We start from the raw sequence: 266,686 nt of genomic DNA, 5'->3' as shown, positions 1-266,686 counted from the left end.
TGCTGGCTCGATCCTCGAAGGATTTCGGAACCGTACGGCCATCTTTTTGCTTCGGAAGCGGCTCGTTGTGTTCGTACCCCATAAGCCCCCCAGGCCTGGCTGGGTAAAGTGCGGTGGGGCGTAAAACAAAAAAAAAAGAATCCTGCCTTTCGCCAAACGGATGCCGATGCGATGACGGTGGTTCTTCTCTCGGTGGTTTCGACGATACGAAGGGCTCGGAAAAACTTGACGGGCATTTCCCAAAAACCCACCCCGGACTCGGAACTACTCACATCCGCCATTGGAACCCGACCGATAAGAAAGCCAACGACATGAGTTATGCATCTCTCGTGCGCAAATAGTAATCTCTCCGGAAAAAAGCCCCCCCCCCCCCTGCGTGAGGGTGGTTGCCTTCTTTTTTCCAGGACGACATTTATCCAACCCCACGGGCGTAGGTAGTGGGTTTTAGTTCGCTTTAGCTCGTTCCACCCCCACCGAGTGGGTGAAGCAGAAATGATTGAGTGTTTCTCTCTCTTTCACGATCGCTCTTTCTCGCTCTCTCTCTCTCTCTCTCTCTCTCTCTCTCGCCCACGGGATGCCACAAAACCCCACCGGGAAGCGGGAAACTTTTCATAAACGTGAAACGTGCGCAAACAGAAAACATTATCCCTGCTTACTGCGCTCCGTTTCCATGCGGGAGCTCCAGGTGCTGCATCCCCGAACACCGTCACCATGGCGATTGACAAAACCCTCGAACGAGTTCCTCTACGACTCTACGGGTGGCTGGGGCTGGGGATCCTTTTTTTCTCCACCTTCCGGGGAGGGCGCTGCAATGAAAGCATAAAATGTCAACATGGTTCCATTTCCTGAGCAAATAGGTAATGCCGTCCTCGAATCCCCCCGAGGTCACGGGACCGAGAAGCAACCGGAGCTTGTGGACATGCTTTTTGGGTTTCGTTCTACAAAAAGTACATCGGTATGGTTTCGTTTTTTTTTCTGGTATTCGTACCTTCCACCGGGAAACGGCTAGCAGACGCGTCCTTCGACGAAATCGGGTGTGTGGGTTTTCTTTAAGTCAGATCGTCAAACGAGCGTCGAATCGACGAGCTTTAAAAGGAGCCTGCGGAATGAATCGTGGTTGAAACGATCCTTACAAATATCCTTAAAAAGTCCCGCATATTTCCACGCTAAAAAATTAAATGGAACGCCCATTTGATGCTTCCCAGAAAGGCCTACTGTGATCAATGTGCAAGTGATTTATCACAGGTCGCAGGTTCCTTTGCCAATTCCCAAAACGAATCGACACTGTCCCACGGTTGCATCGGAATTATGACCCACCCGTATGTCTCTTTAGCAGTATCCCCCAAACCCAATCCGAGCTCCGTTCGTTTGCTCGAACCGATGGCGTCTGATTATCAATCAGCATCCTTCACCCGTACAGCGCGTTCGGGACGATAATGCGTTTCATCGCCGACGGAACACACATTCCACGGGCCTAAGCTCATCGACACACATACCCATCCACACCGGCACAGGAGCTTTGTTGATAGCTGCTCGATGCGTACCCGATTTCCGACTTTCAGGACACTCCAAATTCGATTTTGGTGTTGCCGCCGGACGGATTGTGACAAACTCTCGAGCTCGAGCCACCCACAAACTCGCCGCAGGTGCCGCTAAAAGCGCGCTCCGCATAATCATTCGCCCTCTCTCCCTCCCCTCACCGACCTGGCAGATCCTTTCCCGCTGATCTGGTGAAAGGATAATGGATGCTTCGGTATTATCAGCGACACTTCACATCCACCAGCGGCCCAAGGCTCATGCGTAACGTGTGGAAAAGCATTCGACATTAGCATACCCACCACGCCATTTTCCACCCTAGTGTTGCTCCAAGGACTCCACTGCGGGAGGACGGAAATGGCGCCCGAGGACCACTCCTCTTCCTGCTCCACACCACGCGTATCCCTTCGTGACCGCCAACGGTGACGCCGCAAGGATGTCGCGGGAAAACCCACACGCAGATAGCAAGCGTAACGGCGACAGATAGCGCATCCTGCCGCTCGCGTGTGTAGTGGTGCGGAAGCCTGCAAACCGCGCGCATTTGTGTTGGTGTATCGCCCCTGGCAACGGGGGTGGAGCCTTTGTGTCCGTGTGCCAGTGTGAGTGGTCCCGTGCGGCATACACACCACCACAAACACCCATTCACTTGCGGATGGGGTGCCCCATCGGTGGTGGAAAATCTGGTTCGCTTTTGTTTCGAGCGCCCAATTCGATAAGCGAACGTGAACGTCTGGAATCGAGTCGCGATGGCACGAGAACCGAATCCCGCTGAAAGGACGAAACCCTCGGTGGAAGGGTGCCAGGATACACGACGCAAGATGGCTCACCGATGGAGGGAAAACGCGTAAAAATGGAAACCCTCCAAAAAGTGCCAACCAGCGTCTTCGAAATGCGCAGTCGTGGAAATTCGGGAAAACTCCCACCTCCACCGCGCGCCCTAGAGCTTCCGGTCGCTCTCGTTAGGGTGAAACACGGGCACGGACACGGGCACACAAAATGACTGCCCGCAAACTACGGCGACATTGTTCGCACTCTGTTCGCCCGAGCGCAGGATCACGGACGGTGAGCGAACCGAGTTAGCCGCGTACCCGTGCCGTGTTTGTGAGGTTAGTTTTCGCTACGTCCAGCCACACCAAACGTCGGGGACGTCTCGACATCGGCCAGTGCGTGTCGTTTCTCAAGACGGAAAATCTGCCAGCTGTCTAGTGGCGCACTGAGACCGAGCGCTTTTCCCTCCTTCGTTTTCCCAATTAAAAGCCCAAGCCAATTAGAGCCCGGTAATGAAAATGTTTTTTAATTGACAAACTTCACCTAGCGCCCCTTCGAAATGCCGACGGCCTACCAACCGCTCGACCGCTTTCACTTTCAACCGTACTTAGCGCGCCCGTTGCGGTCAGAACTTCTTTCACGGCGCGCATTTACGACCTGCCGTTTTGTGGCCAGCGAAAGTGCGCCCGTACTAAGCACGCAAATGGAGTGTTAAAATTTGCATACTAATTGCAACGCCGGGCTGGGGTGGATGCGTATCCTTGGAGGAAGCTGCTACCCTGAAGAAAGCGCCAAGAAGAACCCCATTTAGTAGCCGAAGCTCGCGATTACGCTCGCCGGAACGCACCACCTGGTGGGGGTTTTGAGTTCGCGCAACTATCAGTACGTACAACTATTTAGCGCATAATTAGAGAAGGCCCTCCTGTTGGGCCAAGCGCGCGTAATAACGGTGTGTGTCCTCCAGGCGATTAGATCCACACCGGTACACGAACGTTCGGGTGGTAGCCTACTGCGATTGCTCACGTTGGCGAAAAACAAAAGAGTAAGAAAGAAATAAAAAAAAAAGCCAACAGCCAAGAAAAACGACAACACGACGCTACGTACACACAAATTAGAACCTACGGGGGCACTTCTAAATCGCTCCAATCAGCTCGCCAGCGGGTGGGCTCGGTTGTCAGGGGGTGGCTGCGTGCCCTGGGGCGGTCGAAGGGCTCCAAGTGATAAGCATTGCGCTTCTTTGGCGCTGCCTCGTGTGCCACCCATTTCAGTAGCGGCATTTCGTGAACGGCTTTCCGTCGCGTCGTCTGGTCTCCGTCGTGCAAGGGATACTGCAGTGTGTTTTCGTGTCGTGTGTGTGTGTGTTTGTGTATGTGAACGCGTGTGCGTGTGTTCTACAAGTGCGTTTTCCCCCCGGTACAGGTGTTTGCTTCAACAGCCGTTTCTGTGGTGATAAAAACGCACCGCACGCTCGTAAGATACGCACCTCCGAAAGGCGACATACGTATGTCGACTTCTCCACGCGGCCTACGTTGCACTGGAAGCCATTTTCAACCCCTACCGGCCCGGAAAACACCCCTACACCGCGGTGTTATCGAAACGACTAAGGGAAGCGCATTGATGACGTAGCTTTTGTTTCGACATTACGAACGATTTTACGTGCCACCAGTCATCGGTAGATTGCAGCTCGCAGAGCATGCTGTTGTGACCTCTGTGCCGGTGTTTCATTGCGAGTTGCGTGTGTTTCTGATCGTGTGCCAGGTAGTGCCAATGTCCGAGAACATGCTCTGTGACTGCACAGTGCCCAGTGAGGTGCAGTGATGCTAAACGAGGCCTCAAGCTAGGATTGCAAGTACGAAAACGTTCCAGATAAAACACTGACCCCGAGGGATCCCAGTGTCGAGAGATTCGGACTGCCCGTTCCGAGAGTCCTGCCAATGTCCGTGTGCGTGTCATCAGCCGGCGGGACGCTCGGTGTTGATGCGATGTCCCTCTCCCAGATGGCGCTACCTTCGTCGATGATGTTGCCACTCGCGCATTCCGGCCCAGGGCATTCCTCCTTGCTGAGTCAATCGATGGCAAACGGGCCATCGACTGGGCTCGGTTCGATCGGTTCCCTAGACGCGGGCCCTTCACTGGGAGGATCATCGAAAGGACTACACCTGAACGGTACCTCTAGCAACAGCAATGGCGGTCTGGCCGGACTTTCCGCGCTACATCGCACGAGCACGCTCGATGGTTCGTCCTCCGGCATCGGCGCCATTGTGCCCGGGGATCTTGGGGATCACCATCCAAATCCCGAAATGCTATTGGCGCTGATATCACGCAACAAGACCCTCGAAGGTAAGTTTAGGGTGGCTTTGTGGGCGATAGGCCGGATGGGTCGTAAACAACCCCTTACGGGAGGATCGCGCGCTGTTAGTCGGTTAGTCACCTATAAGCACTCGGCCCTAAGCGGGTGCCATAAAAATCAATACCCCTACGGTTGGTGGGTTCTTCAAATCAAAGCTCACGGGGTTAATTCGAGCCCCCGTCCCACCCGTGAGCGGGAACCTTCAACCCTTCCGCACCACATCAGGTGGGCAACGTTCGATTAGGGTTGCGCTTTCGGCCAACCAAATTCAACCCCTTTCGATTATCTTGGGTGGGCCATCGCTCGCAAGCAATGCTACCGCCGTATCCGCTATCGGAGTGGCCGCTGACACGTACAAGACAGTTCCACTTGTCCAGATTTCGGGCCTCAGATCTAGCGGCAGTTTGCCTTTTCGATGGAACTGCCGACGCCGGACGTTGATACCGCCCGGTCGACTGATAAGTGGCGGGATGTGCGGAAAGTTTGACACAATTTTCCATCAAGTGACATTTTGCCCTATCAATTCGCTCAAGTTGTGTGTTACACTTACCGCGATCGAACGCGTGTCTTTAAACGTACAACAATTACATCGTGTCGTTGTTGAGACACATCACACCAACCGCGATCAAGCACCGAATCCGGGATGGAGACCTTGGAACGGCTAGCTCGTGACCTTCGAATGGCTATTGGGCGGTGTGGGCGGTGAAAACTGTCCAAATCATTCCATCCCACCCACCGGGTCGCTAATCGCAAAACCTCTCCGAGCGGTATTGTGCGCCAGTGCTACTCGAATTTGTTTGCCTGTTTGCGCTAGATAACATGCTCGTGGGACTTTGTCGCCGGGAAAAATGCGCATCACAATCCCAATCGCACATGCGCCCGTTTTTCGCCCCCGGTCTAACCTCGTGCGGGAAAAGGGCCCACGGATTACCACCGACACCGATCCACTTCAGCCTTACGCCAGCTCGTTGGGGATTTTGTATCGAGAGCTCTACAAATAACGTCGCCACCTTGCACGGCCAGGTTGGCCAAGTGCGGTGGCGGCAAAAAAAGAAACAGACCAACCTTGAACACTTGTAGTTGGGTTGTTGGCAAAAAAAAAATACGCCCGATGCGGTGTCTTCTCTATTTTTTGGTTTTTTTGTTTTTCTTTCTGGTGTTGTCTTCCTTTCAACACTCCATAGTTCCGGAACGATCGTGGCGGTTGTGTAACCGTATCTGACTGCTACTACAAGCCAATGGTACGCATCGTTTAACGAAGAGCCATACCAAGTCCTTCTGGTTGATTGCTTCCACCGATATTTGACTCGACATGGAAAGGTGTTAGATAAGTACAAAGTGTCGTTCGGTGGTCATCATCCTCCTCCTCCATCAGCATCGCACCGAGGTGTTACTGAGCTATCTGATCGTGTGTACCCTCTCTCTCGGCCTATCTGACGATACGATCGCTACTCCTTCGATCGCTTTTTTCGCCAGCAGCCACCCAGAAATCCACTCCTTTTCGTTTCTGCGCCGCGATAGTATCGGTGGAACTGGAGCGCCGCTGGTAGGGCTGTGTTCGACTACACTGATAGTAGTTCCTCGAAAAACCGTTACCAACCAAGGCCCACCACAGGAGTTCAGTGAAATTGTGTTTGCTCTCACGTTTGAAAGATCGATAGATAGACTCGATACACAGATCGTATCGCGAGCCAATACAAGAACTTCCCCACTGGCAATGTTCGTGGAATAAATGGCCCAGCAAATAGTGTGTTGAAGGAAATTTAAATACACACTCGGTGTGTTTGATCGCTAATTGCATGTGTGTGCAGATTACCACACCAAACCTAGCCCAATCGAAAATGTCTAGAGTGTGCGATTTCTGCGACCATCGCAGAAGAACAATTTGCCAAACCCAGCCTGTAGTAAGAATCGACCAGTTAACCCGAAGCATCTTCAAACCTCCAACGGTTCGAAGTTTAAACACATGATGCAATAACATTTCAAATGTCTCCTAGAGCCAAGGGTCAACGAATACTGTCCGCCACTGAGAAGGAAAGTAAATGCGGCATACGCCGTGATACACACGGGCCAAAGGTTATCACTTGCTCGCGTGCCACTGGGGATGTGCTGTCAAAAAAAAAGTTTAACCTCAAATCATCGTCGATTCCGGGCGGTTCTCTTATCTCCGGAAGTGTTTTTCGGGCGAATACTGCTACCCATCCATTCGCAGCCGCCAAACAAACGAAGCCCGGATCATCATGTCGCCATGTCGTTGGCCAACGCCGACGCTGCCGCAAAATGCTTGTAAGGTGATGAATGTCGGCCCTTGTGTGTGTCCCTTTTTGGATCCACTGATCGACTAGCGCGCGTGTCAAAGCACTTTCGCGGAGAACTGTCTCCTCAGGTCTGCGTCTTTGCAAAAAAAAAAAAATACGATCGGCGACAGAAGCGCGCTGTCACCTGTTTGCGATATGTTTGATCACCGAGGCTCCTTGGTTTACGCCGAAATATCATGTCTGGCTGCTGGAACATGCGCCAGAGCGCCACCGCCAGCGCCTGCCAGCTTGGCGTCTATCAGATAACGTGCCATCCTATTGATGGATGGCATTCGACCAGCGCTAATTGATGTCCGGGAGCCTTCCGCGAGGCGACCATTCCTGCGACAAGCTTCTGACGGCTACGGACATCCATTTGTGACGCAATACACCTGAACGCCAGGAGAGCCTGTGTGCCAGGAGGAGCGCGATAAGCAACAGGGCTGTCAAAGCTGGATGTCCTCAATCCTGGGACCCCAAATACGAGCGGGTGGCTCGTGGCGCCTTGGCACGCTTGGCAATCGAATGATGTCTATATTGCTCGCCGATTGCTTCGGTACTTGGACAATCTTTTGCAGAGCGAGCAGATCGTCGACCAATCAATTTGATTGATGGCCACGCACGTTGGCCGAGGCTTGGGTGGGTTTGGTGAAATATTCATTTCGTCCCGAAATGAAATGGACACCTATTTACCGTGGGGAGAATGCTAACCCTCATTCGCCCTCCAACATGGCTCTAACCGATGGGTTTTAAAGCCCCATTCGAGTGATGTTTAATCTCGATAATTTGCTGAAATGCTTCCACTCGGAGATGTGTGATCACAATGCGGAACCGGAGGTGGACAAACCAGGCTGCTTTGCTGGGAAGCCTATCGGTGGCACGATTTGTCACAATTGTCATATGGATGTTTGCTCTTCAATCATCGTGCGCGCTAATGGAGCCCACCATCGAGAGGACCTTTTTTTCTTCTTCTCTCTGTCTCTCTGTCGCTTGTTCCGGTTTCCACTCTGTGGAGCACTTCCGTCAGATCATCACCATCCGGTGGCAGGATCGGGCAGACAGTTTGGGACCGAATTTTCCGCCCCCTCCCCCCCCTCCGGTAGACGCTCTAAACACCCCGGAATCAGGTCGAAAGAGGCGCACTTAACGCTGATCAGTAAGAGGCAATCCATATCACCACTCAGATTGATGACGCTCGGGCCAGATATCGGCTGAGCGCATTAATTATACCTTCTGATTTATTGCCCAATTGTTCGCTACCGGCGTTATCAGCGAACGGGGTAGAGTTTATTTATTTATTCCCTCTTGGCAATCGTCTACGATAATGCAGCAGATTGACAGTTCATAAATTAAACGCTCGATTGGCTCGGAGCAATCTGCTCAACCTGTTTAATTCAATCAACCGTCGAAATGATAACGATTTAATTTAAAGCCTCCGGTGCACAAGCAAGAGCACAAGAACGTATGCATGTTTGATGGTTTCTTTCGAAAGTACACTAAAAGGCTGGTGTGTACAATTATGTGAAATAGCACGCTTTCGAATGCTATTGCGTCATTTGCGTACACCCAGCACGAAAGTATGAGTTGCATCAAATTTGTCCTGCCTAATCCCGCGGTCTTATCAGCGCTAAGCTCTCGCAGGGCTGGGCTGGGTCGAGTATTTGCCAAAGTCAACAAATTTAACCGATTCGCAATCGAAAAGTTGTCTGCAGTGTGGCACACAAATCCCACCCGTAATAAGCCCAGATAACCGACGACTGATGGCTGCCTAATCCACCCGATCCCTGGCCGTGTATGTGTGTGTGTGTGTGTGTGTTAAGGAGGGGGATTTTTCCCTGATGCCAAACTGCAGCACTGAAAAATTGTTGAATCCAAGCGCCATGCTGAGTGTGGAAGCGATCCCGCGTTTGACGAATCGCTCTCCGGTTGCAGGTGCAACACCGAATTCAGACCGGGAAATCGGACTGGGAAGGGAAACGCAGAAAAACACATTTTCCCTGCCTGCCTGCCTGCAAGCCAACGCTTTTCACCGCACCCTGTCGGTGGGCCACGTGGCCAGCGCGTTCATTAGTTTCCGGTAACAACGCCCGCACCGACAATTACCAACACCACCACCGACGTGCTGAAGGGCTTTTGAGTGCCTATAAGCAAAGGCGCCCCTTTTTTTTGACTGGCGGTCTGGGCCCGGAACGCAAAAATCAACAGCCCGATCGACGGGAGAGAATTAACGCTCTCGAAACCGAAGCGGCCCCAAATTGTTTCCAACACGCTGGGAGTGGTTCCCGGGAAAGGGGCGGGAAAAATCGCCCGCACGTGGCCACTGACGTATGTGCGTGTGTGTGTGTGTGTGTGTGTGGGTGGACGTGCGTTCCGGCCACCGGACGCTTTCCCGGCGTTCATCACCGGAAAACCACAACCCCTAATTGAATGTGTGAAAATGGTTGTTTAAATAGTTTTCCCTCCCGGGCGATTCGATGGAAAGGATGGATTTTTTTTCTTGCCCTTCGATATGTGTGTGAGTGGGTGGTGATTATTCTCCCATCAATAGCTCACGCCGCAGACGTGAGGAATTCCTCCGCATGCAGTTTTTCCTAACCCGCCTGGGGCTGGTAATGAGCGTGAAGTAAAAAGCGCAACTCGAGTGCCAACTTTTTGTAACCATTTTTCTGCTTCACCCAAAGCAAAACAGGAGGAAAACTTTTTTTTCTCCCCCATTCCATTCACCCGGAAGGCCCGTTTTTGTCGAACCGTCCCGAGACCTGTGAGGGAAAAAAACTCTCACACGCTCGCTTTGGTGCATGATTGAACAGCTTTCAGGACTTTCACGCTCTCTCTCTCTCTCTCTCTCTCTCTCTCTCTCTCTCTCTCTCTCTCTCTCTCTGTGGCATTTCTCAACCGTTCCGCACCCTTTAAACTGCAACACTCGGAAGGGTGTGATTTGTCTTCGTCATCACGCGTCCCGGATTCCATATGCCAGCGTCACGCCAATCCACAACCGCCCAAGGCGCAGTGCGATCGAATGAACCGGCCGTGGAAAACGCGTGCAGTAATAGAACCCGAAAGGACACACAGGACACACAAAAAAATGCAACAAACAACCACTCCTGTTCGCTGCTGCACCAGTAGGGACTGGAACTAGCAGGGATAGGAAGGAAACAGGCCCGCGAACATGATACGGAGGCGCGTGCGGTGGAAAAGCGATGTTTTGAAACATAATATTTATCGAGTCTCGAGGGCTATTGTTCATTTATACGGTATTTTTACCAGCACGTGTTTGCGCCGCGGGCCATCGTCCACCGTCGCGGTTCGCGTCCGGGCGATAAAAAGGCAAGCTGTGATGTTGAATCCTTCGACCGGTTGGTTTTGCGGTTGGAAATGGGATCCTGGAAAGTGGCCGCGGAGTGTGGGAAAAGTTTGGCCATTCTCGCGAGCAGAAGCAGAATCTAATCGATTTCGAGTGAATAATGCAACACTCCAAGCAGGAACGATTAATTGGGTCTGAGCCGAGAACCATTGTCGCTGGAACACTGGAATTATTGCAGTGGGTTTTCTTTCTATTTCTGTTGCCCCATTCCACCTGAAGCTGAAGACATCCTGCGTGGCTCCAAGGTGGCTCTGTAGGTGCGTCTGGAAATTTGAGGCGTCCCAAGTGCGCCGGAAAGCGACCCGGGAGGGTGATCGCATTACCAGTCTCGTTCGCTTCTTGCTATGCTAAAAACGACCGATCAGCATAATCGCCGGCTCGAACGAAACAAACGAAAACGATGCCATGTGCCATATGGCTCCGGAAGGCCAACGCACACGCCAACCATTGACTTCTTCATCGCTCGATGGCCGCTCGGTGCCATCATCTCCTCCCGTCCCTCTGGACATTTTATGGCTCTCAGACCATTTTTTATGGGCTTCTTCGAGTTTCCCAGCCCTCGCGTGATGCAATCCCGCTCGGCTTTTCCGACCGGGGTTGAGTCATTAATCGTCCTTGCGCACGTTGCGGATGTTACGTTGTGGCCATACGGTTTTGCCGCGAGAAGGCCGATGGCTTCTGCGATAGCTGGGACCGATGACGGGGTAATGAATACAAATCGAACCGAATTCCGTACAGTGTGGCACAAGAGAACCGCACGGTCGTCGCTTGTTTCATGTTTCGAGCTACGCGGAGGGGTTCAAAACGTTTCAGTGGTGCACAAACCGAGTCAAAAAAACAACCGATTCTCGCGAACCACACTGTCGGTGGAACTTGGCAACGTTTTGCCACACACTGTACGTAAGGGCGTTCCGGGTCGCGCTTCTACCGTCTGTTGCTGCCGGTGTTAATGAGCGACGAGGATGTTGTTTTGGTCGATCCGCTTTAGGGTCATCCGAAAAATTATCCATTTCCACGGAAGGGGAGTGTTGCCACTTAGCTAGGGTGTGTACCGCACGGGCTCATATTTGTCATGTGCGTCGGTTCCGCTCGCTGGTCGTATTTCATCCTGCCCCTGGGTTTTTGCGCCTCTCGATCGCGTGTCCGATGGCACTGGAGTGAATTTCCCGAAATGTATACCACCGGGGATTTTTTTTTTACTTTCAATCGGCTCCCCAATGCTCAACGGTGTCCAGCCACACCGGAGACACCGAGCTATGGCCAAATGTCACGCATAAATCACAAGTCGTACCGTCATATGGTAGCGAGCGAAGATTCGAATCAATGCAAAACAAACTACGCCTGCTTTGTTTTAAACACCTTCGTTTTCTTTGATGGCTTTATTCAAGCCTCCCTTGATGCAGATTGATACAAGTGTAGCCAAAATTGTATGAATAGAGCCACGCACATGCCGCAACATCACCAACAACAGCACGTATTCATTTGGTGGCATCATAAATTTTAAATCAATAGATATCGAGTCACTTTCCATGCGATATTACATCCGCGCCTTGAATGTCACCCATCCTGGCGATCCTGTCAATCCATCAGACAGGTTTGTCACTCCAAAACCCGCCGTTTTTTCCTTCTCTCACGCGGTACCAAGAATCGCAACGCACACATTCAGCAGCGAGCAGACGCGCCTGTCCCGAGGGGAGATGTCAACGCCATGTTGAATTTGGCCGTCGCTTTCGAGACAGCCGGAAAGATAGTAAGGCCTCCTCCACCTCCACCGATTCCGTCTCCAACTGGGCGCCACGGCAATCGTTCGCATGCGCGGCTATTTTCTACGTCGAAACGATGGCGCTTTGCCTCGAGGCCATATGTAGGCATGGACCGAGTGACACAGGTTTCAGACTGTCGGTTCGTATCCTTGCGCCTTTGCGAAAGGCACACAACCGGCCCACGATCTGTCGGGCTCGGTTAGAGGCTCCTTGTGCTGGTGTTCCAATGATTTGACGCGCCACAGCAAGGCACAAAATGGGTCCCTTTTCGATGGTTAGTTTGCTGGGTTTTTCACCTTTCTCAGGCCCTTTGCGTATGCATTATTAAAACTAAGCCAAACGTGCCACCCACTGGTGACAGATATCCACAGCATGCTTGCTCCCGAACACCGTCGGGCCTCCGGTCGAACCAAAAATAATGTACACCGATGTGGTTTGGAAAGTAGGGATCAGTTTTCCATCGCACCGTGGTCTCTCATCCACAGCCCAGACTGGCGCACTCTAATGCCGCTACAAGCACTTGGGCAAACATTTGACATCCCTGCTTACTTTGATGTCAGGTAGTGCCTCGTTTTTGGCCCCTCGGAGCGCACGAGCCGGTGCAAAAACCAACTCGATGCTGACTCGAAAATGCTGCTGTGCAAATGCTTCTCGCTACGCTGCGGAACACGGCGCCCGTGAATCCTCGACCGACGAATGCGAATGCTCGCTGTTTGCCGTCGGTTCGTTAGGAGAACCAAGAGCGCAAATATTTACCCAATTCATAAATCTTATTTGCTTTTAATTTTTTATATGAAGCACCGTAACGTGCGCATTCAAACCGGGTGAGTTGAGGTTTTGGGTGTGTTTTTGGCGATACGCAGCGCACGTGTTCGGAACGGTGGTTTGGTAGGTTAATTTGCCGGTGGCTAGCAAGCCTCCGAGATTCGAACCATGGAAGAGATTGGGCTTCCATCTGCTCAACTATCCGCGCTTCCCTTACATAGCTTCTCCGAATTATATGATACTGAATACAGCCACTTTTTAACCCAGCCCGTGAACCAAGCTAAGCCTTCTAGGAGTATCCGTGATCCGCGAGGTTATCAGCTTGATACGAAACGAAACGCAATATCTACCACATTTAGCTGCGAAAACGAAGGAACAAACACAAAAAATTGGTTCCAATGTACTCGTTTTATCAGTGCCCATTGCCCACTCTCGACGAACGAATATCCACCGTTCAATGCAGTGCCAGTTTATCGCTGGCTTATCGTTGGCATTAGAATGGAATCGAGCTTGCGTTCGCTGTATCGTACCTTGCTTCGAAAGCCACCCCGAACGCGAATGGTTTGGGTTTGGCTTCCTATCGCTCGCGGATGACGGTGCATTATCAGGTCAAATTTTCCGAGAAAATACCCCGAGAGCCTGTGAAGAATGCTCGATCTGCAACTCGAAGTCAGAGTATGGTTCCGCAGTCGAACAGGTGGATATTTGGAGTATGGATGGTTCCACAGGGTATTGTTGTATAATATTTCACATCACCTCGGAGGAATGCAGCTGGCAAATGCAATCGACCTTATGCAAGAGCGACTTTGAAGCCCTCTCTGGGAGCTGTGCTGGTGGCTAGTTCCAGTTCTGAAGTATCTCTGAAAAATGCTCCAAATTACACCGGAGTCTAGCGTCGGTGTAACAATGTAGAAAGTAACCAATAACTTTTAGTCAAGTTTACAACGGTTCCATGGCCTACTGTAGTCCCCTTTTAGGTGTAAAAACGTTTGATTTCCGCTTTCGTGTTGAGTATTCTTCATCAGTTCTTCAGACACTGTCAAGAAACGACAAGTCTTCGTATGGCGTTGTGGAAAAGTTAGGTGGACTTGGCCAAGGGAATGCAACCGAATGCATCGAAACACTTTTCTGTCACTTCAAAAACCCATTTGGAGAGTTCTTAGCACCAGTAGCTTACATGACATCGATAGCGATTCCAATGCACGTTGCTTCAACAACGCCGGTGCTGGAACAAAACATCATGACTAGTTTTACATTATTTAACAACGCCTAGTCTCTTTGCTAGCAAGATTGACTCACCAGCAGCTCCCACGTAGAATGGTAGTAATTGATCGATCAATTATCATCACTAATAATTAAACCAATCCCAACGGTGTCCCTTGGGCAGCAACTGCATTGCCTAAGCGCTCTCTTTCCAAAAAGAAGGGATGGATGCGTACAATAAAAAAGATAGCCAACACCGCAACGACAAATGCCTTCGCCCACAACGTCACGGAATGAACGTCACTCCTTCGGATCAATTAAAATTTACACGAACAAATTGTTTCCACCTCTCCCTAGCTCGCCACTGAGTGGCACCGTAAATCAGGGATTTTCCTTCGGTTGTTTTTTTTTTCTTCACCATTTCACCTCCGGTTAGGAAAATCATAAAATTCTGCCCCATGCTGGAATGGACGAAGCGCGAGGGTTGGGACGAATCCATTTAACCGTACCGAACACCATCTGTGGTTATTTATTTCGATAATGATATCCTAATGCATTCGCCGTGCAGGACGAACGCGCGCATGAACGCATACGCCACACGGCCCCTTTCTTGCGCGTGTGCGTTTTTTTCCCCCATCGAACACGAAAGCACAAAATAGCGGAAGGAAGCAACCCATTATTAAGGACATGCATACAATGCCATCCGTCACTCGCTTCCTGCCCGTTCCAGGGACCTCACCGAGCTAGTTCTGGCCGCACGTGGATTAATGTTTTGCTTTACACTCCCACCACGCGTCGAGCCACCGTCCTGCGCGGTCGAAAAAGTGAAAAAGCCAGTGAATAATTGAATGCCGGTAAAAACACTGCCTGACACACCGTTCGCCCCGAGGGAAGTCACTTCGGTGCTGCTGGAGAACCGCTTGATGGATGCCTTTCGTGCCTTTCGATGGATCGATGGATGGGCGACAATGAGTGAGGGAAAACGGCGAGTTTCCTCGACGATTTTCCGACCACCCGGCCCGGTGCTGAGAGGGTGAAAATATTTACTTTCGGCATTGTTTGCCTTCTCCTCGCGCTCAAAGGATAGCAGGCGCGGTGAAGTGGATCCTTAGCATGAGAGGCAGCGTTTTTTTTTCGATATCCGTTTACGAAAAACCAACTCGATGGTCGAGTGGGTGCTAGATTTGTTTGTGTTTAGCGGGGACGTAATGAAGGGTGATTTTGCTCAAGAGATCGTTCCGCTCTACATCTGCTGATTAGCTGCTTTAAGGATCCGTAACGAGCGCAACAATGAGCTGTGTTGATCCTTCATTTTTATAAACAAATTCGAGATTCACTCACCTTCCAGATACACTTGTGTTGCATCTCTTGTGAATATATGAGAGCCCTTTCACACCAAACCATGCCACAATTCCGTGCGACACCAGCGGAACGGTTTTAAAATTGCATTACCACCAACCAGAGAAAAAAGTTCACCACGCCATAAAAAGGCAGCCTTAATAAAAAGCAAAGTGCTGAATATTAACCTTTCGCATAATTCCTCGCCTCTCGAAACAATGCAGTTCCATTTTTATCGACTTCGTCCCTTGGCGTAGAAGGCGCGTTTTGTTTCGACTCTCGGTTGGCCTTACTCGCACACCGGACCCGCGTGGTGTCGAGACATTCGGTGTATCCTTTTTTTTTTTGTTTGTTCTCCTGCGAAAAGTCCAGCACACAAACATAAAGAAACCGGGGGAACAAAAAATGCAAAAAAGCCCCAAAACCGTGCATGAATATTTCATGAAGCGTTAGAATCATCGCAGCACCCTCTCATAAACCACGCCCCGATCGGATTGACCGAGACGTGACCGAAAACAAAAAGTCATAAACTTGCCGCCCAAACTCCTAAATGTCTGTGTGCCCGCCTATCTCGGTCTGCTGGCGCTAAACCAAACAAAGATTCGTCCCTCGTCCTTGTTGGAGAAAAAAAAACACCCACAGAATCTAAAAGCATTCTTAGCAGCATGAAAAAGGATAATTTTTACCACAAAAAGGATGTAACACATCATAGGGTGGGTGAAGCGCGGGTCGTAATAGAAAGGATGGTAAATGATTTAAACGTATGTACGAGCTAAAAAAATACACTTACACACACCGCACACAAACGAAGTAAACGAAGAGTTGAAGCATGCGACCGAGCGCCCCGAAATAGCTGTGCAAGGACACAGAAAAAGGACGAACAGGGGGCTTTGCAATTTGTTTTTCTTTTTTATTTTTGAATCTCTGTTTTTTTTTCTGGAAAACTTCACAAATGCCATCCCACACCCATTGGGAAATTCGGAAGATTTGTGGCGAATTTTAAAGACCCATACCCTGGAGCATTCCATTTCATATTTCATAAACTACGTAACTAACAGCTTGTCGCATCGCGTTCGCGAATAAAGCGAGCTGGGTGGGTGGTGGGTTTTCTTTTTTTTATTCACAACCACCCCACTGCATTCCAGCGGGTCCGATTGCGAACACAATTGACCGCAGCATACATAGAGGCCGCGATCGATGACCATACCTTCAAAACACACCCTCAGAGCCACGAGGGTTGCCCTCGCACGTGGTTTGCTTTGTTTGCGATCTCTGCGAGCGGCCTTTGGGAAAAATCGATCCACTGAAAACTGGCTGAACTCATCCATCTCACACTCCGCGGGTTCAGAGGGTTTGCCAACACATCCGGCGATTATCAACATCGCTGCGGTGTGGCATGGCGCTGTTTGGAAGCAACAAACCTCCGCAGGGGTTGAATTCAGTGGAAAAGGGCCGGCCGGTGGTTGCGCGCATTAAAGTATCAATAATGATGAGCGATACCACGGCATCAGACTCCCCTTGCTTGTGGATCGTGGCCCCACGTTCGATTGAGCTCGAATTAGCCAGTCGAATGTTTTCAACCCACCAAGCCGTGCCCGTAAACGCACGCGGCATTGAGCGAATTGCATCAAGCGGTCAGATTGTGTTGGGTGGAAAATAGCTAGCGAACGGTTTTGTTGTTGCTATTTTTCCGAACACCCACCACTCGGTTTTGGTAACGGCCTTGCTCGCATTGAAATTGACGTGTCTGCCCATCCCCAATTCTGTGAGCAGGTGTGGCATCTTTGCCGCACATGTGTTCCATTTCCAACACCGAGCAGTCGAGCTACGGGTCGATGGGTCGATTATTCGATGGTCGCGTCGATATGCTCTGGACACGGAAGTGGGTCAGTGTCACGGACGCCTGTCTTTTTGGGCGGAGAAACGAATAATTAAACCGACCGCAAGATAGTTCCAGCTAACGTTCGCATGTCATGATTTCTAGCAGTGCCTTTCTCGAGTACTCAGGTGAGCTTTCCCAAGGCTTCTGCAACCCTTCCAAAGGCAGGTTCTTGCACCAAAAAAAGAATGCATTCGTTTCGGTCGTCCTTCCGCTTCTGCACTCGCTTCCATGATTTATGATCACGTTCACTTGTGCGACTCCCGCGGCTACGGAGCCACATTTGCGCGACTCGCGATCTCCCGTGGTTACGATGTGCATGAGCGCTTAATTTATTGCTCCCGAGGTAGCGAAAAAAAAAAAGCAACGAAGGCGTCCTTTTCTGAGTGAATGTGTGCGTGCGTACGTGTGTGTAACCCATCCCGAACCCGACCATGCGCCTCCATTAAACGCCACCGGTTCCGCCGTTTAGGCGCATTCGAGCGTCCCACCGGGAAAACGACCGGGAAAATCGAAAAGAGAAAAACCCCGACGGGTACAGCCGGCTACTTGTCGCGGTGACTCGCCGGTCGGTTGGTGTTTTATTTACTCGACCGAGCAACCGAAAACCGGGCTGGTTCCGGGCAGAAAGTGTCCCGCTTCGCAGCAGGACACCATTCGCCCTTTTTCCGTGCCGTGAATGTTTGCCAGCCCTGCGATCCGGGTGGTGGCATCCCTGCCGCGTAAATGTCACACCCGTGAGTGCGTAATAATGTTTTATGTACTGTCATTCTCGGAAAACACGTCGCGGCGTTAACGTCGTCTGGGTTGGGTTGGCCAACCTTCGCTTGGTTGGCCGGAAAAATGGAAAGAGCGCTGGATCGCAGTTGTTTCCACCGCCCAGCGAGAGGTCTCGGAAAAAAGGCTCCCGGATGGCCGTACAGGAGGATGGTGGTGATAGCTATTTATTGCACATGTGCACACTCGAACCGGATCGCCGGGTGGCAAATGCCGGTGCCTGGCATGTTTGAGGAGGGACAAAAGGCAATAAAATTAACAACCGGCTCTTCCGGGAACGAACAGGAAAGAGTAAACCCCGACCAGAGCCTGGGTTGGTTTGGCTCCTTCCGTTGATCGTACCCCACGCGTACCTTGATTCGCGGGGGTGCGAAGGATCATATTTCACGAAAGATGATCACCCCGCAGGACAACGCCCCGCGGATTCACACTTTACGGGTCCTGCCGTAGCTGGGAACGTTAGTTTAACCGAATTAAGCGTAATTTAATAGCCTCACTCGTTCGGAAACGCGCCAGCACCGCGTGGAGGGATAAATATTAAATTTTATTGCGTTATAAGTGATAAAACAAATAAATTTGCCATTTGCTGTTCCCCAGGATGCGGGTTCGTTGGAAGCGAATGGTTCGATATCGATACCTCCGTGGTTCTCGTCCTGCACCGGTTCGCTGCCTCGGGGTTTGGGTTAATTGGTAAGATATGTCCATATCGGAGCAGAAACCTGCGCAGCTTTTAAACACGCTGATGAAGCCATAAAGTTTGAACCGGCTAATTTCATCGCGCATCGGTTCGACGAACGCCCCCCACAGCTTCATCGCTATCCGGAACCATCGGTGTGAAATTGCACAAGGCTCCTGCATGCATCATCATATCGAAGCGATGGAGCTCGCACAGTCATAAAAGTTTACTCGCAACGGTTCCTAGTAAATTGGTACCACTCCCAGCTTTGGCTTAAATGCACTCACATGCACCCAACCCAAGGAAGCGATCGACTTCCGGTGAACGGGAAACTTTCACATTCTGCTAGAAACGCGTCGTAAAAATGATTGGACTTCCAGGAAATGTAAGTGCATCTTAAGTGCATCGATGCAATTTTCCGGAACGGTAGTACTGCAATTTTCCGGAAAGGTTTCCAGAGAAATATGACGCACGACGAAGTAGCTCTTTTTCCGAAAGAGACTGAACCTCAAAGGTCTCTTTTATTCTTGCTCCAAAAGATCAACGGTCACAACGGGCAATCGACATCATCTAATTAGTCGCATCACCCATCCACCGCAGTGGTATGCAACCCACCCCCGGCGTTGGACGGCGAACTCACAAAGCTCCGACACAATGTCCTTCGGTAATGGCCATCCAGGACGCTTCCATTAGTGGCAATGTAGGGCGAGGCGTCCAGTGGCGTATGTTTATAATAAAATCATCTGCATAAATAATGAGCTTTCGGAGGCGAAATGCAAGCCAACGGACGGCAACACGCCACTATTAGCACCTCGGTTCTCGGGTTTGACTCGGGGTTCGGCGGAGAGAGAGAGAGCCGTGTTATTTTGTCACGGCACTGTCCCTGTAGCCGGCCGTTTTCCCCCTTTGGTCACTCAGCGTATCCTCTCGTAATCACCGATCATAATCTTACCTTTGCCCGAGTGATGCCTTCGCTCGTAATGGGGCAGCGCTCGAAGCGACCGAAGCCGGCCCCGCAAATGGATGATCATGAAAGTTTGATAAGACCCAAACAAATTAAGTCACCCTTGCCGAGGAGTCCTGCGTTGCTGGACCCCAAATGGCTGGCCGGGAAATGAAGGGCTACTCTAGCGGAGCGTTCGTCCATTGACCACGGGAACCTAATTGGGATTAGGAACTGGGCGTTCCGGTTCATCATCTACAAATCGTCTCCCCGAGCGCCTCCTCGGCATCGTGCGAAGAAAAGCGTCTTACGAGCTGCTCAATCACTTCTTCCGGCAGGGATTAGGTGCTCTCGGAAAGCTCTTCGCTTCCAGGCAAATGATTTTCTCCATTTGTGGAGGGATTTTCCTGTCACCATTCGACTCTAGCCGGGCCTTTTCGGTTGGTGTCATTTGGATGGATTAACTTGTTTTCCAGCCGTCTTCCAAACAAACGATCACGAACTGGACGGTTGACGGAGCCAGCCTCAAGGACCGCGTTATTGTTGCTGATTGTTTGTCGAGCACGAATCTTCGCACGCGACCAGAACTTTGTGGGTTTTCCCGCACTCTGGTCGCGTTAATGGAGTCACAGTCTGCGTTTTGTTTGCTTTTTGTCACCGACGTCACCATCGCACTTGACAGCAGGAATCCGCCGGCTGAAAGCAGCATCTCTCGGATTGTAATTAAATTAGCGGAGCGTGCCATTGCACTCCTTTCGAGTGGTAGTGTTAGCGTGGTAAGAAAAACCCCCTTTTCGCAAAAGGCTGCTGGGGTGATAATCGATTCGCATTAATCACTCCACGGGACGGTCCCGTGTGAGGGCAACCTTGGCCGCCACGCGTCAGCTGGTGCGTTGAACGCGTACCGGGCGCCAGGCGGGCGTGGAAAAGGCGTACGCAACGAGCCCTCAAAGGACGCGTGGCGCGGATTTTCGACCCATTTGTTGTCCACTCTGGTCCCGCTGTCAGCTGGTGCACGTCCTGCGTACCCAAAGCTCACCAATATTCGTCCCTAGTGGCTAACCGTACGGGTCTCGTGCGTGTTCGGGAACGAAATGGTCGCATTAAACGTGAGTGTTTCATGACCCAGCTCCGGTGGGATGGACTGCCGAGGAAGAGTCCATTTTTCGCTCATTTACCGTCGCCATCGGGATCATGGAACGCGTTCCCGGCAATCTTCACACCAGGTCCGGACAAATTATGGTCTCGAGTCCGACTCCTCCCAGCGCAAAAGTGCACAATATCTATTATCAGCAGTCACGTGCACGCATAATCTCTGTTTGACATCGCAACGCACTGTTCGCAGCCGCGCAGGAAAATTATGCCGTTTTTAGACGCTGGTGTTTCTTTTGTTCGTAATGTTTCCATTTTCAATCACGTATCGAATTTGTTTGTGGTACGACCCCTTCACGGTTGTCGAAGTTTGAAAGATTACTCCCAATCCCAACGCGCCAAACAACTTCATCATGAAAACGAAACATCTCAACCTATTCTGTCATCCATTTTCCCAAACGCCAACAGCACTTTCATCATTTTTAATCACCGTGCGCATGTGGGATCGATGGGTTGCTAAACGAATGTACTGTTTTTTCTTGTTGTTGCAATTTCATCCTTTTGACATTTGATCAATCGATGAACTTCAAACTCCATCGTCAGGCTCCTTTGATCTCCCGTGCAGCGTGGCCTACTGGGTTGCTGTCAGTCGCGGATGGAATCGGCAAAACAAAAGCAAACAAATTTGCGAATCCAAAGCCAACTGTAAACCGTTCAATTGCGCTCATTACACCGACAGATGTGCTGCCTGCTGTCGGGACCCGTTGGGGTCCATTGTGTGCGATGATTTTCGCTCGGTTGCAGCAAACAGACGATTCGTGAATTCGCCCCCTTATGCTGCCACCATCGAGCACGAGCATGGTTCCGGGCTCGATCTCGGCTTTAAATGAACGACTTTTTAATTTTACGATTTTTCCATTCATTTTCCGCACACAATAGGCCCCCTTGCACACACGTTCATGCATGGAAAACATTCATGTGAGTGTGTGTCTGTGCGTGTGGCCATACATACATTCAATCGCAACCGTTGTATGTCTTTGGAGGCCCTTTGTTTGGAGGACAAAAATCTTTTGTCACGCGATGGCACAATAGCATGAGCCGATCCGATCACAAACCAGTGGGTTTCATGATGTCTGCATTGTAGTCAATGTCGTCCACGAACGTGATTCCACCGACGCATCGGTTGAACAGGGTGCGGCCAGCACGCCAGATTAATGCTCGACTTCTTACAAGTGCACCCGGTAGATTTGTTTCTCTGGGCGCCGAGTTTACCTCCGCAGGAGACAGCGAGCTCGGGATCGAGCACCAGGAAGTAGAGAGTCCTGTCAAGTTCTCCTCCGACAGGACCTCCGGGAGTGAGGCACCAGGTAGCCGAGCTATCGCTCGGTATCACAGCCACTCCCAGGGGAGCTCGTCGGCTCGAGCGTACGGAAAATATGAAAAATTATCAAAACTAATTCAATATAATCTACCCCCGGGAAAACGCCCCAGACGACGCGGTACGGTCGCACCGGTCTTCAGGGAATCGAAACGTCCTCCGCATGACGTCCTCGGTGTATCCCAGCACGCGACCGACCTGCGTTAGACCTTCGTTCTAACACTGCTGATTGCAGACCTACCCTGAAGCTGAAGTGTCTCATACTTCGGTCGGCGAGAGATTGTCCTCCGAGGACCTCATTCGATCGGGCAAGCAAGTGACGCGGTTTCATCTTTCCCCGGACACTCGCAAACCACACGCCCGGAGGAGATTTTGATCGCTTCGGTATTCAATTACCACAGCATCCCGCCACGCCCGGACACGCCGAGGACACTGGAACCGGGCCGGATTTGCGACAGTAATTATACGCCAGGGCCCGGGGACGATTATCGGGAAGAAATCTAATCACACACCGCGCGCGATGGGAAACGAATTGATCCTTTGGCAGAGTTCTCACGATGCCGGTGTCCTTTCAGATCTGGCCAGTGGCCATTGTAACGGGTTTCGGCTCAAGCAGCTCAATGAAACCCAGGACAATGACGCTGAGTGCATTTGTATCGAAGTTCATAAGCCTCACGGGTGGATGATCTAAGGATTCCCGTAGCTCTTGAGTGGTTTCCGGCATCTGTACAGCCTGAAACGAAGCCCATGGCCCTACGGGAGTGAAGTTAATATTTTCTCTAAACTCTCCGCTGCAAACCAACGAGCCGAGTGCTTTGGCGTAGTACCAACAAAAAAAGGGATGAAAAGGGCCCATCCTTCCCTCGTGCCACCGGGGACGAAAAGGACACGCGGGTGAAAATGCCGAAATGGCCTGTTAAAGTCTAGAATCAATAAAAAACCTCCGCGAAGCCCATAAATATAAATAAACAATTTTATTGTTTCGCTCTGGTTTCTGCAGTAAAAATTTATATGATTAATTTAATTATCATCTCATCCCCCGGCCGCGCATCTCTCCGTGCGTATCTCACGTCGACCCTCGCTCGAAGGGTGCGTTTTTGTGCGCGGAACCCCCCGGTTCCATTGCCAAGGGTAACCCTAATAGTAAGGGCCACTTTCCGGCCAGGACGCGTACCAAACACACACACACCGCCGACGGGTATTTGCGAGCGGATCGCGTTAGGTTGGCTTCCTTCGGCGTCCTGCAGGGACCGTTGTTTGCGAGCCCCTGCAGCCGATAGGGCAATCTGTTGCCCTATATATTCGCCCTACACCACGTCAGCAACCCACCGAGATCGAGATGTCAAAGTTAGTTGCCGAAGTTCGTCGTTCCCTTTGGTCGTCCTGCACCAGGCATCGCCAGCGCCAGCGAGGAGTCATTTCTATGCTAAAACAAACAACTCGTCCCAGGCGGTGAGCCCATTTGTTGCCACGGTTGTCGCGGTCCTACAGCATCCGAAGCCTTCGAGGTGCCAGACCCTTTGCTAGCCAGGAGCCACCAGCGCGAAGGGGAAACGGCCACGACGGTCCCTTGGGAGGACATCCCGATGGCCTGGTGCGTGTTGACTCGGTCGGTGGTGGGTCGGTTTTCCGGCGGAAACAGCAAATTATACGCCGTTTAGCGCCGTTCGCCCGGTTTCAGAGGACGAGAGGAACTGGGGCTCGCCTCACGTGGCTTCATATCTCCGGAGAGATAATTTATGTTGCGCAGCATAAGCACATGCTCGCTGGTGCGGTGCCACGGTATGTTTACTTACGAGCGAAACCGATGCGAATGGTGGGCCCTTTTTCCGTTCGCGAACAGCCGGATTTTCCACGTTAAGCCCACGCTGAGTTGCTCCGGAATAAGCCAGCGATAAGCCTACTTCACGCACGTCGGAGTGAAGATCCGCGGGATTTTTTTTTTGCAACATCACGATAGGAAAATGCCAGCGTAAGGATGGCGTTTGATTAGGGGCAATTCGAAGGGATTCGCATCCTTCGAGCCGGTTCGATTGTAGGAATTGAAGCGTCACCAATTAGCCTACACCTAGCCTCGAGTTTTGGAGATAATTTAATCTCCTCCAGAACGCACTCGGATACCTTTTGCAGGACCTTCACCTTGCTGCCGATAATGAAGCTGATCGCGTAGGCTAATGGTTCCACAATCCGACCTGACGCGGTGCTTTATCGAAATCAAAGCGCAACCCTCAAATCTCGACCACCGAAATGGTGCCTTTCACTGCCTTTCGCACATAAATTAATTAATTAGCCCTGATATAATGTCTCTCTTTACCGGCCGCAGCAGCGGTGGCGGTCTATCACCGAACCGGAGGCAAACCTGTCCGATGTTTGCGTTGATTCTACTTCAATCTTCTCCCGAGGAACGCCCTGGCAGCGCTTCGGGGGCGCATCAGAAATGAGCTCTTAAAATCCAAATCTCCTCGCTCGTCCTGACGCTGCCTAACCGCCGGGCATATCCTGTCCGCCTCACGTTACCTTAAAACAATGCGCTCGCCCGGAACGCAGGATGTCTTCCAAAACACTCGTTAAGCACTGCTAAAATATTCAGCAGAATTGCTCGGTATAAATATTAAATGCCGCAACATTTGCCGCTAGCCGAACCAGCAACAATCTTACGGTCGGGGCTTTGGCCCGATGAAAGACCACCGGTACCCATCTGCGAACCGACCGACCGACCATACGGAGCCGCCAACGTCAGCTCGGAAAGCAGCTTTTCCGAGCCAGCCACCGGGATTGCCCTTTGTAAAACAGACAGCAAAGGGATAACAATGGCAATGGCTTCCACCATTTGCTTTTACGAGCCGTGGAAAGAACAGCGAAATCCGGAAAATACGGCCACGTGATGGCCGTGTGCACCTGACCGAAAGGTCTTGATCCGGTTCGCAGTCTCCGTTCGGGTTTTCGTGGCCCCAAACCACATCCCGTCGCTTTTCACCCGGATGCTGCCGCCGGGCGTCCATTGTATGTGAGTGAGTGTGTGTTGGTCGTTGGCTTTTCCTTCTTTCCTTTTTTTCATTCACACAAGTTCCCGCAAGCTCGGGTGAAAGGTGAAAAAGGAACCCATCTTAATCTCATTTCATCAACACAAGCGCACAACCAGACCGTGCGCAAATCCTATTAAAACGCGATGTTGCGAGCTCCAAAAATCCAGACGAATGCTTCACCCCCCAAACAAGGAGCCTCCATTCCGGCAAGCACCACCTGCCAGGAACGGGGACCAATTCGTGTTCCTTCGCCACCACACGGCTACATTATGTCATCGTACTTTTTTACGAGTTTGCTGCCTCATCTTTATCGCCGTTGTCTTCGCTTGCTTCTTGCGAGCGGCTCACTCGCACTGATAAGCAAACCAGCACACCGGCAAGGCGTCCTTAATGGCACGGTCGGTGCCAGCGGAAATGGGCTTTGTTTCCGAAGCTGTTTTTCCACCTGCGCCAAAGGGCTTTTCCAGCCCGCGAGGACCCAGGCGAGAGTCCGGGACCGACGGCGTGACATTAGTGGAGTAAATTAAATAAATGAAAAGCTTGAAAGCATCGGTCGGGTCGAGTGTCTCGGACATTTGGGGAGGATGGGTGGATAACCGCAGCGCACCCTACGACCCGGGAAAATAGACGGAATGGCATGCGCGCCGGCAATCAAGGGAAGGACATCCTGTGGACACGAAACGCCCTCCGAAATGGGTTTGGGGAGATCGCTAAAAGGTTGGACAACTTCGCCCGATCGCGGTCACCATCGTTGACCTCTTTTAATCGGTTGGGATATAAAGTAAATTTATGACAGTTTCCGTGCGTCCGAATCGGACAGTAAAAGCTGCCCTCTATGCGCTGGAGAACGGGGCAACTTATTAAATGTAACGATGAGCATTAAGTGAACACTTTCCTAATTATTGTCCGCGCTTTGTCGGTTCGGAATCGCGCTCGTTGCAACATTTTTACGGCGATCCATTACTTAATAGAACGCTTCTGTCGTCGTCGTCGTCGTCGTCGTCCCGTCTCGTGAAATAGGACTCGTGTCTCTTCGAGTTTTTGTTTCTCGTGGAATGATTTCCCTGCAGAATGCAACCACTCACTCGAGGATCGATTAATTCGCCGCCATCCCGCTTTCGACGACCGATCCATTGTTTCTTTGACAAAAAAGACCTCCTCTCGCCGTCAAAGGACGCACCGGAAGCCCGGCACGGAGATTAATCGCCCAGTTCTGCCCATTCGAGTGCCTGCCATGGCGTCGGAAAAGCGAAAAGCGAACCGGGAAATTATTGATGTCGGTCTGGCCGCTACAAACTGCTCGTCCTTCTCGTTGATGCTCGTTCACGCTACCGAACCGTCTATTTCCCCCCGGAATGGTCGGCTTCCCCAGTCAGACGAAAGCAAGAAAATATAAAATGGTCACCAACAAAGACATCAAAGGAGCCGCACGCAGAAAACATGAAAGCCCAACCCCGGAGCTGCCCACAGGGAGCGTCAGAGCCGCGCAACGGTCGCATAAAGTCTCGAATCCGATATCCGACCGACCGTCGGGTGCTTCCGCTTTAGACAAACTCATGGCTCATAAATACGGTCTCCCCTTCCGTCCATCCTGTTAGAGGGATTCGGATTCCGGGCGGATCCGGCCCATTGTATCCAGCGTATCCTTTCGTGCGTGGGGCATGCGGACCAGCGCTAGGGGGATTCGAAGCGATGCCATGTCGTGTTTTAGGTCCCGAGTACGACCGCCTCTTCGATCTGAGCACACCAGTAGGATGGGTGGGATGGGTGTATGTGTGCATAAGGGAAACCCATACCAACCGAGAGCAGCAAGGACACTCGCTTCCAGGGGCCTGTTGGTGGCGAGAAAAAAAAAATATGTGTATTTCAAATGAACTCCCCTAGGTCGGAGGCGAATACCGAACTTACACTCCAAAACGCGTCCTGCAGCCACCCACTCCCACGTCAATGAAGAACCAACCCTCGGAAGAAACCCGAAACGGTCCGGATAAATGCGCGTGTATGGGATGAAAGCGTTGAACGTAGCGAGGCAAAGCTAATGGTGGCGCTGGAGCGCAAGGAAAGAACAGCGATGGCGGATCCAACAACGGATCCGGCTTCTGGTTCTGTTATGAAATGTGGCAGTGGGGATATCCCCGGTACGAGGGTGCACCCAGGATGGAGCCCATAAAGTTCGAATGAATAGCATCGAATGCTCGGAATTCAAATGTGTACGCATGGCATACGCGGGTATGGGTAAATAAACTCAAGGCATACCCAGGAATGCGAGGAAGGTCCTCGAGTGGGACCATTTTGTACTGTTTCTTTTTTTGTTTTGCAAACTACCAAGCACGCATTACAAGCATCGAGAAGGCGAAGTATTGGCGTAAGATCTGTGCTCTTTTATGGGATGGTACGGGGCTATTCTTAAACTTGTGAAAAACTTTTCCACTTCAAGGGAGTATCGATCCGAAACGATGTTGCTGAAGCCGTAAAGGTTGCAGGTTTAAAACACACCCTCTGTTTGATGTTGACTTGCGTGGGTCGAAAAAACATACACAAAGTCATAGACTTTCCATCCATTTTCACCAACGTGTCAAACATCCCTCGAGTTCGCGGTTTTACGCCCAACTGGTCCCCTGTCCAAGAACACAAAAAAGTCCAAACACTAATTGTAGCTCATCTCGCTGTCTTGTAACAGCTTTTACTGAGCCTTGCGTGAGTTTTTCGTTCGCTTTATCGATCCATTCGCCTGCCCTTTCGGTTTGTGCTCGTCATCCCGAAGCCCACCGGGAAAGTGAGCCCCATTCCACGTGGACCAATCCACCACAAAGGCCGCAAACAATCGCCGGCAACAAATCCCACCGCTACCAGGCGGACATAGGAGCGAGTACAAGAACGGTCATGACTTCTTCGGTGGCTCTCTAACGACAGTTTCGGCCACCGCCATTTACGCTCGAATCCCTTGTCATCCTCACGCGGTACTGCGCGGTACTGGCTGTGGGCCGGAAAAAGGGCGACAGCAGAGCGTCCAAATTATACCGAAATAAAATTGAAATAAAAATTCATTGCTACACTTTACGGCCATGTCCCAGGGAAGCTATTAGACGCACCTCGAACACGCGCGCCTCTCGCCGTATCGTCCTTTTTGGCGACGTCTGTGCGACTAGCGTTGGGGAGTTTTCCGACATTGTAGTTGATTTTATTTCCCCGTCGCATGCCCATGGACGCCCACACTCGCATGGGTCGAAGGATGTTTTTCCGCCCTCCGGAACAGGGAACCTAATCGAGGGCTCCGTACCGTACGTTCGGGTCGAAGTACTAACATACTAGTTGTCGATTGTCGCAACATACAACGGTCCCTTCGATTCCACGGAACGAATGGGGCGTTTAACAGGACCTTTTCTCGTTGCTGAACCAGCGAAAATCGTCGCTCCACGTTGGCGTCTTCAAAACTTAACCACGCTCCTCGAACGGTTCCAAGCAGCCGTATTAGACGATCAGTTTTCATAAATTTCTGCACTCTAATGAAAACACATTTCGACAGGCGAATGGTGCAAGTTTTAGTCGCGAATTTCCGCAGGGCCAAGGCGATTGTGTAACGGCCATGTCGGAAGTTCACGCCACCTTCCGGTTCCGTGAGGATGCTGCAGGGAATTTGATCTAATTATTGACGCATTATATCCCTTCCCGGTTGTTTGGAAGATTGCAATCCGGCGGCTGCTGGTGCCTAGCCCTCCATCGGTCCGCTCGGGCGAAACTAGATCGCACGAAAAGTTAAGCTAGCCTTATTGGATTATTTCATTACCAGATTCCTGATTCCCGAGCGCGACAGCCTTTGTGCGAGACAAAACCCCCGGAACAGGACTGCAAGGAGAACGTCGAGTCTGCTCTGCCGGAACGACGGTACCCGGGACGGTAATCAGAATAAATGACACCGTTTAGCGCACGGACCGGAAAATAATGAGGAGCAAGATTCCGGTGAATAATTGATTTTTATCGCCAAACTAACACGCCCAGATCCGGCCTGTCCCGGGTGGTTTGCGTTCATGGCGACATGAGTGGATTTATTTATTTTTTTCTGCGTGCAAGAAGCATTTCTGCTCCACCGGCGCCAAGGTGTGTTGAAAAAAAGGGTTTTTGTTTTTGTGCGGGAGTGAAGTAAAAATTAATTTCCAACAAGGGTTAAGCTCCCTGTTTCCATCGGGGTGAGCCACCAGACGATTACACCGTATCGGTGTCAATCTGTCGCTTTGGTCCCGATGTCTACGGAATATTTAACATCAATTAAACAGATGAGCCTAATAGCCTTCCGGACCTTTGGTCGGATTTTGCATAGCGCACCGTTACTGCTCGCTCTGTTAGCCCGCGGGTCACACTTGCGCCCCCTTCGCCATACGAAACAACATACGTTGCTAATGTAATTGACTTCCCGTCCCGAGGGTCGACGGAGAGAATTGGAATTACAACAGTGCGACAAAAAATCTCTACACAACCGGAACAAAAAACCCATCATCGGTTCATCTCGCAAGGGGAAATCCGAAATCGGTAGGAGTAAAAAAACACACTCACGTACTTGCAGGTTCCAATAAAAGCGACAAATGCACGCCCCTCGAGACCAACAAATCTGTCACCGTGCGGGCATCGTTATCCTTTAGAGCGATCCTCGCGCTCCCTTGCGCTGCGAAATGGAAGATTCCAATAAATTTTCAAATGAATAAATTGCGCGAAAGCTGAAGCAGCACACATGTACCTGCGAGAGAGAGAGAGAGATGCTAACCAGCCGAGAATGCATGGCCACGCTACCCTTACACCCTCAGCCAAAGCGCGAGTCCTTGTAGCCAACAATTGACCTTACGGTTCATCAGTTTTCCCCGCGAATAAAAATCCCGACCAAAATCGCTCGGTTCGGTTTCCTCGGTTCGTTCGCCCTGCATGGCCACATCCCGTCCTGGCCGGTCGTATAAATGTCAATAAGGTATTTAAGGATCAGTTCCTCTCGGTATCGTTTTCCCCCTTGGCATCGGTTAATGGGCAACATTTAAGGGCCCCGAAATAAGATCACCCCATACACGTGGAGTGGTCGTTCCGAAGGGCTCACAAAACCCGCCCGAACGCGGTAATGCGTTTAAATTCGGACGGCCATAACAGACCGGATACATGGTGCCGAGTTGCGAACACGTCCATCTTCCGGTCCATTCAGCTGGAACCGCACGACGCCAGCAGTTAGACCACCATCGCAGCAATCGAGTGGATGAAATCGGGTGCTAAAATCCGACGGTAACATCGCCCGGTGACATCCACCACGACGGTGTCGAGCACTGACAGATGGCCGGCAAGCGAGTCCCGGCTTAAGTGGAACAGATTTCAGCAATGACCGACGATGACGATGATCCGGAGCGCCCTCGCGACCCTAAATGGATCGATTAGCGGAATGAACGAATGGCCAACAGCCGGCCGCATGAATTGACACATTTTCCGCTTCCAAAGGACCTCTCGTTCGAGGGTTGAAACTGCAGCTCTGATGCACCTGTACCGTGCTCGAGACATACTTCACACTCGAACCAACCGGAACACGGATCCTGTGGAATTATCCGGACACTTTTCTTCGCCATTCCCGGGTACTTGAACGCAAGCAATAAACCTTCGCCATCCATAAATCTTGCCCCTCAGCCTCTCTCTCTCTCTCGTGGGGTAAGACCTTTTCCGTTTCCCGAGGTGTGGGTGTAGTTCTGCCGTGGAAAATCCCACCCATCCCTTTCCATCGGTGGTGCAGGTTCATCGACTCAGCAACCCCTACGACCAACCGAAGCCGGGTGACAACTGTTGTAAATGGGTGATAATCACTTAAAAGCCTCGCTCGATCTGTTTTTATTACATCCTTCAACGAGCGTGACAACGCACACACACACACACACACACAAGCACGCTGGTGGCCACCGGCAAGTACATTAGAATGTTTGCCAACCGGCTCATCCCTCTCAGTTCCGGTGCATTACGCGCGCCGACAAATGTGCGTGTGGTGATAAATGCGTTCCAAACTTTCGCAATCTGGCCATTTTCCACCCCTGGCCGGTGGGAGAATCCAATTGCAGTGATGACTTTCGGATGCATCCACCATGCGACGGTGTGGATCGGCTTCTGTGCGCTTCTTGAGCCACCCGGGAAAAGGGATAATGGCCCCCCTCAAAGGGACACACGGGACGGGCTGAAAACCTAAGTGGAATGAATAAATTAGGCACTTATAATAACTGTTATACCCCTTAGAGCCGTGTCCCTGTGGCGTGTCTTCGAACACGGGTGAGCTTTCGAGCGGCTCCGTGCCAAAGAAAAGCGGAAAACCCGTACAAATGCACCCGTCGGCCCAATGGCCAAACAGAGGCTTAGACGTTTTCCTTGCACACGCTTCGTCTCCGTCTCGGGCCGGATGTGATACTTTAGCAAATGGCAATAATATAAATTTGAATAATAGTACATTCCGAGCGCCCGGCCGTCGGGCTGGTGTTGGATTAGCAATATAACAAATCGATCCACCCGGTGCCCGTTTCCCGTGGTGTCGAGCATTAAGCATTAGAGATTTACCCGGCTAGGGTGCGGATAGTTTTCTCCGAATGCGGGAAAGCCCTGTAGCGCACGAAAGTAAAGCGGCTTATACGAAATTGCTGCGTGCGACACAGTGGGGGACAGTTTTCTCTCTAATCCTTTCTCGAAGAACAATTTGTACGCAAATCTATCCGTGCGAGGAGGTTATGCCGCTTTGCGCAATATCTTGCGTGAGTGGGATAATTATTGGGCGGGATAGTTTTCGCTGAATCGTGTTAAAAAGGTCATTAATCGTGGTTACATTTGAACAAAGTTCTACGTACCTACAGCGAGCCAGCGAGATCAACTTAACACCCTATAATTTCCCCCTGAATCGTTAACGTCAGTCAAAGTCAATGCTCCCCGGTTTTTCACGGTTTATCCCGACACCCACGCACTCCCATTCGCGTGAGTCAGCGCTGAAAGAAGCACATAATATGACGCCACCAGATTTATGAACCCACCGACGCGCCCGTGAGTTATTAAAGTCCCATTTAAAGCTCCACCCCGGACTCGTACCGTACTTTAATCTCGCACCACGTTTGCGGCTCGAGTGCGATCGAAAAGTGGCAACATCAAGCGAGCCTGATCCTTTCCGCGAGCTCATCAGCTCAAAGAGATGTACGCCTGCCGACGCCATTCCATCCCTTCAGGACGACAACACCCGAAACCGGGCGACAGCCGTGAGCTATGGCCAAGGAAGCTATTTTGTTTCCACTCCCAGCGCCTAATGCGGGCGGGTATTCGTTCAAGGATCCGTGCCGCCTTGCCTGGGTAGACGGTGGCTCGAAATCTTCGCAAAGGGCGAGGCGCAAACGGCGATGATTAATATCAGGAAAAGCCGCGAAAAGATCCCACCGATGCCCAAATGGCTCCATAGAGTACGCCCCGATTGGGGATTCGCTCATGGGGGGTGGGGGGACGAGCGAGCGCCTGAATTTATGCCAAGGATAATATATCACAAAAGGACTTCTTTGCGCGAAAGGCAACCGGGAACTTGGTGAGGAAATAGTTCGAGTTCGGAGAATTTGGTAGCGACGCAAGGACTTTGCCGACGTCGGGTTTGCTTTATGTAAGAAGGACCAATACTCCCTGGGCCACCGTTACGTCGGGATCGGTAGTGTATTTTCTGAAGCGTATCAAACGCGCTTCCGAACTCGAATGCCGTCGGAATGCACTAGAACAGGATAGCGCAATCGTGACGGTGCCAATCGCCGACGATAAAGCCACCCGTAATCGGCCATTTAGATTGGGAGGGTTGTTTGGAACCGAAACGGAACTGGGTTGTTACTTTGTTTGTAGAGCAAAAAATATGTGTTTTGCATCTTCACTTTTCTGGCAAATTATTCAACAAATATTCCTCAAAGTGCTGAGTGCATCCATTTTTGCAAATACCCCATTGTTACAGAAGGAAGGTTCCCACAGGAGGGAACTACTTTCACTACTACCACCGGCGCTGCTTTTGCAGGTGGTTTATGCGAAATCGTTAGAATATGCTAAGAAACAGCTTGGCAAAGAAACTATGTAGTATGCTTATGCTTTGAAGTATGCTGTAACCGTGAGCAATGCGAGAAACGCGATTGCTGTTGGTAGTAGTTGTGTGTGCAAGAGTCACATACGCACAGCCACACACCATCCCAACGGGGGTTGCTTTAAAACACGCCCACTTTTTGTGTCGTGCTGATTTCACCCGATTCCGAAGGGGGTGGTTGTACGCGAGTCATCAGCTGCAAGCTGCACGTCTAAACGATTGCAGTTTTGACCCACAATTTTCCACCAAAACTGAAGTAAACATGCAATTTTGTGCTTTAGATATGACGAGCGCAGGTTTACGAAGAGTTATAAAACATTTTCATAAAAATATCAGCTCATGAAAATGAAAATTTACGGGCATATGGAATGGAAATTTTCGATTCACTTTATGCACCAGGTGTTAAATCACGTGCTTGTGTAAGTAATTCATATTTTTACCAATAAGTTTAGAGGCGAAAACGTGTGTTAAACTGTCATACGAGCGCATTTCAACATCACAGACTCGTCCAACTAAACGCAGCCCTAGTTCAATTCGATGGCAAAATCGCTCAGACAAAACAAACCAGCCCTTCGGGTTTCAGAGTGAGAGAGCCTGTTCAAATTGGCGGTTGACGAAAAGGGTGCGTAGGGCGCATGCGCCCCTTACAGTCACCGCGCAACCCCACCAGCGAGGGCTCAGGGCAGTATTTCATCGTATCGCACGGAACCACACGGCCCACCTATCAGTTCGATTTTGTTTTGCATCGCACGCGCTTGCCCCGCGTTAACACGGGTTGTGGGTTTTTGTCCCGGTACTACGGAACCCGATAGCTGGCAGGCTCGGGCGTGACACGCTACCAGTGAGCGGAAAAGTCCACTGGAACGCGACGCGGGTGGACAGGACAGGGCAGGACAGGATGTTCGATTTTTCCAGTCGAACGTGGATCCGCAATTTATCGCCGAAACGGAAACATGTGCCGCTCCTTTGAACCAGTTTCGTTTATTTATCGTTTCGGTGGATTCCACCGACGAACGTGTGAATATGTGACGCGTGACGTTGGCCATTTTTCTCGGCACACTTGATTTTCCTTATCGATTGGGGCCAACCTACGCGGATGCAGCAAAGAGTGATAAATGATCGATGTGTGCGAGTGCTAGTGATAAAGTCAGCAAAGTGGGTGCATAGAAAGGTCCTGCAGAAGGACCTTTGAGCTAGTGCCATTTGGTGGTGCTTAAGTGAGGAAAAACTCAACGCCTACTGCGAGCGGCCTACTTTGAGTGGATAACTGGAAACCAAACGAAAAGTGCGATGGAAATGTTAAAGCTTATGATGAACACCGGCGACTATCTGTGCGGGCTTGGAAGTGGTGTGAACAACAATAACAACAACCACACCAGCCACCATAACAATAACAACAACAATATCGTGGATGATATCAAGAAGGATCAGCAGCGCGCCCGCAGTCCGGATTATCGCGTGCCACCGATTAATCTCGACGAATTACCGGAAGTTTTGCTGTGTAAGTGACCCCGGAGGAATATTAATGCGGAAATAAATCAAATGGCTCGATGTCGCTTTTCTTGTTCGTTCTTCATTGAATTACGGTGAACCGATAAAGGACTTCGAAAAGCATTTGCTTCGAACAACAGACACGTGTGAAGCGGGAAAATATGGTGATACAACTGATGTGGTGCTCCTAAAGTAATGTAGTTTCCACAAGTTACATATTCGTTTCGTTTTATGACTTCTGGGAGATAGCAAATATCTACTCTTAATTCGATCGCTAGCTGTTTTACTAAAGTGAGGTCATCATGTACATGTTTTTTGTACAATACATGCTAGTTTAGTAGAAACACGTTTATTAAGTTGTAATTTATACGCTTTTGTGATCCTTTTAATTGAAGTTATATTCAAAATATGCAAGTAAATTTACTTTGTTAGTGATTGTTGGAAGTTATTTCTAGCTTTATTGAGATTTGCATTATATAATGTAAGAATAAATTTAACATTACAATAAGAAGCCTATTACAATAAGTTGGCTAAGTGAAACAATCGCGTGTGAGACCAGGCCAACGTCAGTATTCTAGCGTTATGATTGTACAATGATAATCTTCCATCCAGCGCTCGATATTGAACGGGGATTTTTGGTGGCTTTTCCTTTTACAGCAACCATCCCCAAGTGCGGAGGCTGTCACGAGCTGATCCTAGATCGGTTCATCCTGAAGGTATCCGACCGGACGTGGCACGCCAAATGTCTCCAATGCAGCGAGTGCCGAGTGCAACTAAACGAAAAGTGCTTCGCCCGCAACGGTCAGCTTTTCTGCAAGGACGACTTCTTCAAGTAAGCATTGAACATCACGGCGACCACTCGTAGGAACCTGTCGCCCAGCCGGGCCGTTCGCCCAATCGTGCGGATTGTTTATGTGTTAATCTACGTTTCTCGTCCGCAAACGCATCCTGCCTCCTGCTGGTCCGACAGGCGCTACGGGACAAAGTGTGCTGCATGCGATCTGGGCATCCCACCGACGCAAGTTGTCCGACGGGCGCAGGACAACGTCTACCATCTACAGTGCTTCATGTGTTCGATGTGCTCTCGACAACTCAACACCGGTGACGAGTTCTACCTGATGGAGGACGGCAAACTCATCTGCAAACCGGACTACGAAGCCGCCAAGGCGAAAGGTAACAAGCCAACAGTCAACTGCGTGTCTGGAACGTCTACTTAATCTCCGTTGCCTTGCAGGTTTGTATCTCTCCGATGGTTCCCTGGATGGTGAGTCCTCTAATAAGCGACCACGGACGACCATCACCGCCAAACAGCTTGAGACCCTAAAGAGCGCCTACAACAGCAGCCCTAAACCAGCCCGCCACGTACGAGAGCAGCTGTCGCAGGACACCGGCCTGGACATGCGCGTCGTGCAGGTGTGGTTCCAGAACAGGTAAATCACACACCCGCGTGGTGGAACGTTCAACACACTTCACTAAGCAACTTCTCATCCCACAGGCGAGCGAAAGAAAAGCGCCTCAAAAAGGATGCAGGTCGAACTCGATGGAGCCAGTACTTCCGGTCGATGAAGGGAACTTCCTCGCCTAGCAGACACGAGAAGCTGCTTGACAAGGATGAGCTGAAGATCGATCTGGATAGCTTCAGTCATCACGGTAAGTCTGGGAAGGCTGGTGTCCTGCAGTGACATGATCTTTAGCTCCGAGAACACTGACTGATCGCATGATTTCTCAATCAACAGACCTCAGCAATGATAGCTACAGTACGTCCAACATGGGGCTGGAAGATGGTGCGTCACCACACAGTGCCCGAGGGTCCTACATCCACGGCAGCGGAAGTCCCCCGCCGTACCTCTCCAGCCACTCACCTCCGCCCATGGGTCCCGGCCATCCGTACGGTTCGTACCCGGACAACATCGTCTACACGCCACTAGGTGAGTAAGTATTCCCAATGCCCGTTTGGATCGACTATAGATCGCTAATCGAACATGCGATGTCATGTCTCATCAACCAGGTCAACCACTAAACTCAATGCACCCTGGAACTCGCCCCCCTGGGCTGCACGGTAGCGCAGTGTCGGACCTCAGCAACGATTCTAGTCCCGCGCACGGCTATCCGGATTTCCCGCCGAGTCCCGACTCCTGGCTTGGCGATTGTCCACCACCACCACCAACGCAGACGCAGCTTTCTTCCGGAGCGTCCGGTACGGTCGCCAATCCACCTGCCCAGCAGTCTCAGAACGGAACAGCGGCCCTACACTACTGATGCCGGCGTAAGGCAGCCACCGTGAGGCGCTTCCAGCATCGCAAGTCGCACTAGTTACGAGCAATCATTTCCAGTCACTTCCAGTTTTGCTTTGCCAGGTCGTAGATGGCATTTTGTTTTTCGTTCGTTTCCTTTCTCGCTGTTTTAGCGTTAAGTTAAGCGTAGTCCAAAGTGCCATACGGTGGTCCAGTCCAGGGTATTCAGTTCGTTCCGTTCTGTTCTCTTAGCGTGTTTCGCTTCCAGCACCACCCGAAACAATCAAAGCATGTAGCAGCAGCTGGTCCAGCCCAGTGTATGAGTGTAGAACTAGTCCGAAGGCAAGGAGAATAAGCTTAGGTGGTAGGTTAACTAATCTAAATCACACCCGGTGCTAGTCGTCGTGGACACCGTCAGTTAGAGCGCATGGTGGAACGCGGTGCCACAGCAGATAAAACCCAACACAAAAGACGAGACCCAGTGCGCGGTAGTCCAATCTATACGTAAACGTCCGGCAGGCAGGCAGTGTGCCGGAACTGCAGGTGTCCGGCAGGTGTTAGACAGCAGTCCTTCGTTCCCTTAAACGTTCCATGTGCGTTCCTTAGGGCCCGACCCAAAAGCCAATTAAAACTCCACACGAAAAAGCACGATGCGAGAGATGAAACCAAAAGCCAGAAAAATCAAAATCGATCGATCTTGGGGTGTCGAAGTGAGGATCGAAGATCGCAGCAGGATGGTCAGCATCCTGGCGCAGAATGTACAGTATTGCAGTGGTTGATTCCTTCACACAAGTCGTGCACTCGAAGGCGAACTCAAAGCGAACAGGAACTGTAGGCTCACGACCTCTCGGAATCGGAGGATGCGATAGTCCTGCGTGTAGGCATCTAAACCCCCACATATATATATATATATATACATACACTACAAACTACAGCTACTTACCATTAGAGGTCATCGTAACGTATAAGAAGAACGCGAGGCAAACGAGTGCATCCGGTATCCTATTCAAATGTGTACATATTTATTTAATTTATTGCTAAAAAGAAAACCAAGGGCAAGCCAACATCGTCCGATCCGACGGGCGGAAGTGGATCACGAGAAATACACGGCTCCCGGCGATCTCGAGGGCTCCACAGAGAGCGCCATCGACAGCCGTGCGATTAACACGTTTCCAGTTTGCCGTTGCCGTTGTTCGTTTCCTATCCGAAATCAGCTTCTTTACAGCTCCGTCGTCGCTACACCCCAGTACTGTCGCATACGGCCTCCATCTGGGTCGATCGCGTCCAGTTCCAGTGTGCTGTCGCGCTCGAGGACATTCCCGTTCGAGCCGTACCGGTCCGGAACGGTGGTCAGATCATACTCCAAGTTGTACGGCATGAGTCGCTGCAAGGACCCGAAGTAGGCCGCGTTGGGGCCAGTGTTGATGGGTCGAGGACGACATCCACCAGGTGCTGCGGTCGTGGCTGCGGCCGTGTTGTACTGGATCGGCTTGAAGTAGCTCTGGGAGGAGCTCGGATGGAAGGAACGCGTCGAACCGAACTGCTTCGACAGAAAAGGCGTCGCTCGGGCCGTTGTCATCGTAGCTCCACTATAGCCGCTAACCGTCGATGAGTTCATGCCACTGTCACTCTCGAGCTGTGCCAACTGTGGCGAACTCGTCGAGAGGTTCTTCAACTGCAGCTTCGTCAGGTTGCTTGTCCCAGATCCCGAGGATCCTGCAGAGGAGCTTGTGGCGTGTGAATCAGACGTCCCATTTCCGGTTGCAGCCGTCACCCGCTTTGGGATGAATCCTCGCGAGATGGTGTTGAGCTCTTTGTCGAACAGAAGCTGCGTGTTCTGTTCCAGCATGTACTCCCAGCACTTGAACTGCTCTTCCGACATGGCCGAGTCTGACTCGTCTACGCCGTCCTTTTCCTTTTCTTCCTCGATCTTGGCTCGAACCGCTCGCACGACGCCACCTCGCAGACTACGCCGTTCATTCGCTAGGTAGGCCGTGTTAGGACGTCGACTGACCAAGGATCCTGCAGCACCAGCAACCCGCGGAAGTCCGTGTAGAGTCACCGTCTCGCTGCCACTCGTTTGGTCACTTTGACCACTCGGTGAAGATCGATCACTCCGTCCAGACGGATGTCTCACGAACTGGACAGCAGCTCCCGAGTGACAGCAACTGTTGTTAGTCTCGCAACAACACCCACATTTGCAGAAGCCCGCCATCACACTCGCTCCACCTGAGGCGCCCTGCAACAGAGCCGGCTTCTTGCGGATCGTCTGTCGCAACTCGCGCATCAGAAAGTCCACATCCGTACCGAGGTTGTTGAATCGTACGATCATCACACTAAGGTTCTCCTCGGCACCGTAACTCTGCGCGATATCCTGCACACGCTTGGCCGCCAACAGGATGTTCTCCTCCTTGCGGATCTCCTCCGCAACCGTCTCCATCGTGATGACTTCCCACAGCTTCCGATTACCCAGCACCAGGTACTCATCCGCATCACCCAGCACCACCTCCTGCACTTCCGGATCCGGTACGGTTACGGGAAAATTCGCACTCAAGCCAAGTTTCCTCCCAGGACTGCCTGCGTTCAGCATCACGCAGCGGTTGTGCTTGATCAGCACTGCCGAACTCTCACCGACGGTGGCCACACGCAGGATAAACTTTCGGCCACCGGCCACTGTCTGTGGAATGTAACTCATCGCTTCCGTAGGCAACCGACTCCGAGCGATGTGGCACAGCGTCACATTGACCGCTTCCTGTTGACCACGCTGTTTTAGCTCCCGATGAGCTGACAGAAGCGTATACTTCATGTAGTCGTTTGCTGTCTCCTTCACCGTGCGCTCCTCCAGCAGGATCTTGGGGATCGTCTTCACCAGCAGATTCGGTACGCCATTCCCCGATTCACCATCGAACAGCCCGAAAAGACCCTCGGAATTGCAGAATCCAGGCAGTCGAAGTTGAGCGATGCACAACTTCGGTAGACAACCGCTAGTTTCGGCGAAGCCCACCTTCCAGCAGGGTTCGTAATCCTCGTGCTCCTGGTAGGGCAGTGGAGCCGTGGGTAATGAGGGCCGGTTCTTGCCCGAAACATCCACCAGTGCCATAGGACGTTGCGTCCGGCAAGCTTTCAACTGTTGTGCGTCCACTTGCAACTGCCGATTACCAGATAGATCCAGGAATTGCAGGTTGCGTGGTACCAACGAGACGATGTTCACCTTATCCAGCTGGTTGTGTGCCAGGTCTAGCACCCGCAATGTGATCGTCCGACCGAGACTCGGCACCGTCTGAAGCTGGTTCGAGTGGACACGCAACACCCTCAGATTGGCCATGTTAGCGAGGTTATCCGGCAGATGGCGCAGCTTATTGCCCGACAGCACTAGTTCCTCCAAATCTCCCCAACAGCTGATACACGTCTCTGGCATCGTTGTCAGCAGGTTGTACCCCAGGTGAAGGACACGTAACCGTGGCAAACAGATCAACGAGTCGAGTACGCGATCCGTGAGTGAGTTGTTGGTCGCGTACAATCGCTCGAGGCTGCAACCGGACCCGAATATGATCGGCAGTGTCATGAGCTTGTTGCTGGACACGTTCAGGATCGTCAGCCGCTCACAGGCGATGAAGAAGTTCTCGGGCAAGTCCTCGATGAGGTTACACTGTAGGTACAGCTTCTGGAGTGGTAGTTTGCGCTTCACCATCGGTGGGAAGCTGGCCAACCGGTTGTACGCCAGGTGGAGTGTCTGGATCGTGGCGTGTTCGTTGTTCAACAGATGCTCCGAGATCGTGTGGATCTGGTTGTTGTTCGCGTACAGTGTTCGCAGCTGGTGGCATCCGACCAACCAGTCTGGCAGCTCCTGCAGACAGTTGTAGCTGAGGTCCATGTGCTTCAGGTTGATCGGTGTCGCACGGACAGACAGTTTTGTGAGATCTACAACAGAAAGCACCAAGAGAGGAAATCAGTTGCTACAGATGGATAGGGAAATCATTTCAAGTCCTTACTGTTATTGCCAGCTATCAGTGAGTGGAGATTTCTCCCACTGAGTGTTAGCTCTCGCAAACTGTTCCGACAGCACTGTATCGTTTCCAGCTTATCCAACGCCGACAGGTCCATCACCTCGATCGAGTTTTCACTCACGTCCAGTTGTGTGAGGAGCTGTAGGAAAATAGTAACAAAACTTTATACCTTTCTATTCCTTCGTGTAACTGTACACGTGACTTACTCCATAGTTGCCAAGGATAATGCTGCCCTTTAGCTGATTCCCCCTCAAGTTGACCTTCGTCAACGGAATGTCCGTCTTCTCCTCGCTCTTCTGGGCCGCGTCTCGCAGCTGCGATTGTTGTAGATGTCCATTTCGAAGTGAGTCGTTTCGTTGCTATAAGAAAGGTTGTGATTCAAATTTTGTCTAAAAGTACGGACTGAGAAAAACATTCGACTACGTACAAACAAACTCATCGAACGCATGTTGTTCACCATGAAGGAAGGTATTTGCTCGAGCTGGTTGTAGGCCGCATTCAAAACCCTCAAACTAGCCAATCCTTGCAAACTGTCGGGTAACTCGCGTAGTTCATTCCTTTCGATTGTAAACTCCTCCAAGCTAGATGAGAATATTGTGGAAAAACATTAAAATTGGGATCCATTTCAAGTCTCCGTCATCAATCCATGGAGCCGCCTCAGTTCGATCAGATTGCATCCTTAGCAACCAGTTTCTAGGCGTTTCGAACAAAGTAGCCACTTTCATCACAATCGTGCTTTTCTTTCTGCAACACAATTCCACACTTGACATTTACTCGCGGTGTCTTCGATTTCGTCCGCATTCATGTCAATCAAACGTCTCGGATTTTTTCCTCCTAGCTCTCGATTCCGCAAGATTGAGATGAAGAGAAAAAAAAGAGTCACCACTGTTCACGGTTCGGTGCGCGGGAGTCGTTATGTAAATGAGATAACTATGCTCCCGTATCCCGGAGAAAGAAACCCTCCATTTCACGCCTCACTTACGACCAACTGGCCATATTTATACACGCCACATATGTATGCCGTCTCACGAAGCATTGAAAAACGCGTCTCCCTGTTTCCTTGCCAATAAGCGAGGTGGATTTCACTTTCTTTCCAGCTGGACGGATTGAATCAATCTGCGGCATGGTCACTTAATATCGGTCATAATTTTACAACCGATGCTTGTGTTTTCTGGGCGACGCTAAATCATACCACCATAGGTTTCGAACGATCAGAAAGGGCACGGTAGATCACGAGGCTGGCCCATCCAACGCTCGAGATACTCTTCCCTCGCAGATCGGTTTCAATCAATGCTGATTCGCTCTCGTGACCATAAACAATAGATCCCCCGTCGTCTCGTGTCCGTCCTACGTTGGAAAAGTTCTTCTGTCCTTATGTGCCTTTGCGACTAAAGGTAATTTAACCAAAAAAAAAAGAGCCAGCTACACAAACCGTACCGTTGGGGTTGCTGTAACGAACGAAGCCAATACCATTCGGCAAAGCAACGTCCAACCCACGCACCCGGGAAATTCCGTCTTCGTCGGTGCAGCAAAGGTGTGTACGTTGCAACGTTGGAAAGGCCACCGTCTGCACGAGTGCTCCCACTCTTCGAGGTGATTTTCCGCTGGCAGTTTTTCGCTTATGTGATGTGAGGGCCGCGTTTGTCTGCATTGGGGTGGTATTTGGTTTTCATGAACCGTTCTCCTTTCTTCGAACATTACTCAACGTGCCGTAAATTCGTGAATCCGCCCGTTCGATTCCATCGCGCGATGGTGCCCTCTCTTTTGGTTGACCTGGGGTGGTGGGTGTATCCGAGCTGTAAGGGCGTCGTAGGAGCACATTTTTACATACGTAATGTAGGTCAGCAGATGCCACAAACTCATGAGACTTATCCACCGACATCGCATTAGGATCGACCATAGTCAACACCTCCATATCAGGTTCGACTAAGTGTTCCTCAAACTCAAAACAAGGAGTCAGCACACTGTGACTAATGAATTCCGCCCCTATGCTGCCTTCAGCCATTTGTTCGTCTACTGACCAACAAGTTTTCATACAAAGTCCAGCATTATCGGACCGATCGTAGCGTAGCTTAACGCACTCTCGCAAAAGTACTTTGTGTTGGTTTTTTTTGGCTAGAAGATTTTTCTTTAAATTCAAACCGCTTGAACGAATAGTTACTTTTGATTCGATACGCAGAATGAGCTCAGGGAAACAAAAAAAAAACGCTCTCTACACCCCACGACATTATTCACCATTTCGTTAAAATATTCAACCGTTGTCATAAACATGTCCATAAGCCATCGCAAAGGCAGTAAAAACGACATCATCACCGACCATTACGGGCGGAAAGTGCAATTAGAAAACGAAATCTTCCTCCATCTTGTGTGTGTGAGGCGTTTGGCCATTCGCCAAACGATTTCTCGCATTGATGAAGCACTACCAGAGCGAGTTTCCCTTTCTCCATTCGACGTAGTGGCCTTCATCTTTCTTATCCTCTCCTTATCGGTTCGTTTTGGTTTTGAAATAACCTACCTCGTCACGCCGGGTGTTCCTTTCAACTAGGACCCCAAGATCGCGGGTTCGAGCGGTATTGCGTGTTAATTGCAGGTAACGCACGCTGTTAGAACTGTTCACGGTGCTTACTTAAACCAACAATAAATCACGCTTTTTGAAAGGGGTACGCTCATATGCTAAGGATAGCTTGAAAAGCACACTCCCCGCTTCGTCGGGCATTGAAATCATTCGAACCGTCCATTGCACAATTACCGCTCACTGGCCACAAAACAATCGAAGGTCCGACACATGTGCTGGCGCGAAAACGAATCTCCCACCACCCAGAGGAGTCTCTGCTCCGGTGGTCAATAAACTATCAACGTTTAAAAATCTTCACGCTCATACGGCAGCGGATGTTTCGAAATTCACACCTCGTTTTTTCGGTTCCGTGCGCATTTCACTCCAGCGCACGCTGAGATTGCAACATGGCGGCCAGCATCCTATGCCAACGGTCAACCGATGCGAAGGGTTTTCGCTTTCTTTAGCGTTTTAGCCCTTTTTATAAGCTTCACTCTTACGTTCGGTTCACAGAAACACAGAATTTTGGCAGAATCTTTGTCACTGGCACTCTGTACAATATTAAAACTCTCAAATCCAAAACACAATCACTGAAACTAGTGCCGCTTTATGAGTGCATGGTACGGACACGAAAATACCTCCATCGTGGGGTACACTTCGGACAAAACTAAACACAGGCTAGTTAAAGTACAGCACCAACGTGGGCCCGTTCACGAATGGCTAACTCTCCCAACTACGCACTAGCGCGGGCGGCCACTAGGAATAAAAAATACAGCTCCTCGCTGGGCGTCGGTAGCGTCTCGTTTGACTCCTCGAGCTCCATTGGCCCGTACACTAGGCACCGAGTGAAACTGAACCGTTGCCGTGTGCCGCTTTCAAGCTTGACCTACGAAGACCTGCTGCTTGCCGTTGTCTGTACCATCCACCAACTCTCTCGCGCGCAAACACACACTTACTTGGCTAAGGAATGGTGGATTTTATGGGGGATGACTTTGCGGAGCTGTTGCCCGACCATCTTCTCCGTCGTATGTTAGTGACTAATTTTAAGTATCCGCTTGAGTGCGCACCCACCGGAAGTTCGCATTCGGCACAGCCCAGAACAGAACCAACCTTACGAACGGCAGCCGGCTTAAACAAAAAATGATGTCACATTCGCGGAATGATCGTGGACGCACCCGGTAGGACTAGTGAGTCTTTTTTTTGTGAGTCCTCATCTCAGACAACGATCACTTTTGACTGGCAGCACACAAGAACGCATCCTACAACGCCATCGAAGACCACGAGCTACCGTTGATAGGTCACGACAAGTGTGCTGAAGGTTCCTCATGCAGAACCGTGGTACCTTCGCGCATGCATGCGTAATTAATTCATTTGCCATTAAGGTGCCCTGGTACCGCACTAGCCTTGGAATCGACACTTGGCTGCTGCGGCATGTGTCGTTTGAATACTCTGCCTTGGATGGAAAAGATTTTTTGTCCATACCGTGGATTTCCTTTGTTTAGTCCAAAGGAATATCGCAGCTGACTCGTGCCATTGCGTCGTTTCGATTTGTTCTTCAAGAAATAATTAAACGAGTTTGCCACATGATTTGTAACAGGATGGAGAAGCGCCATAAATGCAACTGCAACTTAACATACTTTTTGAATGTGTTATACGTAGAACAGTACAACACTGCGCTTTTTTAAGATGAACTCAAAATGAATGCATCATGAACGTGAGCTAATCATCAAAATGAACCATAAGTAAACGCTTCAGCAAAGGAGCGACAAAGACGGCACATTATGTCGCTGCTTTCCCAAAACGAACTGCGATTCATACTAAATGACACCAAGCGTCAACGTTCATCTGGTGTGTTCATCAGCCATGTTCATCTGTCAGTATCGGACAGCGAAAATTTGAAATCGACCGTTGCACATCGTTACAAACGTGACTTAAATTAAACCAGGCTTATTAACAGCTAAAACTTTGAACGTGTTTGTTTTAACGAACAATAACCCTCTCTGATAACTACCTAAAATTATCAGCTAGAAAATAATACTTACTTCTTGAGTGCGCCTATATTGTCGGGCAGTTTACGAATCTCATTTTCGCTCAAATCTAACAACCGCAAGCTTCGCAAATTGAACAGACTGTCTGGGAAATCCTTCAGTGCGTTCCCATTCAAACGCAATACTTTGAGATACGTAAATTGACCCAACGCTCGGAGGGCTATTTCCTGCAGTTTATTGCGGCCGGCAAGCAGCTCCTCGACGGATGCCGGAGCTTGAAGGAACACATCCGGTATCTGCTGCAAGCCTGAGTCATCCAGATCCAACCGCTGACTGGTGCTGCGGTCTGGTTCGTCCTAAAAAACGGAATCTAATCAACACTTCTGGTACACTTGAGTATTTCACAAGCTTCAACCACTATTTATTATTTCCACCACCAAGAAAGCACCACATAAGCACACCATAAATCTTCAACTCTAACGAAACTAACGTTAAATCGACCATGAAATCGACAGCCATCCGTTCCATCGATGTGCCCAGCACCGTCCGGGATGTGATCGAGCTTATCGAACTCAATTTCCAGCGAGTCCAGCTCGATCGTTTCCATATCGGAAAATGTGACGCGACTTTTGTTCGACTTTAAGCTGGACGTCCCATCGCCCATCGTTTTAATGATGCACTTGCCCAGCACCATAGCTCGGTTCTAAGCTTCCACAGCACTATTTCTTCTCGAGTCACGATCACACCGACGAGCCCACAGGCAACACGTACTACTCCACCTAACGCCCGTTGGCAACTGGACTAGAACACCGACCTCACCGACTTCAAAATGGTCCACCGGGAGCAGTACGCTGGGCGCCACGCTTTTCGCCCAAGTAGTACACAGATGGCACGAGCGACACAAGCGACGAAGCCGCACACTTAAGTGTACGGTACACGTGATTACATAAAATTATTTGGCCCAGACGCCGGGATAGTTTCGCTGCTTAACGATTGGTGACTAGCAAGTTTTCCGAGCCGAGCCCTTTTGCCTCCCTTGAGGGCCTCCCACCTGGACGACTTGGTGCTACTGGAACCGCGTGCGCACACGAACAATTCCGGCCCAGTTGTTTCAACGTATCGCACGTGCCAGCGCCATTTAGCCGATGTCATCCTACTCTGAATGTGCCGGTTTGTTGACTCCCTGCGAACGAACAGAACTGGTGGTGTGGCGTGGTGTGTTTGTGAACAACCGGAAACGGCTCTCGTGACTTCCGATGCATTTGCATGCACCAGGATGACCAATTTGGGAGGAACCTCTTAGAGAGTTAGAGACAATTTGGGGTTGATTTTGTAACAAGCAACAACTTAAACAACTGGCCCATTTGAATGGATGAGCGTGCGTGCTTACTTCATCCCACCGAACGAGCAACTTATGTCCGCATCTCATATATGTATGGATTTTGTAACCGTAGCTCCTAATTAGTGCAGCATGCATGAGCTATGTGCTACGGTGCTTTGAGCAGCAGCGCCACCGAGGCCGAACCACCGGTAAAGAAAAGGAAATTTCACTCATTTCTCCACCCACCTCGAGCGTGCGTGGTCACCCTTACGACACATTCGCGAGCCGACATCAAATCTACGCGTTTGATTTAAACATCCCGGACGCCCTCGCAGCTTGGCGGCAAATTAAATTTCCTTGCGGGAAGCGAAAACCTCCTCCGCCATTGATGACATTTTTTAATTAATTGTTTTAACTAACGTCCTTACGCAACCACCGGTGCGCTTCGTTGCCGTCTCGTTCGCGTCTCGTTCATTTTGCGACACCACGCGTGTACTACAAGCAAAGACATCAATCTACATTTGTCAGATTTGTCAATCACGTGACGAACGCCGCACGGTGACAAGCGCATTGACGTGCTAAGCCTGCGCTCGAGGATTGCGCAGAAAATAAAATGTTTGGGCGTACTCGAGCCGACACCAAACTGACGCCACCACAAAGCGCACGGGCACTTGACGGTGGAGTTATTTAATTTATGACGCGCCGTTGGAATGTTTCGGAACCACCGACGCAACCGACGGCGGTTTGGGTCCTCAGTCAAAGAAACACCCCAAACCGACCGAAGGACGATGGACGTATCGTGTGGTTCGCATCTTATGACACAATCCCATCGACCGCAGGGTGGACCCCTAGTTGTCACGCTTCGTGGCGTGTGGCTTTTCCTTTACGCTGGAAAACCTCAGAAACACCGTCTGGTGAGTGAAAGAGAAATGCCACATGGGGCTAAGCTGTTGACTCATTTCCATTTCCGCTACGAGTTGCTTCCCCTTCGAATTAGGATTTTTTGTCTTGTTTAAATCCTGCACCACCGAATTTGCGGCCTCTTTCCTTTGTCCGTCAGGTCCGTCGCGATCATATTTGGTTGGTTGGAGTTGGGTAAGTTTTACTTTCGTTGCGGAACAAGGTGGAAAATCGGTCCTGCTTCTTCACGCGGAAGCCACCGACGATCAGTGCGTTGAAAGATCAACCATACGCGATCTTCATCATCATCATCATCATCATCATCATCGTAGTCATCATACGAAGGGTGCAAACGTCACGGTTCAGGACCAAGTGGAACTTGGTGGCTCGGGAAGCTCCGAAGCGTATCTAACGCTATTTACCTGTTGCCAACGGTTTGGAGGGTGCTTTTTTCGTACGTTTTAACGACGGCCTATCATCCCACGAGGTACCGTACTGGCTTGGCGCTAGTGACTCACATGATGCTCACGAGCAGAAAATAGGTTTTTCCTTTGTTTGTGCTTCCTCGGTTTATGCGGCTGCGATTGGTTTTATGCTCCCGCGCGCGGATTTGCAGTTAAATATTTCAATTTGTGCAAAATGGTGCCCCGTATGTTGCGCGTATGCGTTTGCGTTTTCAATTAAAGGTTAACAACCGAAAACGGACAATGTTAGTTTAATTTATTTAATTAGGAATCGTTTCGAGGGCATTTTGCTTTCGAACGCAATTCAATATGAATATAATAGATTCAGAAACCTAAGTGGTAGCCTGCCGTGAAACATCCTACATGCTTGTTAACAAGACTCCAGTAATACTGTCCATGTTGCCTTCTTGTTTCTAAAAACGGCACCACGTTGTTATCACTTCCAGACCTCGGTCCATTAAGTAGAATAAAACCGACAAAAAAATCTAGCCTCCTTGCACGTCGAAGAAAATTAAACCTCTTTTTACCGTTCTACCGCGAGCAATGCAATCAATTTGTGTTGCAAATAATTGAACCAACCACCGATTGCTCAACGCAAAGAGAAGCGCACAAGCTGAACGTGATCAAACAAAGCCCTCCATCGGAGTTCCCGGTCGCGGTGCAACGATGCATTCGAGCGCAGTGAAATCGTACGGACCTCCTCCCTTCACGTGCGTTCTTGCGAGGAAGATTGCGTCGTGTGTTTTCGAGGTTTTAGTGCACGCTTTATATACGAAACCCAGGCGCGATCGTACGCCGAATGTCCATCGATCCGAAACGCACGGAAACGACCAACTCGATGCACTTTGCTCAACCCGACCTTCCCACCAAGAATTCATTCGAGCCCGTCTCGTGTTGGGCTCATCTTCACTTGAGAGAAAGCAAACCCCCGATAGCAGGTGGTCCGGAACGAAACCCCAAACCTTTCGGGATGGAACGGAACTTACCATCGACAACCAGATGCTCCACTGGTCACGCTCCCAAGACTCACGGAAGCCCAGAAACAGCACCGTGTCACGATCTATCGCCGTCACCGCCGACGCTGATGATCCAGGATATACACCAGCAGCTCCTGAGAACTCGCCGAACTCCACACTGACAATCGATGACGCTCGATCGAGGCTATCCCTGGCGCTAGATGAACTTCCACACTTGGGGACGATCTTAATCACCAGTCGATTGTCACAAGGCGCGTGTTCGAACACATTTGCACCCGCCAACTCGTACACTTCCGGTGGAATCGCGGAAGTTCCTGCCAAATGAAGAGAGAGAGAGAGAACTGTCAGTCACAGCTGTCACTAGCGCCACGTGCCAATGAACACTTACCCTGGAAGAGGATCAACTTGCTTCCTACGATGGCTAGATGGCGCCGGCGCCATTGCGGGAACATGGAACCCTTCAACACCTCGACCATGCCCGATCGCAGCACACCCTTACACATCGGAATCTCAGCCGGTCCGATATGGAACCGGATCAGGTGCTTCAACTCCGGATCGATGCCAAGCCGGGCCCGACGCGACTCATCAAAGTAACCGAGCGACTTCAAGAACTCCTCCTGCACCAACAGCGGATACTCGTTTTCCTCCAACCGTCTCGTGCGACCTCCACCGATTTGGACCTACGATCGCGAAAGAAAGCGCGATCAATGGAGAGCAAAGAGGTGCAGATAATTTCATACACTTTACGACCGGAGAAATGCATCGCCTCATGCGAAAGAGAGATGCTGTCACTTGGAAGTGCAGTGGAAACGATGGGCGTAGAAGCAGTTTCACTTTTACTACGCGGTTGTAATCGAGGAAGAACTAACGACGGGAGGCAGTAGAAGGTGAGCTTCAAGAGCACAACGTTCATTGTGCTGTCAAGCGACCATTGCATTGATCGCAATCAGGTCCGTCTGGGTGCATTTCCTTGACGAACTAACGATCACGCTCGTGGCATCGTTAGCTTCGAAATCGAAAAGGTTTCGGTTACGTAGCGCGGTTGTCAAAAAGCGCAACCGAGCTGATATGATGTTCGTGTCTTCCCGTGTTTAACAGGCGCTTGCGCAATCCAATTTGATCTGCCATTGCGGCCTCCACCTGCGAACATCTGATTTAATTTGTCAGATTTCATAAGCAACGATCATGGGCGCCATTCGTGCCCATAAATAGCTCATACTGCACCGGACCTAAACCGAAACACAATCAATCGCTAATCGCGTAAACATCTGCTAATTATAGTCGCGCTTTTGGAGGTAATTAACCGCTAAATAGCACGCTCTCACAACCGTTCACGCTCGTTTGCCTGCCATTCTACCTTCTTTTGCAGGTGATTCCCACGATAAGCGACAGATTCCGGCGATTGTCGACCTCGCGATAAGTTCTAAATAGCACGTTTGCACTGTGGATGTTCACGGAACAAGCGACAAGGTAACCGCCACGTAAAACGACGTCTTTGAAGGAGTCGGAAAAGAATGTTGAATGAGCGAGTTGAGGGTGAATGGCCTTCGCGATGATCACTTCACTCTCTGCAATTCTTCCACCGAGACCGCGTTGAAATTATTATACGAACGCACCGAGCAACCAATCAATCAGCTCGACGAAAGGGATGTCGACCTGCCGTCAACTCATTAGAGATTCCAACCACTCCTTCTGGTGGGCAAAAACCATCGTCCCATCACTGCGACACTTTCACCACGCGAGTGCATCTGCAATCCGGGTGCATTCCTGTCGGCACCCCAACGCGTGAAGCTTACCCAGAGCGTGTAGTCTCCCGGCAGGTTCATGTCTTTGACCACATCCAACGTAGTAGCCGTCGTGACGACGTGTATCATACGGCTCCGATCGTCGGCACTGATCTCGCTACGATCCGGTCCACAGTAGATCCTCAACCAACCGCTCGTATTCCACAGCAGCGACATCTTTGACAGCATCAGGTTGACCGGCTTTCCGATGATGACCCCGGACGAGCTTGGGCAGGATGTCTCCCCAGGACGACCATTCGCTTCCGCCAGTCTGTATGCACACTTCCCATCACTCTCACCAACATTGACCGTCCACTTGGCCGTTGGTGTGTCAACTTCATCAGCACGTTCTAGCGCCCCTGGTAAGCGATTATTATTGCCATCACTGTCTCCCGGGTTGGGTTCGTCGTAACTGATGTCGGCACTGACGATCGATAACTTGCCGGCACTTGGGAATCGCGATATGGAGCCACGTGGTGTGCGTGGTTTGTACGTGCGTAAGATCGATCCCATTCCAAGGCCTCCACTAGCACCAGTTGCCACCCCGATGGGTGTGCTCGTGCTCACCACCATTTTCACTAGAATTTTCCACCAAAATAACACAAACGCACGCACTAAATCACACTTGTAACAATCATTTCACGCCTCTTCCGTTCGGAGAACGCACCAAACGTGATCGCACCACTCAATCGATCAGTCACTCACGCACACGGGTTGGAAACGGCTACTTGATCGAGGGAAAAACGCACGTGGAAAACCTTCACCTGAAACACGATGCCACCAGCCGATCGCTCGAATCTCCAGCATACGAATGGAGGCTCGATGGCTGGTCTGGCTGGTCCGAAGTCTCCACCGTGGGCTCGCACAGGGAGACAAACACAACGCTAGAGAGAGAGAGAGAGAGAGAGAGAGAGCGAGCGAGACAGACCCCTCGTAGTATTTCCACGGCCAGTGGGCTTTCCATCGTTTCCCTTCTTCCGTCAACCACTTGATTTTTACTTCACTCGTCGTGGGGGTTATGGATGGGGAGGAAAACCCAACCGTAGGTGAGAATGGGAGCGCAATAGCGCATAAATTTCGACTGGAGCAAGAAAAAAAAACACTAAAACAACCCGATACGCTTCACCTGCGCTGGCCCTTTCGTCCACGATGCGTACGTGACGGTGGGTGGTGATGTGGCCCCTCTGCACCTCTGGAAAGACAGTGTGAGAGCGAGATAGCGATGGTCGGTGATGGTGAGCATAATAAAACGACGGGGCCAATAGCTAGGGGAGCCCCAACATAAGCGACATATAAATGATGCGCCACAGGTGGAATCCTCGCAGGCACGTAAAGAACAACGGGGTCAAAGAGGGGCACGATCGATGTGCGAAACCCCCACACCAAGAAGGCTGATCGTGAAACCACGCAGGACCGGGAGATAAAAGAAGCAAACATTAGAATTTTCGAGGGCGCTTTTCCTTCAGATAGCGTTACTAAAACCGGCAGCAAGTTTCGTCCATGATGAGAACTTTCTTAGCTGCGTAGTGAAGCAAAATTGACGTTAATACAATTCAGCTGCTATTATGGAGAAATTAAAAGTCGGTTTGTACGATCGTTGATGTAGAGAAGCTGTTAAAAGCCAGTCTTCCTAACAAGACATCTTACGATAGTCAACTTGAGCACAATGTCTCCTATTATGTCCTGACAATTGTCTCTTCATTGCTAACTATTATATCTCTATTAACTCGGTAGACAATGCGGTCGTGAACAGAAGCATTCACAATCATCGTGTAGAATAAACATATTCCTAAGAGGTGCAGTGGATAAGCAGAGGTAGAATCAGCAGAATAAGAAGCAGATGAATGCTTAATTAGAATGTTGTAGCGAAAACCCTCGGTTTTTGGAATGCATGTTTGCATATCACATCGAAGACATGCTCTGTGTCTCCACGAAGAACTCGCGGTACGTGAGACGAATGGGAATTAGATGGGGAATGGTGGGATTCATTCATAAACGAACGCTTTGATATGAGGAATTTCCATCGATCTCGTTGCCCCGTGAGGCCCAACGTTTTTAGTGCCTTGGAAACGGGAACACAAAACGACACCCCACCGAAGTAAAGTGAGAATTCAAACAAAGATCGCACCCCAACGTTTGGCACTGTGCGTTTTGTTGCGATCCTCCAACCGAGGAAAACGATACCACCGACAGCGACACCTCGTCGAATGGGCCTAATGAATTCTGATTATGTTTTGTGAATTCTTAAATTACTCGCCCATTTGAAGAATGGTGAGAAAACCGCATTTCCATACACAGTGGTGGTGGTGATGTTGCTGGTGGTGACGATCCGTGTCCACTTGACGCTTATTGGCGTCCGGCGTCTCCTCGTTCACGGGCTGCTATTTTTTTCTTTTGTTTTATTTTCTTTTGCCGCCTCGCTTGGGCGAGTTTTCCTTTCTCAAAGCGAACAGCCCGTCCCTATCGGGTTCTGATAGAGTGAGCCGCGGTTCGGTCTCTCGAATCTTCATCACTTTCCGGCCACGGGGGTGAGAAGAAAATTTTCTCGATGCCCTCAGCCCCAGCCCTGGAAACGCAAAACAATACAAGGTCAGCGTACGATAGAAGTCATCCGTCAGAAGGGTCATAAATCGAGGCTATGTTTCTTGGACACGGTCATGCGGTAGGTGGACATTGGCGTTGGCCGCATTTAGTACGCGAGAAACAGTATTGCTGTTGGGTGCTGGAATCGGGAAAATGTTCGGAAAAATGACTCATTTTCCCTCGGCGAGACAGTGTATGGTAGTCGTACTTTTAAGCTCAACATACCATCTACCTTTATTGTGTGTTTCAAAGTAGCCTCCAGGGGGGATCGAGTCAACATAAGTGCTGCAATGGCCCCCTTTTCCATCATCACCAACGCACGAGAGCTGCCCGATACCGTGTCCAATGTTAAAACAGTATTACCACAATAAACAGCATGGCACCGCATCACAATGCGACCGTGCATCGCCCTTACCCTTGCTGGGGTGTTGATTCATGCCGATACCGACCACCGCATCAACCGGAAGTCACCTCAACCCCCGGTGGTGCGTGGAAATGGGTGACCCACCCACTGGGAGAGGGCACTCACCAACACGCGGGTTTTCATCGCCGAAAACGAGCGTTCCGGCTTTAACGGAGCTTTTCGAGGACGGAACCTCGTAAAACAAAACAAACGCGCGTATGTTCTGGTTTTTGTTTCGCTTTTTTCACTCTCTCTCTCTCTCTCTCTCTCTCTCTTTTTCGCTCAACAGAAGTAATTTATTTTGGCTCAATCCTATGTACATCACAACGAGATTACACATTTTTGCTGGAAGGGTTTCGTTCTTCTACAACACTCGCGCTTTTAACCCGTGGGGCATTAATACTTAGTTTAACACGCAAATTCTTCCCAGCGGTCATCATTTGCATCCCCATCACACGCAATATTGCAGCAACACACTATCGGCCGTATCCTTCAAGGACACACGTCGCTTTCTCTCGGGCTTTTTCCTCGAAATGGCACCAGACACAACCGTCGATGGCATCGTCCCCACGCTGTACAAGGACGTTCCGGTTTGCGGTTCCCCCACGGAATTCAGTCATGTATCTTGCCGTGGCAGGTGCAGGTGGCCGCACAGTTCCGTTGACGCTCCAACCCCTCCGAGGTGGCCGTATTACACAGCCAACCAGGCCAGGTTCGGTAGAGATCGCGACAGTTCGCCCACAGATCCGCCGTATTGCACGCATTAGTGCAGAGTCTAACGTGTTAGAGAGAGAGAGAGAGATATAGCTGATGAGATGAGATGCAAACTCGCGTGAAAATGCCCTGCAGACGTACCTCACTTTCCGGGACAAACAGTTTGGCATGCAGGTTCCGCAGGGTCGCCCGCGCTTGTAGGGTAAGCCAAGTTTCTCCTCGTAGTTTCCGCTGCGTTTGAGAGAGCAAAAACCTACAAGTTAGTGTGTACGCTGGCTGGTGGATAAACAAATAAATGTTTCGAGTGCGTTTTCCACTCGCTTACCCAATTAACCGGTCGGCAGCCGGAACGCACGAAACTTTCGCTTCCGGTGCTTCAAATCAATCAAAAATTAGTTCTACCCGTTATGCAAAAGTTTGGGTATTTTCCCTTTTTTTCTTCGTCGAGTGACTGAAGCTGAGTGAAAGTTTCTTAACAAATGAAAAGAAAAACACCAACAACCAACTCCGCTGCACAAACGCTCGCGAATTCAAATAAATCTCCCACCCAATCGAGCAAATCGGACCCACATAAGGGCATATAAATCAGGGCACGTCACCCGCAGAGAAACTGGTGCAAGGACGAACGTCCAAAGTGGCCACCCACTGAACTGGATCTTCACCGCACACCACCACCATCGTCACGCCGCAATCGCTTAATTAGCACGCGGACTTGACGAAGAAAATCACACCAAATAAATCGCTCCCAAAACGCGCCCGTAAATCGGACTTCGCGGGATTTTTTTGCCGGCATACCACACACGATCATCGCGATGACCATTTCGCGAACCCCCGGTTCCACTACTCACATGGGACAGTAGTTGCAGACGTAGTTGTAGAACGGCTTCCCTCGGGGGCCACCCTTTGCGCACTTGGTCAACCCGCAGCCAACCTTATGCGTGGCAGCCCACACCATCTGCGTGTAGTGTCCGACGCTTTCCAGATTGTTTCGGCTCGAACCGTACGTGAAGTTGTGTCGCTCCAAAAACCACGTCCTAAGCGCGAATAACCTGTCTCACGGGTGGGATGCGAAAGAGACAGAAAGAGAGAGAGAGAGAGAGTGAACCCGGGATCGATTAGCCTTAGAAGGCGGGGAAGCTAAAAATGGAACGCTTAGCAAATTTCATAGTGCGAAATCGATCAAAATCAACGCGATCGAGTGCGGGATCGTAGCAGGCGCCGGAAGAGTTTGGCTGTCAAACAATTCGCAACTGACAGCTGGTGAAACCGTGGTTGCAGATTTTTGCGATCAACCCACGCAACTCGCGATTCCACGAACCGGCTCGAGGATCATCTTCACGTTGGCCATTTGTTCCTGCCGGTGATCAGAAACGTCCTCGCATGTCGTCGGATTATTTGACGTGTGGCAGCTTACCAGGGCACTCGGTGAGTCGAAACGAAGATGTTCTGGCCACACGCACCGAAGTTGTCAATCCAGCGTCCCTTTGCCGTATCGTGGGTCAGCGCACGACACTGGTTTGCCCATTTCTGTGCCGATCGAGCCGCTCCGTGGTGCCATTTCTGCGGACGAGAGTGAGAAAAGAGACCGAAACGCATTAATCCTTTCGCACGGACGCACCGGAACCGGGTGGCATCTCGCGGACCTGTCACAATCCGATCGGAAGTGGTAGCGTCGGCGATCGTAAAGTCGCCTACTTTATGGCTCCGGGTGCGTTCTACAGTGGTCGCATATTAAATAAACACTGCTAATGAATGAGATCATCGATTGATGAGTTTTATGGGTTTCGTGGATTCGAGACGGGTTCGGTTGAATCAAACCGCTTAGCCGAGCGGTTCACAATTTGCATGCAAATCAGCCGAAACGGTTCGCTAGAGCCACACGGGCAAACAGCCCAAAAGCGTCTCCATTTGTGTTTGGAATCTCGCGAGGTAACACCTGGGTTAACCGCGGAACATCTCAATGAACGTCACGCACGCCACGATTCCAGCGGGTCTGGCTGTGTCTGGTTCTGGTTTCGTTCCAATTTCGTTACCCCGAAGGGATCTGCACGGAAACGATCGGGCAATAAATAATACCCCGTCGGTGGTATTTTGTCAACCCGATCGCGAACCGGCGCATTGTGTTCTTCGCCACGCTTTCCCAACAACAACAAAAAGACACGATCGAACATAACCTTAGTCGCCGGCAGGTTCGCTTCCGGGGATCCAGTTCACGAACGACTTGCCAAAAGCGGCAAAGCCTTGCTCATCGATCTTCCTGCGCTACCTAATGCATAAGATCAAAGCAAACGAGCCCCAGACTCGTTAGCCCCCATTACAAGCGCACGTGATGCCGCGGTCAATAAATCAACCCAGCCAAATTGAATCGCTTTCGAGGCCCGTTTTGGAGCAGCCATACACCTACACGAGCGGTGATTCTGCGATCGATCGACGTCTCAAGCGGTGCATCTCGAGCCTACCGAAAAACTGCACTTGGGACTTGGAATCGTTGCGTCGGCAAGAAGGTGTGAACCATTCGAACGGACCATTCATGGACCGTTTCGAGCACTCCGAGGAACATGGTTGGTGAGATTGGACGATGCCACAAACAGGTTTACTCCTCTCCCGGGTTCCAGGTGATCGTCGAAGCCTAATGCGATTAAGGAGCGGTGATTACTGGTCGAATTTTTACCACACCGGTACGTGCATGTTCCACGAACGAGGCAGGAAAAAATTAAGCTATCACAATAAATTTGGCCCGGACCTGGAATGACGAGTGACTCAACGCAAAGTGGCCGCGTAAACCGACCGATCCATTCGATGCAGAACGACCGAAAGTCGAGAAACTGTTGTCACATGCGGATTTGCATATTAATGATTGGTGTTATTATGCTGTGCTGTGGGCTTAGCTTGGGGTGTTGTATTTTTTCGAGACGATGTCCGATTCATGTCGATACAAATGGCCGGCAGAAATGGCAGCAAAAAAAACAGCACCATCGAATCACACAAAAATACATCATAGCAGAGGCGGTCGGGTTTGTCGAATTTGTCTCATCGATCCTCTCGGACCAGAGCGAAGTAACACACCTTGAGGCCGCCTAAATCATTTCTAAGTGTGCCGATTCGGCCATAAATGGTTCGGCGCTTCCGTCGTGCTGGCCCGCACGAGGGAAGATAAATTTCACCCCTATTTAAATGATCTTCCAATATTTTATCGATACGTGACAACTTGTCTTGCAAAATTTAGACTTACACACCTGGGATCGGTAGCGACCGAACGGCAAAGGTTACGTTGTCTATTCACTTGTTGGAATCTTGTCGGAAGGACATAAAACCTGCGATGGTATTATGTTGAACCGTTGCACATTTGTCACCTAACGACATGTTTAGTGTTATTTGAAAACAATTTGCGTAAACACGATCGTTACCCTTTTCATAGCACCCCATCTGGGCAGACATATGTCTCGCTTATAATGCATTATTTAGCAACGCTCCAAGCGGTCCAACCGATCACGCGTAACGGGAGACAATAATAGTATTTTGACGAGACATCACTTCCCCAGCGCCATCTCATAAATACCCATAATCTGTCCCGCGCAGCTTTGTGAGGTGGCGGATTACTTGCCGGACTCTGATGTGATGCCGTTTCAGTGATGCGTATATCACCAGCTAACGATCGCGCCGAGTTCCCTTCAGCAGAGGGCAGAATGCTTGAACGACTGTTCGTTTTGTTTATGATACGGGTTTTGTGGGATTTCCATATAGCGAAATAATAATCATTAAATTGGCGCCACCTCAAGCTAATTCCTAGCGTCCTAGATCGAACTCAGAGTTTGGTGTGTGGCGCCGTAGTTATCGAAGGTAGATTCAACGTTTGGTGTGTGTCAAAGAACTCGCTTGAAAGCTTGTATGTTCTGATCGACGCTAAATTGCTCTGATCCTCGAAAGCAAGACATTACAGAAAAGAAATCTCATCACAACATGAAACTCGATTTTCCTCTCGAGTGGAAATTATTTTTCACTATTTAGCTTACAGCCAACCATGACAGACATGTTGGTGACATAAAATCGACTCCTAACCACCGCGATGTCCGATACCTCCGATCAATCTGATGCGATACGATGAAAATAAAACACTTCCCTAGCCTGGGGCCGATCTCCAGATTACTCACCATACTTAGCATATTCGCGGCCGGTGGCACCACCTTGGTACGATACGAGTCGTGCAGCATCACGATCCGCCTCTGAACTTTGCGCAAACGCGGCAAAATTGCCTTCGTCGGCACCTTGTCTCCATACAGTCTAGGCACTGGCGGGGCATTCATTCGACCGGTTTGTTGAACGGACGAGTGTTTTTATTTTCCGGCGTTGTTGTTGTTGTTTTTGATTGGGTTGTTGCGCCCAGTGCGTGTGCCGGATGGGGTGTTTCAGAATTTGTTCCACACCGCGATCGCGCCGTCGAGAAGTGTGAATGAAGAAATTATATGCGCGATGTCCGTGGTACCATGTGCAGAAGAATTTCGATCGGGTGTGTTTTTTTTTTTTTTTTTGGGAGGCATGTTTCGCCGACCGGGTGCACGGACACCGAGAGAGGGGGGAGAAATAAATAAAGTCGAATGGTAGAATGAAAACGGAATGACATAAGAACCTGCGCCGTGAACGGACGCACACGTGAGTGGAATTTGTATTTCACCCGCCAACGGACCCCAGGTGGCGAGCGAAAAAGCAACATGATGGAATTGAAGGTGCGAGAAATGTACTCCTGCTAGCCACTCTGTCACCTAGCAAATCTCTGTTGTTGCCGAAATCCGGAACAATTAACTCTAAAAATCGGTGACGTGGCTTAAGGCAGAAACGTATGCTTAGGGAAGAATACGAACACTTCAGAGTCTCAACAAATAGACTAACTCGCCAAGGCTGCTTCAAGTAATAGGAATATGGCCTGAACTCATAGATCCTGCAAAAATGGGTCTCACTAACGTCTATCATATCGCCAGCCGCCGGATAAATCGAAGCAAACGGCAAACAGCATCACGAACAGCAGCAACCCGCTGGCAGGTCGCACCATTTTTGGCCACCGGACGATCATCAGTTTGGGTTCGAGAGCGACTCCTTTGGTTGGGCCACGCGAAACGTGCCGACTTTGGGTGATCTGAAACGATAAGCAAAGATTGCCCATTATATGTACGCTCCTAAACCGCGTTCCAACGGTAACGAGGTCGAACGTCGTCATAATCGTGATCATGTTTGCGATTAGCCAAACGATCTGTTCCGCGTGCGTCAAATCTGCGGGCACGCACCACAATGATACTCGAATTCATGCTTCACCTTGGAAGCTAAACCACACGCGCTAACCTATCGCACGAAGCGAACCTATCGCACGATCGACGAAAACTCCCCCAGCAAGCAAATATTCGCTCAATTTCCGTGGGTCGGTTGAATGTAGTTTTTTTTTTCGGCGGACAAGAAAACATAAGCCGCACCTAATCCGGCCGATCGGTTATCGATCGAACATGACTCCCGATCTCATCCTCGAGCGATCCTCGATCGCACGCAGGAGCCACAAATAGGACGTTGGCTTAGGACTAGTTCGCGGCACGATTTTCACGGTTTCACTCGCCCGTGTCACAAAACAGATGGCTACCCGAGAAGAACGAACCTACCACGTTACCAGCCGGCCAATCTGTCAACCGGCCAACGTCGCTAAAAGTGGCAAAATTCGCGCGGAACATCTCCCGGTGTTGTGGGAGTTGAATTATTGGCTCGATAGCGTTCATCGTTCACACTCCGTCACGTCGACCGCACCGAAGATGGAGCCGAGGACAGCTCTTGGAACGGTGGGACTGTTCGCTGCCTTCGCTCTGTTCCCTCAACCTCCCTAGGCTTCGGCGGGGGTTGAGGGGAGGGTGGGAGGAAGGGAGGGGGGGGGGGTTTTCATCACCAAGTTTGAGCCAATGTTTACGAGCATCAATGTTCATGTTCGTTCCACATCATTTCGCGTATTCACGACGCTTTTTTTGTGTTTGTTTGTTCGTTCGCTCCTAACCTGATTTTGATTTTTGCAATAAATTTTGCCAATAGCGCTTATGAAGTTCGCGAGCATGTCCGGATCGTCCGCGCTAGCCGATCGGTGTGACAGTGTGTTGATTAGTCTAATAGGTCTCCACAAAATCACATACCTTATGGTTTGGCCTAAGCGTTTTGGGGTCGGTTCTGTTCACTTTGTTTTTTTTTCTTTCTCAACAATAAATGTTTCATGATCGAACCCCCGCTCGATTTTCGCAGCTGTACTTTCGCAGGCGATGCTCCAAGACACTACACTACACTGAAAGAGGAAGTATCCTGGAGAAAGGACTCTTAAGCCTAACAAAAGCTATCTCATTACCCAACCACCACTGTCTGAAGCTGGTCTGGCTTACTTTCGCACATGATCGATGGGTCAATTCGCAGCACAGGATCATTACGGATTACATGCACTCAAGGCACTAAGGAGTCACCCAATCTGGAAGACGATAAATTACTTTTACGGCTTATTAAGACGTACGGCGGTCGACTAGCCACAGTAGATCGGTTGATGACCCTCATAAATTCCGGACAAGAACAGCAAGCAAACAGTTGTTGGATTTAGTTATAAAAGCAACCAGCTAGGTACCGTCAGTGTCGAGAGCGTTAAGATTTAGATGCTCTTGACCTGTGAAGAGTACGCAAGAAAGCAACTCACGACGTATCGAGGATATCGAGCCAACACTGCGTCATCTATGGTCTCCCCTCAAGCACGCATCTGTGGCCTCAAGTTTTGGCCATACATTCAAGCTACACTCACGCGTATTAATAATTAAGTCGTTAAATCTCGTTCGAATGCATTTGGCCTCCCATGCAAATATGTCTTGCCCGCCTTTTCACTGCGTGCTGGCGTTGTTCTGTTGCTTTTCTTTTAACCACGCGGCACAGCGAACCACGCGGAAGCTGTCGAGAGCTTCGAAAACGTGGGTACAATGGTCAGGCAAGGTGGAGGATCGCTTGAACGGGATCATCCCAGCCCAAGTGGCGCTGGATCCGTTTCAGTACGCGCTCTCTACGCGTTGAGTGATGCAACAGAAGTATCTGCGAAGCGAATCTGCGATCCAACCACGCCAGTGACAGTGGTCAGTATTTTCTGCATTGCTACGTTGCCACTGCTAATTAAGCTAGCACCCATCAAAGCGTCAAGCCCTATTCGACCAAAGTTGAAGCTTTTGCACTGTAGGTGTAACTTAGTCACGAATCTACAGCACCGGAAAAAAGAGCTTACCTTAATCAATGGCTGCACAAACGCTCCACTGCTACTACTGTGTAAGCTTGCCTGTCTCGTGTGGTGAATTACGATAATTTTATTCTTTCCATAAGCACGTTCTGGTGGGACACTTTTTCCACCCACTACGCCCCGACTGACTCTGCAATCACCTCTAAATTCACTCAACAACACTTTGAAGCACCAATTCGCAGGATAGATCTCTATGCATCAAAGGATTTTCTACGACCGTTTTTCAGCTGTTGCATTTTCATTTACTTCGTTGGGCACCTGCACGAAACTTTTTGAATGAAATCATCAGCTGAATTCCGATACCACTTCATTCACAATGCTCGCTACAGGCGACGATCGGTCCCAAGATCGCCAAATCACCATATGACGGGCATTTAACGCTTACCACACGATCACGCTCACGACGGCATGAACCAGCTCGACAGCGATCCTTAGACGATCAGACGACAACGTCTGGACCGGCTGCCGTCGAAGAGTGGACTGATTTAAATGTGAGAGATCGCGGAAAAAAAACATCCCCCAGAATCCATCCCTTAGCGTGCGAGCTCGTGGAGCGATATCCGTGCGCGACGTCGGCAATAAAATGTTGAGACAAAACGCAACCACCCGATGTTGACGGGGACAGGGTTTGATTTTCCTTTCTCTCTCTCTCTCTCTCTCTCTCTCTCTCTCTTGCTTTCTCTCTCTGCCTTTATTTCTCTCACTCTCTTTGTGTCTCTCTTTGGGCAGGATATTGTCGGCAAACGAAATCATTGTGGGAGGTAGTGCCCGCGGAAAAATAACAACAATAATGATGTCAACAACATTTGTTGCAAATCGCTAGAAGTAGCGGAGCAAAGACAATTTAGCCGCAGCTTGGAGAGATCCGTTACACGTATCATAGCAACCATGTGGACGGTGGTTGCCATTACTATTAGCACACCAAAACCTTTCGCCATCTCGTAGATTTTCTATTTGGAGGATTTGATTAAAGGCAGCTCCAGAGTAATGAAATTGTTTCAAATTACTTTGGCATTACTGTTGTTAATGCTATGCACTATTTCGACATGTAGTCAAGTTTTTCATTCACTGTACTCGTTCGTAGTCAGCTGTATTCCCTGGTATGCGCCATCCAGTGAGCAGCTTTACCGCCTCACGACCCACGATCGGCGAACGATCATGATCGATAGTACAACCTCAATCCATGTCGTAGGTGGAGAACTTATGCTCAATATTCGATAGAAAACTGATGGCGGAACGTAGAAGTGAATTTGAAGTAACCAATTTTGCACAATTGAGGAGCGATAAATGTACGAAACGTACTCACATTAAAGATCAAGAAGTAGAGTCCTTTAATGCTTGCAGAAGATAGCACTGTAGCAATTATGTTCTTTAGCTGGAACTGGACGATACCGAAGCGAGTAAAATTCGATGATAAATTTTAAATTCGTTAAGTTCACTGTAACGATTGAATTCAAACGTTATCCTTTGAAAAATACTTCATCGTTTACGTAGCGCATGCGTTTGAACGTTTCTTTGCACCATGGAAACGCAACTTGTTTACTTTGTGTGCAGTTGCCTAATGCACGCTGTAACTATTGTGTCGTTCTAGTACTTCATCGTAGTCACCAACTTGTGGCTGATTGTAACATTGGTGCGTGTTCTGTGCGACTCCCAAACAATCCACGCTAGAGAATGTCCCAGTTGGGAGGAGAAAATATCAAACTGTTGCAAAAACTGTTCAAAGGCGAAGAGGACGATACGTCGGACGAAGAGCGCGTACATGATGGCCCCCAATTCGGTAGTAAACAGATGCATCGTGGAAATCGTAGTGGAATTGTGGAAAACCGATCCCTTCATGATTTTTTCGTTTTTGAAAAAGGTCCCGGTGATGTCGGCGAGCCGGTGGTGAAGCCAAAAACCAAACATACGGGAGATCCGGCGGAACACGTGAAACCGTGCTCGTATGCTCCCCTCGAGACACAACCAGAGGTACAACCGACGACGGTTGAGGAGTGGGAGGCCCAACTGATGCACGAAAACCGTGCACTGTTCGACTCCCGGAAGCAGCCGGAGTACAGAATATCCTACCGACAAACCGTCGCCACCGAGGACATCTATCTGCAGATGAACTGCAAAACGCCGGCCACATCCAGCTGCGAGAACATGATCGTTGAGGTGTTCTTGCGGGAAGAAGATGACACCATCGGCATACACCATATCGAGCTTTCGGTGAAGGAACAGGGAGTTGTTGTGGGATCACCCAAATATTTGCTCGATCTCGTCCTGCCGCACAGGATCAACCCGGACAAGGGCAACGCTGCCTGGATCTCGGATCAAAAAACCCTTCGCTTGACTCTCAAGATGAAGCGCGAATTGGATTTCGTTAATTTTTAACCCACTGCCGGGAGAGATTGTAAAAGACGCTTGTGGTAATAAATACGCCATAAATTACACCTAAAAACCAGTACATATTTCAGCTGCCGGCGACGCACGGTATTTCAACTTATTTAATGTATTTCGCCTTTGAACCGAAGGCTGGAGAATGTTCGTATAAGCTTTGACGGTATGAAAACGTAGCGGATGGTGTACAATTTCATCCTCATTATTAAAAGTAGTTGAAAGGCGCTCCAATTCTGATAAGTTACAAATAATGGTATCTTGCTTGCTCTGCAAATCAGACAAATTGGAATTGTGCCGCAGCTGCAGGCCAATAAATACAATACGATAACTTTCACTTCCAAATGCTGCCGAAACGAAGAAGCCATTCGGATAGGAAGAACGGAATTCAGCTAATCAAATTTCTCAGTTAACTCAATTAAAGATAGAAACCAAACATTAAAATTGTTGTTTTGCTAACTTGTTTAAATTATTTTATTCGTAATTTTATATATAAATACACTGTGTTGTTTTTTTTTGTTTCAATAATAGACTTATTGTTTATCGATTTACGTTACGCTTTCCTACAAACACTCAGTATTGTGTTGAGTGTGTCTATTTTGCATACTTCTGATTTTCAATCGCATTTTCATTCTTTCCGTAGCGTCGTGTCCATCGTTTTTGCGTTTTATTAAACCGGCTTTTACACTTTGCAATACAATTAATGTATTTTTGTGTTTAAACTATTCACATTCTTTTCCTAGTCTATACGAGTTTTTTTTTGTATTCCTTACACTACCGTTAAACCTTTTTTGTCCGACCTACGGTTCGATTCATCTCTTCTCGCTGATCGTTCACATCACATTGCATACAAATGTTCGCACAGGCCATTTCCTCATCATCCTACGCTTGAAAAGCATTTCGTCCGATTGCATTAAGCATCCCATTCGTCATTCGACTCTGTTGGGCTTCTTTACCACCTCGGTCGTACATCTAGACTCCTTTCTTTGCAACATACTTGCGCAGGCCTGATTGTGGTGGCTAAAGTTCTTTTCATAGGATTACGTAATATTCAAGTGCCTTCTTACATCAACTAAGGGATATTATAAGTCGCCTCGTGACTGTATAGTAAATGTTTTAGTTTGTTACGTTAACGGCTCGTAATCAAAGTTCTTACAGATAGAGAACTTGCACTTAAAAAATCAATTTCATTTCGTTTGGAAACCGCTCTTGCCTTCTTCATACCATTGATTTATTCTCCCTGTTCTTTTTATTACATTCCCTAAATGGTATTCTCATAAATCAATATATTTACATTGTTACGAAAACAAAAAAAAATCAAACAAGATTAAATAAAACGTGTATCCATGATGGTCGCTCACACGCTCAAGATAAGTTTCGCTATTTCGCTGCCTTTTCTAGCGTAAGTTTCCATCATTGTAGCCGATTCCTAATCAAGACAGCCCCTTCGCATTGGACACACTCAACGGCGCATGTACATTCGAATCATCTTTTCTTTTTGCCAGTGCACCTTCGACGGACGTATGCTTATCGTTAATACATTTAGCTGGAATCTAAGTGCAGCGAACTACATGCGAAGGAGAGAAGTAGCGATTCATAAACTGTTGTCTTAAGCGAACGGGAACACAATATTTCGTTTTACTATTTTAATTGTTTTTTTTTTCTTCTACGTTTTCATTTCATTTCGCTTTGGGATTATTAATATGCATGTTACTTCCAATGGTCTTCCTCGATTTTATGTACATACCATGCCTGCTAGCTACGTTTATTCTACGAAAACAGTGGGTATATAATCAGTCAAAGGACTAAAGATGGTCAGCTTTGAAGCCACAACCACGTGGATAGATAAGTCGCTAAGTTGATAAATGGCATGCAGCTAACGGTGATGTTTACGGATCGACCATTGGCTATGGACAAAAGACGTATTTCAGCTGCATCCACGTTATGTTTGCATGCACAGTGTATCTGAGAGGAAATCGTTGTCATTACCCTCCAAAAACTGCACTTATTGCTTAACTGATATTTCAATCCATCGACAGTCGCTTCCATGCTCAAAGTGCAGAATTGTAACTGTTGATTCGAATATAGTGATGAAGCCTTTGTTACTGATGCAGCCAAGAATGCAACCATTAAAATACAGATAAAAAAAGGCCAGAAACTAATTTCAAGAACAGGCAAACCTCAATTACCAACCTTACGATAATGGAGGTTCTTCGTACAACCAAAAAATCGTAATCGATTTCGGCAGTTACACACGGAGTGAAAACATCCACGGGTTAGTGCCTACATTCAGACAATCGATATGGTGTCGTATGCCGTAGTTTTCAAACGAGGGTGAATTCAAAAAAATAAATCAATCCTATTTTGCCCAAAAGAACCTATCAATCTACTAACTAATTACATTTTCTGTGATTTGTAGAAGAGCTGTGAAACAAAAGGCGTGATACAAAGGTATATGTTTTGGCAACTTGATTTCTGTTGTCGAGCAGCGTTATATCGAATTCCATGTTATACGGAATATGCCTTTATTTTCAACCGACTAGAAATTCGATGGGAAATAAATGGGCAAAATCATCTAGCATAAATATGACAAAATTACTCTTTGCTAGTCACATCCGCCGCCTCCGAACTGAGATATCACCCCTCTGAAAATTATGGCAAAAAGATAGATATTTTACACAGATAGCTATCTTTTTCCTTTTACAAGTAGGATATGCTGCCTATGCATTCTCCCACGTACATGCAATTCTATAGTGCTTATCCTTCTCCATTCCGTTAATTGTGGGTTTCAAGCAACGCTGTCTTTCATGCTCCTTTTATTTTAACGGAACGTCCTATCCAGGTTCAGGTATTTAAAATTATTCTAATGCCATCGTTTTAACTTGCAGCTTTGCAATCTTTGCATCTGCACCTGCTTGGACTTCCCAGGGTATAAATTTTTGTCCTAAAATTTTTAATTTTATTTTAACTAAAAACCGACCACAAATGCATTAGCGGTTTTGCTTTTTTTTTACTCTCTATTATTTTGCTTAATTATACGTTTAAATTTTGAATTATTGATTGATTTTTTTGTTTGCTTTTTATTTTTGCTCGTTTATAAACAGCTAACAGACTTTTTTTTATTTTTCGCAAACATTTTGTTCAAATTCGATCAATTCATTCCACATTCATTCACCACAGGACGTTCCAAACATTAAACTGATTGTAGCTTTTGAAGCTGTAAAAAAGGGAAACAGCTACGATGATTTCCTGTCTTTCTTAAATAACTGTCTCAATCTCGTCAATAAACTTTCCAGTGTTCCGTCTATATTTTACTCTTCGTGCACATTATTCTTAAAAACCATAAACATGTTATTATGTTGCATTCGTTTCTTCGCGCATAACAAACTTTTGTTAGTATGCCATAATGCTCTTCAGGTTATTCGCAGAATGCATTAAAACTTTGCTAACTAAACGCACATTATTTTTCTGTGTTTTTACGCAACTCGTAGCAGTACAAATAACAAAGCAAATTCTGTCGTATAAACGATGAATGATAAAAATCATTGATCAAAAATTCATTCCATAAAGTATGTAACATTGTACAAGCATTCTCGATAACTGAAACATATTTTTCGAGTGCACAACTAGCAGTGCTTTTGTCCTAATCCGAATCGAACAGAACATTCAACCGTTTGCTGCAATACTTTTCCGCTTTTCGTATCGTACCATACAAGCATCGTCATTTCATCCATTGATCTTTAATCCTTAAGCTAATTGATAAAACTTTTTCTCTGCTGAATACACGTGCAAGCTTTCAATTTGAGTTTGAATAAAACTCCTTGAAATGTAAACGAAAAACTGAACATTAGTTTTCAAAAAAGGCTATGAAAATCACGAGTTTCCACTTCTACTGATGAGCTGTACATATATCGTTCGATTCGCGCAATCGTTGTCTTTTGCTCATAAATTCAATGTGTTTCAATGGCACCAAACTCCGCCAAGACTTTTAATGACGTTACCTCATAGTTCACCCTTTTCGTCGAATGATGTTCAACACAACAAAATAAGAAACACAAACATTGATATGCAAACACAAGATTCACTTTGCGTCACATTATAGAAAAACCTTACCGCTTCAGAACGATTGGCTATCAAAATATTCAGATCAGACTAGCAATCGAACAACATTGCTCGTACTGCTTCGCGCTATTTTGGGTTAGAAAAATTCGACTGCATGTTACTTTGTATACTGTAACAAACAAACGAAATGTCCTGTCCTTCCTAATACAACATCTGGGAAACAAGGGAATGAGCCTGTGTGGAACATCACATGACTCATTCTCGTGCAACTTTTAGCTTCCATCGATTCTCTTCGATTTAAGTTTAGCGTAACTATAGTTCTAGCTTAAGCAAAATACACGACGTCTAACAGTAGACGAACCATGCAAGTAGCGAACTAAACATTTTCCGATCCCTTTTGCGTTTCAATCGCTCCGCTATGGGAATCAATTATTGCTACAGATACACGGCATTTGTAAGATACTGCGGTGTGTGCTCAGTTAAGGATACCCGATTTATCTATACTAATTGGATATTCACCCATAACGTTGGGTGTTTTGTGGACCTGTAAAATCATCTTCTATCCTTCTGAGTACTTGCAACCGTAGCTGAGCCAAACACTCAGACTCCAACACAAGGCGAAATCTGCTATACTCCGCAATGAACAGTGATCCCAACGTAAACCGCATTTCGAGCTCACCAACAGAAATCCAACACGGAATTTTCTGCCCTTCCCTGTCAGTAGTTTAATTACCGTAGTCATAATTAGCAGGATGTGGACGATTAGGAAAATGAGCGAAGAATAGTTATGGCGATCGCGACAGATGCTACAGTCGCTGCAGTCACCAATACGGAACGGTTCAACCGGACTCTACCACCTTTCTCTAATGATTATCACTTACCGCTAGCACTAACGAGATTGCTACTATTATTACTACCACTACTGGTACCCCCAGTTCCATTGTTGCTACTAGTGCTGCTCGTATCTGCCGGCAGCATAGTACTTGACAGGGATCGCGTCATGGGAACATCCATGGAGCTGTTGTTGCTGTTACTGTTGCTGCTGCTCATGCTGCCACTATTTCCGTGAGTGGAGGCGTGATGATTGTTGTTGTTGGTACTACTGTTGCTGTTGCTACTGGCACTGATCAAATTGCTGCTGAGGGTGGTACTGTTGTTGCTTTTATTACCGTTACTACTATTGCTCGTACTACTGCTGCTGCTACTACTGGTGTTGCTCTCTCCCGTTGCCAAATTCACGGCTATCGAAGAAAGATCCGAAGAACCGCCTATACCAGCTCCCGTCGTTGTGTTGTTATTGGTGTTTAATGATCCTCCCGTCAGTGTCGGTATCGTGATATTGGTCGTCGGTGTCGTTACTGTTCCCGGCGACGTAGCAGTGTTGTAGTCAAGCGTAAAGTTTGACGTTCGAGTCATATCCTCCATAGACGCCTCCGGGCAATCTAAGCCGGTGTGCTTTAGCGAACCACAATTGTAACAGGAAGGGGCAGCGGTGCCAGTATAGGGTAACGTTGTCGTTCCATAGACTCCAACACCGCTTCCCGGTACCTTGGTCTGTTGTAACAAGCCGATCTGCGGTGATGGTGACGATCGAACCGCTCCCGGCAAGCTAGTCTGCGTACTAGCCGCTGTCGAGGAAGGCTGCGGCGGTGCTGACATGAAGGTTATCGTACTATTTGGCACAACAGCCTGCCCTGCTGCACCAGCAGCCACCACCGCCGACGGATGGTATTGGTAGAGTACCGGTTCTGTCGTTTGCTGTTGCTGGATCGCTTGAGCGTAGACTGGTGGGGTCCGGAATGCCGTTGCGTGAGGAAGGGTTGTGTTTGCCACTGGTCGATGGGAGACAGTCGTTACCGGTGCAAAAGAAGTTGGACCTCCTGCATACACAAACTGACCCTGCTGTTGGGCAACGGCGGCAGCAGCTTGAGTAAGCAACACCTGTCCCGACACAACGCCACTGCCGCTGGCCCCATTGTTGCCAGTGCTGCTCATCGCAGCACCATTAGTCGTGCCGGTGGTTAGAAAATTCTGCGCCGCACTCGTCACCATTAAATCAGAGCCAACAAACTGTTGTTGCTGCTGTTGCTGTTGCTGCTGTGCAACAGCTTGTTGGTGTTGTTGATGAAGCTGCGAATACGTCATCGACGGAAGCTGCTTCTCAAGCCGTCCATTTACATTGCGCATGTTATTTGACCGATTAGAGCGAATGTGCGGGATTGATGTGGTGCTTACCGAGACAACCCCGGGCGTTTCGGGAGGAGACACGTCACCTGTTGAACCGATCGAGCTACCCGAGTCACTGCCAGTTGAATTCGGCTGATGGTTCATAATGTCCATCATCATGCCGGTGCCTCCCTTTACGTTGTAATTCATTGAGTGATAACTCGAACTTCCTCCGCCATCCCTCTGTGAATGATGCTGCTGTTGGTGATGATATGGTGGAATCTGATTGACGTAGCTTTGCTTCGATTGTCGCGGCAAAGTATTATGCATTTGCCGCATGCCGTTTCGTAACTGCATTTGACTAAACATCACCAACGTCTGATCCTGTAGAAGGTAAAATTGAACAAAGGTATGGACTACACAGCTTCAATACTATTGTGTGATTATATGCATCAAATGCTACCTCATCCACAGGCTTCAAGCTTTGCAATTGTGACTGATTCTGCTGTTGTTGTTGCTGCTGATCGTTTTGCTGATTTCTGCTGATGCGATGCTGTACACTGCTGGAGTGAATTCGTGTGGGACTTGTCGTGCGGCTTTGAATTGGCGAGGATGGATTGCTCATGTGCGGCGAAGACGATGGCGGTGGATAAGCTAACTGTCGATTATAAATACGGCAATTTAGAATTGTTAAGAGCATAGCCTCTAGATAAACTTGTGCTTTACTACAGTGTTCCACGTTTCTTACCTGTGGATAAACGCAATGAACCCAACGCGACGATACGTTCCCAGTCGGTGGACCTGGGGGAGGAATTGTGAAATCGGGCTGCACTGGCAACGGATGTAACGCTTCCAGATAATGTAAGGTTGTTAGGGCATCATTTGAAATCGTCTACAAAAGAAGAAGAAAAAGACCCATTTAGTTTTCCAAAATTGTATGATCAAAAAAGTATGATATAAGTCCTTAAATATCTTTTCTAATCGACAAAGAAAACAAATTTTGAAAATTTTAATTACTGTAAAACGCTTTACTAAACACTTTCTAATGATTTTACCTGCGTTATTCCTGGTAAGCCGGTGTAACTCGTCACCGGTTGACCGAGCGCAGAGCCTTGTTGAAGATTCTGCATGGAATTGGTCGCATTTGGTGGTAGCGCGTGGATGGTTCCAGGCGGAGGAACAGAAGGTGGAGGTGTTGAGTTCTGGAGATGATGCGGTTGCGTTTGATGTTGTTGATGGTGCGGTTGCTGTTGCATTGGCGATTGCTGGGGACTGTTACTATGCAACGAATCCATCGAGTGATGCTGCGATTGTGGCTGCTGCTGAAGATGCGAGTGTTGCCCGTGCTGATGGTTTTGCTGAGGATGTGAATGATGCTGATCTAACAAAGCATCATCCCGTTCCAGGTGCTTCTGACAGGCCTTTAGATCCCAGGATTTCAGCTTAGTAAAGATCTCTGAGCAATGCAGCCGTTGCTCGAAAGAAAACAAGGGATGATTCGTAGCCATGATGTACACTAACAATAGCTCCTGCTGATCATCTTCTTCGAACAAACGCTGTAGATCAGTCCTCGCGCCCCAGCCTTCGAGCGTTTTAAACAGCTCATTGGCGTACGTATGATTGCAGGCGCGGTATAATGCAAGAAACAGGGCCATCTTGCGTCGGATCCGGTGGTCAGTTGGTTCTCCCGAAGCAATGTCCGCTATGAACTCCTGCGGGTTGTTCACCTTCAGCTCGGCACCACGCAACTCAGGTGCGTCACGCCGGCCGAGCTCCTCCAGATACGTGCCGAGGAAACGAAGCTCAAACGGAAGGCACATGTTTAGCATGACGCACATGGTATCTATCCTATTGTAGCTCTTCAGATCTCTAAACCAATTGACGACGTCCTCCTTACAAATCATTTCCAGCAACACATTTGATTCTACGGACACGCGAGTTCGGGGATTGTTGCTTTGCTTTCAAATCGTCCTTCTTCCGTTGCGTTGGTAAAAAGCTTAGATAAAGTAAGCCGTGGAACTAAGATATTTGTTTGCAGGATCTTATGTTTCCCATTCAATTTGCACGGTTGGTAGCTATTGTATTATTTTTTGTTGATACCACACCACTTGGTGATAATGAAACTTATGCTGTTTTGCACTTTTTTAACGCAAATCCTGCTTTATTTTGCCTCAGGATTTACAATATTTTAGACAGTCGTCGTAGCTAGAAAAGTGCCAGTCGTTAGTAAAAATTGCTTCTCCTCTCTTAAGGATTATAAATCGTCACTCCAAAAATCAAACCAGTAATGATTTAATTAAGTTGTGAATATCCTTGTAGTTAATCTCGTACAACTTTTGCAATGGCCATAGTTTACGTAGCGCAAGTGATTAAATTACCAAAACATATCCACCCAGTAGATAGTAGTAAAGTTGACAAGAATAATCACACATGCAGGACCATTTTGATTCCATCCATTCTCGTGCTACGTATGGTTTGACAAGCTCTTATTTTCATCCAATTCGAGGCCATAGAAATCATTTCTGCATCCAACAAACTGGCAGCCGCGTCTGTATCATTCTATCCTCTCGCCAATTACTTATTTTCCAAGCAACTTCTAATTTGAGACGTATTCCCAGCTAAAAAAATGTTACAATGTTAATACGCTGCTTCGGCTGGTGCTATGCTTTCGACACTTTCGCCGCTTCATCAACTAATAGTGCACAAAGTGCTACTGAACCGATCGTAGTAAGCACGTTCTTTCTGGCGATTTGCGTAGTTTAGTCTTGACGTGATTGAGGCACGCACGAACACTTCTAGAGGGCGGTAGTAGTCCGTTAGTGGAGAGTAAAATAAACCTCGTGTCGGTTATCAAGCAAGATAAGCGAAACACAAGTGCAGGACGAAAGACAGGACACTTGCAGCAAATATCCAAATCAAAGTCCAAACGATTTTTGTGCCCGCTTAACGTTTTCTATGGTGGATTAAATCGAAGTACGCGATTGGACAGGTGACACCGGCGGCATGTGGGGGGCGCAACAAAATTGGGCCAAGGCGTGCTGATGGAAACAGGCTTGCAGGATACGAGTGCAATTCGTCAATCACATACTCCGCATGTATACATCACTCGTCATGCTGTTTTGTCATTTCTTTAAACTTCACGAAAATCGACCCAGTGTTACGCACGAGAAGGTTTTTATCTCAGTTCGTTAGTGCTTGCACAAGAAAAATTATGACAACAAATTTCCTTAGTTCTGTGGTTTGAGCTTTTTTTACATTTCTCGAACAAATATTTCACAACAATTCTCACAACTATTTTCCGTTCTAGGAAAACTTATCTTTTCCGTACCGAGGAAAATAAACTGAACAGCTGCACATACAGTGGCATACACACTTCCACAATGTTTCAGATTATAATACACACTGTCAACCAAACGAAGAAAACATGCTCTTGGTACTACACTGGTCAGGCGAAACCAATAAAAAAGAACGAACACAGGGGGAACACGAACTCCGTGGGGCCGTCCTCTGGCTACACCCAAAACACTGGACCTGTCGTTAGCCTGGAAAATAGTTCTTCAGCCAACACTATATTGCTACCTCGTCCGTTCCTATCGATGCGCTGGTTCTGTCAAAATGATGAACTTCTCGTATAGCTCCGATCTGTCGAGGCAAGATCCACGGTTAGCTGTCCTGTCCACGGTGCGCTAACCACACTACGATCCGTGAGTCAATTCATCCGCACCATGTTGTCAAGGGCCGCACAGGCAGGGCATTCTTATCCTAATTTGTCAACCTGTTCGCCCTTGCACACGTTCGTTATTGATGATGAATAAAGAGTACCTTATTTCACACTTTGTGCACTGACAGCCACCATTTGTCGACCGATCCTCTACTGTGTGTTCTTCGCTATTTTCGTAGCGGTCCTTGCCTACAGCCTTTCCTGATGATTGGTCATCTGTGTCCTTAGGCAAACACTGTTTGCTTCTTTTGCGAAGTTTTCGGATATTGCGTTACCCCTACCCTCGCAGTGTTTCGTTTTTCTGTTGTACGGCTTTTGACACTTTCAGGACACACAATAGAATACGGGGCTAGAAAAATAAAGCACGGCGACGACCAAACGCGACGAGAAATGTCTCGGACAATTCTTTTCTCCTATTCTTTTTTCCTTTTACTCTTCTTGTTTTTTTTTTGCTCTTTGCCTTCCTTCCCGCGCAACAGAGACAGATGATGCCTGTCGACGTTGGCTTGCAGCACGTATTCCATTAACAAAATTTTCTTTCACCATTGACATCTCGGTTCGAGCAGCTCCAAAGTCTCTACAAACGAGATGTAATGCTGTTGTAATGATCTACTCATGTTATAAACCTTTCCCACATCTAGCAATGCTTCTAGATTTAAACTTTTCGTTACGAACATTTTACGGAGCATCGCCACTTTCATAAGCTAAGAACAGCTTTCGCTATTTACTATCTTTACTTTTAAATGAAAAACTTGCTTTACAAAAACTTTTAATAATATCAATATCAACTTCTACTATGTACTATCTTTATGTGTTCGATGATATCCATCATGATCGTGTAGTCATCCATTGTTTTCATTCGAAATATCAAACAATCGTATATATTTTAATGCAGTTCCTCTGTTTATTAATCAAAAAAGGAAATATGCATATTATACGGAGAACAAAAATATTCTATAATTCTGCTCCCGTACGTTACAGTTCAATTTTTATTTTCAGCCAACGTGCTAATGAATACAGAATCTCCGCTTGAATGCTCCTGGCTTTTAAAATCCATCATCGTCTTCTTCAGCCATTTCTTTTGCCAATTCTAAATCCTGCTGCTCTCGTTCCCGTCTCTCTTCTGCACTTTCCAACTCCTTTCCATAAGATTTGGGTGGATAACGCATTGCCTTAACACTCTGGTTGTGCAGATCCAAGCAAAACGAAATGCGTTGATGAAAAGCTAGCTGAGGTTCACGCGTCGAATAAATATCGGTGCTCTCCTTGCTTCGCATATATCCTTTCTCTGGGTCAAGCGTAGCTTCAATCACTCCGTCACGGATCGCCTTCGCAACGATGAACTCTGCATCCTCGGGTGAATCCAGTCCAAGCTTACGGGCAATGTCATGCGGACTGATGCGGGAATACGCAAGTCCAATCGAACGGATCGCCGTCTTTATTACATTATGACGCAAGCGAATAATCAATGTAAACGTGTGATCCTGGCGAAACTGTTCGCCGAAGTTTTCTAGCACCTCACCAAAACGCTGCAGATTGCCCATTCGTACCGCTTGTGTGAGCTGGAAGTACGGTCCCAGAGAACGACGCAATGCAGCCTGTCGGAATACCTTGCGCTCTGGGATATCTCCGAGCAACAACTCAACTACGATTACCAACTTCTGCACTGTTTGGCGGAATCCAACGGCGGCCTGTTGTGGTGCCTTCCGAAGCGCTTGTACGAGTTGCTTGTGCGCAACGCTGTATTCTAATTTTGCTGCTTTTATGCGCCCTAGATAGTATAAGAATCGGGCACATTCATTGTTGCTAGCCGTTTCCGGAAAAACTGACTTGTTCACCAGCTTGTCCGCTTGATCGTACAACGAGTAGTGAAGATAGTTACGCAGAAGACAGTTAATAAGGACCGCCTGACCTTCAAAATCGTTACGAAGAGTAGCCGTACGCAGACGGGAGTGCAAAAATGGTCGAATACTCTCCAGATCGTTATTCAGCTCGGCCACACGTGAGTGGTAGAAGTAGCACTTGGCGGCAATAAGATCCAAGGAACGACGATTTTGCCCAACGATCTTCGCCATCAAATCCTGCGAACACTTGGTCGCTTTCATTAGTTCGTTCTTGTCCAAGAGGCGCACCAGCAGTAACAAGTGGAAATACGCGTCAACCTCTGGCACTGGACTCTTGATGGCCGCTCGGGGACGCGGAAGCTCGGGTTCCTGTGTCCCTGCAAGGTACTCTTCGATATACGTCATGATACCGTCACGCTCGGTTCCGGCAGGATATAGTTGCACGGCCAGCGAACGAACGACGGGCAGGCCCAACTTTCGGCGAGTCGTCGGAAGACAACGCAGTACGCGCCAGATGAACCGAGATTCCTTACTCAGCACCGCTTTGTCAATTTGCCGAGCATGATCCCGTATTTCCATGACCACCGCCAATTCGCCGTCTTTCTTCGCCGTTTCCGCATCCTCCGCGCTTTCCATTTCCACATCCACGATGGGCTCGGACGATGCCGCCGTTGAAGTCGTTTGAGAAACCATCACTGAACAAACGATACAAAACTATTCACGTAATACGGTGTCCTTTTCGCCGAAGAATGCTGAAGTGATATACGCAAATAACCACAAAGACTCCGGGAAGATGAGATGTTTCTTTTCGTCTGTGTTTTGTGCCTAGTCATGGAAATTCGAGCAGCTTTATGCTTCCGTCAACCATATTCACGTAGTTTACACATGACGTTTACAAGCAATGTCATCGACTGTGGTTATATGTACAGTTTCGAAGAACGTCGATGCGTATCGTTAACATCATATTTTTCACACCATAGTGGCTTTCATACGGCATCCTGTACAATACCCGTATGACACGAGGGATATAATTGAACTAAATTTTAATTTGCATCTTGGAGAGAGTATACTTGATTGTGAAGTGTAGTGTAGAGTACTCGGTAGAACAAAACTTACTTTATTGTACATGTTTCTTATCCCACGATCTTTTTAAACATGTGGGCTGATACGTTATTGATAGTTTTCATATCTATTTTTACTGCTTTGCTCGGCGAAGGTAAGATACCTCGTACAGCTGATGACATATTTTGGTCTACGACTGTTCTTAATACAGGTAATAAAATTACATACCTCGCTTTCCAGGACTAACGTGGGTAATGGTATATCGCACTGAAAAATACCAAAAATTAAAAGGAGAAGTAGAAAAGCAAAGTAAAAAATGTATGTTACCCATGTGGCAAAGTAGACAGAAATTTTTATCAAATATTTATTATCCCTATTTATAGTGGAAAAGCGAAAGGAAATTTTGGGTGAATCCTTGGACAAAAATCATAAGAAGAAAATTGAACGCGATGAAGAAAAGCTGAAGAACAACAATCGCGATCTCTCGCTGGTGAAGATGAAATCAATGTTTGCCATTGGATTCGCATTCACTGCACTACTGAGCATGTTTAACAGCATGTAGGTTTTCATTCCCATTAAACAACCTTTCTGATTGCTAACTATATCGAATTTTTAACGTTTATGCACAGTTTTGATGGACGTATCGTTGCCCGCCTGCCCTTTGTACCAATATCTTGGATCCAGGGTTTAAGCCACCGAAACCTTCCTGGCGAGGACTACACGGAATGCTCTTTCATTTTCCTCTACATCCTTTGCACGATGTCTATCCGACAGAATATACAAAAAATGCTCGGGTTTGCTCCATCACGTGCTGCTAGCAAACAGGCTGGTGGCCTTTTCGGCCCAACGCCTGGTCAGTTTAAATAAAAGGAACGTATCTCACTATTCTTTCCGTGTTCATAAAATTGGTTATCTCCAAAAAATTTAAAATGGAATGGAACTGCAAATTTCCGCTCCATTTTAAAGACCAGCGGTATGTTTTATCATATTTATGTTCGATGCATTTTTGTTAGTGTTCGAGTTAGCCGAAAGAGACTAAATATACTATAGTATGGAAACAGAACTGGGAAAACGTCTTAGAAGTTTTTTAAAATTTATATTGATGTTTTATTACAACGTATATTGTAAAACAATATCCTTTATTTAGAAGATGTTTGCCTCGTACATAGGTTGGTCGACTATTATTCGGTCGAAACCAAATCTGGTCAGATCGATCGTTCTGAAGCCTCCGTCGATAATCATTTCCGAGACAGCTCTTCCTACAGCGGGTGTTTGTTGAATTCCTGTGCCATAAAAGAGAACATTAAACTAGACTAGTCAAGAACAAACCGTGGATCGGGAAAATAATAATGAAATATATTACCATGACCACTAAATCCAGTAGCAATGTAAAGATTGTTGTAGTAAGGATGAGGTCCTATAATTCCATTTTCATCAAACGTATTGAATTCGTAGTATCCCGCCCACGCATTTTTCACTTTTATAGCCTCGAAACTGGGAACCAGCTGAGCTAGATTTGGCCATACAGTTTGGTCGAAAAACCCATGATCTACGTCCAAGTTATCTATGGGTGGTTCCTCCTCGGCTAGCGGACTTTTTCCGCCAAGATAATTACCACCAAGACCGTCCCGGCGAAAATATGTTCCACTCGGATCAATTGTCAGTGGTGTATTGATTCCTGGGCCTTGATCGTTTTCGCACTGGAAAACATATACAAAGCGCTTTCGCGGTTCAACTGGGAGTGGTATCGAGAGCATTCCTTTTCCCGTGCCTATTCGGGCTAGCCTCGCAAGAGCACCTGATTGAGCTCCGGCAGCAATGATAGCGATTGCAAACTTAATTTCACGCATTTCACCATTTTTTAACTTCACAAATGCTCGATCAAGTCCTTCGTATGAACCCTCCTCGATGCCTTCCGCTAAAATATCCGGTTGGTTTCGAAATCCGAATCCAACCATTTCACCTTCTACGTAGTGTGCACCATATTCGACTGCTCGCTGTTTGAAACCGGAAAGAAGAGCCCAAGGGTCGAACCATCCTTCTTTTTCCAGTCCATGACAGCCAAGTGCAATTCCGTCGGTATTCATCCAAGGAAATCGTTGCTTCAACCGGGTTGCCGTTAACAGCTCATTCTTTGCACCCAGCGAGCACTGAAGCCTTGAATTCTTCTCCAGCTGTTCCGCTCCGGCTTCGCTAGCAAGTAGTAAGTACCCATGTGGAGTGAAATTTAAATTTATATCTTTTCCGAGATGTTCATTGCTTTTCCTCATGAAATCCGCTGCATAGAGACTCATCTGAATGTTCTCCACAATAGAAAATTGTTGTCGAAGACCTCCCACTGATAAGCATGTAGACGCTTGAGAGTATGTTGAATCCTTTTCCAACACCACCACATTCAAGCCATCTCGCGCACGCTTTTTTAGCCAGTAGGCAATCGAAGATCCAACTCCTCCGCCACCGATGACAAGGACATCACAGTGGGATTGAAAATCATCCCTCCGATATCGCTCTAGATAATTTTCAATCGTTTCTGAAGAAGCTGGATTATCTCCACTACTTTTCTTTTCATAATAGCGTGGCAACACGAACTTTTTTATGCGTTTCACATCATTACCAATAAGATTGAGCGTCCGTGAAATAGGATTATCGCGATTTGCTTCAACTTGTTGGGATAAATCTTCTGAATCCCCTTTTCTTTTATCCGGATCTCCATCATTTAATGAGGCATAACATCTGGTGTTATATGCACTTAGGTTAAGCCTTTTTACTCGTCGCAATAAGTAAAGTTGAGACGATCGTCTCTGCAGAACTTTGAACATATTTTATCCCTTCTTTTTCTTATGTTCTCTGTGAAGATTTACCAATCTATACCACGAAATCGATGGCTAGTTCGCTTCCAATTTCACTTTATTGTGTTGTTTCATCCAATTCAAGATAGCAGCAAGCCTGAAACGGATCGACTTTATCTTATCAGTTGCAAAATGAATTATGATGTTTTATTTTAACAACAAATATGATACAACGAGTATTTATTTGTTCTAACACATTACGAGTGATAAATGGATCAAATGGAGCAAATACCAAAAACCCCGCTAGGTGATTGATATTTTTGAAAAACTTGAATATTCTACGACATGCAAATATCATTAAACTAACCGAAGCCATGTAGTAAACTTTTCGGCAGTTCAATTGCATAAACAATTACTTTTTTCCTATGCAAGTCACAGCACGTTTCGTGTTGGTATTCCGGTTTGATGAGCCTTCATTACTTCATATTTAGCTAATATTTTATCAACTATCTCTCTAAGATTTTGCAGTTTCACTTATTGATATTAGTTTTTGATAAATTATCTAAAAAATATAAAAGGATTATTCAATGATTAGTAAACATTTTTTTAATTTGAATATATTTCATACCATAGCAGTTGACATTTGTTGTTTTTACAGTTGTTACGTTTATAATCAAAAGGTAAATTCCCTTTTATTGAACAATTTAAAAAACTGAGAACGTTAAAGTATACTAAAAACAAATTACTTCAATACTCTGGAACAATTTATTTGCATTTAATTTATGTACTTACCACCTTCAATATAAAATGAGAATATTACAATAAAGGATTCAAATATCACACACTGCGGCTAACCTCCGGTTGATCACACCGGCTAAAATGTATAGGCTCATTTGAAAGTTATGTTCAAACTTATATAGCTCAATTGTTGCAATAGTACTTTATTTATTCAATAGTGTATAATAATACTTTGCGTAAAGTCCATATGCAATCGTTTCTTGCATTTTTGAAAAGTTCTTTTCTAGCTTTTGTTACTTACTTTCTTTCTATATAACTCATTTTCTAATTAAAATACTACCACCTTCCTTGATATCTTTTTTATCATAATTAATTGTATAAATTTAACACTTAATAGAGATTTCGTGAGTTCGAAGATTTAATAACATTGCTCATAACTTTATAAACCACCTAAGCGCTCGAAATCCTCTGTAAGCTGAAGTTGAGCAGTTTGTTTATATCATTCGAGTAGTAAGGAAAAGGCCTCTAGTGAAAAGGCACCAGAAGCTTGTCAAGAAAAAAAAACGCGGAGGCTCGGTGCTTCGATTTGCGGCATACATCTTATTTTGATTATTGATGAATAAACGCCATTAGTTCAACAACACTAACCAGTTTTACAAGTAAATCGAGAGTTTAAAACAACCGAGTGCAACTTTCAACAACAGGTAGTTTGGCGTCGCATTTGTGTGTCTGTAATCCATGTTATATGACCACCGGCGATGTTTCCCTGTGCAAGGGACTGACAAACATTCTCTTTACTACTTATGCGTTTTAGACTAAAACGAGCGTTTTTTACAGATAATGCGGCGTAAGGCAGGTTCCAGCGTTGATACGCCAGAAAAGGCAACTCCTCGCCGGTCTACGCGTGGTCGTGGTCGAAGATCACCTTCCAAAAGTCCCGAACCGGAACCGGATACTGACGAACGGGAGTACGCTGCTACTAGTGCCCATGATGACGACAAAAACAGTAGCTCAGAGGAGGAAAGTGTCCCCAGAAAGGGAACTGGCAAAGGTCGTGGGGCTCGAGGTAGGAGTACTTCACGTCGTAAAGCGGAAGAACGACCATCATCTCGACGAAACAGTCGAAGGGATAAAGAATCCCAGGAAGACCGTCCTGATGAGATCCAGTTAGAAGAAAATGGCGGGGAAAATCAAGATGTCACAGTAATACTGAAAGATGCAACTGACACACCAATGGTTCAAATGGCTGAAGAAGTTTTGGACCCAATTCCGGAAGAAGCTAATGAGGATACGGAACCATCTGTTACAATTGAACCGGCAAAAAATGAGATAGTTGACGATGAGCGAGACGGAAGGAATTTGACGGTAACATTAGAATGTAAAGAGAATGAGGAAATGGAGAAAAGTCCACCCACAACTAAGACTGCTTTGGAGGAATCGGATCCAGATTCTAAGGCATCGGGAACGACCAATGAAAAGGTAAGTCATTCTAACGGTGGTGAAGAGGAGAAGATGGAGGATAATGGCAACGACAAGAATAAGAACGCGCGGGAAGAAGCTCACGATGATAGCAAAGCGGTCGTTAACAATCGTTCTCGAACAAGGAAAGAAAGCGATTCCAACGAAAGTGGCCCAGACGAGGAGCAAGGAGATACACGTGTAGAAAAAAGGATGGATCCAAATGCGGCAGAGAAAGATGAACGAAACCAGCATGAACCCGTCACTGTAGCAGATGATTCAATGGATGCCGATGCCAACTCGGATATTGAGGAAGATGTCAAGGAGAATCGTCCTATGTTCAATAAGCATAACGAGAAAAATAACGATGCTCATGAGGACAGCAAAATGAGAGATTCCGACGCCTCACAAGCAAAGGCGCAATCTGTGCTCGACAAAGATATTCAAGATTGTTTCTCCCGTAAAGATGATCAAAATGAAGAGGAGTTAGAAGCTGGCGAAATAAAAGACACGGATCAGAGCATTGCGGAATCTAATGCTACTGATACACTTCACGGTAAAGAAAATCCTCCAAAAGACATCCCACGCATCAGGCCTCTTCAACGCAAGCGTCGTTGGCTCACATCAAAGAATACCGATTTGAAGCCTGCGGTCATCACAATATCGTCGGATTCCTTGAAAAACATAATATCGGACGTTAAACCGGTTCCTCTAGCTGATATAAAATTGGAATCCTCTTCGGAGCCAGAAGGAGGAGACGATGCAATGAGCGCTGATGAGGACGGTTTGGACAAGGCTAAACGTAAACTTCACGATGCAAATGATACGGTCACTCATCAGCACCAGCAACCGTCACAAACTCAGCAATTGCATCAGCGTGTTACAAAATCTTCGGAAACAGAGAATATTGCTATAGAAGGAACTAAGAATCAAACAAATGATGACGCTCTGACTCAACCGAAACAGAAGCCTGTCACTGAAAAAAACGTGATTGCTCGTAAAATTAGCATTTTAAGCGATGATGGCAGTGTAACTGGGGGGGTGACTGGCACTGTCGTTCGTCCTCCGAGTCCTGCGAAGCATCATACGAGCAACATATTGTACATCACAAATCTTGTACGACCGTTTACTGTGTTGCAACTGAAAGGATTGCTTGCAAGGACGGGTAAGATTGTGGAGAACGGTTTTTGGATAGACAAGATAAAATCTAAATGCTTCGTGAAATACGAAACGGAGGAGTAAGTATTTTCCATTAGTTTTTTAATGTAAGGATGCATGTTCTATATAATATCTTTCGCTCGAATGTTTGAATTACGTAGTGAAGCGACAGAAACTCGGCACGCACTACACGGCATACGTTGGCCAGTATCGAATCCAAAGTGTCTGGTCGTGGATTTCGGCAGCGAAGATGCAATGGAAAAAGCAATTATCACAACTTTAGAGGATGGCGCAATCCGCGCAACTGTTGAGGGATCCAAGGAAAACAAGGACTTTGGTTGGTCGCGTGATGCCTCCAAAAAGGAAGAGGTACGAACGGATAGAGTTCAATGTTACACCACTAGAACGTATAGCATCACTTGAATTCGATGAATGTTCTTTTTACAGGACACCCCAGCTCGCCCAGTGCGTGAGTGGGATCTTGGCAAAAAGGATACGTTTGATCAAGAACGTGATGTCAGAGGAGCTCGTGATCGGGAGCGTGATGGTCCGGGTTTAGCAGATAAAGAAAAGCCAACCGATCGAGGGGGACGTGAGCGCGAACGGGATCGCGGACGCACAGAAGAAGGCGCGCGTGATGGGCGAGGAAATCGACTTGATGCAGCTCCTGGGGATCGTGGCGTGGACCGAAAACGTTCCGCAGACCGCGAATTCGGTCGCGAAAGAAGACGTAGTGCCAGTGTGTCTCCAGGTACGAAAAAATGAAATTGTATATTAACGAATATCATCTTAACAATCGTTTGTTTCTTTAGCAAGGAAATTTAAGAAAAAGGAAAATGAACCACCGATAAGGCTGCTAGATGATTTGTTTAGAAAAACGAAGGCCACACCAAGTATATATTGGCTACCACTAACAACGGAACAGGTAATTTGCTTGATTAATATTTGCTCTAGATTAGCATTGCCTGGTAAATCGATAAAAATGTACCTTTTGAATAATGAAACTGTTTTTTTCATCAGATTGCTGTCAAGGAAGAACAACGACGTAAAAACATGGCAGAACACCAACGGCGTATGGAAGAACAGCGCAAGCAAGAAGAAGAGCGTGAGCGTGAACGGAAGCGCGAACGGGAACGCCGCGATCGAGAACGCGATCGAGAGCGCGAACGGGACCGCGAGCGTGATCGTGAGCGAGATCGTGAGCGCGAACGTGAACGTGATCGTGACCGTCGCCGGTCGCGCTCCCGAGAACGCAGCCGTGACGATGGTGGTCGTCGCAGGCACAGATAAGAATATTAACAATACTACTTTTCTCAAACATTTTTGAAGGTTCTTTGAGCATGGAAATGGGGGTAGGAGAAAGGCGCAAGTGGCAAGCTTTATATTTGGTGTGCGCTTGTGAATTTCAAAGAGAAATGATAATCTTTTTCTTTAAAGGAAGGTTAACAATGAACAACTTAAAGATATCCTTAGAATATTAAAACCATAGGCAACAAGCCTAATTCTAGAATGAATGGACGTATAAAAGAACAGAATGCTAGAACGATGGTAAAAGCACAATTATATCTATTTTTGCGTTTGTGAGTGCTGTCCTGTCGTTAATAGAGACTTGTTCATCCATTTCTGAATAATGTGCTTTGTGCTACATTTTGATTTCTAAAGGGTTTCTAGTATTATGAGCGGTTCCATGCGTCTTCAACAAGACTTGGTCAACTCACTCTTTTGTACTAAATGATTTCCGATGGTTTGTTTTCATCATATATAAGCTTTTGCTCGAATATAAAATACTTTTTTATTTCAACGAAGCACATGCAAGGTGTGTTTACGTTATGTAATTTCTCTCCGTTTAAGAACCTGGCGGTATTCTGTGAATTGGGACTTGATTGAAGATGGTAAAACAAGTTTTATTTGTTTACTGGAATTTTACGTACTGCCAGACACAGGTTGGCGTCTACTTTTTTATCCTTCCCCCCTTTTGCTTGAACTCAATATTAGATAAGCATAATATCTAGCTATAAGTGTAAACATTTCACATCCCCTAAAACAATTGCGAGGGATTGCCGCCTTGCAGCGCAACAATGACAGTTGTATGCTAAGTGATTACATAGCACTGAAGATATTTGAGATAGATTGGGTTCTGTGGTGTCCTATTCACTGTAATAAGATCCGCAGTCAAATATTCGTTTCGTTCCTCTCATGGTAATGGGAAAACTGCAAACGCTCCACAATATTTTAGAGACACAAACACCGCCGGTCATCTTTCAACTAGTTGCTGTTGAGCATACAGACGAATGGGCCTGCTAAATGTGACAAATTTCGATTACAACTCCCTCGTCGACAGTAATTTGATTCGTAGACCTTGAAGAGAAAAGTCTAGAAGGTGCAAATTGCAACGTATATGCCATCGACACTGTTCATCCGACATCCTTCCGAATATTTTAATTCGATGCTGTTTCCCGATTGACACAACAGTAAGATGCCGTTTCCAGAGTCATCCTTCATTTAAGGACAAGTGTGGTATACTAAAAAATGTCATGTCGATTCATAGTGTATGCATAAATTGAATCTCTCTTTTTTCTCCAGAAACAATATTTGAAGGTCATCTGACCTAGTGTACCCAGCTACCTTAAACCGATACAGTCTGCAACAGTACATGGGAATATTCTGCAGAAAATTGGCCCCTTGAGCGACATAAATAAATTATATCAGTGTTAAACGAACACGAAAAAAAACACATTATCTATAATGAGGGATGCTGTTTCTGCAACTAGTACAAGCAATTGCCGAAAAAATTTTTCACAAGATGGAAGTAACACGGTTTGTTTATACTTATTACAACTGTGGTTTTGATTGCTAAGGTACCAATATGTAAAACCCCTGTTATCCTACGAATTCTCGTACTTTTGTCCTATAAAACCACAGCTATAACAGCAACTACCAATTTGATGAATTTCCCCTAAATAATATTGCACACACTCTGCAGTGTAACAGTGGTCGTATGTTATGATTTGCTGAACTTTAATTCAATGAGAATGAATTGTCAAGAAATATAAAGAAATAAACTTTTTATTGTCCAAAAAATATTAGCTTTAAATTTATTGCAAGAAAGTACATCACATCAATTATCGTCTAATTTAATTTTTGATTTGGGATATCAGGATTCTCGTCTACCGTATACTGAAAAATAATTTTTTAAAATAGGATAATGAAGCCATTTCCAATTAAGGAGAAGCCTGTGATCTTCACTGCAACAGTCATAGAGAAGCACAGTGACTCCAAAAAAGCAGCTAGAAAGATGCAGACGCTAAGGTTATATTGTTAGTTGTGTATTTGCTGAGACACATGTTTATCTATGTGTCTAATATGAATAGTATAACAAATTTTCTTTGTATTATCAGAAACGGTTGCAAATTGCCAATTGTTAATGACAATTACTGCAATTGATATGACATTTTTTCCGGTCCACGCCACAGCGACAACCGGCGCTTACGTCGCCCCTTCCAGCAGGACCCCAACGAAAGCCACGTGTTATCCAGCATATATCTGTTTTACACATTGAACATATAACCGCATCACAGCCTAGTTCTCTCATTATAAGCACCTATGGACGAGTAACAGATATAAGCCCAACAATTTCATAAAATAAGCTATTTGCATGGCCATCAAAAAGGCCGAGATAATGTACCTGACATTTTGGACAATTGAGTGCTTCACCTCTATCGAGCATACTCTCCAATTCTGCTTTTGTCAAGTTGGACTGTGGATCTGTGCTATATTTTTTTAGGCTGTCTTGATACTGCACACAATTGAGCCCTTCATGTATGTCCTGAAAAATAATTATGAGTAGGGTTTTTTTCTGCATATTTCCCCAGTTGTATTATACATGCCTTGCAGATTAAACAGTTAATCATTTTACATACGGGACATTCAAATTGATCAATGTCGTTCTCCACAACGCACCAACCGCGACAGTTTAGCGTCTTGCAGTGGAATGTATTTTCAATTGCACTCTCTGCCTGCTTTATCGATCTATCCAGGTGTGCTTCGAAACGCTTCTCATCCAGAAGCGATTTTATTTCGCATTCCTATATCCGTGTTATAACAGGAATGATTATGAAAGATTTTTTGGATATTCAGTGGATTGAAATATATCGATACAGGTACCTGAATAATGCTTGCACAGCTGTATTCGGAATTGTTGAACGGGCAGTGGATTTCCGCGTCCTGGCTGTATTGAATTGTGCTGATCAGACACGGCTTGCAGAAAGAGTGTAGGCATTCGCGAAGAATGACACCTTCGTACGGCTTGACCGCATCAAAGCAAATCGGACAGGCAATCGAAACAGCGTTTTCAATCAAATTTTCCTCGTCGAGTAATACAAGCTTCGCGTATTCAGTTATAGATGCCATAGGTCCAGTTGTTATAGATTTCTGGAATTCAACTTAAATATTTAATAGTATGCTGAATCCGAAAAACACCGTGGCGTCCGATGAGATGAAGTGCTGGGACTCGAATGTTCTGGAACTACTGGCAGAAAAGATAACGGACGCCAACTAAGACTGGCCAAGATGGCGGATCTAGTACAAAATTACGTATTCGAATTTCCACAGTCCTGTCATTTAAGCTATGCATGTTTTTTTAAAAACCTTGTGCAGCAGGAATCAATCGCAAGCATGAAGTTAATTCTAAGGTTTTACGCTGCGTGTACTGTACATATTTGAGCTTGATCATTTATAGTTTGAGTACCGATCAACATTATAAAATCAGTTAAATTGTGCTTAGATACATATGTCCTTAGGAGCATATGTATATGTTCTTGTTTGCTACTGGGAAGCCCGGTAAGAGGATGAAATAACGCGGTGTTTATGGTGCTGTAATGAAAGTTTATTTAAATTCTCGGTTCAAGTTATTAAAACTCATCGTTGCATTTCTCATCCACTTACAATGACACACAACAAATTTATTGGATCTTATGTATTGCTGATTGTAGTAGGTTTGACCTTTGGTTCTATACTATTTCAAAAGTAATTAGCAGAGTATGACTAACACTAGCAGCACGCAAATAATCTAAATGATTATTTCTCTCATGATACAGCTATCGCTATGAATGCCTATTATGCTCTTTTGAAACCAGGAGAAATGTGAAAAATTTAGCACAAACGAGCAATGAAGCACGCCACCATATTCGAGTGGCTGCGATAGTCTTGTATTGTATTTTTGTCAATGGCAGTAGTTACATTTTGGATGGCACTTTATTCCATTTACACCACAACGACAACCTGCGCTTGTGTCGCCCTTTCCGGCAGGGCCCCATCGATGGCCTCGCGTTACCCAGCAGATTTCGGTCTTGCACATGGAACACTTGAGCCAATCGCAGCCCCATTTCTTCATAACTATTACCTGCCGATAAGTACAACGGAAAGGAAACATTGAAGGAAACCAACGTGGCACACATTTTTAGCACCTTGGAAGGGATCATGCTAGTCTCACCTGACACGTAGGGCAGCTCAGCGCATCACCATTCTCGATCATCTCCTGCAACATTGCTTTGGTGCGTCGTGCTTCTAAGTTAGTATCACAGTCACTGTTCATGCGGTCCTGGTACTGTTTGCAGTCGAGCCCATCATGAATGACCTGCAGAATGCAGTTGTGAACCAATTATGTTCGCGTGAATCATTTGTAGTTAGCCTAACACTTACCCGGCAAGTTAAACAGTTGACGATCCTGCATACGGGGCACTTGAACTGGTTCACGTTGTCTTCGTAGATGCACCAACCTCGACAGTTTGGCGTTCGGCAGTGGAACGTATTATCAATAGCACTTTCTGCCTGCTGGATCGATTTAGCGAGATGCGCCTCGTATAGCTCCTTGCTTACAAGAGCTTTGATTTCGCGTTGCTTTATCGATTGAAACAAAGAAACATTACTCAAAGATTGGCTAAGTATCAGGAATAGTAACAAAAATACAATACTACAATACGAAATACGAACCTGTATGACGCTTTCACAGCTGTATACGGCGTCGCTATACGGGCAGCGGATCTCCGCATCCTCGCTGTATTGAATTGTGCTGATCAGGCACTGCTTGCAGAAAGAATGCAGACAGTCCCGCAGTACGATGCCTTCGTACGGCTGGAACGCTCCAAAGCAAATTGGACATTCGAATGGTTCGATATTTGCGATCAGATCCGCGTTGTCGAGGTTGACTAGCTCCGTGTAGTGATTCGGGGCTACTTCCGTACCGTCCTCAGGAAGGGCAAGGCCATTTCGGCCAAAGCGAACTGCAGGGGTCTTGTCGACGGAAGTATTTTTCATTAATACCGCTCGCACGATGGGACTTGCCGTTGTAATGATCGGTCGTTCTGGTTTGACCATGCCACTAGAGTTGGGATTAAAATTGTCAACCCCGCGGTACTGACTACGAGTAATATTAGGGCTTCGATGTGCTGCGAAGGCAGTCATTACGATTCGACTTTGTTCTGGGATCTGCATGTGTTCTGGACGTACGAGATCACTGGTACGAGGCTTTGGAATCGGAGGTGGCGTAATCGGCACGTGATTCCTATTTAGACCACTACCAGTAATGGAATTGCTTTCATCATGCAGAATGTTGAAGATCTCGGATGACTTTCGATTGGACGAGATTCTGTTCAGATCGTTTCGAGTCTCCAAGGACGGATTCCTCAGCTGAACGTGCACTGTCGGTTCCTTCGCCTTTCGTCCAGGTGTCAGTGGAGGCTGCTGGTCTAGGAAGCGGGTTAAATCTTCCGGAGTAACCGTGATGACTTCGGTTGATTCAACTGGTTTGTACTGATCAGGACGTGCCCCAGTACACGCGGCACAGCCTGGTCGCTCAGGTGAATTGATTAACGTGCACAATCTACAAGTCCATCCTTTCTCGTTGTTCGTAGCATTCTCTTCCATAATTGGCTCGGCTTTGGGTTTTGTATTTCCTTTCGGAGTAGCTGTAGGCAATGCAGTAGCTCCTGTGGGAAAATCATTTTTTTTTATTTGAAATTGTTTTGTTTTTGAAACCTGTTGCAAAAAGCTTGCAGAGCTTACCGTGGACGATTTCATCGTTCTGTGTGTCCGAGTGCTCATCATCCGATTCGGAGGATACGGATAAGAGCTTAATTTCGGCCTTGCTGAAGTTTTGTCGTTGTGTCAATGGGGTATTCTGATCACGTGCAGAAACTGCAGGTTGTACAAGGTAAACGAACAGCGTACGATCGTTAGTCTGGATGCCGTAGTCGTATAGCGTCTTAGCGTCATCGTCCAGCTCACGGCCCTCACAGCGCCAACGTTGCACTGATAATGGGATTTGATACTCGTTGCTAATTTTTTCCTTCAATTGAGTGAGCGTCGCAAAAGCAGCCAATGTCACGCGAATTGGTCCTTTGTGGGACACTCTATCGTCGATAAAAACGTTAAGGCTATTGAAAGGAATATAGAAATTCATTAAATTTCATTGATATCTAACTTTGTGCTGTGATGTGTGTCGATTTCTGTTTTGTTTTTTACAAGCCTTGTCGTGCTTTCCACGATAAGGAAATGTTACCTTATATCCGTCAAACTGCCGGAAGCGTTAGAACTTAGACGTCCTGGACTCTGCCTCGTCACTGACAGCGAAACCTTCATCTTGGCCAAATCCATTGCCAATTCTGCGGCTCGATCATGTGCTCCTTCACCGATGGCTTGCTCAAGATTTCGCAGCAACTTGTTGAGAGCCAACGTTCCCGTTCTACCGATGTTGGTTGGCGAGTACAAGAGTGTGTTTCGGAACCGATCGACTCCCTGTTGCGATCGTAGTTGATCGCTAATGTGCTTCAACTTTTCGTCGTGTTGCTGTTGTTTCTCCATCAGCGACTTTCGATGGCGGTCTTGCAGCCGGGGCGAAAGCGGCACGTTAGAGGCTTTAGGAATAGATCTGGTCTCAGTACCTTGATGATGGCCTCCAACTGTGCGAAGGAACTGTTGCTCGTCCATTGCTTCGTACTGCATGCCATGAACGTCATTCGTCAGGACCAGTGTTGCTCCATTTTCCACTAAAGATTGTTGGCTAATTTCAGCGACCGTTTGGGGGATCGTTCCTCGCAGGTGTCCATCCTGGTTGAGGATTTTACGCTCAGCGCCGGAGGACGCTTTCATTTCGTCTGCTTCGAACGTCCGTCTCGGGAAGGATGTTTTCCTGATGGCTCCCGTGTTGGGGGATGAAATGGGTGTTAATTCCACCGTTGCTACCGATGTCATTGGCTCGGGTTCTTTTTTAGTGCTTTCCGCTTCCTCCAAAGACGCTGGAGACTTTCTCGCCATCGAAGGGCTACCCTTTTTTCTCAAGGGCAACGGGCTCAGGCTTTTCGTGCTAATGGGAATTCCCGAGGAAAGCCCATTTTTCCTCTGTAACAGCGGAGAGTCACGCTTCAGACTGCTGCTGTTATTGTTGCTGGGTGGTTTCTGTGCCACAGGATATTTCTCTGCCAGCGCTTTCGCGTTCATCGTTCTAATCATCTCACGCAGCCGTTCCTTCTCTCTTTCCAGCGCTTCATGATCCTGCTGTTCCTTGGTTTTCGCTGGAATTGCATCTTGTTCTGTCAGTGCTGATGGAGTTTGTTCCGTTTCCACGATGGCTTCAAAGCGCGCAATGCGTGCGTTTCGTATTTCTTCAATGTTAAATCGCTCGAACGATTTGTTCAGTCTCCCATACACAGCATCCTCTCTGTCCATAGTAGGTTCGGGAGAAGCTAGAGGAGCTGCTGGTACCATATTGCCGCACTTTGCGTGACTTTCTTTGAGTTTTTGATCGTCAAATTTATTGCTGCTGCCATCCCCAACACCTGGGAAACTTTCGGGGATGGCATTGAAATTCCGATGTCTTATAACCGTTGGCGCATCCACTTGGTGAGGATTACGATTCATCAGGCTTTTCACCCCCATCTTGGGAGACGCGAGGGGTTTCGTTTGTCCGTAGGAAGTTTTTCGCTGCACCATGGGAACCCTATCGTCACCGTTTGCACCCACCAGCAGCGTGCCGTTCGTGGCCGGTGCCGACAGAGGCTTGGGCATGAAATACTTTAGCACTCGTTCCGTTTTCTTATCCCACTCGTCGCCGTTTTGAGCCGATGTTGACGCCGGTTGACTACCAGACGGCAGTTTTTTGGCATCAGGAATCGGCCGTTTTAAAGGATGGTTAGGTCTAAGTGGAGGTTCCTCTAGGATGCTTAGTTTGCTATCGTAGGGCTTGATTCGCTCGCAGGCTTCACAAATGATTCGCCAATTGGGATTTTCTAAGGTACAGTAGGGACAGGTCCACAATCCCAGAAGATTCTTATCGCTTCCCGTTTTCGATAACCCGTTTGCACTTGAAACTGGTGTCTCGGCCGTGCTCGTTGTGAGTTGCGCTGTAGGAAGTTGCTCTAAAGTTGCTTTTTCAATCCTGGTCGGTGGTGTCGGTTGGTGCACTGTTTGTGGAATCGTAGACGAATTTGAAGGGCTAACTGACGATGTTTTGCACGGTTCAGCCCCGAAAAAATCCCTTCTCGCAACGAACGAATTGCTTACGGTTACTTTTCCCACCACTGGCACACTCGTAGCTTCAAATTTGGATATCAATTCTTTGGTGGTTTTTTGCTTATCTCCCTGCTGCTGCCCATCTAATGATTGCGTTCTGTCCGTTCCGTTGCTTCGGTACTCACTGTGCACTATTTCGGCCGCCTCTCGATCCAACTCGCTGATGCTGGGTATGCCAATAGCGGATCTTCGCTTTTCCGCGTCCCGTTCGCGACGTTTCGTGTCGTCCGACTTTTCCGTTATTTTCGTGAAAAGATTAAACTTTCCCACACCACCGGCTAGCGAGGACGATGGGCTACCACCAGGGTTAAGAGAGTGGGTGCCAGAGTCCTGTTGCAGCATCGAGTTCCGGCAGTATCCAACTTCAGGCAGATCGTCTCCGTTCTCTTTCGCATGCTTGCTACCAACGCTGCCAGTTTTCCGCTTATCGATCGTTTTAAGAATTATATCACGCTTGAACGGCAACGAGCTTTCCTGTTGCCGTATGCCAGATATCGGCCGCTTGTACCATGGTCTTGGGGAAATCGGACTTGTGGGCGCTTGCAGGGGTTGCGTCGTTTGACCTGTGCTCGTTTTAGCACTAGCGATCGCTTCCGCGTACAAGTAATCATGAATTGGGGAACGAGTTCCGTTTGCCCTGTTAAAGTGCTCCTCCATTTTCATCACATCACATGGATCCTCTGAGTTCGTAGGTGTTGGAGGTGTTTCCGGTGATTTTTGGGTGGGTGCGGCCTGCGACTGAACTTTGCGGATATTGTCGATCAGTTGCTGTTTCTGTTCCTCTGTCAGACCACCGGGAGGTGCCCGTTCTTCGGCGATGTTCGGCAGAGGTGACTGAGGTCGTATGAACGGAAGTGGCATGATGATCGTCGCTTCCGGCTCGGGAACGGGTTGTTTCGTTACGAATGCGGGAAGCGGGCGGCCTTCTATGATGGCTCGAATTTCCCGATCCTCCAGCAGGCTTGTGCTCGAGGAGGATTCGTTCAGCAAACCCGGAGTCGTTGAAGATATCGGTGGTGCCGGTGCGGGTCGCTTCTTTCGTGATAGCGTCGATGCAGGCGACAACGTGCCGTAGTTAGGAGTGCACGATCGTGTAAGTGTTCCTGTCGACGATCCGGTCGATTCCGCACCGGTGCGATCTAACGAAAAGGCCGGAGGAGGAGGTGCCCTTCGTTTTCCCTTCACGTGGACGTACGCCCCTGCTCGGCGGTCTTTGGAGCTATCACTGACCGTTCGACGGTGCCTACGTCCAGCTGGATCGCTGGCACCGAAAAATTCTTCACCCAAGCCGGACTCCCGATCCTCACTTAATGCTTCGCTGGCCGTTTGGGCGGTTTTAACTCCTCTCGTGGCTGGCAGGCTGAAATCCGCGTACACACTCCTTTGGTTATCCCTCGTGAGTGTCGCGTCCCGCTGTTCGTCCTTGGCAGGACTATCGCGGAGGCTCGCAAACAGACGATATTTCTTGCGCAGAGTTAACTCGTACTTGCGGTCCAACTCTCGGGCACGATCACGTTGCGAACACCGACGTTTGTAGCTGTCCGTGTAGGGGCCTGGTTGGATTGTTCTTCGAGATTCTGGGTTTCCGTTGCCCAGCACCGCTTCGTAGCAGTTCGGCGGCACAAAGGCAAACCCGTTAGTCGCCGTGCTGAGAATGCTGTCGCAGCTCGAGCTTTTGGAGAGGTTGTTGCAGTCGATCACCGGTCCAGGGCTTGGCGAAGAACTATTCGTACCATTGCTCGCCGTCTGACTGACACTCTCAACGTTCGTTCCGGAGTTCTTACTGCTCGCACTGTCTATCGTACCACGACTAGCGTTCGTTCCACTTCCACGTGGTGAATCCTCGGCCAGTGTGATTGCGGGTTTCCGCTGTCCTACACCGGCACTGACGTCCGGTTGCTTCGAGACTGGCTGCTGAGGACGTTGTTGTCGTTGACGCGACCGAGCGCTTTTCTCAACCAGTTCCGGTGTAACCGCCGACCCGCTAGCGCTTCGTGTGAGAACACGTGACTCATCACGACGGAACCAGCGGAAAAATGACTGGAAGCCACCTCCTCCCGAAGACGACGCTGTCGAGGCAGAACTGCTGATGCCAGAACGGGAACGTCCGTTGCTTCCCGCCGCTGATGAACAGCGGGAATCAGGAGCATTTTTGGACTAAAAATAACAAACCACGGACGTGAAATTAGAGAATGGGAAGTGCATGGTCTCGGGTGGAACCAGGATGGGCACGAAGTAATGCTACTTTGCCACAAAAATCACGGATGGATCGATTTGAACATTCCAAACAGACGTATTTGGGACTAAGATACAATTCAAGCGAAATCAAACTCTCTGGTAGCAAATATTTTCTGCTTGCGGGTTTCAAATGTATCAACATCTCACTTACCTGAACCGATGACTTCTTCAACTTCGAAATGGCCGCATTGTTGCTGCCGGCGTACGCGTTCACAAGCACTTTGGCACCACCATCGGATTGGCGGCTCATATTACTCGCGAATCCGGCGTCTCTGGTCCCCCTTCGACGAGTCAAAGAGGTGCATTATTCTATTAAACTACCGCACCACTTGAGACGGCAGCTGTTGTCCGCCCGGATCGAGATTCTACGCCGTCGCGGTCGATTACGTCAAATTGGGTGCTGAGCTCTCTGCAATCAGCTTGGTTCCTTGTTGGTTCCTTCAGAATGCACCACAGTTATGCAGGTCTTGTTGAGAATTTCTGCCACAAGATACGGAACGGATGGAAGACCAGTGAAGAAGTGAGCGAACACAATAAATCAATTGGAACGAGGCTTCTCTGGGTTGTATGCCGCGGTTGGGGCACCTACAGGACGCCTCTCTAACGCCGGTTAGTGGCGGAGAGGATACGCGGACGATTTTGACTAATAACTCCACCTTCGTTAACTCCCTCGTACAAACACCATGAATGACCTCTCACGAAAAGCCGGGACGTATGCTAAATTTATATCAAATCGTTTCGGCTTTTCCGAAGCACCGTCAGCCATGTGACTAACATTCGCACGCACAAAGCAATCGAAACAAGGCACCCGTCCAACGTGGGGCGATGTACCATACTACGGGCAGTGATTTATTGCAGAAGGAATGAGCAGGAGCCAGTTCCAGGCCTCTTCGACCTCTGAGGTGACCCCAGTTTCACGTCGGCATGTGGCGTAAGATTTCATATCCTGAATCATCGTCGTCATGCGCCAGCATGTGAGAATCCGGGATATGCACACGGCCGATCGGATCAGGCAACGTTTTCGGATCCAGCACCAGTGTCAAGCCAGCTCTCATAAGACGAAACGAATCATCAACGAAGGCAACGTAGATTATGGTGGCGCATACCACAGGCTACTGGGGTTAGAGGCGCAAAAAAACATCCGAACGACAAACGACTCACACCGTGCGTGGCCTTCGTCTTCCAGCTTTTTCATCGTTCCCATCGTTTCTGTGTTTTTCGTCACATCAGGCGTACACAAGCATGCGGTGGAGGGCATGTAAATGACGCGACCGCGTTGCATTTGCGGTGGTGCATTATGGACGCTGGGCATGGAAAACCTCGGCGATGCAATGAGCCGTCAAAGAAACGCACGACGACAGACGCTATGGATGCGGATGGGACCCCGAATATCTTTGCCAGTGGAGGCAATCGTAGGGAACTTGGGAAGCTTGGGAGCGGCAACCGGGTGACAATGTTTAATTATAAATTACCGAATGCCCTCGAACAGAGATTAGACCTATGTTGCAGCTCTACTGCGACAGAATGTGAGTCGTTTTTTCTTACACCTACCGGCTTAACATTGGATCGTTTGGTAAGAATGACTATGTCATCTCTTGCTCTTGCCAGTTTGGCAGTATATTTAGTGCCTGAATAAGCTTTCACAAAAGCGGAACTGCATCGCACCGTTCTCAGTGGATCGGAAATTTTACAATTATGACTACGCGCCGCTGTTTACTCAGCGGTGAGCCAAAACTTTGCGGCTGAACAAAATTAACGCATAGAGAACAACGCACCGATCTTACTGAACGTGTGCAAATTGCTCGGAACCTCCTCACGTACTTGACGGATGCGTAATCTTCCCAGGTCTCATGTACTACAGCGAGCTGAATGTGGATAGCTTGCTCGCGGTACATTGCGTTGGAAGATTCGATGTCCTTCGAGTAAACAAAACTAGACGGAGCGATGAAGGAAGCACCGATCAGGCCATTGCAAATGGGTAAACAGAGGAATTAGCTACGTTGTTCGCATGCCTCTTGGAACCGTACACCGACATGTTTTACGGGTCCGGATTTTCTCCGAGCAGCCAAACTGGGCCGACAGCGGCATTGTGGATGCTGGAAACGGATAAAGTGCAGCTGGTGTCTGGTTTTTGGGGTGTATTTAGCACACGCTTCGGCGCTTTGCTTGAGGGTGAGAGAAAAGACCAATTATTTTGAAATAGCTTGTTCGGAATTTCTCAATTGGCTAAGTGATAGCAAACGTTTTGCGTAGCCACGGGATTAGACACTGGAGGTAGGGCATTTCGACATTCCTACGCTGGACGCACCGGGATGAGCACCAAATAATGCTTTCGAAATTACGATTGTGAAACAAGAACCATGTCTCAATGTTCTTCCTCGTACAACCAGTCCAGCTGGAACTTGTGGTGCTTCCAATAAGTCACCGGACGTAAATCCCGCGTCTCACTTGGTGGGATTCCACTTTCACACAAAGATGTCGTGGCTCTCTCGCCCTTGGTTGGCACGAATGAACTGACATTGACGAGCCTTCCGACCTGACTAGGCTAATTTACGGGGAGCTGCTCGTCTCACGTGCAGAGAAAAATCACGACTGCATCACGTGCATTTAATGACCCCTGCCTGTGGGTCCTGTGGCTGAAGGCAGAATATCATCGGAAAAACGGCCACATCAGTGCGGTCGAGGTGGTCTCCCCTTCAAGTGATCGTTTTACTCGTTCTACACCTTGTTAGACGTCGAAAGACACTCCACCAGCCTCTTGAGTGGTGGCCCACTATCGATGCAATTAAAACCAGCCCCAGTCACATTAACTTGTTTGAGATGGGAAAGGGAAGGAAATAAATGAAAAGTGAATGCCGTAAAACCAAACCCACCCGAACACCGGGCGTTAGACGGTCGGTTTAGGAAGAAACCATGCGCTGACAGATTCACGTTCGACTCGTGGTTGCGCTTCGAGAATAGTTCGAGAATAGAGGGTGTTTTCCGGCCTCTGTGTGAGCGTCATCGACGGAAAAGTTACAGCTTGTAGCCTCTACAAATCTAAATTAACCACTGGAACACGGACAATGTGCATTCGATGCTTCGACGATTTTGGAGCTCTCGTTGGTGGTGTTTTATGACAAACAATAAACCCGCGTGGCAACACACTAACGACGTTAAAGCGAGCTGAGATATGTATAAAAGCACCTCCCAGCATGCATGCTATCGTATTTCCTCGAACATGGCGATTGTTTTAACGGGAGCCGGTCGAATCATCCCGGTTGGAGGAGTGATGGATGTTAATATAATCGTCATACATCGCTTAAAGATTTGTAATTATTGTCCGCAAATCCGCAAATGCAACGATGCAGATCAGCTGCATCCGAATGCAACTGGGAGGTTAATAGCCCTTAAGAGTAAACAAGTATTTCCTCCTTGGATCTACGGTCGCTAAAAACTACCCTCCGGGGATTCATCCCGCCGACACTGTCTCTTCGTGTGGTTTATTCACGTCTCGCCGGATCGCAGACGATATAGTAATTACTCAAATGCGAGCGTGACGGGGCACTGTTTCCGTTCAATATTAATTTAATTTGATGTCAGCACGTCCCGCTGCAGCTGCTGGAAAGTGCACCGAGCATACTGTGTTGCCCCGGTGGCTAATCGGGAAATTTTGCACCACACGGTGTAAGCCGCCGCATCCGGTGAACGCCGCGTTTGGAGAAAGGAGCACGATCAACGACCAGTGAGTTGGGTAAATTATACAAAATTGCCGTCCTCCGGAACTCCGGGCTGCTTAGTGCTGCCGGGAAAGTCGATCACCAGGCAAGGAGACACTCTCGCTAGATGCCAAAGCACTGCCAGCGTTCGTTCAGGGACGTGAGGCCGTGCATTTAAAAATAATCTCCACCCATCCGCAAAGGCGCCTACCGTATGTTACTGACTCGACTACAGAGTGATTTGGCCGTATGCACACGAAAACCGCTTTTCGACATTTGCGCAAAACCATTCACGAACCGTGACTGTCGTGACGAGCCTAAGTTAGTGGGCATTTGCACAAATATCGCAGTAGATGGTGATCGCGAGAAAAGTGCGAATGATTCAGAGTCGATCTTGACCGATCATACAATAGTTCATGGTGACTGATGAGCTGTTTGGGCACGATACGTTTGAAAGTAAGTACATATTCTTCCTAATAAGAGCAACAAACGGACATGGTGCAGCAATTCTCACCTCACAAAGGGAAGCGCAAGGAAAATGCGATGACGCTTTTAATATGACAGTTTGATCCACTCAGTGTCAGACATCCTTGGAACGGAAGCTGTTATATTGTGCTGCGAATCGAATGGTGGTACAGGCTTTAGATGCGCCCGGTTACTGATCGGTCTGTGGCGGCAGAAGCAAACCGACATTCGTTACTTATTCATCCTGCTGATGTCGTCGGTGCCTGGTTTCACGCTGTCACAGACCGTCACACCACGGATCCGAGATGGAACGGTAGCAAAATTTACACCACATCTGACGCACATTGCGTTTCCACACTTGCACAATCATGAGCCGCACACGATCATCGCTGAGGATGGCTTTACTACGTACGAAAATACCAGCCGTCGGATAGCTGACTGCCACCCGCATTCACTTATCCCGGGGACAGCTTCGGTTACGGTGACGGACTTTCAGCAGATTCACGTTCGAGAAAATCGAGGAGAAATGACACGCACGCACGAGGATCACGCATCGAGGATCACGATCACTACACAGGGGCGCGTTTTGTACAAGTGTTTCAAGTATCACCTCCTAGCAAACCACTTTCAAACACTCTCTCTTCTCTCTGGACAAGGCACGCTCAAGGTTCGATCTTCTGTTTGTCCAGTTGCTTGTTTCTAAGGGGACCACCACACTTGATGGAACTTCACTCGGGACATCAATCCCAGGGTTGTTTCGTTTGGTCGCGGGTTGAACCGCTACTGAACACCGCGCCGGCTAGCACTGAGTCCCATTTCCCTCGCAAAACCGAGCTCGAGTTCGTTTCGCATTTCCCTTGCAGCCAGTGAGTGAGGAAAAATTATAAATATCACACACCGACGGATCGCCAACGACAGCCAGGCTCGAAAATTCGCCGCAAATTGGGCGCAGAGCGACGGGTGAATAAAGAGAGCGAGAGAGAAAGAGAAAGAGAGAGAGAGAGAGAGAGAGAGAGAGAGAGAGAGAGAGGTTCATTTGAGATCCGGTCCTATCTATCCTGCTGGCGGATGATGGGTGGTGGGAGGGGGGCAAGGATGGGACACGAACCTTCCCCGAGATGGGTGGATCGTTTCGCACCGGGTATGTCGTTGAGTTTGCATATTATTTATTCTTTGCCCGGCGTAACTGAACGCTTGCCGGGATGTTTATACTTTCCTGAAAACGCGTGCGTGAGCGAGGGAAAACGAGGAAAATGCGCTCACGGCTACGCTTGGCAACGGCTCGTTTGGCGAACGTTTTTCGGCATTCATCGCTGGACGTAAAGGATCACCGAAAGTCGTGGTGGCTAGGTGTGGATTAACTACCACCACAGGAAGAAGACGTGGGCATGAATTCTTGCCTTGAAGAGCAGCGTCTCAACGTCAGCTGAATTTGATCACCAGGCGAGGGGTTCTATAAATTGCCAGCGCTTGTCAATGAATTCCGAACGGCTCGGAGTTGTACAAGCTCGAAAAATGCAAGAAATGGCAGAAATTTATTTCAACATGGTCACGTTTCCCCAATGTCGGGTCGGTCAGTTTGGTAGGTCCCTCGTGCGTGCCGACGCCGGAAAACGGTGCTGACACAGCTGTCCACGGCTCTTGTGCCCATTCTTCGAAACAAACGAACAAATGATCATATCAAAACTCACAATATTTTCACCTGCTTATTTTTAGATTTAAGCAAGATGTCTCAGCGCTCCATGATGATATGTTCAGAATGAACGGTAAAACTTAACGCTGGTTTATTGTTTGTAGATTTCCACAGACAGGCAACTTAGTTTGATTGTTTTAGTACTACTCGTCACGTGTGCGCATGCACTGAACACATCGTTCCATCGTCGCCATTTGCAAATTGGCCACCATTAATAACAATAAAGGTAATGACTTCATAACTCTCAGCCTACCCACCGCAAACCGAAACGTCTTCATTTTGGTCACTTTTCTCACTGGCTGATGTTGGGTTCAAGTGTAGGAGTTGAGTGATGGTCAGACAACCGTGTCTGCTTCCGCCATTTCACTACTGCAGAAGCGTTGCGGCAATATGGAACTGATGTTATGTGTTTTTAGCTCGTCACAGCTGACTTTTCTGGCCATGGACGATGTTTCGAAAGTTCCCCCGCTGCGACTCTATATATTTTGTAATAGTTCTCATTTTCTTCGAAAACATTGCTAGAGTAACCAACGCAAATCATCCCGACGTGTTACTTGCTGCACGAATGTACGTCCATCATTTAGTCTGATGAGGAAAACGGCAGCTAAGTGTGTGGTGTTCGGTAGTTGGTAATGTCAAAAGCGATTGATCGTGAAAATACCTAAATTCTGGTTAGTCGGAGAAATGATAGCCGGAGGACAGAAATAGTCATCACTATTTTTGGCATTCTTCAGTAGCTACTTTTAGTGAGAAAAAGTACGCCATAACGAATGCTACCCATGTACAGATCCTATCGAAATTGAATCGGATCTCCAAAATAAACCCAGTTAATAAGGTCAGTTCGGAGTAGCATCAATAAACGTTACTCTCTTCCTACCATCACATTCGGTTGTGTTATTATTGCTTTTAATATGAAAAATAAAAGACCTCCCCTGAGGCATGAGCCGTGGGCCATGACGGTGACATATGGTCAATTAACGAAACATGAGGAAAAATTGGCCAAGCATAAGAAAAAACAAGATAAACACCCTGTACGCTCGAGAAGAGAGCGAAAAGAGGACACGTAATTCGAGAACCAATTGAGTGTGTGTTTTCTTTCATTTCAAGAAGAAGAATAATCCACGGGAACCGTGAAAAATTTCCACAAAAGAATCTTCAAGCGATTGAGTGCCGATCGTAAAAGACCATGCGTCGCCTTTGCCAAACGGATAGCATTTGGGAAATCCTCATCGAAATCCAAGCTTTTCACGACGACAAACGATTGAATGGATTGATTTTCGAAACAGTGGGTATGATAAATAGGCTCAATTAATCTATCTGCCACGAGAGTACCCCCACTGTCAGGAGGTTTCAAACCTCCCGCAGTAAGGTTCTCGAAGATATTAAGAAATCAGTATGTTCTGACACGCGATCAGTAGTGTAACATTTCCACCGGACTGCTCGATCGATAGTTGAAGGTTTAAAAATAAACCACGCCAACGGATTTCCTTTCGCGAAGCGCCAGCACGCGAAAAGTGAACGTGGGAAGACGCCCTGTCGTGAAGCAGACCACTTGGGTGCCTGGTTGGACGAATTGGTACTTTCTTGCTGGGGATGCCAGCCGTGGTTTTCCCTATGTTGTGTTTTCTTGGCGTCAACAGCTCAGTGGAAATAAATGAGCCATTCAGGTTCACCTATATTCGCAGTAAAACGAACTGCGGCACAAATTATCACGACCAGGAACAACGCGACCGATATCGAACACGATCGCGGCGTAGTTTAATTTGCTGTGCGCGTGGCTCCGCCATTGTACAGCAAAGTGTGTATGTGTTTGCATCACTAATTGTTCGTAGCGCGAAGGAAAATTGCACCACTCCAGGGTTAGTTTACGAACAGTTCCAATTGCTCCAATTGCAAATATTTATTACAATTTTGACGCTCTATGTCGAACGCGGTGTCGAATGGTTGCGAACACCAATCAAACGATCACTGGAGGAACGCTGGCCTCATGTAGCACCGCACTACTCGGTTTTGCTGGCTGTGGGCCGCAGGAATGAAATACCGTACACAAGACACATTTGCACACTACCCCACAGTTTTCACCGGCGTACGAATATCCGAATTTTCCATCACAGCGAATTTTCGCCTCCTTTTCGCACCATCCAGCCCTGCGGGTGGTCGCCGAATCGTAAACAGTTCGTAAAGCAATAGGACACGCGAAAAGGGGTAGAACCATATAAATTTAGCCGTCGAAGACGTTTTCTGCGCCTGATGAGAGCAATATCGTTGCCCAGCTCGGCTTGTAGAGCACATGTTGCGAAAATAAACAAAAAACTGCGTTGCGAGTACCATGATGAAAAATGTGGGACGCGAACTATCACCTACCATCCGATCGATCCGGACGATCGTTTCAACAAATGAACGACTCTACACCCTTGGTTCACTCCAATCGCAAAGACGGTCGCGATCCACGATCGTCGGATGCTGCAGAAAAACTGAGAGACAGAGAGCGAGACGTCGTTACCGCCTGCCGGCGTGTTGATGATTCTATTCTCGCAGTACGTATCACAAAGACACTAGCGCCATGCGTTGATACTATGATTCAAAAAATGTGGACGATCGATCGCAATCACGGACTAGATCGGCGGGTTTACTGTATGTTAGGTATTACTTTATTTGTACTCACCGCTTCGCACCCTACTAAACTCACATTACCTTCTTCCAGACCCGCTGTTCCGCATTGCACGCGGAGAAGCTGGTACAGCGATAGCGATCGCGAACTAATCGCACAGTACCACTTGGCAGTGTCGAGCATTGAATTACTCTTTGTGCTGCGGATCTTGGGTAGGAGTATAAGTTCATTTTGTAAATTAGATGCAGTGGATGTGGTATTTTCATTCGTTAGTCGCAGTGTAAAATTTGTTGAGATTTACGATTTGGCGAATAAAATTTGGAATTTGAATTGAAATTATTTTTTTGACTTTCCAACCGTTAAAATTAGATGCGAAACATCTTTACAGTAATCCAAAACATCTTGATTAGTCGCCTTGATCCATAACACCTTGATTAATTCTATAAATTATATCACAATAAAGATGCGTATTTTAGCATCTCGGTTGAATAGACAAGAAAAATCAAGCAGAAATTGTACTTTTTGTATCTTTTTGAATAAATCTAGATTGATTGAAATTCGGTTATAACGAATAACCATGAGTAACAAGTTGTTTGCATTCTATTCAAACATCAACGAAGAAGAGATTTCATTTCAACTATCTACAAAATTAAGCACATCCGAACATAGAACTACCCTGCATCTTTTTGAATTTTAATATTGATTGAGATTGTAAAAGTCCAAAAGTCACGAGATGGTTCATCATTATCGTATGAGTTTATTGCTCTTGTTGATTGTATATTTGTATTGCTTTTTTATAAATTGGTGTAAATATGATAACTTTACTACTCATTTGATTGATTAATGCAAGAAATACATAATTCTAATCAATAAATCAAAAGTATAACTCATTTAATACATAGCGAGACAAAGCTAACGCAAAGCGAGACAAGTTTTGACAAGTGCCTTATCCTATCGTCGGTACGCACCCTAAGCGCAGCTGTCAAATGTTTTCATTGCCGTTCGATACCGTGTAGCTTCGTCCTTATAACAAAAATAGTCAGAAAATTGAAGCGAAGCCATTCGAACAGTGCGTAGAAATTGTTACTCAGATTTCGATATTTATGTCAATCGTGTCGTGTTGCGAGATTGTTTTGTGTTTCTAAAACCCAAACCTAAGCGACGACGATCGCACAGATCGAGACAACTGTACATTTTGCGTAACAACAGACAAAAACGCCTTCGACGCCAGCAGCAGTAGCAGCTAATCGTTTCCCGACTCGTCGCCATCGGTGACCCAGTAAAAAAGCGAAAATGATGGAAAAATACAAGTTTTCTTTATACATCTATATGTAGCCTGTAGGGCAAAGGTTAGAGTGCATCCATTTGGAGCTCGTAAAGGTAGATGCGCGGAAGTAAATGGTGTGCATTCTTGGTTTGACTGCATTCTTAACGTTTACTGAGAAGGACCGTAAAGAAAAGTGCACGCTGTAGTGTGTGTGTGTGCCCTCATTGTGTGAGCCATTGGTTGCTGCGATTTGTGTGTCACGCAGCGTTCAAAACGGTGTCGTTTTCCTGATATCGTGAAAATGCACTAAATTGGACCCGCCATCTCTCTCCGTTGGCAAAAGTGTGTTTGCTGCGCCATACAGCTGCGTCCACCAGTGTCCTTGCTGGTGCGCCAACTAGCGACGAGAGTGTGACTTACAGGAGAGTTCAGGAAGAATCGCAGAATCGTTGAGCTTTTGAGGGAAAATCAGCTTGAAGGTCAAAACAAGGATTTTGTCTTCACCATCGTAGGGCAGTGCTATTTTTGAGCTCCAAATTAGGAGCATCCGTGCGTGTGTGCGTACATGTGTGGTTTCTACCAATAGACCATCTGTCGCTGGAAGCAACTAGAGTCGATAATTAACGGTAAACAAACAGAGAAAATCGTAGGGCACTCCGAAGCCTACGAGGACGCGGTAAGTAAGTTTAGCGAAACCAAGTCTCCCAAAAGAAGGGAAAGAAGTCTCGTGTGTACAAACCAAACGAGTGAGCCAATCGACAACCGAAAAATTTTTCCCCTTCAAAGTGTGCGTTGCAACCGTGAAGTGCGTCATCGTACGAATACGCTGACTAAAAGTAACATTGCGGACGCTGGGTTGTTGTGTTTGGGCGGCAGTGTTTTGTTATTTTCGTGTGCTAGCCCGCTCGAGGGTTGAGGTATACAGGTTCGAAGTAGATAGATCGCTATCTGTTCACAGCACCGTGGAAATCTGGTACCAGGGTGCAGAGATTCCAGTAACTCCCCTAAGCTGAAAGAGAACCGGGGACTGTAGACAAGCCGACGAAACTCCCGGTAAAACTACTTGCCCTCGATCGGCAAGGGAGACGTACGCTTTCTCTGTACTTAAATGTGCCCGCAACCAGCCATCGTCGACAGCAACCGTATTAATAGCTGCAATCGCCGCCGCCGCTGCCACCAGCAGGTCGCGAGCACGAAAATATTCAAGAAGAGGCTCTGCGTTCACCCGACCACCATGTTCAGAATCGCCCTCAAGATCAACAACGGCCTGATAAGATCACCCAAGATGGTCAAATACTCAGCCGCTGCGTGTCGGAGTTGCTTCCCAGCGAACCTGCCGCTGCTGCACTAAGAAGGGGTGCTGAGTGAGGTTCTACTTCGTTCCACCATTCGTCGTTTGGCCAGTTTTTAAGGCAAACTCTGTACCTTATAAGCACCATAAGTAAGGCATCGTTAATTATTGGTTTGGTTGTAAACAAGAGGAAGAACAACGCGCCTAAAGCACAAAGCTGCACACGCTATTTTCACCGCCAATGAACACCCAGGCAAAGCGCTAGAACCATCGACAGTAAGCAAATATCGCGGAAAATATTGTTCATAACTAAACTACAGTAAAGGGAGAGCGAGAGAAGGGAAGAAAAAGAGGAATAACGCACTTTTGGAGCACAGCGACATCACTGAATTTTCTTGCTCTAAATTTGCGCAAAAATTGTAGCATCGACACAAAAAGGGAACACCGCATCGGTAGCCAACATTGTCACGTAAGAACACCAAAACATACCCAGCATCACGATGAAGCTGCTGGAGAGTACGAGCTTCGAGGCGGTCAACAATAAGCTGCACATCGAGACGGGCGACAGCACGATATATGGCCGTATCGAGTCGTATTCCTGCAAAATGGCGGGCAACGATAAGGCGCTGTACAAGCGGTTCACCTCGGAGCAGGCTCCGACCGATCTGCAGGCACTGTCGCCACCGCAAACCCTGCAGGACATGTCACCGCAGCTCCTCCGCAGCAGCCTGTCCGGCGACGAAAGCGTCACCCTGTGCAACACCATTTCTCGCAAGACGCTCTTCTATTTGATCGCAACGCTCAACGCAGCGTTCGAGCCGGATTATGACTTCAGCGAGGCCAGGGTAAGTTGCCACAGTGCATGATGTTGCGATGGTCGTTACTCTCACGTGCAAGGGAAATCCTCCCTCTCCGAGCCCTGTGCAATTGGTTCTTCTATAGATCGTAGATGCGCAATTACCTCCCTACACCGATTGTCCCATCTCCCTTTTGTACGTTCCTCCCAGCGACTGTGAAAATCGCGTTTCCCATCCAACCCTGAGACGTCATTTTCGCTCTCCCTCATTGCACCGCAGGCATATTAAACACGGGCTTTAGCAGCTTTTAGCAAGCGAAACCCTTTGACCTTGTGGCAAGAGGCATCAGATGATGCTTTTCGTTCACCATTGTTGAACCCTTGAACCGGATTGGCACAGCTGAGTGGAACCAAAAATACTCGAAGGATGTGACCGTTCTGTGCACGCAAGGAGATGACGAAAGGAGCGTACGGGACGAAGTTGTGTTTCTGCGTTGCTTGAACACATCCGTATAACGATTTTCTCTAACAATGAACAACAAATTTCACGAAACCAAAGCCACATTGGCTATTAGTAAACAACATATCGTGTGTTGTGAGTGCGAGAAACCTCTCGTCTAAGGCATAATTTTTTTTATTGTTTTATAGAGACTTTGAGCTTGGGAGTATCTTAGGCATAAATACTCTTTTGGTCGGGTAAATGTGGTTGTTCTTGCCTTGTGAGAGATTGCGACTAAACGGATCTCTAGTCGAGTTGTGACGGTCACGATTCTCTATTTATATTCTCTTGCGTGCAAACGTAGTTAATTTTTCTTTTCTTTGCGTCATTTTTCACATTTTTATGCGTTTTGTTGTTATATATCAATTCGACACCTACTGTTCCTAAGAATATATGCCATTATTAGTATGGTCATCAAATGGCAGTGGTATATAAATTAATTTTGAATTTTCATCTCGTTTCCGCTGCTCTAGAGCCATGAATTCAGCAAGGAGCCGTCGCTGCAATGGGTGGTGAACTCGATCGAGAGTAACCTCAGCCCAGTGGCCGGCGAGCAGTACAGTAAGATTCGTCACGCGCTCTGGACGACGATCGAGGACGAGATCTCGCTAAAGGACTGCGACATCTACAGCTATAATCCCGACCTGAACTCGGACCCGTTTGGCGAGCCAGGTTGCCTCTGGTCGTTCAACTACTTCTTCTACAACAAGAAGCTGAAGCGCATCGTTTTTTTCACTTGCCGTGCGATAAAGTAAGTATTCTCGTTCCGAGTGTGATCGCTTTCCCAAAGGCAACAGGAAAAGATATGGAGAAGCGAACGATTTCATCTGCTTTGGTAAAATAATGCTTATGATTGCGAGCAACTTAACCATCGTCCCTCATTTTTGTTTTACTTCTCTTATTCTCTGTATGAAACACCCTGAAGGGTTCATAATGATTTTGTGCTTTTTTGTCGTTCCCTGAGTTCTTGAAGATGCCATGCTGGTCTTTCGAACTTCTCCCTTTACGAAGCGTGCGTCAGATTTGAATAATTGATGGAAGAGAAACACATTTTCATACACAAACGATGATCAGCCAACTTTCACTGGCGAGTTGATTACTCTGTCGTGCATTGCAGCAGGTGGTGCAAAGCCTAGTTTGTTGGGTAAACCGTAAATATTTTAATTATTTCCATGAGCCGCATGGTCGAAATTGTGGTCATTTTAAAATGAAAACGCTAAAGCGTTGAGACTGATTTCGGACTGTGTGAGGCAAGAGAAAGCCCGAGTAGTCTCAAATTTATTTGCTGTAAAATAAAGGCGTAGCTGAAAACAAGCGGGTTATAGTTGGACGCTTTTCGCAAAGCGGCTTGCTTTCTTACCAAATGGCGATATGAATTTAAACCGACATGAAAGTCGAAAATGTCGGGCTTTTATTTTTACCACTCATTTGCAGATAAATATTTCATTAGTTTGGATCGTCCGCCCTAACTTTTCCGGCCAATGAGGTTTGGAGCTAGTGAGTACGTATATCCGCCAGCGGGGTGTGGATGTGTTGATAAAAGAAAAACGCGCATAAAAATAGCTCGTTTGTTTTTGTTTCCTTTGTTTAACCGACGCCTGCCTCTTGCGTTCCTGCTCACGTTGGAACGTGAAACCGTTCCTCGGTGTATGACCCCTAAGAGCAACAATTTCTAATCCAAAGCGATGTATTTTCCGCGCCAGGTTCCATAAGAGTTATTTATAGCAGACATTGATCAAACAAGCGTGCATTTTCGGAAGGATTTGCCACAATTCATACTCCAGTGACGTCGGCTAGTCAACCCTTTTTTATACGCTTTTTTAATAGAACTCAGCTTTAATAATATCCTTGTTAAGTTGCTCGCATATACATGTGAGTGTTTTGTGCTTTTTATTGCTTTATCGTCGTGTTAAATATAAATGAATTCAGAATGTTCTAACTTAGTATTTGATTGCGTCAATTGTAGAAGTTTATGGCAATAAGAAAATCTGAACAATGTCGGTTGTATAAGCACGCCATTTTACGCTAGGTGTGAGAATAACCATTACGATAAAAAGACCTCACTTCTCTTGTGCTAGACGACATACAGTGGCTTTTGTTCATTTATCATGACTAGAGCAATACGTGACATATTGGCGTTTTGCATTGTGAGCAAAAAAATAATACTTTGCGATCAATTTTCTGCGAGCTCTCGTGCTCTGCCCGTACCATGTGCTATAAATAAACAAGCTGCAGCAGTTTCAAGGCTGGCTTGATTTGGTTTAAACACATCGGAGCTGCTCCATGCTGTGGACAGAGAATGTTTGTCGTTTAAGATTCGTATTTTATTTCTTTCATGTTCTTCTTATGTTACATATGACATTGTTTTTGTTACATTTTCTTTGCAGCTCGGTTTACGTGGATTCCGGATTCTCGAGTGATTTCCCCATGGAAGATGACGACGAATGTTACTAGAGAGTGAAATGATACGTCCTTATTTTCTGGTGACTGGTGATTGCTGCAATTGCAACCGAAATGCACATCAAACCCAGCTGCTGCGGACATCAGTCCTCTAGACTCCCTTGATATCGCTATGATGATCACAAATTTAACTTTTAATCATTTTTTTATCATTTTGTGCATGTGTGAAACTACGTCGATTGTTCTCTCAATGAACTTGGACTAGATTTTTTAAATGTTCGAATTAACGTATAGGGTTTCTCTTCTTTTTTTTACAAAATTAGAGCACACACGCTTCACTGAACGATAGCAATGAAATAATCAATAATGTCGCCTTTATCGATAGGCACTTTGATAAACAAAAACTTCATCTTTTCAGTGAGCAAAAGCTCACCTTTCCAATCATAGCTACTTATCACACTTTGCTAATTAGTGTTGCTAAAATTAGTCTTTCTTTCTAACCGTACAAACGAATAACTAGACCAACATTTTAGCATCCAATAACACTATCCATTGACCATTCTGAGCAACAGAACATATTTGCCACGTGTGTGCTTCTTTTTTGTTTTATTTTTCTTCTTATAATACGGAAACGATCTTTATGTTAGCAGTGTTCACAAATCACAAATGAAAATCATAAATATGAACAATATTTCTTTGATATAAAAATATCGCTAGTAAATCAGGCAATATGTCGAACTTCTTGCTAGTGCTTGCATCTGCCACGGCAGCACTAGTACGCTGGTAGGAATGCAAAAGCGCGATGCAGTGAACGGAGGAGAATAACACAGTTTCGAACAGAAAAACCAACCAAGAACAAGACACGACACTGTTATGCGAGGGCAGGTGAGAGCTGCGGTGTGAGAACTCGCGTAACGGTGGGTGCGCGATGCTGGCAATGCGTAACCAACTGGAGCAACTGGAAGAGCAATCACGTTATATAATTTAATAGGCTGAAAGGGGCAGTAGAAGGAGAAGAAAGGAGTCATTGAAGGTGCTCATCACAGAAGATAATGATGCGCGAATGCGTTGCAAGCTTAAATAGATGGGAAAAGGGTCAATGATTCGTTCGCGCGCTCTAATGTGCTGTTAGAACGAACGACCCGAAGCAGCAGAATGAAATGTTTCATTGGTAAAATGCAAGAAGCAGATTAGTTACAAATCTTACATAGTTCTATTAAAGCAAACTCGTCTCCTAATCAGACAACAGCAAGAGCAGTAGAGTGTAGCACGCTTGATTGGTGATTGGAGACAATGTTCTAGGCGAGTAGAGATCGAGCTCTTCCAGTAAACCGACAGCGGAACATGCAACACGCAGGGAGTACCTCTGCAGTGCTGTGGCTGTGGTTCTCCAGTTGGCGAAATTGCCCCTGTTTCCTGTTTGCGAACGACGCGGTTGAATTCTAATTGTCCCGTCGGTAGACCCGACCTTTGCGTTGCTGTGGGAAAGGTACAGAATTGTCCGAATGCGGCCATCAAATTCAAACATCAACCAACATCGCCTCGTCCGCAAACGGTAGACAGTGAACAGGTACACTGAGAGGGATAGGGCGGCTCCCCGGACAATGCGGGGTAGGGAATTCAAATGATGCAAATAATGTCACCGCATATCATGCAATACATCATCCTGGCGACAAACAGGCGTTGAATATCGACGTAAAAGAACATCTGCAAAACGCGACATGATGTGGTATCGTATCCCTATCCACCACCAAGGTCCTGTGTCCGGTGGTGGAACCGCATGTGAGAACTATTTCACTAACTGTACCAATCTTGTGATATTAGGCACATAAGTTTTATTCTTTCGCCCTCAACTTGAACCACCCATTAGCAGCTCGTTCTTTAACACCGTTTGGAGGATAGCTCTCCTCCACTACCAGCTAACCGTTTTTATTTCTAGCATCCGCAAAATGCACCATGTTTGCAGACAATCGTAACGGTGTGTCTTTGAACTTCTCGCGAGCGATAAAGTATGGATGAGAACGCTGAAAAAGGAAGAGCAAATTGAGCAAGCTGAACCAGCATTTTCATTATCGATTTTTTGACGAGACAAGCAGACGAGACCATCGGAGCAAGTGTATCTTTTTGTAAGGGTTTCCCAAGCTCGAGCTTACGGTGGCTTAGGTTTGAATCCTGCGATAAAACACCGACTGGGAGCAGAATTGGGAACATATCGTCGTGTCCCCCCGATCGTAACTTTGCGTTTAAAGCTATGCACCTAGCGGTTCGTGTCGTATCTTATCATAGCAATCGAATAAGATAGAGTGAGGTCAGAAAATAACAAGCCCTCGTGGTCATCATTACAAGCTGAAGTACAAACTACATGAAATATGTGATAAGTAGTTTTTAGAACACGGGGAAGGGACAGAAAAGCAACACCAGCGATGGACTGTTGCTCGTCATCTAGACACGGCCCGGTGCGTATGCTAATTAAGACAAAAAGGGCGATGTGGGATGTTGATAACACGATTTAGCCTCATTGTTGTTGCTGGACGAGATGCATAAGTTCTTTCACGCAGCCGTCAGCTCCCTGCTTCCCTGTCCTGTAATAAACGCACGGTACGATCTCGTTTAATCAAGTGTTATATCCTATCTACCATTAGCAAACCACACGGGAGTATAGGAATAGGGAAGTCTAGTGCAACAGAGCACCCCCACCAACCTCGGATGTAGGGCTGGTTCAGTGCAACAGCACTGTTATCGTGTTATCTGACATACAATCCGTCGTGAAGATGTTCAGTACGTGATTAAAGATCTTTCGATCACTTCATTAAACCCTCATAAATCTCGGAAGAGAGAAAAGTTATAGTATAGTCTCAAGGTCTCGGCCGAGGAGCAAGGTCGGAAGGCATTCTTCCAAACCCGAGCTGCTGTTTTTTTTTTGTTCTCCTTCTCCAGCAGAAGCGAGCGAGCTGCTCATTGGGCAGGGTAGAGTGAGCGAATATTAAATAGTAATTGTCTTTAAATCGATACAAATATAAATATGAACTACGATTGAATTTGAATTTACTACATCGGGAGAGACACACTCGCGCTGCGAAATTGTGTGCCTCCTTTTGTCCTTGCAAATGATCTTCCCTGCAAACTTAATCTTTAATGCAGCGGTTTGCTCCCATTCTAAAGAGGGGCGTGCGAAAAAACTAAGGAAAAAGAAGCTATTTGCGCGGAAATAGTTACAAGATGAAGAAAATCTCCACACAAACGTAGAACAGCGCGCAGTGCATTACTTTATCACTATTTTAAATGTGTATCCTTTAGGCAATGCGAGATAACACGGTACGGTTGAGGAAAGTAAATCATGAAAAGTTTTTAAAATGTAAAAAAAAAACATTCAAATAAAATTAAACAAACCAAACAAACCACGTGTATGATAATGCTCTGCAACTGCATCGAGGAAAGAAACGCGAGAAATGGGATGTTTTTAAACAATTTACACAATCATTGGTAATTATTCAAACAATAGATCATCGCATGATGCTGCGGATAACGAATTTTGTAAGGAACGTGCTCATTACCATATGCCAATACGTTGTTAAAATGTAAAAAAAAAACATTCAAATAAAATTAAACAAACCAAACAAATCACGTGTTTAGTAATGCTCTGTAACAAGGAAAGAAACGCGGGAAATGAGTTGTTTATGAAAGGTTGAACTGAGAACGAAAAATGGTCCGCGCACTGATCGGCCAAAACAGCGAAAATTTATCGCAAAAGTAACAGGAGAGCATACCAGTCAAGAGGTGATATTTTTCCAATTTGATCGGCCGACCAAAACTGTGCTACGAAAAATATTGCATACAACAGATCGATATAACACGTTTTTATACTCACTCATAGATGGCGCTATTCGTGTGCTTGAAATATTTCAATTGAAATTTTATACAGCGCCATCTATGAGTGAGTATAAAAACGTGTTATATCGATCTGTTGTATGCAATATTTTCGTAGCACAGTTTTGGTCGACCGATCAAATTGGAAAAATATCACCTCTTGACTGGTATGCTCTCCTGTTACTTTTGCGATAAATTTTCGCTGTTTTGGCCGATCAGTGCGCGGACCATTTTTCGTTCTCAGTTCAAACTTTCATAAACATCCCATTTCCCGCGTTTCTTTCATTGTTACAGAGCAATACTAAACACGTGATTTGTTTGGTTTGTTTAATTTTATTTGAATGTTTTTTTTTACATTTTAACAACTTTTTTGTTCTATTTTCGCACGCAACTTAAACTCTATTGATTTGCACGTGCTGCTGTGTGTTCTCTGTTGCGAATGAGCATGCCCCTAGCAAAAATCGGTATCCGCAACATCGTGTGTATTTGTATTGTTTAAAAATCGTAATAATTTATTGGTGTGTACTGATTTAGTTGTTTATACTAATTTTCTTTCGGCAAACCATCACGACACAATGGATATCGGTTTTCATCAGCGTATATTTGGCCATTAGTTTTGCGATTTGTTTATTCTAGCAGCCTCGGCTACACTACGTTATATCTTGCACTTGAATAGCGGTTTCTCATTGTTTTTTTTTTTAAATAGAACATCGTAAATAGTGTAACTTCCTCGTTCCTCCTTATCACCAGCAGTATGCTGCTCCTGTTCATTAAGCTGTCACAAGGATTGGTAGGTACTCTATGCACGGTTGACCCCCAAAACCCCCTTCGGTGTCACGGATTGACCACCTCTCTTCCGGTCGGCTTCCTTCGGGCCTTCTCCATAGCGTTCGTATCAGGTATCAAAGGGTAACAGTAGGAAACTGGGATCGAATAAGGATGAATAGTGTTATATAGTATATTAATAGAAACTAGCTCCACCATCGTGCCCCCGTTAGCTATTGCATTTGTCCGTTGTACTTCTTTTTTCGTGGATATATTATATTCTTCGTTTCGTCTTCGTTATCATAAGCGCATAAGGCTTCTTTCTGTCTGACTATATGCTTTCTTTCGTCTATTTTTTTTCCCTTTAACTCTCAAGTTTCAGTTTCATAAAATATTGCCAATCAACGATTGAAGAAAAATATCAAACCTCGTTCTTCGTTTCTCTCCCTCAAGACACTTGCTTCACAACATTTTCTCTATATTCCGGTCATAGTCGGTTTTTGAAAACCTCGAGAAACCAAACATTGCAGTAAATAGTTCGTTCAAGTACGTTTTTTTTTCATTAATGTCCTCGGGGAAAACATCAAACACGGAGTGAAGAAGTAAGTTTCGATATTGTGTTTGTGTTTGAGAGTTTTGTCTGTAATATTTCCGCGTTGTTGCTCGTTAGCTATCGTATAAGTGTTAGGTAGTAAACACAATAAACTTAACGCATCGCAGTTACATCGTCTTATATTAATGTTCGCTGTCTGACCTAAAAATCTTCCAAATATCTTTCCAAGCACAAGTTTTAACGCGCCCTGTTACATGCGGTGTGTGTGTGTTGCTGGCGTATGAAATAGTATTTCATATTTCGACCCTCTTTCTCGTACAAAAATGGCATTTTTGCTATCGTGAGACACTTTCAAAACAGTTAAAACTCCAAAGTAAGCAGAAAGTGTCTTTCTTTAGACATAACTCAGCTCTACTGCTACAATCGCTACGCATACACAAATACGATCAACGCTTTCACATCAATTGCGTACGAACGCTTCTATGGAAAGCTAGCAATAGGAAATATTAACTATACTGCTAGTTTTCCGTTTTCATTTCAGGAATTCAACGATAAGTCCCTCTACAGTGTCCATTGCATATTAAACCACACGTAAGGTTGGTCAAGGGAACGTAAGAAGTGCATAAAGAAGACCTGTTCTACGACCTTCACACGCTTCGATTGCTATCCCTGCGCGATGATACGAAGCCTTTTACATTTTTACCACCGTGCTAAACCCATTCGTAAAGTAATGCCATTGGCTGTCATAAAGTAAATTATGAATAAACAGTTTAAGCTCTCCTACCACTTATTTAAATTTTGTTTTTAATTGCATATATATAAAGTTCGTCTAACGATTGTGAAAATAGTTGCACACAGGTTTTTCTATGTGATTTGGAACAGACCTTTCACTTTAGCTATATTCATCATTATTCGTCACTATATTTATAATCAATATGAACTATTTCCCGGTAAATTTCACTGCACACCAGCTCTATTCTGTTTCTACAACATACTCCTAAAGTACATTTCGTTATATACCGATATCTTTTTTCTATTTGCCAATGATTTATTCTTGCTTGTATAACATATAAATATATATATATATATATATATATATATACGTATGAATGTCCTATACATATTTATTATATGCTCGTTTATAGTTGTATAAGTATATTTTCTTTATTTAAATTTGTGGTTTTACTTTATATATAGTTTTTTTTCAACCATGCTTCCTACAGATGAATCATTCTTACTGCACCAAAAAGAATCACTGACCTCATTCATCAAGCGATAGTGAGCCTGTCTTTAAACACAATATTTCTACCTCACCCCACGACAAGAGGCAAAATAAATCTGTTGGAAATTGTGAGCTCTATGTGAGTGTATCTTTTCGAAAACATTCAAGAAGAATTATTCAAATCCTTTTGCTAGTGATGGCTCACAATCCCATCTTTATTATATATACGCAAACATACACCACCAACGCCTCAAAGCATTTGGTCCGAGACCCTAGATCTAGTGTCTTGTTTTTTTTTTTGCTAATGAATTTACAATCAATAACCAGTAAAACAAACAAAAGTTGTGTTTACTAGTAATTGATCACATGCATTAAATAGAAACAATTTAGAATAAACGCCCTACGAACATGTAAGTCATGTTTGCCCACTTCGTGATACTCTAAGCCGTAATTGCTATACACTATTTCTACTCCTGTCACTCGAATGGCTTACACTCACTGCATGAACCAGTGCTTTCCTATAGGATTGCAAACGTGTTGGTCTTTATATAATTTATATATTCAGTTGCTATAGAAACAGCGGCTTAATTACAATTATCGGTACATCATGACGTCGGTGCTTTGGTACATGCACATGTACGCGTCACACAGCAATCGCTTTGCATGCTCAGGTAACATTTTATCGTTCACCGCTTCCTCATTCAAGGCCTGCGAACCTTCTTCGGTGAGCCATTGTGGCAAGTCTGGAACCGGAACCATTTTTGGAATATTGTAACCATTCTGCTCACCTGTGGAGAAAAGAAAACGTAGGCAATGCATTAGTCACACGCTTTGCCGTCATCAGTTACAACTCTACCATTTCGATCAGCCATAGAATCAAAGAAACACCATGGAGCATCCTGACCAGACGCGGCTTTAACGAACGCCACATAGTGTGACGTTTCTATGCAAACCACCGCAAAGAGCTCCATGTACAGGCGAGGTACTTCACAATGCGGCGCCATCGGGATAAAATCTTGTGGCACCGACAACGGCACTGGTTTGTGGTTCGCCCGTTTGTTGTGGTTATGGATGGTATCTATACAGTTCTTGCAAACAGCTGTCCCTTCTAGGCCTTCGCTTTGTTTTTTACCAAAACACTCACGACATTCGTACTCGGCTAGCTTACCACAGACCCAACATTGACGGGGAGCTAAAATACAAAGCGAATGGTATGTATGAATTTCACGTATTCTTTTTCGTGTCAAAAGACAATATGCACAGTATGTCAATATGCACAGTCGTGTTGAGAAAAATATGCACAGTATGTCCACTTACAATCCTCGATGATGTCCGTTACGTCAAGCACCTGCGACGGAAGGATCCGTGGGTACATTTTGAAGTTTTTGCCAAACCGTGGCATCTGAATTATCAAGCAGGATGGCACTTCTTTCAGCTTTATATTGGAGGCTAAGAAGCTCTGCTCAAAAAGTTGTTGAACAGACGGTAAATTAAGTCGTTCGTCTTTTTCCACAAACAGCTGATAGTAGAAGGTATCCAGTCCAGAACTCAGCTGTAAAAAGATTGGCGGGATTACATTTAGCCTACTTGCAAGTGTGTAATATCGTGTGTTGTTTTCGATACGATACATACCTTCAGAAAAGGATCAGCACGTAGAATCTGTGCCAACAGACTGTTCAGAAATTCTTCTGGGTCCTTTTCTTCGCTCATCAATCCCGTGACGGAGCTCAGCCGATCGAGCAATTGGCGCAATTTAAGCACTCGGTCAGCCCGCACAAAGTGATTTTTGCGCAAAGGATTTACGATTTCTTCAAGTAGTACTCTTTGCACCTCTTCGTATTGTGGGTTGTCCTGGAATTTAGTAAACCGTGAATGGCGGAATGATGATAAAAAAAAAGCAATCGAACTCATACCTCAGGTTCTTTAGGTCGAAATAACAAAGTGTCGAACACACTAGTAAAGGTAAACATAGCAAAAAGAGTCGCATCAAGGTAACAGGAATTGTGATGCCCTTGGATTCCCTTGAATTTGCCACAAATTTCTTCCAGTTCTTCGAGTTTCAAAATTTCTGCAAACGGCAAATTAATTGTCTATTCAATAGCAATTCAAATATCAACTAAACTTCAACTTACTCAACGGCGGCACTCTTCCCTTTACCACAGGACAGTCAACTTTGCCAAACATGGTGGTATCTGCTTTGTTACCACTGGACGTGGCCTGCACTGCTCTCGAAGTACCCGGGGACATAGGTGGTATATCCTGAAAACGTCGGTCCCTACTGCATTGACTCGTATGGACAAATATTGCACGATTACCTTGGCATTTGAATAACCTGCACAAACATGAAACAGTTCAATTCTGCTTTAGTAGACGACAAAGTGTTGTACTACTTTTTGGAAATTGTTACAAACTGTTGATGTTCGTCAGTAGTACTGGGCAACAAAAATTACCTGACGCCATGATGCATTCCGTTGGTCGTTTCAAGCGTGAGATCGATTGGTTCGTCTTCCAATTCGACACCTACCATTACCTTCCTATTGTTCACGCCACCGCTGGATGTTGGCAATGTTCCAATCCAACGTATGACACCGTAGTAGAGCGGATCTGTCGCCATCGCCGTAGTTGACCCGGGTCCATCAAACGCATCGAGTGTAACTTCCACCATCGAACCAACGCCCAATGATGGATCATTCGGGAGCTCTTGCAGTGATGAAGGTGGTGGCGGTCCACCAGTATCCGATTCCGGTGATATTGAACCTAACCGGGGTATAAGGGCGCTGCCGGCGGATATCGTATTATCGCTTCCATTGGAACCTGCAGGTCCAAACCCATTGGCTGCGGAAAACGCTCCGGCGGGAGCATCGTTTAGCTCTGCGTAAGGAAATAATACTTTAACAACGGAATAGATTGCAAAGCAAATCAGTGACCAAAGAAACACGCAAACTCGTTGCAAGGAAAAAAGTCGTTTTTTTTGTGAAGCCATTATCCTTCCTTCCTGGCAGATTATGACAAACTAGTAATTTTAAGATGCATTTGTTATTTCAAGGCTAACTCGATATACATGACAAGCACGGATAAGAGATCATCCACTCATTCATGGCATGCTAAGCAAATAAGTCTGCAACACATGTTAATCCGAAACAGCGTTTGGAAAACATCGCGTATTATACATGTAATTGCGCATTATTTCGCACATAATCAATTCTATTTCAAAAACTTCAAGATGTTAGAGAGTGTCTTACATGCCCACTGTTTTTTAACTAAATTTTATTTAAACAAAATATTATTAAAAACATGGAAACATTAGAGTGAAAACACATTCAATTAATCGGGACGAAACACTAGAGCACTCAACACTCGTTTTCAAAATTAAAACATTGAGAACACAAACCTTCCTGCCTATTGCTTGTTAAATGATGTTCCGTTTCAGTTTCATTTTCCCATTCAAAATGTTCCAGCACAGTTAGCGGGATACCATCAAACGAATCCTTATCATAAGTATCCGGGAGCATCTTCACGATTTAGCTAAATCGGTTTTTGGCCAAAATAAAACTTGTACCAATTGCCTTTTCTTTCCAATAGGTTTAAGTTCGTTCTTTGTTCTATCGTACAACAAAGGAAAATACTTATGATCCGAGGAATTACATCGATCAAATGATCGTTGCAAATCAGATCGCATCACACTGTAAGTATGGCGCATACGCACATCTAAAACTATTCACGGATCGAGATGCCCAGCTACTCGTGCGACATAAGCTATTTTAGAGTCAACGATCGTTTCTCGGTCCGATTGGGATGCTAGCTCCACCTCGCGTGCCACAGATTCAAAGGTTTTGTATCTAAGTACCTATTTTTTCTCTCTGACCACACCTTATCACGCTACACTGATACATATATCTAAAATCCTTTTTCACTATAGAAGAATATACTCGCATGATACTTAGTAACAATTAAATTACCACGTGAATGTTATGACGGTATACCAGGGCAAGAACATTGTAAATGCAACATAAACTTTGCAAGAAATGCAATCACATCAGAACCTCCAGTCTTTCGCATTGCTTGCCGCTTGCACCGAAAAAAAAGGGATACACGATGCTCTAACGATATTATATTTGCCCCTCTTATCTCGATGAAATTCGCACGTTTCTATTGAGAACAACTCGTATTGCTCAACACAGATTGCTAACTTCATAAAACGAGAAGCGATTACTGAAATTAAACGTAAAACAACGGAACGGAAACTGAGAGCAGCTGAGTTAGCCGACGGTGCACGGTGATATATAGTTCTATTTTTAAATAGGGATGTTCATCCGTGCCGGCGTTATTCGTCAAACGCAGTCTGTTTACGAATGAATATAGATTGCTTTACTCGAACGTTTTGCGGTTGGTTAATTTCGCCGCTTGCATGAATTGGTCATCCGCAGGTAACTCACCAGCATGGAGATAGAATACTAATAATTCATAGTTTCTAACTATCTAAGCACTAGATTCTTCTGCTATCATCAAATTCATTCTTGTAATTGTATCTCACTTTTTCGATGCCTCGCGATTCAAATGTATTTTGAACTACATATTCAACATAGCTGTCTAGCATGTGTAGCGTACATTGTGCTTCGCGAGCGAAAATTAAATTATTATTCCGTAATATGGCATCCCCTTTATAATGGGTCCCAATCAATGGATGAATACATTCCCAGGAGTACTTACTGGTCATCGTTGCCGCGTCTACTGTGGCAGGCTTCACATCGCTTGCTGTCGATCTCGTCTTTCGTGACATTGGAATTGGCTCGCCTGGCTTAGAGTTTCCGATGTGTGCCAAAGGATTGAGTGATTTATTCCGCTCGTAACGGCTACCGGCCATGATGCCATTATGGCTATGGTAACTGTAGCCGCTGTTAGCTGTACTATTACTGCTAGTACTGCTGCTGGTATTGTAACTCGTCCTAGCCGCCAAATTGTTACTCGTCACCAGAGAGGCCACGGGAGTTTGCGTTTTCTTATCACTGCTGTTCGCTGAGAAAATAGCCGCTACTTCACCAGCTTCCGCTGGCCAGGTACTGCCGCTCAACAGGTCCATCAGTTCCACCTCGCGATTTTCGGTCGGGCTGAGAACTGGCGGTGGATCAACCACGATAACATCACTAGCACTCTTGATCGCTTCATCGATTTCGTTGGAGTCGATCACTACGACGTCGCGATCAGGTAGGCTCAGGATAGTGCTCTGCTTACCGACGGAATGGTATCCGCTTCCTGCCCCACCACTGTTGACGGACGAATTCGATCCGGTCCCACGAGCCACCTTTCCCGACCGTACCTTGGAATGTTTTAACGTGCTGTTGTTCGAGCTATTTTGTGAGCTCCTTCCCGAGCTACGACAGCCTTCATCAATCAAATGGTGATGATGGTGGTGATGCTGGTGTTGGCTGTGTTCGACAAAATGATGATATTCATCCCCGTAGCTATCCATCGGATGACTATTCACATAACGACTAGAGCTTCCGGTGCTACTGCTGCTGTCCTGTTTGGACAGATTGGGACTAGAGATTGAGGCGGCCATTTTCTTGTGTTGCGTTTGCTTAGTTCCAGCCGGATCCATCTGCAGACAACTGAAGCTGTCGTAAAACGCCGCAATATCGGTTGACTTTCGATTCGATCCTCCGTCACTGGTCGTCAGGTCCGGAGTGTAGGATCGCGCGTATGGCGGATATTCACTATTGGACGACTTTCCACCTCGGAGAAAACCACTTTTACTCGAATCGTCTGACGAATGCTTGCTGCCACTGGCTCGTCGAGAGAACCGATTATTAAGATCCCGTGCACCACACACTAAGCTGTCCAACAGATTACGCTTATGATGATGCTGTTTGCCAGATGCCTCGTGTTCAGGAAACTTGATCCAATTTGCTGCCACAAATAGTGCCAATCGTGGCTCACAGTTCATGTAATCGGAAACGAAATCGATGTCATCCTTTTGTGGCGATTCACCATTTTTCAAATTCTAACCAGACAAAAACGTAACAGAAAGAACAAAAACCGTGATAGATAAAATACTAGTGATTTACAAGCGATGGTGAATCTTGTACCATATGCACTTCAATTTTAAGGCAAGCACAACTTTAGAACAATTTTTCAAACGCCAATTCAAGCAAATGAAACACACAATTTTGAATCAAAGCTGTAGAAGAAAAAATACAACAAATTCAACCATGTTTAACGCTATTTACAACTAATGTTATAGAGGATAAACGTAAGCAGGTAGGAAAAAAATGTCCAAGCATAACTTGTTACATGTTTAAGAGAAAATATCTACGAAGAGGATAAATCACACGCTGAAATTTCATATCTGTTTTACCTGGTAAGCCGATGGTGTATGGATTACTATTACCATGAAATTTTTTTTAATTTGGTGCGAAATTTTATTCTCTTAGATGTAGAGCTGCCATGTTTGATAATTTTCACAGGAAGCCCCCCTAGAGTTTTGCAGTGCAATAAGGTAAGAGTAGGTGTTTTTTTATTTCAAATTTAAAGTTAGGGGAATATACGAGCGAATGGGCATGGTGAAATTAAATGAGAACATTGGAAGTTGTGTTAGTGTATCAAGTGAGACATATAACTAAGCCTAAACATTAGGAAGAACAAACGCTTTACCAGTAGCTCGAGTCCAAAGTAGTAACCAGGTCCTATTTTCGGTACCGGCCCAACGTAGCGTATAATACAATCGTACGTTACATGTCGATTCTTTGCCAGCCAGGAAACCTGCACTATGCCTCCGAGGCAAAGTTCTTTGACCGAGGCAAATAGTTTGGGCTTCTTGGCAAATTCACAGCGCTCTTGCGGATCCAATATTGCTATGATGTACGGCCATATGTCGGAAGGTACTTGTTGCAGGTGTGCCGCCTGGCATTGAAAGATTCGGTTCTCGTAGTGATTTGCTATTTCTGCGTGCGTCGAGCCTGGCCCACCGGTACTATGGATGGTCGATGATGATCGATGAAAGTCTTTGATCTTGATTAGAGCGATCTTACTCGATGGTTGCTCAATGATCTGTAACGTCATGCCAGGTTCAATTTCGACTCTATCATCCGTCGCTCCTACATCCACGGACGCAGTGACAATTGATGATCCGGTGGAGAATGGATCACTGCCGGACATAAGGCTGCTACTGCTGCTTCCACTTCCTCCACCTCCCCCGACGGAGCTTCCCAAAGCAAAAGGAACATTTACTACCTTTGCTCGAAAACGCTCCCTACTGATGGCGTACGTGTTACCACCGATCGACATTATGTGAAATGATGCCAAGCTTTTGCATCAAACAAGAGACGGTAGTTAATCTTCTTCTTGTTAAATGGAACAACAACCCTTGTAAGGTTAAGGCCTGCCTTCTTGTTAAGGCTCTCTATAACTAGGAGTTTTCACGTAGCCGGATAGTCAGTCCTGCGTACGGGGGAGGCTCAGTCGAGAATTGAACCCGAAACCATTGTATGTTTGTGCTGCACGCTTTTGACTATCGAGCTCCCTAGGTCGTGTATCACAGATATATAATTGCGACTGGAAGGATCATTCCTTGTCGGGTTTCACCGAGCTTGATTCCGTCGCGATATTATCGTACTGGAGTATGCATATATATATAAGAGTGTTTTCAATCTCCGCAATTTTTCGTTGTTGCTACAGTTGGTGCTGATACTATCCCTTCTCCTTCCGATCAGCAACGGGCGGTCTCTTGCACGGTAGTAAACATCATATTGCTTTCACGCGATAACAACTACCGGCACATCACTAGTATCCATCTCAAACGGAAAACTGCGAGCAGGATATCAGATGAAATAAACAACAGCCTAAAAGCATCGAAAAATTATTATGAACATTACAGATAAAATCAAATAGTAAATAAATAAAATACACATGTGACCCGACTAGGTATGGAGGATTACGAGCAAAAAATCATACGACACGGTCGATGGGATAACAACTTCAACTGTAATACTTCTTTTTCTGCATTTATAAAGTAGATTGAAATTTTCAAAGCAGAGAAAAAAGTGAAAGCATAAAGATGATAAAATAGAAAGTATTTATGATGCATGTTATGTTGAACTGCAGAATCTTCTTTTATAATAACAACACCGTTAGCACGGTAGTAGGGTATGGTAACGAGCGCACGATGTAATCCTTGTTCCTTGTTGTTGGCATTGTAATATCTCTCATTCTCTTACCAAGCTCTTTTTTGATCCGTTTCACTTTTAATTTCTCTCTCTCTCTCTCTCTCTCTCTCTCCATTGCGTTTATTATAGGGTTTTCAAGAGAGAGTTTTGCGCCAGTTCCGATGTTTTCAATGACTGCTTCCGTGCATTAGCAAGCGGATTGTTACGCTATCGTGTATCTGTATCTTAACGTGGAACCGCCAACGTGTTGTATGGGAACCTTGCGACACTATTTTTTTACGATGAAGATGACTCACGCTGGCACAATGCAATACGTATCTGGTGGGTGGCATGGGAGGAAAGGAAACAAGAGGACTGTGCCACGGTCATGAAGGTCATTTGGGCAATGTTGGAGAGAATCGTTTTCCGTATCAATGAATGAAACAATGAAACAAGTCTGGCAAAAAACACCAAATTGACTTTGGAAGAAACCACCGGAGGTAATCAGAAAGACATTATAGCGTTCCTACTAGCTAAGCACAATAAGCATTTACAATTAAATAACCAAGAACCGCATTTGCAATCAAAACATGATGCTGTATCGTAACTCAATGGATTATAATAGAAATAACAAAAGACTGGATAGTTTTATGTCTATAAAACATGCATTGTTTCTACCAGAATAGAAACTAACAGTGAAGTGGAAAGATTTTTAGTTCATTAATCTTAGCTGAACTAGCTAGAACTTCAAAATTCTCATATTATAAGGATGACTCAATCTCAACACCGCCATTCAGGTTATTGCTCAAAAGAGGCACATAAGAGCCATTTTTCTATTATATCTATTGCCGAAACATGGATGAACATGAGCCACAAAATTGCTTCTTTATTGTAAAGTATTCACTACACTTGCTTTCGGGAAATTGCTATCTATGCAACAACAAAATAAACACAGCACACTAATATCGATCAGCATACACTAGGCACGCGCGTTCTTAACATGCATCCAAGATTCAATTTTCAAATTGGAAAACAATACGGAGCAAATGCAACACAGCTTACTACGACGATTACATGACTACACAATTACTACTGTCGAATGGCTGGAGTGCGGCGAGCGAACGCCTTTGCCACTACTAATATCAAATGAGAAACAAATGATAATTGTAGATAAACGAACGTAGTTAATTTAAGTGAGTCTTGAAAACATGATACAGTCAGGGACATTTCCAGCGCGTAGTACTACAAGGTATGGGTATTGGTAGTAGTTTAGCATACTCCTAAGATCACTCGATTTTTTTACTGGGATTAACGCTCTCCCCTGCTGCCCTTGGTACTGTTGTGGCAAATACTGCTAGTTGCTGATATTGTCACAGTTACTGATATTGCAGGTTTCCATAGAGGAATGTCGTGCCATTCAATCGACAAAAACGATAGCTTCACAATTGCACTGCTGCATCACTTCATCACATTCGACCGAATAGTGCAAAACAAAAATGTTTTTGACGCAAACAACGATACATATCGCTGAGTCAGAAGATAACACATTAACAACATCGTTGCAGTCACATAAATACATAAATTAATAGGCCGTACAAGTAGGATATGCACTTTCAATTTAAAGAATCGCACGCAAATCTTCTACATACTGTTTTCGGGCTCAATTGGAAAAGAAAACATTACATCGTTCACTCTGGCACTAAGTGAATGACACCTGTCTGACATTTACCGTTAGGCTGAAACTGTGTTTACCCCTTCCCTTCTTCCACCACTGAATATTCAAACACCATAGAACACTTGTTTACATGTTACTCTTTACTATTTTGTTATTTTCAAATGTAGAAGTTTTTTCTTATTTTCTATTAAAAGAGACATAATTGCAAAATTTGAGATTTTAAATTATGCACCATTAGTTTTTTATCCGCGCAAGCTTCGAAGTCCACGGTACTGTTTACGTATAAACTGTCAAGTTTATTTCACAGTGTACGCGAATGAATGAAATAGAATATAAATGGTTCTGCATTACATTTGCTTACCAACTCCCAACTCCCCTTCTTCAATCAGAAAAATTTAGACGAACAGATAAATCCTAATTTAGAAATGTGTTAATATTGTGAAGCCTTTGCATATTCAAATAGTCCTATTTATGCATATTTGAAATGGTGTTAGGATTGTCAAGAAATTATAGTTTCTTTCGTTTACACATTTGACCCTCAAAATTCGATACACACAATGTATGCAAAAATTTCATTTATTTTTCAATAAACTGCATTCATTCTTAACATACGAGAAAAACTTTCGTATATATCCGCCAATACTACAATATTCTATTTTGCAAATGTTTATCACCTCTCTTATCATTTAAGACTTAGCTCACATTTTACTTTCAAGCTCACACTTTCAAACAATAACATAATATTTTCTACGTTTACTGCGTGTCTATTATTCTACGTACTTTATGTCTATCATTTGTATCAAAATTAGATTAACGAATTGCTGTGCATGAGGCTAATAGCTTCGTTTGTTTTCCTATACGACCATACAATATACAATACGAGTAACAACACGTTGTATAAACCGTAACTTAACTGATTAAACTACTTTATGGAAGATTTTAGCATGCGTATCCAGCACAATACACATTTATCGTTACGGTATATTCCAGATAATGGCTTGGAATTGCAATCAAGTATGCCAAATGTTTAACGAGCTAGCTTAATAAATCCTTATTCGGGGGAACACCCTCAATATGTCTAATTCCTATAGAAGGTACAATGTTACGATTCCTTCCTTAAATATCCAATCCTTTGTTCGTGAGAACTATCGCCGTACCAAAAAAGGTCTCTCGGGGATAAATTGCTGATTCCGCTAGTCAATGAAGTACGGCATATTTAACGATAAAAAAAACTCAAACATCTGTGGACACATATCTCGTTGTGTTCTTTGTCGTGTGATGCAAGTCTTATAATAAATTTTAAAATGTATTATCGTTGTTTTTGTTTAGAAACAGAAAAAAAAACTACAATGCTGTTGTAAGTCTTGTATGTAAGAAACCAAAGGAACACTATAAGATCGTATTAAGAAAGATCTATGTCAGGACACGGTTACACTTGAATAGTTTCCTTTTTTCAGTCTTACCGAGTGTGTGTCCTTTAGATCTGTCAGATGTATGGTTCCTTTCTTCAATGAAGAAATAATTTCCTCACAGTAAAGTGCCCTTTGAAAGTGAAGAATATTCTTGATAAATGATTCATTTGCTATTTGGTACGCTGTAGTTTTGAATTTTATCATTTCTACGTGTTTCTACTAAGTAATCTTTTGTTCCATTAATTGGCTACCGAGAAGATAAGGAATGAAAAAACCAGTCTATTTTTTGTCTTTGCTTGATATAATTAACAAAACCAGTGGCTGCCGCCACATTGTGGCGAATAAAACCCTATCTCAACTGATTTCATCGCGCGATCTATTCCAGATAGTTAATATGCTTTAAACTGAAAGAACAGAAAAACTCTTTAAAGGCAAAATATTGCATAAGGAATAAAACAGCAATCATAGATACAAAAGTTACATGAATAGATATTTATACAATGAGTCAATTAGCTCTCTATTCAACACATAAACCAACATGAATTATATATTTTTGTTTTTTCTTCGTCCTCATAATCTTACTCGAATCACAAGAAATGTGGAGAAGACTGATATAAAAAAAAATAACATAAAACAAAAAGTTCAAATATACGAATACATCCAATGTCTGAAGACCGTTATTAGGTGGAAACGAAACATGTTATCAGTAAACAAAAAGACGCCGATAAGGGCAGAAGGGAGACAAAGCGTTCAAACTGATTTCGATCACAATTAAGAAAAGAAGCAGGCAAGCAATGATGGTAGCTTGGGAGACGGTAGGAACCGAAAGCCCTGTAACACACGCACAACAGTTACAATAGTGCGGATATTTTAAATTGAGCTCAGTATAAAGTATGAGCTTGTATAAAATTCTTATTGGTCATGGAGTTTTTGAGGAGCTACATCCAGAGCTAAAATATAACCCTTGTAACTTATGATCAACTATTATTACGTTAACTTTGAAATCTTTATGTTTGCTTCTATGCATGCCTCTCATATTCTGCATCATTATCGCTTAATTGTAGTTATTTACAATCGGCTGGCAAATTGAACGATTAGGTGGCTGATAAACACCTTTATGTATTCCATCACCAGCCTGCGGTCCCATCGTCGACGATCCGTTTGCCTCACAATCGTGGTTCTCTGGACTACTCACCTCTGATGGAGATGGTTGCTGAAGCTGCTGCTGTTGTTTTTGCCTGTATTTCGTAGAGTATTTATAAAAATCAGACATCTCAAAAGGTTTCGTCACTTCCTTATAAGGCATAATCTTTCCTTGCTGCACAACGGTCATGTTTTTTGGTGATTCCATCAGAATATCAGATGGTGGCGCTTTACTGGAAGACGACGGAGACGATGCCTCAGCAATTCCATTGTCTTCGAGACCGCCAACGACTGGTAATGCCTGTACAACAGTTGTCGATGAGGGTGAGGTGAGCGTGTGCGATGATGTTTGCGAAAGTGTTGGCGATATGACGAGATCAGGATGGCGCGAGGAGAGCGTGCTGGATAAATGGAGAGCATGGGGATAATAACCAGCGTCCTGACGCGGCTGTTGATGGTGTTGATGAAGCTGTGATAAACGATGGTGACTTAAAGATGGTGAAACAATTCTACCACTGGGTACATCGGCTAAAGACTGGGTATACGAATGTGACAAGAGATCTACTTGCTGCGGTGGCGAGGAAGGAGGATGCTGCAAACGACTCTGGTGCTGCTGTTGCTGATGATGAAGAGAATGCTGATAATGATGCTGATTTTGCGGCGGCAACGGAGGAGGTGGAGGATGTTGTTGATGCCGAGAGTGATAGTGAGGCAGGATTTGTTGCTCCTGTGGCAGTTGTTGATGAGAATATCCATTGTAATATGCATCAGTAGTTGTCGTAGTTGCTCCGATCGATGACAGGATCAATTGCTTGCTGCTCGCAGAAGAGATAGGCTCGTTTTGCCTAGAGCATTGAAATTGTTGCTTTAGTTGTTCTTCCGTCATTGATCTCTGTTGCTGTTTTATCCTTTGCCGTTGCTGTTCAATGATCTGCTGTTGTCGTTGCTCACAATATCGCATATGTTGTGGAGACAACAGTAAGGGCGAATATTGTCCACTGTAACCAGAAACGTTTGTATTGATGTGTAGCGGTGTGGTAGGCGGATAATTCATCGTCGTCGACACGTAGGGAGGAGTTTGAACTGTAATCGGTGTTTGTGGAGAAATTATCAAATGACCACTACCGATCGACGAAGGAGACATTTGATCTGTTGATGGTACAGGTGGTAGTGCTTTTTGTTTCACTATCGGGCTATCGAGAGATGTTTCTCGCCACACTTTCTCTCTCTTTTTATGCTCACTTGACCCAGACGTGACAGAAATCGCATCAGGTTGTACGGATGTCATCGATTCATTGTCGTCCTGCGACATCGGCTTTCCAATGTGCTCCTGAAAGTTACCTAACGAGGACGATTTAACGGTAGGGCCCGCTGTAGCAAAATAACTGGATGACTTGCCGCTGTTTCCGCTCAGTTTGGTGCTTGTTCTGGACAGTTTCATACTACCTCCGGCGCCGCCACTTTGTGATTTACGATCCAGACTTGAAAACTGCCGATTGTCTACCGGGCACCAAATCTTCTCTCCGCTCTCCAGCGTCATCCAATAGCCACCCAAGCCGGCTGGAACAGATGCTATGGAAATGTCCTGATCTCCATAATCATGCCCTGTAACCACGGTACCATTTTGACTTCTACCGAGCATCGTGTTGGGACAGTGGTTTTGATCGTTAAATGAAGGTCCATACGACGATGATGGAACTTGAGGTGAACGAGGGTTATTATTAACGTTGCCACCGCCTTGAAGCCTTGAGATGACCTTCGCATCATAAACGAACGCCTGCCCTCCAATGCTGCCGCTAGGCGATGCTCCTATTGCTGTTGGTGAAAGGACATATCCTGTAGTAGTGCTACTTCCGGAGGCTAGTGGAGGACTATAATTAACTCCTATTTGTTGCTGAATCAGCCTATTCATTCTTGCCGGACCTGGGCCCATTTGGTGGTGGTGATGATGCACATGATGATGGCTTACGGTGGAGGATTGCTGATGATTAGCACTGCCACCACTCGCAATGCTCCCACTCCCGCTTAGTGGGGATATTTTTAAGTTGGGTTCCGTCGTGCCGGAACCAGCTGATACGGATTCGTAGCTATTTGCGATCCCGGGGAAACTATCCGTCCGGGCTCGTTGGCGCAACATGCTGAGCTGTGATATCATTGCAGCCGAGGCAGCGGACGTCATGCTCTGCGAACCGGACGGAATGATACCGCTATGTATTGAATATGGAGATATTTGTTGACTTTGATGATTCACTTGCTGCTGGGAGAGATGATAGTGTCCCCCAGGAATCTGAACTTGTAGCATCTGTTGCTGATGATGTTGATGTTGTAAGAGATGATGTCCAACAATGCTACCGGAAGCGTTAGAAGAGGTGTTAGATTTCACAGAGTTTCTTCTCTCTGACAGATGTATTAACATGCTACTACTGTTACTGTTCGAACGAAATCTGTTTGCCTGAGCAGTTTTATGTAAATCAATATCATCCCTTGCCGTTAGTTTATGGTCGTTCAGATGCTGTCCTTGTTGTTGAAGTTGTTGACGTTGTTCCTTTTGTTGTTGCTGCTGTTGCTCCTTTTGCTGTTGTTGGCGTTTTTTGAGCACACTCAAATTTTGGTTTATCGCTAGTAGTTTCTGTTGTGCCATTTCAAAATTTTGTTTGTGCGTTCTGCGAACCGATTTGGGCTGACCACTATCATTTGCAAGCCGTAGTGACGCCTCCGATATTTGTTGTTGTATTTGTTTCTCTAACAACAATTTGTTGATATCATCTTCCTTATTGTTAAGCAGATTTTCTGGCAGTTTAAAACTGGTGCCAATTTTACGTCTCAATGTCGGTGCTATTCCGTTACTACTAGCTGATCCGCCAACAGACCCTGATGTACCGTTTAATCCGTCGGATGAGTTGGATGGACCAATCCCACAACTAAAATCACTTGGGTACATCCCAATCAACTGTGCCTCCTCTCGTTTGACTTGTTGCAACTGGCTATATTTTTCATTTAGTCGTTTTTCCAGCTCCTGTTTTCGGAGCTTTAGTTGCTCGTATTTCAAACTAGAGGAGTTCTTATCCTTAACAGTAATGCATCCAGCAGTCAGTCCGCCAGCTGTCACTGCCATAGCTTCTTTCGTCGATTGCTGAGCGCTTCCACTGCCAATCAGCCCACTGGTAGCATGTTTAGGCTCCATTACAGCTGATGCCATAGGTGCTGATGGGGTTGCCTTCGATGTTGTTCCAGAGGGTAGTTCGTGACTCGCATTTATATGAGTAGAATGATGATGATGGTGAGACGGTGTCCCAAAAAAGGGTTGTGGTTTTACTTTCGCATCGCCCATTGTTTTTCGCCCACAAAATCAATCTGATCACACGCTCACGAAACTAATTACCGATTAGTAGTCCCCTTTCCGATTTTTATGCTACTGGTGATAACTAGTAGCGCTTTTTTCCACTGTACTCGGCTTTTGCAACCCTATTACACCGCTTACTTTTCAATTTTCCTTCTTCTTGATCTAGTGCTGTTATCAGGGTGCTGCTAATGCTTATCTTTGTTTCACCTCACACCACTATCTGTGAAGACATGAGTGTTCGTTCGTTCGTTATTTCAATGTTTGTCGATCGTGAATGATTCATTGACAAATGCAATCCATCCATCATTCGTCAAAGTACGTCAAAGTACCCTCTAATAATATAGCAGGAAATTTGCTCGAAACGTACAGCACAATGAACTGCTACGCTTGAGATTATTGAATCATACATCTTCCATTTCAACATTGTGACAGTTTCTGTACACCCAGTCTGCTGTAGTAGATGGTGTTATTGCTGATTTTGCTAATGAACGATAAGGCACAAGTTTCGCCAGCACGGTAAAAGCGTTTTTCACATTATTAACTCTCCACGTTCGACGATCTGAAATAAGGGTAAAAATTGTTATCGTCCACTTGCTCTGCTTCCTTCGTGGAAAGAGATATTTTACCTTCAAACACTAGAACGGCCTAGGTAGCCTACTGTATGTCTTGGGCCATTGCATTTCGTTGCACTATTTGATGATTTTCCTCGATACTGTAGCAGTTGGGAATACAGTCAACGACTCTCTTCAACATGTAAAGACCGTTTGAGCGGCAGCGCCGGAGGATTTTCGGTTTCTTTTGTCATTAAATCTATAAACAAAAGGAGCAAACCGAGCTTCGTTCCTGTATGAAGATAGATGACGCTCCAAAGAGACAACCAAACAACGCTTTGCTGACGATGCACGCTCGCTCACTGCTATTATGTACGGGAATTTGCATTTACAAGATTCCCGTTCCGCTTCGCTTTCTTTGCCAGTTATTACGATTTTTATGACCGCCACTTCACCAACAGCGATCCTCTCATGCGAGGTCAGCACTTTAACTCTCCCTCCGCCAAAAAAAGAAGAAGACACAACGGATGAAACATACAACACAGCGCGAAAACTAAGAAAGCCCTTCAGCAGGAACTGACGAAATCGTGCAACTGAACCGTAACAAAAAGAAATCGTATACGCACTCCACAGTTAACACGTGACCATCAACGATAATAATGCGTTCGAACTAAGAAAACTTAAATTTAATGTAACTAAAGTAAATAAAAATAAAACGAAATTTAGGACGAACAATCTGCCCGAAACAATCAAACGCGCTGTGGAATTTTTTCTCTGACACACACACACACGCTGAAGCCTTCGCGTGTACGCATAAATGAAGCAATGTGCGTGAGTTATGCTCTCTGTCATTTTTCTTGACAGTGGGCTCATTCCGCGCATTTTGATTATTTCTTATTTTCATTTATTCGTAATACGTACGGTATTATTACTATAATACTTAATCTTAAGTATCACTACATTCTTAAGTGTTTCAAATGCTCTGCACATGGTATGTTCTAAACAATATAGTTTTCTTTCATAAAACACAGATATTGCGTCAACCGCCTCTTCGGAAACGAGTATTGACATTTACAATTGTTTATCAATGATATTTTCGTTTATAGCACGAAAAACGTGAAAAAATTTAAGCATTTTTTGCAAAAACTATCTTTAGCTACAACATACTATGATTGTGCTTATTATACATTACTGGTAATAGTAGTATAAGCGTGTATAGCAATATATTTAACAAACAAATTGTTGGTTAATTAAGAACTTTGATAAAGTTGATTTGAAGATCAATTTTTGTATGGCACTGTTCAAATCAAAGTCCGTAACAAGAGTTCAATGTTTTGATGGTCGTTTTCAAGAAAAACCAAAACCCATATTTGCGTAGGTTTGAAATTGAATAGTTTGACGTGTAAGATATTTCCATTCCTAAAGGCTCAATATCGCATTTAAAGAGAGTAGGTATTTTAGATTAGATGAAATTAACTGATTGTGGATTATATGTATATATTATTATTCTAGTAGAAGTAAAACTAAGAAGTACGTCATGGCTTTGAAAGGATTAAAGGTCGTGGAGTTTGTTGGACTTGCCCCGGGACCGTTTTGCGGAATGCTGCTTGCAGATTTTGGAGCGATCGTTACACGGATTGACATGGTAAATCCTTGGAAATATTACAAAACCTAATACACATACCCAACAAATACCTCACATAGTCTAAAATTTATATTTGTTAAGAATCCTCAAAACGTTTTGGATGTGCTTCAAGGAGGAAAACGATCTATTGCTCTAAACCTAAAGAAACCGAAAGCCATAGATGTAATTCGTTCCTTGTGTCGCCAGTCAGATGTGTTGATAGAACCTTTTAGACCAGGTGTAATGGAAAAATTTGGGCTGGGACCTACAGTTCTTCTTAAGGACAATCCACAATTGATTTACGCTCGATTGACGGGATTCGGGCAAACTGGATCTCATGCTCTTCGTGCTGGACATGACATAAATTATATCGCGGTTTCTGGAGTGCTTTCAATGCTGGGCCGAAAATCAAATAAACCAACCGCTCCAATGAATTTACTGGCTGACTTCGCTGGAGGAGGATTAATGTGTGCGTTTGGCATTCTGGCAGCAATCATAGAAAGGCACAGTTCTGGAAAGGGCCAAATCGTTGATCACGCCATGGTAGAAGGGGCGGCCTACATTGGAAGCTGGTTGTATCGCTCAAAAAATCTTCCAATTTGGGGTAAAGAACGCGGTGACAACATCCTAGATGGAGGAGCACATTTTTATGATACGTACGAGACAAAGGATGGAAAATTTCTGTCCGTTGGTGCCATAGAAAACAAATTTTATCGTCAGCTTTTGGAAGGACTGGAATTAGATCCCGATATGTCACAGTTTGAGGAAGAAGCAGACCGGCGAAAGTTATTCGAGTCCACATTCAAATCAAAAACTCGTGACGAATGGATGTGCATTTTTAACGATAAAGATGCATGCGTATTCCCTGTGCTAACACCTGATGAAGTAAAATCTTACAATCATAATCGAGAACGAAACATGTTTGTAGACCAACAACAAACCGGCACAAATGATGTGCTAGTTCCATCACCAGCACCGAAACTAAGCCGCACTCCTGCCCGAACGGGAGCGACTACAACAGAAAAAAATGGGTTTGAAATGACTGAAAAAATTTTAACTGAAATTGGCTTGGTACGCGACGAAATTATCCAACTATGTGAAGAAGGTGTTGTACTAGTTATCGAAAAACCAAAGATGTAAATGAAGATACTACTTCTTCATGCAAGTTGATAGCATATTGTTAAAATAAAGGTTATCGGATTTTTAATAAAGGTAGTTTATTCCCAGGTGTACATATTTACATTATGAAAATGTTCAGCTGTAAGCTACTTTCAATTCAATGCAACAATCAATCTTTTAAACACATATTTTCTAAACATATTTTTTTCAAACAATCCACAGTCATGTCACGTAATTTTGGATAACAAGTCAAATAATCCATTTCTATCGCCTCAGATAGCAATTTATGTATGGCTATAAGATCGAAAAACAAATGTCGCTTTCCTAAAACGTACTTATCAAATTGTTCCAAATTTTTGCCTTCATGCAGATTACATAATCTTTTATCACAGATATAAGATAAAATAGAAAAGAAATCAGTATAATCCATTCCAAAACTGGCTTTAAGCATCAGTTGACAGTGTTCGTTAAAGTTTTCCATATCTCGACAATCGTCAATCTCACGACACACATCTTTCAAGGCGTCTCGGAGATTGTTCCAAATTATAGCAACATTGCAACCGTTAAACCAATTGTGATTAACAGAAATAGCATCTTCCACATTTAGAACTTGATGGTACCAACCGGAAGGTATGAAGACTGCTTCTCCCGGTTCTTGATGGATAGAGAAAAAATTTACACCGGCATTTTTAAGTTCTTCTTCCGTCACACTAAAGGGTAGGTTTTTAAAGCTAGTTAGTAATTTTTGTTCTTCTCCTGGAGGAAGTAAGTACCACAGCTTTCGTCCAAAAATATTCACAGACCAACTATACGATCCAAATACATCTGCGTGAAACCCGGTCCACGTACCTTTTGGACCCATGTACACGAAGCGATAATCATCTATACTTTTTTCAACAAGGTATTCATTCAGCCAGTCGGATGCAAAAAGGTCAGGAGTCCGGTAAAAACTATATTCCGGTTTCTCTGAACGAAGGTGCCAGTCTTTGAGGTAGTATCGTCCGCGCTGTTCCAACGGGGATGTTTGATGATCATTCATTCCTTCCGTTTCCCAAGTATTCAAGAAATCGAACAAAGCTAGTTGGATTTTTTCGTGCGTATTATAATGCTGCTTTCCGCAATCGGCTACCGGTACTGGAACATTCAGTAGTTTCTCTTTCAGGTACGTGACGTTGAGCCTGGGTGGTACTTTTGTGCGGTCAATCCAGCGCTTGTAGCACTCCCATTCGTCTGCAACAGATTCGACTACAACTGCTCGATTGCATTGCATAAAGCGATGAAAAAAATAATCGTATGAAATGTTTTTGAAGGATACACGTTCGATTTCTTCATTATTGCTTATAGTATCACTATTGGTTGAAGTTTGAGACAGAATTTCTATTTCATCCATTCAAAGTTAACGAAAATGATCTGATATCAAAAAAATTGTGTTACGATTTCAAACAAAAGTATTGAAAACAGCACTGTGTTTTTGTTTCCGAGTGAGCCTTCTAGCATAGACTTATGTCATACATGTCAGTTGCCCAGCTGACATACGGAGCCAAATATACAACACCAAAACAATACCATTCGTGTTTCGCACTCTTTTAATAAAAAAAAGATTTAAGTATATTTTCACAAATAAATCATTCGGCTAAATCATTTAAAACAATGCAGACAAGAGTTCCTGCCCGTTTAATAGATTGGCTTCTATAGGGAAAGGATTTTGTTTATTTCCGTGAAATTTGTCTTAATATCCTGTTCAAGTTATCGATGGAGAAACAAGTTCATTCCGATGACCCAAAGGATGCATTCCAGTGCAAGATCGAAGATGGCAAGCAAAACTTTTCCAGCGAAGTACTTGGGAATGTACATTCGAAAAAACACGACCTAAGCTTGAACTTGGAAATGCCGCTGAAAGGTCCGGGTGGTTTATTCGCCGATCAAACCCCCACACCAACCCGATTGATCGGGAAATGTGAGGAAGTAGGCTTATTCGAAGACCTACAGAAGGTAAATCCGTTCGACGAAACATTTCGTAGAGCTGTAGAGTCCGGTACAAACAACGAACCATCGTTTACCACTGAGTTGTCTCGCGTTGAAACGGATGTTTCTGCTATTAGTTGTCGACTTGGTGAAGGTGAAACACTGCACACTCCGCACATATTCCCTAGTAATATCAACCGCGTTTCTCACGATGCTGTTTCCGCTATCAAGAGCAGTGTTGTTAAGCAGCGATCGAGAATAAAAACAAATAAGGTATCATCTCGCAACAAACAAAACATGGAAATGGTTTCTGCTTTTAAGTCCATAATACCAACACCCTTGAATAGTGAAAAAAGAAATTTTAGAAGGACAATTTCTACCAAACGAAAAACTCCTGCCGTGGTGGAGATTCTACCCAAACCGCCCGTTCGTGTGCCCCCGATAGTGGATGATTCGATTCCACTTGTCATCATTCCCTCCGGGTCAATGGACAAAACACTGGCATTAGACAGCATGTCTTCTTCTGTGGATTTGGCCCCTGCGCTAGTGAAAGAAAAACTAAAAGAGCATCTTATTAAGGTGCGGGACAACGGACAAGCTGCGAATAAAATCCCGGCTTTTAAAAAAAGATCAAAAAATGCAATGGAAAGTAGGGAAAATTCAAACAAAATTCCCAAAACTAACGAATTGTCGAAAATAGTTGACAATCAGGCAGATCAAAAACACGAACGTTGGAAGGCGGCTGCCAAGCGCTATCGGTAATCAGACAATAAGAATAAGATACATGTATGCTTATAAGTTATTACACGTTCTGAATCAACCTTCATTTTTTTTTATTCAGGGTGCGGATGAAGGAAAGCCAAGATCAGCTGCACAAGCGAAATATCGAGCTGGAAGATGAAAATTTACGACTTCATACAGAACTCGCGGAATTAAAGCATGTACATCGTAACTGCTCCGTTTCAAGGGAGCGAAGAAACGCCCCTGTGACGGTACAAAGTACATCCCCAGGAATTGCAAATACCGTCAGCGGAGCGCTGGAATCCATGAGTATTGAAGCACAACAACAAACCGCAGCATTGCTACTAAATTCCATCGAGCAACAGCAGCAACTGAATGCTATATCTTCGCCACAGCAGCATTTGATTACTTCGCATATCATTGACAGTCATTCGATTAACAGAATGCCAATATTTATTGTGATTGGTCCAACAGCAGGATCTGTTGGGCCGGCAGTTTCTGAATCTTCGGAATGTGCCTTAGGAAGAAGTATTCCAAATGCATGAGCCAACGGACTAAGACATTAATTGGTAAAGGTTTAACTTTCAATACATTTCTGTATCTGGAACGTGCGTAGTGCTTAGAATATGTAGTTTTGGGCATATTCAATCAATAATAAATACGCTGTATTTTTGAGTTGTCTATATAAGTTTCTTTTACTGCTAGTAAAACTTCGGAGTATTGGTTTAATAAATTGCCCAACAATAAACATCATTAAGTTAAACAATTCTTGTCTATTATTTTAAATAATGATCAGAACTAATTATCATGTAGTATAAAAAAGCGTTTTTCGCTCTCTCGAGAGCACGATATTGGCGATATTTTACATTGGTTTGGCGCAAGCGCGATAGCTTAAAATACGCTTGATCACACGTGTTTAAGTCGTCAGATTACGGAGATTTAGTTGAAGATCCGCTCTGTGGCAGTGCACACGTTTCTTGGCAAATTTAATGTTGTTCATTTAGCTCTCGGTTTTTGGCATCTTAACAGAATTTCAATTCAGATCGAATGCGATCGCTCCTGCTAAAAAAACCTAACATTCGAGTTGAAGTAGTTCGATCGAACTTTCGCTAGTTTTGGATTGCAGTTAGTTTGAATAAAGTTGCATTCGAAAGGTGAGTAAACGAGAATCTTGTGCAATTTTGCCCTTGTATATATTTATGCCGAATAGTTTATAGTTAATATATATTATTTTGCTCATACGGCAATGCCGTCACATTCAATAAAAACGATTTAACTTCCTTTGAAGATGGATCAGCCTGGACGTTTCGTTTACATATTTCTGACTTTGTTCAGCTAATCTTGCCATGGCTATCAACAATAGAAGTTTTGTTTGTAACCTGTTGCAAATACCTTAACGTTCGATACGCGATCACTTGTAAGATGTAAACAGTTCCCGTTTCCTCATCACCATGCTCCCGGTTCACGTTTTTCAATGTATTTTCTGTGTGCATGATGGTCAATTTCGATCATCACACCGACCTATGGAGAGTGTCCGGTGCATGCCAAAGCCCTGGAGTCGAAGGCCATGTACTGGATTTGTGCGCAACATCCGGTAAACAATGATCAAGTTTAATGATGTGTTTATATTCGCTGTATTCAACATTCGACGATGGCGTGCGCGTTCTTGCAGACAGTAATGGAGGGTAAATTTGGCGAACAATACATACATACATACATTAGAAAATATTACGAAAGTAGATGAGAGAACGCGATGATGTTTTAAAATATTTTTGTAAAAATGGAAGATTCCTACTTGATACCGTTGAACGTATACCTAATGAGTAAAATACTAATTTCTCCTCACCATGCCGCAAGAGAACCTTGAACCAATTTGTTCCGTCGTAAACGCTTCGAAGGTGTCACGTAACAAGAATTATGGGTTCAGTCAACGCTATCCGTGTTTGTGAATGATGGGAAGGAATAAAGGATTGGTCACATTGTAGGAGGTGAATAATCACGCAAACAGTGTGGGAGGTAATATTCCATGTTTGCATTTCACTTTATTACTAGTGTTATCACTAGTGTTGTTAGCAATAGCCAAAGAAAGATGTTACAGCTCTCATTGCATTTGAGCTTCTCGTCCTCTTCTGATCGCCTGTTTTGTAAAAGTGTGAAAAAGCACCCTCTTAAATGGCACCATGCGTCCCCATTCACGTTGCTTCCCAGCAAACGAAACATATACGTAGCATGGCTGAGGACGATAGTCTTTCCCTTCACTTTTCTCCTCTAACCTCTCATCGAATGATTATTTATAGTACATTCTACGCCTTCAGGGCTCAGCAGCACCGCTAGCATTGATTGATGAGATCCAAATGGCCGGAAAATCGGCATGGACCTCTGGCGAAAAGTCACGCACAGCTGTAGAACGGTTTGCGAAGCACGAAATGAGGTGAAAATTTGACATAATCAAGCTGTTGTGGAACTAGCTAGTTTCGTACTCGTTAGAAAACTTTCATTAAGAAGTAATCGCATTATGCATGGCTTGGAAAAAGTACTTTTTTTGTAATGTTTAATTATGTTTGATATACCATATTTATCTAGAAATTAATGTTTTTTCCAATCTCTTATACAGATCTTTCAAATCGGCTGTACTATGACTGTGGAGCGCGTAGATACTTTCTACGACTTGGATAGTATCTACAGTACCATCGAACGGATGTTGATGCTCATTCGACAGCTTTCTGGAGTGTCTCGGTTAGGCGAAAATGGTCGTTCACTGTCTTTCGAACTCCAGAGCATAAATGCTATCGACGAACGCAAACAATTGATCGAAGAGCTCCGTTCATTGGTACAGTATCTGTTCACACAGTTTCGGAAGATATATCTGGTCAATAAGGACTTGTACGCACAGCTCAACAAACGAGGTGGTCGCGTGTTTGAGCTGGATAAGCAAATCGAAGCACAAGGTGATAGCATCTGTCTGTACTTTCTGGCAGATGCGATGAAATATGAGCCAGCTCTGTTAGCTATGCAACGTGTGCTCGATCGTACAATGCGCGAAATTCGCATTTTTAGAAACCAGCGCAACCAACACAAGCTCGAATTGTGTATTGGGCACATCCGAAGTGAAAACTATAATAAAGTGTACGATGAGTACTGTTCGTTCGAATGCGCCCTGCAACAGCTTCCAATAATTATCGAAGCAGTATTCGATAGAGATATGAAAAATCTTTTACAAATTTTACTGTTTCTCAACGGATACCGGAAACTCAACAAGGCAAACTCCTCAGAAACATTTGCCAGTGGTTGTGAGATCTTGGTGCAGAATATGAAACAAGCAAGCGAACTTTTAGAGCATCCATTGTGTTTACTATTGTATGGTTTCGTGGTTGATGCGCTTCAGGAACGTCCAGAGATGTCACTTGATACAAAGCTGAAAGACGTCTTCCACGAGCGACTGGAGGGCGTTCGTTCGGATCTGATTGATTGTATTCAACGTACGGTTCGACTTATTCAACATAGCCCGCAGGTAACGATTCCCCTGGCGAGACTGTTTCATTACCTAGCTGAAGAAATTTTGATTGAGCTGCTGAAACGAGCCTACGAAGGCAATGTTCGAAACCTGCGAAACATTCTGGATTTCGTCTCGCATTTGTCACACATTGACTACGACATTACAAGTTATCGTGTATTGTACGCACAGATGGAGCATTACGATCATCTTTCCAAACCGGAAATCTTTCAGCTTGCCTATCGTATTAAGCAAACAATGCTAGAGGCAGGTTTCCCTATGGCCGGTCTTCGTGGAGAGCTGGAACGCCTGAAAGTTAGTCTACCCACGGTCGTCATAGCAATTATGTGGCACTCGGTTAATATCTCGCGGTATGATTCCCGAATTCTTCTCAAGTTCAGCGCTATCGGAAAGAACGTAGGGTTCTCGCGCTATATCGCCGATAAGAATCGAGTCGAGTTCGAACCATTAGAGGAAGGTACCTGTTTTCGTATTCGAGCGATCGCCAGTAACGGATATCTTGGAGAGAGTGGAACAGGCCTGCCGATTCTAGCACCCAAATCCGAGAGCCTTTCCAATGCAAAGTTTCGTTGGCTGCTAATTCCCGTCGAAGGCTGCGAGTACTTCCGAGTGCAAAACTACGCCAGCGGAGCTGTACTTTATTCGCAAATACCATGCGATGAGTCGGAATATGATTTCTACAACAAACAGGAGGTACTACAGTTGATCGGTAGCGAACGTGCGCTCACAGCTCAAAACAGCAACTGGAAAATCGTTGAGCATTCACGAGGATCTCGCGGCAGTAGTAACAGTAGCAGCGGCGGAGGTAGTGGTGTTGGCGAAGCGGAGTGCTGCATTCTATAGGATATTTCTGGTGCATTTTACAGCAACCGATCCATATGTTTGGCCATAAGCCGGCTAATGACACAAACGGCCACAGCGTAAGTGCTAATGGTACCGCACACTGTGTAGTGCAGAAACCAGACGCAGCTGTGCAAACATAGTGCGATTGCGTGCACGAGTCACGAGAAGGAACTTTGCTTGTTCGCAAAATGCGATTGTTATTTTTACTCGGCTGCCGAACCCTTCGCTGAGGTCCACTTGCAACAACATCAAGTACAACCAGCTTCGGTTTACCGGCTTATTCCAAGCGCAAGTGAATAAGAATCATAAATAACACATCCCATTAATGGCGATACAGCGGCGATCCATAGCATCGTTTGTTTTGATTATACTACCATAATCGAGGCCGGGCGTGAATGAATCAGCACCGTATGGTCGAATGGCTACGCTGTTTTCCCTTCGGGATGCTTCTATGCTCAATGGTGCAAACCTCCGCACGTTGCGGCTCTTATTGTAACGACGATGACGACGGAGTGTATGACGACGCCATTGGAACATTTTTGGGGGCGAGCAGCGCTATATTTTCGGTATGACGAAATGTGGAACCATCCATCACAAGCACAGATGGGCGGGTTGGAAAATCTACAAATATTGTTTACATAGTCCGACTGTGTTTTGCTGCTGCATAGTCCCCCTGAATGCTGTAGACAATGACGATGCTCCCGTATTGTCCGTTACTCATCGCTACTACACAGACTGTTTGGCAAGCGTGCCGTTATTATTATCATATACGTAATATTGTAGGCGAAAATAAGTAAGGAATTCACGTAAGGAGAAAGAAAATAAGGAATATTTCGATATGATAGCAAATAAACTTACGAATAAAACTTTTACATCTCATGTGTAATGCAAGCCTGTTATTTACAATTTATTACGGACAAAAAACCACCATGTGTTTTCATTAAAAACAAAATCCACCATGCGTCTCCATTACCACACGTGTTATAGAACAGGATGGTTACGGCCTTGTGGATACTCAATTTTCTCTTACAATCATTACAGACAAAAACACCATGCTCCTGAATTAGCGCACACAATTTAGAACAGGATGATTACGTCCTTAGAGATATTCAATTTGCCCATACATTCACTACGTACAAAAACCACCATGCGCCTCCATTAAAACAAAAACCACCATGCGCCTCCATTAACGCACGCATTTTAGAACAGGATGATTACGTCCTTGGAGAAATGCAATTTGTACATATATTCATTACGGATAAAAACCACCATGCACCTCCACTAAAACAAAAACCACCATGCGCCTCCATAAATGTACGCATTTTAGAACAGGATTGTTACGGTCTTTGAGATATTCAATTTGGCCTTTCATGCATTGCAGAAAAAAACCACCTTGCACCTACATTAGCGCACACATTTTAGAACAAGATAGTTACGTTCTTTTGGATATTCAATTTGCCCATACATTCATTACAGATAAAAACGACCATGCGCCTCCATCAAAAACGAAAACTACCATGCGTCTCCATTAAAAACCATCCTATGCCTCCGTTAACGTACGCAATTTAGAACAGGATAGTTACTTTAATGAAAAATAGATGGCACTAGAATCTGCACAGCTTTCTTTAGGAAGCTTTGCTTGCGGACGTGTGTGTGTGTGTTTATGATTTTGTTTTTCTTCCCTCCACCTGTGCGAGCTATCCGGGATGCAATACCGAGCAATGCTATGTGAGGGGCTATATCCCGTATGGATTCAACGCCCCTTTCTTAACGGGTGGAAGTACAGTTTGAATAAACAAAAACGAAGCGTAAACATGCACGTAGTTTATGCCAATCATCGGACGAATTTACTTGTACACGCATCGATTAAAAGTGATTTATAATCACTTATTGTAGATCATTCGTCTTTGGCGCAATATCGTATTCGCAGAAGTTGGCTAAGGATGCAGCATTTATTTCAACCGACCCTCCTTACCAACTTAAATATCCATCGGGATTTATCGAATATCCAACGGGATCATGCAAAAGTAATCTGATATTTGGAAAAGAAGTAAAAATCTACCACGCAACTTTGTTATCGTCAACTATTCGTCAGCAACATGGAATTGTATGATTTGCTTGTCAACATGTTTTTTTCTTATAGAGACGATATCACAAGATCACTGCAATAATAGTGACATGCATATATGCTCTCAAATGCAACTGAGAACTTCGTTACCTTTTTTAGGTGTCACATCAAAACAAAGTCAGTTTTCGGCATTAAAAGCCTTTTAAAAAAGGCATTAATTCCGGCAAGGATGTACAATACTGAACACAAGCTCTTTTAGACAGCTATTTCTCCTTGAAATAGGCTTGCTGCTTTCGCTCTCCCGCTCTTTGGCCTTATAGCAATCTCTCTTCGTTTCTCTTATTTTCCCTACTCGTTTCACATTCCACATTGGTTTTGTCTCGTTATATGTTGCTGACTACTCTATTTTCTAACGTGTTCTGCAACATAATCACTTGAAACATTCACCTATGCGAAAATATTGATGACATACTTTGAATAATGTTTGAAAGAACATAACGTGCAAAAAATGATTACGGATTTAAAATGTGTCCCAAATGGTAATTTTCTAAATCATAGAATGAGAATGCAACGTCTTTTCTAGCCGCAATCATATTTTGAGAGAGGCGCACAATCTCGAACACCTTATGTGTATATGTGAGGGACATTGTATTGCGAAAACAGAGCAACATGCGATGGTCAGCAGCCGTTCCGGATGGCATCAAGCTGTCAGATCAAATCATACACTCGGTCAGTTCAGAGAGAAGAAACCCCTTACGTTGTGGGTGCTGTTCTTGTTACCCAACGGCAGCCGTCTTTTACCGATAGGTCAGAAGAAAAAACGCCCCTTTCGATGCAGGTGGTGCACCATGATTTACGTTGGATAGTTTCCCAGCTAAGTTTCGATAGAACGAGCTTCATTTGCAAGTTAAACGTACTGGCTCCGTGCGGTGGTTAAACGGTGGAAATCGATATAAGTGCAAAATTTTGTGGCGTTCTTGAACGGAAGAGCGCGACACATTATGGGAGATAGTCAGAGTTGGTGGTAGTGAAACGTACAGGGCAAGTGTTCTTCAGTCTGTTTTTAGGTCCAACCGAGCACGATGAAGTGATGTATATTTTTAGCAACCCTCTCAAATACAGTGAAGATGAAAAAAACATTCATTCGGTTCTATAAAGTATCATCATTGCCATCTTCATTCCCATAGGACTAGTCCTTCTCTCCTTATCGTCTGGTCAATGTGCTTCGCTCGGTTTGCCCTTCACAGGAGCCTCCGTGGATTTTGACAGTTGACAGTTTTGTTGGCGAGGGAACAGAGTGAAAGGAAGAAGGAAGGAAGTACGGAACCGGTGACAGAGGCTCAAGCGGCTCCGAAGTCTTGTAGCCTTGCCATGGAAATTCGTGCCGTGGAAAACTGTCAATGTCGCATTGCGGATAAGCGACGGTCTGCACGAGCCTAGCAGTTGGCAGAATACTGTGTATTTCGCGAATTTTGGTGCAGCATAGGTTTTGTAAAAGGCATTCAGGACCACCGTTCGAACTCAGAATTCCGTTAGAGGAACCCATAATTGTGTAAAACAAATGCGCTCTATAGAGAGGTCCAAAAAACATCAGTGCGTTCTTAAGAGAGTGTTTAAAAGTAAATTTTGCGCAATGAAGAAAAAGAAGTTGTTCCATTTCCTGCTTTAGTTTATATAAGTGTTTGCTTTTAACATATCGATTGCAGAGCTTTAATAATGGAAAAGTGAAGTCACAGCGTGTGTACTGTATCTAAATACTGTGGTTGATTATTAAACAAGCAAACAAATCCAAAACGTCCATAGAAACTCGTGCAACAGTGTTAAGTTTAAAACATTTATTTTTCCGCTGCACTGAAATTGAAATTCACTGGCAGCTGCTGTGACGATAAAGAGAAAAAGCCGATACAAAAGTTGGCAGTCGAAGCAGCTTGCAGTATTGGCGTCTAAAATCAATAAATGGTCTACCAGACCAGGCCAGGCACACTGCGGCATTATCGGTAATCGGTGGCACGTCAGTTGGCAGGCAATGTACGACTAAAGTGGACCGCTTGGATCTAGCCCAGCCCTCAATGTCGCCGCTACCAGCGTTAGCGTCAATAGTATCGTGCCCTCGACGCCTAAGGAATCGCGGAAAAACGGATTCTTCGTAACCTTTTCTTGTGCGCTTCCTACGTTTCTAGCGCACTACTCCTTTTAGCTCTTTTTCTCTCTGTATCTAATACTCAAACATACATACATACGAACACATACCAGCATATTCTCTTTCTCCCAAACACTCTCTTTGTGATTTTCACACACTGTTGCATTTCCTCGTCATCGATTCTACCGCGCACTGCAGTCCACTGTTCGTCATATGGTCTATGGTGTGTTGGAGCATCTTCGGGAACCACCGGTCTCCCAGGATACGCCGCCAAATACTCCAAGAGATTAGCTGAAGCATCGAATTCTATCGCTCCAGTACGTCTATATTGGAACCCGTTGTTATTAGGATAGACGATTTTTTAATCAAAACATCATAGAGATGGATCGGAAACAGTGGGTTTTAATTCCCCTAGGTAAATATTTCTATTTAGATAACAGAAAAAGGGACAACATACACCTTACTTAACGTGTCAACAAGTTTACATCCATGCTAGCGTATGGAGCGACAACAAATATACATATTTGAACATTTTAGCAAAAACACACCATTTATACAAAACGCTCCAAACGAAATGTTCTACAATATGACGATATTACGCTTATATAATAGGACAGCAAAAGCATTAAAATGTTCTAAACGCCAATTTCAATCCGCCATCAGGCGTTAATACTCATTCAAAAGTGTTGCTAATCGTTTTAGTTTTAATCGAGAGAAAAATGTCGTTTAGTTTCGACCAAATGAAAATTACCTCAGCATTCTTCTATTAATTGCTTTTAAGTAACGTTAATCGGTTTATTATTCTGTTTTCTTTTCTTCCGTAAGTGATTCTGATTTCGTCCGTTTGCTTTTGTTCCGCGGACAATTGTTTTCCATGTAAGTTATAATTTCGAATAACGATGCTTTCGATTGCTTATCATTTCCGACTTCGATTGCGCATTGTGTTTGCTTGACGTTATGTTAGTTCTGTATTAACTGTTTGTTAACTGATGTTTACGTTAAATTAAAAACATGTTTTGCCGCCTCTTACAAGTGATGGTTGCGATAATCGTCATTGTTTTTCTGTTGTCAATTAATCAAGTTTATACTCGATTTCAGATGAAATCTATCGCTGTTTGGTGTTTAATGTTCCTCCACTTAAACTGTATAACACACAAGGAAACCCTAGTAAATGCTTATGTGTTCCTTGACGAAAAGCCAAACCTTGAAACGGTCCAGTTACGCATGCATTAATCACTCCCGGAAGCGAGTCTACCGATAAATGCTTCTAATTTACTAGAAATATTTGAAAAAAACAATTCACCACACTTACTGCTTGATCATAACCGTTTGGCATCCAGCATTAAACCAATAACAACAAACGAATGTATTTTTCCCTTCTTCCTTCCAAAACGCATGCTACGCCCGTGCATTCATGTGAAAACAAAAAAAAATAACGCCATCCGATCCGCGTATGGAAATTGACTGCTTCGTCATATAACTGGAATCGTAAAAATATTACTCGATCCAATCATCTCTCGTTCTGCAATGTTATCATGTGCAATCGTACAGCGCTGATAGGAGTGTTTTGGTTTTGGATTCCGCAGGTTTCCGCTGAATGTCAAAGTAAGCACAAATCAGAAATGTGTCTTCGATACTATGTATAATAACCCATTTGCTGCTTTTAAATTGTCAAAAAGTATAATTTTAAAGTTTTTTTTTCAATTTAACGAGATTTGATCTGACAATGACTTAAGTTTATTGATTTTTATTTTTTATCAACCCCACAGCAGAAGTGCTAAACATGACATGCATTGCAACAAGCGTTACAATCTTGAATCAATTATTATCAACAGTTATTAAATTAGATAATATCAATCCAATAACTAATTCAATAACTTTTTCCTGTTGAAGGCCTCCTACTTCAAATCCAAAATTTCAATTGTAAAGAAGATCAATATTGATTTTGAAGCCACCTTACCCACATCACGTACTAGTGTGTTTCGTTTTTATTCCTATGATGGATTGGATTGCCAGCATTGCGCATCAGGCTTATCCAATTTTTGCTTGAAGCTTATCCCCTTTCGGGAGCATCCATAATTCAATTTTCCCCTGGTACTCTCTCCGGTGTTCATTCTGCCTCGTTGCCAGTCCGTCTGTCCACCATTCGGAACGATCGGCACTCGTTAATCGTTTATTTATCGCATCGAATTTTGTTTATGAAACGCCTTTCCCTCGGTTTTCTATTTTCTTCCCAGCCGTCTTTTCTCGTTTGTAACGTACCTAAAAGCAACCAATATCTTCTTTGGCAACGCCGAGGGGTTTGCTTTTCCTGGGGCCGTTGTTTGTAATCAATCTTCGAACGGTCGTGATCGATGCAAACGATGGATACCGCCAACAACCTCAATATTAAAACAAAACACATTCACTGGGCCCAACGAATGAAAATGGAAATAATCTGGCTCGGAATGATTCGGAAGTGATCATCATCGAAGAGATGTTACCATAAGATGCTTCCTCCTGCCGGACACTTGAAAAGAGTTGTAATTTGAAACACATCGGTATTCACCTCGATTTGAATATAACCACGACCACGTTTCAAGTGGTTGTTTCAAGAGAACCTAGAAATTCAAGTGGCTTTGGATTTCTTTTGTGTTGAGTGAGTTATTTTCCAGTGCATAAAGTCTAAAATAGCTTCAACACATTACTCGTCACTCGCTGAAAATCGTAATTAGATCAAAGATATATTGTTTAAAAAATAACGTTCTTAAAAAAAGGATCTGTTCCGAAATCGATATTGAAACAATGCAGATTATGATGATGCGGCCAATGGTTATCAATGTAATAAAGCTAATAGCAATTGGTTCACCTTGTAGTTGTTTCTTATGCACTCATCCTAGCTATGGGTTACTTTGTCCGTTTCTACTGTTCCAAGTCATTTGTTATTTGTTGTTTAAGTTATTGTACAATAGTATTTGAAAGTACGATTGTTTTGTGACAATATTTAAGTTATTTACGTTACTACCGAGCAAGATAGTCTATGTTGAAGGCATTTCTTATACAGATCCATTATCTAATGACTTGTTTTCTTAACAACCCATTCAAGCACGTTCCATCTATTGCTACGAGTGCGACAGCTGGACGGACGCTCGATGCAAGGACCCTTTCAACTATACAGCCCTACCACGAGATCAGCCTCCACTGATGACCTGTAATGGATGCTGCGTCAAGATGGTGCGCCACTCGAGAACACGTAAGTAGGAACGTTTGGTTCGGGTCGGCAACGGGTCAAACCATCTTTGGAATTCGAGATATGTTTTGAATCTTCATTATGATAGCTCATGAATGTTTTTCCTTCCATTTTTTTTGTTTGCAAATATATTGTGTTATCAAATCAGCAAACCTTTTTTACACTATCAGCAGTACTAACATTTCCCATTTATTCTTCTGTTGTATATAATAAATCTGTAGGTTTTGCATTTAGTATTTGCTGATTCATTAAGTTATTATTTAAAATGATGTTTGCTGGAAGATTCTCAGCATAAACATTTAATTCCCGATTCATTTTACCATTATTTATCCTGCTTATTTGTTTTTAGTTGAAGCAAGTGCACCAATTTGGTACAAAATTATTGTTATCATATTGGCATATAGAGCTTTCTAGATTGTATGGGATAAATATACATTATATGATCTGAATCAATTATAAGAGCATTTTTAATTTTAATTTACTAGATAGATATAATTATACAAAACATATTTTCAAACACAGATATTAATACAAGTATTTTCTCTTTTTTCTCTTTTCCACTTTCTCTTCTCTTGTCTCTGTTTTGTCATATTTTCAAACCCCTTTTATCTCTATTGTCTCTTTTTAAAACTCTAATCTTTTTTCGTTACGTTATAAACTATTTCGCACATTTCAACATTTATGTTACTGTTTTCTTTTTATACCTTACTTGGTTGTGTATGATACACCTTTTTCTATTACGCTCATCACCGAAAAATGGCTTATATACAATTTACTACTGTCAATCAACTACGCTACGCAAACGCCACTGCAAAATGCAAATATATCCCGCATATATTTCCCTTGAATGTGAATCGACCAAACACATATCTCGAAAACACAATTACACAAAACTAATCAACTGAATTACAAAAAATTAACTCCAAATACACAACGTACCATACCTCTTGCCGTCCACCAATGTCCGGATCGTCTGAAACTGTATTTTCAATCTATACACGTACATATTTTCTCCTTTCTAACCAACACCATTCTTGCACGTTCTGTGAATGTGTGTCCTGAACTCCTACCTTTTGATGCCTCTCTCGGTGAATTCTTCACTTTTCACCTGGTCTTTTCAATCAACAATTCCGTGTTTCCACTATGGCGTCCTGTTGACACACGGTGCCCTTGACGCTGTTTACGATGTTCTTCGCAACCGATCTTCTGCTGAACCAACCACGTGCTGGACCGGAAACATATTCGGAATGGATATCTTTTGGTGCTTTGTCGTTGGGACGGCACTCGCCCATCGGGCTTCCCGAAACTACTAACATACAAATAACCAACAAACGTCGCATCGCGCTCTCACGTGTCGTTCTGCAAAACTAACTTCGAATCTTTCTCCCTGCGTGGCGCACATGGATTGTGCAGCGTACGAGGTCGTGAGACGGATGTGCACGTCGCAGTTGCAGATTAATCTGTTCATGGTAGATCATGTGTGTATGATGGAAAGTTCTGGCAATGGCCATATGTGTTTCTGTGAAGAAGATATGTGTAACTCTAGTCCATCCAGCTTGCTCACTGCAAAGCACCACCGGCTCACTCTACACGCGTGCATCGGTAGCGTGCTAGCCATTTATTTGCTACAGTTCATACAGAGGGTCCTTCGGTAAACTGGTAGCCCATTAAGCAAAAAGATCACAAACTAACCAAGAGTATCTGCCACTCGTTCATTGAGGTCATTGATCCCATAAGTCCCACTAATGAATCCTTGCAGTTTCCAGTTCCAATACAATATAACTACCCGTTCCGATATCAGAAGTGTTTCTTTTCCTAATTATTCCGACTTCCTAAGTTCTTGGCCTCGAACGATGGTAGATAGCTTTTGCCTAATGGCGCTTATAGTTATTGGACCATGTGAAGGACTTTTTTTCCTTTGTATTTTATCCCGCTTTTCCACTACGCTCGCATCTTAAATTCTTACGTTCCTACCGATCAGTTCGATCAAACCATTGTCAAAAAGTAATGTCATTCAACAAGCATTTGAACGCATAGGGGTAAATATTCCGCCTTGTACGCATCCGATTATAAAGAACCAATCGAACTAAAAGATAAATATTGTAGGGCAACGCTCTAATGACGCCTAAAGGACACACACCCGGTCCTTGGTATGCACTACCTGCTCTCCTATCGCAACCTTCTAAGACGAGGGTTTCGCAATGATAAAAGGCGCTGTTTTGCGAAAAAAAGGATGAAGGACGACGGGTAGAGTAGAAACGCTCGATGGTTTGAATATTTATTACAATTTTTCAACCGAATTGAGTTAATGTGGGTTCATCATGGCTCCCAGGCACTCTTTTATTGGCACGTGCTCAATTGCAGTAGAAGTCTTACTTAGTTAAACTTCTCTTCCTCTATTTCCTTCAAACCAATTCCACCATTTCATGTCCTTTTTTTATGATTTTCACATACAACTGTTCGAGGTAATGTTCTTTTCACTAGAGTAGATGCCAATGACTAAAGATTGGTTGAGCAGAATGATGTTATTTCATTTCACAATTTTGTTCAGAGTTTAGAGCTATATTTGTTCCTTTTAAGGCCATAATTATTCCAATTGAATTGTAAGCGTAGTCATTTGGTCTTAACACTTTTCACTTGATTTGGTTGTAGTAGTGTTAGTTTTTTTTCTTAGTAATTTGACATTATTTGCTTATTCATCCCCATTCGATTATATCATTTTTGTCCTACGAGCAAAAGTAAAAGTAACGATAGTTACCAATCAAGCATAAACTTCTTTCTTTATCAGAAGAAAAAAAAATCTTTTGAACCATTCAATATAACATCTGTTTACCATGTGTTTAACAGACATTAAAATTGTTAAACGTGTTGGTAAACTTAATTCAAAAGCCTTAAATTTATTTGCTTGAAGTTTGTTTTAAAAAGTTTTCACACTATCGACGTTAATTATATTAATTTCAAATTGTGCAGTCAAAACATGGACGTTACAGATTTAATCCTAGCATATGCAATGCACGAACGTCTTCTACCCATTTAAATACATTCTTTGAAGGACTTGATATTGAAGCTACGCAACATTGCATACGAAATACTTCTACGAGAAATTAAAATAAACCTATAAAAACTGGCAAAGCCAAAATTATATCACAATCTTTACACCAAGATTAAACAGTAGCAATGATATTAAATTTTATACGAATAAAACGAATTTCAACACCTGCTACTGATATTTCTTGCGCACTTGACCAAATAGAATAATATTATCACCCTTCAAAAAACCCTTGCGAAAAATGTAATAATGGAGCATTTTTCTCCGATGAAAACCAAACAAACGTTTTTGACTAGTAGCTAGGACAAAAATTAGTAGCACTATGAGCAGTCTTGAATCCATAACATGTATCTACAGTCTTTGGTATACATTGATTTTCTCCCACTTGTTTCCAGCTTTACTAAAACATTCTTCTAAATTGCTACTTTTTTTCTAGCGGCTTTAATCGAGACAATATTCAAGAAACAGATTCCTTGCATCACATATTCTAAACTAGCGCCAAAACGAAAGAGTGTAGAAATATAATTACTTTGTTTTTTTTTCTGGGCAAAAGAGTTGTGTGCACCTATGTGTACCAAATGAAATGGTTTTCCTGTTACATAAATTAAAAGCGTATCTTGTGTGAATATCATAAAACAAAAACCATGACTTTACAACGCTCGTGGCAATTTCAAATGTATCTAAAATGATCCTTCAAATTTTATTATGTTGACATTATTCGCATTTCCTCTTCTTTAATTTTTGTTGTAGAAGCATGACAGGAATTGAAAGCTTTACCAATTAACGGCACTACTTTCTAACGTTCACTGATATCTTTCATACTTTCTCACAATGTATTAAAGTATTAAGCTATAATATTTTCTGATCTTTATACTAAATGCTAGTTATAGACAATGTTTAATTTTGATTGAGTTTGTCGTTCCTATTTACATATGTAAATTTCGAAACAGTTGGATTGATTATTTTTACTTTTTGCAATTCATTGGTTTGTTACAACTAACCCCTCACATGAATTCGAACAGAAAAACAATTTCTAATTTGTTTCATCCCTACTTGACTTATTTTGCCTTATTTTTGCTAAGGGAGTTACAACCCTAATAGAATTATAAACATTTTTCTGCATTCCGACTCCTCGATCGCTCGTCCCTCATGTTGACGAGTTTGCCTAATATAGCCCATTTAATCTACATTTTTAAATACCTAGATTTTAAACCTCCTAGATAGCGCATCCATTATTGCAATTTTTCTATGCTCCACACCTGCTGTATTCTGAAGTGCTACCTTAGATACAACTAATTCGTTTTGGCACATGTAGGCAGTAATTGATATGAAAGCACAGCAATAGTTTTGGAGCGCAAGCCAGCTGCCAATACCGATGCGAATAAACATATTACTGAACCGATGCCGAATCGGAACTGTTCAAATAGAACACGCTAAATCCAGCATAGATAGTTACAAATTTATATACATAACAATTTGTATACATGTACACTCTCACGAAACAAACTAGAAAACTGGGCCACACACCGACTTGGAAAAAACAATCGGGAATGAAACAAGCAGTATCAAAACAGCAAACGCAATAGATAAGTGAAGGTGTGATTCTGTATATACCAACTTCATCTTGTAAACTACGCCGTTTTAAATATTCATTTCTATTTTTATATAGAGCAATAATTAATCGACGCCGAATGCCTTTGTCATACAGTTTGGTTCGATGCTTTTTTGTTTGAGTTTAGCTTTAGTCTCGCAGTTCACTGCATAAAAATTAAAAAATCATCATGCAAACAAACAAACCAATCCCAAAGTAAACGATGCACTGAATACGAGTAAAGTAGATGCAATCTAAGTAAAAATTTCATTGCGTTCTGTTTCAAACCCCGTTTAGTTATTTTAAATCCTTGTCATACAAATGTATACTTTAATCTCAATCAATATTTAATAGATAACGTAACTTCGAACATGTACGTCGATCAGATACGATGCATCAGCATTTTCATTTGATTTGCTTATGTTTCACGAGTTTCATGCAGTGATTCAAAACTTAATAACATGAAATGCGCAATTTCCCAACAATCAAAATATAACATTGTGCCCCATTGAAAGGAAAATTGATTGGTTTTTTTTAAAGATTCCAATTTTTTGTTCCATTTGTACATCATTGTTACTGCAATACAACAACCATCTGAGTAATAGGACAATAGCCTCAATGCTTGTCTTTGCCTAGTACAGAATTGAAACTAGACTTGCTGTAGCTAGAGTACAGTGCTCCATAACAGATACATTAAATATTTATATCAGCTTTACAATTTCATTTGACTCGCATTAAAACGATCAAGAAAATGAGTTAGTAACAAAGATTAAAATAGTTCTCAGAAACTGTACAATAAAATCGATAGTCTTTGGGACAGACAACATAATTCGAGAGGAGATCTTATGAGCTTTTTGACGTGGTATAATTAATAATAAACTTGACGACGTATGACATAAATACAATAAAAAAACGTTGTGAAAAAGAAACATAAACGTAATATACAGATCTAGAATGAATATATTTTTGACACAAACTAACACATAGATATTGCACACTCTCAACACATTACATTAGTTTATTAGTGCTTTTTTTGCAAACAATTTTTTGTTTTAAATGTATTTTCAACATTATTATCAATATTTACATTGGATTAAAAAAGCACCAATTAAACACTCGAATATACAATCCTCTAGTTCTACAAATGTAGAACTTATAGAATGTGAAAAGCTATTGAATGTAATTTTATATCATTGTTCTACTGGTACGAAAAAAAGAAAAAAATCGTTACAATCAATCGTCCTAGAGACAAACACCCAAAAAGCTAATAAGTAAAGTTTTACACTCACAAACACTGGAGTGTGGGGAAACGGATGCTCTATTTAAATTACTGCTATGTCTGTAACCGTATTCGTCGGATTTTTACGATTGAGGAAAGACGGGATGAAGAATACCTAAATTACTATTACAAGATTATGAGAACGTAAACTGAGAGTGAAAGTAGAGTAGATTCTACCTTTGTATGTTCATGTTTCTGTATATTTTGTTGTAGAACTTGCGCATTCGCTTTATGGTCAGAAACAGTACATACATGTATCCATCCAAAGGCAAGGATAAATTAAACAGTGACGAATTGTTGATCATTGATAACATGACAAGAGCTTTACGACCAGTCGTGAATACCAATCTAGCTGTTTGAATTGAGTTGTTGTATTGTTAAGCTTGGTTGGCACATACTTGTTATTAATGTTGGGAAAAAGTAGTACTGTACGCAGATGAGGAATTGTGTCAGACGGCGAGAATACATTTGCGGACAAACATATATATATATATATACACAATTTTTTGAAGTTTTTTAGTATCGTTATTTAAGCATCAAGTGAGTATATCCACTGAATAATAAAATGGAATTGTCCATTTGCTGCAAAAGGAATGGAATTATCCAGAATGAGCAAATGTACATTGTTATGTGCAGTCCAATGAGATTAGATTTTTTTAGAAAACCCTTTTGAACTATCTGCTCGATGATAATCGAAGCAAGAACAACTGCAAGGATGGATTTTTCTAACAAAATAGCCGTATCAGAAGAAAATAATACTATAAAATATAATTGATTCACACAACACCTTTACAAGCTTATCTTAAGCTTGTTGGCACAATGATAATGAAAATGTCTTGCAGAATATCTGAGAAAAGGATACAAATAGACAAAAAGCAAAAACAAAACAAACTATAGCGTATAGTCAACAATAAATGCCACATCTTCAATTTGCAACAGTGTCTCCCGATTATTTTCTTAAGCATAAGTCCAATTCCATTTTGTTCTGGTGTGAAATATATTCCCGCTCAATAAGGAATGATTATAAATAGAAACACTATCAGAATTATTTTCTGAATCTGTTATCGCGACCAAACCTGTGAGTCACCAATCATAGTTCATTTGTTTAATATCAATTCCCAACCTAATCATAAACTTTAAAACACTTCTCATTTCATATCCACGATTTTCAGTAATGGTGAAACAAGAGAAAAAGTTAAATGAGTGAGTAAAAACACAGAAATCCCACGATCACACACTCTCTTGCGCTTCATCGCTTCAAATATTTTTAAGTAAAGGCCCATGTTTCGAACATGCTGAAAAAAATTATACCGCTTGGTGCTTTTGAACCATCCAGCGTTAATATGTACGTTTTTATGTCACATTCACGCTCATGAGTTAGTAAAAAAACTACGTCTTTGTAGTCTACATATACACTCTAACACTGACATGAAAATTTAAAGGAAGTACACAGGAAAAACGAAACGATACTAATTCATACTAATTTACTGAAATATTGCATGCTTTCTGCGATATCGAACTGTCATGCTTTTTTCTTTATGGAGAGTAACGCGCTTCTAATAAAATAATGACTTTGTTTTTGTAAGCGGCTTTGTATTGCTGATGCGAGCTATATGTACAGACCGTTTTTTGCTTCATGTTCTTCGTCACTTGGCCCCTTTAGACAATTTGCTTCTTGTGATGTCTTTGAATGTCCTCTTAATCATTCATGTTTTCTTGCACCTGTTATCTGCATGTTGTAATATTTCTAGAATATGTTTTCAAGCTTTCAATTTCTAACATATATATATATATATATATATATATATATATATATATATATATATATATATATATATATATATATATATATATATATATATATATATATATATATATATATATATATATATATATATATATATATTCTATTCTATCTATAATATACATAAGGACGTTATGAATGTCGATAGTTGCTACAGACTCTTATGCATGTTTTAACCTTCATGGACGCTTTTTTAACTTCAGACTGCAAATGATAACATCTTTTCCTCTAAACATTCTTTTCAGAATATATTGAATTTAAATCGCTGAAACATTTTGTTTTTTTTTCGTTTATTGTAACATAATGGTTATTTTTTTTAGCTTTTCATAATGTTCTTCATTGTAAAAACATACCTTACACGCACCCATTTTACCGGTTCGGATTTCATTTAACATTTTATATATGTAATATTTGCTAGAATATCTACAATACTTGTTTCTATCTTGACAGCAAATCATTTTTTGTTTCTACCCAATTCGTGCCTTCAACCTTTTTAAAATGAAGAAATGGTTTTCACGATGGTTTTCACCCCACTATCAGAAATACATTTAGGCGGTTTTTATTTTCACTGCCATCCACACAAAATTTGTGTATATTATATATGCAAATGTTATGCAATTATTATAAAACATTGGTAACATTTGGTTTTTGGCAAAATAATTCCTATGTGAAATCCCTTCAAAATTTTGATTGAAGTTCACAGGAAAATGACAGATGTTATAAATAAAACATACGAGGTTAAAATCTAAAACCTTGCTATCTTTGTAGAAAAAGACTCATTTGATACATTTCTTCTATTGAGAATTTTTGATTTAAAATTTATTCCTCTTACGTGTTATAAGTAAAAAATAAAAGGCACCAGGCGGCTCCATAATACACCTTATGGAATAAGTTATGTTGTTTCACGAAATGCAGCCTGCTGTTCAAATTCGAAACAAAATCTTAAAAAAAAAGAAAGCTCCAGAATTAAATACAAAAGTCTGCTTCATCCAAGTTCTGTAAAAAATTGTTAAGAGATGAGGTTTTTTTCTCCATGGATTTCTGTGGATTAAATTACGGAAATTATATGCTGTAACGTATTGGCTTTGTACAAACTTACCGATTTTGATACTCATCAACTAGCTTCGTTTTGTATATTTAATATAATTCATGCATAATCAAGAATAGAGTGGTAGATAAGCCATGGGCTTTTGTCAAAGAATTGCATATGCATGTAGCAGAAAATAGCAAAAGGTCTTTATAAAAAGGAAATTTTACACGGCACATTGTGTATGATTCATCTATCCCTTTCTATAGAAGATGTGAATAAATGAGTCTTTTTTTTAAATTTCATGAATTGGTTAAATTGTCAAATGAATGAGATAATTGTAACGACTGTGATGTAGGCTAGGTCATGAATATAACAAAAAATTAAGAATGAAATAATTGAAGCATAATTACGCAAGCCAAAAATCATAAGAAAACACTAGACGGAATTCGAAAGAATTCCTGTTTAACCAAGCACAAAAAAATGTATGTGTGCACTACTTATTATTTTTCAGATTTATTGCAATATTTTGCTTTTGGACAGTAGTCATTCGGCAGAAGCCACTGCTCTTGTGATAAACAATGTCCTCTGTTCAGCTTAATTTTATGACATTACGACAATCATCCTTCGACATTAATCTACTTTTGATCGAACTGATAGGTGGAGCAAGAAACGATCCTGTTTTCACACTATTTTCTGTCGTTGCCAGAATTGCAAATTCCCTCGAGCGATAAATGACATATTTTCCTCACAAAAGATTGCCAGAGAATAATTTTGGCCAAAAAAATAGAAACAAAAAGAAAAAAACATAAGCTACTACACGCTTGTTGGTTATCATTTGGCAAGAATCAACTGTATTGGATTTTGTAAAAATAGTAAAAAATTACATAGCATAAGCTATAAACTGTGCCTCAAACACGTTTTGCATATGCAATGTTTTATCAAATCATAGATAAAAAAAACTGTTTATTATAAAAATATAACAGTTTGGCAAACATAAAAAAAGTTTAGCGCAACAGTCCGTTATGTTAGCCCCTTATAACAAAAGAAAACAATTGTTCGGCGGATGTTGAAAACGTTCAGGTTCAGAGCAAGATTCTTAGCCAACAGAAATTCATAGCAGATAACTAATGCGTGGTGAAATATGTTTTCTTTCATTTTTTCCACATATGAAGCCAATGCCATGATATTTTTCACATAGACACATTCAAAATCTACCATATAAAGTATATTTGGGACAACCTGCAGGAATTAAATCAAATTAAAGCCCAAAAAATCTATCAAAATTTATTGAGCTAAGCCATGGCAATTCTAGATGAGATCTAATCACTATCTTATACAGCAAGATCCCGCAATTAAAGATAAAAGCTATAGTTTCCTGTTTGTTTGAACTTTTCATTCAACAAATGGGGAATTAAATTATGCATTGCTGAGCAGCAAGGTGATGAATAATATCATCATACGTAGCTAAAATATTCATTCAAATATAGCAATAAAATTATTACCCTAGACCTAATTTGGCTACAAGGTCAATTTTAATTTGTACAGTCAATTGAATATAAATTAAAAACGTGATAATGATAAAGGGCCACTGCGGACGTAAACTATTCATTGCACTATTTTGTCAGCAGCATATTTTCCAGTTGATTTTTTTCTTGTAAGAAAAAAAAAGAAAATACTACATGAAAATTTTAATACGTTGTTTTAGATTTGCAAATAGGCTTAACATCCACGAAACGCAGTGTAATAGAAAAAAGGTTTTAAATTACACATTTGGTTCTTAATGTTTCGTCTATGCACTACACAGTGATGAATGAAGATGTTTGAAATTATTTTGTAAATAGAAGTAAGCGATACATGCTGATAGTCAGATAGTTGTGACGTTGTATTGTTCACTTCACAAACAGTTGCAGCAATATACGGTTAAAATTTGTTTTACTGAAATGATAGGAATTTCTTTGATAGCTGAATGAAATATTTAGTGACAGTTTTCAATAACGTTAGTCGGTTACACCGGATAAAACAACGGTAGATGTTTTTAAACAACTCCATATGGTACGATAAAAGAATAGGTGATGGATAGTTCTTATAATCTAGAATTAATTAGAATATAAAATGTATATCAAAAACTTCAGAGTAAACACTCAAACACTTGCTTTCCATGCATTATCCCGAGCAAGAAGAACCGGTATGAGAGCAGTAGGAAATTAGAAAACGTTTATAAAACGACTGCTAAAGTCACAAAAGGCATCACATACATAGGCGTGCAAGATAAGCAAAAATTCTTAAAATACGAAATAATATTACAATAAAGTCCTTCTTCAATTTTGATTGCTGTTAGCCACTTTAGGCGATTGTTAAGATAATGCCCACACTTTAAGACACGTGTTACTCCAGGTTTATATTACGCTGTCAGTGCTTTACATTTTAATACGTCCTCAGCGAAAAAACGAATTGCAAATGGCATACCTAACGGAAGGCAAAACTCAGGCGTACCATGTCAAATCATCGCAGGTTTAGGTTTAATTTAAACAGGGAAAAATCCAAACAATCGAGTAGTAATCAAGAAAATGTAATCAACATGTTATGAGTTAACGAAAGTTTGTTACCCTTTTACCAGCGACGAAGGTAAACATCAATATTATAGCGAATAAAACACATCTGATAAACGTACTTAAGTAATTGTAAAGCCCGGAAAAGTAATGTGTAATAACAATATAGTAGAAATTGTTATGACCACATCCAGTCATCGTAAGCAACATTTCTGTCTTGGTGTTATATTGCTTCCGGTGAGGAAATGTTGATTTCCTGCAGTCAATCAATGCTTCCTTCTAATTTAGTTTCTACAATATTTTCTTCTGGTATTCTACCAGCTGTCCGGTGATAAGTTATTACTACCACACTCCTACGAGTCCTAGCATATAATCCATGTTTTCAATATAAAAGATATACGATGAAATAACAAATACATACACACGTATATATATATATATATATATATATATATATATATATATATATATATATATATATATATATATATATATATATATATATATATATAAATTATAAACATTGGTTTATAAACGACAACACAGTGATTTCCGTTAGTTAACAAATAAAATGAAGTCACAACACAGAATACACCACCAAGTGGACTAAAATTTAAATCTAATTTGTGCTTGAATGTTTGTTTCCTTTGGTATGTTGTGTTTTTGTGTTGTGTATTGAAGTCGCAAATCCGTTTAAATTACAATAGCATTATGTGTCGATGTCGTCTCAATTAGAAACATTTGTTAAAACCTTCCGTTTACTTTTTTCAAAATATTGATGTCTATTTGGTTCACGTTTACCTGATGCAAACACACGTGGTGTTACGTGCATTTCCATCGATTTATAGGCTTTAATACGTTACGCGATCAGCAGGAATTTTTATCCATACTTACTACTCATACCTAATGGAAAGTAACACTTCAGCACACAGATTCACACATTTGATACACAGCAGAAATTTTACACATTAAAAGGCTTAGATATTCGTTCACACTCCAAATGGTCTAAAAATTAATTATTATTGCGTATTTTTTTCCATTTTTTGGCGCATTTACTGACCTTATTTGTGTCAAATGCTCAGTGGTAATATACGGTCATAACCAAGAAAATTGGAAAAACCACCAATTAGAATAATTCATCCTGCTAGACAACCAAGTTGATCCCACATTTCAATTTTGTCTTTGTGGAACAGAACCATGAGAATTGACCAAAATCTATACAATTTCTATGACGGTAGGTATGCTATACCGTTTAAATACCACCAGTGTCTAGCCTTGCACTGGAAACTTAGGAAATTAAAGTTGTAGTAAAATTCAAAATCAATCCAGTACTAATACATTATCATGCTTTTCACAGGCACTTACTTTGAACGTGATTACAAAATCACAAAAAGAGCTAACAAATACAACACGCATCTAATGTTAACACCTTCAGATACACTTAAAAACACTGGCTTCTTACTTTTTGCTCGCGAATATACACGGTTAATATTAATCTTCGAAAGCATCAATATTTCAGCAAATGTAAAGAGCATGTGTCTCTAAATATAACAAGAACCGATGTAGCGTAAAAATGAGTGTCTCGGTATTCGATTATTTATGGATATCGAAACATTATATATATATATATATATATATATATATATATATATATATATATATATATATATATATATATATATATATATATATATATATCGAAACGAGATAAATATCCTTCAAGGCATCATTGTCCTATCGGTATTATTAGAGTTAACATTTTTAGTTGACATATTTGAATGAGCTTAACGCTAAGTCCGATAATGTTTTTTGGCAATGCTCTTACAAACAAACAGTTCCCATTTTTATGTCGGCTTATCTCATTTACCTCATTCTTAAATGCAGCTTTTAAAATATTCTAATATTAGGTTTATTTTTAGCCATTACACTAAAATAATTTCTTTCGCTGGAATTTTTTCAAGCAATTTTTTTAGATATTTTTTATGATCATATCAGTGAAAAATCTACGCGCAAAAGTAAATCCGTCTAAATTGACAGAAAAAATGTAATCAATTTTTTTTTTCAATGAGATAATTGAACGATGGAGCCATGCAGCTGGAACTGCTTTGTTTATGATTTCTTTGTGTCTCTTAGTTTCGTTGACGTAATCAGTTCTATTTCTAGCAAGCTTTACGAGCTACAAAATACAAAGACAACCCAGGATTTCTCAACAAACCGGAGCTCATCGAGACCAACTGCGCATTACTTGAAAAAGTAAAACTACATCTCAAAAATGAAATGTAATAAAATATAACTTCTCGCATAAGTCAAGCTTTGTTGCAGTTTTCATAGTCCGAAAGCAAATGAACCCTCAAACCCTTAAATGGAGAATGTGATTGTATCACTTACTCTATTCGAAGATGTTAAAAAAACACACAGAACAGTTCAAAATATGAATGCTTGTTTTAATTTACTTATCTGTTCACCATATGTTGTCAGGGTTCTCCAAAGACTTATTCCACAGTCATGTTTCCCGGGATGCTTGTGTTTTGCGACACATCTAGATTTACATCTGAAACATTCATATGATACGAGGATCCCATAACATCCAGATCATCTTCATCTTCATACATTTTCTTCATGCGTTGTTTGTAACTAAGAGGATAAGTATGTCATTAGTATCATATTACTACAAAATGAATCGCAAAACTTACATCTGACTGTCGGGATTATTTTCTTGATTGCGACATTTTTCTAACTTTTTTTCGAGGAATCGTACGCGCTCCTTTTGTGGAAGCTCAATAGTACGGACCATTGATCGAACCCTTCGAACAGCCTCAATTAGAACAGGTAATTTGTCCTTGGCGGCACCAAACAACGATTCCGTGACATAGCTATCTAAGTTTTCTTGCTCTTTACTGGCAGCATGCAAAACCGCAGCCAGAGCTATCTGCGATGGTGCATACATCAACGGAGCATCGGTTAGGAATGTTTTATCGATAAAATCCTCAATTCCTGGCCGCAGTCGATCGGGATTACTCATACTACATCGTGTCTAGAAATATTAAAGCAATATCTGCGATGAATTAATAATGCTACAGCAAATCTTCTCAACCCAACCTACTTTTATGTCGATCAGAAATCCTTCAATCGGTCTCATAGGATTATGTATTGTAAGATAATAATTTAATTCCTGCATTAGTAACAACTCGTTTGATAAAATTATATCCATAGCTTTGCTTCGATCTCCTTTGATGTTAGCAACAAACTGGGCGATGGAAACATTAAATTCTTCCACTTTACAGGACAAATAAACACACGTTGCTCTACAAAATTGATATAAATTTGATACAATGACTGTCGTTTCTTATACGTACCATCTAGTTGATTACTAACAATATTTCTTTTGGATGGTAGTCCATAGAGGAATTGTTGAGATAAAACCGCTTGAAGTAGTGAAATGCTGTTCCAACTACGTACTTTGGCATCGGTGGCTCAAATCTTTTACAAAATTCCTTTAGCTGCAATTCATACTGCTTCAGCAATAACCGTTCCTCATCAGCCGACAAGAAATATCCCTGTTTTTGTTCATCCTGTTAATGCATACAATAAGATACTAAAGAATCATACCAAAAAGGTTTCGTTTCAACCTACCGTCATGCCGGCTCCATGCTTATTGATGAACCGTAAGTTCTGTTTCACTCGTAGTTCCGTCAACTCCTGCTCAGTTTTAAATGTCCAAAACTGTTTTTGGGAGCTTAGAGAATACATTGTGTAGATAGAAACTAATGTTCAGTTGACTGGCTTTCGATACAGTTGGTCTGATCAACATATACGTTCAGCAGTTATCACCACCAGTTCAGTACCAGCGGCGAACGTTCAGCATTTACCACGTGCACTTTGCCTCATTAGCATTTGTTTCATAAACTTTTCCGTCACATTAGAGATCAAAGGTTACACTCACTATGATATAAATGCTAGGCATGAACAATTCGTCCAGTTCTTTGATATTTTCAAAGAGGAAAACGCACTATTTGTTCACTTTTAACCACAAAATAATAAACTGCGCACTCCTACACCCGTGCCATTCAGCTCACGTACGCAATGACACTATTCGATTTGAGAACCCTCAATGAATGATTGTGACAATATAGAAGCTGTCAACTGACAAATTCAAAGTCTTGTCAACAATGTAAGAATTTTATTTCCGTTAATTAATTTTGCTATATATAAACCTTTTTACAATTACAACATCGTATGTGGTTTTACATTTTTAATATTCTTAACTCATATTTTACTCCAAACTCAACACAGAATGCAAACTTATTATTATATTCAATAGTTTTGAAGTAATGTTTTTCAAGTGTGCTTGTTATCCTGCCCCACTAGGCACATTATGATTTTATGTTTTTACGCCATGCTCCTCGTCTGGTAGGTATAGCGTCAAAATGTCAATACCATACGTAAAATGTCAAAGCGTACAAAGAAGGAAAATAGTGTAGATTATTTGTCTTAGAAATCGACGAATATTATCTTATAAATTGTGTTTGAGGACTCATTTTTTATAAAAAAAAACATGATAATAGAGTTTTATCACAAATGAATATGTGGCGAGCTGTCTGAAAATACTCCCTCAATGTGAAACAGACCGTATGTGAGACAATTCTGCTGTTTCTTAAGCAATGGCAAAGTGAAACACAATTTACAATTCATAATTTATAATTCCACTAGAAGGCATCGTGCTTTTCAAAACCAATCGAATGTGAACCTTCCCATGCAATTCGGGAGCTCAAGCGGAAAATAATTGCTCCAGTTCAGGGTCCTCTGGCCATTGCACAAACATACTTGATCATGTCCGGAATGTACGGTCACAATCGCGAAGCTGTTCGTGTGAAAGTGAAGGTAATTTTTAAACGATACTAAGCCATTATATCGTAATAGTGCTGTGCGGTTGTGGGGCAGTAGGTAATATCAATTTCGTTTTTTATTCACAGAAATGCGAAAAGAATGTTCCTTCCGAAACAAGAAAATTTAGTGTCGATCCACAGATCACAAATCTTGAGGTCCTGTATTCGTTGCTCGCAAAGGCTTTTGATTTAAAAAGCGATTTCGGAATCAGTTACAAAGTGATCGAGGCGAATGGTCAAGAAAGCTATCTAGTGGTACTATCTGACTGGGATTTAGAGGCCGCTTTCTTAAGAGCTCATAATCAGTCAATCGCAAGCAAAAACGAGCCTTGTTTAAACCTTCGCGTAGACATCAAACCATTCTCAGAATCATCAGAATGGGATGGAAACGGTTCGACTGCCACCATAAGCATACCGCGGGAGTTAGTATCCCTCCAGCAATCGTTGGGTGCGGGGCAAAAGTATGTGCAGAATAAGCTCCCTGGGTTGATAATGAATCAAATGGAAAAAACATTCTCAATGGTCCAGCGAGCATTCAATTTTGTGGAGGACCCGCTTCTAACACAACCTATTCGTCCACCGTTGGCGGATGCCGAATTTCGCAAGTTGCAGGATTCTGTTGGTCAAATCGTAGCCCCCGAACAATTGCGAAAAGTAATTTATCTAGGTGGAATTGATCCCAGCCTTAGGAGGGTGGTTTGGAAACACATACTAAATGTGTATCCAGATGGGATGACTGGCAGAGATCGGATGGAATACATGAAAAGGAAATCAGGTATGTGTAGATTTGTTTTGCACGGTGTATTGAGGATTTGTTAACGATTTGTTGTTAAATTTTGGTGTTTATTGAAAAGGCTCAGATTTCTACTAATTTCATACATTTCGGTATAAGCCCTACTTTACCACTAGCTATAAGGTCTACTACCAGTTGCAACAATTTTCACATTTACAATCAAGTGGTCCTACGAAACTATTTATTTGATCCACTTTGTAAGGCCTTTGTACATCGACTTTGTAAGGCCAAGATTTTATAAGTCATTGGAAATATTTTTAGACGCATCTCAGTTAGAATGTTAGTATGTACCAATGGCTTCAATGTACCAATGATTTTAAACATCGACTTTGTAAGGCCAAGTTTTTATAAGTCATTGGAAATATTTTTAGACGCATTTCAGATAGAATATTAGTATGTACCAATGACTTCAAGTTAACGTATCTCCACATCATAACCGATAATCAATTTGGTGAACCACATGCCTTGACATATGACCTCTAAAAGAACTAGAAGCTCTGACAAAATTTTTTTGTTATTCTTTTTCATTGCCTATCAATCTTTAGCGGAATATTTTCGATTGCGCGATGTATGGCGAAGTACAATGCAAAAAGGCAACATTATTGGCGAGTTAGGATATGTTACAAGCATGGTACGCAAAGACGTTTTGCGTACCGATCGCCTTCATCCGTTTTATGCCGGCAGTGATGATAACCAAAATATCGCCGCCCTCTTCAACGTACTGACGACTTACGCGTTGAATCATCCGGCCGTTAGCTATTGCCAAGGAATGTCTGATATTGCGTCGCCGTTACTAGTCACAATGGGAGACGAAGCTCAAGCTTACATTTGCTTCTGCGCTGTTATGGAACGCTTGAGCTGTAATTTTATGCTAGACGGAATTGCTATGACCCTCAAGTTTTCCCACCTCTCCGAGGCGTTGCAATATTATGACCCGGAATTTTTTGCCTACCTGAAACATCACCAGGCAGATGATCTGCTGTTTTGCTATCGATGGTTATTGCTTGAGATGAAGCGTGAATTTGCGTTCGACGATGCCTTGAGGATGCTGGAGGTTCTCTGGAGTTCCCTGCCACCGCTGGCTCCGAAAGGAGAACTTGCTTTGTACGAAAAAGAGTATGAGCCACCACCACCGGATGAGAGCATTCATCCACCGCCTAGCCAAAGCCCGTCAGTAATACTAAGAACCCCTCGAGAAAACCACTATACAAAAGTTTGTGAACTTAGGCGACAAAGTTCTGCTCTTTCGCTAAGCTCATCTTGTTGCACATCGACAATCCCGTTGAATCGATCAGGCCGCTATGATAAGCAAGGAAGCGTGGGAGTAGGGGGTCGTTTGGATGCGTCTCGACGGCTGAATCTTAGTTTGGATGAAAACATAACACGAGAAAACATTTATTCCACCAAAGTTGGCAACGTACAAAAAGTACATCAAAGTTTGGACGAAGCCAAGATTGCCCTCGTGAAACAAAGGAAAATCGTGCGAAGCGTCGGAGATGACGATTACATTCAAGAAGGATTCGAAGTTACAAATACCCTTCAAGGAGACGAGGATAATGTAACCGACGTGGAAGACAGTGTGTTTCATTCTCCCCAACACCAGAGCAGTGTGATACGGTCATCGATGAACAAAACGAATCCTTTCATCGATGGTTCGCTTGAAAGCGTCTCAAATCAAGGACCGGTAACAGATAATGAACGACTATCGTCTGAGATTCCAGAGGAGATAAGACAAGAATCCACAACACCCGGAACAAACAGTAGCAGTGCAGCTAGTAGTGTTCGCAATTCTCCTGTCATAGGACGCAGTCGAAGTCTGTTTTCTAGCTCGGCAGCGACTGGAAAAATGATAGCACGACAGTTGAGCAACCAAAAAAAGTTACTAATCTCCTCCGCCAGTGCCACTGGTAGCGGTTCTGGAACGACAGGAGTTGGACATTTTCACGATTTGAAAGAGAAGCTTGCCTCGAGCCGGAAAGGCATCTTTGCCTCCTTAGATAAGACCCATAGTGTCGATGAGAGCATGCCAGTTGATACAGGTAATTCCAGGTCAAACAATCAAGCGGAAAAATCAAAACCAAAACTTGTAAAAAATTTCAACGAGTTCCTAAGCTTTGCCACTATGAACAAGAGCCGTATTAGCGACAGGTTAGTGACGAAAAAGTTGATAACTAACGCTAGTGCTGCAAATAACGTAAACAACAGCTGTTCCATCGATTCGACAACTAGCAGTTACACGACGACAACAACCGGTGGTATGACGGAAGCTTCGCACGATGATTCTACGGAAACCATTGAGTATAATGAGTTAAAACCGAAACCAGTAATCAAACTGACGAAATCATCATTCGACGATTCGGATTCCTCAGCGACGAGCGTTGGTTTGGGAGTGGATTCGATGGCAACAACAGCTGCCCTATCGAGGTCCAGCGATAACAGTAGTTTCATCGTTGATGATAGTTCCAATTCTGTATCGCCAATTCACATTCGCAGAGAGGAGCATGAATCAGCCTCAAACGTAGAAATCGACCCTAAGCAGTCAAGTGTGCAACATCCTGGTGATCTTCATGTGGCTGGCCCTTCCGCGAGTTCCATATCCGTCGGTGATGGCAGTAGCCCGGATGACTCACAAGAGTATTTTCCAATGACAACTTCCATGACTAGAGAATTACGTCTAGAATTGGAAAATCTTGATCGTCATGTCTTCGGAAGCGACTTTCACAACAAGCAGCATCGTCTTTATACGCTTAATAGCTGTGTTGATTTAGAAACACCGCCTGAAAGTGGTGATTTCGTGGCACATACCGCTGCCGGTGGCATCGAGCGGCTTCCAATGTCAGCGACGGTTGTGACAACGATCGCGTATAGTAAACTAGACAATAAAAGAAGTCTGCCTCGGACCATTGATAAGATGATGGAAATTGAATCAATTGATGAAATCTGTGATCGTTCCTCACTCGAGCAACTAGCCGAGGAAGTAAGGACGGACGTAGTACGCTACAGGGAAAAACCGGGTCGCCGTCGAACAGGAACCGGTGCCACCAGTAGCGTTGTCAGCGACAATCGAGACAGTAAACGCATCAGTACATCCAGTGCTAATGCGAGTAGTGATGTGTTTGTTTGGGAAAATCCGCTCCACCAAGAGTGCGACGACGATGCAGTAAGCCCGTTGTCAGGTGGAATGGTCACCGGTGAAGTGACTCAAATACAACAGCGCGCAGCAACAACACCTGACGAGCATCCCGAACTCGAGTACGACGGAGAGATTATCGAAGAGACAACGTTGGGGAAAAAATCCGTCACTCCCATTCGGCTGGTCCGGAAAAATGGAGATCGCTCGGGACCAGGTACGGCACGCAACTCAATGGTCTTACCAGATTCCTCTGATTCATCAGATGATTCGCCGCTCTCTCGATCACCCGTGGCGGTAAAGTTCAAATTTCACCCGAACAATCCCTTCTTTGATGCCGCCTCGAATGCAATTGATAATCGACCTCTAGGTTTGTTACACGCGCCTATGGATGATGCCGATGAGGACGTACTGGAAGAGGCAACGGAAGCTTCAGCTATTAGCGGCAATTCCCCCAATTCAGTGCGAAACGAAAAAGTCAAACAGCAGGAAGTTGAAATACCGTCTACTCAAGCTTCGTCTTCAATCGTCTCGTGCGTTCCCAATGTACCGCTGGATCCAAATCCCCTCGAGATAGGCATTAGTAGTACCGACGGCTTAGAGAATACTGCTCCTACACCTTCCTCTATTTCTTCCTTGAAAGTCGCCGGAGTTCTTCCACCGCCACAGGAGTTCGGCGGTGGCAATCCTTTTTTGATGTTTCTCTGCTTAACGATACTGCTACAGCATCGAGATTATATCATAAAAACAGGCATGGACTACAATGAGATGGCTATGCATTTCGATAAAATGGTACGCAAGCACAACGTAACACGTGTACTTAACCAGGCTCGCCAAATGTACGCCGAATACCGACGCATGTATCAACAACAGCTGATGGCTAGTAAGGCTGCTGTGCCCGACACGTTATCGATGATGGCCAACAGTTACCATGGGATGCAGAGTATGGGTCTGGGTGGAGTGACTTCAGATGCTCTTGCTCGGAAGGCATCAGCTCCGGAAGTTAGTTCTGCTCGTCGAAGCACAGCTGCGGATTTAACGCTTGTTACGTAGTTCGATTAACGTTTACTGTCTAGTGACTTGTTATTTCAGTTATTTTAAATAACATTTGTGTTCCTTCATTATATACCTCTCCAGTTTAAACTTCACTGTCATGAAACTAGATTCCTTAGAGACTTTTAATAGTCGCATTTCTATATTAAAACAAAATGGTAGCTTTTACTTGATGATCTCCGAGATTAGATTGCAATGCAAAGAGACAAATAGCATTTATGTCTAACGGTTTTTACCACCATAGAGAATTTCAGTTATTTATAATTCCATTTCCTCGTCAAGACGCGGTATGATGATATGTGTTTTCAATAATTGCATTATGTTTTATATTTTGGGTTTTAATATCGGTTTTAAACATGGATAAGGGAAAGATTTTGGAGTGTTCAATATAACAGAGATATAAAGATAACGTGATATTTTAAATAGAAGAAATCGACAAATTGTGTAATGAGTATTCAAAATAGTGTAAGTTTTAAGAATAGCTTTGAGTATATACGGTTTGTTCCAACCGTTTTCAATAAGATTCTTTTGATTTTTCTCTAGCTGATGTAGAAAGGAATCGAACTAGCAAAACAAATCATAACGAAAGAGCACCAGCACATGCAAGCTTGCGAACGCATATGAAAAATTAGATATTTCAAAATATTTCAAATATCTCATGATAATGCACCAGAACCGAATGGTACCCTTGCTTCGTCCCCACCGATGAGTTTCGCAAAGAAGGTATTTTATACCAAAGCTGATACAGTAACAGAAATAAGCATTAAATCGTAGGCAAGAGTTGGAATCTACAGTGCAGTGCGCCTCTTTAAAATTTTCGGAAATCGTCATCCGATACACGTGAAAATATGTGCAAAAATTGCACTCACGATAAGATCTATTTAGATTGAGTAAAAGACCCATGAACAGTAAGATAAATCCATGTTCCAAATACAACGTAAAAAGACGAGCATGCTTAGCTTGTAGATAGATAGATTTCATGCAATTATAGAATTTTCTTTTCTGGATTAATGAGAATGCGTATACCCATGTGGCTCACTGCTGCTTATCAGAGAACGGGAGAAGCGAGAACTGGTAGTGTATAGCTTCTACGATTCCCCGAATATAAACGTAGCACGACAATTTCCTTTCAATAGATGTTAAGTAAAATAAGTGCGATGAGCGACGATTAAGAATAAGCGCTGTTGGCTTCATTTGCGTATTAAATTACAGTAGCAGTAATTACAATAAGCGTCGTATGCTGCTCACAAACGCTCTACATGGCATGTGTGTATGTACTTATGTGTTTGTACGTGTGATAGAATGGCAAGGGAAAGGACATTCCGTATTTGTTATTGGCTAGTTGTTGGATAGTGTAGAGAACAATCAATTGTCGCTCGTTAGGTTGGAGGACAGAATGAGAATTACAACACCATGTTATCTCTAATTATCCTTAGGCGCAGAAAGAAGTAGCGCAAAAATATAGTTTGCACCAAAAATGCGTCACACAAAACTCATGCGTAACATTTAATTTGAATTTTAGGAATAGAAAAAATCCTTTAAAATTGGGTAAAATTATCACGCATTCGCTATACTCTGCAATCCTCTATTGTCACAGTAATAATATATAAATATCAAAAAAGGAACAACCCGAAATGGTATCGCTTTTTGAGCAAGTAAAATGGCAAGAAAACTAGAAAGAACATACTAGGAGGTTCCATCATTTATGCTAAAACGAACGTGTCTTATTTGACCCGAGAGTAGTTAACGAATTTACCAATACATTTTTGTGTTATCGATTTGTTTATGAGTATATCTGCTTATATATATATATATATATATATATATATATATATATATATATATATATATATATATATATATATATATATATATATATATATATATATATATATATATATATATATATAATACGACTTTGCCTCTAAGCATTCCGTGAAGTTTATTCGGATAATATGAAATTGATACATTTCTAATATACTTTTGTATACTATATAGTACTTCTCATATACTTTCGTGCACGTGAAGAATTGCAATAAACATTATTTCTAAAAAGTAAAATGAGTACGAAAAATTTAATGAATCCCTAACGAAAATGTTACATACAGCACCAAATTATTTCTTTCCGCAGATATTGAAAAAAACCATAAAAACAACCAACGATAGTATTTCCAACAACCAACGATAGTACTTTCTGTATTACTCGGCAAGTGAACAGCACAGAATTACACATCCGTTGTATTATCGTTCATATCTATGCCTATTCTGTCTACGTTCTTCTATGGTCTAAAAGGTGGTGATAATTATTTTGTCTTTTGCTGTTCCATTACAATAAATTTTCGGTCAATTTTAAATAAGCCACAGATCGGGCTACACTACTTTCCATCTAATAATTACAATTGGAAATTGAATAATTAGATGCAACCTCTTTACGATGAACTTCTGTTCCTTCTACGTTTATCTGAATTTTTGAACCATCATCCATGCAAAGAAGTTAAGGTCCATTCGGTTGTTAAACCCAAAATTTAAAATGTTTTCCTGTTTCTGTTACGCAGTTATCCATCTTTATGGGGTCTAATAATTCAAAACGCTTACGATTAACATTTTTAAATATTTTGTTTTTTTTTAATATTTACGTTCAAATGGGCTTGATGGCAGGCCAGTTAAGTAGATAGAAATGAGAACAACTATTTCTGGATTAGGGAAACAATCACTCAAAAATTCCTTTCGGGGGTTATAGATAGTATCGCAATTTATTCTTTCGTTTGAAAACTGTTTAGATGCAATTTTTTACTATTTCACCTTCGGGGAACTCGTATGTACGATAAGTTTGTTCATATTTGTACTCAAAAATTTTGAGAATTCGCTGTTTTCTGATCGTATGAAAATTCTAACACACGGTAGAAACTGTTAGCGATATACATTTATATATGCTGTTCTATCTTATCAACGCTTCAATATTCCTCAGTTGCACGTTTTGGTGCAATTTTACTTTGTTTTATTTCCACGCGACCATACACTTCAATGGTTACTAAGTGATGTACCGTAAAAAGATACAACATAGATATACTTGCATTTAATTCCTCGAAATAATGTATAGAAAAGAAATCAATTCCCTACTATCTATGCTTTCACCAATAAAAAGGACATGACATTGTTAATAACATCCGCGTTGGTATTTCCTCATTCACATTACAATGCATGGTTATGTTGTTTTGAATAAACAGATTCTTCTCCTTCTCCACCGTGGCGAGTTGTATATAGGGAACATATAACAAAACGTGTAATAAAAATAAAACATTATTGCTGGAAAGTAAGTAAGTTCCCTTCTTACTATATTTTCCACCTAAAATAAGTGCCTGATCGTCGAATTTCGCGCCAATGAACTTCCCTTAACTGACGATGCCCATCATTCCATCGGCGCTTTCTCCAATTAATAGCAAATTATTACCTAACAAATGAAAATCGTGAATTTTTCCTATGTTTTTAACATCCTTATTCGAATGTTAGAAAATATCAACAGAAAATAGGACGTTGGCGTTTGACCATCAATCCAATCACTTTCTCCGGCTGGAATCTTTGCAATCTAGACGACCTACTGCTGTCGAATTTACTTAGTTTGTTTCAAACTATGTTTGGCGTAAGGTTACTTTTGTTATCAAAAGCCTCAATTTTCCAGCATACATAAAAAATAAAACCGCAACTTCTAGTTTCGATTCATTTTTTTGCATTTTACGATTCCCGAAAGCTGGATTTTGGAATACTAGATGCATCATACCATATGTTTAATCAATTGCTGGTCGCCATTGGAATAGTGTCTAGCAGGAACAGTTTTCCTTGTTCGTTTGCGCGTCACTGCTAAGCGTTGTCCGGCCGGGTTGAGCTGGCTTATGCTGTACGCCGGTTTCGGATGAGTTCAAATCCAGCCGACCCTCCTTGATACTTTGATAGATCTCTCGGGCTGTTTCTAAAAATGCTTCCTCGACATTTTGACCGCTAAAGAAAAGAAGCGAAATATCATGTCGAGATTGTTTTACATATACCGCTGTGATCAAACGTTTCCATTTTCACACACAACAAGCCAAGATCGCAAACGACGATTAAGTATTGTAGATACGATGAACTTATTTCGCGCATGCCAAACTTGCTTCCAAGTGCCAAACTTGCTACTCTGTGATCGCTCAGGACAGAGACAATGTACGCAATACAAAAACTTTCCAATGGACCAAAAGAATTTGAATTATCTGACCGTACTTACGTCATTGCACTAGCTTCTGCAAACAGTAGCCCGTGTTCTTCAGCGAGGCTTTTAGCTTCTTCATATGTTACTTCGCGAGTGCTCTCCAAATCCGACTTGTTGCCGATCAAAAATATCACAGTGCTTGGGTTCGTTAGATTGCGAGTGTCCGCCAGCCAACTCGACAAATGGTTGTAGGTTGAACTGCAACGAGCAAATGCAAAATTCGTTTATATGGAAAACCATTCGAGATTGGCACTGCCACGTCCTACCGTCTAGTGATGTCGTACACCATTAGAGCTCCGGCTGCACCGCGGTAATACGAACGCGTGACCGCTCGGAACCGTTCCTGTCCGGCCGTATCCCATATTTGCAACTTGATCTTCTGCTTATCGACTTCGATGATGCGCGTCCCGAACTCGACTCCGATCGTATGTGGACAACTTGCCATAACTGTAACGTTGTGAAAAAGGAACCATGTGAAAGTATCAAGTTTTTTTCGTTTGTTTCAAATCTTACACTTCTTTTCAGTGAACTGATGCAGTAGGCAGCTTTTTCCCACTCCCATATCACCGATGATGATATATTTGAATATGTAAGAGTAGTTATACGGTCCGGCTGACATGATGAATACTAAAAACAAAAGATAGAGCATATTAGTAGACGAAAGATAAAGCAGATATGTGTCTAAAACACTACTTTTCTCGTAGGTCTTGTCGAATTCATCACACAAATGATGAAACATTGTATCGAGTACAGGCATAGTAAGCAACTCTACGAGCGCGTTTTTTGATAACTTCGAACGTTTGAAGGTGTAAACCCAGAAAGAACGATTAATGAAACAGACTATTCAACTAGTCAGGAAGCATTGTGCCGCGCAGGCAGAGCAAGCATCGAGCACACCTCGCTGTTCCATTTTGTATAGAACGGAAACCCCGTTCCGCTGCGAATTTGCATTAACTGATAAGGCATCCATTGTACGTTGTTTTCATTGCAGTTTCAAACCGCGAGTGAAAATGAAATAGTTTTATAGCACATTTCCTTCTTTCGCTGATTTCATGGAACAAGAGTTGCGTTCTGTTAGCCCTGCGTAACACATTCATATCATTTACAAAGAGTTTTTATTTGTGGAATCAAATATGTTTTTGGTAGACGAGTGAATTACCAACGTGTGGTGTGGAAAAATGAAGACTAACGATCAGAAATAATAGAATGAACAGAACACAATTTCTTATGTCTACACATAATAATTATGTGTAAGGGTAATAATTATGTACAAAAGAGCCAAACGACTATATGTTCCGATGCATTGTCCATATATGCACCAACTAAATTGAAACTTTCTCCTCACAGAGAGAAACATTGTCGCTTTTAAGGTTTCTCATGTTTTCTTATAGTGTCTTTTGTTTTCAAGGCCAGACAGAAAAGAAAATGATTCAACCGACAAGGGTAATTTAATCAGGAAAACACTCCATACTGGGTTACTAGGATGGTGTGTTATTTCCACCCACTATTAACGCGTTCTGTTTTCAGCTACCTTCCCTTCACAGCCTTTAGATGGATGGGGGGACTTACTTTTGGGAATGCAGGTATTTCACTCGAAGCACATCCAACAGGATAACGTCGAGCCTCTTCCGACGGAAGAGGATGTATCGTCCGTATGAAGCCTTCCGTTTGCGATTGTTGCCGAGGTTTCTGCACCAAAAACTACAGCTCCTTCCTATGTGTGTTATTATTTGCTATCAGAAAGAGAAACGCAACCAAGAGGCGTAATTACTCCGTGTCAGTGCATGAAATCACGGAAGTATCGATCACAAACTAGTGTATGATTGATGGCACACGATGCCCTCCGTCCAACCAAATAATAGGTTCAAAGAACAAAACCTACAGGTCCTATCTCACGTTCTTTGGGGTTCGAGTTTTCTTTCACCATACGTTAAAAAATTTACAACACAATCGATATGCATATATTTTTTTTTTTACTTCAATAGGGATGACTCAAACGTTTGACAGGTTGTGATTCTTTATTTTGCACATCGTTCGGCACAGTTTGGACACACCCGATTGTGTTACAGAATTTAACAGATTTATGCATTACTTGATAAACGTATATTTCATCGATGGGCTGCTGTGTCCAAATTAATTACGAAATACTACGGAGTTTGTATACTATCAAGAGGATTTTGTTTCGTCGGTGGAATTAAGTCATGTAGTCAGTATTGTAGTTGCCCCGTTTAGTACAGCATTTTAGCACACGCTCGAGTGTGTCGTATGCCTTTTTCACAGGACTTGAGCATTTCAAACAAACGTCGCTTTGTGTCAAAATCGTTATTGTTTGCTGGAAAAAATATTAAAGGACGTTTTCTTTCGTGCTTACAAACTTGGAAAGCATTTTAAGCTTGTTGTTTAGTTATTTGGCCGTTTAATTTTTATTCTACGCGATGGATTCTACACCAAATATAGCAAAGTTGTTATTGCTTCAGGAGGATCGCGAGAAAAGCTTTAAAAAATGGCCTTTTACTGTCGACAAGTTGTGTAGCATTCAAAAGGTAAACTCTCACAAAGCCGTTAAACAAGCGTCAAAAGTAGCCGCTTTCAGTTATGGGAAGTTTATTTGAACTCTTATCTTATTCTAATCGAAATCCTTTTTTTCCTTAGATGGCAGAAGCAGGATTTTATTGGCAAGGAACAGACACGGAAATTGACATTGCCGCTTGTTTTGTGTGCGGTAAAGAGCTGGACGGTTGGGAAGAATCCGACGATCCTTGGACTGAACATCGAAAGCACGCGCCGCAATGTCCATTTGTAAAATATGGTCGCCCTGAAGCAAACCTTACGGTATAAGCCCTGCGAATTAACTACAATGCTTGATCTGAAAGGCTTAATAATGTACATATCGGCTTTTGTTGCAGTGCGAAGAATTCGTGAACCTTATGATGGCCACAGTAAAAATGAGATTTCAAAATGACTACACTACCCTGAAGACCAATGCCAAGGTGCTGATAGAGAAGAAACGGAAAGAAATGGAAAAGCTCCTGCGATCGCATTAGCATAAGGGCTAAAACATTATATCGGTATCTATTTTGAATACCGTAATCGGTATAGAGCTCAAAACTTTGTATAAGATTCGTTTGGCCTACAATTTTTAAATCATTTATTTTTTATAACAATCGATAGGGATGCAACGTATATAATAAAAAAAACTATATTATTATACTGATATGTATTAAATGTTTATTAAGAGTGAAATAATATGTGGTAAATATTTACATAGCCTTAATTACATAACTATTTAATCATTTAAAGTCCTCTACGTCAGTTCTTTGTGCTTTCTGCTCCTTAGCATAGGACTATGCCTTCATAGGTATACTTCCAGCGATTGTGACGCCCATACAAGATATGCAAGCATCTAGTTCTATAGGTCCTTCGAAGAAAAAGTATGATGTAAAGAGACTGCGTTCAAATGTGACGATCGTCGTGTGCCTAGTTTTCTAAAAATAGCAGAGTAAGTAAAAAAAGAAATGTTTAAGCAAAGCGAGCGTCGAACGCAGTGATTTCACCAAATGCCTTTTGCTAGCCTCGCCAGAGAGTAGCCAATGTGAATGCTCGCTAGGAGGCAGAATCACGCAGGCGTCCTAGCATTCAGTGCGATTGAATATACCCTTGGTGCGAGCGGCGCTCCGAGCCAATCATGTAACGTGGTTTTGTTCCGTGTTCATCTTCTAGCTTAGGATATTTTTACATCTTACTTCGTTACGGCTCGCTGGCATGCGTCCGCGCGGTTCGAGCTACCACTTCCCGTTCGGCTGAACGTACCACAGCAGCATTTACGATGGGTCGCTGGGAAAATCACCTAGCAAGAGACGGGGAGCAAGCTGTACGCAGCCGGTATCGGTCTAAAAATAGCAATCCTAGTAAGAAAAACTCGTACGTGCTCGCGGTTGCCATTTCCCTCGTGGAATAGTTTTCTCTCCGCTTGCTCCTCCTGTGCGTTCGTATCTGTTTAAGCCACTACGCAGAGATAACGAGATCCATCGTTTCGTCATCATACAAAGACTATACACTAGCTAGTATCCATGTTCGACCCAAAATGAAAGTCGACACTTTTCGATTTCTGCTTCCAGTTGAAGTAGCCCGAGCGCTCCATACTTCTTTACATTCCATAGGTCTTTCAGATACACTATTGAATGCAAGGAAGCATGGAACTTTCGCAGCTCTGCCACCAAATTAGCAGCGTGATGTCCTGTTCTTTACGTTACAGGAACGAATGTCTATCCGAGATCCTCTCAAACGTAAAGCCCTATCTTTTATCGTTTGTGGGAACAGACAAAACCTAAACGCTTTCAATAATTGCTGATTTATCTTATAAAATAGGAAATGCATCCTTTTTTGTCGAATCAAATACAGTACCACGACAGGATTACAACAAACAACCAATACTTAACAAACAGTACCATTGCCTAAGAACAAGTTCACTGATCATCCATTGGGTTGAAAATCATCCAGATAGTTCATATTCTTGCCAGCCTATCCTTTACACATGCACACACCGTATGGCGATCACGTGTTTGCCCTTTCGGCGAGAAGCTGCCGAACTAACGCTGTTGGTTATGTGCTTTGGTATACTCTTCCTTCAAGGGAAATCGTAAAATTAAAAAATGCCACCGCGACCCGAACATGTGGCGTGTCAGTGTACAGGATGCACCGCTTTTTTGAAACGACCGAGCAGGCAAAGGAAATGAATAATTAAGCAACCATGCGTTACGAAACCATGCCGTCGACTAAGAACAGAAACCACAGCCTGTTCAGAAAGCGTGAGAGAGAGAGAGAGAGAGAGAGAGAGAAAGAAAGAGAAGGAACGCATTTTTACGCACATTACTTTCAAAACGCGAATCCGCCTGCCAGAGCACCAGCAAATTTCCGGTTGAAAAGTGCATAATTTTTGTGATGGCGAGTTTTCGTTTCAATGGTTACGCTAACTGCAGCTCTTATTACCGCTAGAATTCGTGGTTGTACGGAGATCAAGCTCTAAATGCGACAGTTCGTCACTCTGACTTTATTTTAAGAAACGATTTAAAAATGGCCGCTCCCTCCAAGAGAGATGTCCGAAACGAGGAAATATTTGCACAAGTTCCTGCAAGCTTACCCAACGTATGTTCACTTCACAAGGCACTGCTTGAATGTCGGTAGCAATTTAAACGATTCAGACGAACGTGCACGAACGTCGGGCAAGCTAACTATTCTTTGCTTCTTTGAATGAAGACTAGGACATTTAAGCACTATATTTGGTATGCGCACACACACACACGCACTGCGAGTGAGAATTAAACTTCTGGCACAACTTTGTAGAAACCACGGCAATATCGTACCCCCCGGGGAGTCCTGCCTAGCGATGTGTGTCTTCGATCCTAGCGCGATTACTTCACCCCGGGAGCACCAGGATCATCGCCTCGAGCACACGAGATGTGGACTGTTCGACGACTGAACGCAGAATGCACTGGATGCACTGACTGTTGCTCCCAAGACGAAGCGCCCGGCCATCTCGGGCGGAGGCCTCCTGAGGGTGATCTAAAAATGGCCACCATTAAGCTCGTCTCCTTGATCCCGCACGCGAGAAAATCGAGGCAGGAGTCACAGACGCCCTTTCTCGTTCCTTCAGACGCCGCCATCGGCTCCCTTAGTTCGTCCTCAGCTACTCGAGCCGCGCTCAACATCACCAGCAAAGCAAAACCGTCCTGCGCACATGTCTCGGCGGGTTTTTCTGCTTCTTTTTCGCTTCGATCGCCTGCGCCTTGCTTCTCGCGTGTTTTTTTTTTTGTTTTTTTTTTTGCACGTTGTGCTTCGGAGCCATGCTGCGGGACGCAAACTCATGTGCGGCACCCAATGGGCATGCAAAAGAAGAAAAACGAACCAAAAAACGTACACACACACACGACAAAGGACGACAAAAAATATCCCTCGTACGGAGCCGGGTGTGTGAGCAGGGTAGTTTTTCGCGTGTAGCGTGCAAGAAGAAGAGTTCCACAGGCGGGGGTAGTTTTGAAATGTATAAGAAAAGCCAACGCCTGCTGACGCGCATGCCCGCCAACGTTTTCCCATGGACTAGTACATTTACCCACACATGCACGCTCGTCGGGTCGTTCTCCTACGGCATCTTTGATTCAGGGGTTTATGAAAACCATATTTTCCACCCAAGCCGATCGTTTCAGCTGAGCGATTGGTTCACGATTGGGATAGAAGTTGTACCTTAAATCCCAATTCGCAGGCTGCCATCGATTGGAAAGCGATTCGATAGTGGTCGGGAAAATCTCTCCAAAATGTGTCTCAGCATCATAAATCATGTGATCGATCGGAAAAACGCCTAGCTCAGATGCAACAACACAGTTACATAATCATTTTCATTTTCATCTTCGCTGGTTTGCGATCGCTGATCAGGTGACGACATGGTGTTGCATAATTCACGCCCCAACTAGACAATCCATCCGTGGATGGAGTTGAAGACGACCGCGAAAATTCGAAACGATGGCGGCAAATCCTGATCCTGAGTGGCTTAGCTATGCCAACTCAAAACCCGTCGGAGTTCCACATGTGGGCCCGAAGGATGCACCCCTAGGATCCGATCGAGGACGATACTCTGCTTGGACGATGATCGCCGCGAGTCCCGGAAACTGAAACCTTCCAGATGTGGGCTACAGGACGATCTCTCAAGGACTCGCGCTCTTCAGCGTCCGCCCCGGGGGTGGTGTGGGATGAGGATAGTAAAATTTATGACATTCCGAAAGGGCCCAGGCAAATCGTTTATTTTTGTGAGAAACTGGAAACAGGAGATGTGTTCCTTCGCCTCTTTTCATGGCGTACAACCATTTGCCGCATCCTGGAAGATGGTTTGGGTGCAAACGAAAACATTCCAGCTATTGCTGGCCATTTAAATGCTGATTTCGCGTTGGTGTTGACAAAACAAATATGGATTTAATGGTCCGGCCTACTTTGATTTGCTCAATCAAAACGGTAATCGTACCCTCTCTCGAGGAAAGGGGTCTATTGATTATTTTTACTCGCGTAACACTAAAGAACAGAACAGAATTAAAAATAATGTCGGCTTCGATCGCTGCTTCTGGTCCACGCGATCCAGTGCCGCTTCCAAAGGACCATTTTGGGCTTGGACCGTTTCCTACGAATAGCAGATGTTTTCCAAGCCTCTCCTTCTCTGTCTCTCTCTCTCTCTCTCTCTCCGTTTGCCCTGCATGGCCTTTCGTGTTGGTCAGAGCACTGTTGTCGCGACTAGCTGTCGTACTAATTTTAAACCTAGACCCATTACCTCCACGGCTCGCACGATCCCGAACGATTATGGGTGTTTTTCATGAGGCGTGCTTGTCATGCGCGATCTGCACCGGCAGACGGACGCATGGAGCTCAGAATCACGTGGCAGCGCCATCCTCGAGGACCCGCGCGCTAACGCCCCCCCACGAGAGACTGCCAGCGATGCGTTGTCCCGCCAGATCCGGCCCCCTAAGAGGATGCGTACGTGGTCGTTTGTGTGTGCGCTATTTTTACGTCCCAAGCTGAGCCCGCACCGCTGGAATGTCGGGTGGCATCGGACGCCACTGTTGGCACATGGCTGCTGCCGGTGGGAGAGCATCTCGCGCCAATGAAGATTACGTTTTGAAGAGGCGGTGGAAACCTGCCCACTCGAGTGGAGGTCTGCCCGAAATGAATGCAAATCCTACTTTCGAGAGCGGATTGACTTGTGTGTTACTAATGAGCCCACAGTTAGGACAGCCTGTATAAATGAAATAACCGCAAATTGTGCCTCCCGCCGAGGTACTGATAATGCGAGGTTTAATCGGTTGTATGTGTGCATCAAAACATCGTTCGTTATTTTCAGCATGGGGCGCAATCGCCAGCGAAGAAAGATCAGTGCCCCGATCATTGAACGTACGACAAGTGCCGCTGCTCGGTTTTTCCACTCCTTTGACCGGAAAATGTGTCCACCGCAGGATGAGGTGCGCATGTGAGCAACAGTTTGCGCATGGCAATTGCTCGTCCTGCGGATTGCTTGCCTGCGGCACCAAGACTACCAAGGTGGTATGGATTGTACGCGCGTGATGACGAAACATCGTGAATAGGTCATTGAGATGAACACTTACCGGCCCGATGATGAGGCAATGGTGAAGCCAAATTTCCACACTGTGAAATGGAGTGAGGGAAGAGATTTTCCTCTTTGCCGATTGCCGGTGCATGGTACAACGCAGACAAGCGACGGGAAAACGCCTGTGGAACGGCACGACCGGACACATAGCACGAGAACAACCGATGAAGGTTTTATTTATAAATTAAATTTTCCACACCGGCGGTGTGGTTCTATTTCATTTTGTACACAATTTTTCATATTTCTGCACATTGGCGCATAGGAAACCTGTGCGGAATAAATAATCCGCTGCGTTTTCTGTCGTCGTGTCGTTGCATGTAAGTTTTTTTTCCCATTTTTCTCTACGTCGGGTTGAAATTTTGATCATTTCCTTTTTTCTCGTATTTTGCGTGGTTGAAATTGGTATCCGCTTACCTCATCTTGCATGAGCTCCGTCCGGCCATTTGGGTTTTACATTTGAGGCAAATGCAGCCAAGAATTATTTTTGAGCCGAAGCAAAACCGTGCGGGGGTTTTCTTTTTTGTACTATTTATTTGCACCGAAACATTTGACTCATAACAAATTAGGACACATTGAAATATATGTCCTCTCCACTTTGCGCTTTACGAGAAGCTTCTAATGCACATATTCACACGTTTTTTAAGGAATCCGCGTTTCGTACTAGCGTTAATTTTGCTCCAGGCAAACTCTTCTATTTGAACCGGAAAAATGCACCTGTTGATGTCGCAAATTTTTTGAAAATTTTTGGTGCTGAAATATCATTTCTTTGGTAGGGGTTTCAATCACCGGTGCTAGAGATGGTAAATTTTGAAAAATCTTCATTTTACGTGCACTTAGGAATAGAGATCGCATCACCAGCAGCAATCAATATAGTGAAAAGTGGGACCACATAACAACCTACTTAAAACACTGAAAAATCTATTGATTCAAGATTTGTTGTTCGTGACATCCACACGTGGATCCGATACGTGGCTGGAACGAAAGTAGACCCTTGAGAAAACAGTAGTCAAAGGGGAAATAAGTGTTTTTTTTTTTCGGGCAGAGGCCTTCGCTTCCTTTTCTGTATTAGTTGAAAAACTGCACTTGCTCAACATGCATCAAAAAGCGATAACATCTTTCCTTCATCATCATCTCCTCCGCAGAGGAAGTCATAGTTTGGTGCATCTTAGTGCTCTCTCTCGCTCTCTCTCTCTGAAAACGTTGCACTTGCCCTTTTCCATGATCGAGACTCTAAAGGACGCCTTTCCTTTGGTCTGCGCTACAGTTGGTGGTCGTTCGGTTCTCCTGGAGAGTAAACGCCTCGAACGCAGTGCTCATATGCATCCCATACCTCCCGTATGCATTGCTTACCTCCCGTAGATTAGTTCTATTTTAAGGTCCCACACGACAAATCTATCCTCCCCTAAATTGGCTAAGCTTTTACCCCTGTAGAATAAATCAGTTTACTTTCCTATATCGGTCTCTAATTTAAGCATAGTAGATTATGTCTCTCATCAAAGGAACGTCTTAATTGATGTGATATATGTGTTTGAGATGAAAATTAACATGGTTGTCGTAGGCAGCAGTAATGATGCATAGTTGCAATAGCTGGATTTTTGCTGTGTTTTAGAAGAATCAGACTCGAACACAGCACTCACAGAAATTTCTTGATGGAATCCATCGATTAAATTTTTAAATGATAACATTTTCATGCGTTTTGATTTGATCCTCATAAACAGTTGAGCCAACTTTACACCAAATATTACATCAGACCAATTGGGGAGATGTTTAGTAATTTAAATAGCCCAACGGACCTGCAATAAATCCCTTTATCATATGATTGTTGTAGACACAATTTTGCTGATTCCCAATTGTGTCAAAATAGATGAAACTAGTGCGGCAAAAAGGATCCTCCAGCTCTTCACTGATAGTATTACGCTTAACTCATAGACGTTGTGCAGATTAATGGATTTGATCGATATATTTACATTAAATATTATTTCTTCAATATTAATAAATTAACGGTAATTTATTTGAAAGAAGCATAATTTTAAAACATTCCGTCATTCAGCATTGACGTTTCAATGTCAGAGCATAAGTCCTGTAATGTGTTGGTGAGTGCACGAAATTGTTTTGATCATAATTTCACAAACTGGGAAAATTTTGAACATCATTTTACTAACATCGTACAAAAAGGTAAGATGTTTACTGATTCTTTCCTGGATGAGTTAATATTCTAAAAGTAGCTAACACGATTCATCAATTGAGATGAATGCAAATAAATTTCGTAAACGATTTTTTTTTATTGTTGATCAATTTTTTAATTAGGATACTTTCTATACTACAGAGCCATCCATAAGATGACTTCAAAAGTATTATTGAACAAATTTTCTTCCTCGATTCGGCATGTGTATGTCGTCAACTTTGGTGAGTACGCAACATTCTCGTATACCGGCGTGTGAAGTGCGCGCAGCATCCATCAGACAACATCTTCTATTGAACCCGCAATGCGGTTGTTCTTATTATGTTTTTTTTAATTTACTTTGCCTGTGGATTGCTTAATTTGCTATTGTCTCCTCTAGTTCCTTCCTTGTCGTTTGCGACGAACAAACCACCTTCGGAAAAACCTGCAAGTCCGCGAATGGAAGAATTTCAAAAAAAGTTACGTGAGAAAACTCCGATCGGCAAGCTCGATGAAATTGTTGGCAAACATCCATATCAAGAGAAAGAACCGTTGGAAGCATGGCCAAACAACACCAACCCTAACACTGGTGAAATCGGAGGTCCACGTGGACCGGAACCGACCCGTTATGGAGACTGGGAGCGTAAGGGGCGTGTTACTGATTTTTAGATACCTGTGAAAGCCTGCTGAACAGTATATGCAGCAATATATAGGCGATTGGAAATTACTGTTTAGCTTTCAAGATTGTTAAAAATTTAGAAATAGGTTGAGGTTAATATTTTATTAGTTTACTGAGCAGTTAGTCAGTAGTAATATATCGTCGTTTTCAAGCGATAAATGATTGTAATTTGGAAAAAGAATCTGCTTATTGAGTTTCACCCATCAAACGCTGAACCATTTTGTCACTTAATTCCCACAATTCTTGCTGAAGTTGCTCGTTTTTAGATGCACCAGATGGTTCACATACGTAGCAATTGTTGAAATACAATGAAGTCAAACCGGTTAATTCGTGGGCTGTAGCACAAAAGACGGTTGTGCTGGCGGCTTGTTGCTGGAATAATTAAAAAAAAAAATATGAAAAAGTTATCCCATTTCGAAATAGCTAAAAGGCTCCTACCAATGACTTGGTGAATGGGCGTACCAAACCAAAAAGAAAGCGATAAAACCACCAATTTCTGGAAAGGGATGATGACACCATGTTGCCAGGATGAAGAACAAATACTGAGATGCCCCTTGGCTTCCAGCGCTGCAGTAAGCATATAATAGGTATAAAATAGTTAGATGGTACTTCAAGTATTTCAAACGAACGTTTGGTGAAAAATATTTAAAATAAAATATTGGGGAAGATCCTAGAAAAACTATTGAACATAGATTTGATTGCATTTTCGTGTGACTTTCAATTAAATGCTAGTTACTTAAAGCTGATCTAATTGTAATATAGGATGGAGCATCACATTTTATAATATAATAATTAATTCATTAATACAAAATGATATTCGGTATTTTAGCATTTAAAGCTGTATTGCTACAGTTTTTTCACCAGGTCACATGTTCCGGCAGAATGTCGTCAAACACAAATTGAAAAGGATCTGGCGCGATTCACTTGTCGGCAAGAAATATCTCGCTATTAAACTCTTGCGAAGGACGAAAAACTAACAATACACAGCTGAAATTTTTTATTTAGTCATTCAACACGTTGAATTGCACTAAGAAACAAAATAACATAATTTATTTCACATGTTAATGTCACCTTACAAACCACGTGTAAAGCAACGTTCAAATACAATCTCTATACCTTTCAGATAAATCCAAAATATGTTATTAACCAAACATATCCTTTAATCCTTTAATTTGATGCGAAGGATTGGAAGCTCAAACGAGCGATTCAAATGGACAAATTGCACAAGAAAGGCTTCTCAAAGGATAACTGTCAGCTGCCAAATGGATTGGCTGTCAGTGTCAATTGGACTCGTGCGCACCACATTATTGGGATCTCTCAAATAAATCACTCAAGTAAAAAAAGAAAAAGGAGGAATTCGTCCATCATTTTGCAAATTCTGTTGAAATTTGCACCACGTACACTCCGTACGTACACTGCGCGGTGCGGTGCTGTCAGCCTCTGAATCTGCTAAATATTGCTGTGTACCGTCGGTTACAAACGTAGCTGCGTTAAGTACTCAACGAACGGAATAAAAAGTAGTTCTGCGTGTTCCAGTGTCGATTCGTGAAAGGTATTTATTGCCCGGTGCGTGCGTTTCGGCAAGGTCTCTTTGGCCTTATTGCACGCACGCACAGGGTGGTGGTGCTTCTGTCTGTAGGTGGGACGAAAGGGCATCCAGACGAAGGACGGTCGTCCGTTCTTCAGCATGTGTGACATGAAGTAACCGTGAGACATGGCGATGACCCAACGCGGAGAACGAGAAATTTATTCACGGTGGACTTACATTTGCCGTCATTTTTTCCTCGTCAGAGTTCCGTCGTCATCACCTTTACTTTTTTTTACTTGACACTCCTCGTGGGGCAACCAGAAAGAGAGCGAGCGAGAGAGAGAGCGTGATTTGGAAGTGTGGTACGTAAGAAGCAGGCGCTGTCTCCTTCGTACGCACTTTATCAGAGAAAGACTCAGTAGGGGTAACGCGAGTGGGAGGGTTGAAATGTGGAGCCTCGTGTCTGCTTATAGCTGCCCCAACCGTGATAGGTGTTATTCGAACGTGTCGCTGTGGTAGTGGGATGCATAGCTAGCTGAGCTGGTTTGCACAACACGTGAAAGTGACTTTTGTAACCCAGTCGAAAGGACAAGGTGGAGAGGCGCTGTGGAGAATGTGGTCTGCTGTCTAGTAGCAAGTAGTACACCCGTTAGAATCGGTGCAGTCAATTAGTACTCAATTGTCTAATCGTCCTGGTTCACTGTGATGCAAGGTAAAAAAAACCGGCTACAAAGCAAGAGAGGATTTCTCTGTTCAGTTGCCAGCAGAAGAAATCCGTGAAAAATGAGTGCGCTCAACTGTAGTGTTGGTGCACACGAAAATACCCACGTTTGCACCTTGTACCGAGGTTTTGCATCGAGCGTCACTTGCACGCTGTCGCGAAGAAACCCCTCTTCGGGGACACGTTCGTTTCGAGGGCTCCTCTCGAAATCGAATCGATGTAATTTTTCCTTTTTAAGTCAAATTTACTTGCCAGCGTTGAGTTGGTGTGTAAGCATCCATTCTACAATCCGGAATCAATATTCCCTCCTTGCCCGAAACTCGTCACCGATCGGAAAAGTTGATTTAAGGGAAGGTAGCAAAGCAAGCCAGCTGTCTGCCTCGTAGTTTTTGCTTCGTATGTGTGCTGCGCAATGTTTTCCCCTCCTGTCGTTGTCAATGAAGATTGTGCCATTTGTAGATTATGTGACAGGAACCCAACGTAGTTTCGGATTCCCCTTGTGGTCAGGCGGCAGCAAACGAAGCACATCCTGCGTTAACTGTCTTGCGGTATTCGGTACGGTATCATTTGTACCTTCCGTCCGCCCTTCCATCCTCACGATAGTAGTGATAGTTTGCCGCAGGAGTGCGTGCGTGTCATGCCAATCGTTGACCTTACGGTAACGGATCACGCATTTGAAACAGTGAATCTTTCGTGTTAACAAACCGTGTGTAGCCGGTTCGAAATCGTGTATAATCTGCGGGCAACATATTTTCAAGTGCCAGTGAGTGTGCGTATGTTCGGACGCGCGCTAACGATAGTGGGGGTTGGTGATCTGCTGTCGTTACGTTGCGATCGCGGTGTGGTGTCCCATCGCCCCCCTCTCTCCACCTGATCGTCTTTTCTCTCCCTGGGTTTGCCCCCAATAGTATTCACGGATACTAAGATTGATCCGTAAAAGGAGAACGTGAGAATTAAAAACGCTACGTCCAGCAGCAGAGCGATTGCTTACGTGTCCGGTAATTCGGGCGCGGAGCTTGCTGTAATTCGTCTGTACTCGGTGTTCGTTTAGGCAATATTGAGCGAACTGTCGAAGGATATCCCCATCGCTATTGAATCTCTCAACCGCGCAACCAAAGGTAATGTGTGACCGCGGAACACCAACACATGGTCCGTGGAAATTCCCTCGATTGAGGTCAGCAGTACGAAATAGTGCTGCCCGTCAAAGTTCACCTTCCTCGTCACTCCGTTCCATGCAATGATGATGTGACCGACAAAAATTCTCATCGAATCGTGTACGATATGCATCAATTGTTCGCTGTTGCAGACAGCTGTATCATACCTCCACAGGAGTCTTTTCGTGGAGGTATTGCGAGACACGACGGCGAGAATGAAAAAGAGCACATGACAAACCACAGACTGCATGCGTTCGCTCTCGCCAGTCGCTAATACAAAGAATTGCAATGTAGACATGGCTCACAAACGCACGCTCACCACATTGTCTGAGGCCGGTCTGTTCGGTTCACGGGCCTATTTGACAATGTTCCATCGCGCAAGGCGAAGAAGACTTTCCTAAATGCAATAGATGAGGCAGCATGGTGTTCAATATGGGAGCAAAAGACACGGAAATGTCGATTTTGGGTCTAGGTGAACTCGAAAATTGCATAAGCAAAACGAAAGATAGATGAGAGCAGTCTCATTGAAAAAAGAGAAGAGAGCAAAAGCGAGCGGATCGTGGTGCCACCGAGTTGTTGGGCCGCGTTTATCTGCGACAGATAATAAGAGGAATTGAAGATGAATGAAACGTGCCAACGTAGCGCTTTTTGGGATTGGATAAATTGTCCATTTCACCGTATCCTGCTTAAATCGTGTGTAATTCTAAGATCGTTATATTAAGCGGATGTAGCACATCTTTAAAGGATGTTTAAAGATGCACTCTCACTTATTGTGTCAGCTGATTGCAATGAAGCTTCATTTGATAAGCACAGTCGTATGCCATGTGCTACGAGTAACCTAGCGAGTAATATGTAAATCTTTCAAAAGAGATAGCCGACCTTTTCTAGGTCAAAAAATAAGAAAAATAACGAACGGGGATGTTTGTAAGGCAAAGTAAGCGCTATACACAGGCACGCTTGTAGACGGCTCGATGAATGGTATTTGTTTTGTAAAATACCACCCGTCGTATGCTCCTTCATTACGAGTTGAATGTAGCAGCGAAAAAAAAGACGCTGAAACGATTGTATAGCGTTTTTTTTGCAGTTTAAATACGACAATTTCTCGCTCTGATTTTACTATTACTTCACTCTCTTTATTGTCTGGGTTGTGAATATAAGAACGTTCTATTTCTCCTTTCATAATGCCCTCCCTTGTTTGTTGCATGTTTTAATATACATCTCGTGAAAGGGATGGAAAAGGGCTCTTCTTTGTCCCGGGGTTTTCAACATCCATTTTTAACTGTACCGTAGTACCGTTCTGCTTTCTTTATCATCAGTCGTCCCCTCAAGGTCATTTTGGGTATGCAGGATAATTTGCACTGTACAGAAATACCAATGCATTGATTTCAAATTTTACCTTCCTCAACCATCTTCAAACTGGATTTTCCACAAAAAATTCACCCAGCATCCAATCATGATCTATTGATAATGAAAAGCAGCAAGCTCAGTTCGTGTGTGTGCTTGCAAATTGCATTTGATCATGCAGCGACAATGCAAAAATCGTGTGCTTTCCAATTTTGCCTTATGTCTATTAAAATGCAATTCCCAACATTGCTCCGTGTTTTAAAGCTTTCTCTCTGCATTTGAGCCGCCTATGCCGCAAACACACAAATGACAGATATTACTATTTGGAAAAAGTCGCGTTTGGCGTACTATTGGTAGGATCAGGAATGCAAATAACCCAAAAAATGTGTGTAATGTGCTTGAACCGAACAATGAATTTAAATTTCTTTAGTTTAAATTTGTTATGATCGACGTGAACGAATCATTTTTTTGTCAACGGGGATATCCGTCTGTGGACAGTTTTACGAAGCGATTATTTCTTAGCTTAAACGGATTTTTTCACAATTGAACGAAAAATAGAGAGCTGTCCGTGTGGCCCCATTCCGATGAGTAGCCCGCACCGTTAAACGTGATCAATAAGCCGCGTGTTTTGCTACGGTTATCCACTGCCAATTGTAAAAGGAGAGAGTGATCCACAGAAAGAAAAGGAAATAGAGCAGCGTGTTATGTGTACTACCATGAAGACTAGTTTTCGCAACGGGTTTAAAGATAGCGGATATGGTGGCATCCAATTTGTGTTATTACACTGCGAAGAAGCAGTAGCTAAGGAATTCAATCCACGTCAGGTGCACCACTGAACGGGAAAAGCTGCCGTCTTTCATAGACGTGGCGCTCGGTATTCGTGCATTTGCTGAAGAGAGGAAGGGAGAATACGTTACCTCCAACATGCAATCACACCCAAGAGCAGTTCAAGCGAAACATATTGGAGCGAACATGAATGAAAGTCTTGAGTCGGAATCGGGGATTCTTCGTGAGCAGGGTCAGCCGTGAGCTGTGTCAGCATTTGAAGCAGGGATGAATGAAATCGTGTTGGAACTTTTTGAGAGAAATCGGTCAAGTTGGTTGAGATTGATCGATCGTGCGCTCATGCACTATCGCTAAAGATTTACTGTATTGCATTTTAAGGTGAGAAAAAAGAGAGACAAAGAGAAAAGGAAACAGCAGCATCATTGTTTCACATGGTCAACCGGTTCTTTGATTACGACCTTCCATTGGAATTAGTAAAAGAAAGAGGGAAATGACGGACTGAACAATATAGAGATAGACTTCCCTGGGTTGAGCATTGGTCGAATTGCATTGTGAATTCAGTTCACAAGTGCACATCAGGGACCATTAATTGTTGCTATCTCATTGATTTTGCTTAAAAACTGGTGAATTAGTCATAATTGATATTAAATGTATCCTGCGTAGTCGGTAGTCTACGAAACACTGGAGCTTCTAAATGCTGTGTTTTATATGCACACTTGCGCACGTGTGTATCCAGTTAATGACCCTGTGGTACTTTTTGATATTATACTTTTAACGTTGATATATTTTTGGGTTAATCTACACTTTATTGTGCATATCTGAGTGCAATCTAGCAAATGCTCACGGATTTGAAAAAGGAAAACAGTTTCTCATATTGACGTATTAATTCAATAGAAATGACATTCACAATTTCGGTTGAATCTTTCTCACTCATTCATAAAGAAACAAATTTTCAGCTTTTAACAATGTGACCTTGACTGGATGTAGGTGAAAGGTGTGAAACACATCCGCACAACATCATATATTATGTTGTGTTGTCCAAAGCGGTGCTAAATTTTTGTCGTGCTTATCACGTTTTTTTATTTTACCGGACGTCTTATTTTATTTGATAAAACATGTTTTTACTGCAGTTTGTAAGATAAAAATTATAGTTTTACATTTTTCTGGTAGTATGTTTTGTTTAAAAAATATTAATGAAATAACATGCCATGTTGTAAAATTGTTTCTGGCAAAATTTCTGGCAAGCAAACAACCATAAAGAAAATATGAACGTAAAATGAAAGAGAGCGCCATGAACGAAAGTGAGAGTGAGATTACCATCGTCGCAAAATTACCACACGTCAGCAAACCTTCGCATACTACACCACGCAAATGATAAAAATAGAAAAGAAAAGACACCGCCGTCGAGCTCCTCTGAATCCTATCACCAGCAATACACCTTTCTTCTCCGCTCGTCGTGACACACCAGAAGCAAAAGAATGATCTAACTATCGAATTATCACCTTAGCGTATGTCCCAAAAACCCTGGTTTGAGCGGGGAACTGTTTTTTCTTCGCTAGATTGTTGAAAGCCACAATGTCGCTTCGTGGGATTTATTCGAATGAAAAGCCATGTTTGAGATTCTTGTAGTAATTATCGCCGTCGTTCAAATGGTAACATAAGCATCGATAAAATTGATTGAATCATAGCATTTCACGTTTAATACTATTCAACCTTCTTTGCACGTGTATCTTGGGATGGCATTATATTGAATATCTAATGATCCTGGGGAAGAATATATGTTGTTTTACTAAAAACAAAATACTAATGTAAATATTTGCTTTGCTCTCTTTCGTAGGATATCGAAATAAAGAAACCATTTTGTGATTACGGTGCTGGTGAACACTTTACATTCGATAAGAAGAATATCATCAAACTGTGATCGGGAACTATCGCGATCACAATTTACCTTATCAAAGGAGCCATACTTAAAGCCTGCCTGGCAACATAAGAGACTGCTAACATAGTTGTGCGCGTGTTGATAGAACCTCCGCCGTCCTCTCACAAACAAACCCACTGCCGAAAATCCAAGCTAAGCATTTTTTTAAAGCGGGCAAATTTTATTCTCTTTTGGGACTGATTTTTGCACCCTGGAGGAAGAGGTGACCTACTGTTCAATTACATATACGGGAAGAATAAGTGGTAGAAGAAACCATTCACTTTCCACAACATGGCAACCGACAGTGGCGATGTCGCCACGCTTTCCCGTTCAACACCGTCGGACCAGCGTCAGGAGGAGGACAATAATAACAAGATCGATCTGGTAGTAGACACGGTAGCTAAGCTCAACCTAAACGGCACAGCTACGGAGATTGCGGAGGATATTGTAGTAAATGCAAACAAAGCCACTACTGTACCTACAATCGACCAGCAGAGCACTGTGGAAAATCAACTGAATAACAATTCGGGCGCAATCCACGACGAAACTTCAACCAGCACGACCGGGAACAACAACGCCGTGGAGGTGATACCCACGGCTCCAAGCGGCGGCTCACTGTCGATTGGAAAGCGAATTCGTCGCACATCAGAGAAGCTCAATGAAGAAGCGGTTAGTGGAGCGAATTCGCGCAAAAAATACTCTCTCGACATGTTGCTTTCGCTGAAGGATTCTGCAATCGGACGCGAAAAACCTACCACGATACCGGACGTGTGTAAGTCGTTGTTAAAAACGAGCCCCGGAACTTTCGTATCTTCCGCTCGCCATATGGGAGGTGGCATGAGTGGCAGGGGAGTTGGTAGTAGCGCCGGGATGCAAGACAACTCCTTGCTGCCCTCCTTCATGAAGGGTATGGGCTTTGGTGCCCCGTCGCTCGGTGAGGCATCCGAAAGTGGCCCTGGCAGCTCTAGACCCCCAATGAGTCGCAATCCTTATCGTGGACGTCTTTCGGCTAAAGAAATGTCAACCCGCACGAATACCGGTGGGCCGGGAGGAGACGACATCGACGGTCAAATGATCAAGGTTAACCTAAATATCACGGAGGAGGTGAAGTTGAAAGGTTCGGCAAATGCGTGGAAGCCTCGTTTTATGCAACAGAGCGTGGAAGTGGACGAGGAAACGGCTAAGACCCAAGAGCTGTCCCGCCAGTTCCGCAGTTCGCTAAACAAACTTACTCCGGAAAACTTTTCCGTAATCATGGAGCAAATGAAGCAACTGAAGATAGACACGGAAGAACGGTTGGGTAATTGCATCAACATTCTGTTCGAGAAGGCAATTATGGAACCCAATTTTTCGGACACGTATGCGCAAATGTGTAAGGAACTGGGTACTATCATCCTAGTTAAATCGAACCAACAAGGCGCGGTGTTAAATTTAAAGCGACAATTGATATCGCAGTGCCAGAAAGAGTTTGTTAAGCAGACGACACTCCAACAGGAGAATGACTTGCGCAATGAGTCGGTAGAGCAAGCGACAGAAGAGTTAACGGAGGAAATTAAAATGGAAATGGAAGAGCGAAGAAGTAGCATTAGACGGCGGGCTCTCGGCACCGTCCGATTTATTGGCGCGCTCTACAAACAGGAGCAGCTGACGGTGAACATAATGGAGAAATGTATAGAGATGTTACTTAAGGACGAAATTTTACATGAGGAATCCCTCGAGAGCGTCTGCAAGCTTCTAACCACGATTGGAGCACACATGGAGGCGGAAACGGAAAAGAAGCAAACACAGACCGTGCTAAATGGTTGCTTTAACAAGCTGCAATCGATTGCGGACCGAAAAACGCCTCTTCCGAACGGTGAACCGTTGTGTAACCGTATCCGGTTCATGATCATGGATTTGCTCGATCTTCGCAACGAGAAATGGCGAGGGAGACTTGCCCTGGCGGCACCAAAAACGAGAGAACAGATTCAGCGCGAAGTCGAAGCTGAAGAGAATAAAAACTGGCTGCTCAACTACAAATTACCCCGTGGTGGAGGCGGTGGTGGTGGCGGTGGAGGAGGAGGTCGTCAGAATTACGGCCACAATGAGGGTGGAAGTGGTCGCGGAGGGGGTGGTGGCAGCGGAGGAGGTGGTGGTGGAGGTGCTGGTAGCAGTGCATCGAAGAATAAACGACTCGTTGATGAGGATGGTTTCGTTATGCACGTCTCCGGTAGCCGCAATCCGTGGACGATGCCATCCATCGATCCGAACAAGATAAATATATCGGTAAGCGTAGCTGATTGCAAGGTATGACATTTACGTTGTAACTTACAAGCGTACAATTTTTCACAGGTCCCAAAACCAGTTGAAGAAACCCGGCTTGGATCGGCTTCCATGTTTCAAGGATGGGGAAAAACGAACGTCTTTGCTTCTCTCAACACGGAAGAATCAGCAGCGGCAGCACCGAGCTTTTTCGGAGCTTCTGGTCCGATGGGTGGAGGTGGTGGTAGCAGTGGAGGCGGCGGTGGCGCTGGTGCTGGCGGAGGCGGTGGTGGTGGTAGTAAAACAGCAAAGAAAAGTGGTGGTGGTGGTGGCGGAGGAGGAGGAGGTGGTGGAAATAATTCCAAAAAGCAACATTACCATGGCCGAAGCAGCAGTCACTTCTGATAGAGCAACACATCAGCAGAGCAGTTTGTGGTTCCGTAAACCTGCCCACTATTCCACGAATGCAATAATTGAGAATGGGCAACATCTTCCGACAGGAACACTGCGAAATAGCGCTGGCGCATTATTGGAACGCGTAGGCGTGACGAGAATCCAAATTTGCTGTTCTTGAGAGGTCTATAGCTCTTTTCTGATTCTTTATTTTTGATTCAACATTTATTACTGATTCCCGAAACAAAACATTTAAAAGATAGGCTGAGCTCTAATCTTAAAAAAATAGCAAATAGAAATTTCCTCATCCATAGCTGAAAGTAAATCAGCATAGTTTTGGGATTATATGAAAACCAACAATATTTGTCTCTTCACTTACTGAATGCTCTCAAACCCTGTCATAAACTGCTCTTAATTTTTCTAGATCCTTACCGTTTATCAAACACATTTTATGGAATATTTGAAATTCCACGCATAGAGCACTCTGTTAGCGGGACATAGTCTACCCATAATTTTAATTATCACACTTTTGATTCTTGCTCGTTTAACTAATTCCTATTTACCCTAGTTAATCGAAGATTTTCTGAAAAAGATAGCAAACGTATTCACCGATATTCTGCATGTATGAACTAGCAAGTGTATTTGATTGTAAGAAAACAGTTGTGTATATCAAATTCATGGATAAAGTAGCCAAGCAGAGAACGAAAAAATGCTCTTGTTTCCTTAACTTCCATAAAAGCAAACGGTAGGAAAAATATTACGCATCGATTAGTACACGTAATTCGATGAAAACTACACTATATGTACACGAAACTGACTAGGTAGGAAGCTAAACGGTTGGAAATGTGTGTTAGGAGATATATTAGGGCCGGTTAGAAGCCAAAATGAGAAAAAAAATCAGTTGCCTCCTCAGATGAACAATTCCGGTTGCTTGAAGAGCGCAACCTGAGTAAAGAGGTACGAGATTGCTGATATTGGAAAAATCAAACCAGCAAACATAGTTAGGACTGTTAAACAAAAAGAGATATACACAAATTACAGCAACAGCATCAATAACAAGAGAAGGTATAATTTTATAACTCAAACATGCAGCAATATACAAAATATCCCACAAGCAGCAATAAAAATGCTTCAACCGGCAAAAAGATTGGGTTGCGGCTTGAAAAAGGGTAATAATAGCGCCGCGAATGCGCAACCTCAAGGAAAAGAACATAGTTTAAAATTTCGCATACCGTACTCAAAATATGATGTTGGATTCATGATTTATTGAGAGATAGTCTTGAATTATTGGCCGTTTAGAAATATTATTCAAAAAAATAGCAAAACAATGAATGCGCATGGAAATAAATATGTGTCGTTGGACGTTAATCATCATCCACAAACTCCCTCCTCCTCGTATCCCGTGAATGGCGCATAGTTTAGCAAAGATAAAACAATTGTGAAAAATACCCACTAGTATAAGTAACACTAGAATTTAATTAGGGTTTTAAAAATGAATTTGGTAGAACGCTGGTGCAAATATATGCAGTGGCCACCTGTTCTCAAACACATCCAATCTACTCATATCGCAAAAAAAAACTGTCCCAGAGTACATCTTCTTCCAAACAGCGCCAACGGATGGCACATCTATTCTGGAACATCCGTGTCGTTTGTTTCGAATAATGTTCCATGCAGAACGATATGAGCCACTACAGAAAGGTAACACTAATAAAAATACCATGTAATGCTGCTCGTTAGCATAAACATAAGATACTGCAGCACACTTTTACCGTAGCGAACACTGTACAAGAGTAGCTATCGGAAAAAACTCTGTTGGCGGAAACATCAAAGAAATGTAACTCCGTCGGATTGCGAGGTCCGTGTGTCTGATTTTATTTCAACTGTACGAAATGCACCAGAGAAACAACGCTTGGCGACGCTTTGTCATGATAAAGAAAGAGCATTGTCGGTTGTATCATGTTGCTGTTATAATTAAGGTGCATAATTGTTGTAAGCAATAATCATCTTATATTCCGCTGGCAGGTGCCCTAAATACAACTTCATTTTAATATACTTCGTTTTTTTCGTTCTATTAGCTTATATAAAATTGTAACTATTTTGTAAATAAACAAAAGCCTCAGTTTGTATCAGCAAACTTATGATTTTTTAAGGACATCGTGAAATTATATCGGAAATATCAATCGATTATATTCGAGACTATTCGTTTGGATTTACAGCCAACTTTACCAAGCTTGTTAAAATTAGAATTATCGTGACATATCTGGCGATGTTAGATGGAAAACTTTCCAGGTCTGTTGCTACCATCATCCGAGACGGATGAAAACATCGGATTGGAGATAAACTAAGCAAAAAATAAAATGATTGTTTCATCGACAGCACCAATTTTTAACTGAAGAAAATTTGAATCTACTCATGTATGGTGTATTGATAATTGAAGTCATCCAAAACTTCGCTTATTTTGGGTCAAAGGTCAACATCATAATACATTCTTTCTACGAAAAAAAAAATCATTTGAGAAAACGAAATTTTCTCTCGCCCATGTGGTTTATGCTGTTTTTTTTAACAAATTGATTGAAATCATCTATTCGTTAGTGTTGTAAAACTTGCGTTTCCCATTAGAGGGAGTTCCAACCAGTTGTTTACCACACATACGATATCGCCTAACAGCAGACATGGAAATGTTAAAAGATCTTCAGATATGTTCGTAATTTAGTACGAAACTACGTATAAACTTAACTTAGAATCATTTTTTTTGTTTTTGTTTAAACACCCAAGAAATCAATGAGATTATATATTGCAATGGTGCGAGTAAGATAAGATAATAGATAAGTTTCATCCCACTTACCTTTGCTAACTCGAATGCGAACAGCACGTTGCAAAGTTTGGAATTGTTGTACGCCATCATACTCCAGAACTTATGGTGCTGTGGACAGAGATCACTTTCGCTTAATCCACTGACCGGTAACGAGCTCATCCGATGCGATTCCGAGGAAACCACAATCACGCGCGTTGTCACATTAAACACATCCGACAGCAGATTAGTTAGATAGAAATGCGATAGATGGTTCACCTGGAATGTTTGCTCCAAACCGTCTTCCGTAAGGGAATGAGGCAAGGCAAATACGCCCGCATTCAGCACTAACATGTCGATATGACTGCAAGTAGAGAGAGAGAGTAGAAGCGTTAATATGCTGAAGGACTAATGTTTTTACCCATACAAATCATATTTACTTGTAATTTTTTTTTACTTCCTCCGCAGCCAGTTTGGTCGAGTGTAAGCTGGCTAAATCTAATGGAACAAATTTGCATCGTTTTCCAGCAGCTTCTTTTTCGGCAAGAATCCTACCGATTGCTGCTCTGCTTCCAACTTCATCACGACAGGCGAATACCACCTCACAACCGTGTAAGGCTAACGAGCGGGCCGTCTCGAACCCAATACCGGTGTTTGCTCCCGTTATTAGTGCTACTTTACCGGACAAATCGCGACCATGAAGTACTTGCAAGGCATTAGTTCCACTATCGAAACGCTGGCGCAATTCTCCAATCTGTGTTGGAGCTTCCTCAACGGCAAAAGCGAGCCTCGGATCAGTATACGACTTGCGTTGGGTCTTCTCTTCCACGAAGATCACTTTATGAGTTTCTTCTTCGATGTGTCGCGTCCATCCAATGGGCAATTCCCCAGACACACGCTTAATTTTGCCCGTCCGCGGATGCGTCCATTGGGTGCTCTTGCTTTGGTGGCTGAAAGGTTTATTTAACGACGGATTATAAAAAGATTCCAACAGCAGTAATTACACATCAATCTAAACAGTCATACTTTACGTAGTACACCAAGCCATCACTGGTTGCGCGTTCTTCCCATGCTGGAGGTAGCTCGTCTTCCGAGTCGGATTCCGGCATCAAGGTAGGCATTCTCGATGATAACTTATCAGATGGTTTTTAGAACCGGCGCCTTTACGTTGTCCAACTAAAATTAAACGTGCACTCCACTGGATGTTAACTGGAAAAGTGTCAGAACATATGTCAACAACGGCCGGTTGTTTCGTTTTTGACACCTGCCCGTAACAACAAAACGCGATGTTCGTTGCATCAACAATCGTTCGGCGCATATGACTATAACAACAGCAATATATTTTACAACGTACATGCAAATAAAACCTATATTCGTTTAAAGAAATTTCGATGGCTTTTGTTATATAAATGATTTACATGATTCCACGTGTTTAAAGTTTATTGAATTATTTCACGTGTTACTGCTTTTCAAGTGGGTGTTTGTTTAGCATGTCCTGATCCTTTTCCTTCGCATCTTGTACTGCATCATTCTCACTATGTTCATCCTCCGAACATTCTTCTTCTTCAGATTCACTACTAGGAAAGGTGCGCACCATCTCACGGTCACTGGAGGCGTTTTCCAAATATTTTTGTTGTACTTCCAAAATGTCTTTACTGTTTGCACATCCGGCGTACCCATCGAGAAGCTCCTGGTTAAGCTCTACAAATGCATGGCCCCAGGAAAATTTGTTCAGATACCATAGAGCTTGTTGTTTATACCCGGTAATGTACATTGACGCTGCAATTGCCTCAACACAAGAGAGCTTGCAAGGTTTTCCATAGTTAACTAAAACAATACAATAGCAACATATTTAAAACTTACCATCTCGATTAGGTTACCAATAAGGGAAGAGTTTCTTACTAGGATTGGCAGCAACAAGAAAGGGAAGCAGCCGTGGGTTCGGAGAACGCATTTTATTGAACGGCGTTTCGTCCAACCTAGCCCACGAGCAGTCAACCACAGCAATTCCAGATGTTTTTATAATTTCCCTATCTTGAGGACTAATACAATTCACACCGACTGGTGTAAGAACTAAACCTGGAAACCTGTAATTTTCAAACATACATGAGAATTTGCGTTCTATTATCATTAAATGTATGGTCCCTTACTTTTGACCTAGACGTAAGGTTTTGATCAAACCATGTCGAGCTAACTTCCGACCAGAACATTTTTTTGGATCGCAATGTTTTAAATCCCACATACTGACGGGAAATTTAGGTGGTTTTCCAATATCGAATTTATCGTTGCGCTTTCCATCTTCCCCTGAACCGTTCTCAGATGTGGTGTCCTGTTCACTATCTGCATCTGAAGATGTTCCATCGCTCTGCACGGCAAGTTCGGATATATTTTCGGCCAAAGACCGACTTTCCCGATCTGGACGGAAATTTCGACGATTATTCTTTCTACGACCACTACGGAACTTATGCATTGTTGTTTCAATTAAAATAATAAACCTAACACATGCTTTCCTTAACAAAATTTAAGGAGAAACGTGGGAAAACTACGTAGTTTAGTGCAGGATTTTAAGCATTTTTTCAACACGTCGGCTGTCAAACTGGTAAACACAAAACATATGATCAATGACAAGAGAACTACTATTACCTCTTGCGCAAGAAAGAACTCAACTGAGCACGCGTTATATCAGAAATAAAGAAGCTGAAACATGGCTATGCACGCTGTTTTACTATATCCCTAAAGGTTTACAAAGGTGACTGTCGCTGAGCTTTTGTTTCGGAACGCATCCTTTTAATGGCCAATCGTTCACGAGCCGCTTTTTCATGTCGACGTCGGAGTCTTTCCACGGTTTCGGCAGAAGGTTCCTGCGACATTGGTTGTTCTGCTTGCCGTATGAAGGTACGAAGCTTCTCTAGCGCATCGGCCGTGTTCATTTGTTGAGAGCGAGTCAGTTCGCTTTTAATAACAAGATATCCATCTTTTGTTATCCGTCCTTTTTGCTGCAAGTAATATAGATGAACGATAATGGAAAAAAATTTCTACATTCAGAAAAAGTACATTAGTTACCAGTTGGGCTAATCGAATTCGAGTATTTTCTGCGAGCCATGTAGCCGTTTCTAAATGAAAACGCAAATCAACTTTGGTGCTCACTGTATTTACGTTTTGGCCTCCCGGACCACTGCTTCGGCTGTACGTAATATTGACCTTTTCCAGAGGAATGTATCCATTGAATGTACCATCTGCTTTTGCCTAGAAAAGAAACTCGATAAGCATAATTCCTTTCACATAATGAACGCCTGAAGTATTTCAATTAGATGAATTATTACTGTTGGGGTTGTAGGTGTGTACAATCGTAGATTGCTACTGGGATAGATTGATTCCAAAGCGAGGTCGCTTTTGTAGTTATGCCTTGTTCCCAAAGCATGAAATGCTTGAACGCCCGGTGGGTTTCGCCTAAGAGGAAGAGCACGCAATAAACCAAACACCAACTTGTTCATTATCAGGCACACAAAATAGTATTTCGCCTACCAAGTGTGATTGTTATGCATATGTTTCTATTGAACTGACCGGTAAGCTCATCACTTTGAAGTAAACAACTTTGACAGAGGTGCTATGCAGCAAAAATTATTTAAATTGATTGTCTTATTAAATATTACTGTAATTAGAAGTTCTAATTTTAAAAATTAATGTATCTTTCATTTTTTTTAAGTTTTCAGCAATTTGGTTTAGTTATTTTTATGATATAGAAGAATAAAATTGGCGATTATAACCAAGTGAACAAGCCCCATAAACTTATCAAGGCATAGAAGCAAATGTCGCCTTCACTCGAAATCATGCGCGGGAATGGTGATCTGTGTTTACAGTCCGATAGTGCTTAAGAAATCGGCTCGTTTCCTTAGTGTTATATTTATTTGTATCACATATGTCTAGCTCGGCAGAAGAAATAGCCGAGAGACGGCGTATAGCCATTGAAAGACTAAATGCTCGTCGAAGGCTTAACGACAATCAAGCGAATACCACGAAACCCATCATCTCCGCAAGCAGTGCAGTTAGTAATGGCTCGCCTGTTGTACAAAATAACCAAACCACTTTAACCATACGGACGTTTTATGGTACAAATAATCAATCTTCTTTCGGCAAAGCGAAACCTTCCTTTCAAACTCAGCATGCTCCTCGAATGCCATATGCTAAACCTGTCCAGAAAAATATTACATCTAAAGTGGCCCCCATTTTTGTCCGAACGGTTACATGTGCTTGTTCGCTGGTTTCGGAAACGCGATTTGTTGTTGAAACAAATGGATTCAATGAACAGATGGTTGAAGTGTTCAAGCAAATTCCCTCGAAAAGCTATGGTAAGTCAATATCCTGGGTGCGATGCACGAACATTGTTATTTCCTGAGGTTGACTAAATGTAACACATTCTTGCAGAAGCTGATTCAAAGAAATGGAATTTTGATATCAAAGATTACAAAACACTTCAGGAACGGATCGCCACCCTTCACCCATCTGTTGTTTTAGGTCCGATACCTACGTTTGTTTTCCGCATCTTTGCCGACGGGCCGAAGCCACCATTGAGTCGTGTTTGTCTCAACGCAATTGAGCCATCGCTAGTGAACAGACTGCTTGATTTCCAAAAAGAAGGTGTTGCTTTCGGTATTGATAAAGGTGGCCGCGTGCTTATTGCCGACGAAATGGGTCTCGGAAAAACATATCAAGCAATCGCGATGGCCGATTTCTATCAACAAGATTGGCCATTGTTGATCTGTACAACCGCTTCTACTCGCGATAGTTGGGGAGACAAGATGCGCGAGCTGCTTCCTCATATAGCCGCCCATCACATAGCTGGGCTGAACAGTGGACAGGATTCAATCGATAACTGTCGTGTACTAATATCGAGTTATTCGATGATGGAACGATGCGCCGACAAACTGATTAATCGAAACTTTGGAATGCTAATTTTCGATGAATCACATACATTAAAAAACTTTAAAGCGAAATGTACCACCGTAGCTTTGGCGCTGGCTAAGAAGGCACGTCGAGTGGTTCTGCTATCGGGAACACCTGCGCTGTCTCGTCCTGTAGAACTTTTCACGCAACTGCAGATGCTCGATACAAAGTTCTGCAGTTTTAAAGAATATAGTGCACGATACTGCGCCGGAAAGCAGGGTAATTTTGGATGGGATTCATCGGGGCAGTCAAATCTTACGGAACTGAATCTCCTCCTTGGACGAAAATTTATGATCCGCCGCACCAAGGACGAAGTAATAACCGAACTAACGGAGAAGAATCGGGAGACGGTCGTGCTTGATCCGTCCTATCTGTGGACGAATGAAGATTTAGAGGATAACATGCATTCCTACGCAAATGATTACAGCACAAGCAAGGGTCGGCAAAAAGAAGAGGCGCTTTTAAAATATTACAGTGTAACGGGCGAAGCAAAAGCTCCGGCAGTCTGGTTAGTTAATTCATTACTCTTGTTAGCACATGTTACAATAGCTTTTTAAATGATTCAATTTTTTTTCGCTTGACAGTGCCTACCTGAAAGAAGTTGTTAAAGAGAAAAAGAAGTTTATTGTGTTCGCCCATCATCACTTTATGCTCAATGCCATAGGTAAATGTCTCACAAAGCAAAAAGTGGACTATATTCGAATCGACGGTACAACCAGATCGGATCAGCGGGGGGTACGTGTCGTCAAAAAACTCTACTGTTCTGCAACTGCGTTAGATAATTTACACGGTTTTCTAATATACTTCGTTACACGTTTGCAGCTGTTGATTGAAAAATTTCAAACCAAAAGCACCTGCCAGGTGGCGGTTTTGTCGTTGAAAGCCTGTAATGCAGGCATCACGCTCACCGCAGCACAATTGGTGCTATTTGCCGAGCTCGACTGGAATCCAAGTGTGAGTTCGGCGTGGTCGTTTACTGTGGGAATAGTTGCTCATTTCAAATCCATCTCACCCACAGACTCTGGCTCAAGCCGAAAGTCGCGCTCATCGCATCGGTCAAGTAGACAACGTTACCGTGCGCTATCTTCTGGCGAAAAAAACTGCCGATGACATCATCTGGGCGATGCTGCAACGGAAACAGGAAACGTTAGGCAGAGCTGGGCTGTGTAATGAAAATTTTTCCGATGCAGCCAGCGTGCAAGCGCCAAGCGATGCGGGAAATATAGAGCACTATCTCAACAAGACTGTTTCCCCAGGCAAGTCAAACTTGGGAACGTTAGATAGTTTCGTCGTGCGTTCCAGTCCTGTTACGAGTTGCGTTGTGAAACCCCACGAGGAATCAAACCTTGCACATTTTCTTATTTCGGATGATGAAGATGAAGAGTTGGCTGCGTTGGAGTTATGAGTTAGCTGTAAATAAATTTATTGTGGCGAAATGAAGCATTTGTCCTGATTTAACGTTAGTAACGAGCAATGTACGGGTTCCGTATTATTTCGTACTCTGATAAAAAGTTGCCGAACAGGTCCTCATTCAGAACACTTTTAGCACGGTTGTATAGTGCTTGCATGTGCTTTGCTTTTCCATGATCCCGTTCAAACTGGACGTACTGTAACCAAGTTGTCGGATCAGTTTTTCCGTGAAACTGCGTTGCATACTCATGACATTTGCGCCACTCATTAACGTCCGGTTTGTCTTGGCTCGCTTCAATGCTGGCCATTTTCCTATGCAAGTCTATTGTAGTGGTGTAATTTTTTACTAAGCGTTGATATTCGCTTCGAACCCTGGTCATGTCGCCATTGTCCACCAACAGCAAGTAATCCATGAACAGTAACTGAAAATGATGTGAAATTTCTGGATCTTGATCGATGGCTTGGCGGTACAGCTGCTCTATCTTTTTGTGTAAATCTGGTCGAATGTTGTAGTGTTGGAAAACCATTTTCCACAGTGGAAGCTTGCTAACGTTATCTGGAAGGCTGACGATGGCCTTCTGAAATATTTTTTCAAATTCATCGATATCGACTTCTTTCCTAGAAAGGTAACGTAGGTATGAACTCCAAATTTCCACCGATGACGGGTACTGTTCTATTCCTTTGTTAATGACCACCATAATAAAATCCTCTTTAGGGTTGTTGTTATGAAGCAGAAGCTTTAGGTACTTAACTAGTTTTTCCTCCTCCAGTTGGTCGGACATAAGAGCAGTTTTGAATGCGGTAGCCAGTGCTTTTCGTTTAACCTTTTCATCTCCTAATTGCGTCTCGTTCGCGTTTATTTCAAGCATCCTTTGGATGTAGAAACTATGCATTTGCTTTGAAGGAATGCGATCAATTCCCTCTTTGTATATAGCGATACACTTTTCCAATCGTTGCGTAAACTTAGCATCCATTTCTCCCAAAACGAATTCGTCACCCTGGAGTGCAAGATTTGCCTGCAAATCCCACATTCCCTCTTTATCAGCCAACATTGTACGCATTTCCGACACCGCTTCCTGGGCAATCGCATCCGACAAGGGCCGGTATTTTTGTAACTCTTTCGTCAATTGTTCAAAGAATGATACATCTTTATGCTGAAAGTTCTTGTATACCAATGCTGTTATTTTAAGCGCTTTAGTGAGCTCCCTATGATCAGCTTCCAGTAATTCTTTCGCCGTCTTCTTTGATTCTTTAACAATGGTTTCCGCTTCCGACATTTGGATGGCGATGAAGGAGAGACATAATTCGCAGCACTCAGGGTGACGTTGTAATCCGCGAAGGGTGTAATGCTTGGCGCGGGTCATATTTTGCGCCTGATGATACTCCCAATTAATCGCACTTAACCAAGCCTTTGATTTGTCCCCGTGATATCCGAGCATTTGGTCGAGAATACGAGATCCTTCGTTGAAGGATCGACGCATCTTGCAGTACTGGAGGAAGTGGGTCCACACGCGATAGTCGCTAGCAAACCGTACCATGGCTCGTTTGTACAATCCACGAATGCGATTGTTAATGCTCTTCTCCAGGCTAGCCCATTCGGCTTTAATGCGCAGTTTTTTACGACGCTGAAGCAGCAACTTGAACAGGTTACATTCATAGCCAATGTAGTTAATGAAATCTGCCAAATTTTTGCTTCGCTTTTCCACCTTGTAATCATGATAGTGTCGTTTGGCTTTGATGTCGTTTATCTCAGCGTCGGTAAACAGCTTCAAGTGCTTCATACACTCGTACTCACGGATCGCCTTTTCGCGCCGAAACTCAATCAGTTCACTCATGTTGGGATATTTTCTCGCAGGACTAAACAAAAATAGCACTTAACTAGCTATTGGTTACACGATTTTGGTGTTATTTCACGTCCCAATTATGCCTGTCTAATTAGAAACGTGCTTATGTTGTTTTTATCGGATGTCTGACAGCTTTGACAGCTTGTGGCAATGTTTTGGAACTATTTTTCCCAGCAGCAAAAGAATGCCAGAATACGCGCCTTTTGATCAAATTTCAAATCATCTGTCTGTGACTACGCATTGTGTGGATCTAGTTTAGTTTACGCAAACGTATAAGCATATAGTTAAAATGTCTGTCACAGAAACAGTGTCTAGAAATCAAGCCACATCCCAGCAAAAACATCTACAAATTGCAAACCAACAAACAAACCCACTGGCAGGATTCCCGGAGTTTACTTGCTTCAAGCTCGTTCAGAGCGATGGCGCCGAATTGAAGCTCAAGTTACAATGCAAACAGAAAGCCGATATGGACCCAAAATCATTGAAATGGGCATTCAAACTAGCCGAACGCAACGTAAAACCTCAATACCTAGCATGTAGCTTAGGTTGGCAGCCGAAAATTAAGCAGGTAGATTTAAACAAGCAATGGGCACGTTACCTTGTAGCCACGGATGCTGCCAGCAAGAAACCGGTGGCATACACCATGTTCCGGTTTGACCTCGACTACGGGCGCAGCGTATTATACTGCTATGAGTTGCAAGTTGAAGCTGAATTTCAGCGCAAAGGACTGGGCGCATTCATGATGAAGGCCTTGGAACAGATGGCACGACACTTTTCCATGGAAAGAGTTGTGTTGACGGTTCTGAAGAATAACGACGATGGTATGCGGTTCTACAGAAGGTTAGGATACGACATTGACGAGATGTCTCCTGGCAAAGAAGAAGATGCTGCCTACGAGATAATGAGCAAGGGAATGTTTTAACTAACAATAATGTTAAAAAAGTCTCAATTAATTATTTTATTCACTCAATAAATGTAGCTCCAACGTGATCAAAATTGTTAAATTGATAAGGGTTCGTAAAAAAATATCTACGACTCATTTGTTTGATTCGTAGTCACTGTTTGCTTTTCGTTTGTGCTTTCCTTTATTGGTTGTAGCAGAGATTCGTCCTGAGATGTTTCTGTTGAATGAAATATTTGAATATGCGCTTTACAATTGTGGGTCCAACGGAAGCTTTTATGGCAATACGGACAACGGAAAATATGCTTCAAGCCTTCGTGCAGCACAGTATGTCTTTTCAAGGTTGCCTTTCTGTTGAAAGTTTCTTCACATTTGTCACAACTAAATTGCTGGATGGACTGTGAATGCAGTTTTATGTGATTATCATATGACTGTTTGCTGGCATATGATTTATTGCAAACATTGCACCGGTATGCCCGAATTCCTAGATGTGAAGTTAAGTGTTGCGATAGATGAGCTATTTTTATGAATGCTGCCTGGCATATATTGCACACATGCTGACGGCTTTTAGTTTTGCCTAACATATGCTCAGATCGGCGACTGTGTACTATCTTGTGCATTATTTCACTTTCTTCGTCGGACGTATGATTTGATTTGTCACCAATTTCGCTACCCTCCATTGACTCATCGCTTGACGAAGTAGCTGTTCGACTCACATTCGAAGTAGGTTTCACCCAGGAATCCAGCATCACCATCTCACCGTGAATTCGTGCTCGATGGATCTTTAGGAGACCATTTCTTTTAAATACTGATGGACATTTTTTGCAATGATAACGAACATCATCTGGATCGTTGGACTGCGAGTGGACTTGCTTAATGTGTGTATTCAGATTGACCTTCTGAACGAATTTCATCGGACAATAAGAGCACTGGAAATTTCTTAACCTCTCATGAATAAGCAAATGTTTGTTAAGACTAGTTTTCTGAGTAAACTTTCGGGGACATTTATGACAGAGAAATGGCTGATCTTTCGTGTGCACCACCAGGTGTCGGCGTAGATCATACCCATCTTGAAATTTCTTCTCACACACCATACATTTATACCGCTCTAGCGTTTTATCGATGCGACAATCTAGTGCCATTGCATTTGGATCCACAAATGGAACCAAAGTACCTGTGTGACCAGTGTCGACGGATTGTTCGCTCATCGTGTCGCATGTTGCCGACATATAGTTTGATATCTTAGATGCAGATTCCATTATCGACGTCGACTATGTGAGACTCAAATCCTACACAATGTAATCACGGTTTAAAATAGAAAAAGTCTATCAATTAAAAGATTTTGGAGAGTAATAGCACAGATAATACCTTTCTTTACTTCATTTTGAATGTTATCCAGAAAGGAAATTTGATTTTTTTTCCAATTTTCCAACATCGACAGAGCTTCTACACTTGTATGTTTACATACAATGTTATTGCCTTTCTGTCACTTGAATGGTGTCAATTGGATGCTCCTAAAAGGTAAAAAATCACAAGCTTCTACGTACATTTGCGTTTCATCGCTTTTCGATCTTAAAATACACATTTATAAAATGCAGTGTAGAGTGTGTTTGGAACAAGTTATCAATGGGGATAAAACGTGTTTGATATGGATTTTTAAAACATATATTAAGAACATGGCGATTGGAGACTTATTAAAGGATTTGTTCAATGTGCAGGTTTGCTAGCGCGGAAAACGCTAAGAAATCATTTAAATTGAACTGATCTTATTTATTTGGTCGCAGGTGTCGGAAGGAGATTGTTATCCAAAACATATCTGCGAGCGATGCTACATTGAACTTCAGACAGTGTGCCTGTTTAGAGAAAAACTGTTAATGTCTGATAAAATGCTCCGCATGTTGGGTCGGCCGAAGAATGATACTTATGAAGAAGACGTGGGAGACGAATCCGCTTCTTCATGTACGCTAATCACCAGGTCAGGCGATTTAGAAGCAGAATCTCGTCTAACGACGATCCATACAATGCCAGATCGTTGTTACAAATGTGATGAAAAAATTCCGTGCACGCAGCCCATATTTCAGGTAGAGCCAGCTGTGAAGGAAGCCAGTGCGAATTGTCGATCAGATGAAATTTTATGCGACACGTGTTACAAAGGTAACTTTTTTGAGCAAATGAAAGAGCAATATATTCAAAGAGCGGACGATATAAGTTTGACGCATTTGGCTAGCGAATGTTCGCAGTATAAAGCAGAATGTGGTGAGCGAGAAGTAAAACGATTCTGTTGTGTCACGCATTGCTCGGAGGTTTTTAACAATGAAGCTGAACTGTTGATACACGTGCAACAAGTACATGCAGATAAAGTTAGACGAAATCAGGAAATTCAAGAACTTGAAAGACCGTTTAAGTGTAACATATGTTTCAGAGCCTTTTTTTCAGCTAAAAACTTACGCATTCATAAGTATATTCGACTGTATCATAACAATAAGATATCTATCTGCTCGAAATGTCCATTCATGGCGGCTAGCAAGGCAGAGTTAAACGTTCACGAGCGTTCACATACTGACGAACGCCCTTTTCCTTGTAATAAATGTGAGAAACGATTTTATTCTAAGGTGAATCTGAAATCACATCAGGTTTGTCATAGGACTGAGCGACCTTTTAGCTGTCCGCACTGTCCTAAAAGTTTTTCTCGAAAACGAAACATGAACGAGCACATCAACTCATGCCATTCAAATGAAAAACCGTTTCATTGCGATAACTGCAGTGCATCTTTTAAAACGTTGCAGCACCTACGTCTTCACTGCCGATTACATACAGGTGAAAAACCTTATACATGTAGCGTTTGTCCGAGAAGTTTCTATCACATATCGGACCATAAAAGGCACGAATTGTGGCATACAGGAGAAAAGCCATACAGCTGCTCAACATGTGGCGCATCATATACTAGAAAGCATTCCCTTACTTTGCATGAACGCATTCATACCGGGGATCGACCGTTTGGTTGCGATGATTGTGGAAAACGCTTCACGCAGGTTTCGTTGTTGAAGAGACATGTAGTTCGGCATAAGTGTTAATTTAAGTTATAACGTCCCAGCGATGATATACTAATTTTATTGGTAGCAAATTTTTAAAAAAGGTTTTGAACTATATGTGAACCATGCCTCTGGCAATATATTAGTATATAACTAACTTGAATTGTGTCATTAAAATTGCTGAAATAGTGTTGTCAGCCTTTCTGTTGATTAAATTACATAGTTATGTTGTATTTGAAAAATGAATTAAAAACTCTAATGTAGAATAAAAGCGAATAAAATATGCAACGAGCAGAATAAAATCAATAAAACGATTTGCGGCATTTGAAAGTAATAGTTGAGATCAATTGTAATATAATTTTCATCGGACATCAGCTGGAGATCTGCTGTCACGCAGCACATATTAGTTGTTTGTAGTTTGTTTATATTATTATTTAGTTAATGCTCGTTGAATTCCATACCTACTGAACAAATTTACTTTGGGCGTCTTAATTTCATAAGTAGTATTTACGAATTGCAGAGTATTTCAATTAATTCCATGCATATATTGACGCTAACGACGTAGACCAGTAAAATGTGGAACGAAGATTTGAATGTTTTTACCAATACTCCAAAAGAGCCGCCAACTAAAGTAAATCGAACAAAACTACCACGACGTGCTAGGAATTTAAGGTAATAAGGTATTCTGTTAATGTGTTATGTGATATTCAGCTAGTCATACTGAACGGTTTCTCTCTTAAAGCAAGGAGCAACTACAAAAAGCTATACGCAAGAAAAAGGAATGCAATGATAGAGCACAGCGCATTGTAGAAACATTGATAGAACCTGACCGAGTAGAGGATGAATTTCTCCTCATGCTCAAAGACATCAACCAATGCCATATGGAAGATATTGTACAGGAGCGGGCAATTGGGAAAATCTGCGGCTACCCGTTGTGCGACAACAAACTGACTGAGTATGTATATTTATGCTTTGGATTGATAAAACTATTTACCGTAATTATGTTACAATTTCGTTAAATTACTCTCACAGCATACCAAAGCAGCAGTACGTGATTTCAGTAACAAGAAGCAAAGTTTACGACATTACGGAGAGGAAGAATTTCTGTTGTGGCGAATGTTACAAAGCGTCCAACTATATCAAGCAGCAGATGCTAACGAGCCCGCTTTGGTTGCGTGATCAGGAAGATATTCCAAGCTTTCGCCTTCTGAATGGCAGACAGCTTGTGTATCGCGAAACGGATGTAAAGAAGCCAATATCGACAGAAAATGTGTTCCTTGGGGAACTGAAGGTTGTTGAAAGAACGTACGATTCAAAAGAGCTAGCGTCAATGTTTCAAATAGAGCCTCAACGTGATGTATGCACATCGAACAGTGCTGACGAAACGATTCCTCATGATATACAGAGAATCGTTGAAGAAACATTAAAGCTACACGTGTGAAGAAATATAAAGTTACATTTTGTAATAAACGGAATCAAACTGTAAAGTTACAATCGTGATATTTGCATGCTAGCTGAAGGGATTGATGACGTCATTTGTCATAATATTGACGTTTCCAAAATGTGTTATTTATTTCGTAGCAGGTTTTAGAAGCAACTTTTTGGACTTGTAGAATATATTCCACTTGTATCGTGTAAGTACGCCAAACGCAAGAATATTTCAAAACACGAACACATAAACCAGGCATCTGTACGCATGCTTACGAGGTTTAAAACCTCATTCGCATTTAGTGTATAGTTATTTTGTGACTACTTATAAAACTTTTGATTTTGACCCGGTTATGGTAGCAGTGTTTCACTTATTACTAGAGTTGAACATTTTTATATCCCCTGATCTTACAGCGAATAGTAAGCTTCAGATCAGCGTAAAGACGGATATTATATTCTTGTATGTAATGTTACATTGAAGACGTCTAAGTTGATTAAGGATGCAAAATTTGATCATAACGATGCTCCAGTCGTATCAGAGAGAAGCTCCTACAAATACAAAAGAATATGCGAAGCGTAAGTGTGCAAAGTAAATGATGATAGTCGCTAAATTGAACCAATTCTCCTCGATTAACCGAAACGGCGCTTTTCCACTTGCATGATCGTTCCTAGTGTGAACCGGTTCATGCAAATCACGCACTGATCAGCTGACGAGGTAGCGACTGGCATATTTTTTTAAAACTTTCCATCACTTTTCCCAGGACGCACCTGCAGGTTCAGCGGACCTGTCAGTAAAGGACTTTGTTCTTTCTCAATAATGAGCACTTTCTTTGCCTTATAGCTGAAACCCCCGGCTTGATGCTTCGGTGATCAATCAGCTGTCCATCATGTTTGCCGGCCAATATGCCTTTGTAATATTTTTAGCCATCCCCCATCCTTGGTATTTCGAAAAAGTAACTTGCTCTGGAAGAGTCTTTGGCGTTGTGAGGTCCCACACATTCTCATTTAGTGTTTTGCATTTTTTTCAAATTTTCCACCCTTGCAGAAGCGATAGCTGGTGATGCAGTCGAGTTGAAACGCACAATACACGACGACATATCTTTTCCTGGCGGAAACGGGCACTGCGGGGACCAAGCAACGAGGGACACGACGGTATCGTGTTGCGGATTGAAGCGCGAGACGGGGTGTCATAAAGGCATAGTTTTGCTCTCGCGGTAAGCGACTGCAAAAACGGTTCGGTTGTACGTTCCTTAGTCAGTCACGGTTGAGCGTTGGTCGAATGTGGAACACGTTTCGTTTTCACTAGCAAGAATACTTATCAGACCAGAAGCGTAATAAGCTTTTATAAACGATTTGCAAAGTACGTGCCTAAACCACATAGAGTACTGAGATTGTCAAGTTCAAGGTCGCATAAAAGAGAAGAATTTGCACGAGTGCTTGTTACGAAATGGCGCAGCAAGTGCAACAAGTTTTCAAGGTTGCTCTGGCAAAAGCGGCTGGCCAAAGGGCGATGTCTACCGGTGTCATCGGCGCGTTGGACGGTGAGTACGGGATTAGTAAGAATGCACCGATAGAAAGCATCATCCGGAGAGAAACTGCATTGGAAACCGGTTTAAGTGATGCATTGCCGCTAACGGTGCGACACGTTGTACCCGGTTTACTGTTTTTAAATCCAGACGGAACTCTCATTTCGCAAATGCAAACAAAGAAACATGAACGCTTTGTTATTTTTTTAAACCAGGAGTCACGTTTCAGACATAGGAGCGTACACATATGTTCAAAAAATGACTAGCCGTGTGGGTTGGATTAATCTAAGGAACATTCTACTAGATTGTTTTGGTAGACTGGATATAAGTCAGTCTATTACCATTCATACCGGTTCATGCATGTTTAAATCATTTTCAATGCAAATTTCTGTATTCCGCTTATAGATGACGGGAATTTGAATACAAATTACGATCTACAAATTTGAGTACAAGTTTACTTTTTTCCGTTACCATCATTCTAGGCTCCGCTGGACAGGTTGTAAAAACGACTGTGGGCCAATCCTCCGGGCTGCACATGTCCGCTCAACGCTCTTATCCACTGGCAGCACCACTCCCTTTGCCGCCAAACATTAGTGCATCGGAAACGAACCGTTTCTCGCCGCTGCGTTCGCGTGATATTAACGCTTCCGCTATGTTGGCGCACCAATCGCTGGCACCGAATCCAGTTGAAGTGGCCGCTGTTGATGGGTCTTGTATAGATGTCACAGTGGACATGAGTGCCAGGGAAACCGATCCGCATGTCGAATCGTACGATTGCAGCGGAGCCGTCAGCCTAAATTCGGCTATGCAGAGCAACGTGCCCAGTCCCTTCGGTGGAATGCACAAGTTTACGCATCTGAACATGCCAGGCGGTGCGTGGGCACAAGAGAGCAAATTTCTGTCGCACGAGCTTAATTCATCGCATTATACCAATCTACGCCAGGAGGTACGCTCGGATTGGTGCAACTATGAGGACCGACCGATCAAACCCGAAGGTACGATGGTAGTAGGTTTGTCACGCTCAGTATTCCGCACGCATGGCAGTACTGATCGTAGAACGTTTTTGATGACCTTGCCTCTGCGGCACTTTTCTGATGTTTGTATGCTTGGCACAGGGCGAGCTTTTTCAACAAGTTCGTCACATTTATTGGCATTTTCCTCTTTCCTTTATAACAAATCCTCGCAAGCTACTAACCCTAGCAACGCCGCTGCTAGCGATCAAAATTTAAAAGATTCAACCAAAACCGTGACTAACAAGGAACGGCTACCCGATGCGGTACCCGTTTCGCGCAAAGATCGGCTAAAAAAGGCAATCAAGGAGTATGGTTCCACCGTGCTTGTATTCCATGTCAGCATTAGTCTCGTTTCCTTAGGAACCTGTTATCTGCTCGTGTCTAGGTTTGTATTCGGTTCGTGACACGATGGACGTGTGAAGTAACGTTCCATTAACTGGTTCACTGAAGCTTTTTCAGTTCTAATACCATTTTTATCTTAAATCATCATACGAAAGTGTTCTATCTCTTTTTAAAAACTTCCATATTTTTTTACTTTTCCATCTTTTCAGCGGAATAGACATGTTGGCCTTGTTGGATCGCATGGGTTGGGGTGATTCTGCTTTGGCCAGCAAAGTTGGTGCCGGTGCCGGCACATTCGTAGTTGCCTACGCCATTCATAAGGTTTTTGCACCAGTTAGAATTAGCATTACTCTCGGCGCGACACCGTTGATCGTACGATATTTGCGCCGAAAGGGCATACTGAAACCACCGGTAACGTCAAGTTCCTCTGGGGGATCAACATCGCCAAGAATGAAGTGAGGAAACGTTATTACACATCTGATGGTAAAGAAGAAAGTGTATATTTTGTTTTGAGTGTTGATCAGCAATAAATATTGAACTAGCACTATATATTTTGTTGAATGATATTGTTTATGTGCAATCGCCAAATTTGATCATCTACAACATGTAATATGAAGCTGATGTGGTGGGCGTACGCATGTGTACTGCACGTATCAAAATAAAATAAAATTTCGGAATAGCTCAAACACTTTACCACAATAAATACCAATTTGTTTTTGATAGTTTAAATTGTCTCATGTATAGCATTTCGCATTTCCGTAATCCGCAATGAGCTACGATCTTTTACAGATCGCTTAGCGCATTTTCACTAACTTTTTCTAGTTTCATTCGCAACTTTGGCAGGATTAATATTCCTGCGTGTTCAGTATTCTTAAAACCCTTAGCGAAATCCTTAATCGTATTTTATTAAATGACATTACGTTTTCACTCGACTTCTTAAAAGCTACTTGATGTACTTGTGTGTGTTTTTTTTCATTTTCGTAGATTTATCCTATTGCAATAGACGTTTTTCCTCCATAAACCCTAAAAAACGGCAGAGCATTGAGCATACAACAAATAAAACATAATCGAAATAAGCGCACATTTCGTAGCCGTGGATTGAGATACTATTGCAAACTTATCTTACAGAATATTTTACGAATAGCAGTTTGAACAGGGTTTGAACATTGAATGATGTTTAAATCATAGCCAAATTTACTCTGCATTTGTACAAAAAAAACGTGCATTTTTTATTTAAATTGACGAAAATCATCAGCTCATCAGAGCGTAGTTTAGTTACCATATTTCCTGCCGTGTCTAATGTATGATACCGGGCTGACACACCTCCAAGTATTGTAAAAGAGCAAGTTAAATACAGTTGATTTATAGGAGCTTGCGTTTTTTTGCTTTAACTAAAACAATTATTCAAGTTATATTTCGTCAAACATCGGGGTGCTTAAAGGATGATTTAGAAAAAGCTTGAACATATTTTTTGTTTTCAAATTGAGCTATTTACCCATCTTGTAAGTCCGAATACGAATTTATACGAATACGAACAATACGATTTTTTTCACGAGTGTGCGCGTGTGTAAACATGATAGGGATTTCGCTAAATATCACATATCTGTTTAGGAAACAGAAGCGAGAAGTTGCTCTTTTTCTATGTCACTTCTATTTAACTGCTATGATCTCATTCGGCTACATTTATCCATCTCTATTTTTTATTGGAAAAGTTTGAATTACATGGAATACAAGAGAACTAAATGTATTTGCATGTATTTCGTAATTAGAGGAAAAGGTAATACGATTTTTTTTCTTTTTACCATACTTTTCAACATGTATCTTTGCATTGCGACACTAAGTTGTTCTTCTCCCAGTTTAGATTGGCTACAATATTCGGTCAAACTTATTTCTATGCGATGCTATAAACAACAGAAGGTCTTCTTGGGCTGTTAATTTTCTCAACCTGATCGTTTTGGTTGCAACAATGTAACAGCCTGTGACGCATCAGGGAATAGGTTGTAATAGTTAATAAGAGGCACGTATGCCGCACCTATAACACGACCAGCGAACCAACGTCCATGTAATGCATTGACGGCAAGTACGGCGGTTGCAATACTTGGACACTTGACATAAACGTTACCTGAAGGAGATTGCTTGTCGACATAAACGTGCTGCACACCTCCATGCTTATTGCATTCCTCTATCACATCGTCCTGAATTTCCACATCCCAGTTTGCGTTAGTTTCGGTAGCCGGATCAAACATGTTCGAAAGCAGAAAACACTGTGTCGCAATTGGCGGCGACTGATGGATGGGTTGTTGCGGCATAGGCTGCGGAGCGGTTGCTAGGAGTGCGTCAGCAGCAGCTCGAGGAACAGCGAGACCCGCTCCTTCAGCTAATTTGAACATAAGCTGCAATCGCCCGGTGGCCCCGAGTTCTATGCCACTGCGATCCATCTCGTCCGTGTCCAAGGATGCGTGTGTTGTTACATCCAATCGTTCAGTTACGTTCCCTACTTTCATCGGACGACCAGCAAGTTCGAATCCGTTCAACTGTTCTAGGGCTTTTTTAGCATCATCAGCATTATGAAACTAGGAATAGATAAAAAAAATCCAGTAAATAATTAAGTTTAAGCCAAATTAAATTTAAAACTACATATTAAATCGTTTTAAAATAATGGAATAGGTAAGACATAAATAATCAATGCTGTGCGATATTGCGTAGCATACGATAACAACCCCAAGAATATTTAGGAAGATATCAAATATTAGCAACACCGATCTTCGTCAGAAGATGAATTTTGATATAGCATGTTTTTACCCCTCGATTGCAAACAATTTATCACAATCAAGTCAAGAAATATGCAGAAACAACGAAGAGCACATTTTTCTGTTATTCTAGTAATACAAACTGTTGTAGGATATTGCATAACAAACGATAGCAATTCCCATAAACGATTAGGAAGCTACCAAAAAGTTGTAACATCTTATATTGATATAGCACATTTTTACCCCTCGATTGCAAACAATTGATCACAATCAAGTCAAGAAATATGCAGAGACCATGCAAATCCAGTAATTATCAGAAAAGTAGTTTGTGAATAAATTGAAAACTTAAGACAACAATATGATTGCTAAAAAATCCCTTATACACTTACTGTGATAAATCCGTATCCTTTGGAGCGACCGGTATCTGCGTCCATGATCAGCTGAATGTTATCGATTTTGCCGAAGGGTTCGAAGATACCGTTCAACATATCCTCTGTTATGTTGAAGTGCAACGAGCCAACGTACAGTCGCATCGGCCCGGATGGATTTTTCGGTGGCGCAGCCGGTGGTTGACTAGCCATTCGGTTCTTTTCGGCTTGTGTATGCTGTACACTAATCGGAATCCCGAGTAGCTTCTGTCCGGATAACCCGAGAGCCAAAGAGACCGATTCGGGATCCTTGAATTCAATGTACGCTATACCTTTGAATCGTTTAGTTTTGTTGCATGTTATTAAACGCACATCTCGAACTTTGCCCACGCTGGAAAAGAACTCTTCTAGATCCCGTGCGTGTATGCGCTGAGAAAGTTGCATGCAAAATACTGTGCGTGCGTCTCGATCTTCCTGGGACATTTCTTCCGGTGGTGAACGATCTCGGTAGTAACCTCCCGATCCACCACGTCCTCGACCACGATACGGCTTCGGAGACATAGAACGACGTCTTCGTCCGGGCTCCCTTGAACGGCTTCGTCGACGATAATCACGTTCACGAGAACGTCGACGATGATCTCGTTCTTTTGAGCGCCTTTTCTCCATTCCACTGCTACGGTGTTGATCGCTTTTTACCCGTTCCTTCTCCTTCGAACGATCTTTCAAACGATCGAAGCGCAACGGAGAACGAGACTTGCTACGTTCTTTGCTTCGGCGACGTTCCTTGTCCCGAGTACGGCCCGGTGATCGAGAACGATGTTTCTTTGAGCGACTTTCACCGTCTCGATCTCGTTCTCGTTCACGCTCCCGATCTCGTTCACGATCACGTGAACGACTGCAAGTTTAATTGACGAGACAAAATGAAAAAAAAACGAATGAATATAAAATCATACACATACTTTGCTTTTGCTTACCGGGTTGATTTACTATGACCGTTTTCTTTTGTTTTTTTTTCACCGTTGCTTGTACCATTGTCAATTGGAGATGTATCATCCTAGATGAGTTGAGTTGAAGAACACCATATGCGAACAGATAGGTCGCAATCGTACCGAGAAGATAAGGTCGTATTCGAGAAAATGAATCGGGATTTGCATTGAACGGTAGAGGAGGGTTGGTTTTGGTGTTTGATTTGACGTTCGGGCAATCGAGAACGTTACATATTTTGAACGAAATGACGGAGATGAGCAATAAGAAAGAAAACAACAAAAGAGAGAGAAAAAGAGAAAAGAGAACAATAAAAAAGAGTTAATTTTATACAATGCATTCGGCTGGGTAAATCACTTTTGGGAGTGCTAGAACTGGTTTCCTCTGCGACCAGGAGGATATTATGCCATTGACCAGCGCCCATCTGATTTGACATGTAAATAAGGAAGGATTTGGTACACACAACTTGAGACTTGCTGTAGAATATACGCGTATTTTCAGATTTAACCCAGTTTGCTTCACATGTCTTGTCCACTTTGCGCGACAGTACATCACACCATCACCTACGTGTCCAGTAAACCTACATCAAAAAAGGAAGACATATAAACTTGGTTTGTGCCTAAAATGCGTGACTTCGTAACTAGTGACATAGATACGCATGTTCCTGTGTAGGATCAATAGATCTGCCTTCTTCTACAGACCAGCCGCGGCGAAGGATGGTTCTGCATGAACGCGGAAGTATACTTTGCGTAGTTAATTCTGCAATTACAACACATTGTATTCTGTTAATGGACACACAAACTTACGTTTGAGGATCGTTCATTGGATGTACTCTGCGAGATTGAATATTTCGTCTTTTTAGCAATGGACGCTAAAGCGTTAGTTTTTGGAGCTATCTTAATCTATTACTCGTAATTTGAAGATAGATGAATGTTCTGGGCGCTTTACACAAAGCTTCATGAAATACCACCAGTAGACATCGGGGGAGTAATTAACGCACTAAGAGCAATTAATCTGCAAAATGAAAATATTGCTTTTAGGGTTGCTCAGGGGGGAAACAATATCCAACAAGCATATATCGAAAGAAATTTGGTAAAGACATTAATATGCTGTCTTTATCCAACAGATTACCAATGACCGGTAAGTGGATATGACCATGTCATCGTAGGAAAGCGCAAGAAAAGTACCAATAGCAACAAATACTTCGGCTGGTATCGGCATCAATCGGTCTGATCTGCAAAGAATCTATTCATAAACATCATAGACCAAAGGTACACGTCGTACGATGACGAGCATCACAACCGGTGGTTGAAGAGACTCGAGGGATGAGAGCTCGATAGGATTCTTTTAAGCCATTTGCCCAAAGACGACACCAAACAATCGCGGACCTAGAAGAAACCGACAGAGTGATATTAAGTGGAGTAAGCCTCAGCCAGTCGCTCCCAGTGGACGCCAACGGCTGCTCGGGCTTGATCCAGATTCCTTATCGCATGAAAAGGGACCCAAAGAGGACCTGTAAAGAGAGCAACGTACGCACAAAGAAAGCTCCACTTGATTGCAGTAAATTCATCGTTGATTCAAATCGTTTCCGTTGCTGCTGGGTTCGCAATACAAACTCTGCTGAATAGACGAGATCTAGAATGAACAGATACTAAGTAGTGATGTAACCAAAACATCACAATTATTAAAGTTCGACTGTTCGGTTTCCATATCCTTCAACCATCTAGGGTAAGCCAACGGTAGATGGAATTGATATTCAAATAGATGTCTTCATACATCGTTCTGAAATGTTGCTATAAACTTTAGCTATAAAAACCATGATTTCCTGATGATGGAACAGGACCGTTTCAATAAAATTTAATCATCTACAGTGCAATATGCCATCATGCCGCTAACGCTACATACTTTATGAGTTACCACTTTGAAAACCTCTCTCTTCACGAGCAAATAAACAGAGATCCTATCAACAATTGAAAAATGAATTATAATATTGAAGTTCATTTTCAAGTAAACGCACAAATAACGAATAGTTTTGCTTGTACTTATTGCTACCAGGCAAATTTAGGACAAGTTTTACGCTTAGCCAAACATAGATGCTAAAGAAAAAACGGAAAATCAGAGATGGTTTGGCTCGCAGTTGTTTTCGCTATGCTCCACCGTTTGAAACATATTCGTATGTAAAAAAAAGGATCAGGGAAAGGAAAGCTTATGGAAACGAACAGTACCAATGGAGGAGGTTGGTGCATTCCTACATCATATCTTTTCCAAACTACTCCATTAGCACTTGTTTGTTCGCTCTGGTTTTAATTAGCATCATGCGTACTTTTCATTATGTTTTCTGTCGTCGAATAGAATGCCATAAAAAGGAATGCGACATTCCATTCGTGGCTTCTTGCTGTGTCAATCGGGACTGATCTATATGATAGCTTTTAATATTTTTGCCTACTTTGATTCCAACCAGCAGACACAGAGCAGCATTTACAGAGATCAGCCTAGAAAAATAAAGAGAAAGTTCTACTTTAATCACATTGACTCCGTTGGTTTGCTGGTGTCGTTTGGCTTTTTCAAGATTTACACAGAAAGAGAAAGAGGAACGCGAGATTTTTGGGATAATTTTTTGGCAATTTAAAAGAAAATAAGAGGTAACGATAGAATGTTGGAATATGAAATAAAGATTGTAACAACGATTTCTTAGGATAATCGGTTACGATAATTTTCATCTGAATAGTTTTTTTCGTACTAACAAAGAATAATGTCTCACGCGCGCATAAATATGGGAGAATTTGTATTATTTTCATTTTTTCTGGAATTATTTGTATGTACCTTTGTCTTTGAAGTTGAACACACACATTCTCTGTACCAAATTCATACCGGAACCTGACATAAGTATCGTCTATAAAATGCAGAAACGAGGAAAATTCATGTCATTTACCTTTTTGACAACAGTTTGTAGTAGATGAGTTGTTCGTAAAGGGGTTAATTTACATCTATTACTGTATCGGTCTGCTGTTTACCGTGAATCAGCACTTACAACTACGTCGCGAGTACGCAACAACATTTGAACTCAGATCATGTACATAATGGTTGATGATGTTGCATTATTTTTTTTCTTGTTCGTAATCTTACATTTAAAGCCCAAAGTAAATCTACAGTTCTTTACCGTAACGCCACCAGGAGGGAAAGAAGGAAAAAGAACAATGTCCTTCGAATGGACAAAATCTATATGGCAATATCGAAACTTCCGGCATTTTGCGGAGCCCTCGGATCAGTTGTCTCTTTCTTTCCCGCCTTAGGCGTAGATGCTTACGATTTCTAGTCTCGAGCAACACACCAAGCCTTAGCCACTGTTTTCTTTCCAAACTTACAAACATTTCTGGCCACGAAAGGAGCGCGAATAGTAGAAAAAGATGCACTAAAATAAAACAATCACACAACAAATTTTGGTATCAACATGATTTGAACTTACCTCCTTTTTGTAGGGCGCTTCTAGCAGGTTCAATACTTCAACATTTAGTTCGTCATCAGCCGCCATCTTGTCCGAAATGTGTTCTCTTCGTGGTTCGCGATCGTAAAAAGTAGAGCTTTTCATTCCGTGTGGCAACTATAGAGTTGAAATGTTCACACAATCGATCGTAGTCACTGTTGAATATCGATGATTATTCCTTGAAATCCTCTAACTTGTTATTAAATAAGGATTTCAGCAACGTAAGCGACAAGAATCTTCACTTGCACCTAGCAGCTTTTTCTTTTTGACAGTATGAAGAACATGACGAAAAGCAGGTTTTCTGTTGGAATGATTACAGGGTTGGTTGCCTCAACAGATTCAAACGTTCTGTCGAGTTAATACAAGTCGCTTGATTTTATATAATGTAGATACATAATATATTGTACTTCAATGTAAATTGTCTATAATTGATAGGATTTGTAAGTAAAATTATAGAAACAAAACGTATTGTAATATAATGTGATGTAATACTAACCCTGCATTTTTGAGACTCATTTGACAGCGAGAAACGTTTAGATCATACTATTAAGAGGTTCAAATTAGAATATCAGAAAAAAGTGGTATAACACGTATAATAAATCGGTCCTTTCAAAATGTTCTTGATAGCTACGTTATGCATGTGAATGTAATAATATATTTATATTAATTTGTTATAAATTGAGCAATGGAATGTATTTCGATGGAACATGAAAATACACATGGTCACGTTTTGATAACCACGTGCTCTAGAGCAAATATATCTTTCGTTAGCATATAGTTCAACTGAGTTTAATTTAAAAAATGTAAGATGTACTAGCAAGATTGATATTACCTAAGTTTCATTTCAAACAATACAGCAATACATAAATCATCACACATGTTTAAAGTGTAATAACAGGTACGATAGTTTTGCGTTCTGTTCATGTTATTCAAATCATTTTAAAGAACCCAAATATATGTCCCATCTTGTTACCTTTATTACGAATGAAGTGTACAATATAAGTAATACGGTAAATAAAACTCCTTTACCGGTGTTCCGTAATCGGTAGCATCTCTAGCTTCTTCGTTAGAACTGTTCGACGATCGATAATAAAGGAGGGAAAATATAAAATATCGTCCTGGTTTTGTTTCATCCGACTTGTACGGGTGCTACAGCAAATGCTTTAAGCGTCCAATTAAATCTATCCGTCGGTTGCTTCTGCCGTCAGCAAACGGCGATTTTTGCCGCAGTCCAAGCGAAGGGCTGGACCCTAGAAACCACATCGTAAGAAGCAATCGTAGCCGCGTGCCATGAATAAAAGCGTGTTACATATAAAAAAGTAACTCCGTCCGACAACAAGGAGTTCCGCAACCGTCACCTGGAAATAAGGTCACTGAGTCAATAAACTCAGCGAACGGCGCGTCTAGTCTGGAATGGCTGGGTCTAGAACTTCCGCTACCGGTTCGGGATACGGGGGCGGCACGAATTCAAATGCATGTGCTGGATAAAGCAAACGAAAAGTCAGCTGTACAGCCCCCTTACTGCAGGTAGTCCTGACTGGAAACCTTAAGTTAGATAAAGGGCAACCGTGGGAATGTCGGGAAGGGTGGTCTGTCCTGCTCATAGGCGATTTGTAAGCATGCCCAGGCAATTATGGAGACACCAGCAAAGGCCAATGCGTTGCCTCCTGGAACGCAGGAATGGGCCCCTGGTCCTGGTTGGCATTGGATCGATCGTTTCACGCGAGCAGTCCCTGCTTGGATTGATGTAAAATTTGTCGTTTAAAACGAGCCCTTAGACTCGCCAGTTTTGTATGGTTCCTACGAGAAGCTTCCTTTGCTGGATCTAGAATAGACGGAGCACGTAGAATGTGGTGACTGCGTCCTGCTGAAATTGGTGTGTCGGTTCCTGTACTCCTGTCCACCATCCTTGCTCCTGGCATTAACGTTCATTATTTATGCATTAAGAACATGTGGTGCCGTATCGGCGATATATGAATTGCACACGTGGCCCCCATCGGTTGGGGATACAGGGAGGGCATTGGGAGGCAAAACCGCCCCGTATGTACGTGTGGTACGTTTTTGCACAAAAAAGGGTACCACTTGATGCATTAGAGCATTGTTTGAGCGTGTTAGTTATGCCTCTGCGGAACTGGCGGTGAGGAAATGGGGAGTCATTTTCATCGTTGCCTAGTGCCGGCTAATCGTTTTGATTGGGTAAATGGTAATCTACTTTCTCATTTAATTCCGCTGATAGGAATGAAATGAACTGACGACCGACCGAATTGAATTAGTAGTGGCGTGCGATTCAATTGTGGACGCAACGGAAAAGATTTCGAGTTTTCCCACATGAAGTAAACTCTACAGAAATATATCGGTTTTGTTTTGCTTATGTTGTTTCAATAACCTGATAAATCGTTCAACGAGTAGTGCTGAAGACGCGGTTAATAAATTGATTCAATTTCCTTAAGCATATCGCCGGCTCACCAGCATATTGCGGTTCTAGTACATCAAGCTTTGAAAGGTCAACGCACCACATCCGACGGAAGGCTCATCTTGCGATCCACTAACGAGCCGAAGAACAAGAATCCTGAAATGTAAATGGTTGTCATTTATCATGCAACACAAAGGCGGTCGTCCCGAAATTTGTTTTTTTCTGCTTCTTGTGCTTTGGCCGATAATGCATGATGATTTACCGGGTGTACGATTCGGAGGAAATCTGTGTCACCGGAACGGTACGCATATGGTGCTTCTTGCGGTTTGAAGATGGTTTGTTACAGTACTTGCAAGCAGATTGTAGGCTAGCGACGAAGCCAAAGAGCGAGAAAGAGTGTGTAAAAGAGCTGATGTGTGGTTCATAAGAATGATTTATGAAATGATCGCAGGTGGTTAAAAGGATAGCTTGAACTATGTGACCGGTTAACGTGAGTTGCAGTTCTTTACCCAGCCTAACAAAATGGATCTGATCACTAAAGAAAGCATACAGTCGAACTGAAGTACGATAAAAAATAGGTCAAATCACCTTTCTAGCTGGATCAGCTATCCCTGATGCCATACATCGCACTCAGAGATTCGCTATTGGATGATTTAATTGGTTTGTTTCCTTTCCTTCGAGTGTGCTTCTCCAATCGTTGCGGTTGGCCCAGTACTGCAAGTGATTTTTGCACGGCTTCCGTTTACCTGAGTAAGAGAATAGCCTCCCAGGAAAAATGCAAGCTGTGTTGGAAAGTTAATTAATATCGCTCCAGTGAGAGCGGTGACTATCCAACCCACGGCACCGGTTGGCACGAGGGAAGATGTAATTATCAGATGGATGGGAAATGCACCTGCGAGCAAGTGCGAGCCATAGGCGTGTGCCCGACGCCTGCGGAAGCGATTTCACTAAAGCTGTCATCGCTGCTAGCGATTTCACGGCCACTCTCCGGTCGCCGGTTTCTGCGGCTCAGTTTTATCATAATCAGCGTCAGCATTAATTCTTCTCAACCGGCGGGTCTGGGTCCCGAAGAGGTTGTCTGTCGTCATGCACGCGTCTCTGTTTGCGTGCCCGGAGCGAGTAGAATGGAGCCGCACCACGATGGCGGTTTTTGCGATCGTGATTGTTTGTGACAGCTGGCTCGAGGAGATTGAATGTAGGAGCCTCATGGTGCCGTTGCCTAGTGCCTTACGGTAATATCTATCTTCTTAGCATCATCCGTCAAAACGTGCCATCACTCAAAACAGATGGATCTCGTTCGGCCTATCAGTGTGGAGCGTACTGTATTTTTGGTAGCTGTAACCTCCTGGCTAGGCAGTTCTTCCACCTCTATTCGTGGCTCTTGAAGTTGGCAAAGGTCATATCCACGTTGAAATTAAGGCGACAGTTTTTTGCGCCATATATATGGAATCCGGTTATTGCACTCGGGTCGCCAATAGTAGCAGTGAGAAATGAATGTTCGTTTCGGGGAGCTTCCATATTTTGTAACTAATACGTGTGTCGTATTTTTTTGTTCCCTATCAAATGATGATTAGTTCCGCATCCTTGTTGACAGTCACACGAACGTAACAGAACCGGCGACGGTCCTGGGAGAATTTTAATTCAATTAGTATCACATTTCATCACAAACTCCACTCGTCCTCTCTAGTGGCTCGTATTTTCTACATCCTTCGCTCACTTTTCGAGCCTCGCGGGATCGATACTGTTAAAATATGTATAAATGAAACAAGACAATGCACCTTCCGGTGCAAGAGCTCCGTTTCATCCCTACAATGCGGTAAGGTGGAACCGCCAATGGGAAAGATTGCAGACCAAACGTGGTCAAAGAGTACCGACTCTAGACAACGGTTGTGCTCTATTGCCCTGTGGTTTCGAGGGGTTTCAATACACACAGCCTTCTCGCTTCCCGATGCGTATAAGACAAAGGAAAGTATAATAAATTACCCTTCCCAATAGTGCCGAGCCATTGCATAAGAGCGCCCACTAACGTGAAAGCTGCAGCGTGGCTTCGCAACATTTAATCAATGATACATCGTGTTCGCGACAGACGATGGAAGGGAAAATTATTAGCATTAGATCGATGAGTCTGTGTGTGGGTAGATATGGCTGATAGGGAGCTGCATTGTGTATTGTGTGACGCGATGGAAATGAATTACGTTTATGTGACAACGTTCTTTCTATAAAATGGAACATTCTCTAGGGGTTGCTGTAATATATAACCATCGAGAATCGATTGTGATATTTCTCGTTAAGTTTCAGACGTATAGAGAGTTAAGTATATCAACTCACATTGATACACGATCGATCATGGTAGCAAATATTCCAGAAATGTTTAAATATGACATATGTTTCAATGACATATGTAGGTGACATATGTTTCAATTTAAATGTTTCTCTGTAATGAATAAATGCCACTTATCATCATGAATAAGCTCATCCAATAGTGCACAGCATGAATGAGTTTCATTTTGCAAAGTGATATCACGCTCGATTTATCAATTTCTAGCATAGATGGCATTTTCTTGACTAAGGCACATTTTCAAAGGCATTGTAGTATCAGAAAGACAAATGTTGATCTTATAACAACAACGCCAATAATAACACTCGTAATCAATTATTGCCACGTTGCTAATATGAGATGTTTAGCTGGCAGAGTGTACAAAAAACGATACGACTTAGGCAGAGCGCGAAAAGTGATCAATGACGCATCGAAAATGATGTCACTTGCTGTGAAGGCGAAAAAAATATGAAGCCCAAAAAGATACAACTACGCTGGAAAAGCGAACCGGATGCCTCTCTCATTTTCCAAACTGAGGATTCAGGCTTAGCATTTTCGCGCTATTTTTCTTTCTCATTTTTGAGCTTCTTCCGACCAAAGTGTGAACGATTCTGAGACCAAAGGCAGAGGCAGTTGTTCACCAGGATGCAACGGATAAGGACACGATGGTACGGAAATCAATTTATTTTAATATCTCTCATCAATCATCCGGACAGCGGCTGTTGTTCGGCTTGCTTTGATTACCATCACCATGCCAGGATAGTGCTGACAGGCTGTGGTACGAAAATGAAATTTGCGCACCGTAAAAAGCGATCCCGAAATAATACTACACCAAAATATCGCTGAAGAGCATGTTACTGCTACTACCGATTTTCTTTCGAGTGATCAACCCTGTTTGGAATGGGAGGGAAGGTGTGCCGCATTCGTTATCTGATACGATGTTTCAATGTCCGAAATAGATGCAAGCATCATAAATGGTCAATTAAAATAAAATGCTAAAAGCGTGGCTCATGGATGCGGTTGTCGGGCGTGAAATGAGCAGTTCTAACGAGCGGAATTAGCACAACTTTGAGCAAACTTTAGTGACAGACATGGATCCAAGTTGGAGGACAACTGGCACGTGACGAAATCGGATTCCTTACGCGCTTCAGCTGTCTCCCGCCACCGCTAATATCATTGTCGTTTCAGTTTTCTTTATTGTCTGGTGGCGCTAACTCGAATGTACGACCAGTCCGGAATGCGTCCTCAATGGCCCTACGCCACTACACCACTTCACCATTGTATCCCGATGGTATTCGATTTCCACCCAACTTTCCGATCTCCGATGCTGGAGAGTTATCGATAGTGACCGAATCTTCGCTGTATGCTGCGCATCTGAGTTTTTACCCCTTGGCTATCCTTTATCGCCGCCATTGCTGGGACAACTTTGGAGACAGCAACGACATGCCTGGACGGAGGAAGCGAAAAGTGCGTCGTGTGCGTTTGAAGTTTGCAGAAACAAATAAAGACAGCTTAATCTTACGGCACACTGCTTGGGAAAGGAGGAGAATACCAATAAGGGTCAGTGATCTTGGAAGGCAGACTGTACGGCTGACCCGAATGGACCAGCGTACGATGGGGGAGCAGCAGTAAAACGGTCCATTTGTAGCAGACAATCGATGTTTGAAAACATATCCACACTTTGGTATTTGAGTGTGTGCATGTGTGAGAGTACGTGTGACCTTTTTTTGTTTGTTTTTCGGTGCCAGATCCGATCGGTTCTATTTACAGCTGAAAAACACTGGGCGCCTCCATCGTCCGGTAGTGGACGATGCTGGGTTAAGGTGTAGGTTATGCTCTGTGTGTCACTGTGTCAGATAATTGATTCGAAACTGTTTTCCGAGAGTGGATTCACTGGCACTCTAAGTTTGCACTCAATCAGAGCGAATCGGCTGATAGTCTTAGAAGATGGTGCATTTTATGGATGGCAAGTTGTAAAAGTTGAAAATCTTTTCCGCTGTCATGGAGTGTTAAAAATAGTGTCATAAATATTGTAGATAACTCTGGCTATGAGAACTGCTTCCAATGTATGTTTGCAAGTCCGGTATTCGGTGTTTTCGATGCGCTAAATCCAATTTCCCCGCGCTTGTGATAAAGCAGTTTTATGATTGGTTTTATTACGTCGTATGATATTGGTGCAGAGTATGAATGGGTTCATTATTATTCTGAAGATAATGTGTTAATTTGTCCACCACAACATGAGACGAGCAATGTAGAGCATTATATATTCTTCATTTAATCAAACACGTGTTTGCTACACTAGAATGGAGATTCTACGAGCTTCTTCTCGAAAATCTCTCCGTTCTCTATTGATCGACGATGAGTTGTGCTCCATCGGAAGAGCTACGTTGATTGTGGAAAGTTTTTCGTTCTCAGTGCAAAAAATGACGCAGTTTTACAACGTTGGAGGATTTCTCGCCATGTTTCCCGGAAACATGCGGCTAGTGGCTGTCGAGATGTGGCTCAAAAGGTCGACAAAAAAACTACAAAAACAATAGCGTCACTAGCCACCGTTTGCAGAGATCCCAGTGCAAGTCTGGCAGGGGCTGTTCTTGGTAAAGTGATAGTGGGTGCATTTTCGTGTGGTTGGCTGAAGGATTGGAAAGGATTTTTCCTCTTCTACGAGTTGGTGAACTTTTTTTTTCGTGGATGATGTCGCCACGGCTGACGTCGTCATTGCTGCATGCTACGATAGCGGAAGTACGAAGAAAGATGATGTAGCAAGACCAATGTCTTCCGTGTTCGGTGTGCTAAAGATATTCCAATATCTTTTCGCATCTGGGATGGTGCAGATCTGCATCCGATAGCGGGCGAGCTATTCGGTAACATCGTCGCCAGTAACATCGATAAATCGAACGTCTCATCGGCGTGTCGTTCATGTATTTGACTTTTATCTTTTCTATGCGATCCGTGACCGGTTCCTCTGCACTCGTGTCAGCAGAAGGGATTTAAAAGGCGTTGTTTGAAATTTTAACGAACCATCTTTGTAAAGCAGCTGCTAGTGGGAGCTGCGCTCAGAGAATTCGGGCAAAAGCTGCTCGCTTCCATATTGCCACAAATAGGATTTGAGATTTACTTCTCTTCAGCGCCTTTCTTCGAATAAGTTTCTCTTAAAAAAGAGACATTTCTGCAAATGCACTATGATGCAGCTGAATTGTTTTTGCCTCATCGTAGCATAGTATGCAATTGCTACTATCGAACAAAATGCAGAGCATTTAACTGCGAGCAAGAAAAACAAGTGAGTCATCGCCTCGATGAACAATTTCATCTAAAACTCTGCGCTTTTATTGAATGAAATGCAGGACGTGAGAAGGAATAAAATCTACCGATAGAATACGGATTGGATTTAATGATTTAAAGTTTCCACACGAATGCATGGTAGGTTACAAAAAGGAATTGAATGCTGCAATTTAGTAAAATATGAACACGAATGAGTTGAAATGGTTTTGTTTTTTTTCGAGAAGTTATAAAAAAAATGTGTGTGTGTCGTGTACCTTATATAAAACTACATAGGTAAGCGATAAATACGACATATTTTGTGTGTTTTACTCTAACCGATATAAAATGAAAAAATCGCTGTAAAACTGTTTCAAACCAGATGAAATTGATGACCATGAACTTGAGCTTAGACATAATACGCTCGCTCCTATTTCAAACTATTAAAACTACATTATAAAATGAATAATAAATGAGTCATTCAGCAGAGGAAACAGAACCATAAACTTTGTTTAGATTAGCCGTAATCCAATCCACAGCATGCTTAATATTCATCAATGCCACGCTCGATGTTTAACAGTAGCTTCGCTACGTCACCACTTCACCGATGAGGCTCCATGATGAGCGTTACATAACAGAACACAGGGACGGTCGGAAAGGCGCCAGTAGGAGCGAACTGAAACGAGGTCGAGGAGGATAAGGCATGATTTTCCACCGACCAACCTAGCGGCCGACTGGAGAGTGAACTCAAGCGACTGGGGGTGCGTTGGGGAATCACCGATAAAGAGGATAAATGAGGACAGACTCGCGGTTTGGTGAATTCTGGCGGGCAAATTCGATCGCATCACAATGGTGGGAAAAAGTTAGAGTGAACTCTAGCGCGGCCGGAACTCGCACCAGCTAGTGGTTTGCGAACTTTTCGCTGGAGAAGCCGGAAAAGCAAAGCTCGTTTGCCCTCGGCCGTGTCGAGGGAAACAGCAAACGTGACACCAGCGAAGTCGCGTCTGGGCATAAAATGTAGGTCAATAAGGCATGAAAGTGAGAACGTTCTGAGTTGGTGGTTGCGTTTTGGAGGTTTTTCTTATGTCGCTGAATAGAAGCAACGGCAAACAAAAGGAAAAAAAATAGTTGCCATTCCTTGGAAAGCCGTTCTTTCCGTTCCCTTCGATGGATAGACGTGACAAGCATACAGAGAAGCGCCAAAGCCAGCCTATCGGCTCATCGTCAACGTATCCTGTTGGTGCGTATAGGAATGTGTGTGGGTGTGTGAGCGCTGGCCTGAGTGAATGCTTTTCCACGAGAATGCACAATAAATAAACGATTCTGGTCAGCAGGCTGGTCGGTCATTATCGTTTGCGTAATGGGCTTTGTGAAATGATGCGTTCGGGAAGTGTTCCGTTGACGGGTGTCAAGATGACAGTTACTCTGACGATGGAGGCGCCTGGTTTGACGTGGCCGTCTTGGGAAGATATTCATGCGCATGGATTTTTTTTGACCCGACTCTAAGCGACAGATGAGAGAAATTAGACGAATTAGCCCATTGAAGAAGAAACGTGATTAGCCTGAAGGGTACGGTGGTCAGGGTGGAATAAATTAGCCCTGCTGGTTGGGTCAAGGGAAGCTGGTGTCATTAGCCGGCCATTTACAAGCGCACGTTATGGAATCCAATTTTTAGCACTTAAAGCGATCGAAAGCAAACGGAGTGTGCTGTGTTTAGATGATCTGAGCGCGTGTAACTGTTTGATGGAGATTTTTATCGCCACCTCCGGACGAGGAATTTATAGCTACGTTTCGTTTATTGCTACAGGAAACCGAGGGCATATGTTAGCTCTTGCATTTTGAAGATAGCGTTATGATTGTGCACATGGAAGGAGGTTTGGCGTGATTATGTGTACATTAACCTAGCACCAGTTCAAGGGCATTCATATTTATGAAGCATCGCAGATTAATTGCAGCAGGCATTATAGAAACTGCAGTTTGTGCACAGGGGTTGAGAATCAAGATTATATTCATAGTATGGGTTGCTCAGTCATCTTCACTGTGCGTTGGCCTCTAGCGAGCTATACGTTGGTTTTATTACAAAATTGCGCCGCTGCCGAGATGCATCGATTAACACGCGCTCTGTTCCCTTTGTATCGTATCGAAAAAGGCATGCACTTTACACTGGGCCGCTGTAAAATGGATAATTGTATGTGCGTGAAAATGCATTAAGGGAGGCTGGAATGCGAATGGTGGTCCCACTCAAATTGGTGCCTCGTATGTGAGAGCACAGAATATCTTTATGGAAACGATGCAAATGTATAAAAGTCAATGTCCCTGGGTAAGGTCGTCACTCTTAAGATTTACCCAGCCTGCCTTTTGAGCTTGAGCTCATGAATAGTGCAACACGAGGTAATGAAAGACTGTCAAGCTGAGTTTTAAAAGCGATCGTGTGGTACACGTTTAGAAGTGTACGCCCTACGTTCTGATAGGCAACAAAGAAGATGAACTTGTCATCTAGTAATTTATCATTCCCAAGCATGAATTGCGGACAAAGCAAGGGTTGACTTTGAAAGGAGATTTTTTAATTCCAGTACGAGGGAGAATATATCCCTGTACCATCGTTTTTTTTTCTCAATCTATCTATGGTTCTACTGGAGACGTAGACGATTTTAAAGTGCTTGCAAAATCAATCAATTTTCAGTGTTGTTGGGTCAAATTTTCATCCGTTCATTCGCCGAGATCGAGAAGAACCGGATGGTGGGGCATTTAAATCCCGCAAATCATCGTACCATCGAAAGGGGCATCATCAATCAAACGGGGTTTCACCACTGGGTCTCCCCCTGGAACGTGCGCTTTTCACTCGTTCCACTCGAACGGTTTTCCAATCCAGCCATGCACCGACGGGTCATGTCAGCGCGGGTCCATGTCAAACGTTTTGCCGGAAACCATTATGTCACGTTTAGCGTATTGAATTAATCAAATCAATCCAACTCGTTACGCATACATTAATCGCAAATGTGTTTCACTCTCCGGTCGCTCTTCATTGTGTCACGTAGAATGGTCGGTCCGTATCTTCGAAGGAAAATCCGAGTCCAAGCCCGCAACCCGATCTCAAAACACAAGACCACACGGTGACGGATACCAAGGGACAAAAGCGATGCCACTGCCGGAGGATAATTATCACAAGCCTGCAGGCTGGAACATTTCGCGGTCTGTCGGCACATCATTTTTGGCGCCCATCTCGCGGTGGCCACGAGGTTTGCGGTCGACCGGAGCTGATATGGGCCGGATTTTGGCCGCATGGAAAAACTTTTGCGGTACGGCCCACGGGACACCAAACAACAATTAATCACTGCCGTTTGCGGAGAGAAGAGGCGTCGGTCTTGCGGGTATCTGGTGGAACTTTGCTATTATGGGCAGAAATTATGGCAAACTGCGGCTTAAGGCCGGTGCTATGGTCATAGGCTCAGAGTGGCGGAAGCTATGCTGGCTGTCGAAGAGAGGGTTTTTACTCGGCCCAAGGATGCAGTTGAAAGTAGACGAAAAAACGTCCCCAATAATTTTACACATTTTTATCTTGCATTTTAGTTGGTATGCTAGCGAGAAGGAACGTCGTAAAAATTCAACATTTTCGATTGTCATGTAGTGAATCGGAGGGCCGTCGGTTCATTTGGTAATAAATAAAACATCAAATATGATAAATATTAATGCAGTCTCCGAAAGATACACCAACAGGGTTTTGGCTAACGAGCCTCCGAGATAAAAGCCAGTGAAGACGGCAAACGATGATGATAGTCCGTAGCAGTGTGTCTGATTTCGGTGTGTCTTGTTCGCCTTAAGCCGGTAGTGTATGGACCTAGAGATCAAGAATTTTTCACCATTAAGTGATTATTCGATCGCAGCCGATCCATTAAGTAGCGAATGGCTTGTATTTGCACACAAACGTACATCAATCACGGCAAAATTATGATTCATGGTGCAGTTCTTGTGCGGTCGCGTTCGTCCGCCGGTCGATGGACTGGAAAATGGAACGACTTCAAATGCGGGGTCACATCGCTCGCTCCCCGCTAAATCGATTCGCTAATCGTTCGGGCATTGATTTTCGCTGCTAATAGCTTTCCTCGGAGTGCATGCGTTGGTCGGTATTGATTGGTTCGCTTAAAAATAGACTTCTTATAATCGGTTGTCCTTTGGTGTGGCCTGGCCCTCGACTGGGAAGGTGCAATTTGCGAGACGCCTAAAAGCCCCTCTCAGCCATGGCTTGAGGGTTCCACTTCAGTTGCGTTCGTGTAAGATGGCCCAATGAAACATTGTTACTGATTCGTATTAGGCACGGTGGAGAAATTATTGATGTGCTCTCGCTGCCCATGTACGGGTGCGGGTGTAACTGTTGATCCTCCACCGGGACATTGATTGGTCTGTCTGGAAACCATACCAAAGTAGCCGCCTCCGATCTCTCTCTCTCCATCGGAGCAGGCACGGCCGTATCCGGTGGGTAAATCATATTCGGATCGTTACAAAAACCAGACCACCACGGTCGCAACCGAAACGGAAAAGATCCGTTTGCGGTGCAACGTAAATAAATCAGTACGCTCCATGCACTTCAATGCCGGCTGCGGCAATGGCCGCGTTCGGTGCTCATGCGATTTTTTCCCGCTCCATTCACCCAGGAATCATGGCCATCAGAGTGGCGCCTGCATGGCAGGAAGAAAAAGGGTGCCTCTTTACGCCGATGTACCGCGTGGAAAATGCGTTACACGAAACGTGCCATTGTGGTGCATTCGAACCGAGCGTGCAAGTATTCCCGTCTATTGGTTCATTTGCGTCGTTTTGTTTTTCGCCCGGTGATTTGTATTCCGTCGCCCTCGCCACGCACTGCTCATACGGTCTTCTGGTACAAATGACCAGGCGTCTCCATCGAGCGTCTCCATCGGGTCATCGGCATCGGAAACGGGGTGTTGGGAAGGACGAAGAGCAGGCGCATTCGTTGGTGTGATAAGAAAACTTCTTCATCGGTTAGTCGGGCACGGGTCGCTCGGGTCGTGTTCGGCACAGTCGGTTCGTCGGTTCGGGATTCGTTTCGGGCTTCGGCGTGGTTATCGGTGGGACCACGTGTGCGCCTGGACATGGACGAATTTTCCCGCCGGTTTTCCATCGCGTTAGCACTTGCGTTAGTGTGCGTGTGCGTCTGAGCATTTGGTGGTGTGTATCCAGGCCAGCTGAGCGTCGAAGTAACTTTGAATCGTCGATGGTTTCGCATGCATCCGAGTAGCCCATGCCGTTGCATGTTTGCGTTGGCTTCCATGTTGACGTAAGCTCTGGTCCGGTAGTACACCGTGGGGAGGAAAACGCTTAACCGATTCGACCATCGCTTGGCTTACTACAACATGCTCACCATGCGTCTCGCCACCCTCAATCGGATAATCGGTTGAGGCTGTTCGGGAAAAATCAGTCTTGGAGCATTCGCGCACGAAGCTGGACGTGGGAGCGTGCTGGTACTGGTACGTCTTGACGTGCCGTCCGGGCAGGGCTACAGATCATTTGGATCAGTTTTCGGATCACAAGCGCTGCGTCGTACGTTCGTGTTTGGGATTGAAACAAAATGGCACGATCGGAGCGTTTGAGTGACTAGTAAATTTTGGGGAGATAAAAAAGACACACTAACGTCGAGCAGTTGTGTAGTAAGTGTCGTAAATGTGTGAATGGTTTTTATGGTAGATCCTCGCTTCAGAACAATTTCGACAGAGCGTAACGAGTCTTTGTTACGATTTTCTTGTTCTACTACATTCGCAGTCGATGTGAAGCAACGGTAGTGAAGTGAATTTCTAATTCGACCAACGCCCAACGGGAAGCTTATTCATCTACGTTCGCCTTCCTCTGGAAGAAGATTTTCCTGATCGATACTCGTTTCGCAGGACGACCGCAAATTAAAAGGTTTCCCGGTGTAGTTTATTTTCTTGTGTCTGCTCTTGTACACTCCGTCCTGTCGATTTGTCACCGTCTCGGGCCATGGCGCTTCCATCTGTGTTACACGTCACCGTGCCCTTAGGGTTCGGTATGTGTAGATTAGTTTCGTGAAAGTATTTAGTTTCGCTCGTTGTTTGTGTTCTCCGTTTCGTGATTCGTGTCCTGTGAGAATAAACAGAAAACTACTAGCTGCTGCTTTCGGAGTCTTTAAGCACGAAGAGAGAGAGAGAGAGAGAGAGCAAAAAAAAAACAAAAAAACAAATGCATTATCCTCCCGATGCTCGATGTGGATAAAAATAAGCTTGAGATATCTGGCATTCAACACACTGTCGCTTGCCAGAGGAGCACGTATGCGAGGCGAAGGATGAATAAGGGCATCAGAGGAGCGCAATAAATCAGGTCTACCGAGAGAATGGACAGCCATCGTCGGTCGCTCGTTAAATCCTCAAGGAGCCCAGTAGAACCGTCATGCCCGCGCGAACGTGCACAAGGAATCAGCAAAGCCACCGAGCCTAAGAGAACGTAAACAGAATCACCAGCGCGCAAATGGTTCGAGGATATCAATATCAACGGCTGGAGCGGATGATCAGCCTCCCGAATTGAAATGCTTCCGTTGGAACGCTTCCCAGTCTACGCTGGCAACGGAATATGTTGATCTTATTTCCTGTAGCGCGGAAACAATCGTGCCAAAGTGTGAGCTTGTGCATCCAGCGCCGGATGAGGGTGGAAACACGCCCGTCTTCGGGAAACGCGCGTGAAAACACATGAATCGACCAATGTATTCCATGACTTTGATTAAGGTCGAAGGGTACACGTCTCAGGGTGACGACGACGAGCACAGCAGGTCGGAGGTTTGATTGAGCTATTCATCGATGGATGCGTATAGCTTTAACCTTTGCCTCAGCCTCCGCACTTATATTTTACTTCCCCATAACTCGAATTCTCCCCCTTTTACCTATGTCTTGGTGGAGGGCTGCCATCGCGCTTGATAAGCAGATAATGATGGATCACGTCCCGGTTGGTTGGTATTCGCGTAGAGTATGAAAGTAAAGCGGCCAGAACCACGAGAATCACGGCCCGGCATGGATTATTCCTTCTGGTTGCGAACGCTTCGTGATGGCATTTGATAAATTCTTCGCTGCGATGAAGACGCCGATTACACAAATTGGATATTAACCAGCTCGCACCCACCAGGGCACGGCTGGCGTGTGCTGGGAAAACAAGCGACCCGTTGAGGAGTTGTAAGTCTCGCAAGAATACCACAGCTTCTGTGTAGTGCTCGTTGGCAACAGGGAAAACAAAGATTGTGAATTTATTATCATTATTGTCGGCAAGACGTGAGAGTGCGGCCCCGATTCCGTTGCGCTAATTTCTCGGAACAGTGGCGGTCAGTTTTTCATTCCGTTAGTGGCGTCAAACTCTTGCAAGTCGTGGTACGACGAACCGATGTTTATCTCATTAAGTGGGTGTGAAACAAGCGGTTGGAATTAATTGTCGCGTGGATAAATCAAAGAACGCGAAGAAACACAAACACGCGCTGGTGTCGAATGTCCGTGAAGCAAGCAAGAACCTTGAGTGGATTTGGAAAGGAGCTGTTGGATGAGAAACACAGTGAGAGAGTGAGATGGTGAGATGGTGAGGTAGGGAATAATATTTTTAGGTGAAATTGAAAAGGCATGTCTGCGCGTGTGAGTTTGAGCGTTCGATGTTAGTTTAATTTTCGTGTGCGTGCCACGGAAACGTTCGCCACCGGAAGCGGAAATTTGGCTCCACCGAACAGGCGCCGCCCGTGTGTCGTTACGGTGAAGTTGGGCCGTAGCCCAAGTTGGAAACGAGGCCGAGGACACGAAGCCGAAGGAACCGGAAATCGCCAAATAAAGCCGCTTTGCCGAAGATTTGATTTCGACTAGTCTCCGAACCAGGACCCGCGAACATCAACAAATCGTACGCCAATTAACAGCATCCTCTTTCCCGCGCTGAAGATGAACCTTACCGCATACGGGCTGACCTCGCGTAATGGGCGCAGCTGAGGAAAAAGGTATTTATTTATTGTGTCGATGCGTTGTGTTGTATTTCCAGCCCGGACCTCCCGCCAGGGGATGGGTTTGCGTTTTTCCCTAGCATGGCGTGATTAATTTTCCGAATAAAGCGACCTCCTTCGTGCCATCTTTGGCGTACGCGTGCGTCCTGCTGCTTGTTTGGTGTGGAGTTTCCTTCCCTACCACTCGCGGGCTGATAATCTACGTGTGCGTAACAAATGGTGCAGAATTTGGTTCCCGCGTAAGCAAGAAGAAAAGAAAAAGAGAAAGCGAGCGGGTTACGGTTCTGCTTTTATTGCTGGGTTTCGTACTTTACGAGCACATCTGCTGGCACCGTGAGGGTGTTGCCGGGTGTACCAATTGAGGTAAGCGAGAGAGAGAGAGAGAGAGAGAGAGAGAGAGAAAGAGAGAGAAAGAGAGAGAGAGAGAAATAAAACACCCATCGCTCACTCGTCGGACGCCGGTTGGCGGCAGCAGGCAGCCTGTTCGATGATAATTACTGATAAAATATTAGCTTCCTCGTGATGGTGGTTAACTCGGAACGGTTCGAGGATGAGTGGCTGGACAGGCGCAAGAGAGAAAGAGAGAGGGCATGTGGGGAAAGGGAAGTGAACGATTTCCCTTTACTACCCCCGGGGCGCATTCCGGAGCGACATTGCTCACGTCCGGTGTTTGCACAGACGGATTAGCGCGAGACAGAAGGTGGCAATAATCTGCTCACCTTCGTATGGTTGTGGCTTCTCCTTCCATCGCGATTTTCCCGGGTCTTTCTCTCTCTATCTCTCAGCCATCCAAGGTAACCCGTTCATCAGTGCACAAACAACCGGGCGCAGCTCCATTTGAAGTTGTTTGCACAAACGAACGCGATGGCATCCATCCGAAGGCGTTGGGCGGTTGGAATGGATTTGTTTCAAGTGTTTTGCCATTTTGTTGAAGTGAAATTGTGTCCTCCCAAGAGGAGCTGCCGTTGGAAAGTTGCCTCGTATGGAGCCACCTAGACGGTGCCGTTGCGGAGACGCTGTTGTTTTATGGCGAATTTCCAAGTGTGTGCTGTTGCCAAAGTAGCAAAATGGTAGATCAAAGGCTCTCGATTTCCGTTTTCGTTCTGGCCGTGGAATCGAACAGCAAAATGGTCGATCTTCCGAGCACATCCAGACGAACAGCTCGTTTGCATTCCTCACAGGCGTGGCTCACGTATAGGTGGCATAAATCATTCGCTTAATTAATTGACGATAAATTGCCTCGAGTTGGTTGGCGTTGGTGTGTTTCGGTGAACGCAAACGGACCGTCCGTCGACGCGTTATTTGCTCGTAGAGGATTGAAATTAATTTTCACCAAAAACAACACCATCCACTACCATGCTCGGGTCGTGAGTTCTTTCAGCTCTTTAGGCGCCAGAGATCCGTGACGATGCGAGCAGCTGCGTCTCAGCACTTCACGCCATGGGCACCAGAAACGGCATGACCCGGTGCTCGGTGTGGTGTGGTTCCGCCGGAGCCATAAAATTAGCTGCGCCCTTGCCAGCAACTCCAGATTCAGCTCCAGCTCCTCGGAGACGTTGTGGATGGCTTCATTAGAAAGATGAAAATAATAAACTTTTCCGCTCCGAGTGCCACCGAAGTAGATCACTTTCCACTGCGATCCTGCGGTTGGCTCGCACGGGCGACATCGCACCCGGGACGGAGATACGCTCGAAATGGAAGTAAATTAATAAACCGACACGAAATTTGAGCCACACAAACTCATTTACTGCGCCCACCGACTTGCACCGAGTGGCCGGTGGAGAGCGCTTCCCGGATCGCAAACCTATTTGAATCGCTGTCCTTTTTGTTACCGGGAACTCCTTGGGGATGGCAAGTTCGGCATGAGCACGGTTAAATTAGACAATCAAATCACGCGACGAGCGGCCTGTGTCGGGTGTCCGGTAAGATGAATCGCCTCGCTCCGATGGAGCATGCTTTATCAAAACCTGAAATTAAAATATCAGCTCCTGGGAGCGGCTATTGAACACGGTGAGACAGTTGGTGACGTTTAGAGTTCACGAAGCCTACAGAGACAAGAGAAACGTCAATTAAAGGCGTATTCATTTGTCGCCATTTTTCTCCTTTTCCTTTCTTTTTCTCGTTTAAAGCCAGACGTTTAAAATCGACTTAAAGTAATTTAAAACCATAGTCTCTCGTCTCATCGACGGTTTCTCGGCAGTACTTTGAGAAACGATAAACCGGTTGTTTGATGGTGACGCATTATGGGCTGTTTATCACACCTGACCCTACAGTGTTGTTCACTCCAATTACTTTATCCGGTTCCAATCGACCGGCGGGAAGTGATAATCCCATTTTATTAAATCCCCCATCCCTGTTACGGGTTGGTGTAATCCACCCGGGAAAATGGGTTCACCGGGAGGAGTGGAACAGCAGTAAAACCGGCCGGTCTTGACACATCTATAGTAATTTATCTTACCATATCCCCAGCGTGTGAGGTGGGAATCGCCCGGGGAATGCGTTTTGCGTGCCCTTCAAACGCATCGGTTCCACAAGTTTCAGCAAATCGAAAACTTATAGATAGTGCTATCAGGAAGCACCTGCCGGTCGCACCACTCGCTGGTTCCCGTGGGAGGATTAGGAGGAGGTGCACCATTAGGGGTTGGGTTGCTTTTCCTCGTATTCCCACCGGCTTTTGCTAGGGGGTGGTAATGTTGGGTGAGATTTCCGGCGCTGACCCGAAAGCGGGTCAATCGTAGTTGATTGCTGTTTACCGTTCGCTAATGACACAAGTTCGGCAATGTTACTAATAACAGCGCCACCGTACGAACCCCCTAACAAATGTAATTCCCCATTCCCGTATTGAAGGTTGCCGTTTTTTCCCACATTGTGGGAAGATGGCTTTCACGGTTGGAGAATGGGAGCTGATGTTTTTTTTGCAGTTTATGCTATTATCGACACTTTGGTGTATTATCTCGTAGATGGGCTGGTGTTGGTCATTATAATTCCACTATAAAGATCGACCGAATAACAATAGAAGTCCGTAATTCGATTCATAGCAGCCTGTCCCGAGTAGCGTCGATCGCGAGAAAAATCCTTTCGGAACACAGTGTTTTTCTCCCTCCGGGGACTCATAAATAAGTGCTAATATTTCCTTTTATTTCTCTTTTGCGTCCTTACTCGACGTACCGTGAACGGTATTTGGGTGTTTTAAACTGCTTTTCCACTCCCAATTACTCGATGTTTTACTAGGCTGTTAAAAATGGCGAACTCAAAAGGGTCATTTGGCTGGTTTCGGCGAGAAAAAAGGGCTTTGATTTCGCGAAGGCAAGGGTTTTTTTTGTCGTCCCGCCGTGGGCTGGTGTGCGAAAATTAATGTTCGCTAGAAAGTGCCGACACGTCCTCCCGTGGGGCACGTTCGGACCGTGAGGTAGAGTTCTAAATCGCGCCGCGTTTCAGCTGGGGTCGAAGATGAAAAATGTTGCTGGCGACAATTTTATTGATCGTTCGTTTGTGCCGTTGATGGTTGCGAGATGCTTTTTATACGTGCGGTTGGCCCCGAACGAGGAGCCCCTTTGGTGGAGGAGATACAACTGAGCGGAGTGATGATGATAAATTTTGGGATCGTTGAAGATAACTTTACGGTGAAGGTGCTCCAGTACGCCGCACCGTGGAAAAGGAACTAAAAATGCTATTACGGCATTAGGGGTGGTGTGTTTTTATTGCGGCACGTAAACGGTTTAAAAGAAATGTTGTTTTCAACCCCAGCGGCTGGGACGGCGGTTTGTTGTGTCATAAATAAGTCCACGCTAAAAGCACTGTGCTTCGCTTAAACGTTTGAATGTTGCGTAATAAATAGTTAGTAAATAGATTTGGAAATAAATAAAAATATTACATTTCCAATACAATGCTCTTTTTCCTCGTGTACATCCGCTTGTGCGAATTTCGCCCACCCATCAGGATTCAGGATGTGCGATGCTCAATTTGATCAGTAATATAATTTAAATTCTCGTCAAGTGTACTAAAAGCCCCAACCAGGAAGTGTGGCACAAAGTGCTCCATATGGTGACCACAGCAAAGCAGAATGTGGCACGTGGCGAATATTTAGCAAAACGTGTGATGAATGAGCCTCACCGTGCCTCGTCTGGAGTGACTGAAGGAGCGTACCGTACGAAGCACAACTCGGGAGATATCGATTTCTAACCCGATCCCGGCGAATCCCACCCTTGCGATGGTTCCTTTCACCAGGTACCGTTCCGCAGGGGGCCTTGCCGTGGGCCGAGATGAGTGCACTTGAACTTTCATTTACATCCGCTTTTCCTACCCACCGTCCAACCCAAAACGGTCCATGGGCGCGTTCCCTGACGTCAGCGACAGCGACGAAACACACCGTGACGTTTCGCTTTGAGCTGACCGAATTGAAACCGTGCCGGAGCGAAACCGGAGCCAAGTTCAGGCAAAGGCCTCTGCACTGAACCATGGCAACCGTGAGGCCGAAAGTAGGCCGGTGTAACCGGCTGGCCCCGTGCCAAGGCACGGACAAGTGCGCCCCGGGAGAGAAACTTTAAAACTGCTGACTCGAGCGGGATCAGCATTCCGCTCGGAGAGGTTTCGTGCGCCCCGCACGTGGTGCAATTGCCCGTGAGCTGGTCCCGCAGCAATGAAGCAGCCATTTTTTGTCATGATTGTTGCAAGATAAGCTGTCTCTTTGATGGAAAAACCCATCCCACAAACACACAAACACACACACACGTAGTGGCAAGGGATGTGTTGACTCAATGTGAGCAATGTTGCTGTCTCGTGACAATGTTTTGCCGGATAAATGGGCTTAAAAACAGCGCCTCCGTAATGAAATTGCGAACTCCCGTCACGGTTACTGGAAAACTCAACGCGAACGGGCAGGCCAACTATCCGCAACGAATTGGTGCAATGGCCAGAAATTAGCTTCGTGCCCGATTTTATGGCTCTTCGGAATGGCCACTCACGTGGTGGTCATTTATTCGGGCGCTATTTGCTGTGGCCATGTGGAATTTATGGATAAAATTTTAACCTAGTTTCGGAGCAAAGTGGCTTCGGTGCTCCTCGCGGTTTGGTTTGCTGATCATTTCTTTAGCGGCGTGCTTGAGTGACCCGTCCGACCGTTGACCATTGTCGGCTCTGGACGAGCACTTCAGTTGAGTTAGTTGAGTTGAGATTTTTAACCATGAAGTTTTTCGTTTTTCCATAGCATTTTCCTTCCATCGGGTCCCATTTTGCGACGACCAACGGCATGCTGCAGTTAATCCGAACGTTGCTGGACACTCGAAAAAGTTACCCTGTGGTAGAGCTTTTGTGCGAAAGTTTACAAAGCCAGGGAGAGACAAAGTGCACGAAAGGAACATTGAGATGAATAGCGGGTCATGGTGAGGAGAAAGTTTATGGAAAAGCAAAATCGTTTTTCAACTCTGCAGGCAGCATAAAATAAAAGAAAAAGGAACCATGAACCAAATCGGATTCATAGAATCCAAGCATATTTCTTTTAAATTATAATGCACTTTAGATTCCTTTTCCGTACCCAACACACACACACGCTCACAGAACGAAATAATTAATTCTTTTCACTTACTCTCAAGGGCGGTGACTAACGAGTAGCTGAGAAGAAAATTAATCAAAGCGTTTTTACGTATTTTTTTCATGAAATTTGCGTTCCACCGGACGTAATTTCGTGGTGTCGTTTTGTGAGTGAAGTAAATAGTAACGATAAAGTTTCCATTTGCATTTATTAGCCGGTAGTAAAGCAGAGAATCATATATTTGTTTCCTGCTTTTCCGGCGCAATAAAGCGAAATGGTAAGAAAACATAAAGTTCACCCTCGTCTGCTTCCAGCTGCATTATAAAATATGTTCCTGCATGCATAATGCTACATTAGGGCACGCGGATGTCGGTTATGTAATCATACAAAGGAAGAAAAAGCAAACACGGCACGACTCTGGCTCGCGGAAGGTTCAGAAAGGAGAAATGGAATAAGGTACCCGAAAATCCTGGCACGAAAGCTCAACGGCCAAGGTGAATTCGGCTGGGATTTCATTTGATTACGAGTTCGTTTTTGAATTTCCCGCACGCGGCTAATGTCGAACGACAGATTCCGATACGGTGGTGGAATTTTTGTTGTAAAATTAGAAAATATCGCTTGGTCTCCGAAATGGTGGGTCTCAAAAAAAAAAAAAACACATACACATGCAAAGTTTTCAGGAGGCGCATTGAATTGAAAGTATTGTTTTGTGCGTGGAATGGGATTTTGCCCCTTAGCGAGTAAATCAAGTAGCTGATCGGAATGCCTCGGTAGCGCTTGTATCGATGGCGATGTTTTTTTTCGTTTGATGTAGTCGATTGATTTATTTTTCCGCCTGCCATTGTTTAAATTGTCGTTACATTGCGCTTCACGGTTCATCGTTACGCGACGTCGCGTTTCTTCCAACCGATTCGCGTTCCCAGTTGGAAAACGGCAATATCGGGAGTTTGCGCCGTTGGGATGACACAACGGCTTGCTTTGTGCGCGTGTACGGCTACAAACGTGTTTTTCTTCCAAGGTCCTTTCGATATATCTTCACGCCCACGTGAGTTTGAGTGTTGGTTTGTTCGACGTGCAGGGGGTTTTCATTCCCTGCGAAGAATTTCACCAATTGACTGACTGATGGAATGTTACAAAAGGCAGGCAGAAACATGTGTGCCATTGAATGGAAACGTTCTCATAACCTCGGCTCGCCTGGAATCGGCATGCTCATGGTTTAGGCATAAGTTCCTGTTCGTTTGTTCAGGACAGCCCTCGTGCCCTTGCGATGGGGCATCGTACGATTGTAACTGGATTCGTTTGAATATATTTATTCTACATCCACAGAGCGAGCCGTGCATCCCTTGCGAGAGAGCAGCCACCGAGAAGGAAACCTGAAAGCGGCCATGTGGGATGGCAGTTTCCTTTGGCTTCTTGAAGGACATTTGCTACTTTTTTATTCCCATCTCCATCGAAAGGTATGCAAATATTGTTGGAATGAAATTTCGAGCCGAGTGAAGGTGTGTGAAGGCTTGCAAAGCTGCTGGAAGTTTGTGACGATGGAGATTTCGGCTAATTTTCATCTGTCAAACGGGTCAAAAGCGCTGGTTTGCATACTGCCAAAGAGCATCCCGAGGTGACTTATCCACTTTAGTGTTGATTTCGATGAATATTTATTTAAGCAAGTACACGAGTTTGTCATACGATGGAAAACAATTGCTCACGTACGTAGTCGACATTGAACGTAGGAAAAAAAGGATCTTTCATCTGGCTTTAATGACGCGAATAATGAGAGCGTGTTGGGAGTGGAAACCACAAAAAGGTGCGCTTAAACAATGGCCTGTAGGATGGCGTGTTTTCGTGCCGCCAATTATTGGCCCGTGGTTTTCCAGCGAACCATGGTGGTTTAAATTTAGTAACCGCAGCCAACTGTTAAGCTAGGGAAAAGTTTACAGCCATATTTATCAGTGCGGTTCGTGAAACTGAAATACAAGTAAATTGGTGGTGTTTTTGTTCAGTGAAGCGAAAAAGCATTATATTTGCTTACAATCCTGTCTTCCTGTGGCAATTCTAGAGCAAACCCTTTGCCGTACCAGTCGTAAAGCGCGTTGCCTGTGGCGCACTTCGTTTTGGCGTGATGCAGAGCTCTGCGTTTCGCTAACGGGTGAGGTGCACGATTTAATGAGATACACTTTTATTATGTTTGTTATCTGATTTTATTTTTATGCTGATTCGAGTTCTGGCCTTGATCTTAAGGGGAGTTTTCTGCAGTTTCCTATTCCTGTTCAACCTCTGCGCCACGAGCTGATTATGGAGATTATTGATAAACATGAGCCCCATTTTCTACGGCTTTTCCTCATTGAGGAAGCGACGAAATGATTTTTTCTTGCAATTTCTTTCCCCACCATCATTATGCTTCGTTCCGTTTCGCACGCCGGCAAATCTTCTCACATTCACTGTTTCGTAGAATCTCAGAAAAAGCGTTAGCAATTCGCCATCCACGTAAGGCCATCGGCTTCGGTGCAGGGATGGAAAATCCTTTGGCACAACAGCCCCTTAAAGCTTGCGGGAGCTTTTCTCGCCACAATGGGATTTCGGTAGAATTGCAAAACAGCTCGGCCGTCGATCGTTCACGCTGACCTTATGCGAAGGGCTTTCCCGCAGAGCGTTTGTGTTTCATTCTGCGTCATTTATCTTTTTGAATTTGTTTGAAATCCGCTTTCATTTCCGCTTCCGCAGCTAGCGGTCAGGGTTCATCGGAAATTCCAAGGCCGAGGAAGCCTCAGCAAGCGGGGGCAGTAGCTGTCGGGTCGCGGGTCGAGCTAACCAGCCTCGAAATCTCTAACGTCTTAACCACGCAGGAAGCGAGGATTCCGGTTTTCAGTCAGCTGCCCAAGGCGTGAGATGTGTTACGCAAAATTGAAAAACGTGATTGATATTTCGGGCTACCGCTTCGGTGGTAAGTGGCAAAAAGGTTTAGTGAGGCAGTTAAGTGGAAGGAAATAGATCGACGAGCTACCGTTTGAGGCAATATTTGCCTAAGCTCAAATGAGTTGTTGTTTGCTCGAATGGAATGATACTTTGTACGGTGAGCAATGTATGTTATCGTCACTGTTTGATCACGTGGCACCTTGGAACCGACGACGGCCGGTGTTCGTCGCTCGCCTGCTTCATTAGCATGTGAGAAGCTCGTCAGAGCGGTAAATTACAGAATTAATTAAACTAAAGCAAAAGGTTCTGAGGTGGATCTTGGGTGCCGTATTTGCTTGGAGAAAACAAACCATGGTGGAATAGAGGAAGAAAAAAAGCTGTTTGGCAGCTGATCAAAGCAAATGGAAGCGTAATGTTAATTTAATTATCACGATTATAATTATGATGATGGGTCCTGTTACATGGGACGAGTCCTTCGCCGTGAAATGAAAGAAGCAACGAACATGCTTGGGCCGGCACTGTAACTGCAATCAGTGAGGATTAAATTGACCCTGAAATCAGGCAGATTGCATCCGTTTTTGGCATTTGGATTTGGCACAGGAAAAATGAATTATTCCATCGCTTCCGTCCACCATTTGTTTGCTTTGCAGTTCGGTAAACTTTGCTGACCTTTCTTGGTTCGGGATTTGCACAGGACTTTAAAGAACCTCTCGGGTGCTCGGAGCGGGCCGTAAATTTTATTCGATTGCGATCCCCGTTTCATCAATCCCTGCTCCCAAAAGTAATTCCGAGCACGTGCTATCCGGTCGCTAGTTCCATTGGGCCTAAATGCCACGTTTCACGAGGGGCTGTAGTAGAGCAGCTTCCCTTGCGACGATCCGTGACCATCCGAGCCATAATGGATCCTGGTAATCTAGTTTTGCCGAGCTTCGAGAAGGCACAGCCTGCATCTGGTGGAATCGATTTGGCCGTGGTTAGGGAAACACTTTCCTAACGCTTCTTACGTCGGGCGGGTTTCCTCGGGAAAATGCTTCGGTTGGTATTGGCTTCTAGCGCCGGGATGGGACCGAGTGGAAGCGTAAATAATTCTCTGCCTTCGCTAGTGAACGTTATCGAGTGTGGCTTCATCTTGCTTCGTCTTTGGAGCATGGTACGGTGGGGCGATGGATTTATCCTTCCAATCCCGGTGCTGATGCGTTTGCTTTCGCAACTCTGGGAGGAAATCTGGAAAGATAAATGAGCGCTCATCTCAATAATCGTCAATAATATGTTTTCTCTCTTCCGTTTTTGCCCGCTGCCACGTTTGTCACCGATTCCGTGTCGAAGCCACGCGAACGGTACTTTCGCGAACACGTGGTATTCGCGCAGGTTAGCATAACGTTGTTCCACAGCAGGTACGCTTGAACAACGGCACTCCGCTTCTGCTGGGTGCTGTGATTTTCCGAACGGAAGTAAAGAGTTTCGTACGGGTCTGGTAAATGTTGTGCTGAGCGGTGTAAATGGTGTTCATTACCGCGCGTATTAGACACAGCCGAAGAGTTATCGCTATTTATAGCGATTGGAGCAAGTTTTAAAGGCATAAATAAATTTCATCTGGTGCTACGTTTTGCCAGCAAAAGGAGGATTTTTTCATTTTTCTCCCCACCAGATCCGCAGCGTACATCATTAATGTCAAGTTGATGATCTCACAAGGAGGAAAAAAATCAGGATTTCCGCATCACTGTCACTCGGCTAAAGCCAAAATGATCGAATTTAAACGAGCAAACACTTACCCGGTCCCTGTCAGAGAGCGGTCGACGTTGATGATGTTTGGAGGATGGATGAAAACATATCACGCCGGTATATCCCACGTTTTGCTACACTTCGACGTGAGTGATCTGTTGTTAATGATGGTTCATATTTTGCAGCAAGTGATGCAAATGCTCGTGCACTAAAAACATGGATGGATAGAATAGCAGAAGCGTGGAATCATTTCTTAACGAATAATAGACATCGTTGGTTTGTGTGTGATAAGTTGTTCACTGCCAGACTGTGTGAATTATCTGGATCTGGTTATTCCGCTTGTTCGATGGTTCTTTTCTTTCTCGAAGGAAAGCACTGGGCTCCAGGAGTGTCAGTGATTTTGACAGATGCTCAGTCTGTGATTTTCTACGGGGTTCAAGCTGCTTTTTGTGCCTGTCGTCATCAACACTACGCAGCGCCAGCTGCGAGTGACAATGATGAGGGTTATATACTGCGCCCGATTGGCGAGCGACACGGGAGACTAAATTGTTTGCTCAGTTTGTTAGTTCGGTGCTGGGCCATGAGAGTAGCTTCACGCTGTCACGATCAAACATTTGTTCGGAATGGAAGGATTACATGAATGTGACATGTCAACCTAGTCAACAGATGAACAGCACCGTAGGGAAATGAGGGATTTCTAAAGAAATGAAACCCTACTCTACCCTCTTTAGTAATAGCAGGATTCAAAAGAAGAGTAACCAGCATTTGATCATTTTGATTGTAATATTTATCCACCGAATAAGAGATGTAATTGTCAAGAAGTTATAAGTTGATAGTATTTCGAATATTTGGACACATACTTAGTGACATGCAGGAGCTTTACCATACATCACATCATACATACTTTAGAATCTCGTCAACGAGAAAAGTTTACTACATTCTTGTAAATTGCTCTGATAATTATCAAAAGGTAGCCCCTTACTCGTGTGCTCCGATTTGGATGGGGCTTTCAAGAGGTGAAAAATCGATTCACAAAGTTTAATTACTTACAATCCTGGATGCGTTCGAATCGTGCCCGTATGTAAGATGGCGAGGTGTTTGTAATTTTCATCCAAATTAATTACCATGCCCTGGGAAGCCACGACGGAGATTAAGAAAGTCGACAGCAAAGTCCTAAGTACGAAGATGCTCATGGGAAAATCCTACGATGCGGTGGAGCATTTCCTCGCTTGGCATGGATAAAGTTTCTAGCAGCGAAAGGTTATCGCTTTATTCAGCAGCACGTGGCTCTTTCAGCTTGCTGATGAGAATTTACACCGGTTCGCTGGCGCGCTACGATGGGCAACTTATTTCCCACAAACATTAGGCGAACGGTTGGGATTCGGTATCTTTATGGAGGCATAGGAAACCTTACCGAGCAGGTTCGTGGTTTCTGTGGCGTTCACGGTGTTAGTGGTGGTTCCGTCATCACCACCTGCATTACCTACCTCTGCTCGCTGAACTGAGTGATTGGCTGTTAAAAGTTCTCCATCGATGCAGTAATAAATGGAACGCTCTTTAAGGAGAGGAAATTTTCATACCCAAAGGTTTGTGGCAAGCAATTCCTTTTTCAAAAAGAACGGCTCTATTGGAGCGGAGACGCCTGAAATCCGACCACAGTTCGGCCGTCGAAACAAGGAGGCTAAGAATTTGTCGAGGAGCACGTTTTCTTGATGAACATTTCAAGTACATGCAATAATATACCACTCACGGACACGTATACGGAGTGGCCCGAACCACAAATAACCTCTTCATACTTGCGGCACACATTCTCGGTGGAAAATGGTTCCGCGCCAGTGCGTCTCGTGCTGTTGGTGTTTTGGCAAGCGAAGTTTTCCAATTTGGGTTGCCCTGTTTGTCTTCGAGGTGACGGCGTGTTTTGAGTCGGTTTGCTTTTCGTTCGTGTTCCACAGCACCCTTCTGCATAGGTGAACGCGGGAAAAACACATTTCCGATTGTGTAGTGGGTTGGCTGGCGGGAAGGGTGGCTAGAAAAGGCTTACCATTATGGTGGCATGAATCCGGCAGGCAGAAATGTGAGCAAAAATTAGAATAAGTTTATGATGGAGTTTGATTTGACAACTGTTTGGGGCGGGCGTTGAGATTTATGCTGTCGCAGTAGGCTTTGCGCCAAGATAAATGGAGGCGCCTGGTTGTTGTCATTTTATGAAATCGTAAACATCTATCATTGGTGTCACGATTTGGGCTAGGAAAAACATGGTCATTCCAGAATGTGGTTTTATTCTCGAAATGTACAAAAAACAAACGTGTGAAACAAAGATAACGAGAATGCGATACCAGCGGAATATTCGATATTGTCACCAAATAAAATGGGCCAATGCATCAACGTTCATTTTGTTTTATTTTTCTTCCATTTTTATGTTTTCCACTACACATTATAAGGTCAAAGTCAAGTAACTTTCGTGGTTACTGATGACTCAGAAGGTCTTCGAATGGAATAAGTGTAAATCTTACAAGCGTTATGTGGGTGGGTGTCGATGATATTCCGGTAATCGTTGGTTTTCAAGACCATTTCGAGAATTCATTCGACGTAAAATTGTTATTGTGTGTCTTTATCTGATACTGAGTGCTGCTAAAGGCATAAAACGACACCTTTTGGAATTGTAATAGGCGTTCTAAAGCACTGTCCAACTCGTCAGCAAATTTCAAAGGAGGAGCGCGGTGAAATGTCGACCGGATTTTCATCGTAACACAAAAAGAGTATGTGGTTGAGATGTGTTTGTACGGCTTCGAAAGGTGGAAAATAATATGAAAATCAGATCAGTATTCTCAAGAGCGTAGAAAAAAGAGAGAAAAAGCGATAAGAGTCGAAACGCCAAATAAAACAATTCATTGCTGCACGTTAACAGCGGGACCGTAAAGTCAAAAGCTTCCGGGCCTCAACATCCGCCAGAGATGCTTCTCGAATCCGCAACGCGAGAACAATGGCGTGATCTGTATTTTCCGCGCTTTCTCAGCGCTCTTATCGCGTTAGCTTTCGAGCCTTGAAGCACCGAAATGTGACACGAACGCGATATAAAACGCTCACGGCTCATGGAATCGTCAGTCGAATGATTATGGTAGGGTTGGGCTTGATGCTTTTTTCTTTTCGGTTGAGAGAGGCCTAATGGCAGCAAACATCATGTTTCTGGTGTGGAACAGTCGTTGAAGAATCGCATGGTACACCATCAGGGTATTACACTCCCACACTCAGTCGCACTCGTACGTGAACTGATAAAAATATTATGACGAGGACGAACCAAGGCTAATCGAGAACGACGAGTGGCAGAAGGTCCATGCGATTCGCATATCACAAAACACGTGCCTTTTCTTCGTTCTGTTATTTTCGTTTTTTTTGGGGTCGTGCGCTGGCTGAATAAGACGATGAACACATCCATAAACAACTTATCCACGGGTCGAAGATCTGTGAGAAGTCAACGTTTGGGAAGCAAGTTACATGAAGAAAAGCGAACGCGCGAGGAACTGCATAAGCATAAAGCATGCGAGAAGGCGAACATCAATATGGGGAATGTTGAAAGGGTACACCCGCACACGCGTCGTTGAACGGCAGCTTGGAGTAAAGCAACACTTGTGCGGGTCGGGGTACGTAAGAGATGAGGAGGGGCAATTTGTTTACTTTCATCATGGTTATTGTTATTTTTACGGCTACGCTCCACGTCCTGGTGCCGGCACTGGGATGGTCGAGAGTGCTCAAACGCGGCTAACGTAAACATTATCGATGAGCGAAAGAAGCTATTTGCGAGGGTGACCTCCAAACCCCGAGAAACTACACGAAACGTAGCGGTCGGTTGGAAAAGCGGAGGAAAAATCACTAAAAATTGCAACCTTGCGAGATGCTGCCACGGTGTAGAAGATGAAACGCGATGGAGTGGTAGCAAACTGGACCGCTCGTCTACGTGATCGAAGAAAGTGCACGTTTGGTTTTTCATTCTGCTCACCGCTACGCAAGTGGTGTTGGTATATTTTTGTATATACTTTCAAGCACGGTTCGTCTAAGAATGTAGTTCGTTCGTTGGTTTTCGCCAAATCTTTTTCCTCTACCGCGTTTTGGCACGATCGGTGATCGGCGATGATGGAAAGCGATTATTGGGCGATCAATCAGCGAAGTGGCTGTGAGCGCCGGGAAAACCGAGGTAGGAACGGATATCGAATTAAAATAAACAGCCAAATCTCTTGCATGTGGCCAAAACCGACAGAGTCGGCCTGTTTGGGTCGTATTTCGTCTGCTGCTCGGTAGAAGTGATTCCTCGCCACGGGAAGTTTGCATAACGATGCCAGATTGCAGTGTAAACGATGGATCTCATAAGGCATACGGGTGCGTGTTTGTAGAGGCAGAAGAATAATAAACTGTGCACATAGTAATTTGCTTGTTCAACGAAGAGGTGTTGAAAGGTTTTTTTTTCGTGAATCTCTGAACGAAAGGCACACATTGCCGCCGGTCTGAACATGTGGCTTTTGCTGTTAGGCCTAACTAAAGTCGGATGTTGTCCTTTAAGTCACCGCTATCATCACGCCTGTGATTTAAACACACTTTTCAGGCATCTTCCGACAAAATCCTACCCACCCAAACCACAGATGAACACTCTAAGTTCAATCGTGTTTTACCGCCATGACACACTGTCGACTCCTGAAGTCTTAATCATTGAGTGATCGTTTTTCTAGAACGGCGCAGCGTTTCATTGACGTGATGTCGCGTGGCCGGCTCCGTCAAGTGACATTACAACCGCAACAGTCAAACCTCGGTCGGTTTGCTTTTCTCCGTAGGCGATCTTGCCGGTGCCGCTGCTCTGCAAAGATGGCTGGAGAAGCCGGGAGAAGTGGCCAGTAGAGAGTCCCATTGTCAACCCGCTCTATTATCCCGTACTCTCGCTTTCAAGGGTTGCACCGCTTGAATTGGCCGCAGGCGATGTAGGGTTTAGCGGCGTTTCACCGTCCGCCATTTTATCCTGTCAGGATGTCGAGCTGTTCGTGGGAAACGCGCGGGCGTTGGGTGAAGAATAAAAATAAATTCACCAACGAAGCTCGCCTGTGCGTTGCCTTTGGGCTTTCAGAAGAAGTTCACGTTTCTGTCGCATCCCGCACCATCGCCGGTTTCCGTCTCATGCGCCATGAATTCAGCTTCCGCTCGACCGCACGTAATAAACGCGGTCCATAATTGATTCTTTCCAGCTCGTGTGTTTGTATGTGTGCGGTTTCCGTTTTTATCGCTTGCCGCACTGGTTGCTTCGATCGGTCATGTCACGTTGGTGCGTGGAAAAGAACGGCAAACGGGGATGCTGGTGGACGCCATATTTAAACGTTGCTATGGCAATATAAAATCGGTGACATAACGATAGCATGATGGAGGACCTTATTGGTAGGGATGTGGTCTTAGTAGCAGGAGTGGCCGTGTTTACGCGAATGCTCCCGAAGTCGTCCTGGATTCGTTAGGTAACTTTTCCAATTTAAAACTTGGCTCTGGTCGGTTGATTTTAGGATTTCGTCGTTTGCCTTTATCCAGTGGTCAAATGGTTTTGTGTTCACATACCCAGAACAATCTGCAAAACTGGCCGGAAGTGCCACGGATTCACCGCTTACTCATTTTGTGTCTGTTTTTTCTTTTCTTGAGGCCTTCACTTGTGGGACGGATTTTTCGTAGCGAAATCGGACGGCAGCATCCGTGTTTTGCTGATTTTCTATTTCTCGTACCCTTCATCTCTATCTTTCTTTTCTCGCTTGGTTTACGCTACCAGGTGAAACCAGGAGACACTCCGGAAGCCGGCTTTCCTTCACGGTCACAGTCAGTTGAGAAAAGACATTAAAGAAGATTTTGAACCGCTTCACCGGAACACTGAAGACGCTTTAAGATGCTACACGGTTCACACGTTCTTGTTTACAGTTGAATACTTGCTTGAGAAACATAGGCTCGGGCTTGATAAATCGGTGTATCTTACGTTGGGAATTCGTAATATTTCCACACTTGAAGACCCCAAGCGTGCGTTGATAAATGTGCTCCTTTAAAACACGATTCCCTTCCAAATGAAGGAAATAAATCGGCTAAAAGCGTCGTGACAATAAGAAAGCTGACAAGGTAGCGCAAAGCAGCCTGATGGTGAGCATCAGCGCTTGCAAAAAGGTGCAATGAAAAGAGATCATCTTTCTTCCGGGCCACAATTGGCCCCTGGGGGCTTATTTGGGAGGACGTGCTTTTATGGCGGCGATGAGTGAAATCGTGCCTGTGCTTTATTGTGGTCTGTGGTCAGTGCCTTTTTGCTTTTCTCTTTCACCACGCGAACGCCACACAAAGGGCTCTACCCGAGGGAAAGTTTGCACCCCAATACCGAGCGACTAGGGCTGAAAACCCAATTTGGAGTTGGGAGGATTTTTTTAAACGAGAAATCTTCTGCTTTCATCTTCCCGGAGGCAATCGACATGGTGCGGATGGTTTGTTAATATTTTTCATGCTGTGGCGATAGAAACCACCGATGGGGCAGGGCAAATGATGATTTTGATAGGAGATATACATTCACCGGGGAGCACAGATAGCCACCATTGGCGAGAGGATAGTAATATCGTAAGAAAAGGAAGTGGCTTTTCCCGGAGGGAAGAACGTATCGAGTAATTGGCGGTTTTTTTACCTAGGGCACGCTATTTTACTGCCCATCTTTAGTATGCTGTGGTTCTGGAGCGTGCTGGAATCCGGATTATCCTACCCATCGCCAGAAGCCTAGGCCCTGAACCGCAATCTAGAGGCGCATCAAAACCATTCGCCTACTTGATGGAGCTTTCATAATGGGTGTGGGTGGGTGGCCAATTACGCCATTGGGTGAAACTGACTGGTGGAATATTAATCGGTAAGCAACCATCTGAAAACTATTCGTCGGAGGTCATAACAGGATGTCGAGCTTTGTGAAAATGGAACAGTAAATTCACTTAGCAGTTGACTACAAAGGCTGAGCGGAAACTCCATTTTACTGTCCAAACATTGCACCGGAAGAGATGGAGGTTATGGCTATAGGCTTTCGCCTACAGGACCAACATTTGTCCCAATTTGATGGGTCATCGGAGCGTAAAATAAATTTTTCATGGTCGCCCACACGATGCCCCTCGGGCACAGATTCACTTTACGTCCAGGTTCATCTGGAGGCACATAAATCTGTAAAGCTCGCTCGAGCGATAGAGCCACGTGGGGAGGATGGAAAGCAATACTAAACAAATGCCTCTTTGCTTCGCAGGAGCAGGACAGAAGGTAGCCACAGCTTTTTTATCCCCTGCCCTGTTGCTGATAACAATCCGAAACATTACAACTTTTACCATCTACTGTGTGCAATGTTGAGGCAGGTTGAGGTGGGCCGTTTATTTGTCTATAAATTAAGTCGAGTAGGTATTCTCATTCCGGTGTTGGTTTCCCATCCGAGGCCTCGTTTGCTGTTGAGGAAAGCCGATACCTACCAGCATGACCGTCTACCCACTGGAATGTGGAAAGCTGCAAACGGAATGAATATGGATCCGAATGGAACTGGAATATGTATATAAATAGAATAAAGTAACAATTTTTCAACCTTCTGGTTGTTGGTGGTAGGCAAGTTTTTCTACAGAGTTCCGCAACAGATTCGTCCAATCTGCTCCACGACGTTCTCGTCCGTTTGGGATAGAGGAGTGCTGATGCTAGATAGGTGTGGTGTTCATCTGTTCCAGCTGATCAGCGAGCCGCAGGATGTATAAATTGCGCCCCTGAAGCCGTTTGAAGTGTGTATTAAATGCTGGTGAACATTTACGAGAGGCAATAAACGTGTGTATTATGAACCAGCTCAAGGAGCCCAATATATATTATGTCCGTCGTGGAGGACGTCCAGTACCGCCGGGAAAGGTAGTGAAAAATGTTTCCGCATTAGTTAGAACCGCTGTGGGCGAAGGTGTTTCATCGAGAAATTGGATACGCATCACGTTGCTATCCGAACAGGGCTACACTTATTTTACTTTCATTCGATTCGTGCTGGAGAAAAATAGCAGCACTCATCCATCGAAACGGATCGATCACAGTATTAAAGCTTAGATGTAAAACATGAGCCTCATTTCTTGGAAGGATCTCTCTTTGTCTCGTTTAAGGACTGCGTTTACTACTCACACGTGATGCATTCGTTTCGATCCAGTTAACGAGAAATGTAACGTATACGTTGAGGTCTTAAACTAAAGGGGCTGTAAACCTCTAGCCATTTTCTGCGAACACTGCAAATGGGTTGGGTGAATGGGTTGGAGAAACTTGAATGTCAATTTCAATGAAAATAGCATACCACAGGATACAAAATGGCCGAGAGGATATTGAGCTGATTGTACGGAAAACCGCATGTTCAATAAAACATTGTGATACTGCGACGGCCTTCTCCTTGCGGCTAGATACAGTCTGGCCTATCAGTATCGTATCAAGAATCTTAAAATTGAAGAGCGTGTATGTGGGGAAAACGAGTGACATAAATTCAATTTACGGTTACAATATTAATTAACACTTTCTTTCGGCGATGGTGTTTTCCTGAATGCTCGCTTTAGGTTCATTGCGATTTTATGAAAACTACCGATGACGGTTTGGCGGGATGTGGCGGAAGAATGTGGGAATCGTGGAGAATGAAGATGATATTAATGATTATTTTCAATTTTCCACTCCGTGGGCATTCAACTGAAGAAGGTCTTTGCAGCTGAGATGCGGCGTTGCTGTTCGGAATCGGACGATAGCTTCATTTTAGGGGAAAACTTTAATGCGATCACGATGGCACTGGCAATCGCTTGGAGAAAGTTTTCCCGTTGGCATTCCCTGGTGATCGTTTTGTTGTTTCCGTTTCTTTCCTTTTACAATTCGTTTATCGCAAACCAATACCGGACTGGTTGGTTCTTGCAGTTGTTTTGGAACACCGTGTTGGATTCCAACCCACACGGTGTAAAGTAAGATCTAGCGAACCCGATCCCGTAAAGTGGATAAGAAGTTCCGATAATACGAACAAGGAAACAGTTACGGTGCCGCTTTCGGGAATATATATTTGAGTTTTTATTGATCCACTCGACTAGGTTCTACCAGTTACCCCCGGCACGCATGTTAACGAAAGGGGAAATAGAAAGCCGAGAGAGTTCGTAAGTTTTTCTGAGCCCTTTTGGAACGTTGTGATGGTTATACCATAAACTTGTCGTAAAGAAAAATTGAAAAGCCGTAATAAGTAACAGTAACAAGTCTGTTCGATGCTGCAACGGTGTTGGAGGGACAAATTGAGGAATCGGGTCGGTTCCACGTTTACGCGCCTGCCTATGACTTCACAACGGCTCGCGGGGACTAGAGATGGGTCCAGGCTGGAGAGCCTATTGAAGACGCCATAAACATGCATAATTTAAACCCATGACCAGCACGAAGCAGCCACCGTGTATCCATTAGTGTGAGGCGGTGAAGGAAGCACGGAGCGAGCGCCGACGCTCATTTCCCGGTGGCATAATTTTGGCCTTCCGTTCCGGGCTGTGCAGCACGCCTCGAATGTCTTGGGACCCGGCTAGCTGCCTGACGGCGGCTTCCAAAGGAAGCAGCACGCCTCCAGACGGAAGCGGTAGCTGGTCCCAAACCGTAAACTTTGTCCTGGTTTTCGTCGGCTACGGATACACCGAGCTGGCTCGCTTCCCTGAGGAGTTGCCGACGCGCAGGAACTAAGGTGAGCACACTCCTCTGTGGCGTTGTCGTATGTTTGATGGGTAGCAGCTTTTCCCGACCGCCGGCGTGTCTAGCTATTGGGGAGGTATGTCCTGAATAACAAATTATTCGGAAGCTTCACCGGTTGTGGAATTTTGTTTCGCAACTGCCCCTACCGGCTCCGGTGGAGTCCACGTGGAATTATGCATGCCACCGGGCTGGAAGCTTTTACAGGATTAGTCGTGTAATTAGGAACCAGATCGGGCCGGTCCGAATGAAGCCAACGATGGGGGAATCACGTCGTAACCTTGCCTCAATCTCTACCGTAAGCCTTGGGCGAATTCAGGTGGAAAATGTTGCTCCCCAGTGGGACCGTAAAATGGTTAAAAAATAGTTTGCGTTGGGATGGACCGCCAAAAACATGAAAGTCTTACGAGGTGTTTCTCGGCTTTAGGGAATGTTTCCTCCGGCATGATAACAGCATCATTTTTATCCATTTTTAGTCACATGGTGATGTTGATAACTGCGCTGTTAAAATGTACGAGATAAACCATTAGGTACCGAGATTAGATTAAGTGTTGACAGTTTCCAATGAGAGGGTTATTGGTTTTGATCCCCAATAAAAGCGACTATCTCAGGTTGTTTGGTCCTCTCTGCTACGGAATCGCGAGAAAACTGCACAGCCGTGCAACGGACCGATGCAAGTTCAACAAAACATCCGTTCCATTCAGTGCGCATTCCATTGATGTATCAGTTGCGACTTCAATCGATGGCATATTTACACAGATTGAAACGATGGATCTCGTCGAGCGATGCAACTCAGCGGTGCATTTGCATCGTGGGTCTGGAGCCGCATTGCATTCAAATTTCGTCTCGATCCATACGTGAGTGGCAATAATGAGCATTAGCGGCGTATGGCGTACATTCCTTTTATCTCGCCGAGTGTGCAATGATTAATTTATCTTTCCCTTCTGTCGGTACCCGTATGCGTATTGTGTCCATTTCAAAAGAGCTGCGCTAGCATCCGGTTATAGGAGACGGTGCTTATTTTTAGAACCCAACATGCATCCAAGATCGCTGGACATGTTGAAAACGGGCGATCGGTTGAGCGGACGTTGGGTTATTGAAGCTGAAAATGCATTCACTTGTGAGCTGGTGCTGTGGAAAAGGTTGGATCGGGCTTCATAATTTACGACATCACGGCATAAAACTGCACAATGTGATCCGCAAACATTTTGACAGCCCTTCTAAGCTGTCATAAAGATAATTCAATTTTTGAAAAAAATAACTTCTCCTCTAGCAAAGAAAGTAGTTTCCATGCCAACGGCAAGAACAGAAAGCCTGCATCAAGGGAGATGTGAATGACCTCGGGAAAAATCATCATCATTGCCATTGTCAGCCATTTTGCGGGCACTTTTCCTCCTACTAACTCGGTTCTCAAGAAGCTGCAATAGACAACGATAAGCCGACTGGGGGCCGAAAATTTACAGCGCTCACCACGGTGGTTCCAGCAAGCGGCCCTCCGAGGCAGCTAATGATGATGGGTTGGCTGTTTTAGCTAACGTCACTCACCGGGGCAATTTGCGGTCTCAGATAACCGGAGAACGTGCCAGCCGCATGGAAAAGTATTGCGCCAGTTTGGCAGCGAAACGTGGGAGAAAAGAATCACATTAAACCCGGAACAAGATAATCTGGTTGTTTTGTGCTCTCGTGGCGGCGTTCAACATCTTCGCGAAACCCAGATTGCCCATTAGGCTTTCGGTGCCTTGACTGTTGCTCGAGGCCAGGACCGCCATGTTGGACGGGGGTGATAAAATTGTTCGCTCACGTCACGCACCCTCCCGATAGAACCATCAAAGAGTGTTTGTGCTTGGGTTTAGGCTGCACGATAGAAGAAAATCTCTATCTACGCCACCGTAATGTTGACTTTATCATTTACATACGATTCAATTTATAAAAGTTTGATGGCTTGTTTCTTTATGGCAGAACTATAGTGCCTCAAAGCATACGATAGGAGATTGAACAAATCCCTAAAATTTATTACTCGTACACAAAAGAATTGCAACATTGTTTTTTGTGTAACAAATTGCAATGGAATTTATGATTTCAAAAACTGTGTTGGCCGGAAGTCGATAGTATATGTGCAACATACGATCGCTGCTACACGAGTCAGCTTGCGAGATGGCACAAAAAATTAAGAAACTTTAACGAAACAACTCATAAACCCCACATGGCTCGCACAAATACGGCGTCATACAAAGGCAACGCTAACGAGCAGCAAAACGGCACCAAAGGATGTTTTGTAGCGAAAGGGGTTTCCACATTATTTCGCCATTGTCGTTTGTGGCCATTTGCTTTTGGGAAAACTCCATCCCATGGGGGTGCCGAGAAGTGCGTGGATTGTTCTAATTGTTGTTTGTTGTTTCCACCGAGTCTCACGGTGCTTCTTTTTTCATGTATTTCATTTCAGGACTTCCCCAGCTAGACGATCAGCCTTCGTTAGCGTTGTTTGGTAGCCAGACCCATCGGTTTGGTTTTTCTTCGCCCGGAATCCGTCTAGCGAACGAAGGAAGCCAGCGGTTCGTGATGCCACGGTCAGTGTTCTCGGCCGGGACGACGCTAACGTAAACAAAACGCCACTCGTGTTAAATGCCGGCTCCTCGAAATTCGTCAACGAACAACTAATTCTCCACCGGTTTCTGGCGAGTGGTTCCGACACGGAGCGCGCCCCTTATCGGTGACGAGCAATTCATTATCATGGCGATGAAAAATGAATATCCAACGGACGAAATCGGGCGCCTTTCGCCCGTGAGTCACATAATGGATGCGGATGAAAATATGCGCGAGTAAAAAAACGAACGGTGAAAATGAGCTTATGATTGAATAATGCAGAAAGTGGGTCAGTGGCGGTGGTTTGGAACGTGGAAAAGTTGAGCAGAGTGTGAGGGAAATGTTTCCAAATTTTTCACCAAATTGGATTTACTGAGTGAGAGCAACGAGAAGAAAGAGATAACAACTTGAACAGCGCCATGGCAACCGGGTTTCATTGGCGAGGCATCTGGGTGGTTTTGTTTTTGTTTTTTTTTTCTGATGAGAAAAAGTTTATTTTACTGTGCAGTTCGACTTTAGCGAAGGATCAGTTGTACCTATCGAGGAAAGTTATTTACTTTAAAAAAAGCACAAACTGGCCAGAAAGATCCACATCAAAGAAAGCTGAAGTTGATTACTTTAAGCAGGTGCTTTTGTGAACCATGCCTGTGTAGAGTGCCCGTAATGAAGTTTATAAAAATCGTTTATGAATGTTTCTCAGACGGTCGGTAATGTTAACAATCAAAACCGTACACGCCGTCCCTCAAAAGAAGGTCGTGCTGGAAAGTTTCTGCATTAATTATACTTTTGTAGTACATTTTCTTCTCCATCCTTTTTGGCCATTGAATTTTTCTTTCTTAAAAAAACTATGCAACGTCATTGACGTTGCCAAGTACTGAACCTTTCTTTCGCGGCATAAACATAAAAAAGGCGTGTTTATCGCTCGCTAGAATTCCGTAAGACGCTCTAGCTTGCCGGCATAATCCCATGTTGTTATTGTAACTTAACCTTACTCCACCGATCTCATTGTTTTTAGGTGTCAAAATGATTTTTGCACACTTATGACCGGTTGACAGTTCCAGTTCCAGAATTTTCAATGCCCAAATTTGGATCGAAAATGGGTTTTGTTTGGTGCGTTGCGGCTCAACACTTCTCCCACATGAAGTTAAATGGCAAATTCCACTTTGCGTTGTAACGAGTTTGTAGCGAGTACCTTCGAATGGGCACCCACCATCCTATCCCACCCTATTCGTAAGCTTGCGTGAGCGCAGGATAAAGAAACCGTTGTGAGCCTTGGCTCAAGAAAGGTATTGGTTGTGTATCCCTTTTGCATACAGTAAGAAGATTAAGCCAATCAGCTTACGGCGTTTTCCCGCAAGGCCAAGCAATCGGAGCCAAGGCTCAAGGTTGAATCCAGCAGCCTCACCTTGACTTTCCGACACGTCCGGTGGCGGTTGGAACAGCAGACGGTGCTGGATTTGGGAGTGGGTTTCGTTCTGCGAATATGTTGCGTGATCTGCCGACCTTTTTTTTTGTTTTTCCCCTCCCTGAATATATTACCACAGTGGCAAACCCCGAGGGGAAAATTTTGGGATGTTATTTGCGCGGTTTATCCGTTCTCGAGTGTCTTGTATGCCTCACCAATCACCGAATTCCTCCTGGCGGCAGCTCAACGCCCTTTTCGAATCGCAGTTATACTTATTGCTCCTTGCAGGTGCGTAGAAAGTGAGATTCGTTTGGACCCGTTCCAATTGGCGCCACGTGGTAAAGTTTGAAGGTGACATCGTGCCGAGTATAGCGCGAAGAAGTGTGTGCCCAGTGTGAGAAGTGTGTACGTGTGGATGTGTGTGTCCGTTGGCCTGTGGATGCTGGGATTCGTGTGCTGAAAGCGGGTCATAGCAGGCGCACTACTGGAGGCGATACGGCGCCAGTCCCGGTCCATAGCGGCACGCCGTGGACGTAAGGTTAAGGTAAGTGCTAGTAAATGGATTTCCTACAACCATATCTCTTGCGAGTGCCTGTGAGCCTCAACCGAGCAGGTTTATGGTCTCTTAGTAGCCCGTGAACGCTGTTTAAATCCCTCGCTCCAGTCTCGTTCGACATCTTGTTGCCATAGCGATGAGGTGCTGCATGGAACCGGGGTGGGTTACACTAACGGACAAAGCATGCTGCAGGTAATTCAATTGTTAACACACCCGTCCATCTTGGGTGTCCACAGGGTGGTACACAAAAGGGTTCAGCATATCAACGGCACAGAACATTATTGCCGGCTGGAAAAGCTCCAACGGACAGCGGACCAATAGGACGTTCGGCATGTTTACACTGTGGTTGTCCTCGTTGCTGGGCTTCCTTTCTGCATGCGTCCTCACACCATTTCTAGCTCCATCCAGCTCCATGTTTTCTAGCCTCGGGTCTTTCGAATGCACGATAGTTGAGCGCGTTTTGGAGAATAGGTTACGCTACTGTTGCTCCATCGCATTGTGCCCCATGCTCGGCTGTCTTTATTGCAACGTGTTGGAGTTTTAAATAACACTCAGGTGCTTTCAGCCACCTACAGGCACCCGGAGCGTTCATTGTGCAACTACACCGGAAAGGGATCAAATTTGACAGGTCGAGAACGCTCGAAGGGGAATGTCAATTCCCACGTACCGTTGCGTCGAGAGCCAGCTGAAAAGCTCCGTGCACCTACATGCTGCAACGGAAAATGAATACCAACTTTTCTCTTACTCGTGCCACCATGCTTTTTCGTTCAGGGAGCTGCAACACCGGAAGCATCAAATAAGGGATTCGGGAGCATGTGCACGCAAGTGTGAGCCTTGTGGCGGTGTTTAAGTGTTTAAACTCGAATAATACCTGCCAGTTGGCAATATTCGCTCTTTGCACCGTGCTGTTTTCTCGGTGCCATTCTGTTGCTGTTCCCGCTGCTAGATGTGATAGCTACGCTGGAAGGTTAGGTGATGTAAGGTTGAGATGAGTTTCCCAAGGGCAGCACCCGAGAGTACTCGTAGTGTTATGTAATGAATTGAATTTTGGAAGAGCAACTTGAACGAACGTTGGCTCAGAGAATGGCTACATTGAAGCAGTTAAGCTGTTAGAGGGAACAATTTTCGAGCGATCATTTTGTGGCTTCCGAGCTTTTGGACGGCGATTATCATCATGAACGGTTGAAGAGGGTTGTAATGAGTTGTTCTGCAATCTCATCGTTTGTCATTTAGGAGGTTCAGATAAGGATAAAAATTTAGAACATTATATGAATTGTGCTGTGTGATATAGAACTGGTGTTCGCATCTATCATAAATGCTCAGCGAAACTATTGCTCGAGTCATTTGGATTTGCAAGAACTCATCCAGGACGATTCGTAATCAGGGTACATAGCCATCAGCGAAATAGATGTTGAGAAAAATTGTCAATGCACGACAGGGCGGGTGTTCTGGGAACAGCTTGTCGAGACAGCCGTTACGGTGCAAACGTGATTTGCCTCAAGCAACATGAAACCAACCACAAGTGGACTCTAGCTTCAGGGCCATGTCTGCTATGCGCTTTGGTAGAGAACATTTAATGCACTTTAATGCACATCACATCCGCGAGCAAATCGCGCGAATCTTGTGACAGTTCTATTTTGTATTTCGAGCATCGCATCCCGACTTGTTTGCAGCCCCATATACTATTCTTGTTCTCTTAACTGTTCACCAGAGCTTGCCCACAAATTGCCCCTGGAGCCAAGCGGGTTTGTCAGTTGCATTCTGTCCCGTATGACGTGCCAGCTTTTTTTCGACAATTCTTTTTTGAGAGTCTCCATTTCACTCTTTAGTCCTCCATTTTTACTGGAACTTCATTTTCCCTTCGCTTTCATGTGAAACTTTTTCATTCTCGTGCAATTTTCTTCTGAACCAGAGGGGTGATTCGAGCAGCAAAAAGACGTGAACGAGACGCGTTTAACACCCCGCAAGCGATGCTTTGCGAGAGGGTCCGTGAACCTGACCTATCTGTCGGCAGCAGCGTGCCATCGACAAAAGCACATTTGAGACAACAAAGACCCATTGCATTTCCATTTGATAGAAATATGTATCTTGAACGCTTCCCGCCCACTCCTGTTCGTTATCTGCAAGTTATCGTTTGTTTGCCACTGTGTTTTCCTACTTTCCTGGAAAAGAGACGTGGAAAGCTGCAAAATTCAATTAGTACCAGCGCTCGGCGACGCCGTAGATTATCCGGCTGCTTCACCACTTCCAAATCCATTCGTGTGAAGTTCTGCCCACGAACGATTACTGAGAAGAGCTTATCTCCCGTGAATGGGTAGGAAATACGAAAAAAATCCCCAAAGAAACGCGGGCCAGCTTGGGCAGAAGCCGGTGCCGAAAAGAACGCTCTCGTTCGCTTCGTTCTCATGCTAAATCGGGCCACGGATTGAGTCGAGATTTCGAACGAAATGAAGCAATAAAACATTATGAGAATGGAATTAGATTTTTCCCAGAGTCATTGTCGAACCATGCGTGGGCGGAAAACGAGCCGGCACGAAGCAGGCTATGGATGAGATCTGATTTTCGGACGCTTCGTTTGGCCGCACGTCGGGAATGCGTTTGGACTTCAATCAAATAAGTTTCGTTGGTCCATTTAGTGTTCTGAACGACAAAGAAAAACACACTCACGTAGAAGCGCCGGCAATAGAATGATTTCAGGAAAAAACTAAGTAGCCATGGTTCGGCCGAATGAAAGCGAATACGCCCAGCAAAGTTCGAACCTGCTGGCTCATCGGGCGCTTATCTGCTTCGGATAGTGCACGGAATGGGCTGCTACTTAAGGTGTGTGCCTCCCACACAGGCCGACCGTACGCCTGCCATGTAAATGAGGCCCTATCACTGGAATTAACGTGTGGGACGCAGAACGATCAGTGCCTACGGGACCGCGCGAATAGAGGGGTGTCAAATTTCCATGGCTTACTGGTGCCTCTGGCTGGTTGCTGTCATTACGACAATTAAGATTTACGACGCAAAATTCACGTCTGGACGCAGGCACAAGCTGTGGATGGGATTTTATTTTGCTGCGACGCTCCGACGTGGGTGTGTGTGCGTGGCAGTGTGCTCATGATATTTTTATATCTCCATTCAAATTTCGTTTTTTTTTGTTTAGTCGAAAAGAGGGCCCATTATCCAGCACGCAGTCGCGGTTCTGGATAACGTAGCGAAAATTGGAAATAAGA

The 266,686-nt window shown here is 44.1% G+C and overlaps 34 protein-coding genes across 37 annotated transcripts; 17 read left to right on the top strand and 17 right to left on the bottom strand.

Moving 5' to 3' along the window:
- The first annotated feature begins 4,238 nt into the window (after positions 1 to 4,238).
- LOC128727820 (LIM/homeobox protein Lhx3) lies at positions 4,239 to 36,997 on the top strand. Its single transcript, XM_053821763.1, has 7 exons — positions 4,239 to 4,644; positions 35,396 to 35,570; positions 35,709 to 35,911; positions 35,973 to 36,168; positions 36,234 to 36,388; positions 36,475 to 36,666; positions 36,747 to 36,997. Exons 1-7 carry the CDS (start codon positions 4,239 to 4,241, stop codon positions 36,995 to 36,997), a joined length of 1,578 nt encoding a protein of 525 aa, XP_053677738.1.
- A 1,194-nt stretch (positions 36,998 to 38,191) lies between these two features.
- LOC128726372 (protein phosphatase PHLPP-like protein) lies at positions 38,192 to 51,540 on the bottom strand. The gene is made up of 8 exons (XM_053820177.1): positions 50,980 to 51,540; positions 49,572 to 49,863; positions 49,193 to 49,497; positions 45,576 to 45,877; positions 41,407 to 41,560; positions 41,186 to 41,338; positions 40,965 to 41,118; positions 38,192 to 40,893 (listed from the first exon to the last, which is right to left on the bottom strand). Exons 1-8 carry the CDS (start codon positions 51,538 to 51,540, stop codon positions 38,192 to 38,194), a joined length of 4,623 nt encoding a protein of 1,540 aa, XP_053676152.1.
- Positions 51,541 to 54,250: 2,710 nt separating this feature from the next.
- On the bottom strand, positions 54,251 to 59,735 carry LOC128726365 (cysteine-rich venom protein-like). Its single transcript, XM_053820169.1, has 6 exons — positions 59,627 to 59,735; positions 58,819 to 58,955; positions 56,082 to 56,227; positions 55,516 to 55,716; positions 54,809 to 54,898; positions 54,251 to 54,728 (listed from the first exon to the last, which is right to left on the bottom strand). Exons 1-6 carry the CDS (start codon positions 59,733 to 59,735, stop codon positions 54,566 to 54,568), a joined length of 846 nt encoding a protein of 281 aa, XP_053676144.1. The 3' UTR covers positions 54,251 to 54,565.
- A 3,888-nt stretch (positions 59,736 to 63,623) lies between these two features.
- LOC128726715 (dynein axonemal assembly factor 6) lies at positions 63,624 to 64,325 on the top strand. Its single transcript, XM_053820537.1, has 2 exons — positions 63,624 to 63,729; positions 63,811 to 64,325. Exons 1-2 carry the CDS (start codon positions 63,624 to 63,626, stop codon positions 64,323 to 64,325), a joined length of 621 nt encoding a protein of 206 aa, XP_053676512.1.
- A 4,938-nt stretch (positions 64,326 to 69,263) lies between these two features.
- On the bottom strand, positions 69,264 to 72,460 carry LOC128727816 (transcription factor mef2A). Its single transcript, XM_053821760.1, has 4 exons — positions 71,612 to 72,460; positions 71,305 to 71,448; positions 71,020 to 71,214; positions 69,264 to 70,940 (listed from the first exon to the last, which is right to left on the bottom strand). Exons 1-4 carry the CDS (start codon positions 72,458 to 72,460, stop codon positions 69,264 to 69,266), a joined length of 2,865 nt encoding a protein of 954 aa, XP_053677735.1.
- A 2,705-nt stretch (positions 72,461 to 75,165) lies between these two features.
- Positions 75,166 to 76,814, bottom strand: LOC128723209 (probable 26S proteasome non-ATPase regulatory subunit 3). Its single transcript, XM_053816928.1, has one exon. It carries the CDS (start codon positions 76,812 to 76,814, stop codon positions 75,324 to 75,326), a length of 1,491 nt encoding a protein of 496 aa, XP_053672903.1. The 3' UTR covers positions 75,166 to 75,323.
- A 335-nt stretch (positions 76,815 to 77,149) lies between these two features.
- LOC128725248 (calcium load-activated calcium channel) lies at positions 77,150 to 78,236 on the top strand. Its single transcript, XM_053818977.1, has 4 exons — positions 77,150 to 77,337; positions 77,424 to 77,501; positions 77,567 to 77,741; positions 77,813 to 78,236. Exons 1-4 carry the CDS (start codon positions 77,277 to 77,279, stop codon positions 78,048 to 78,050), a joined length of 552 nt encoding a protein of 183 aa, XP_053674952.1. The 5' UTR covers positions 77,150 to 77,276; the 3' UTR covers positions 78,051 to 78,236.
- A 57-nt stretch (positions 78,237 to 78,293) lies between these two features.
- On the bottom strand, positions 78,294 to 80,006 carry LOC128723486 (FAD-dependent oxidoreductase domain-containing protein 1). Its single transcript, XM_053817231.1, has 2 exons — positions 78,547 to 80,006; positions 78,294 to 78,466 (listed from the first exon to the last, which is right to left on the bottom strand). The coding sequence occupies exons 1-2, from the start codon at positions 80,000 to 80,002 to the stop codon at positions 78,327 to 78,329; spliced, it is 1,596 nt and encodes a 531-aa protein (XP_053673206.1). The 5' UTR covers positions 80,003 to 80,006; the 3' UTR covers positions 78,294 to 78,326.
- Positions 80,007 to 81,550: 1,544 nt separating this feature from the next.
- Positions 81,551 to 84,616, top strand: LOC128725302 (apoptotic chromatin condensation inducer in the nucleus). Its single transcript, XM_053819036.1, has 5 exons — positions 81,551 to 83,406; positions 83,488 to 83,695; positions 83,774 to 84,077; positions 84,139 to 84,251; positions 84,347 to 84,616. The coding sequence occupies exons 1-5, from the start codon at positions 81,551 to 81,553 to the stop codon at positions 84,614 to 84,616; spliced, it is 2,751 nt and encodes a 916-aa protein (XP_053675011.1).
- Positions 84,617 to 88,228: 3,612 nt separating this feature from the next.
- LOC128722892 (uncharacterized) lies at positions 88,229 to 95,381 on the bottom strand. Its single transcript, XM_053816578.1, has 7 exons — positions 95,283 to 95,381; positions 90,885 to 95,050; positions 90,389 to 90,759; positions 89,318 to 90,312; positions 89,027 to 89,224; positions 88,818 to 88,961; positions 88,229 to 88,727 (listed from the first exon to the last, which is right to left on the bottom strand). Exons 1-7 carry the CDS (start codon positions 95,379 to 95,381, stop codon positions 88,548 to 88,550), a joined length of 6,153 nt encoding a protein of 2,050 aa, XP_053672553.1. The 3' UTR covers positions 88,229 to 88,547.
- Positions 95,382 to 106,140: 10,759 nt separating this feature from the next.
- LOC128725464 (repressor of RNA polymerase III transcription MAF1 homolog) lies at positions 106,141 to 110,133 on the top strand. Its single transcript, XM_053819212.1, has 3 exons — positions 106,141 to 107,001; positions 107,925 to 108,202; positions 109,839 to 110,133. The coding sequence occupies exons 1-3, from the start codon at positions 106,657 to 106,659 to the stop codon at positions 109,903 to 109,905; spliced, it is 690 nt and encodes a 229-aa protein (XP_053675187.1). The 5' UTR covers positions 106,141 to 106,656; the 3' UTR covers positions 109,906 to 110,133.
- A 6,555-nt stretch (positions 110,134 to 116,688) lies between these two features.
- Positions 116,689 to 123,542, bottom strand: LOC128727655 (uncharacterized). The gene is made up of 9 exons (XM_053821591.1): positions 122,910 to 123,542; positions 120,969 to 122,259; positions 118,709 to 119,129; positions 118,391 to 118,590; positions 118,172 to 118,326; positions 117,891 to 118,109; positions 117,576 to 117,810; positions 117,115 to 117,450; positions 116,689 to 117,046 (listed from the first exon to the last, which is right to left on the bottom strand). The coding sequence occupies exons 1-9, from the start codon at positions 123,540 to 123,542 to the stop codon at positions 116,853 to 116,855; spliced, it is 3,684 nt and encodes a 1,227-aa protein (XP_053677566.1). The 3' UTR covers positions 116,689 to 116,852.
- A 4,998-nt stretch (positions 123,543 to 128,540) lies between these two features.
- On the bottom strand, positions 128,541 to 131,960 carry LOC128726689 (myb-like protein Q). Its single transcript, XM_053820510.1, has 2 exons — positions 129,166 to 131,960; positions 128,541 to 129,117 (listed from the first exon to the last, which is right to left on the bottom strand). Exons 1-2 carry the CDS (start codon positions 131,958 to 131,960, stop codon positions 128,541 to 128,543), a joined length of 3,372 nt encoding a protein of 1,123 aa, XP_053676485.1.
- A 2,100-nt stretch (positions 131,961 to 134,060) lies between these two features.
- Positions 134,061 to 135,368, top strand: LOC128725406 (alpha-methylacyl-CoA racemase). Its single transcript, XM_053819148.1, has 2 exons — positions 134,061 to 134,168; positions 134,250 to 135,368. The coding sequence occupies exons 1-2, from the start codon at positions 134,061 to 134,063 to the stop codon at positions 135,285 to 135,287; spliced, it is 1,146 nt and encodes a 381-aa protein (XP_053675123.1). The 3' UTR covers positions 135,288 to 135,368.
- A 67-nt stretch (positions 135,369 to 135,435) lies between these two features.
- Positions 135,436 to 136,656, bottom strand: LOC128727803 (2-oxoglutarate and iron-dependent oxygenase JMJD4 homolog). Its single transcript, XM_053821748.1, has one exon. It carries the CDS (start codon positions 136,654 to 136,656, stop codon positions 135,436 to 135,438), a length of 1,221 nt encoding a protein of 406 aa, XP_053677723.1.
- Positions 136,657 to 137,018: 362 nt separating this feature from the next.
- Positions 137,019 to 138,696, top strand: LOC128725905 (cyclic AMP-dependent transcription factor ATF-7). The gene is made up of 2 exons (XM_053819679.1): positions 137,019 to 137,989; positions 138,073 to 138,696. Exons 1-2 carry the CDS (start codon positions 137,019 to 137,021, stop codon positions 138,515 to 138,517), a joined length of 1,416 nt encoding a protein of 471 aa, XP_053675654.1. The 3' UTR covers positions 138,518 to 138,696.
- A 1,911-nt stretch (positions 138,697 to 140,607) lies between these two features.
- LOC128727802 (uncharacterized) lies at positions 140,608 to 142,329 on the top strand. The gene has a single exon (XM_053821747.1). The coding sequence runs from the start codon at positions 140,608 to 140,610 to the stop codon at positions 142,327 to 142,329; it is 1,722 nt and encodes a 573-aa protein (XP_053677722.1).
- A 4,589-nt stretch (positions 142,330 to 146,918) lies between these two features.
- LOC128725332 (protein quiver) lies at positions 146,919 to 151,421 on the top strand. The gene is made up of 4 exons (XM_053819064.1): positions 146,919 to 146,952; positions 148,089 to 148,142; positions 149,623 to 149,769; positions 151,180 to 151,421. The coding sequence occupies exons 1-4, from the start codon at positions 146,919 to 146,921 to the stop codon at positions 151,419 to 151,421; spliced, it is 477 nt and encodes a 158-aa protein (XP_053675039.1).
- A 12,094-nt stretch (positions 151,422 to 163,515) lies between these two features.
- Positions 163,516 to 164,974, bottom strand: LOC128725253 (cyclin-H). The gene is made up of 5 exons (XM_053818982.1): positions 164,702 to 164,974; positions 164,444 to 164,640; positions 164,172 to 164,373; positions 163,762 to 164,102; positions 163,516 to 163,702 (listed from the first exon to the last, which is right to left on the bottom strand). Exons 1-5 carry the CDS (start codon positions 164,816 to 164,818, stop codon positions 163,561 to 163,563), a joined length of 999 nt encoding a protein of 332 aa, XP_053674957.1. The 5' UTR covers positions 164,819 to 164,974; the 3' UTR covers positions 163,516 to 163,560.
- Positions 164,975 to 165,898: 924 nt separating this feature from the next.
- LOC128726207 (uncharacterized) lies at positions 165,899 to 170,930 on the top strand. Its single transcript, XM_053820000.1, has 3 exons — positions 165,899 to 165,949; positions 166,042 to 166,729; positions 167,293 to 170,930. The coding sequence occupies exons 1-3, from the start codon at positions 165,899 to 165,901 to the stop codon at positions 170,928 to 170,930; spliced, it is 4,377 nt and encodes a 1,458-aa protein (XP_053675975.1).
- Positions 170,931 to 172,955: 2,025 nt separating this feature from the next.
- On the bottom strand, positions 172,956 to 176,870 carry LOC128726842 (ras-related protein Rab-14). Its single transcript, XM_053820682.1, has 5 exons — positions 176,743 to 176,870; positions 175,687 to 175,800; positions 175,440 to 175,620; positions 175,189 to 175,371; positions 172,956 to 174,926 (listed from the first exon to the last, which is right to left on the bottom strand). Exons 2-5 carry the CDS (start codon positions 175,790 to 175,792, stop codon positions 174,749 to 174,751), a joined length of 648 nt encoding a protein of 215 aa, XP_053676657.1. The 5' UTR covers positions 175,793 to 175,800; positions 176,743 to 176,870; the 3' UTR covers positions 172,956 to 174,748.
- Positions 176,871 to 177,608: 738 nt separating this feature from the next.
- Positions 177,609 to 178,217, top strand: LOC128726463 (baculoviral IAP repeat-containing protein 5.2-B-like). The gene is made up of 3 exons (XM_053820277.1): positions 177,609 to 177,716; positions 177,826 to 178,005; positions 178,080 to 178,217. Exons 1-3 carry the CDS (start codon positions 177,609 to 177,611, stop codon positions 178,215 to 178,217), a joined length of 426 nt encoding a protein of 141 aa, XP_053676252.1.
- Positions 178,218 to 185,437: 7,220 nt separating this feature from the next.
- LOC128726595 (succinate dehydrogenase assembly factor 4, mitochondrial) lies at positions 185,438 to 186,817 on the top strand. Of its 2 annotated transcripts, XM_053820409.1 has the most exons (3): positions 185,438 to 185,491; positions 185,643 to 185,722; positions 185,878 to 186,817. In XM_053820409.1, the coding sequence occupies exons 2-3, from the start codon at positions 185,656 to 185,658 to the stop codon at positions 186,144 to 186,146; spliced, it is 336 nt and encodes a 111-aa protein (XP_053676384.1). In that variant the 5' UTR covers positions 185,438 to 185,491; positions 185,643 to 185,655; the 3' UTR covers positions 186,147 to 186,817. The 2 variants fall into 2 exon arrangements, with proteins under 2 accessions (XP_053676384.1, XP_053676385.1); XM_053820410.1 differs by lacking the exon at positions 185,438 to 185,491 and having other exon boundaries at positions 185,628 to 185,722.
- LOC128727799 (WW domain-containing oxidoreductase) lies at positions 186,343 to 200,153 on the bottom strand. Its single transcript, XM_053821744.1, has 5 exons — positions 200,059 to 200,153; positions 199,473 to 199,982; positions 199,087 to 199,396; positions 186,595 to 186,723; positions 186,343 to 186,528 (listed from the first exon to the last, which is right to left on the bottom strand). Exons 1-5 carry the CDS (start codon positions 200,151 to 200,153, stop codon positions 186,343 to 186,345), a joined length of 1,230 nt encoding a protein of 409 aa, XP_053677719.1.
- Positions 193,899 to 198,563, top strand: LOC128726594 (eukaryotic translation initiation factor 4 gamma 1-like). Its single transcript, XM_053820408.1, has 3 exons — positions 193,899 to 195,669; positions 195,715 to 195,872; positions 195,939 to 198,563. The coding sequence occupies exons 1-3, from the start codon at positions 193,899 to 193,901 to the stop codon at positions 196,251 to 196,253; spliced, it is 2,244 nt and encodes a 747-aa protein (XP_053676383.1). The 3' UTR covers positions 196,254 to 198,563.
- A 338-nt stretch (positions 200,154 to 200,491) lies between the features above and the next one.
- On the bottom strand, positions 200,492 to 201,502 carry LOC128725876 (18S rRNA aminocarboxypropyltransferase). The gene is made up of 3 exons (XM_053819646.1): positions 201,183 to 201,502; positions 200,935 to 201,119; positions 200,492 to 200,859 (listed from the first exon to the last, which is right to left on the bottom strand). The coding sequence occupies exons 1-3, from the start codon at positions 201,500 to 201,502 to the stop codon at positions 200,492 to 200,494; spliced, it is 873 nt and encodes a 290-aa protein (XP_053675621.1).
- Positions 201,503 to 201,750: 248 nt separating this feature from the next.
- On the bottom strand, positions 201,751 to 202,526 carry LOC128726217 (peptidyl-tRNA hydrolase ICT1, mitochondrial). Its single transcript, XM_053820010.1, has 3 exons — positions 202,356 to 202,526; positions 202,096 to 202,278; positions 201,751 to 202,028 (listed from the first exon to the last, which is right to left on the bottom strand). Exons 1-3 carry the CDS (start codon positions 202,524 to 202,526, stop codon positions 201,774 to 201,776), a joined length of 609 nt encoding a protein of 202 aa, XP_053675985.1. The 3' UTR covers positions 201,751 to 201,773.
- A 425-nt stretch (positions 202,527 to 202,951) lies between these two features.
- On the top strand, positions 202,952 to 205,402 carry LOC128727863 (SWI/SNF-related matrix-associated actin-dependent regulator of chromatin subfamily A-like protein 1). Its single transcript, XM_053821814.1, has 5 exons — positions 202,952 to 203,381; positions 203,458 to 204,484; positions 204,561 to 204,711; positions 204,799 to 204,930; positions 204,995 to 205,402. The coding sequence occupies exons 1-5, from the start codon at positions 202,952 to 202,954 to the stop codon at positions 205,379 to 205,381; spliced, it is 2,127 nt and encodes a 708-aa protein (XP_053677789.1). The 3' UTR covers positions 205,382 to 205,402.
- On the bottom strand, positions 205,384 to 207,221 carry LOC128727864 (U3 small nucleolar RNA-associated protein 6 homolog). The gene has a single exon (XM_053821815.1). The coding sequence runs from the start codon at positions 207,219 to 207,221 to the stop codon at positions 205,437 to 205,439; it is 1,785 nt and encodes a 594-aa protein (XP_053677790.1). The 3' UTR covers positions 205,384 to 205,436.
- A 298-nt stretch (positions 207,222 to 207,519) lies between these two features.
- Positions 207,520 to 208,152, top strand: LOC128727865 (N-alpha-acetyltransferase 40). Its single transcript, XM_053821816.1, has one exon. It carries the CDS (start codon positions 207,520 to 207,522, stop codon positions 208,150 to 208,152), a length of 633 nt encoding a protein of 210 aa, XP_053677791.1.
- Positions 208,153 to 208,259: 107 nt separating this feature from the next.
- On the bottom strand, positions 208,260 to 209,273 carry LOC128727794 (zinc finger protein 710-like). The gene has a single exon (XM_053821737.1). The coding sequence runs from the start codon at positions 209,271 to 209,273 to the stop codon at positions 208,260 to 208,262; it is 1,014 nt and encodes a 337-aa protein (XP_053677712.1).
- Positions 209,274 to 211,737: 2,464 nt separating this feature from the next.
- LOC128725736 (putative RNA polymerase II subunit B1 CTD phosphatase RPAP2 homolog) lies at positions 211,738 to 212,630 on the top strand. The gene is made up of 3 exons (XM_053819502.1): positions 211,738 to 211,835; positions 211,906 to 212,118; positions 212,196 to 212,630. The coding sequence occupies exons 1-3, from the start codon at positions 211,738 to 211,740 to the stop codon at positions 212,602 to 212,604; spliced, it is 720 nt and encodes a 239-aa protein (XP_053675477.1). The 3' UTR covers positions 212,605 to 212,630.
- A 1,168-nt stretch (positions 212,631 to 213,798) lies between these two features.
- LOC128727425 (uncharacterized) lies at positions 213,799 to 216,021 on the top strand. 2 transcript variants are annotated; one of them, XM_053821337.1, is made up of 4 exons: positions 213,799 to 214,132; positions 214,600 to 215,169; positions 215,233 to 215,515; positions 215,682 to 216,021. In XM_053821337.1, the coding sequence occupies exons 1-4, from the start codon at positions 214,039 to 214,041 to the stop codon at positions 215,929 to 215,931; spliced, it is 1,197 nt and encodes a 398-aa protein (XP_053677312.1). In that variant the 5' UTR covers positions 213,799 to 214,038; the 3' UTR covers positions 215,932 to 216,021. The 2 variants fall into 2 exon arrangements, with proteins under 2 accessions (XP_053677312.1, XP_053677313.1); XM_053821338.1 differs by lacking the exon at positions 215,233 to 215,515 and having other exon boundaries at positions 213,839 to 214,132; positions 214,600 to 215,112; positions 215,682 to 215,821.
- Positions 216,022 to 216,162: 141 nt separating this feature from the next.
- Positions 216,163 to 223,292, bottom strand: LOC128727424 (RNA-binding protein 39). 2 transcript variants are annotated; one of them, XM_053821336.1, is made up of 5 exons: positions 223,041 to 223,292; positions 219,565 to 219,644; positions 218,612 to 219,485; positions 217,595 to 218,045; positions 216,163 to 217,504 (listed from the first exon to the last, which is right to left on the bottom strand). In XM_053821336.1, exons 1-5 carry the CDS (start codon positions 223,161 to 223,163, stop codon positions 217,413 to 217,415), a joined length of 1,620 nt encoding a protein of 539 aa, XP_053677311.1. In that variant the 5' UTR covers positions 223,164 to 223,292; the 3' UTR covers positions 216,163 to 217,412. The 2 variants fall into 2 exon arrangements, with proteins under 2 accessions (XP_053677311.1, XP_053677310.1); XM_053821335.1 differs by having other exon boundaries at positions 216,163 to 218,045.
- Between the last annotated feature and the right edge of the window lie 43,394 nt (positions 223,293 to 266,686).

The sequence above is a fragment of the Anopheles nili genome, chromosome 3, assembly GCF_943737925.1.
Source record: "Anopheles nili chromosome 3, idAnoNiliSN_F5_01, whole genome shotgun sequence".
Lineage (NCBI taxonomy): Eukaryota > Metazoa > Arthropoda > Insecta > Diptera > Culicidae > Anopheles > Anopheles nili.
The sequence above is the reverse complement of the archived record's forward strand: the minus strand, read 5'-3'. Positions and strand labels throughout refer to the sequence as shown.

What these genes read in the sequence shown, in the direction of transcription:
- LOC128727820 (XM_053821763.1), top strand. Translation starts at nt 4,239, where the DNA reads ATGTCCGTGTGCGTGTCATCAGCCGGCGGGACGCTCGGTGTTGATGCG. An exon ending in CGAAGCCGCCAAGGCGAAAG is followed by an intron (nt 35,912 to 35,972) that starts GTAACAAGCCAA and finishes GTTGCCTTGCAG; the next exon opens with GTTTGTATCTCTCCGATGGT. An exon ending in CAGGTGTGGTTCCAGAACAG is followed by an intron (nt 36,169 to 36,233) that starts GTAAATCACACA and finishes CTCATCCCACAG; the next exon opens with GCGAGCGAAAGAAAAGCGCC.
- LOC128726372 (XM_053820177.1), bottom strand. Translation starts at nt 51,540, where the DNA reads ATGGTGGTGAGCACGAGCACACCCATCGGGGTGGCAACTGGTGCTAGT. An exon ending in CGGGAGACTACACGCTCTGG is followed by an intron (nt 49,864 to 50,979) that starts GTAAGCTTCACG and finishes TCGCGATCGTAG; the next exon opens with GTCCAAATCGGTGGAGGTCG. An exon ending in TTATCCTTGGCAACTATGGA is followed by an intron (nt 41,119 to 41,185) that starts GTAAGTCACGTG and finishes ATTTTCCTACAG; the next exon opens with CTCCTCACACAACTGGACGT.
- LOC128726365 (XM_053820169.1), bottom strand. Translation starts at nt 59,735, where the DNA reads ATGATCGTCCGGTGGCCAAAAATGGTGCGACCTGCCAGCGGGTTGCTG. An exon ending in CGGCTGGCGATATGATAGAC is followed by an intron (nt 58,956 to 59,626) that starts GTTAGTGAGACC and finishes ATGCCCCGCCAG; the next exon opens with TGCCTAGACTGTATGGAGAC. An exon ending in TCGACTCACCGAGTGCCCTG is followed by an intron (nt 55,717 to 56,081) that starts GTAAGCTGCCAC and finishes CCCGTGAGACAG; the next exon opens with GTTATTCGCGCTTAGGACGT.
- LOC128726715 (XM_053820537.1), top strand. Translation starts at nt 63,624, where the DNA reads ATGTCCCAGTTGGGAGGAGAAAATATCAAACTGTTGCAAAAACTGTTC. An exon ending in ACATGATGGCCCCCAATTCG is followed by an intron (nt 63,730 to 63,810) that starts GTAGTAAACAGA and finishes TTTTTGAAAAAG; the next exon opens with GTCCCGGTGATGTCGGCGAG.
- LOC128727816 (XM_053821760.1), bottom strand. Translation starts at nt 72,460, where the DNA reads ATGATTTGTAAGGAGGACGTCGTCAATTGGTTTAGAGATCTGAAGAGC. An exon ending in TTCATTGCGTTTATCCACAG is followed by an intron (nt 71,215 to 71,304) that starts GTAAGAAACGTG and finishes TATAATCGACAG; the next exon opens with TTAGCTTATCCACCGCCATC. An exon ending in GCTTGAAGCCTGTGGATGAG is followed by an intron (nt 70,941 to 71,019) that starts GTAGCATTTGAT and finishes TACCTTCTACAG; the next exon opens with GATCAGACGTTGGTGATGTT.
- LOC128723209 (XM_053816928.1), bottom strand. Translation starts at nt 76,814, where the DNA reads ATGGTTTCTCAAACGACTTCAACGGCGGCATCGTCCGAGCCCATCGTG.
- LOC128725248 (XM_053818977.1), top strand. Translation starts at nt 77,277, where the DNA reads ATGTGGGCTGATACGTTATTGATAGTTTTCATATCTATTTTTACTGCT. An exon ending in AGAAAAGCAAAGTAAAAAAT is followed by an intron (nt 77,502 to 77,566) that starts GTATGTTACCCA and finishes CCCTATTTATAG; the next exon opens with TGGAAAAGCGAAAGGAAATT. An exon ending in CTGAGCATGTTTAACAGCAT is followed by an intron (nt 77,742 to 77,812) that starts GTAGGTTTTCAT and finishes GTTTATGCACAG; the next exon opens with TTTTGATGGACGTATCGTTG.
- LOC128723486 (XM_053817231.1), bottom strand. Translation starts at nt 80,002, where the DNA reads ATGTTCAAAGTTCTGCAGAGACGATCGTCTCAACTTTACTTATTGCGA. An exon ending in TACTGGATTTAGTGGTCATG is followed by an intron (nt 78,467 to 78,546) that starts GTAATATATTTC and finishes TTTATGGCACAG; the next exon opens with GAATTCAACAAACACCCGCT.
- LOC128725302 (XM_053819036.1), top strand. Translation starts at nt 81,551, where the DNA reads ATGCGGCGTAAGGCAGGTTCCAGCGTTGATACGCCAGAAAAGGCAACT. An exon ending in GTGAAATACGAAACGGAGGA is followed by an intron (nt 83,407 to 83,487) that starts GTAAGTATTTTC and finishes TGAATTACGTAG; the next exon opens with TGAAGCGACAGAAACTCGGC. An exon ending in ATGCCTCCAAAAAGGAAGAG is followed by an intron (nt 83,696 to 83,773) that starts GTACGAACGGAT and finishes TTCTTTTTACAG; the next exon opens with GACACCCCAGCTCGCCCAGT.
- LOC128722892 (XM_053816578.1), bottom strand. Translation starts at nt 95,381, where the DNA reads ATGAGCCGCCAATCCGATGGTGGTGCCAAAGTGCTTGTGAACGCGTAC. An exon ending in GGCAGTTTGACGGATATAAG is followed by an intron (nt 90,760 to 90,884) that starts GTAACATTTCCT and finishes TCCTTTCAATAG; the next exon opens with CCTTAACGTTTTTATCGACG. An exon ending in GAACGATGAAATCGTCCACG is followed by an intron (nt 90,313 to 90,388) that starts GTAAGCTCTGCA and finishes ATTTTCCCACAG; the next exon opens with GAGCTACTGCATTGCCTACA.
- LOC128725464 (XM_053819212.1), top strand. Translation starts at nt 106,657, where the DNA reads ATGAAGCTGCTGGAGAGTACGAGCTTCGAGGCGGTCAACAATAAGCTG. An exon ending in ATGACTTCAGCGAGGCCAGG is followed by an intron (nt 107,002 to 107,924) that starts GTAAGTTGCCAC and finishes CCGCTGCTCTAG; the next exon opens with AGCCATGAATTCAGCAAGGA. An exon ending in TTCACTTGCCGTGCGATAAA is followed by an intron (nt 108,203 to 109,838) that starts GTAAGTATTCTC and finishes TTTTCTTTGCAG; the next exon opens with CTCGGTTTACGTGGATTCCG.
- LOC128727655 (XM_053821591.1), bottom strand. Translation starts at nt 123,542, where the DNA reads ATGTCGATCGGTGGTAACACGTACGCCATCAGTAGGGAGCGTTTTCGA. An exon ending in AGACGCGGCAACGATGACCA is followed by an intron (nt 119,130 to 120,968) that starts GTAAGTACTCCT and finishes TTCCTTACGCAG; the next exon opens with AGCTAAACGATGCTCCCGCC. An exon ending in GGGAAGAGTGCCGCCGTTGA is followed by an intron (nt 118,327 to 118,390) that starts GTAAGTTGAAGT and finishes TGCCGTTTGCAG; the next exon opens with AAATTTTGAAACTCGAAGAA.
- LOC128726689 (XM_053820510.1), bottom strand. Translation starts at nt 131,960, where the DNA reads ATGGGCGATGCGAAAGTAAAACCACAACCCTTTTTTGGGACACCGTCT. An exon ending in TTGTCACATTCGTATACCCA is followed by an intron (nt 129,118 to 129,165) that starts GTCTTTAGCCGA and finishes ACCATCTTTAAG; the next exon opens with TCACCATCGTTTATCACAGC.
- LOC128725406 (XM_053819148.1), top strand. Translation starts at nt 134,061, where the DNA reads ATGGCTTTGAAAGGATTAAAGGTCGTGGAGTTTGTTGGACTTGCCCCG. An exon ending in TCGTTACACGGATTGACATG is followed by an intron (nt 134,169 to 134,249) that starts GTAAATCCTTGG and finishes ATATTTGTTAAG; the next exon opens with AATCCTCAAAACGTTTTGGA.
- LOC128727803 (XM_053821748.1), bottom strand. Translation starts at nt 136,656, where the DNA reads ATGGATGAAATAGAAATTCTGTCTCAAACTTCAACCAATAGTGATACT.
- LOC128725905 (XM_053819679.1), top strand. Translation starts at nt 137,019, where the DNA reads ATGGAGAAACAAGTTCATTCCGATGACCCAAAGGATGCATTCCAGTGC. An exon ending in GCGGCTGCCAAGCGCTATCG is followed by an intron (nt 137,990 to 138,072) that starts GTAATCAGACAA and finishes TTTTTTATTCAG; the next exon opens with GGTGCGGATGAAGGAAAGCC.
- LOC128727802 (XM_053821747.1), top strand. Translation starts at nt 140,608, where the DNA reads ATGACTGTGGAGCGCGTAGATACTTTCTACGACTTGGATAGTATCTAC.
- LOC128725332 (XM_053819064.1), top strand. Translation starts at nt 146,919, where the DNA reads ATGGATCGGAAACAGTGGGTTTTAATTCCCCTAG. An exon ending in GGTTTCCGCTGAATGTCAAA is followed by an intron (nt 148,143 to 149,622) that starts GTAAGCACAAAT and finishes AACCCATTCAAG; the next exon opens with CACGTTCCATCTATTGCTAC. An exon ending in GGTGCGCCACTCGAGAACAC is followed by an intron (nt 149,770 to 151,179) that starts GTAAGTAGGAAC and finishes TGGATTGTGCAG; the next exon opens with CGTACGAGGTCGTGAGACGG.
- LOC128725253 (XM_053818982.1), bottom strand. Translation starts at nt 164,818, where the DNA reads ATGTATTCTCTAAGCTCCCAAAAACAGTTTTGGACATTTAAAACTGAG. An exon ending in GATTTCTGATCGACATAAAA is followed by an intron (nt 164,103 to 164,171) that starts GTAGGTTGGGTT and finishes TAATATTTCTAG; the next exon opens with ACACGATGTAGTATGAGTAA. An exon ending in AATAATCCCGACAGTCAGAT is followed by an intron (nt 163,703 to 163,761) that starts GTAAGTTTTGCG and finishes TTATCCTCTTAG; the next exon opens with TTACAAACAACGCATGAAGA.
- LOC128726207 (XM_053820000.1), top strand. Translation starts at nt 165,899, where the DNA reads ATGTCCGGAATGTACGGTCACAATCGCGAAGCTGTTCGTGTGAAAGTG. An exon ending in CTGTTCGTGTGAAAGTGAAG is followed by an intron (nt 165,950 to 166,041) that starts GTAATTTTTAAA and finishes TTTTATTCACAG; the next exon opens with AAATGCGAAAAGAATGTTCC. An exon ending in ATACATGAAAAGGAAATCAG is followed by an intron (nt 166,730 to 167,292) that starts GTATGTGTAGAT and finishes ATCAATCTTTAG; the next exon opens with CGGAATATTTTCGATTGCGC.
- LOC128726842 (XM_053820682.1), bottom strand. Translation starts at nt 175,792, where the DNA reads ATGTCAGCCGGACCGTATAACTACTCTTACATATTCAAATATATCATC. An exon ending in TCAGTTCACTGAAAAGAAGT is followed by an intron (nt 175,621 to 175,686) that starts GTAAGATTTGAA and finishes ACAACGTTACAG; the next exon opens with TTATGGCAAGTTGTCCACAT. An exon ending in GCAGAAGCTAGTGCAATGAC is followed by an intron (nt 174,927 to 175,188) that starts GTAAGTACGGTC and finishes TCTTTTCTTTAG; the next exon opens with CGGTCAAAATGTCGAGGAAG.
- LOC128726463 (XM_053820277.1), top strand. Translation starts at nt 177,609, where the DNA reads ATGGATTCTACACCAAATATAGCAAAGTTGTTATTGCTTCAGGAGGAT. An exon ending in AGTTGTGTAGCATTCAAAAG is followed by an intron (nt 177,717 to 177,825) that starts GTAAACTCTCAC and finishes TTTTTTCCTTAG; the next exon opens with ATGGCAGAAGCAGGATTTTA. An exon ending in GCCCTGAAGCAAACCTTACG is followed by an intron (nt 178,006 to 178,079) that starts GTATAAGCCCTG and finishes CTTTTGTTGCAG; the next exon opens with TGCGAAGAATTCGTGAACCT.
- LOC128726595 (XM_053820409.1), top strand. Translation starts at nt 185,656, where the DNA reads ATGACTTCAAAAGTATTATTGAACAAATTTTCTTCCTCGATTCGGCAT. An exon ending in TGTGTATGTCGTCAACTTTG is followed by an intron (nt 185,723 to 185,877) that starts GTGAGTACGCAA and finishes TGTCTCCTCTAG; the next exon opens with TTCCTTCCTTGTCGTTTGCG.
- LOC128726594 (XM_053820408.1), top strand. Translation starts at nt 193,899, where the DNA reads ATGGCAACCGACAGTGGCGATGTCGCCACGCTTTCCCGTTCAACACCG. An exon ending in TGGTGGCGGTGGAGGAGGAG is followed by an intron (nt 195,670 to 195,714) that starts GTCGTCAGAATT and finishes GTGGTCGCGGAG; the next exon opens with GGGGTGGTGGCAGCGGAGGA. An exon ending in CGAACAAGATAAATATATCG is followed by an intron (nt 195,873 to 195,938) that starts GTAAGCGTAGCT and finishes AATTTTTCACAG; the next exon opens with GTCCCAAAACCAGTTGAAGA.
- LOC128727799 (XM_053821744.1), bottom strand. Translation starts at nt 200,153, where the DNA reads ATGCCTACCTTGATGCCGGAATCCGACTCGGAAGACGAGCTACCTCCA. An exon ending in TCGCATTCGAGTTAGCAAAG is followed by an intron (nt 186,724 to 199,086) that starts GTAAGTGGGATG and finishes TGCTTACTGCAG; the next exon opens with CGCTGGAAGCCAAGGGGCAT. An exon ending in GCCCATTCACCAAGTCATTG is followed by an intron (nt 186,529 to 186,594) that starts GTAGGAGCCTTT and finishes TAATTATTCCAG; the next exon opens with CAACAAGCCGCCAGCACAAC.
- LOC128725876 (XM_053819646.1), bottom strand. Translation starts at nt 201,502, where the DNA reads ATGCATAAGTTCCGTAGTGGTCGTAGAAAGAATAATCGTCGAAATTTC. An exon ending in ACCTTACGTCTAGGTCAAAA is followed by an intron (nt 201,120 to 201,182) that starts GTAAGGGACCAT and finishes TGAAAATTACAG; the next exon opens with GTTTCCAGGTTTAGTTCTTA. An exon ending in TCTTGTTGCTGCCAATCCTA is followed by an intron (nt 200,860 to 200,934) that starts GTAAGAAACTCT and finishes GTATTGTTTTAG; the next exon opens with TTAACTATGGAAAACCTTGC.
- LOC128726217 (XM_053820010.1), bottom strand. Translation starts at nt 202,526, where the DNA reads ATGAACAAGTTGGTGTTTGGTTTATTGCGTGCTCTTCCTCTTAGGCGA. An exon ending in ACACACCTACAACCCCAACA is followed by an intron (nt 202,279 to 202,355) that starts GTAATAATTCAT and finishes TTTCTTTTCTAG; the next exon opens with GCAAAAGCAGATGGTACATT. An exon ending in GAATTCGATTAGCCCAACTG is followed by an intron (nt 202,029 to 202,095) that starts GTAACTAATGTA and finishes TATTACTTGCAG; the next exon opens with CAAAAAGGACGGATAACAAA.
- LOC128727863 (XM_053821814.1), top strand. Translation starts at nt 202,952, where the DNA reads ATGTCTAGCTCGGCAGAAGAAATAGCCGAGAGACGGCGTATAGCCATT. An exon ending in AATTCCCTCGAAAAGCTATG is followed by an intron (nt 203,382 to 203,457) that starts GTAAGTCAATAT and finishes ACATTCTTGCAG; the next exon opens with AAGCTGATTCAAAGAAATGG. An exon ending in GCAAAAGCTCCGGCAGTCTG is followed by an intron (nt 204,485 to 204,560) that starts GTTAGTTAATTC and finishes TTCGCTTGACAG; the next exon opens with TGCCTACCTGAAAGAAGTTG.
- LOC128727864 (XM_053821815.1), bottom strand. Translation starts at nt 207,221, where the DNA reads ATGAGTGAACTGATTGAGTTTCGGCGCGAAAAGGCGATCCGTGAGTAC.
- LOC128727865 (XM_053821816.1), top strand. Translation starts at nt 207,520, where the DNA reads ATGTCTGTCACAGAAACAGTGTCTAGAAATCAAGCCACATCCCAGCAA.
- LOC128727794 (XM_053821737.1), bottom strand. Translation starts at nt 209,273, where the DNA reads ATGGCACTAGATTGTCGCATCGATAAAACGCTAGAGCGGTATAAATGT.
- LOC128725736 (XM_053819502.1), top strand. Translation starts at nt 211,738, where the DNA reads ATGTGGAACGAAGATTTGAATGTTTTTACCAATACTCCAAAAGAGCCG. An exon ending in CGACGTGCTAGGAATTTAAG is followed by an intron (nt 211,836 to 211,905) that starts GTAATAAGGTAT and finishes TCTCTCTTAAAG; the next exon opens with CAAGGAGCAACTACAAAAAG. An exon ending in TGCGACAACAAACTGACTGA is followed by an intron (nt 212,119 to 212,195) that starts GTATGTATATTT and finishes TTACTCTCACAG; the next exon opens with CATACCAAAGCAGCAGTACG.
- LOC128727425 (XM_053821337.1), top strand. Translation starts at nt 214,039, where the DNA reads ATGGCGCAGCAAGTGCAACAAGTTTTCAAGGTTGCTCTGGCAAAAGCG. An exon ending in TGTCATCGGCGCGTTGGACG is followed by an intron (nt 214,133 to 214,599) that starts GTGAGTACGGGA and finishes CCATCATTCTAG; the next exon opens with GCTCCGCTGGACAGGTTGTA. An exon ending in TGTTATCTGCTCGTGTCTAG is followed by an intron (nt 215,516 to 215,681) that starts GTTTGTATTCGG and finishes CCATCTTTTCAG; the next exon opens with CGGAATAGACATGTTGGCCT.
- LOC128727424 (XM_053821335.1), bottom strand. Translation starts at nt 223,163, where the DNA reads ATGAAAAGCTCTACTTTTTACGATCGCGAACCACGAAGAGAACACATT. An exon ending in AAGCGCCCTACAAAAAGGAG is followed by an intron (nt 219,645 to 223,040) that starts GTAAGTTCAAAT and finishes CAACTCATCTAG; the next exon opens with GATGATACATCTCCAATTGA. An exon ending in GGTCATAGTAAATCAACCCG is followed by an intron (nt 219,486 to 219,564) that starts GTAAGCAAAAGC and finishes TTAAACTTGCAG; the next exon opens with TCGTTCACGTGATCGTGAAC.